This window comes from Geotrypetes seraphini, chromosome 1, assembly GCF_902459505.1.
Source record: "Geotrypetes seraphini chromosome 1, aGeoSer1.1, whole genome shotgun sequence".
Classification (NCBI taxonomy): domain Eukaryota; kingdom Metazoa; phylum Chordata; class Amphibia; order Gymnophiona; family Dermophiidae; genus Geotrypetes; species Geotrypetes seraphini.
The window spans coordinates 112,617,946-112,906,303 of NC_047084.1; the positions used below are offsets into that span (position 1 = coordinate 112,617,946).

A 288,358-nucleotide genomic window follows, 5' to 3' on the forward strand; every position below is an offset into this window, starting at 1 on the left:
AAAATAAAATTTCTTATATCGGAAGAACTTGATATAAGGTCGGAAGATGGCGACTTCAAGGCAGACGAAAATTGAATGATCATGTGACGCCGGCAAAGACTGCACTCCCGGATGAGGAAGAAATTGATAAAAGAGAAGTGATGACAGCACTGGAAAAAATACAACAAATGCTACAAAAGAACACAGATTATATACAGGAAGTAAAGGAAGAGGTTGTCAATATAAATAAGCAGTTGGAACTGGCAAACCAGAGAGTAACAACGCTGGAAAAAAAAATGGAACAGTTGGAACTAACAGCGGTTCAGTTTAAATCTGAAAGTAAAATCATTTCAGAGATGCAAAAACAGCTGGAAAATTATGAGAATCGTGGACGTCGGAAGAACATAAAAATCATCGGGCTGGCGGAAAATTTGGAGGGAGATAATTTCATAAAGTTTTTGGAGTCTTTATTACCAAAACTATTTCAGCTGAACTCAAAACAAACTATTGAAATTGACGGGCGCTCAGAATTCCGTTCCAACGGTCAGAAAATCAGTCAAAGCCCAGACCGCTTATATTTAAACTATTAAGGTTTCAGCAAGCCTTTGAGATACTGAAGTTGGCAGAAGCGGACAAAAACTTGACTTATAAAGGCTCAAAATTACTTTTTGCCTGACTTCGCAAAGAACACAGCAACTTTGAGGCAGCAATTTCTTCAGTTAAGACCACAGCTAAAAGAGAAAGGTTACAAGTACGGTTTATACTTCCCTGCAAAAATGAGGATATCCTATGGGAGTAAATCACTGTATTTTGAGGATCCAGTGAAACTGAAAGACTTTTTAAATAACTCTGAACCAATGACTATGTAATGAGAGAAAAGGTTTAGAAAGTAAAAAACATTTAATAGGAGTGGATTCTAAGAGGAAGGTTGAAATAGACTGGATGGAATGCTAATGATTTATGAAAATGTAACAACTCTTTTTTTATGTATGTACTAGCTGATGCCCCGGGGTTGCACGGGTATTTAATTATAGCAATAACACTGTAAATGGATTCAAATAAAGATACTTTATAGTGGTGAATGAAATTATATTTTTACAGCTTAATAAAAAGTACAATATTCAAATTATAATGTGAAATATTTGACAAAATGAATACAATACAACTAACGCAAAATGTGATTATAAACAACAATTTTAGTTTCACCTCCTGGAGCAAGAACATATAAATTCTTGGGTGAACCCACCCTTGAGCAAGCAACATAGAGTTGTGGGCCGCGAGACCCCCTGAACATATCACCCCAGGTAGTGAGGGATCTGCATACCAAGTTTCGTTCAAATCGGTCAAGCCGTTTTTGCGTGATCGCGGCACATACACACACACACACATACATACACACATACCTCCGATTTTATATATATAGATGTAGTGAATATGACATTGAATGTAATGGTTTAGAATTCTAAATATAAATATATTTATAGAAGCATATTTATAAATAAATTAAAATAAATATAGATATTATGATGTGAAAGTGGGAGGAGGGAGGAATATGAGATGAACTTAAGGAGGTTTTTATAAAAGATATGTGGAGTTTTGAAATGTTCATTTATGAGGATGTTTGCAAAAAATGAATTAATTTTCAATGGAATTAAATGAAAATTATATAAATTGAGGGTTAACAGATGAACATACTAATAAGCAATTAGTAATAGATTTATGATTAGTAAGTATAATATTAATATTGAATATGTGGGAGTTTTAGAAAATTTTAAAGAGAATTTATAAAAAGGTAAAGGTGGAGGGGGAATTTATCAAAGGAAAAGAGATGAAATATATATAATGGATAGGGTTATTTGGCCATTTTGGAAATTGGGATATATAAAGTTATGGAATAACAATGAAATAAATGGTTATATTAGTATTTAAAATATGACATGGTGGTAAGATATAAGATGGGAAAAAAGTACATTTATAAGTGGGAGACAATGTATAAATGCCTGGGGGGGATGTGGTTGCATATCCTATGCGTGGTTCAAGTTTATCCATATTGAAGGGAGGGGTGGGAGGGATATGGGGAGGGGGGATATTTAAGAGTAAGGGGAAAGAGTATTTGTTTGATAGGGGGTATTATATCATATTCTTTTATTTTATGAATGTTATGGGAATGATGGTGTCTAATCAATTTCATTTATATAAGCTGGAGTGTCAATGCTGGAATTTTATTGAGCTGAAAGATGGAGACTAAGTTCTACTCTTTAAATGTCAATGGCCTGAATCACCAAATTAAAAAGAAAAAATTGTTAAATTTCCTTAAAAAGCAACAGGCAGATGTATATTTCATCCAAGAGACCCATCTGTCCACAATAGAATCTAGAAAGCTGGAAGGGGGATGGATTTCAAAAGTATTTTTTGCTCCAGCAAATGGGAAAAAGGCTGGAGTGGCCATTTTAATTAATAAAAAATGTACAGCTGATTTTAAGATGGTAGAAATGGATCCATTAGGAAGGTGGGTGCATATTGAAATGATAATGGAAAATAATACCCTGGACTTATTTAACATCTACGCTCCTAATACCAATCAGATGGAGTTTTTTAAGAACCTACTACAAATTTTAATGCCACTGGCTGGAGATTTCAATGCTAGAAATGGATCCATTAGGAAGGTGGGTGCATATTGAAATGATAATGGAAAATAATACCCTGGACTTATTTAACATCTACGCTCCTAATACCAATCAGATGGAGTTTTTTAAGAACCTACTACAAATTTTAATGCCACTGGCTGGAGATTTCAATGCTGTAATGGATTCAATTATGGATAAAAATCCAAGTAGAGTTATGAAATTATTAGGGCTAGATAATTTGGTAAAATCTTGTGATTTAATAGATATATGGCGTATTCTTCATTTTAATGATCGGGAATTCTCTTTTTGTTCAAAGGTCCATAATTCTTTTTCAAGAATTGATTATATATTTGTTTCAAATAATTTAGCGAAAAATGTAATAAGAGCTATTATAGATCCTATTCTCTTATCTGATCATGGTGCTGTATGGATTGAGTTAAAGGATGGTGAAAAGGATTATTCTAAGCCGGTTTGGAGATTTGATAATTCTTTGGTAGTAGATTCAAATTTTACTGAAGATTTTAAATTGAAAATGATTGAATTCTTCCAAATTAATGATACTAATGATATAAATATGGAAGTCTTATGGGATGCGTTTAAAGCAACCATGAGAGGTAATATTATTTCATATTCAGCATACGTTAGGAAAATGTTTATGAAACAATTTGTTGATTTGGAAAAGGAAATTAAAATATTGGAAAGTAATTTAATTAATAGATGGGAATGGAATACTTTGCAATTATTATTAAAAGCAAAAGTTAAATATAATGAGTTATCCTCTAAATTTGTAAGGAATGATTTATTTTCTCAACAAACTCAATACTATGGAAATTCAAATAAGGCGGGTAGGATGCTAGCAAATTATCTTAAAGCAAGGAAAAGAAGAACAAAAATTGTTGTAATAAAAGATAAAAATGGAAAATCACATAATAAAATTGATCGGATTCTAAAACAATTTTTTAGTTTTTATAAAGACTTGTATTCTTCTGAATCTTACAGAGATAGAGAAAAGGATAGATTGGAATTTTTAAGTTTACTTAAGGGGCCTCAAATTCCTGAACATATAAAAGGAAGTTTAGAAGAATCTATATCTTTAAAAGAGTTAGAAACAGCATTGAAGTCTCTTAGAGTTGGATCCGCTCCAGGTGGTGATGGATATACGGTAGAGTTCTATAAATTATTTCAAAATACTTTGTTACCCTATTTGTTAAAATTATATCAATACCAACTGAATAAAAGTTGTATATCAGGTACTATGGCAGATTCATTAATTATTGTCTTATCAAAACCAAACAAAGATCCTACTTTGGTATCAAACTACAGGCCTATTTCGTTAATTAATGTAGATGGTAGACTTTTAGCCAAAGTTTTGGCATTAAGATTGGCCAAAGCTCTCCCTTTTATTATTGATACTCACCAAACAGGATTTGTTGCAAGAAGACATTCTTCCAATAATACCAGACTGGCTTTTCATACTTTAAATTTAACAAAAGATATTCAGGATCCGGCATTCTTAATTTCTTTGGATGCAGAAAAAGCCTTTGACAGAGTTGAATGGTCTTTTATGTATCAGGCATTAGAATGGTTTGGTATAGGGACTGGTTTTATTCAAATGATTCAGACATTGTATAGCTCCCCTGGTGCTAGGCTATATATTAATAATAATTTATCGGATAGATTTAGTTTACAGAGGGGGGGTTAGACAAGGTTGTCCTTTGTCTCCTTTGCTTTTTGATGTTGTTCTGGAACCCTTGTTGATAGCTATTAATCAGGCAAAGGAGATACAAGGAATTCTGTTTTCAAGTTGGGAATATAAGCTCTCCGCTTATGCGGATGATATTCCAAGTTTCAAGTTCAAGTTTATTAAATTTTGATTTTACGCAATATCAAATATTTCAATGCGTATTACATAATTGAAATGTATAATAAAAAAACTAGGGTGACAAATACAAATACAAATAAGACAAAATTATACAAACTAATCATTATGTATTATTAATACAAACTGAAACAAGTGGGTAAAGAAAAAATGGAATTACAATTTAAAAAAAAAAAAAAATTCTGCTTTATTTGAGGAAACCAGATACTACTATTCCATGTTTGCTTGAACTGATTGAAAAATTTGGAAAGTTTTCTGGGTACAAGATTAACTGGAGTAAGTCGGAAGTGCTACCACTTAATGTACATTGTACCAAAGGATTATTTGATTCATTTACATTTGTTTGGAAAGAAGATGGATTAAAATATTTAGGAATCAATATCAAAAGTAATATTGAGGATACAGTAAAAGAAAATGAAAAACTTTTATTAAAGAAAGTAACGGAAATGTGTGAGCAATGGAATCCTTTATATTTATCTTGGTGGGGGAGAGTTCAAACAATTAAAATGATGATATTGCCTGTGGTTTGTTATCAAATGAGTATGATACCAGTTTTTTTTCAGGGGTCATTTTATAAAAAGTTGAATGGTATTCTTACAAAATTTGTTTGGTTGGGGAAAAGACCTAGAATTGCTTTAGTAAAGTTACAAAAAACAATTGTGGAAGGGGGGGTAAATTTTCCAAATTTTTATAGGTACCATCAAGCCTATATTTTAAGACAGGGTATGTATTGGGTCCTTCCAGAGCTCATGGAGAATGTCCCAGACTGGTTGTATTTAGAATGGCGACTCATGTTTCCTATACATTTGGTTCATCTTTTGAGTATACCAATGCCTAATAGATACAAAGGGAATAGAATTTTGATTGATACTTGGAAGACTTTGAGATATGTTACCAAATTATCACCTATTCCAATTTCTAAATCATTAAATCAATCCATTTGGCTAAACTCCAAGATTAAAATAGGCGGTCATAAAATTCTCTGGAAACAATGGATCACTGCAGGAATAAGAACTTTAAATGATGTTATTTCAAATGGTAAGCTGCTTAGTTTTTCACAGCTGCAACATAAATATGGTTTTAATAAGTCACAAAGTTTTAAATGGTTGCAGCTGAAGCAGGCTATTCAGGAGGGGTTCCCTGAATGGAAAGTTCTTGATAATCAATATAGTTTGGAAGTCCTGTGTTTCCAGGCGGATTTCTTGGGTCACCAAGCCGCTAAGTGGTATAAATTGATATGTGGTTTTACAAATAAAAAACAAAAAACGGGTCTAAGAGACATTTGGAGCATTGAGATTAAGCATCAAATTTCTGCTTCTCAATGGCCACGAATTTGGTCTTGGAGAATTAGATGTACAGTGTCAGCATCTATGAGACAGACTTGGTTCTTTTTGTTGCACAGAGCTTTTTTGACCCCAATAAGTTTACAAAAGTTTGATAGATCTAGATCTAATAAATGTTGGCACTGTAATCTAGAAGCAGGGACTTTGGACCATCTAATTTTTTATTGTCCTTGTATTAATGCCTTTTGGAAGTCAAATTGGTCTCAAATTAATTCTTTTCTAGAAAATCCAGTTGCTCTGTCCTATGACACAATTTTGTTTGGAACAATGATGAGAGCAAAGAGCCAAATTTCAGCAAATAATAATGACAGGGGTTGCCATTCAGAATATAACTAGAAACTGGAAAGATCATACAAGACTTAACTATACCTTTTGGTAGAATTCTATATGTTATATGTATAAAATGGAACGAGTTCTTGCTATGCAAAAAGGAAATTATAATAAGTTTAAAAAAATTTGGGGGCCATTGATTGAGTATTCGAATGATTAGACACCTTTTTATAGAAGAATAATATGATATGGGATTGGGAGGGTATAATGTGTGAGATTCAAATAAAATGTTTATATATGTGGAAGGGAAGGGGGAGGGGGGATAATATAAGATGTAATATTATATGAATTATACAAGTGAATTGTATGAATATTGAATGTTTATGGTATACTTGTTATGAGATATAAAAATGAATAAAGAATTGGGAAGAAAATGAATAAAGATTAAAAAAAAAAAATAAGAGTTTGCTCATGGTTTATAGTTTTATAAAGGCATTGGGTACCATTTTCTTTAGCAGGTATCGTACATAAGAGGATATTCACATCTACAGGTATATGCATAGCTTCATTTTTTGGTTTTGCTAAATCAGAACAATAGGATAGGATCAGTAGTCTGATGGTGGTGCTTATTGGTGTAAACTTTTTGCCTTGGGTGTGTAGTGAGGGTGACTGTATACCATTGTAGTGGGTCCTTTTGGGGGGCCTCTCTGCCTTCTTTCTGTCTGTGCTTAGGTAAAATGACGTTCTTCATCCATGATGGTTGTCAAGCCAGATTTCCACTATTAGAGGTATGATTGCAAAGGTAAGTACAGACATAGTGGGTCCTGTTTGTTATATCTATGTGCTAACGTTATAAATTCTAGTCTTGCTGTGATGTGCTGAGGGATATGAATTTGCTGAAACCCCAATGTTGTCAAGAAGTTCAATCTTGGAGGTACAATATGCAAGGTAAGTACAAAGGTATAGGGATTTGTATTTCATATGTATGTAATAACTTCATATAATCTACTATTGAAGCGGACTACAAGGAAGAAACTACAATCAATGGACTACAATCAACAGATGACAGACATCTTCAGTCTTTTCCTGCCAGGGATCGCACCCTTGCAGGTATAATGAGTGCTGAACTCTACATATAGGGATTTGTATGTTATATGTATGTAATAACTTCATATAATCTACTATTGAAGGTGACTACAATCAACAAACTACAATCAACAGACTACAATCAACAGACGACAGACATCCTGTCTTTTCCTGCCAGGGATCGCACCCGTGCAGGTATAATGTGTTGTGCCCTAGCGCTGAACTCTACATACATATGTATGGCCTAACCTCACCTATTTTACCTTTGCAGGTTTTTTTGTGTGCTGGAGGTTGGTGGGGGGGGGGCGAACATGAAGTTTACATGCATGTTATAACTCTTGCAGGTACTGGTTCAGGGTCGAAGGTCGACTACAGTTCCTGAGGGTTTCATTGATATACTTCCAGTCTTACAGGTATGATGTTCTTTTGAGTAGTGCACTCATGATATAGGAAATTGTATATCAATTGGAAGCCAAAATAGGATAATGTTATTAATTGTATGGTTTCAGGAGTGATTTGACATAGACATGGAAGTAATAACTTCACAGCGTGGGAAAGAGCACTGGGTTCATGAGGGCTATCGTTATCGTCGTGACCGAGTGATGGCAAATGGATCCACGTCCTGGAGGTGTGTGCGCCGTGACTGTGTCGGAAGAAGAAAGAGGCTCGTCGATGGATCTTCTGTCGAGATAACGGTGCATGTGCATGCACCCAACAACGCCAGAATTGAAGCTGATCGAATGATGGGAGAGATACGTGAAAGAACTGTGGTTACGGTTGAAAAGCCACGACAGATCATTCATGGGACAACAGCTGGTACAAGTTTAGAAGCAGCTACATTATTGCCTGCATACACCTCCGTGCAGAGAACAATTAATAGAAAGAGAAATACAGGCCATCTAGCAATGGGTAATCCCAGGTGCATAAGAGAGATACAAATTCCTGAGCCGCTCCAAAGAAGCACACGTGGTGAACAATTATTGTTATGGGATTCTGGTAAAAATGATGAAAGACGCATTCACAACACAATCAAATCTTGAGGTGTTGGAGCAACATGGACATTGGTTCATGGATGGGACATTTAAAGTTGCCCCCCATTTGTTTGTACAAATGTTTACCATCCATGCATTTGTAGACAATCGTGCACTTCCCATGGTGTACGTGTTGTTGAACAGTAAAAGGGAGGATGACTATGAACGTGTGTTAAGGAAACTGCTAGAAACCAGAAACACGTTGGCAAAATTGACTATCTTGATGGACTTTGAGAGAGCAAGTCTGCAAGCTGCCCACACAGTATTTCCGAATGCTACAGTTTCTGGCTGCCTGTTCCATCTGGGTCAATCATTGTGGCGCAGAATTCAACATGAGGGACTGACCGCCAACTACAGAGATGAGGAGAGAGTAAAATTGTTCACCAAAATGCTGTTAGCATTAAGTTTTGTTCCTGTGGAAGATGTTGCTGACTGTTTCGAGACCTTAGAGGAGAGTCGACCACATGAACTGACCCCGGGAAGACAATTACATCGGTAGAATGCGGCATAATGGGAGACATGTCCCACCGTTTCCTATTCCTCTGTGGAATATGCGCTCCCGTGTGGAAGATGGACGGCCTCGGACCAATAATTCAGTTGAAGGTTTGCACCATGCATTTCAATCCTTTGTTGCATGCCACCATCCAACCATCTTTAAACTCCTTGAACATATACAGCGTGAGCAAGATCACACAGAACAGCTGCTTGCTCGATTCCAAGCTGGTAACCGCGCAGCACCCAGCAGTAAGAGCACGTATGTGAGAGTGACTCAAAGACTAACAACGCTGCTGCCAACATACGGACAAAGACCTCTCTTTCAATATCTCCGTGGTATAGCACATAACCTGGAACTTTAGAGTTTGTTATTGAAGTTCAGGTTTTCCTGTTGCTATGCTACAATTGTGTTCACTCAGTGACATGAACTTTGCTTTGACATGTCCATACGGTCTTCCCAAGCACATATGCTACAGGAACAGATGAGATACTTTGAAATGTCTATGTCCCCCTCTCCTTTTGGTGGCCCAAAAGCTAGCGGCCTGCAAACTTAATAATAGTAAGACAGAAATAATGCCTTTAAACTCCTTGGTTCAACAACATTTGGTCACGCAACATGGATTTCAACGGACTGACACTAACCTGAAATATTTAGGAATCCTATTTGGTAATACTATAGACTCTACTATTGAAAACTGCTCAACCCACTTACTGAAAATGGTCAAAAATCAAATTACCAAATGGACCCCTCTAAGCTTATCCTGGTGGGGTATACTAGACTCGATTAAAATGGTGCTCATACCAAAAATTCTCTACACTCTGAGTATGCTACAGATTCTATTACAACCCCCTCTTTACAAACGATTGGAAGCTATCATGTCTAAATACTTGTGGAATAACAAGGTCCCTAGGATTGCCTTAGATAAATTAAAACAAAATAAATCACAAGGGGGAGTCAATTTTCCTGACTTATATGATTATCATTGTGCCTTTTTACTTCGCCAGGGCTCTCGGTGGCTACTGTCCGACACATCTTGTGCATTCAATAATTCCTGGCTTCTTTATGAAAGAGACAAATATCATCCTCTACAACTGCAGCAAATGCCATTTATGTGCCCACCATCGTCTATTCTCGCTCGTGATCACATTCTCCTTTCAACAATAACTGTTATCAAACAAGTTGAGCAGTATATGGACATCAAGTGGTTAGATACTTTACACTCTCCTATCTGGCGTAACAGATCATTTCAAATTCAGAATCAACAGATAGATTGGAAACAATGGCAAAAGGCGGGGATTCATCAGATTCGACAATTGTACAATGGTAAAGCTTGGTCCTCATTTGAACAGCTGAGTATCGATGCTGGTTTGCCGACCACACAACAATTTCAGTGGTTACAACTAAAACATGCCCTTACCACCTATCTCAAATCTCATCCTCTAGTAGACAATGAACCATCGATACTAGCTCTTTGTTCCTCAATATCTTGCAGCAAGAGAGAGGCGTCTAATTGGTATAAATTTCTTAGGCTCCACAAGATTTCTCGACCGTCCGAGTCGTAGTGTGTGTAGTGAGGGTGATTGTATACCATTGTAGTGGATCCTTTTAATGGGCCTCTCTGCCTTCCTTCTGTCTGTGCTTAGGTATAATGACGTTCTTCATCCATGATGCTTGTCAAGCCAGATTTCCACTATTAGAGGTATGATTGCAAAGGAAAGTACAGACATAGTGGGTCCTGTTTGTTAGATCTATGTGCTAACGTTATAAATTCTAGTCTTGCAGTGAAGTGCAGTGAATTTGCTGAAACACTAGTGTTGTCTAGAAGTTCAATTTTGGAGGCAAGGTAAGTACAGAGGTATAGGGATTTGTATGTCATATGTATGTAATAATCTCATATAATCTACTATTGAAGGTGACTACAATCAACAGAGGACAGACATCTTCAGTCTTTTCCTGCCAGGGATCGCACCTGTGCAGGTATAATGTGTTGTGCCCTAGCGCTGAACTCTACATACATATGTATGGCCTAAACTCACCTATTTTACCTTTGCAGGTTTTTTTGTGTGCTGAGGTTGGTGGGGGGTGAACATGAAGTTTACATGCATGTTATAACTCTTGCAGGTACTGGTTCAGGGTCGAAGGTCGACTACAGTTCCTGAGGGTTTCATTGATATACTTCCAGTCTTACAGGTATGATGTTCTTTTGAGTAGTGCACTCATGATATAGGAAATTGTATATCAATTGGAAGCCAAAATAGGATAATGTTATTAATTGTATGGTTTCAGGAGTGATTTGACATAGACATGGAAGTAATAACTTCACAGCGTGGGAAAGAGCACTGGGTTCATGAGGGCTATCGTTATCGTCGTGACCGAGTGATGGCAAATGGATCCACGTCCTGGAGGTGTGTGCGCCGTGACTGTGTCGGAAGAAGAGGCACGTCGATGGATCTTCTGTCGAGATAACGGTGCATGTGCATGCACCCAACAACGCCAGAATTGAAGCTGATCGAATGATGGGAGAGATACGTGAAAGAACTGTGGTTACGGTTGAAAAGCCACGACAGATCATTCATGGGACAACAGCTGGTACAAGTTTAGAAGCAGCTACATTATTGCCTGCATACACCTCCGTGCAGAGAACAATTAATAGAAAGAGAAATGCAGGCCATCTAGCAATGGGTAATCCCAGGTGCATAAGAGAGATACAAATTCCTGAGCCGCTCCAAAGAAGCACACGTGGTGAACAATTATTGTTATGGGATTCTGGTAAAAATGATGAAAGACGCATTCACAACACAATCAAATCTTGAGGTGTTGGAGCAACATGGACATTGGTTCATGGATGGGACATTTAAAGTTGCCCCCCCATTTGTTTGTACAAATGTTTACCATCCATGCATTTGTAGACAATCGTGCACTTCCCATGGTGTACGTGTTGTTGAACAGTAAAAGGGAGGATGACTATGAACGTGTGTTAAGGAAACTGCTAGAAACCAGAAACACGTTGGCAAAATTGACTATCTTGATGGACTTTGAGAGAGCAAGTCTGCAAGCTGCCCACACAGTATTTCCAAATGCTACAGTTTCTGGCTGCCTGTTCCATCTGGGTCAATCATTGTGGCGCAGAATTCAACATGAGGGACTGACCGCCAACTACAGAGATGAGGAGAGAGTAAAATTGTTCACCAAAATGCTGTTAGCATTAAGTTTTGTTCCTGTGGATGATGTTGCTGAGTGTTTCGAGACCTTGGAGGAGAGTCGACCACATGAACTGACCCCGGGAAGACAATTACATCGGTAGAATGCGGCATAATGGGAGACGTGTCCCACCGTTTCCTATTCCTCTGTGGAATATGCGCTCCCGTGTGGAAGATGGACGGCCTCGGACCAATAATTCAGTTGAAGGTTTGCACCATGCATTTCAATCCTTTGTTGCATGCCACCATCCAACCATCTTTAAACTCCTTGAACATATACAGCGTGAGCAAGATCACACAGAACAGCTGCTTGCTCGATTCCAAGCTGGTAACCGCGCAGCACCCAGCAGTAAGAGCACGTATGTGAGAGTGACTCAAAGACTAACAACGCTGCTGCCAACATACGGACAAAGACCTCTCTTTCAATATCTCCGTGGTATAGCACATAACCTGGAACTTTAGAGTTTGTTATTGAAGTTCAGGTTTTCCTGTTGCTATGCTACAATTGTGTTCACTGTGACATGAACTTTGCTTTGACATGTCCATACGGTCTTCCCAAGCACATATGCTACAGGAACAGATGAGATACTTTGAAATGTCTATGTCCCCCTCTCCTTTTGGTGGCCCAAAAGCTAGCGGCCTGCAAACTTAATAATAGTAAGACAGAAATAATGCCTTTAAACTCCTTGGTTCAACAACATTTGGTCACGCAACATGGATTTCAACGGACTGACACTAACCTGAAATATTTAGGAATCCTATTTGGTAATACTATAGACTCTACTATTGAAAACTGCTCAACCCACTTACTGAAAATGGTCAAAAATCAAATTACCAAATGGACCCCTCTAAGCTTATCCTGGTGGGGTATACTAGACTCGATTAAAATGGTGCTCATACCAAAAATTCTCTACACTCTGAGTATGCTACAGATTCTATTACAACCCCCTCTTTACAAACGATTGGAAGCTATCATGTCTAAATACTTGTGGAATAACAAGGTCCCTAGGATTGCCTTAGATAAATTAAAACAAAATAAATCACAAGGGGGAGTCAATTTTCCTGACTTATATGATTATCATTGTGCCTTTTTACTTCGCCAGGGCTCTCGGTGGCTACTGTCCGACACATCTTGTGCATTCAATAATTCCTGGCTTCTTTATGAAAGAGACAAATATCATCCTCTACAACTGCAGCAAATGCCATTTATGTGCCCACCATCGTCTATTCTCGCTCGTGATCACATTCTCCTTTCAACAATAACTGTTATCAAACAAGTTGAGCAGTATATGGACATCAAGTGGTTAGATACTTTACACTCTCCTATCTGGCGTAACAGATCATTTCAAATTCAGAATCAACAGATAGATTGGAAACAATGGCAAAAGGCGGGGATTCATCAGATTCGACAATTGTACAATGGTAAAGCTTGGTCCTCATTTGAACAGCTGAGTATCGATGCTGGTTTGCCGACCACACAACAATTTCAGTGGTTACAACTAAAACATGCCCTTACCACCTATCTCAAATCTCATCCTCTAGTAGACAATGAACCATCGATACTAGCTCTTTGTTCCTCAATATCTTGCAGCAAGAGAGAGGCGTCTAATTGGTATAAATTTCTTAGGCTCCACAAGATTTCTCGACCGTCCGAGTCGTAGTGTGTGTAGTGAGGGTGATTGTATACCATTGTAGTGGATCCTTTTAATGGGCCTCTCTGCCTTCCTTCTGTCTGTGCTTAGGTATAATGACGTTCTTCATCCATGATGCTTGTCAAGCCAGATTTCCACTATTAGAGGTATGATTGCAAAGGAAAGTACAGACATAGTGGGTCCTGTTTGTTAGATCTATGTGCTAACGTTATAAATTCTAGTCTTGCAGTGAAGTGCAGTGAATTTGCTGAAACACTAGTGTTGTCTAGAAGTTCAATTTTGGAGGCAAGGTAAGTACAGAGGTATAGGGATTTGTATGTCATATGTATGTAATAATCTCATATAATCTACTATTGAAGGTGACTACAATCAACAGAGGACAGACATCTTCAGTCTTTTCCTGCCAGGGATCGCACCTGTGCAGGTATAATGTGTTGTGCCCTAGCGCTGAACTCTACATACATATGTATGGCCTAAACTCACCTATTTTACCTTTGCAGGTTTTTTTGTGTGCTGAGGTTGGTGGGGGGTGAACATGAAGTTTACATGCATGTTATAACTCTTGCAGGTACTGGTTCAGGGTCGAAGGTCGACTACAGTTCCTGAGGGTTTCATTGATATACTTCCAGTCTTACAGGTATGATGTTCTTTTGAGTAGTGCACTCATGATATAGGAAATTGTATATCAATTGGAAGCCAAAATAGGATAATGTTATTAATTGTATGGTTTCAGGAGTGATTTGACATAGACATGGAAGTAATAACTTCACAGCGTGGGAAAGAGCACTGGGTTCATGAGGGCTATCGTTATCGTCGTGACCGAGTGATGGCAAATGGATCCACGTCCTGGAGGTGTGTGCGCCGTGACTGTGTCGGAAGAAGAGGCACGTCGATGGATCTTCTGTCGAGATAACGGTGCATGTGCATGCACCCAACAACGCCAGAATTGAAGCTGATCGAATGATGGGAGAGATACGTGAAAGAACTGTGGTTACGGTTGAAAAGCCACGACAGATCATTCATGGGACAACAGCTGGTACAAGTTTAGAAGCAGCTACATTATTGCCTGCATACACCTCCGTGCAGAGAACAATTAATAGAAAGAGAAATGCAGGCCATCTAGCAATGGGTAATCCCAGGTGCATAAGAGAGATACAAATTCCTGAGCCGCTCCAAAGAAGCACACGTGGTGAACAATTATTGTTATGGGATTCTGGTAAAAATGATGAAAGACGCATTCACAACACAATCAAATCTTGAGGTGTTGGAGCAACATGGACATTGGTTCATGGATGGGACATTTAAAGTTGCCCCCCCATTTGTTTGTACAAATGTTTACCATCCATGCATTTGTAGACAATCGTGCACTTCCCATGGTGTACGTGTTGTTGAACAGTAAAAGGGAGGATGACTATGAACGTGTGTTAAGGAAACTGCTAGAAACCAGAAACACGTTGGCAAAATTGACTATCTTGATGGACTTTGAGAGAGCAAGTCTGCAAGCTGCCCACACAGTATTTCCAAATGCTACAGTTTCTGGCTGCCTGTTCCATCTGGGTCAATCATTGTGGCGCAGAATTCAACATGAGGGACTGACCGCCAACTACAGAGATGAGGAGAGAGTAAAATTGTTCACCAAAATGCTGTTAGCATTAAGTTTTGTTCCTGTGGATGATGTTGCTGAGTGTTTCGAGACCTTGGAGGAGAGTCGACCACATGAACTGACCCCGGGAAGACAATTACATCGGTAGAATGCGGCATAATGGGAGACGTGTCCCACCATTTCCTATTCCTCTGTGGAATATGCGCTCCCGTGTGGAAGATGGACGGCCTCGGACCAATAATTCAGTTGAAGGTTTGCACCGTGCATTTCAATCCTTTGTTGCATGCCACCATCCAACCATCTTTAAACTCCTTGAACATATACAGCGTGAGCAAGATCACACAGAACAGCTGCTTGCTCGATTCCAAGCTGGTAACCGCGCAGCACCCAGCAGTAAGAGCACGTATGTGAGAGTGACTCAAAGACTAACAACGCTGCTGCCAACATACGGACAAAGACCTCTCTTTCAATATCTCCGTGGTATAGCACATAACCTGGAACTTTAGAGTTTGTTATTGAAGTTCAGGTTTTCCTGTTGCTATGCTACAATTGTGTTCACTCAGTGACATGAACTTTGCTTTGACATGTCCATACGGTCTTCCCAAGCACATATGCTACAGGAACAGATGAGATACTTTGAAATGTCTATGTCCCCCTCTCCTTTTGGTGGCCCAAAAGCTAGCGGCCTGCAAACTTAATAATAGTAAGACAGAAATAATGCCTTTAAACTCCTTGGTTCAACAACATTTGGTCACGCAACATGGATTTCAATGGACTGACACTAACCTGAAATATTTAGGAATCCTATTTGGTAATACTATAGACTCTACTATTGAAAACTGCTCAACCCACTTACTGAAAATGGTCAAAAATCAAATTACCAAATGGACCCCTCTAAGCTTATCCTGGTGGGGTATACTAGACTCGATTAAAATGGTGCTCACACCAAAAATTCTCTACACTCTGAGTATGCTACAGATTCTATTACAACCCCCTCTTTACAAACGATTGGAAGCTATCATGTCTAAATCTTGTGGAATAACAAGGTCCCTAGGATTGCCTTAGATAAATTAAAACAAAATAAATCACAAGGGGGAGTCAATTTTCCTGACTTATATGATTATCATTGTGCCTTTTTACTTCGCCAGGGCTCTCGGTGGCTACTGTCCGACACATCTTGTGCATTCAATAATTCCTGGCTGCTTTATGAAAGAGACAAATATCATCCTCTACAACTGCAGCACATGCCATTTATGTGCCCACCATCGTCTATTCTCGCTCGTGATCACATTCTCCTTTCAACAATAACTGTTATCAAACAAGTTGAGCAGTATATGGACATCAAGTGGTTAGATACTTTACACTCTCCTATCTGGCGTAACAGATCATTTCAAATTCAGAATCAACAGATAGATTGGAAACAATGGCAAAAGGCGGGGATTCATCAGATTCGACAATTGTACAATGGTAAAGCTTGGTCCTCATTTGAACAGCTGAGTATCGATGCTGGTTTGCCGACCACACAACAATTTCAGTGGTTACAACTAAAACATGCCCTTACCACCTATCTCAAATCTCATCCTCTAGTAGACAATGAACCATCGATACTAGCTCTTTGTTCCTCAATATCTTGCGGCAAGAGAGAGGCGTCTAATTGGTATAAATTTCTTAGGCTCCACAAGATTTCTCCACCGTCCGAGTCGGAGAATAAATGGTCATCTGAATTACACCTGGATCTGGAAGAACAGCAATGGGATTATATTTGGTCTCGTACTTCTCATGTTTGCAAAGCGGCTTCTTTTCTACAAACATCCCTATTCCTGCTGCATAGGGCATATTGGACACCTAGCCGCTTAGCTAAATTCACTCCTGGCATGAGTGACAATTGTTGGTTCTATGGCTCATCTCAAGGCACATTGCGTCACATGCTCTTTGACTGTCCGCTACTATAATCCTATTGGAGTAAGGTGTGGGAGGACATTAGATCCCTGTTAAACTTGCCATTGTCTCTATCATATTGCACTATTGTTTTGGGTTGCCCTGGATCCAACACATCCCTATCCGAAGAGACAGACTATCTCCTGCACTTGCTAGTCCTCATAGCCATTAAACACATCCTCTCCAACTCGAAATCTTTAGATGCCGTGAATTATCATATTTGGTGGAACAATGTATGCATGATAGCCAAATTTGAACGTATCTTTGCTGTAAGAACCGGTTCTTTAATTCGTTTTGAACGGATCTGGGCTCCTCTCATTGCTTATACTACATTACCTCATGTCACGGCCCTCTGAGTTTCTTGTACATGTATTGCTCTTATATTATTGATCATTTCCTGATGAGATGTTGGTGTCAAACTGCACTCTTTGCTTCTAACTAACAAATAGCATACAAATGTTGCCTCATTTACAATATGAATCTCGATATCAATCTGTTTCTCCTTTTTCCTTTTTATACCCTTTGTCCTCTTTAATTGCTTCAATACTGTTTAGTATCAATGCACAGATTGTCTTTTACTTCCTTGTTTTGTATTGAAAATTCAATAAAAAATTATTGAACTTAAAAAAAAAAAAAAAATTTTAATGTTCTTATGTGTTTCCCATATGCAAACACTGTTAGAGCTGCGCATGCGCGGATGCGTCAATCTCTCACGCATTTGACTTGCACCCGGTCCTTTTGCGTATACAATAAATAAGATTATTGCCAGTATTTGATAAAGCCTTTTCTCATGTACGCTGCACCTTCATATCGGCGCGACTCACATCTGAATCTTTAGGATCAATAGGTCAGCACATGCATACGTTGAACATGTGCGCATGCGCAATTAGGACCCCCCCACCCGCATTTACAACTGTCACCATTTATTCAGATTTCCCAGTAACTCTGTTCGTCACTTGCGCTCATTATACTAAAACCCGTCAATTGCGCGCTGGGAAACTAACCCATTAATTGCGCGAAAAAGTACTATAACTTTAATATGATGACACACGGCATCATTATGCACTAATGGAGACATGCTGATGTCATCATGCGTTTCAACACATATGCGCGCCATGCTAACGCTAATTGTGTTTCAATCAAGTACTACAAAACTATACTATAAAATTCACACATACTCAATTAATATGAGCATTTCATCACTACAATGTAGTAAAATCTGTTTGACGATTAACCATATAACACGTGTTTTAGATAACCAATAGCAGCGCAGAAAGGGGAAATCTCACGATATTCACACACCATCGGTCATGTGACTGGTATATAAGCTTTGCAAAAAGTCATAGAGAAGATGGCATACTATTCGGGGTTTCGTGGGCGGAAGCCCAACTTCTCCGAGCGTGAAGTACTCACATTAACTGAGTACTTCACGCTCAATGCTAAACTGCTTTTCCCCGTTAAGGGGAAAAGACGCAATATATGGGAAATGGACAGGGCCTGGGGTAAACTGGCGCACCTGTTCAACGCCCGCACTATAACACCGTGCTCCATAAGTACTTCTTAAATACATGTTGTTCATAGACAATTGCGTGCTGACAAATTGGCGCGGTGCGGAAGGCAATAATGGATGCGTATTTCATACGCATCTCATGAAATCGCACACTGCATCATCATGCATCCGCAGCAAAATTGCGCAGTTAGATAATGGTGACTCTCATTTACTTGTTTGAGTTAAATTGCTTTATTCCAGTCGTGTTTTCAGAATTTCCACAATGAATATGCTCGGAATCTATTTCCATGCACTGCTTTCAATGCATATTCATTGGTGAAATCCTAAAACCCGGACTGGAATACGGGGCTCGAGGACTGAAGTTGCCAACCCTTGCTTTAACATATCCCATATATATATCATGGCTCACTCATGTCTCTCCGTTATATAATAGGTTGAGGATTTGAAGAAAAAGGCCCGAGAGCTCAGGCTACATCACTCTGCATGGGTGCGGGCTGTCCGGCGCAATCTGGACAACACCCCAGGTATGTTACAGTAAAATATCGGATGGATATAAGGTGTGCAGTCATAATATCTGTGTTGACTAATAATGTATTTTAAACATTAACAGTTCTTCATATACTTCTGACACTACATGCATTTATGTCTTCAGATGCGAGTGAGGAGGAAGAGGAGAAGGAGGATCAGGAGGAGGAGGAGGAGGAAGAGGAAGAGGAAGATGCCCCTATCTCTGACCGCCCCTTCCTTATCCCACGCCAACGCCTCACTTCCTAACCCCCTTCCACCTCTGCCCAGCCCCGTCCCACTTCCCAACCCCCTTCCACCTCTGCCCAGCCCCGTCCCACGTCCCAACCCCCTTCCACCTCTGCCCAGCCCCGTCCCACTTCCCAACCCCCTTCCACCTCTGCCCAGCCCCGTCCCACGTCCCAACCCCCTTCCACCTCTGCCCAGCCCCGTCCAACTTCCCAAACCCCTTCCACCTCCGCCCAGTCCCATCCCACTTCCCCCCACCGATGCCTTAGACCACCCTTTTCCAGGATCCCCCTCCGAAAACGCCCCAAACCCAGCCCTGCCCCTTCATTCCCAATGCCCAGTTCCCCCTCCCTCCCACCCCCTAAACCCCAGTTCTGCATTCAACTTTTCCCCCAACATCGTCCCTCTGTCATCACCTCTCCCCCCCCCCAGCCCTCCCACGTACCTCCATGAGTCCTCCCTCAACACCCATCCTAGACAGATTCAGCGACCTCTCTGTCCAGTCCGGTAAGTGTTCCGATATTTTGATTCTGTCATTTTTTATTTTAAAATCTTTTATTCATTTTTAAAACGTACATCAAGTGTACAATTAATAAACACATTTAAGATTTAAGACATCACTTGAATTTTCTTAATATAATATCAAATGCTTAGGTTTATTCATATGTAACAAAAAGAACCAAGTTTGTCTCATAGATGCTTCCACTGTACACTTTATCTGTCAAGACCATGCTGACTACGTAATGGTTCATAGACATAATCGCGGAAGACAAAGGCGCGCGCCAACAACTGAGCGCAAGACGGAGGCGCGCGCCGAAGAAAATTACTGTTTTTAGGGGATTCGACGGGGGGATTTTTGGGGAGTCCCCCAGTTTATTTAATACAGATCATGGCAGCATTGTGGGGGGTTTGGGGGATTGTAACCCCCCACATTGTACTGGAAACTTAACTTTTTCCCGAAAAACAGGGAAAAAGTGAAGTTTTCAGTAAAATGTGGGGGGTTACAACCCTCCAAACCCCCCACAACGCGGCGCGATTTGTATTAAGTAAAGTGGGGGGGTTCCCCCCCACGCCCCCCCGTCGGAGCCCCTAAAAACAGTAATTTTCTTCGGCGCGCACCTCCGCACTGCGCTCAATTGTCTGTTTGCGCCTTTGTCCCGGCGCGCTTTTGACCTGACACCCTACGTAATTGTCTTTTCAATGTCCACCTGCTTTTAATGCTCTTTTTCATTGCAGATATATTGGCATCCCCCTCCTCCTTCCCGCCTATGTCAACATCCCCCCTCCCCATTCAAAGCCCCAACCGTTGTCCCACCTGTTGTGCCCCCCTCCGACCCTCCACCCGAGATTGTGGGACCAACCCTGCACCGGCCACCACCCCTGTTGCAGCGACCACTATTGTGGCTCACGCTGCCACAAACACAGATCCTCCGCCCAGTTCAGTAACAGCGGAGAACATTTACACGGCGGTGGCAACCATCTTAGCAGGGGTGCAGCACATGCAAGACTTTTGCAGATGAGTCCGTCAGAAACATCCGTGACGTGACAGGGGCACTACAGGTCTTGCTTGCAGCACTTCGTGATGCCCCTCCCACCCCGTGAATAGCTCCCGCTGTTACCGAGGGAACTGCACCCTCTTGTCACCACTCATCCCTCCCCTTCTTCCTCCCCCTGCCTCACTCCCTCCCCCTCCTGCCCTTAGCCCTCCCTGAAAAAAATACAAAAAAAGAAAAACAACTCCCTCCCCTTCTTCCTCCCCCTGCCTCACTCCCTCCCCCTCCTGCCCTTAGCCCTCCCTGAAAAAAATACAAAAAAAGAAAAAAAACAACTCCCACCCCTTCTTCCTCCCCTTTTCATCCACCCCCCTCCACACTCCCACCCCTCCACATCCGTTCCCAACTTACCCACCCCACTCCACCTACAGTCTCCAGCATCATGACTCGACTCGCCTGCCTCCTACCGTCTCGTGGGATCTTCAATCCTCCTGTGAGTGGCTCTCTCTCTCTCCCCCTCTCCTCCCTGACAACAGTGTTTTCTTTGCCCTCCAGCCTCCTGTGTTACAGCAGCTGTGACTACAAGTTCACAATTCAAGTCTCCAGCATCATGACTCGCCTGCCTCCTACCGTCTCGTGGGATCCCAAGATTCAGAAAAGAGTGCAAAAAGAATCGAACAGTCCCCTCGAACGGACTCCTCCCCTTCACCCGGTATCCTATATCCGATGGACAAGTGGTTTCATCTACTCAGACAAGTAAACTAATTAATGCTGAAATACCTAAACCATTGATTTTTTCTGGAGGAGTGGAAGAAAATCCATGAACAGAGGAAACGCAGGATATTACTTTAAAGGACTTATGGCTAGGAATAACTAGAGTTGAAGGGTATCTCAGGGTAACAATGAAACAAATGGGGGATTTTTCTCAGTCAGTTTCTTCTAAATTAGAAAATGTGGATTCTAATTTAGTCTGTTTGGATAAACGATTAAATACTATTGAAACTCAATGTAATACAAGCTGTCTCGGTATCAGCTGTTAAAGATTCTACAGTGGGGGGGTCACGTGATGCTGGAGACCTGAAAAGACGTGCCTCTCCTCAGCTCTGGGCTGCCTCGGCATACAAACCTGCTTTGAGCCCTAAAAACCGCGTGCAGCCTGCCGATTTCTGCCCTTAAAGCCTTCTCTACCCTGGGAGGTGTAACCGAGCTGCTTTTTGAGGTGCTGTTTCGGGGTATGCCGACTAGATCCCAGAGGGGAGCTAAGGCCAAATCGCACGTGCCGACACCAAAGATGGCGGAACAGCACGCGGCACCCATGTTTACGCTGCAGGAGGCCGCCGTACAGGAGCTTACGCGATCCCTCACGCTTGTAATGGATGACAAGCTCGCGAAAATGCAATCTTTTATGGAAGAAATGAGGGAGCGATTGGAATCTCAGTCCAATCGAATGCAGCGAGCGGAGGATCGCATAGCGCAGCAGGAGGCGCGCACGGACAATTTTGAGGAGCGGCTGCGCTCCCTGGAAACATCCACCTCTACATTAAAAGAACGTGCTGAGGACCAGGAGAATCGAGGCCGCAGAAACAATCTGCGCTTCATCGGAATTCCGTCCTCGGTGAGAGATGTGGATTTGCGAGCCCGTCTTGAAACATGGCTACCAACGGTTTTTGATATTCAGGCGCCTATGACCCCAGTGCTGATTGAACGAGCACACCGTGTGGGAATTCGCAAAGAAGGTGAGCTACGCCCGAGGCCTGTGATCGCCCGGTTTCTGAACTTTGCAAAGGCACTGAGTTACAATTTGAGGGACAAAAAATCCTACTGTTCCAGGATTTCTCTCCCCACGTGTCTTACCAGCGCCGGGCCATGGCTCCTTTTTGCAACGAACTTTACAAGCGCCATGTCAAGGTCACTCTCCTGTATCCGGCTCGTGCCAGGATTTTCTACAATAATAAGGTTACCTATTTGGATACTCCTCAAGCCATGGAGCAATTTATCCAAACACTTCCCCCCTCCCTGACTGATCATACGGCATGCTTACTTGCTCACAACTCTTGGTACTGGACTTTTGTCTGGGATTGTTATTTCTGCTTTGATGTTTGCTGAGAACGCTGTTTAGGCTCTGCTGACCCTCGACTCGACTTGTTACCATGTACTAGCTGCATCACTTATGGACCTTTTTCCTGTTACTGGTTTTTGCTGTGTGTTCCTTTGCAGCTGTTACTATGCATAAGTTTCCGATGCTAAATATGACCCTCCTTAGTGACATGGGTTTGATCTTTCTGGACACACCACTAGCAATGGAACATTTTATTTAAAAACTCCCTCCAGATCGGGAACAAAAGTGGCTGCCTGACTGGGACAAGAACCTGCTGAACTTGACTCCCTCGTTGTTCCTACATCCGAGAGGCATATGGGTGGCCTGATCTTGCCATAAGCCCATATGGAAGAGATCCTGGGGCGCAGGGCTCCGGCCTGAAGGTCGCTGGGGTGGGATTTACTGTCCTTCCACAGAACAGTTTTTTCTTCAATTCTTGACGGATCTTATCTGTTGTTCATTTATGTTTACGACAATCTTACACCCTGGTACTTCCCACCACCTAATGTTTACTGTGTACCCTCAAGGGGGTACCCCTTATCGGCTACCGTTCAGCCTTAGTTTGGTTACTGCTGTTGCTGTTAATCATGCATTTTATTCTAGATAATTCCTGAATATAGTGGTATTTCTGGTTGTTTCCTCTATATTTTCATCTGATGCATGTTATGATATATATTTCTGGTTGTACTGACTGCAACATCTCCTTCATCTCTTGTGGGTTTTTTCCTCCTTTACACCAACGCTATATGAATGCTATGGGGCGGCCCGGAGCTGATGTTGTTCTTTTTTCTATGCTGTAATGTTGTGCAGGGGTAGACTAATTAGTCTGGGGAGGGGGGGATGGAGAAAGAAAAGGGAATTGGGGGGATTTGGGGGGGATGTGAGTGTGTGGGGGAATGTTTGTGGATTGGATGTTTGTGCTTTTCTTGTGAGGCAGTGGCGTGAGGAGTTGATTTTGGTATGGCGGCTTTGGCTATGGGATGGATGCATGCATCTCGCAGATGCAGGGCTGGGGGGATTTGGCTGGGACGCCCCCTGCCCTGTATCTAGCGATTATGGTACTTGTTCTCTGCTATTTAACTCTAATGTCTTTTTCTATGACTAATCTTTCTGTCAATTCTTTGAATGTGGATGGGTTCCATTTCTCCGGTGAAACGTACAAAAATCTTATCTTACCTGAAAAAAGAGCATTGTGATATAGCACTCATTCAAGAGACTCACCTGTCACCTACTGAGCATCTTAAACTTCGCAGGGACTGGGTGGGACAGGTGGGATTCTCTGCCTACTCCTCCCGGAAGAGAGGGGTGGCGATTTTGATTCATAAAAAAATTCCTTTTACTACTCATAAGGAGATTAATGACCCTGAGGGCAGATACCTATTTCTGATTGGAGAGTTGTGGGGAGTTCCTTTAGTGTTAGGTTCTATTTATGCCCCAAATATTTACTCTCACGCATTCTTTTCTACAATAGTGGGGCTTTTAGCACCTTATTCTTCTCATCAGATGATTCTGGGGGGTGACTTTAATGTGGTGGCGGAGCCCCTGGTGGATCGCAAACCCGCTAAAACTGCTACTAAAGGCCATTATGATAGAGGTATACCCTTCCTCCGAGAATTGGGATTACTGGATGCATGGCGGACCCTGAACCCAGATAACAGTGATTTCTCATTCTTTTCCCACCCTCACAACGTATATACTAGAATTGATTATATACTTGTGTCTGCGGGGCTATTCTCGAAGCTGTCTAAGGCCGATATGGCCGCTCCATTGGTATCGGACCATGCACTTCTGGGAACCACCTTTCAGTTCTCTTCTGCTTCACCGGGCAGAATTTGGCGGATGTCTCCTCATCTGTACTCTGATCCTAATTTTAAACCCTACTTAGAGAGAAAATGGGAGGACTTCCTTGCCACAAATAGCGTAGGTGATGTCAGTCCGGTAATGTATTGGGAGGCCGCCAAAGCCGTTATGAGAGGCCACGTGCTTGCTTACTCTGCGGCTGCTAAGAAAAAGAGGGATGGGGACCTATTGAAATTAACTACCGAGTTGCAAGATCTGAGGCGTTCCCATATAACACACCTTACACGGGAACTGAGGGACCGACTTCACACAATTAAGCGTCAAATCAATGATATTCTCTCTCACAGGGCTACCAAAAGTATATACTTTTACAAATATAAATTGCATGCGTGGGGCAACAAAACTGGTAAACTCCTTGCAAACTTAATCCGGCCCCCTCGTACCCGGCATGTTATCACACAAATTAGGGATAAGAAGGGTACCCTGTATACCAAACAGAAGGAGATTACGGACCAATTCGTACAATTTTATCAGCAGCTATATGCCGAGCAGCCTTCTGACCCGGGATACCTTCTTTTCGGACCTGAGCATACCTACCATCTCTGAACCCCAAAATCTTCTTCTTTGCCGGCCAATTAGTGGAGAGGAATTGCAATCAGCTATTCGCCGGTTGAAGTTGGCCAAGACTCCGGGCCCGGACGGATTTGGACCGGAATTTTATAAACTCTTACCGCCCCCCGCTCTGTGTGCCCTCCAGGACTACCTTATGGGACTTCGTTCAGACACTCCCCCGGGAAACACGCATAACACTGCTCATATAATTATTTTACCGAAACCGGGGAGACCCACAAACCAGCTAGGCTCATATCGACCAATCTCGCTTCTGAATCAGGACGTCAAGATTCTGGCTGGAATTTTGGCGACACGGTTGAATGTGCTGCTACCGGAACTGATCCATGAAGACCAGGTGGGTTTTGTTCCTGGAAGACATGCCTCTATGAACCTGCTAAAGGTTTTGGCAGTTCTCCAAACGCCCTCTCGGGCTCAGAGCAGGGCATTGATCACCAGTTTAGATGTAGAAAAAGCATTTGATATGGTCTCATGGCGCCACCTTTTCTGGGTACTTGCGAAGTACAGCATCTCTGGGGACTTCGTACACTGGGTATCCGCTCTCTACTCTTCGCCCAAATCACAACTGTTGATCAATGGAGGGATATCGGACACTTTTACTCTTGGCCGCGGTACACGGCAAGGTTGCCCACTGTCACCTCTGCTTTTTCTTCTTTCTCTTGAGCCCCTTGCTATTCGCATCCGTCAAGATGCCTTTCTGCGGGGCTTGGGGGTGGGGGGGTCGGAATTCCGTATCAGTATGTTCGCTGATGATATGCTGCTATATGTAGATCATGCGGATATACATCTCCCCCATCTAATGCAAATTATAAACTCTTTTGGTTCTTTCACGGGATTGAAAATTAACTATGATAAAACTGAGGCCCTTCTCCTCGACGAGTCACCGGACCATACCTGGTCTGAACACCTGGGGGTTGGCATAGCGCCCGGGAAACTGAAGTACTTGGGGATTCTCCTATATAAAGACCCGAGAGCCCTTTATGAATCTAATATCTCAGCGGCTATTGGGAAGATTAAATCTCTTTGTCACCGGTGGCGCTCCCTCCCCCTGTCTCTGATGGGCCGAGTAGCCTTGGTCAAGATGGTTCTCTTCCCCAAACTTCTATACGCACTTCAAACTGTACCTTTCTGGGTCAGCCGGGAGGACGAGCGCCACTACAATTCATCATTCGCAAATTCATATGGCAGGATAGGAGGGCTCGCATCGGATTCCAAAAATTAATACGAAGCAAAGAGCAGGGAGGCCTTGGCCTGCCAGATATACGCCTTTACAATGTGGCAGCTTTATTTCGGTGGATTCATGAACAGTTGACTTCACATCGTAAATACTCACCGCCGGGCCTCCTGACTTCCTGCTGCTCACCTATATCCTTTGTATCATTTTTTCATGGGAGCTCGGGTCCGACAGCTCCGTTGTGTTCCCCTACCTTAGATTTTCTACGCGCCTTTCACAAAGCGTGGTCGTGGTGGCGTCGTCTACAACACAGGGTGCCTAACCCGTCCCCCTTCTTATCTTTACTGGGCAACCCGGGATTTGTACCCGGACTTCGGGGTCTGCCGGGCTTGAGGGAACACTCTGAACGTGATACTACTATACTTAACTTGTTGCATTTGGGGGGTGGTAACTTCCCTTCTTTCCCCCTTATGTGCACCCACTGGGGGCTCCCCGCCACACAGATTTACCTTTACATACAAATCAAACATTACTTTTCCTCCTTCTCTACTGTCCCTTCTACGTCATGGGGTTGTGGTACCCTTGACGAGAAAGCCTTACTTACTCCTCCTCACAAAAACAAGATTTCTACCTGGTATAAGGAGGGACGAGATTTTCAAGGGGAATTATGCCTCCAATCTATAGCGGATGAGTGGGGCCGGGATGTGGGTATGGAAGTTTCCCTCCAAGATCTGCAGAGTTTCTTCCACAATACTTACTCTTTTCTTAAAAATGTCTCGCTGAGGGAAACGCAATTTAAAATTTTGCACCGTGCATATCTCTCCCGTCACAAAGGTTTCATTATGAAACTGTGGAAAGATGACCTCTGTGTCAAATGCAAGCTCTCCCCAGGAACCTATCTGCATTCCTTCTTTCTCTGTCCTACACTCTCCTTCTGGGACTCTGTCCGTGCTAGTCTTGATTCCACCCTTGGCTGCACCCTGATTTGGAACCCGGCTGCATTACTGCTGGGGGACGTGCAGGACCTGTCAAATCAGCAGCTCAGCACTTCCTCCCAGAAATTTGTCCTTCACGCGATTATGCTGGGAAAACAGATCATTCTGCAGCATTGGGCGTCCTCTGAGGCTCCGGTTTACTCGCTTTGGACGACCCGCATGAAGGTCCTGGGTCTTTATGAACTTCAAACTTATTCTGCGCGTGCTCAGGACCATTGGAAAGAATACAGTGCTCTGTGGGACAGATTCCTGGAAAATTGTTAGCACGGTTGGCCTTGATGGAGATGACTTTCTGGCCCTACTCGTCTTCACTTTGAGCAGATTATCCTTTGCTCTGCTTTTCCTTTTCTACTATCTTTCTATCTTTCTATTCTTCTTTTATCTCTCCTTCATGTTCTTTCCTTACTTTTGCTCTTCTTTTTCATATTTATCTCTTCATCATTCGTTCTCATTGACTTACACACTGCTTTGATCTTTTGACATTGCATCCCATTTCATTTCAAGTCATTTCAATTCATTCCAACGCATCTCTTGCCTTTTTCCTCAAGGCCTGCCTGAATCGACTCGAGTGTGCATGGTGTATGAGTGTTTGTGTGAGTGAGTGTGAAAGGCTGTTAGGGGGGATGGGGGTTCTCTGAAACCCCTTGCAATTGTATATCATATAATCACTGAGCATTATGGATTACAGACCTATTACTCTTTTTTTTTTTTTTTACAACAATAGCACGTGTTGTTGATAAGTCTTATGTCTGCTCACTATATAGTGCCTGGATGGCTGCACTTGGACACTACATGGCACTTCTGCTTTACAGTTATGTCATCACACACTGAACCTCTTTGTATCCTTTGTACTGCGTACAGAGGAACGTATTTCTCGTTCGTGCTCTGACTGTTATTGGTTCTGTATTTTTTTTTTTTTTTGTATGTTATGCTGTTTGATATGATGTATCCTTTTTGCTCAATAAAAATGAGTATACAAAAAAAAAAAAAAAAGATTCTACAGTGATACATTCTAAAATTGAATCTATAGAGAACATGAATAGAGTGAAAAATCTCCGCTTGGTCAATTTTCCAGTAACTCACTTATTGTCGCCTGAGATTCTATTAAGGAAGTTTTTTAAAGAAGTACTGGGAATGGCCAACGCGGAGAATTTTCCAATAAATAATTATTACTATATTCCTCCAAAAAAAGTTGAATCTGCCCAGGAGGTGGACCATCTGACCACACCAGAGGTAAATTTGACTGAATTCTTGGAAGATACACAGGATGTGATCCAGAGTCGGTCCACCCTGGTGATAACATGCATGAGCGAGATGGACAAGATGTTGATAATGAGACTTTACTTTAAAAACAGGTTAATGAAATTTTGTGGGGATTTGGTTAGGATTTTCCCGGATGTATCCAGGACCACTCAAATGAGGAGGAAAGAATTTCTGAAATTGAAGGATAGAGTTTTGGCCCTGGAGGCATCTTTTTACCTGAAATTTCCTTGCAAGTGTCTGGTTAAGTTACAAGATATTGAGTATGCCTTTTGGGATCCTATACAATTACAACAATTTTTAGTTGCAAAAGAACAGAAATGAGATTTGTTTCACTTAGCTGAGAATATGAGGAGAATTAATTTAAACAATATCCCACTTTAAGGAATGATTCAAGGTTCTTTAGTTCGAATCGAGAATTATTGTCCTTTATTTTCCTGAATTTATTTGATTAGAAATAGCAATATGTGCTCCCCATTAATGAGGGCTTAAAAGGAATTATGTATGTATGGTTTGATTATGTATTGTTTTATGTATTTATCCTTTTTTCCTTTGGAATTATTGGATATTGTAAATGTATTCAAAACTCATAAATAAAAAAACAAAACAAAAAGAATAGAACAAAAGTATATAGTGCTTAGTATATAGAGGGCTTTGCTACAGCAATTTTTGCCTTTTAAGACCCCCATGTGAGTTGGTGCTTGTGATGTTCAATTTCCTCTATGATGAGACTTTGTGCTATGACCTCGCTGTTGTCCTTTGTACTACCTTCTGCCTTTGCCACTCCCCCCCGCCGTCCCCATTAAGCCTGGTCTTTATTCAAGGACACGGTGAGCGAGGCGCAAAATCTGTATATCCCCAGATTCAGAAAAGGGTGCAAAAAGAGCCGAACAAAAGACCCGGCGTGGATATTATATTACATTAGGGACTTCTATTCCGCCTATACCTTGCAGTTCAAGGCGGATTACAAAAGAGCTAACTGGACATTTCCAGTGAAGTTACAACAGTTTTGGGTTGTTGTTTTTTTTGGTTACAAGGGAGGAGAGGTACCTGGATTAATTCCGGAAGAACTTGCAAATTGGATATCAAATTGACTGTACGTTACTGTGTGATATAACAAATAGATTACAGTTAGAGTACAAATAAGATTACGTTATATTTCAGGGATCTGAATACTTGGTTGGTGTTTTGGGGAGGAAGAGATTATTTAAGTGGAGGTTTTGGGGCAGAATTTATCTAGGAGGAGGGGGAAGGGTTGGGTTGGGTTAAGATATCTGGATAAATTTTTTGAAAAGTAGGGTTTTGATTTCAAAGAAGTGAAGAAAACGATAGGTGACAAGAATTTATTCAGTAAATGGAAAAAGGGCAAAACTGAGGAGAACTGGAACAAGCACAGGAAATATTTAAAAGAATGTCACCGTGTGGTTAGAAAAGCCAAAAGAGAATATGAAGAAAGGCTAGCTAAGGAAGCACGAAATTTCAAACCGTTCTTCAGATATGTTAAAGGGAAGCAGCTGGCTAGGGAGGAGGTGGGACCGCTGGATGATGGAGACAGGAAGGGAGTGGTAAAGGAGGAGAAAGAAGTGGCGGAAAGACTAAACATGTTCTTTTCATCTGTATTTACAAAAGAGGACACATCCAACATACCGGAACCTGAGCAAATCTTCAAAGGAGACCAAACAGATAAATTAACATCCATGGAAGTAAGCCTTGAAGACGTACGCAGGCAGTTAGAAAAATTAAAAACTGACAAATCGCCGGGCCCGGACGGAATCCACCCAAGGGTTCTGAAAGAACTAAAGGAGGAAATAGCGGAACTACTACAGCAAGTTTGCAATCTATCCCTGAAAACAGGAGTGATCCCGGAGGATTGGAAGATAGCCAATGTTATGCCCATCTTTAAAAAGGGATCAAGAGGTGGCACGGGGAACTACAGAACTGTGAGTCCTGGATTCTGCAATGAACATAAGAACATAAGAAGTGCCCAGCAGTCCACTCGCTCGGCGGCCCATCAGGTCCAGGACCTGTATAGTAATCCTCTATCTATACCCTTCTATCCTCTTTTCCTTCACGAAATCATCCAATCCCTTCTTGAACCCCAAAACCGTACTCTGTCCTATCACGCCCTCTGGAAGTGCATTCCAGGTGTCCACCACCCTCTGGGTGAAGAAGAACTTCCTAGCATTGGTTTTGAATCTGTCCCTCTTCTTGTAGTCTTCGAAAGTTTGAAGAATCTGTCCCTCTCCACTTTCTCTATGCCCTTCATGATTTTGTAAGTCTCTATCATATCCCCTCTAAGTCTCCACTTCTCCAGGGAAAAGAGCCCCAGTTTCTCCAATCTTTCAGCGTATGAAAGGTTTTCCATACCCTTTATCAAGCATGTCGCTCTCTTCTGAACCCTCTCGAGTATCGCCATATCCTTCTTTAGGTATGGCGACCAATATTGGACGCAGTACTCCAGATGCGGGCGCACCATCGCCCGATACAAGAGCAGGATAACTTATTTCGTTCTGGTTGTAATACCCTTCTTGATTATATCTAGCATTCTATTCGCTTTCTTAGCGGCCGCTGCGCACTGTGCCGAAGGCTTCATTGTCTTGTCCACTATTACCCCCAAGTCCCTTTCTTGGGTACTCTCACACAATGACAGCCCTCCCATCGTGTAGCTGTACCTCGGGTTTCTGTTTTCTACGTGCAAGACTTTACATTTCTCTACATTAAACTTCATCTGCCATCTCGTCGACCACTCCCCTAGTTTGTTCAGATCCCTTTGTAAATCTTCGCAGTCTTCTATAGTCCTAGTCCCATTAAATAGTTTGGTGTCGTTTGCGAATTTTATTACTTCACATTTCGTCCCTGTTTCTAGATCATTTATAAATACATTGAATAGCAGCGGTTCAAGCACCGACCCCTGCGGAACACCACTCGTGACTTTCCTCCAGTCTGAGTAGTGGCCCTTCACTCCTACCCGCCAACCAATTCCTGATCCATCTGTGTATGTCTCCTTCCACCCCATGGTTCTTCAGTTTCCGAAATAGGCATTCATGGGGTACCTTGTCAAAGGCTTTTTGGAAGTCTAAGTATACGATGTCTATGGGGGTCCCCTTTGTCCATCTGTTTGTTAATTCCTTCGAAGAAGTACAATAAGTTTGTCAGGCACGATCTTCCCTTGCAGAAGCCATGTTGGCTTGTTATCATAAGTTTATTCCTTTCTAGATGCTCCTCGATGCTATCTTTTATCAGTGCTTCCGTTATTTTCCCCGGGACCGAGGTCAGACTTACTGGTCTGTAGTTCCCCGGGTCACCTCTCGATCCCTTTTGAAAGATGGGCATAACATTGGCTATCTTCTAATCCTCCGGGATCACGCCTGTTTTCAGGGATAGATTACAGACTTGCTGTAGTAGTTCCGCTATTTCCTCCTTTAGTTCTTTCAGTACCCTAGGGTGGATTCCGTCCAGGCCTGGTGATTTCTCCGTTTTTAATTTTTCTATCTGCCTGTGTACGTCTTTGAGGCTTAGTTCCATTGATGTTAATTTTTCTGCTTGGTCTCCTTTGAAGATTTGTTCAGGTTCTGGTATATTAGATGTGTCCTCTTTTGTAAATACTGACGAAAAGAATATGTTTAGTCTTTCTCCTCCTTCACCACTCCCTTCCTGTCTCCGTCATCCAGCGGTCCCACCTCCTCCCTAGCTGGCTGCTTCCCCCTAACATATCTGAAGAACGGTTTGAAATTTCGTGCTTCCCTGGCTAGCCTCTCTTCATTCTGACATTCTTTTTTGATACTTCCTGTGTTCTTTCCAGTTCTCTTCGGTTTTGCCCTTTTTCCATTTCCTGAATGAATTCTTATTGTCACCTATCGCTTTCTTCACTTCTTTAGTTATCCACGCCGGGTCTTTTGTTCGGCTCTTTTTGCACCCTTTTCTGAATCTGGGGATATATAGATTTTGCGCCTCGCTCACCGTGTCCTGGAATAAAGACCAGGCTTAATGGGAGTGGGGGGTGGGTGGGGAGTGGCAAAAGCAGAAGGTAGCACAAAGGACAACAGCGAGGTCAAAGCACAAAGTCTCACCATAGAGGAAATAGAACACCACAAGCACCAACTCACATGGGGGTCTTAAAGGCAAAGCTCTCTATACACTAAGCACGCCTAAATAGCGTCTGACGTCATAGGCACCGTTAGAACTTCCCGCCGAAAACATTCACATCTGTTTGGACGTGCTTTGGATGTCGTTTAGCCAAATACACCTGGAGTGAGTTTTTAATCATTTCCTTCACATCTCTAAGCTTTGACACGGAGCCCTTTGTTATCTGCTTAGTCTGTAGAGGCTCTATGTTCCCTCCATAGCTCTATGCCTTAAGGCACTGCTTTTTATCTTCCATACATCAGGGGTTCAAGTCTTGAGTGAGATTAGCAAATAGTTCATATTCATTTTTCACCCAGGAAACCTGCAAACCGTTTAGCTATGCCTTTGCTTAAACATATCTTGCTTCAGCTTTTATGATCTGCAGCCATTGTCAAATTTTTAAAGCGGCCTGTTCTCTCTCATCCTGAACCCCCACCCCAACACAACACCCCCCAAACTCTCAAGCCTAACTGCATTTACCAATACTAATGTCTCTAGGATCCATCTCAACACATGTATCGTCCTGTCCAAGCCCTCTGAGGTTTTCTTTAACTCTTACAGCTGTTGCCCTGTGCCTATATTGCATAAAAAGAAACACATTCCTACTAGAATGGCTTGTAGTTGAGAGCAAATGCAAGTATTTGATGCACCTATGCCTGCAAACTGCAGAATGCTGATGAAAAACAGCAAAGCCCACCACTTATGAGAGCTGTTAGGATGCTGTGAAAAAGAGCGGAAGGTGAGGGTGAGATTTGAACCGATGATGAAACCAAGTGTGAAACGGTGGGCAGCCGTCGGGCGCAAAAGGTAAGTGCTTCCCTTCTTAAAGCACCTTAAGCACTTTTTATTGAAGTTTGATAGCATAAGAACATAAGTCGTGCCTCTGCTGGTTCAGACCTGAGGTCCATCATGCCCAGCAGTCCGCTCACGCGACGGCCCATCAGGTCCAGGACCTGTACTAGCCCTCTATCCATATCCTTCTATCCCCTCCAATCCCTTCTTGAAATCCAATACCATCCGCTCATGCAGCGGCCCATCAGGTTCAGAACCTGTATAGTAGCCCTCTATCTATACCCTTCTATCCCCTTTTCCTTCAGAAAATTGTCCAATCCCTTCTTGAACTCCAATACCGTACCCTGTCCTATCACTCCCTCTGGAAGCGCGTTCCAGGTGTCCACCACCCGTTGGGTGAAGAAGAACTTCCTAGCATTGGTTCTGAATCTGTCCCCTTTTAATTTTTCAGAATGCCCTCTCATTCTTGTAGTTGTCGAAAGTTTGAAGAATCTGTCTCTCTCCACTTTCTCTATGCCCTTTGTTATCTTATAAGTCTCTATCATATCCCCTCTAAGTCTCCGCCTCTCCAGCGAAAAAAGCCCCAGTTTCTCTAATCTTTCAGTATATGAAAGGTTTTCCATACCTTTTATCAAATGCGTTGCTCTCTTCTGAACCCTCTCGAGTATCGCCATATCCTTCTTTATGTACGGTGACCAATATTGGACGTAGTACTCCAGATGCAGGCGCACCATCGCCCAATACAACAGCAGGATAACTTCTTTCGTTCTGGTTGTAATAGCCTTCTTGATTATATCTAGCATTCTATTCGCTTTCTTAGCGGCCGCTGCGCACTGTGCCGACGGCTTCATTGTCATGTCCACTATTACCCCCAAGTCCCTTTCTTGGGAACTCTCACTCAATAACAGCCCTCCCATTGGGTAGCTGTACCTCGGGTTTCTGTTTCCTAAATGCAAGACTTTGCATTTCTCTACATTGAACTTCATCTGCCATCTCTTTGCCCACTCCCCTAGTTTGTTTAGGTTCCTTTGTAAATCTTCACAGTCCTCTTTAGTCCTAGTCCCACTGAATAACTTGGTGTCATCTGTGAATTTTATTACTTCGCTCTTCGTCCCCGTTTCTAGATCATTTATAAATACATTGAATAGCAGCTGTCCAAGCACCGACCCTTGCGGAACACCACTCGTGACCTTTCTCCAGTCCGAGTAGTGGCCCTTCACTCCTACCCTCTGCTTTCTGCCCACCAACCAATTCCTGATTCATCTGTGTACGTCTCCTGCCACCCCATGGTTCTTTAGTTTCCGAAGTAGGCGTTCATGGGGTACCTTGTGAAAGGCTTTTTGAAAAGGCTTTTTGGAAGTCTAAGTATACGATGTCTATGGGGTCCCCTTTGTCCATCCGTTTGTTAATTCCTTCGAAGAAGTGCAATAAGTTCATCAGTCCCGATCTTCCCTTGCAGAAGCCGATTTTGCGCCTCGCTTACAGTGTCCTTGAATAAAGACAAGGCTTGCTCTACAGTCTGCCATTTCTTTGTGTTGTTCCTGAGTTTCTTCCTTACCATTACCCTCATTGCTTCATAGTTTCCTTTCTTGAAGTTAAAAGTTGTCGCTGTGGTTCTCTTTCCCTATGGTATTCCTACTTCAACTTTGAACTTGATCGTGTTATGATCGCAGTTTCCCAACGGTTCCACTACTTCCACGTTCTTTGCAGGTCCTCTTAGCCCATTAAGGATTAGATCCAAAGTGGCATTTCCTCTCGTCGGTTCTCTGAATAAATATTTAAATTAATTTTCATAGCACAAGCACTTTACCAAGACCAATGATGAATTTACCACCCCAGTAAGGGCACGAAAAACCACTAAAGTAATGCCTTGGGTATTTGAGGTCTGGTAGTCTAATACAACTTGACATAAATTTGTTCTCTGGCCTATATCATTGTTGGAAACCGACCAGATACTTGTGATGGTTGGTATATCAAAATATTAATAAACTTGAAACTTAATTGGAAAATGTGGAAAAAAAGCAATATTTAGTATGTTATAATGGCAGTTTTATGTCCTTTACTAAATTTACGGAAACCTTTCCTTTAGGTATCACTTTGGATGAATCTCTCACTTTCCATGATCACATAAGTACAATTATAAGGAAATGTTTTTATTGTTTATGAATGAAACGCTCTCTAACTAAATTTCTTGATACATCGGCCTTAAATACTTTTAATTCATTCATTAGTTATTTCTTGTCTGGGTTACGGCAATGCCTTATATCACGGTATTACCAAAAAAGAGTTAAAACGACTACAAATAATCCAGAACACAGCCATAAAAGTCCCAAAAATTTGACCACGTAACTCCTCTTCTGATAAAAACCCATTGGCTTTCCATCCATCACCGTGTCATTTATAAAACTCTATTATTGATTTTTAAAACAAGAAACACAGGACAGCTAGAATTCATTAAGAAATTTTTGATACCGTACGCTACATCGCGTTTTCTTCGTTACTCGCAGCAAAATTTATTAGCAATCCTAGCCTTGAACCATATTAATACTAGAAGAAACACTATTTTTTTCAGTAGTTGCCCCAAACCTCTGGATTTCGGCACCAAATGCTCTGAGAGAGATAACCAATCTTGAGAAATTTAAATCTTTTCTTAAGACATTCCTTTTCAAAGATGCCTTTCAAGTGTAAATGTCCTTTTAAGGATTTTATTAACAAAAAAAAATCCCCATATGAAACTTTTTATCTTCTACAAGTCCCCTTCTATTGGACTTACTTGTTTTTAACCCCCCACCCTTTTGTTTATACCTTTAATATCTCACTTTTCTTTCAACATTGTGGTTCTCCCCTTCTTTTCCACTCATACCTATTTGTCCAGTCGTGTATGTCATTGTTTTTATCTAATCGTGTATGTTTATTTTATTAAAGTTATGTTAAATTATATTAGCTGTTTCTACCCTATTTTAAAATGTATAACCGCCTTGAAATAAATGATAAGGTGGTAGATCAAAATTTTAATAAACTTGAAACTTGATTAAAGCGTAAGATCCTACAATGGACAATTCTCACCTCTATTGTTAGTAAAATACACTTGACTGATGTCTCTTGTTTATGGGATTGGAGCACATTAATACACACTTAATGCTCCTTTTACTAAGCTGCGTTAGGGCATTAACGCGTGGAATACCGCACGCTAGATGCTAACGCCAGCATTGAGCGTTGAGTCCGGGGTTAACGCGCGCTAATCTGCTCCGTAAGGGTTAAGCAATTTCCACTTTGTAAAAACAACTTCGAGACTCACATTGTCTTTCCCAATGATATCACGCTAAAATGGCCTCAAAAACGACATTTTTCTTTAACAGAAGTAGAATGGCAATTTTTTGGGTCTAAAATTAACAGACCTCTCCTTTCAGTTAGCCGATCGCAATCCTTATTTCTTTTAATGGAGAATGCAGTAAGGACTCCTTCTAAAACCCAAAAAGATGATACGTGTTGGCATTGTTCTACATGAAAGTGAGGCCGTTCAGTCGTTCCTTTTGGAACAAAATATGGTCTACTATCAAAACAATAACAGAACATACTGCAGATCTCTCTTTGGAAATGATAATTCTACGTTCTTGTGATTCGAGACTGATTGACTCATTAATATCGTTTGGCATCAACAAGTATTACAGAATTGGGAATCTTCTTCCCTTCTTGGCTATACCTTTTGGCGGAACTCCGATTGTTTCGATAAGAAATTTGAACAACAGGCCTTTGGAAAACTTTACCCTCTTTCATCTTATTCAAAAAGTCGTATACGGGACACCCATTGACAGTTATCTAAAAATTCAGTGATATTTCACTAAGTTTGTGTTGTGATAAAAATGGTTATTTATATTGTCCAGATATTATGCTACTTTGAATGGGGCTTACTTCATAGTTTATTTAAATTTTGATTAAACGCTTATCCAAAGGTGCAAAGCGTTGTACATAATAATTTAAAATAGCTAGGGAACAAACGTTTTAGATAATAAACATAAACAAACATTGCAAACATACTAGTAACATGAAAACATTGGGAAAAAAATGGGAGAACTACAATTTTTTTTAAAAAGAATACAAATGAACAACAACTTTACCTTAACCCCGATAATGCTATTTTCTCTGGAATGTGTCCCTCTATCTGCACCTAAGGGATTTCGCAGCTTTTTGTCTAAAGCAGTACTGTTGGGGAAAAAGGCAATTTTGCATTGTTGGATTACTGCAGACTCTCCGACACTCTCGCGATGGCGTACGCTTATGATCCACCAGACTTCTAAGGAGAGGCTTTGTTTTCCATCCTTGGACACTGAACTGGGACGGTCATTTTGTACTTGTTGGGCACCTTTCTGGGACACCTTAACGCCTAGAGCTCAAAGTCATATACTGAATGTTTAGATTTATTTGTAGGAAATGCACCGGATTGAATATGTGTATTATTTTGCAGGGTACTGGGGTTGAGGACGGGAGGGTGGGATGGGGGGGGTAGGGGACAGAACTGGTTTAGGGTGAATTTGTGATGCAATTGGAATCCACTCTGTTTTCTTGTATACCTTTATAATTCTGTTTGTTGGTATTTCTATATTGAAAATTCAATAAAATATACTTGAAAAAAGAAAAAAAAAGAATACAAATAAGGAAAGTACAATCTTTCTTAGGTGGCAAGCACAAGGTCTACAATATCTTTTTCACCTGTTTTCGGAGGTGGGGAGCCTGGTCACATTTGCCGAGCTGCAACGGACTTTTGACCTACAGGCTAATGATCTCTTCGCCTATTACCAGATCCGTCACTATGTTCAGTCCCTCCCAGTGGCTGCCCTTACTGAAGTCTGCAGGGAGGCGCTTTCGGAATTCTTCAGCCTTTCAGCCCAACAGAGGATTCCTCTACGATTTCATATTGTGGGGATCCGGGATTGCCAACCAAGTACGAATCTGGATATATTAGCGACAGCGTGAGCTGAGGACTTGCATTGCCAGTTGACTGCTCAACAGTTACAACAGGTCCTGAAGAACATTCAGAAGGTGTCACCCAATATTACTCACTGGGAAATGCAATTGAAAATTGTTCTTAGACTTTACATTCCACTGGAACGTGCAGCCCGGATGGGGATTACTGCGTCGCATTCTTGCCCGAAATGCAATCAGGCTCACGCATCTTTGAGTCACATGTTTTGGGCCTGCCCCGCAATCCAACAGTTTTGGAGACATCTTGGCCTATATACCACATCGCTTTGGGGAAGACGATGGCTTCCGCAACCGAGGGCGTTATTTGGATTTTATAATATAGCCTCGCCCAAACCCAGGGAATGTCAGCATTTATCTCCAGAGCCCTTTTGATGGGAAAAAAAGCCATCCTCACCAACTGGCTCTCCCGTGATCCCCCGTCATATGCACAATGGAGATCCCTAATGATAGTGCATGCAACACTGGAGAGACGCATGGTGGGAGACTTGACTCTTGGCCCAGGTCGCAAATTTTGTCAGGTGTAGGAACACTTCTGGCAGGACCTCACACCGCGTGCTCGCAGTAGACTTTTGAATCTTTAAGATTTTATTCCCACTCTCAGCTGTTGGACTGGCCATGGATTCTTGGGAGGGGAGAGGAACTGATTATATTGTTGAAAATGTTATTTCCTGACTGGTACTACTGTTTGTATTTGCTTCTTACTGCTGGAATAATAAAAATCATTTAAACATTAAAAAAAAAAGCCGATGGGAGCATATTCCCCTTTATGAGTAGAGTCTCTATGGATTGGGTAGACGTAAGGGAGCGTAAGGGGGTTGGTCTCATGCAGTAAGAGCTTTAAATAGCGACTTAGAAGTCACCGCCGCCATCTTGCTTATTAATTCTATAGCGGGGTGGATGTTAGCGGCTATGGTAAGCAAATAGGTGGATAGCATAAATTTCACTGTAGAATTTTGATATAGCATTGTACGGTTTTTAACTGATGTGATATATTTTTCATGCAGTGTGGATCCCTGACAAAGTGGCAGCGAAATATGTCGGGTCCAACCGTTGAATCATTCATTAAGATAAGTACAATTCTATAATGAATATATGATTCACAATATCTTTCAAAATATCTGAAAAAGATTTAGAGAATTCAAGTAAAATATTTTGGACCGGTGAGGAGGTATACACCAATAAACTCCCCGTTAAGAACATATACCTATATGGGACGGAGGAGGGTGTTTCTGAGGTCTATGATAGAGTACCATTGATTCTTTTGAATGCATGCAATTCAACGTGAAAGAAGATTTGATTGAGAAAATGTGGAACTAAGTTTGGAAGGTTGACTCGTGTACAGTTCCAGTTAGTAAGATTTTGCCTTCATTTTGTTGGGCTTTAAAAAGCAAGCATTTTGGGCTACTTTTAAATTTCTGCAAGTTTTGTTCGGTTCTGAGGAATAGGGGGAGAGAATTCCAGATTAATGGGGCAGTGACTGGAAAATGAGAGTATGACGAGTACCAATTATCTTTAAGGATGGAACATTGAGGGAATGTTTTGAGGCAGATCTTAAGGTTCTGGGAGGGTCATACGGAATTAATAATCTATCTGGGAATGCAGGAGGATTGGTCGGTTTAATGTTAAAAGTCAAAAGTGCAATTTTGTAGGTAAGACAGGCAACCAATGAGCTTTTTGTAATAAAGGGGTGACGTGATCAAATTTTCGGGAACCTGAAATAATTTTAATAGCAGTATTTTGTATGAGTTGAAGATGTTTTATGAATGTTATGTGTCAAACATTTAAAAATACAATAAAAATATAGAACTGAAAAAAAAAGTGTGTTCCAATCCTGTGACTAGAGTAGGGAGACATGCATATGGGTGGGCCAATGTTTACCTCAAAATAAGGTACCCTCCCCACATCTGTGAAAATGAGCTATCAGCAAGAAATGATAACCTCAGACCATTGAATGGAATGTGATGAGGACCCCATAACGATTGACACACTCCTCCCTCCTTATTCACGGTTCCGGCACCCATGGTTTTGACTATTTGTGGGTTTTTGTGCCTGGACTACCCCCCCCCCCCCAAGTGAATCGACCTAATCTGGTGGTCTAGCGGTGACGCAGGACAGAAGCGATCTTCCCACACTTCCTACACTCCCGCCCCGTGCAGGGAAAAAGCTTGAATACCTGAATAAATTCATGTAAACCATTCTGATCCCCCTGGGAGAAGAGTATAGAAAATTGAATAAATAAGGGGGGGGATATTGATCTATTTTTTGTTGGGTTCATTCAGTCTCCGCAAAGAAACCATGCGGTAGATTCTCTTATCCTGAATTTTGTTTATGGCTGTATTCGTTTTCAGAGTGTTGTATCTTTTATCTTGTATACAAATTTCTAAATAAATTTTTTAAAAATTGAATAGTGTGAAAAGTTTCAGCCTCTGATAACCAGAGCTGGTATTGTGATGTCATAATGCCTCATTCCACCAATAAGAGCCAACCTCATCAGTGATGTCACAATGGCTTCATTGTTCTATAGTTGGCTCACTTTTACTACAGTTTGATTTCTAGAGTGGTGCAGTGATTAAAGCTACCGCCTCAATACCCTGAAGTTGTGGGTTCAAACCCAGGCTGCTCCTTGTGACCCTGGACAAGTCACTTAATTGCCCCAGGTACATTAGACAGATTGTGAGCCGACCAGGACAGAAAGGGAGAATGCTTGAGTACCTGAATACATTCATATAAAGCATTCTGAACACCTTTCTATTGTAGTGGGAAGGGGTCCTGGATCATTATATGCGTATATGCAATTGGTAAATTATATTAATAAATTGAAGAGATTGAATAATTCTTGTGGAGTTCATGACAGAATTATTTCTTTTTTTAAATCAATGTGATGATGTGCCTATTTCAGTTTCTTTATTACACAAGTGGTGGCGGAATATATTACCTACCCGTACATATGATAAAATTCTACAAAATTGGAATGAGGAGTTGGGAATTCAGATTTCTCTTCTTGATTTTACTCAATCTATTAATAGACTACCAAAGATTATAAAAGGGTGTGTTTGGAGAGAATGTACTTATAGAATTTTGCATAGGGCTTATTTTTCCCAAATTCAAGCTTTTCATGCGAATTTAATAGATACCCCAATTTGTATTAAATGTAATAAAGATCCTGGCACATTATCTCATGCTTTTTGGTCGTGTCCTTTGATCAACTCATTTTGGTCTGCCATCCTATTATTTTTGGGTTCTTTATGGGGTAATTCGATAGTGGGTTGTCCTAGGGGAATAATTTTTGGTAAAGCATCAGCTTGTGGGGTTTTTGGCCAACTAAAATGTCTTTTATTTCAGAAAGCCTGTATGATTGGGCATAAATGTATTATGCAATTTTGGTTGCAGAAAGAATCTCCAAGTTTTTGCCATTGGAGGAATCAAGTCCATCGCTTATTTTTATTTGAGAGTTGGGAGGTTCGAGGTTCGCCTAAAAAAAACTCATCTTTTTATGGACGTTTGGGATCCTTATATTCAGAATCTTTCACCAAAAATACGAAGTTTGGTTATCAATGATTTATTATGAAAATTAGGTTTAATAATTACATTCCAGTTATTTAATTCTTTATTTTTGTCAACTTTCATCCAGGGTGAGGGATTTCATTTAGGGGAAGATAGTGGGTAGGGGATGGAATTAAGGGGGGTGTAGATAAAATTGAATTAATTCATACGGAAATTAAATTTGAAAGAATGATTTAAATTTGTATGAAATATTATTGTAATTCTTATTGTATTGAATGTATTTTTGTATTATCTTATTGTACTGATTATTTGATTCTTTCAATAAAAATTGTTATACATAAAAAGTAAAAAAAAAAAAATAAAGCATTCTGAACTCCCTTGGGAGAATGGTATACTTTTAAAATGGAACGTTTGATGGCCGTACAACAGGGACGGTATAAGAAATTTATGGATGTTTGGGAACCATTGACTAAGTTCTGTAAGGAATGATAACGGATTTCATTTTATTGACCCTTAAACATACACATCCAGGGTGGGTGGGAGGGGGAAGGCTTTTGCACTGGCATTTCATTTGGGGAATATATGGAAGGTTTCCTGTAGGCATGTACTTTTTCTGATTATTTGGGGGGGGGGGAATAGTTGTGCATTAATGTCTATAAGTTTAATGTGCATTTTGTGTAATATTATGTATATTGAAATTGTTTGTTTGCACAATGGTAGTTTGGAAATTTAATAAAGATTTTTTTAAAAAGAAAATGAAATAAATCAACACCTATGAGAGTTTTAAGTGTAGGAGACATGGGAACTCCACTAAATGTTACTGGCGTAGATATCCTGCAAGCAGGATGATTTTTAGGCTGGAGTGAGCTTGGACAGCAATTTCAGCATTTGGAACCTCAGATAACGCCAGACTTTACAGTCTACGGCTCAGAAATATCAAAGAAGAGACAAGTTAATCTAATCACGTATTCTGCAATGGGTATAACTTATGGACAGACTAGTTGGACCGTTCGGGCCTTTATCTGCCGTCATTTACTATGGATGCAGACGAAGGCCACCTGCACCATTTCCCCAGAAATCAAAGAGCTGCAAGCTTGTCCTAGAAAAGCCAGAACATGTGAAGTCAAGCTTAGCTCTTTGGCTTTAAAAATCCGAGCAGCCCCTGAAACCTCAAAACAAACGGCTGCACGGTTTTTCCAAGGGAGTTAGGAAAACATGTGCAGCCAGGATAAGCCAGGCTTTAATTCAGACCAGCCCCGGCCCACCCTGAGAAGCCACGTGGCAGCAGCTTCAGCTCGTTCTCTTTTTGCACAATCTGCACGTGCAGCTCCTGGGCTGCCTGGCCCTGTCTCTCGAGATTGCACTTTCTGGGCTGCACGTCTGCTCCCCACGAGTGCAAGTCAAGCAATTGCATGCTAACCCCCAAACCCAACCAGAAAACTGAGAGCAGCCCTAGCCGGGCTCTCGGGAAACCCCGTGCATAGCTGCGATAGGCCAGAGCACAAGCAGCTGCCGCCTCCTCCTCCTCACCAAGCCTGCGGCTGTGCTGTTCTTCTGCTCGCCCTCAAGTGGCGAGAAAGGGGAACTGCAGCTGCTCGCTGAGCCTTTTGTAAACTAGTTTTGGAGAATCGCTAGCTCTTCACCTGGGGCTGGATTAGCTCCTCGGAGCTACCTGCTCCAGGAAGGCAGGATCTAGGAAGGAAAAAGATTATTTGATCAGCCCCCTTTAGAGAAAGCCCAGCTACTACGTCCTACTCCCTGAATGATCAGCACCCCAAAATGAGTATCTGTTTCCAGAGGTATTAGTGATCCTTAATTCACATATGCAGAGAAGAAATTACACAGAAAACCCGAGATATCAGAATGTGTGAGCAGAAAAAACATAAACAGAATTTGAGCAGAAGAGAAGAAATGCCGACATATTTCTTTTGCCTATTTTATTTTTCCAGTTGGTCCTAAGTTCTTATCCTGGACCCCATTTTTTTTCCTTCCTTCTCTCCATCGGTCTCTGGAATCGATCCTTCTGCCTTTAGATTTTATTTCTCCTTATCTCTTGTCCTCTGTCCTCCCATTTCTTTGCCACCCTCCTATTTCCCCATCTTTCAGTCACTTTCCAGTCCCCCATTTCCAGGGCCGTTCAGGCAGTGCAATCCCACAGGGCGCAAGAGAGGCGAGGGCGCCAAAACTACTTGGGCATAGGCTGCAACACAGAGCGCCTCGCTGTCTCCCTCCTGTCCCTTCCCCCAAGCACACAGTGCAGAATCTCCACCTGTCCCCTCCCTCCTGGGGTCCCCCTCTCTTTTAGACTTCTATTTGCAGGTGGGGGACCATGTTCAGCAGGCGTGGTGCTGCTCTGTGGAGCTTCCTGCTCCAGGACGTTCCAGGCATCCACATGCATTTCCTCGTGGATCGAGAAAGAGAACATAAGAACAGCCTTACTGGGTCAGACCAATGGTCCATCAAGCCCAGTAGCCTGTTCTCACGGTGGCCAATCCAGGTCCCTAGTCCCCAAAGAGTAGCAACATTCCATGCTACCGATCCAGGGCAAGCAGTGGCTTCCCCCATATCTTTCTCAATAACAGACTACGGACTTTTCCTCCAGGAACTTGTCCAAACCTTTCTTACAACCAGTTACTTTAACCGCTCTTATCACAGCTTCTGGAACGCGTTCCAGAGCTTAACTATTCTCTGAGTGAAAAAATATTTCCTCCTATTGGTTTTAAAAGTATTTCCCTGTAACTTCATCGAGTGTCTCCTAGTCTTTGTGATTTTTGACGGAGTGAAAAATCGATCCACTTTTACCCATTCTACTCCACTCAGGATTTTGTAGACTAAGCATACAGTATATTCATAGTAACTTAGTAGATGATGGTAGATAAAGACCTGTACAGTCCATTCAGTTTGCCCAAGATAACTCTTCTGAAACTCAAATGGGTCTGGGGAACCCTGACTCTCATAGTCGCTTTCTGGGTTGCTCTTCTTTGGAGCTTTCCATAAGTAAACCCATAAAACTAGGATTTTCTCCAGTGCTGGTTATGCAAGCACCGGGGACTCTAGCGTGTCAACATTGGTCCCTTGCCCTTGTAGCTTGGAATCTGAAAAGTAACTGCAGCTTCCCAAAACTTGTCGGACAGTTTTTCACGGATTTTGGCTACCAGGAGAGCTTCCACTAGAAAATCTTACTGTTTTAAATGGAAGAGGTTTGTCATCTTATATAAGGTAAAAATCCTTCTTTTCTTGTCCTACACAAAAAATCTGCTTGAGTGCCTTCTAGATTTGTCAGTCAGTTTTAAAATCCAATTTAGTTAAGGTACACTTTAGTGCAATTAGTTTACATTTTATTGGATTTTAACTTGATAAACGAGCAAGGTCTTGCCCTACGAGTACGTACAGCATACGCGCATGATAACTGAGCTGACGCTGCGGGAGTGTAGTGACTGTTCTATGCAGCATTTTGTAAGAACGTTTTTGGGTTGTAGAACGAATCGTCTGAGTTTCCATTAATTCTTATTGGAAAATTTGCTTTGATGTACGAGTGTTTTGGATTACAAGCGTGTTTCTGGAACAAATTATGCTCGTAAACCAAGGTTTTACTGTATTGTGAACTGCTATGGCTGAATCTCCTCATGAAAAGGCAGTTAAATCCCAATAAAAAAGTGGAAAGCATGGACTGCAAGAAAGCTTTAAAGGTCCTTGTACAAAGGCTAGTCGATTTAACGCATGCTAAATATTAATGCATCCATTATATTTTGTGGATACGTTAGCGTTTAGCGCAGGGTTAGGGGACTCCGTTCCTCGAGAGCCATATTCCAGTCGGGTTTTCAGGATTTCCCCAATGAATTTGCATTGAAAACAAAAAGTAACCTGAAACCTAACATCTCCTACCTGAAACCAGCTATCCACCAATGTAATGAAGCCGGATATTTTCCAATGTAATGTAATCTGAATCCTCAATTTGTAACCTGTACCAGCAATTTACAATGTAAAGCAACCTCCTGGAAATGTCCAGCTCTCTTCCAATGTAATCCGCTTTGAACCGCAAGGTACAAGCGGAATAGAAATCACTAATGTAATGTAAACAGTGCATGTAAATGGATCTCATGCATATTCATTGGGGAAATCCTGAAAACCCGACTGGAATACGGCTCTCGAGGACCAGAGTTCCCTACCCTTGGTTTAGCGCAGGGGTAGGGGACTCCGTTCCTTGAGAGCCGTATTCCAGTCAGGTTTTCAGGATTTCCCCAATGAATTTGCATTGAAAACAGTGCATGTAAATAGATCTCATGCATATTCATTGGGGAAATCCTGAAAACCTGACTGGATTGCGGCCCTTGAGGAGGGACTTTGACACTTGTGCCTTAGAAAGTCCACCTTTTTTAGGGTTACCATATGGCTCCAGAAAAAACAGGACGGATTGAGACATCCGGGTTTTACATCACATATGCCTTTCGGTTCATGGCAGTGTGCAAAAGAATACAACAAGGAGAACTTATTAACATTAAAATTGCAACAGCCTCAACGTTTCATTTTGGTGGGTCAGTTTATGTTTCGGGTACAAATATGAAAAGATGAATGCGGATATGTTGGGGAATAGCAAAGTATTTCAATTGATCTGGGGGCCGTTGACATCCTTTGTTAATTCAACATAATTGTTTTTCTTTAATTTACTGTTTATTTTCATATATATCCAGGATGGGGTGGGTGGATGGGGGGGATATGTTTTTGGTTTCTTTCTTGATTGAATTGTTGGAAGAAAGGGGAGGGAGGTTTTTCTTCTGTAATGTTATTTATGGATTTTAAGTGCTTAGGTTGATTATTCATGTCTGTATAATTTATGGCAATGTATATTAGCTTTGAAAATCAATAAAGATTTAAAAAATAAAAATTGGTTAAACCATGAGGAAGTACAGCACACAAGATCTCCCTGTCTGTCCCAGATAGGGATCACAATCTGTGCTAATAAAGTGCCTGGAAAGTAATGACCAGAACTTTGAACAAACAAGACAATATTAAGTTCAAATTAAAAGAAAGAGAACAGAATAGGGGCAGGAAGAGAATCAGAACGTAGGAAAATACAACTAGATAAATAGAATATTGATAAAATCTTCTCATAAACCGGACAAATCAATCACATTTAAGTGCAGGCATCAAATACAACTATAATATGAAATATATAGAATAAGAAAAACCAAATGTAAGAAGCAGAAAAGAAAAAATAATGGGGAATAATCTGAAATCTGTCATTAAGGCAGCTCGGTCTCCACAGCTGATCTCCGCAAGGGAAGGCGCCACTGCCCGGCGGATCACCGAAGCAAAAGTCGGCTCCATCACCAGTGACAAGTCCCAAAGCAGCCAAAGGCAGGGCAAAATAAGAAGCAGGAGGGGCCCCTGTTTTCAAGGAAAACCCAGATGTCTCAGTCAATCTGGCCGACTTCCTTCCGTTGCATCAAATGAAAGTAAAACCCGGATGTCTCAATCCGTCCTCCTTTTTTTTCTGGAGCCATCTGATAACCCTTATAGACTGAGGGCTGCCATTACCACAGCATGTAAGTTGACTACCAGGCTCCCTCTCCCCCAGGCAGCCTTGACTCGAAGGTTACAGCTCATAATGTCAGAGCTATGACAGCGTCGGGAGCCACTTGAGATCAGCCTCCATGGTGGAGGAAACATCCAGAGCTACAGCACGGACATCTGCTGATACATCCACAGCCCACTACTGTCCGGAAAAGAACTCCCAATGTGACAGTAGGTTTGGCCAGACCGTCTTCCAGAATCTCTTTGGGGATTAGAATACCACTCCATCCACCCCAGGCCCGTTTCTTTCGTTTCCGGGCTCCATTCCAAAAAGAAAACGATCAAATAACAGAAGACTCGTTGCTACCAAAATATATCGGTTGGTGTCTGACCTTTAACTGCGTTATATTCCCCTTTTTCTGTTGAAGACCGCCAATAGCTAGGGAGTTGTACATCAGGAGGACCTCCAATCCTGTCGGTGATGTCATCCATGCTGTGAGGACTCGCGTCCAGCCATTCACAGAGAACACCTGCTACAGGTAAGTAACTTGGTGTTCTGTCTTCCAGGGCCGCCTCCAGTTAATCTACGACCTATTTCATTTTTATGCCTTTTCAGTAGTAGCTGGGCAGTAAGTGTTTCATTCTCCCCAGAGGGCTTATGTTTGTACCTGAGCAACAATTTCTGTTCACACCCTACCCCCTTCTCAATTTTGCCCCTCCAGGAATGATCCCAGCTAGGGTTACCAGATTTTGTGGAGCCAAAACCTTTGCCAAGTGGTCCCGCCCCCATTTCTGCCCTGTTCCTCCACAGCCCCGCCCCCGTTCTGCTCCGCCCCAGCTCCACTCCCGCACAAACCTCTTCTCTCTTTCCTCGAGCTCGGGGCCACGTAAGGAGGGCCTCCAAGCATGCACAATGACACCAGGCGTATGTGCACATGCGCGCGACACCATGCCACATCCACGCATGCTCGGAGGCATTCCAGACGCGGCCCCGAGCTCAGCACGCTTCAAAAACCCAGACAAATAGCTGGGGTTTTTAAAAATCCATCCGGTCACCTGGACAAAAAGAGGACATGTCCGGGTGTTTCTGGACGTCTGGTAACCGAAATCCCAGCGCTCTGCTTCCCCCCTCTTCCTACATCAATCACACCCCTGGGTGGTGCTCCAGGGAATCTCTGCCACCTCCTCCTCCACTCTCTCCTCAACAGAGTCAAATCTCAAGTCCTGGGATAACAGAAAGCCGCAGGCTGAGCTGTATCTGTTGCAGTCTCTCCTTTCCTTTTTCATAGGATTTCCCCGGACACGTCCTCCTTTTGAGGACATGTCCGGAGGTCCAGACGACTTTTCAAAACCTGGCACTTTGTCCGAGTCTTGAAAAGCTTTCCTTCGCGCAGGAGGGCATCTGCGCATAGGCAGATAGGACGCAATGACGGTACGCGTGCGTGCATGTGATGTCATTGCGTCATATCTGCTAGAGAGTTGCACGGTGACAGAAAGCCCGTCAGAATCACCTCCATCCCTGCCCGTCCCCACGAGGAATCTCCTCTGTCCCCGCCCATCCCCCATGAAAGATTCTTGTCTTCATAAAAAGCAGCAATTACTTCTTACAGTTTTGATTTCATTTTAAGTCTTAGTTTATTTAAACCAACAATAAAATACAATACTGTATAAACTAATAAGAGATGCATACATCACCAGAAAGAATTAGAATAGACATTAGGGCATGTGATGGTTAACAAGACTAAGAATGTCCTAATGCCCCTGTATCGCTCCATGGTGCGACCTCACCTGGAGTATTGCGTTCAACTCTGGTCTCCTTATCTCAAGAAAGATATAGTGGCGCTAGAAAAGGTTCAAAGAAGAGCAACCACAATGGTAAAGGGGATGGAACTCCTTTCATATGAAGAAAGATTAAAAAGGTTAGGGCTCTTCAGCTTGGAAGAGATGGCTGAGGGGAGATATGAATAAAGCAAACAAAATCCTGAGTGGAGTAGAACGGGTACAAGTGGATCGATTTTTTCACTCCGTCAAAAATGACAAAGACTAGGGAACACTCTTAAAACCAATAGGAGGAATTTTTTTTTCACTTGGAGAATAGTTAAGCTCTGGAATGCATTGCCAGAGGTTGTGGTGAGAGCGGATAGCGTAGCTGGTTTTAAGAAAGGTTTGGACAAGTTCCTGGAGGAAAAGTCCATAGTCTGTTATTGAGAAAGACATGGGGGAAGCCACTGCTTGCCCTGGATCGGTAGCATGGAATGTTGCTACTCCTTGGGTTTTGGCCAGGTACTAGGGACCTGGATTGGCCACCGTGAGAACAGGCTACTGGGCTTGATGGACCTTCATTCTGACCTAGTATGGACCTTTGGTCTGACCCAGTTCTTATGTGAGCCAAGTAAAGGACAATCAAGCCATTGTGACATCACTGATGAGGTTGGCTCTGAGGCACTGTGGAATGAGGCATTATGACATCACAATCTCAGCTCTGGAATGTTGCTACTCCTTGGGTTTTGGCCAGGTACTAGGGACCTGGATTGGCCACTGTGAGAACGGGCTACTGGGCTTGATGGACCATTGGTCTGACTAAGTAAGGCAGGGATGGCCACGCTTTTTCGGCTTGCGAGCTACTTTTAAAATGACCAAGTCAAAATGATCTACCAATTTTACCAAAATGATCTACCAATTAAAAAAAAAAAACAAAGCACACTGTATGTAGGGAAAATGTTAATTATCATTTATATTCCGGGTTTTTTTTTTAAAGAGGTCAAGGCAGATGACTCTATGCAATGTCACCTCAGTAACAAGTACACAAAAATAGACAAATATACCCCCTCCCTTTTTACTAAACCACGATAGCAGTTATTAGCGCAGGGAGCTGCGCTGAATGCCCCGCGCAGCTTTCGACGCTCATAGGCTCCTTGCACTAAAAAACGCTATTGCGGTTTAGTAAAAGGGAGCCATAGTGCAAAATATAGACAGCAGACATAAATACTCAAAACGGACACATTTTGATCACTAAATTGAAAATAAAAATAATTTTTTCCTACCTTTGTTGTCTGGTGATTTCATCAGTTTCTGGTTGCACTTTCTTCTTCTGACTGTGCATCCAATATTTCTTCCTGTCTTTTAGCCTCCTGTATGCTTCCTCTCCTCTAGACCTCATTTCCTCCCCCAACTTTTTCTTCCTCTCTCCCTGCCCCCTCCCCTTTCTATCTTTCTCCCTGCCTTCTTTCTTTCTTTCTTTCTTTCTTTCTTTCTTTCTTTCTTTCTTTCTTTCTTTCTGTCTCCATGTCCCCTTACTTTCTTTCTGTCTCCCTGTCCCCCCTTTCTTTCTTTGTTTCCCTTCTTTCTTTCTGTCTCCCGGTCCCCCTTCTTTCTGTCTCCCTGCCTGCCCCCTTTCTTTCTTTCTCCCTGCCCACTGCGGCTGCATCGGGGAACAGGCCCCCAAGCCACTGCCACCCCAAGCTCTCCCTGCTTCCCAACGCAGAAGCATCGGGCCGACCAGCATTCCTCTCCCTGATGTCAATTCTGGCGTTGAAGAGGGGAAGTTCCGACCAGCCAGGCAGCGATTGGATGGCCTGGAACTTCCTCTCCAATGTCAGATTTGACGTCGGGGAGAGGAATGCTGGTCGGACCGACGCTTCTGCATCAGGATGCAGGTAGAATACGAAGGCAACGCAAGTCGATCACAGAACCCAGGATGGGCTCTGCAATCGACTCGCATTGCCTTCGCGATTTACTGGTCGATCGTGATCGACCTTTTGGGCACCCCTGCAGTAAAGCTATTCTTATGTAGGTTTTGTCAAACTGCAAAATAGTCATTCACGGCATCGATGACTTAATGGACTGTGGCGCCATCTCATGGAGATTTACCAAACTTTTAAAACCACCCTTATATATATATTATTCAGCTGGGAGAAGGGCAGGTTTTCCAGAAAACAAGATTCCCTTAGAACAGAGCTTTTCAAACCTCTTTGATGAACCCCCCCCCCCCCCCCCCCCTCCCCCCCCCCCCCCGGCCAGTAGAGCTGTCAGAATATTCACAATGAATCTGCATAAGATATTTGCTATGCAGATATCCTGAAAACCAAGTCTGCACCTGTCTCAGTAAGACAGGTTTGACAGCCACTGTTTCCAAATGACCCAAACATTTGGCTTTGGATTCCCCAACTCAGCCCTTTTGGACCTCCAAATTGTTGGGGCTTTCAGGATATCCAAAACGAATGAGTTTCAAGTACATTTGCATGCAAATCGCTCATACATATTAATAATAGCTATTCTGAATATCAGACTGGCTAAAGGTGCAACTCCAGATCTAGGCTGTTTTGAAAGGACACGGCTTTTGTGAGGTCATGGTTTTGTAACTTACAGCTGTTTCCCAGTATACTGTGGCACTTGAAGTCCTTCTACTTGCAACAGTGGCGTGTGGTGCAGTGCTTGAGCTTCAGCCCCAGCACTCTGGGGTTGTGTGTTCAAATCCCGCATTGCTCCTTGTGACCCTGGGCAAGTCACTTAATGCCCCAGGTACATTAGCTAGATTGTGAGTCCACCAGGACAGACAGGGATAAAGGCTTGAGTACCTGAATAAATTCATGTAAACCGTTCTGAGCTCCCCTGGGAGAAGAGTAGAGAAAATTGAATAAATAGTGTGAAGAGTTTCTGTCTCTGGTCAACAGAGCTGGTATTGTGATGTCATAATGTCTCATTTCACCAATAAGAGCCAACCTCATCAGTGATGTCACAATGGCTTCATTGTCCTGTAGTTTTCTCACTTTTACTACATATTGATTTCAAAAGTGGTGCAGTGGTTAAAGCTCCAGCCTCAGCACCCTGAGGTCGTGGGTTCAAACCCCCACTGCTTCTTGTGACCCTGGGCAAGTCACTTAATCCCCCAGTGCCCCAGGTAGAGTGTGAGCCCGCAGGGACAGACAGGAAAAAATGCTTCAGGACCTGAATAATTTGTAATCCGCATAGAATAGAAATTATTTTTTAAAACACTCATAGAATTCCTGTGAGCATCGGAGCATTTACCTCACTGGCCCATACTGAAAACCTCAAGTGCCGTTTACTAAAACCCAGTGGTTTTGGTTTTTGGTTTATTTCTATATATTGCCTTGAAAAGTGGACTAACACGGCCACCACACCATTTCATTCAATATGGAAGAATAAAAAACCAAGAATAGCTTTAAAAACTCTTAATGCGTCTAGAGAAAATGGAGGTATCGATTGGCTTCTTTGGAGTGGGGAAGAAGCCTCGAATGATGCAGAGGTCTGAAAACCTCATTAATAAATATCCTCCCTTTTACAAAAGCGTAGCGAGTTTTTTAGCGCCGGCCCTGGCGGTAACAGCTCCGACCCTCATAGAATTCCTATGAGCATCCGAACTGCTGGCGCTATAAAGCACGCTTTTGTAAATGGGGGGTGTATGTTAAAAAGAGTTCAATTCCCATTCAAAGGAAACAGTTAAAGCATAGGACAATGGAATACAAACTTAAGTTTTTTGGGTTTTTTTTTTAATTAATTATATTATTTTCCAATATGAACAGTGCAATATAAATATATACATCTGAAACATATCAAACCATTACAAAGCACTTTTGAACTACAGAAATTAAAAGACATCATTACCCCCAACCCTGTATAACTCAGAAATGTAAACATACATCAAATATATATGCGGTATCTCCCCTCCCCTCCCCCGGATGTGTATGGGAACAAAACCTAATTTAAAAGAAATATAAGGCATCTAGAATAATAAAATGCTAAGCGCGCATGCGCACTCTTACCGCGTGCTTCCCTGATCCCTGATCCGTTGGGCTGTGGCGTTAGGAGTGTGCATGCACGCCAGAAAAGCCTCCCTGCTCTTCACCTCTCCATCTCGCGTGGCTGCAGAAACGGCCCCACACTCGCGGCTTCAGGCTCACTTAATCCCTTGCCGACCCCCCCCCTTCCCTTCCCACGATCCGACCGGCTCACTTACTCCCTTCCCGCCCCCCCTCTTCCCTTCCCACGATCCGACCGGCTCACTTACTCCCTTCCCTTCCCGCCCCCCCCCTTCCCTTCCCACGATCCGACCGGCTCACTTACTCCCTTCCCGCCCCCCCCCTTCCCTGCCCACGATCCGACCGGCTCACTTACTCCCTTCCCGCCCCCCCCTTCCCTTCCCACGATCCGACCGGCTCACTTACTCCCTTCCCGCCCCCCCCTTCCCTTCCCACGATCCGACCGGCTCACTTACTCCCTTCCCGCCCCCCCCCTTCCCTTCCCACGATCCGACCGGCTCACTTACTCCCTTCCCGCCCCCCCCCTTCCCTTCCCACGATCCGACCGGCTCACTTACTCCCTTCCCGCCCCCCCCTTCCCTTCCCATGATCCGACCGACTCACTTACTCCCTTCCCGCCCCCCCCTTCCCTTCCCGCGGTCCCAACTCCAAACCTGCCGACTCCAGCAGCGTCTGCAGCACTGTACACACACTGCTTCGGGGCCTTCTACTGCCCTGATTTACTCTGGCACATCCCTATGAGACAAACCTGTTTTTTTCTGTTACATAGAAGCTTTTGGACCCCTGTGCGTTTATGAAAAATAGAAAGTTCCAGATCTAATAGATGCTGGCATTGTCATACAGACATTGGATTATCTGCTGGTTTTTTGTCCTCTGATATTCAGCTTCTGGAAATCGATATGGGGACAAATCAATGTAATACTTTATTCTGCAATTCCATTGTGATATGAGATGGTCATATGCGGTACCTTATTGTATGTTAAACCTCCATTTGACCGGTATAAAGGCCGGCTTTTCATGATAATGACAGGGATAGCCATCCAAACGATAATGAGACATTGGAAGTTATTAATTAATATCTGTTAATTAGTAATAACGTGTTTTCAACAAGGCAGCTTAATGCGATTTTTTTTTACTTAGGGCTCCTTTTACTAAGCATTGAGCTGGTGTCAGTTCTTGGCGGCAATGCAGCAAGCGCTAAAAACGCAAGCGCACCTTAGTAAAAAGGAGCCCTTCGTGAATGCTGGTGTGAAAGACGATCATTATTATTGCAAAATGAAGAATTCAACTTGTGTTAAAGTCCAGGGATCTCAAAGTCCCTCCTCGAGGGCCGCAATCCAGTCGGGTTTTCAGGATTTCCCCAACGAATATGCACTGAAAGCAGTGCGTGCACATAGATCTCATGCAAATTCATTGGGGAAATCCTGAAAACCCGACTGGATTCCGGCCCTCGAGGACCGGAGTTGCCCATCCCTGATATAGACACTTTAATCCAGGGGTCTCAAAGTCCCTCCTTGAGGGCCGCAATCCAGTCGGGTTTTCAGGATTTCCCCAATGAATATGCACTGAAAGCAGTGCGTGCACATAGATCTCATGCAGATTCATTGGGGAAATCCTGAAAACCCGACTGGATTGTGGCCCTCGAGAAGGGACTTTGAGATCCCTGTGTTAAACCCTATAAGCTGTGTTGTTCGTGGAAAGATCGCGTCTGAAGAACAGTTTTTAACTTTCCTTCCCAGGAGTATCAGGATGCTCCTGGTGTCAAAATATCAAGAATCAAGGTCACTCCTCTAAAAAGATTAACAATCTTGCGCACATAAGCTTTGGACTTCTCAGATATATAATCCAAAGGCTGAATATGCTTGAGAGACATAGAGGGCTCCTTTTATCAAGGCGCGCTACGGGGGTAGCGCGTCGGACATTTCATCACGCGCTAACCCCCGCGGCAAGCCAAAAACCTAACGCCTCTTCAATGGAGGCGTTAGCGACTAGCGCGGCAGGCGGTTAAACGTCCGGTATTCCGTGCGTTAACCACCTACCGCACCTTGATAAAAGGAGTTTCAAGTTTATTTAGGAATTTTATAAACCGCCCAATCGGTCTTCTAGGCATTAAAAACATGTATGGGATAAACTATACATCCGTTAAAACAATAATCATTATTAAAAACATTTAAAAACAATACAAAACAGGAACAAAAAAAAAAAAAAAAAAGGGAAAAAAAGGGTAGAACTACAGTTTATCAAGTAAAAGAGAGAACATATAGGGAAAGAACCACCAGGTAAGGTCCAGGATGCTGGGGGGAAGGCGGGAGGGAGGCGGGGATAGGTCAGAGCCGGCCAAAAAGTTATTCGTGAATTTTCAACATTCGTGGCCCGGCTCTGCCCTTAATCCCCGTGAATATTGAGGGAGAAGTATAGTAACCAAGCGGTCCGTGGGTAAGGAGGAGATCAAATAAAAGGGAGGTGAGGGGGTGGACAGAACGATAGGGTGGGGATATCGTCTCGTGAAAGCGGTTCTTAGTTATGACTCTGCTTGGCCATGTGTGCTGATGGCATAGTCCCGAAATAGGAAGGGCTTTAGTTTGCATTTGAATTTGTCAAGTCTGATATCTGATGGTAGAGCATTCCATAGGGAGAGGGCTGTGTTGCGTGTGTAGAATAGTTCTCTTATGGATAACATGTTAAGTAAGTTTTCATTGTTGGATCGAAAGGCACATGATGGGGCATAAGGGTTAAGGAGTTTGTCAAGAAAGGCTGGAGAATTTGGTTGTTTAATCTTGAAGACAAGGAGGAGAATTTTGTAAGTTCAATGTGATATGTGCTTCGCGGAGTAAGGGGTGTGCTAAAATCTAGAACGATCTTCCAATGGGAATTAGAGCTTTACCTATCTACAATGAGCTTCACTTAAACCATGATGTTTAGCAAGATTATTTCTAATTTTCAGTATTTTTGTTCTTAAACTCCCTTTGTATAGTTTTGTAATCTTTTGTAAACCGCTTTGAATCCAGTAGGAGATACAGCGGAATGAGACATCATTAACATTAGCATTACATAGTAACATAGTAGATGACGGCAGATAAAGACCCGAATGGTCCATCCAGTCTGCCCAACCTGATTCAATTTCAATTTTATTTCTTCTTCTTAGCGATTTCTGGGCAAGAATCCAAAGCTCTTCCCGGTACTGTTCTTAGGTTCCAACTACTGAAGTCTCCGTCAAAGCTCACTCCAGCCCATCTACATCAGTGGTTCCCAACTCTGTCCTGGAGGACTACCAGGCCAGTCGGGTTTTCAGGATAGCCCTAATGAATATGCATGGGGCAGATTTGCATGCTTGGCACCTCCATTATATGCAGATCTCTCTCATGCATATTCATTAGGGCTAGCCTGACAAACCGACTGGCTTAGTGATCCTCCAGGACAGGGTTGGGAACCACTGATCTACACCATCCCAGCCATTGAAGCCCTCTCCAGCCCATCCTCCACCAAACGGCCATATACAGACACAGACCATGCAAGTCTGCCCAGTAACTGACCTAGTTCAATCTTTAATATTATTTTCTGATTCTAAATCTTCTGTGTTCATCCCACGCTTCTTTGAACTCAGTCACAGTTTTACTCTCCACCACCTCTCTCGGGAGCGCATTCCAGGCATCCACTACCCTCTCCGTAAAGTAGAATTTCCTAACATTGCCCCTGAATCTACCACCCCTCAACCTCAAATTATGTCCCCTGGTTTTACCATTTTCCTTTCTCTGGAAAAGATTCGTAACATCATCACATACCTGTACTTATAAACTGTTAACCTCAACCCCTAATCACTAACCATGAACACTCTATTCAATTTACGGAATATTTCTACTTCTGTGTAAGCAGCTTGGCACTTCTTGGCCTGCAGCACACATACTGTCGTAAACATTATTAATGTTATCAGATGCGCACTGCTATACTCTTTAATTCGTTGTATGTACAGTTTCTCTTTATTGTATTTACTGTCTCTCGTTTTGTAAACCGCCTAGAAGTCGCAAGATTGCTGGCGGTATATAAGAATAAAGTTATTATTATTATTATTATTATCTCCCCTGTACCTCCTTTCCTCTAGGGTATACATATTCAGGGCTTCCAGTCTCTCTTCATACGTCTTCTGGCGCAAGCCTCCTATCATTTTCGTCGCCCTCCTCTGGACCGCCTCAAGTCTTCTTACGTCTTTCGCCAGATACGGTGTCCAAAACTGAACACAATACTCCAAGTGGGGCCTCACCAATGACCTGTACAGGGGCATCAACACCTTCTTCCTTCTACTGACTACGCCTCTCTTTATACAGCCCAGCATCCTTCTGGCAGCAGCCACCGCCTTGTCGCACTGTTTTTTCACCTACAGATCTTCGGACACTATCATTCCAAGGTCCCACTCCCCGTCCGTGCATATCAGCTTCTCACCTCCCAGCACATACTGTTCCTTCCGATTATTAATCAACAAATGTGCATTTCTTTGCATTGAATTTTAGTTGCCAGATTTTAGACCATTCCTCTAACTTTTGCAGATCCTTTTTCATGTTTTCCACTCCCTCCTCAGTGTCCACTCTGTTACAAATCTTGGTATCATCCTCAAAAAGGCAAACCTTACCTCTTATCCCTTCAGCAATGTCACTCACAAATATAGTGAACAAGATTGGCCCCAGCACTGAACCCTGAGGGACTCCACTACTCACCTTTCCTTCCTCTGAGCGACTTCCATTAACTACCACCCTCTGGCATTTGTCCAACATCTAGTTTCTAATCCAGTTCACCAGTTTGGGTCCTAACTTCAGCCCTTCAAGTTTGTTCAAGAGCCTCCTATGAGGAACCATGTCACAGGCTTTCCTGAAATCTAAGTAAATGACATCTAATATACTGTATGTCCTCGATCCAGCTCTCTGGTCACCCAATCAAAAAATTCAATCAGGTTCGTTTGGCACGATTTACCGTTTGTAAAGCCATGTTGCCTCGGATCCTGTAACCCATTAGATTCAAGGAAGTACACTATCCTTTCTTTCAGCAACACTTCCATTATTTTTCCAACAACTGAAGTGAGGCTCACCGGCCTGTAGTTTCCTGCTTCATCCCTGTGACCACTTTTATGAATAGGGACCACATCCGCTCTCCTCCAATCCCCAGGAATCACTCCCGTCTCCAGAGATTTGTTGAACAAGTCTTTAATAGGACTCGCCAGAACCTCTCTGAGCTCCCTTAGTATCCTGGGATGGATCCCGTCTGGTCCCATCGCTTTGTCCACCTTCAGTTTTTCAAGTTGCTCATAAACACCCTCCTCCGTGAACGGCGCAGAATCTACTCCATTTTCTCGTGTAACTTTGCCAGACAATCTCGGTCCTTCTCCAGGATTTTCTTCTGTGAACACAGAACAGAAGTATTTGTTTAGCACATTTGCTTTCTCCTCATCACTCTCCACATATTTGTTCCCAGCATCTTTTAGCCTAGCAATTCCATTTTTTATCTTCCTCCTTTCACTAATATATCTGAAAAAATTTTTATCTCCCTTTTTTACATTTTTAGCCATTTGTTCTTCTGCCTGTGCCTTCGCCAAACGTATCTCTCTCTTGGCTTCTTTCAGTTTCACCCTGTAGTCCTTTCTGCTCTCCTCTTCTTGGGTTTTTTTATATTTCATGAACGCCAACTCTTTCGCCTTTATTTTCTCAGCCACTAGGTTGGAGAACCATATCGGCTTCCTTTTTCTCTTGTTTTTATTGATTTTCTTCACATAAAGGTCCGTAGCCATTTTTATCGCTCCTTTCAGCTTAGACCACTGTCTTTCCACTTCTCTTATGTCCTCCCATCCTAACAGCTCTTTCTTCAGGTACTCTCCCATTGCATTAAAGCCTACGTTTGAAATCTAGGACTTTAAGTATCGTGCGGCCGCGCTCCACTTTAGCCGTTATATCAAACCAAACCGTTTGATGATTGCTACTTCCCATGTGAGCACCCCCACTCGAACATTAGAGATACTCTCTCCATTTGTGAGGACCAGATCCAATATCGCTTTTTCCCTTGTGGGTTCCGTCACCATTTGTCTGAGCAGAGCCTCTTGAAAGGCATCCACAATCTCCCTACTTCTTTCCGATTCTGCAGACGGAACATTCCAGTCCGCATCCGGCAGGTTGAAATCTCCCAACAGCAGAACCTCCTCTTTCCTTCCAAACTTTTGGATATCCACAATCAGATCCTTATCAATTTGCTGCGATTGAGTCGGAGGTCTGTAGACTACACCCACGTAGATAGAAGTTCCATCTTCTCTTTTCAGAGCAATCCATATCGCTTCTTCCTCTCCCCAGGTCCCTTGCATTTCGGTCGCTTGGATATTGATCTTTACATAGAGAGCTACTCCTCCACCTTTATGACCATCTCTGTCCTTCCTAAAAAGATTATATTCCGGTATGTTTGCATCCCATCCATGTGATTCACTGAACCATGTCTCTGTGATAGCGACAATATCTAGATCAGCCTCTAACATCAGGGCTTGCAGATCATGAACTTTGCTGCTTAGACTGCGAGCATTTGTGGTCATTTCTTTCCAGCTATTTTTCAGTGGTAGTCTCTTTCGTATAGTTTTATGTTTCATTTCACTTTCCCTTGCAATGCTAAGTGAGTTGCTAATATTGTTTATGTTGCAATCTTTAGAAACATAGAAACATAGAAGATGACGGCAGAAAAGGGCTACAGCCCATCAAGTCTGCCCACTCTGCTTACCCACCCCCTGTCTATGCCCTAATGACCCAATTTCCTTATCTTGACCCTCGTAGGGATCCCACATGGGTATCCCATTTATTCTTAAAGTCTGGCACGCTGTCTGCCTCGATCACTTGCACTGGAAGCTTGTTCCAATGATCAACCACTCTCTCTGTGAAGAAATACTTTCTGGTGTCGCCATGAAATTTTCCGCCCCTGAGTTTGAGCGGGTGCCCTCTTGTGGCCGAGGGTCCCTTGAGAAAGAAAATATCATCTTCCTCTCGAATATTTCAGTCCAGTCTGGTTCTAATTGTTGGGTCCTCTTACCTTGACGATGGCCAGTGTTTCACTTTTTATAGCTACTTCAGAGCAAACGAGACTGGGATATAGTTGTACTGGCATTGAAATGCTCATACAACCTCTTACCTACAACAGCTATCCTAACCCTTCTTTCCTGGGCAGAAGCCCCTGGAGAGACATCCTTGGTGCGAAAGGATATTTCATCCCCTGGTGGGGAGGTCCTGGCTACAAGATTACTTCCTACTTCACCAGGGTGATGCTGTCTTTTAAGAAACCCTCCTCCAAGGCAGCACAGAAGCTACCAAACTGGAGGTGGGACTTCTCTTCAACTTCTCTGTAGGTCTCCTTTATGTACCTCTCTGTCTCCCATGGCTCCTCCTCCAAGTCTGCTACTCTAGCCTCAAGAGATCGGACCCATTTCCTGAGTGCTAAGAGCTCTTTGAATCGAGTACACACAAATGACCTTTCACCAGCTGGGAAATAATCAAACATAGAAACACTTCGACACGTCCCGTGAGGTACTTAAATGTTTCGATCATGTCTCCCCTCTTCCTACGTTCCTCAAGAGTGTAGAGCTGCAATTTGTTCAGTCTCTCTTCGTACGAAAGACCCTTGAGCCCCGAGATCATCCTGGTGGCCGTCCGTTGAACCGATTCAATTCTGCGCACATCTTTACTGTAATGTGGCCTCCAGAATTGCACACAGTACTCCAGATGAGGTCTCACCATGGCCCTGTACAACGGCATTATGACTTCAGGCTTTCGGCTGACGAAACTTCTATTGATACAACCCAATATCTGCCTTGCCTTAGATGAAGCCTTCTCCACTTGATTGGCAGTTTTCATGTCTGCACTTACTACCATCACATCTTGTCTTTTGCCGGGGGGGTGGCCTCTATAATTGTCCTTCATACATACGCCCCTCCCACCTTCTAGTTTAAGGGCCTAGAAACATCTTGCCTGAATTTCTCAGCCAGGATTATTTTTCCTGCCACGGTAAGGTGCAGCCCATCAGTACAATATAGTCTCTTGTTTATCCATGTATTGCCCCATCTTCTTATGTACATAAAGCCTTCTTGATGATACCAGGCTTTGAGTCACCTATTGAAGTTCTCAGTGTTTTGTACTCGTTCCACGCCCTTTCCATAAGTAGGCTGTACTTCTGAAAAAGCTGCAGTCTTTACAAAAGGTTTTAACTCCTCTCCCAGTTCTCGAAAAGCTTTCTGTGCTGCAGGCAGGTTATTGTTGACTAGGTCATAACATAACAACAGATTTTCAGACCGCATAGCCATGAGTTCAATAACAGACTATATACTTATCCTCCAGGAACTTGTCCAAACCTTTCTTAAAACAAGTGGGCAGAAATCTTTATTGTAGTAAGCTGCTTGATATGAAAGAGTGTGCTCGTGATATTTCTTACTTCTGCAGCCCTTAACTGCTGGAAATGTAAAGAGGGCATGTGATTTTCTGCTGTTCTTGTGTGACACTATAAGGAACCTGTCGGCAAGATATAATGGAGCAACTCCAAAGGCGACTTTATAATAGAAAGATCCCAACTTAAAGACCACCCAGGCCTCAACAGGAAGCCAATGCAACTCACGGTAATAAGGTGTCACATGGTCAGATTTCCTCAAACCATAAATCAATCTCACTGCCATATTCATTTGTTCCGAGGTGAATAATCACATCAGGGTTCAAAATCTTTGCTTCTTCCCTAATTACAGTCAGTATTTGTCTGGTGTTCCTGGAAGGCATTTCACTTCTTTGAGTTCCTTGTTCTGTGTTCCAAGGTTAATCCCTCTGATGATGGAATCCCCTAGCAGCAAAGTGCGGTGGCGGCAAAAAAGGCGAACAAAATGCTAGGAATGATAAAGAAGGGGATCACAAACAGATCGGAGAAGGTTATCATGCCACTGTACCGGGCCATGATGCGCCCTCACCTGGAGTACTGCGTCCAGCACTGGTCGTCGTACATGAAGAAGGACACGGTACTACTCGAAAGGATCCAGAGAAGAGCGACTAAAATGGTTAAGGGGCTGGAGGAGTTGTACAGCGAGAGATTAGAGAAACTGGGCCTCTTTTCCCTTGAAAAGAGGAGACTGAAAGAAGACATGATCGAAACATTCAAGATAATGAAGGGAATAGACTTAGTAGATAAAGACAGGTTGTTCACCCTCTCCAAGGTAGAGAGAACGAGAGGACACTCTTTAAAGTTGAAAGGGGATAGATTCCAGACAAACGTAAGGAAGTTCTTCTTCACCCAGAGAGTGGTAGAAAACTAAAATGCTCTTCCGGAGTCTGTTATAGGGGAAAACACCCTCCAGAGATTCAAGACAAAGTTGGACAAGTTCCTGCTGAACCTGAATGTACGCAGGTAAGGCTAGACTCAGTTAAGAATTGACATCAGAAAGACTTCTTGTCGGTGGGGGGAGGTAAGATTGCAGGCACAGACTGGGGGAAAGGAAGAGGAGAGGCGCTTTTTTTTTTCCCGCGGCAGGGAGGGCAGGTTGTAGGCAGGCAAGCTGGCTGGCTTTAGCGCGGCAGGGAGGGAGGCTGGCTGGCTTTGGGGGTGGCCAAAATCTGGAAGGTAGTGGGGGAACATAAGAAGGAGGCACTGGGGGCACCATGGACACGGGACGGAGGCATTGGGGGCACCATGGACACGGGAAGGAAAGAGGGAAGGAATAGAAAGGGACAATTGTTGGGCCTGAGTGCAGAAAGAAAGAAATGAAAGACAGGATACACAGTCAATTAATAGATGTCCCCTTTTGATGAAAAAAATAAATGGTCACGTTACCTCTGACTTTCTCTGCAGCAGAGTCGGCAGCCGTGCTGAGGTGCAGGAAGGTCCCACACTGACTCATCTGCCGGTTCTGCTCTGGAAGAAGTAAGTTATGTCGGAGGGGGTGGACTGGGCAGACACAGTCATTGCGGTACTTTGCCAAAACTCCCTGCGTCTGCTAGGTCCACCCCCTACGACGTAACTTACTTCTTCTGGAGCAGAGTCAGCAGACGAGTCATCGCAGGACCTTCCAGCATGCGGCTGCTGAGTCTGCTCCAGAGGAAGTACGTCGGAGTGGGGTGGACTGGCAGCCGGCAGCTACAATCATCATGGGACCTTGCTGCATGAAGGGAAAGAAAGGAGCAGGATTGCTGGAATGGAAGAGTGGTGGAGGGAAAGAAAGGGGGCAGGGTGGTATGGAAGGGTGGTGCTGATAGAATTGATGTACAGAGAAAGGGGAGAGACATAAGGGGGGAAGGATATTGGAGGGAGAGAAAGGGGGCAGATGCTGATTGAAGAGGGGTGGATGGTGAGAGAAAGGGCAGACATTGGATGGTAGTGGGGAGCCTATGCTGGATGGAAGTGCAGATGGGAGAGATAAGGGAGGAAATGCAGGAAGGAATGGGAGGAGATAAAGGGGGGAGGAGATGCTGGATGGAAGTGGATAGAGAGAGGAGAAGGTACTAGATGGAAGGGTTGGAGAAAGAGGTTACATGATGGAAGGAGGGGATAAATAAAAGGAGGGCACATGATGGGGAGAAAAGGATTGAGTTAGGGAAACACTGGAGGGGTGAGGGAAAGAGGTGGCAAGCTTTAGGTAGACAGTAAAAAAGGATATTGATGAGAGGGTAGCAAGAACGTAATCTAGACAGATGCAGAAAATAAATTGAAAAGGAAAATGAGGGAAAGGGATTGCAGAGGAGAGGTGTGGGAGAGGGAAGGAGAGGAGAGAGATGCCAGACCAATGGGGGTGAAAGGAGAGATGGAAGGGGGAGGCATACAGTTTCTGGAAGGGGCATAGAAGGAGAGAAGATGCCATATAGGGGAAGAGAGATGGCAGACAGTGGATGGAAGGAAGAGAGTTACAAGAAGATGAGGAAAGCAGAAACCACAGAAGTCAAAGGTAGAAAAAAAATTTCTATTTATTGCTTTAGGAGATATGTGTCACTGTTTCTGTGGTGTTGCATTGTATGCAGAGTCCAGCTTCTTACTGGTTCAATTTAACCTTTGTCTATGTATTTCTATTTTATCCCCCCTTTTACAAAACTGTGGAGCGTCAGAGCTGTTACCACACTACAGTTTTGTAAAAGGGGGAGGGGTTAGTTTGTGATGAAATATTCCATACTAGGCGAAGATGTTTTCTGTGTTCTGTGTGTTCGAAAAACATGGTTTTCTGTTAGGATTGACGGTGTAGGATTGATCTGTACTAGTCTGGCTTGTTTAGTTTTACAATGGGTGTATTGATGTTGTACTGCTCACTGCAGTATGTAAGACGCTGCCTTTTCCTAGGTACTCATGTGTGACATGTGGCTTGTTACTAAAAATCATGTTTTTCGTACAGATGGGGGGGTGGGATGTCAAAAAATGATGGGCCCCGGGTGTCACATATGCTAGGTACGCCACTGTGCATGTGGGAAAGAGGAACCCGAACTATAGCTACGTGACGCTGGGTTCTTTGTTAGGAGACACTGCCCAGGAAAAGGATCTAGGTGTCATCGTTAAGGATACGTTGAAACCCTCAGCTCAATGTGTAGCGGCAGCTAAGAAAGCAAATAGAATGTTAGGAAAGGAACGGAAAACAAAGAGGAAAATGTCCTTGTATAGCTCTATGGTATGGCCGCACCTTTAAAACTGTGTGCAATTCTGGTCGCTGTGTCTCAAAAAAAGATATAGTGGAACTAGAAAAGGTACAGAGAAGGGCAACGAAAATGATAAAAAGGGGTGGGACAACTTCCCTAGGAAGAAAGGATAAAGCAGCTAGGACTCTTCCACTTAGAGAAGATATGGCAAGTGGAAGAGATGGCTTAGGGGAGTGTGTGGCGCAAGTGGTTAAAGCTACAGCCTCAGCACCCTGAGGTTGTGGGTTCAAATCCCACGCTGCTCCTTGTGACCCTGGGCAAGTCACTTAATCCCCCCCATTGCCCCAGATACATTAGATAGAGTGTGAACCCACCAGGACAGACAGGGAAAAATGCTTGAGTACCTGAATAAATTCATGTAAACAGTTCTGAACTCCCCTGGGAGAACGGTAGAGAAAAATTGAATGAATAAAAAAATAAATATGATAGAGGTCTATAAAACACTGAGTAGAGTGGAAAGGGCAGATGTGAATTGCTTGTTCGCTCTTTCCAAATATTCTAGGACTAGGGGACATGCGATGAAGCTACTAAGTAGTAGATTTAAAACAAACCAGAGAAAATATTTCTTCCCACATGTAATTAAACTCTGGAATTTGTTGCCAGAGAATGTGGTGAAATCAGTTAGCTTAGCGGGGTTTAAAAACGGATTTTATGCTGCTTATCCTGATATTTGGATTGAAGAAAAATGACCATATTAGTTCTTAGTATCAATTGCTGCATTGGCTGCCGGTGGAGGCGCGAGTACTATTCAAATTTTCTTGTATCTGTTTTAAGTTGATTTGGGGATTGGCCCCCAACTTATCTTTTATCTCATTTCGCGTTGTACAGGAAAACTAGGAGTCTACATTTATTCGCATATCCAAAAATGACTGGTTGCAGATACAAGACTTTTTTGGATAAGACTCTCGCATTTCAAGAGGGGAAACAGCAGTCCTGGTGCATTTCGTAAAGAAATTAAGTCAGCACTGTTTGACAAATTTATTTCCTAAATGTGGGTATTATTGTTAGTAAAACTCTATTCTGAGTCTATTTAAGAAACTTGTTGTATTTGTATTCCGCTGATTGTCCAGCCTTCTTCTGTGAAAACCGCCTAGAAATCGCTTGGTTATGATGGATTTCTCGTTTAGTCTTTTTATTACTTGGGATCTTGATCACTGTTGAAAAGGGGATACTGGGCTTAGTGGACCTTCGGTCTGTCCCCGTATGGCCGTTCTTATGTTCTAATAATTACTTGACGTGTGTGAGGCTGCTGGGCAGACTGGAGGGACCAATCAAGACAGGCACTTCATTAGCCGGTAGTACCCAGGGGATGGCTACGGTCTTCGTACAGTCGGAAGGAAAGCCAGGACAGAGAGCGGAGGTCTCTGTACAGACCAAGGCCATCCCCTCAAAGATGTCTACAGTCTCCACACAGACGGAAGCAATGGTTCAGCCAGATGAAAGCCTTCTGCGAGAGCTGAGGAGCCTGAGAGAAGAGGTTCAACGCTTAAGAAGCATCCGTGACGACGAAACCTTCATCGATGGAGTCATACAGGAGCTGTCCCAGATCGCTGAACAAGAACCTGACAGGGCCATCCTAGAGACACCCAAAGCTTCAAAACCTACAAACTTGAAACCAACCATCGGTATTCAGGAAGTTACTGAGGACGCTGATTCCTTGCAGCTTGTGACTTCCTCCACAGGAAAACGCAGTAAACCTAATTCTGTTTCTTTCTCTCACATGCAGGGCAACTCCACATCGACACCTCAAATTACCCTTAAGAACAGATACCAGCTGCTTCAGGAAGATCCTGACAACGAGGTACAGGAAGTTGTTCAGCAGACGGTTCTAGTTCCGGAGTCAAAAGATCGGCCCACCCCTAAGAAGCGCAGGGTGGTAGTCATCGGGGATTCGCTACTAAGGGGCACCGAGGGACCAATTTGTAGACCACACCTGCAATCAAGAGAGGTCTGCTGTTTGCCAGGGGCCAGGATCCGGGATGTAACTGCTTGCCTGGACAGACTCATCAAGCCCAGAGACCACTTCCCCATGATTCTCATCCACGTCGGAACCAATGACACCGCCAGGAGCACCGCGGAGAGCATACCCGATGACTTCAGAGCCCTGGGTGAGAAGCTGAGGAGGATGGATGCGCAGGTGGTCTTCTCCTCGATCCTCCCAGTGAGGGGCAAGGGCAGTGCCAGGGAGGATCGCATCCGGAGGGCGAACGACTGGCTGCGAGGATGGTGCAAGGAGATGAACTTTGGGTTCCTGCACCATGGAGAGGCACTGCAAGGATTACAGGGACCAGACGGGTTACACCTGACCAGAAGAGGGAAGAACGTCCTGGGACACCGCTTAGCCCGCCTACTTCACAAGGCTTTAAACTAGGTAAGTTGGGGGAGGGTACTGGCACAAACAACCTACTTGACGAGCTAAGCTACCAATTTCTTCTTGAGACTAAAGTAAGGGAGACTAAAGTAAGTAAACACTATAATTCAGGGTCACATTATAATTCTGGGTCACATTGTTATGCTGGGGCTAAGGGGAATACACATTGTAAATCTGGGTCTAAGGGGAGTTCAAATTGTAATTCTGGATCTAGGAGGGGTGCACATTGTGATTCTGGGACTAGGAGAAGTACACATTGTAATTCTGGGTCCAGCGACAGAATACACACTGCAAACTGTATTATAGGAAGTCAAGTTGCTCAAGAGGGAATACCCCCACAGGGTACACACAATTCTGAGTCTGGGTTAGGCATAAACTGTAGTTCTGGGTATGGGGAGTCCGGGAAAGGTGCACGTTGCAGCTCTGGGTCTAGGAAGAGTACGAGACATGCAAATAATGCTAAAGGTGGCCTAGTTGCTATAGCAGGAATGTCCCCACTGAGACATAACAAACATACAACATGGAGGGCTATGTACGTCAACGCCCACAGTCTGGGAAACAAGATCCTGGAACTGGAAACAGAAATGACAAATGCCGACTTGGATGTGGTGGCGATATCTGAGACCTGGCTCACAGACTCCCACGGGTGGGACATGGTCATACCGGGTTACAACTTGCTTCGCCGGGACAGGGAGGGCAAAATGGGAGGAGGTGTAGCATTATATACTAAAGATGACATTAAAGTCACCAGAATCACAGATGTACGGTACACTGGGGAATCCCTTTGGGTAAATTTGGCCAGAGGGAAGGACAAATGCCTGTATCTTGGCGTAGTATACAGACCCCCAAGATAACAGGATGACCAAGATATGGAATTAATTGGAGATATAGAGAATATCACCTTGCATGGAGACACAGTATTGTTAGGTGACTTCAACATGCCTGATGTGGATTGGGTCACGCTTTCCTCTGCTTCAGGCAGCAGCAGGAGGCTATTAAACTCCTTGAAGGGAGCAAGACTAAGGCAACTGGTGTTGGAACCAACAAGGGATCAGGCAATCCTAGACCTGATACTTACCAATGGAGAAAGTGTCACAGAGGTCTCGGTGGGCGACACATTGGCCTCCAGCGACCACAACATGGTATGGTTCAATCTCAGAAAAGGTTTCACTAAATCTACCACACTGACCAAGGTCCTTAAATTCAAGGACACAAACTTCAAAGAAATGGGAGACTTCGTTCACCAGGTGCTACAAAGCCAAGCAGAAACTGATAACGTGGAAGAAATGTTGTCAACTATGAAAGCCACCATACAGGAAGCAACAAACCGCTATGTTAAATCGGTAAGTAAACGGAGTAGGAACAATAAGCCACAATGGTTCTCTGAAGAGATCTCGGACCTCATCAAGGAGAAGAAAAAAGCATTCATCTCTTACAAACAATCAGGGAAACAGGACTCCAGGGAAATCTATCTGGCCAAGTCAAAAGCAGTCAAAACAGCAGTTAGGGAGGCCAAATTCCGCTTGGAGGAGTCTCTAGCGAAGAACATCCAAAAAGGAGATAAATCCTTCTTCAGGTATATCAGTGATAGAAATAGGAACTCAGGCGGGATAGTACGTCTTAGGAAACCAGACAGAGACTTTGTAGAAATGGACTCGGAAAAAGCCCAACTGCTAAATGAATACTTCTGCTCAGTCTTCACCCGCGAGGCGCCGGGACTTGGTCCTCAGCTGCAGACAAGGGTTGACTCAGCTGATCCATTTAGTAATTTCGAGTTTACGCCCAGCAGTGTCTACTGCGAGCTGTCAAAGCTCAAGGTTAACAAGGCAATGGGGCCTGACAACCTACACCCCAGGGTGCTCAGCGAGTTGTGTGATGTCTTGGCGGAACCGCTATCCGCGCTCTTCAATCTCTCCCTTAGTACAGGTAACGTCCCATTGGACTGGAAAATGGCTAACGTCATTCCACTTCATAAGAAAGGCTCCAAGATGGAAACAGCAAACTACAGACCGGTGAGTCTCACATCAATAGTGAGCAAACTAAAGGAAACTCTAATCAAACGCCAATTGGATACGATCATGAATGAGGAGAATCTACGTGATCCCCGTCAACATGGATTTACTAAGGGGAGATCCTGCCAATCCAACCTGATCAGCTTCTTTGACTGGGTGATGAGAAAGCTGGATGTTGGGGGAGTCCCTGGACATCGTATACCTGGACTTCAGCAAAGCATTTGATAGCGTACCACACCGCAGGTTGCTGAGCAAGATGAGTTCTATAGGATTGGGCGACACGTTGACGAAATGGATTGGGAACTGGCTTGAGGGTAGGCTTCAGAGGGTAGTGGTGAATGGCACCCCCTCCGAAACGACGGAGGTGATCAGTGGAGTGCCACAGGGCTCCATCCTGGGCCCGATCTTGTTCAACATCTACATAAGAGACTTGGCAGAAGGTCTCCGAGGTAAAATAACATTATTCGCTGATGACGCCAAACTAAGCAATGTAGTGGCCAAGAGTACAACAGACAAAAATTCAATGCCCGACAACATGATGCACAACCTACTACTACTGGAGCGCTGGTCTAGGTCCTGGCAACTCAGCTTCAATGCCAAAAAATGCAAAGTCACGCACCTGGGCAGCCATAATCCATGCAAGACTTACACCCTAAATGGCGAGATCCTAACAAGAACTGAAACAGAGCGTGACCTAGGGGTGATCATCAGTGAGGACATGAAGGCTGCCAATCAAGTGGAGCAAGCTTCCTCCAAAGCAAAGCAAATCATAGGTTGCATACGCAGGAGTTTCGTCAGCCGTAAGCCTGAAGTCATTATGCCATTGTATAGATCCATGGTGAGACCACACCTGGAGTACTGTGTGCAATTTTGGAGGCCGCATTACCGAAAAGATGTGCTGAGACTAGAGTCGGTCCAGAGAATGGCAACCCGGATGATCGCGGGTCTCAAGGATCTCCCTTACGAGGAAAGGCTGGATAAGTTACAGCTCTACTCACTCGAGGAATGCAGAGAGAGGGGAGACATGATCGAGACGTTCAAGTATCTCATGGGTCGCATCGAAGTGGAAGAAGATATCTTCCTTCTCAAGGGTCCCACGGCAACCAGAGGGCACCCGTGGAAAATCAGGGGAGGGAAACTGCACAGTGACACCAGGAAATTCTTTTTCACTGAAAGAGTGGTTGACCGCTGGAATAATCTTCCACTTCAGGTCACTGAGGCCAGCAGCGTGCCTGATTTTAAGGCCAAATGGGATAGATACGTGGGATCTATTCACCGAGTTAGGTGGGGGAGGGTCATTGCGGTGGGCAGACTAGATGGGTCGTGGCCCTTATCTGCCGTCTATTTCTATGTTTCTATGTTATGTCATAGAAGGACTTCAGGTACCGTTTCGTGATTATTTAAATCCCATTTACAGCTTCAACTGTTTTGCTTTAGATGCGGATCTCATTATTTTCAAGACATTTATTTCTTCTTTACTTGGTTATTACAATTACTTCTTGTTATTTATTTCTGTTGTATGTTAATTGAAATAATAAAATATTTGAACTGAAGGTAATAAATAGAACATTATCCAGTCAATATTTAAAGGGATTTAAAATTGCTTATTTGGGGCTAACGGCGAATATTCAGCGGACACTTCTCTAGATAGCGCAGCTGAATATTCGCAGTTAGCGCCTAAGCTGAAATGGGCTCATTTGTGGGCGGGTCCAGGGGTGGAGTCAGCACTTTTGCGCAGTTAAGGGACGATATGCAGCACCTAATGGCAGAAATAGGACCTTGTAAAGCTCAGTCCTGTCTTTATTTGGTCAGTGGTGTAGCAAGGGTGAGAAGCGTCCAGGGAGGCGGTGGCGCCCATCCCCCCCCCTCTTCACCCTGTTCCTACCTTCCCTCGTAGCTCTTTAAGTTCCCCAGCGCGGGCAGCATCTCCAACATGCTGCCTGTGTCGGCCTCTGATGTCACTTCCTGGTCACGGGAGCAGGAGTGATGTCACAGGGAGAACCCAGGATGGCGTGAGCAGCTTCTACTCATGCCAACGAAGAGCTCGAGGTAAGGGGAGGAAGTGAAGGCAAATGCGCGGCAGGGGAGGGGTGGGAAGGAGAAGAGATACCAGCACCCCTGCCAAAACAGCACCCTGGACGGTCCGTCCCTCCTCCCCCCCCCTTACACTAAGGCCCCCTAAGCCACTGTTTGCAGCTGACCTTATGTAGTTAAGGGCTGACTATTGATTGCACTTAACCGCATAGCTGTAAGCTGGCCACGTGTGCTTGGATATTTTGGGCCAGTAGGCATTGAATATAGGGCTAACGCCAGTGGCAGCCAAAAAATCACTGACACCCCCCCCCCATCAGCTCAATGACTCCCAGCCAGTCGGGTTTTCAAGATATCCCCAATGAATATGCATGAGGCAGATTTCCGTAGAATAGAGATGACAGACATGCAAATCTGCCTCATGCATATTCATTAGCAGTGGCATAGAAAGGGGTGACGTTTTGGTGGGGGCATCTTGGTGCCCGTCTTGGTGATGCCATCTTGGTGGGGGCGCCTGCACCTCTCCATCCCCCTTCACACCAGGCTTGTGCTCGCCCTTCCCCGCCCCCTACGTATCTATTTAAAAATCTTTACCAGCGCAACTATTCTAGCCTGACTCCCTCTGAAATTACTTACAGGTCGCGGAAGTGGCGTCAGAGGGAACGCCAGCGCATGCAACATGCTGGAGAAGGGGGAGGGAAGGGAGAGCGCAAGTGTGGCGGGCGCGGAAGGAGCTGGGGAGGGGAAGCGGAGAGGAGGATGCGGGGGGGGGGGTGCCACCTCTCCAGGGATGCTACTGTTCATTAGGAACATCTTAAAGCCAACTGGGGACAGGTTTAAGAACCATCAGTTCCTTTCTAAAAATGATTCCCACTGACAGAGAAATCACTCTTCTTGAAGGTCCTTTCTGTCTTGAATTCCCTCCAGATCTTTCTGCTTTGTTTCTTGTTTGACTTCTCTTTTGCTTTTGAACAGCGAGTGCCTCCCACCTGCCTCCACGCCTTCTTTGGCTGAAGCCCGGGCGACTCCTCCCCCGCTGCCCTGGAGTCGATCTCATGGGACAGGGCAACAGAGACCTCAGGGAGCCCGGGATGTGCAGTCTCTCCCTTTGCCCCTGCAGCGTTTAGCCCCACCAGAGAGAGCGAGCTCTGCAAGTATGCCAGTGCAGGGTGGCTCCAAGTTCACCCCAACCTCCCCGTTGCTGACTCCAGAGCCTCACTACATACCCGGGTAAGTGCTGCAAAGGATTCTGCCTTCTCCCCCTCCCCCGGGCTAGGCTAAGCACGGACCTCCTGGTGCCTCTGCTGGAGAGCGCCCCATCCCCACTCTGAATTGGCCCCAGGAGAGTCACTTGAGCTCTGGGACTGCCCTGCCCAGGCCGTGTGTTTAAAGGTCTCCCAGGGAAACCAGCCCATGCATTCATCTGCTCCAGCTGAATCCAGGGCTGCTTGGTTGGCTTTTAAATCACCTGCAGCCAAATCCCAGGACTTTTTCTCAAGGAGGCCCTGCTTTTTAGCAGGTGAAGCTTCGTAGGACTCACAGCTGCCAAGTTCCCCAGTTCCAGGCTGCAGATTTTTGGCCACTCCTGATTTTGAACTGACATCCCAAGGCAGTGTGGGATTTGTGGTGTCTGAATCCGTCCTGTCCATTAAAATCAGTGTTGCAAGTTCTGTAATGCACCGGAGATGGGGTGGTCGGAAATCCTGGAATGTCTCAAAATCTTCAGCCTGGATCTGGGTAACTCAGCATCTCTGACGACCCCAGAGGATAGTCAATGAACATAAGAACAGCCTTACTGGGTCCGACCAATAGTCCATCAACCCTGTAGCCCGTTCTCACGGTGGCCAATCCAGGTCACTAGTACCTGGCCAAAACCCAAGGAGTAACAACATTCCATTCAGAATCCTAAAAGAATAGCAAGATTCCGGAATCCCAAAGAGTAACAACATTCCATGCTACCGATCCAGGGCAAGCAGTGGCTTCCCCCGTGTCTTTCTCAATAACAGACTATGGACTTTTCCTCCAGAAACTTGTCCAAACCTTTCTTAAAACATGATAAGCAGCATATTCACTATGTTTTCTAAAGATTCAGTAACATATAGCAGCTCTATAGAAATGATAAGCACCGTGTTTCCCTGAAAATGAAACAGTGTCTTATATTAATTTGGGGCCCAAAAAACACTAGGGCCTCCTTTTACTAAGGTGCGCTAGCGTTTTCAGCGCACCTTAGTAAAAGGATTAGCGCAAGATTAGCGCATCCGCGCGTTAAGGCCCTAGCGCAGCTTTGTTAAAGGAGCCCTAGGTCTTATTTTCGGGGTAGGGCTTATTTTTTTCATGTACATGATCATCTCTCCCATCCTCCCCTTCACCCCAATTCTTCCTCTTTCCTTTCTCTCCCCCACATGTGCACATCTTTCTATCCCTCCCTCCCATCCCTTTATGCGGCAGAACCCTTGAGCACCCCCCTGCCCCACCGCACAGCCAAATCTCCGCTGACCCTCCCATCCTTCCATCCCATCTGAAGCCCGCCGACCGCGAGCCCTACATACCTCCCTCCAGAGCAGTGTCGGGCCAGCAGCACTCTAAACAGGCTGCTTTGTGGCCTTCTCCCGTCAGGAAAGTCCCTCTGTCGCATCACTGATGATGTCATAAGTAACACGGCGCACAGAAGGCCCTGGCGGGAGAAGGCAGGAACCCGTTTTAAGATGCTGAAGAAGCCGACTGTAAAGCGGCGAAACGGGACCCGTTGATGATGTAGTGCGGGCAGTCCTGAAAGTGCAGATTGAGCCGCTAAAGATTAAGATAAGTGGCATAGTTTTTTCTGCACGGGACATATGATTATAGCCACAATTTTGTGGTTTATGTTATGGCAGTAACTAAGATTGAATGCGACTGCCATATAGATATTTTATTCACTCAAATATTGATTATTTTTATGGTGTTTGGAAATTTTTTTTTAAATAAATCTTTATTCGTTTTTAAAACTCACAATAAGTGTAACATAAAATACAATCATTTTATACTTTAATATCACTTAATATATCATCAAATTCTAACTCACATCAAATATCCCTCCCCCTTTATACCCAACAATTAATTATAAGCATTAAAAAAAATCATAAAATATTCCCACCCCCCTACCCCACCCTGGACGTGTATGAACAAAAAGGTATATTTATTCTTTGCGGTAATTTCAATCTTTACAGTATCTTGTTAATGGAAAATATTTAAAAATTATACAAAAAAGTTTGATAAGGCCGGTTATTTTTGGCCAATATAATTGTGAAGGTTTTCAGATCGATGAAAGAGACCAGCCACCACTTTGCAATCAGACGAGATCTCCATATGATCCTCAATGTGGTGCATCTGAGATCTTTCCTTCACTTAGGTCTCCATATGAGTATAGATGACCTTTTGCTTGTAAATCTTTTGTAATTAGCTGGTCGACATATATGGTTTTCCACCTATTTGTTTCATTTTTACCACTACCCATTTTGTAGATCAGGGGATGCCCACACTTTTTGGGCTTGCGAGCTTCTTTTAAAATGACCAAGTCAAAATGATCTACCAACATTAAAATTTAAAAAAACACAAAGCACACTGTACGCCAGGGTTAGGGAACTCCGGTCCTCGAGAGCCGTATTCCAGTCGGGTTTTCAGGATTTCCCCAATGAATATGCATGAGATCTATTTGCATGCACTGCTTTCAATGCATATTCATTGGGGAAATCCTGAAAAACCAACTGGAATACGGCTCTCGAGGACCGGAGTTTCCTAACCCTGCTGTACGCTGAGAAAATGTTAATTATTTATATTGCGGGTTTTTGTCAAAGAGATCACGGCAGATGACTCTGTGCAATGTCACCTCAGTAACAACTATACAAAAATAGACAAATATACCCCCTCCCTTTTTACTAAACCGCAATAGTGGTTTTTAGTGCAGGAAGCTGCGCTGAATGCCCCACGCTGCTCTCGAAGCTCATAGGTTCATTGTACTAAAAACCGCTATTGCGGTTTAGTAAAAGGGAGCCATAGACAGCAGATATAAATTCAGACACATTTTGATCACTAAATTGAAAATAAAATCATTTTTCCTACCTTTGTTGTCTGGTGATTTCATGAGTGTCTGGTTGCACTTTCTTCTTCTGACTGTGCATCCAATCTTTCTTCCCTTTTTCAGCCTCCATAAATGCTTCCTCTCCTCCAGACCTCATTCCCTTCCCTCCCCCAACTTTTTCTTTCTCTCTCTCTGCCCCCTCCCCTTTCTTTCTTTCTCCCTGCCCCCTTTCTTTCTGTATGTCTGTCTTTCTTTCTGTCTCCATGCCCCCTTTCTTTCTGTATGTCTGTCTTTCTCTCTCCATGCCCCCTTTCTGTTTGTCTCCCTGTCTTTCTCTCTCCATGCCCCCTTTCTTTCTTTGTCCCCCCTTTCTTTCTTTTTTTTCTTTAGCCCTTCCCTTCCCATCGGTGCCGCGTTCTGAGCTCTCCCTGCTTCCACGCCATAAAGAGGAAGCTGAAGTGCCGGGCCGACCAGCCTTCCTCACCCGACGTCAATTCTAACATCAGAGAGGAAGTTCCAGGCCAGCGAGGCAGCGATTGGCTGGTCTGGAACTTGCTCTCCGATGTCAGAATTGACGTCAGGTAATGAAGATTGGTCGGCCCGGCGCTTCAGCTTCCTCTGTACAGCATCAGGAAGCAGGTAGAACGCGAAGGCAATGCGAGTCGATTACGAATGTTGCTACAAAGGATTTTAAAGTGTTTGAGGCTTGTGCAGATGAGGACGGAGCTTGCAGGAACGGGTCAAGTTCAGGAAAAGAACTCGCCAGGACGGGAAAATGAGTTTCCGCAGGGACAGGGAAAAATTTGTCCCGTGTCATTCTGTAATGCTGGCATGTTATTTGATGGTATGTATGTATTTTTTTTATACATAAATATACCATGTTGGTTGCAAATTCTTTATCTTCATTGAAGAGCTCTTAGGACTCTTAACTTACTTTGCAGGATTGATAGGAACCTGATACCCTAGGCCAGTGGTTCCCAACCCTGTCCTGGAGGACCACCAGGCCAATCGGGTTTTCAGGCTAGCCCTAATGAATATGCGTGAGAGAGATTTGCATATAATGGAAGTGAGAGGCGTGCAAATCTGCTCCATGCATATTCCTTAGGGCTAGCCTGAAAAACTGATTGGCCTGGTGGTCCTCCAGGACAGGGTTGGGGGAACCACTGCCTTAGGCAAGCAGCTAGGAATCCATCTGAATCTGTATTTAAAATCCATTCCAGATACCTGTGGAAACCACTCTGAATTGGCTCCCCAGTCATTAGTAGCGGCATAGAAGGTTCCAGTAAAGATTTGACTTTAGCATTACATTCTTTTATGAAATCAATGGGAAGCTGAATTGTAAGCACATTTTTGGCATCGACCACCAGATGACGAAACCTGCTCCGTTTCTCCAGGAGGGTGACCTGCAGGTTCCAGATCATCAGGTTAGGTTGAGCCTGTTCTCCCTCTGTGGTACTGGCGGAGCTGACGCTGAAACTATACGTCATTAGATACTGGGGCTGAAACCAAGACCATCTTAGCCTGCCCTGAAGACACAGAGTCGTTTAGTCACTCACAATTCTAGGCCTGTGTCCTGCCTCTTGTTTCTGCATTCTCTCACCACTTAGGAGCAAAGGACAGCAGGGGTGACTAGACCGTGGCTGCTGGCCCTGATTGTTTCTGGCTGCCATTGATGGCATGAGATTTGTCTCTGTGGTCACTTGAGTAAGACAGAGCTGTTTGTGATGCGTTTGTGATGCAGATATGGAGGCTTCTGCCCTCAGCTGAAATACCACATGGGCAAGTCATATGGAAAGCTGACATCCAAGCTGCTCACCAACCCAGACATCCCTCACTCGCCACAGCTAGTGCTACAGAACATACACAATCCGGTCCCTGAGGAAGAGACAGCTGAGCCCCTAACAGAAATGTCAAAGGGCTGGAGACGCCAGTGGAGAGAGGAGCTATTCACAGGCAGCAGGATCCCCGGATACACAGGTAAGAAGTGGCAAGTGTCTAAGAGCAGTTCTCCATTTACAGACCAACTGCCTGGAGCTTATTCTGTAAAGAAAAGTGTTCTTTAAATACTCATGTAATATATCAAACACACCCATATTTTAGGCGTAAGCACTTATATCAGCCGTAGAGCTGCTAAATCATCAAACCTAGTCCGCCGAAGAATGCGCATGGATTGTCATATTATCCAGTGTACCTGTGTTGGTGTGTGCCCCACCCACATTCTGCCCAAACTCCACCCACATTCCGCCCAAACTCCACCCACATTCCGCCTGTGGCTAGGCCCTCTTATAAAGTACTAGCTGATGCCCCGGCGTTGCACGGGTATTAAATTATAGCAATAACACTGTAAATGGATTCAAATAAAGATACTTTATAGTGGTGAATGAAATTATTTGTTTACAGCTTTATAAAAAGTACAATATTCAAATTATAATGTGAAATATTTGACAAAATGAATATAATACAACTAACACAAAACTTGATTATAAACAACATTTTTAGTTTCACCTCCAGGAGCAAGAACATATAAATTCTTGGGTGAAGAGACCCCCAGAACATATCACCCCAGGTAGTGAGGGATCTGCATACCAAGTTTCGTTCAAATCGGTCAAGCCGTTTTTGAATTACTGTGAGAATGGCAGCTTTTTACATTTTTTCCATTGACATGAATGGGTGAAATCCGATTTTCTTTTTGTAGCTCCGCCCACTTGTGCAGTGGGGTCGCGAGACCCCAAGAACATATCACCCCAGGTAGTGAGGGATTGGCATACCAAGTTTCGTTCAAATTGGTCAAGACGTTTTTGAATTACTGTGAGAATGGCAGCTTTTTACTTTTTTTCCATTGACATGAATGGGTGAAATCTGATGTTCTATTTGTAGCTCCGCCCACGTGTGCAGGTGGGCCGAGAGACCCCCAGAACATATCACCCCAGATAGTTGGAATTACTGTGAGAATGGCAGCTTTTTACATTTTTTCCATTGACATGAATGGGTGAAATGTGATTTTCTGTTTGTAGCTCCACCCACGTGTGCAGGTGGGCCGCGAGACCCCCAGAACATATCACCCCAGGTAGTGAGGGATCTGCATACCAAGTTTCGTTCAAATCGGTCAAGCCGTTTTTGAATTACTGTGAGAATGTCAGCTTTTTACATTTTTTCCATTGACATGAATGGGTGAAATCTGATTTTCTGTTTGTAGCTCCGCCCACGTGTGCAGGTGGGCCGCGAGACCCCCAGAACATATCACCCCAGGTAGTGAGGGATCTGCATACCAAGTTTCGTTCAAATCAGTCAATCCGTTTTTGCGTGACCGCGGCACATACACACATACACACACACACACACACATACATACACACACACACACCTCTGATTTTATATATATAGATATGCCATCGCACCTTTGCGGCATAAATACACAGGAAGCCAGTCTTTTTCAACTGAAAGGAAGCTCTGGAACGAGAGGGCATTTGATAAAGTTCAAAGGGGAAAAACTCAAAAGTAATTAAGGAAATGCCTCTTTTTTTCTTTTTTTAAATGCTTTTATGAAAAATACTAAACTAAACTAAACCTTAAGTTTGTATACCGCATCATCTCCACAGAAGTAGAGCTCGGCACGGTTTACAGGAGTTGGTATAGAAAGGAACTACAATGAAAAGTAGAAGGACTTAGAGAGAGAAGTTTAGAGGGACTTCGTATATCAATGAGGGAGGGGTCATTGCATTTTAGAGAAAAGCCAAGTTTTCAAATGTTTTCGGAAGAGTTGGAGGGAGGTCAGGCTCCGAAGCGGGGTAGTCTGTGAAGTCTATAAAGCAGCCCTAGTAAAGGACCCCCCAAAAACATTAGCCAACATCATGAAAGAAGAACGAGGTATGTAAAAAAATAAATCAAGGCTCCTTTTACCTAGCTGTGGTAGCAATTCTCCTGTGGCCAATGCGCTGAAGCCCATAGGACATGAACGGTCTTTAGTGCATTTATTGCAACCGAATCGCTTCCGTGGCTTTGCAAAAGGGGACCTGAGATAACCTTGATCAATTCAAGCTTTATAACATTAAAATGACTCCTTTTCTAGTATCAGGTTCTTGAAAAAACCTCTCCACTTGCAAAGACTCATGCCATGCTCCTAGCCCCATCCCTCAGCCTGCTCATCTCGGTCGGGAGGGCACCCGTGCATGCAATGCAATGATCTCACACATTTGCGCACTCGACGTCAATGCGTTGCATCCACAATATGCTCCTCCCGACATGATCTGCTTTTCTAATCCTGGACAAAATGCCGGGTTTTGAAAAGCCACCTGGATGTGCCCTCTAAAAAGAGGGCATGTCCGGGTAAATCCGGACGTCTGGTAAACCTACCTCTGACGTCACTTCCTGGACTCCTGACCCGGAAGTGATTCAGGGGGGAACCAGGCTGGTGTGAGCCACAGACAGAAGTTGCTCGCACTAGTAAAGATAATACAGAGGGATGGGGGGGAAGGGATGGCGTGGCAGGGCAGAGAGGTGCCAGCGTCCCCACCGACTCGGCGCCTAGGGTGATCCACTCCCCCCTGCCACTGGGTATCAGCAGACACAGAAAGATTGCACTGTACTGTTTTAGCCTTTTGTCAGTCACCTCCTTCTGTGATTCTTGCTGTTCACGTTTTCTGTTGCGATCATCGTGCATTGTACGCTGGTTTCTGTAACCTCGTAAAGCAGTTTAGAAGATAAATTGAACCACTGAAATGCCCTATATTCTAGGAGGCGTAAATTTGCCAGATTTTAAATTACCGTATTTTCACGCATATAACGCATGCGTTATACACGATTTTACAAACCGTGCATAACCATGCACGTTATATGCGTGAGCGCGTTTTACAACTTTTTTTTTACATAGTTCCCCTCCCCGACGTCCGATTCACCCCACAGAACTGCTCACACCCCCACCCCGAAGGACCGCTCGCACCCCCACAGCCTCCCGACCCCCCCCATCATGTAGAAGCTCCTACCGTTGTCCTGCTGCTTCCTCTGCCGGCGGTCCCGCCCTTTCTCTGATGTCAGAGAAAGGGCGGGACCACCGGAAGAGGAAGCAGCGCAGATGCAGGGCTCACAGAAGGGCCGGGACCGCCGGCAGAGGAAGCAGCAGGACAACGGTAGGAGCTTCTACATGATGGGGGGGGTCGGGAGGCTGTGGGGGTGCGAGCTGTCCTTCGGGGTGCGGGTGCGAGTGCGTGCGAGCGGTCCTTCGGGGTGGGGGTGCGAGCGGTCCTGCGGGGGGGTGAATCGGACGTCGGGGGGCATCAGGCTTTCAGGGTGGGGACAGGACTTCAAGGGGGAGAGGAGAGTCGGGGCGGGCTAAAGGAGAGTCGGGGTGGGCGAAAGTTGAGTCGGGCGGCGACAGGAGAGTCGGGGCGGCATGCGCGGTATACGGGTGTGCGCGGTATATAAAAATTTATTTACATAAATTACAGTTTCCCGCGCGCTATACCCGTGTGCGCGTTTAACACGGGTGCGCGGTATATGAGTGAAAATACGGTATATCATTGGGCTTTTCCAAATTTCACAAGCAAAATTCTGGTTTTTAAAGGATCTTAACGCTAATTCCCCAAGATGGATCCAATTTGAAAAAGATTTGATTGTCCAACTATGGACAGATATAAGTATGAAAAGAGCATTTGTATTTTACGAGCTACACATCCCACATTATCAATATAATAATGAATCATCTACAACAGAGATGAACTGATATTCTGGATATTTCTTTGTGGTATAGTTCAATATTTGATTGTAAAATTCCTTGCAAAATTAGAAAAACATGGTGTACTGAATCACTGAAATAGAAGATATTTTCAGTAAGACTTTTTAAGAGGTACCATTTTTCTTTCCAGACCCCCCCCTCCCGCCTGATTGTTCACCCTTCCCTTAAGTCCCAATGCAACTTTTCTGTTCCCCCCAACTTCTCAACTCTCTCCTGGAGGTACACTTAGCCAGTCAGGTTTCCAGGCTTACAACAATATAAGAACATAAGAAGTTGCCTCCGCTGAGGCAGACCAGAGGTCCATCTCGCCCAGCGGTCCGCTCCCACGGCGGCCCATCAGGCCCATTGCCTGAGCAGTGGTCAATGACTATCCCTATGACCTACCTATATTCCTATCTGTATCCCTCAATTCCTTTATCCTCTAGAAACCTATCCAAACCTTCTTAGATAAGATAAATCTGCATATATTGAAGAGTCACGATACGCAACTCTCATGTATGTTCATTGTGGCATTTCTGGAAACCAGACTGGCCAAGCGCAGTGGCATAGCAAGAGAAGGAGGCGCCCGGAGCGGTGGCACCATGGTGTACCCCCCACACTCTTCCCCTGCCGCACCCCCCTCCCCCATGTACCTCTTCATATCTTTGCTGGCAGCAAGCGGCATCTCCTGCCTGCCTGCCGGTGAAGATTTGGAGGGTGGACGGTGAGGAAGAGAGGTGCCGACCCCCCCTGCCCACCCCCGGCCCCCCTCACAAGATGGGTACACCAACAAATCTACAGAGGACAATTCCGCTCCAACAAATGCGCCCCGACAATGGCGCGCACAAACAAGTGCGTGCAGGACAATTGCGGCCCGTGAAGGATATCTGGAAGGCCCTGATTTGCTGAGACTCCTCAGGCCCCGTCCCTTGGGAGGGGCCTGAGGAGTCTCCACAAATCAGGGCCTTCCAGATATCCACTCAAAGGGTTCCCATAATCATGCTGTAAACCTAACCCTAACACTAGATAGGGAGTGAATATTTTAAGTGTAGTGGGGGGTCCCCCACCCCCCCCCCCCCCCGCGCTCCCCATCAAAAAGATAAAATAGTATCCTGTCGGGGCGGATCTTCCATTCAGTGCACGCATTTGTCATACGTGCAATTGTTGGCGCGCATTTGACAGGTCACATGCAAGATGGCGCCTTAGGCAACCCACCCCCAGCACCCCTCAGAAGATGGCACCCTGGGTAGCCCACCCCTGGCCCCCCTCGCTACACCACTGGCTAAGTGTGCCTCCAGGAGAGAAGCATTGGTTTCCATTAATACCATTTTTACCTGTAGAACATTCCTTAGTAAGTGCACGCAGGACAATTGCGGCGGTGGATCCTTTTTTGTCTTTTTTGAGGGGGGACCCTCCTCCCCTCCCCTCTACACTTTAAAAATTCACTTGCTATCTAGAGTTAGGGTAAGGTTTATATCATGATTATGGGAAGTCTAATCATGATATAAAGCTCACCCTAACACAAAGGCCCTGATTTGCTGACGCTCCTCAGGCCCCGTCCCTTGGGAGGGGCTTGAGGTGCCTCAAGCCCCTCCCAAGGGATGGGGCCTGAGGAGTGGTCCTGTGCGCACTTGTCCCTACACGCAATTGTCAATGTACCTCGGGACACACCAAGCCAGTCTGATTTCAAGATGTCCACAGCGAGTAGAGCATTTATCTAACGTAACATCAAAGTTTATTTGAACATCACAAAACCTTACAGTTCGATTCGGTTAGCAATTAAAGAGAAACTGTACAAACACAGCGATGTACACAGTTAAAGTGGCAAGAATGTTTTAAACAAATACATCTTAAGCGATTTCCTAAAATGTTGATATGAGGTAGAATTGGTTTTCAAAGTACCAAACTCCTTATTCCAAGTCGCAGCCTGAAAAGACAAATCATCTGTCCAAGGATCTTTTACGTGAACAACCCTAAAGGAAAACGGAGTAAAATTTTGTAATGGCCGTCTAGAATCGGTAAACCTAAATTGCTCAACAAGATATTCTGGTGCTAGGCCTTATAACAGGGGTAGGGAACTCCGGCTCCTCGAGAGCCGTATTCCAGTCGGGTTTTCAGGATTTCACCAATGAATATGCATGAGATCTATTTGCATGCACTGTTTTCAATGCATATTCATTGGGGAAATCCTGAAAACCTGTCTGGAATACGGCTCTCGAGGACCGGATTTCCCTACCCCTGCCTTATAACATGGGTGTCAAATGTCGATTCCCCAGTGAATTATGCATGAGATCTATTTGCATGCACTGCTTTCAATGCATATTCATTGGAGAAATCCTGAAAACCCGACTGGAATACGGCTCTCGAGGACCGGAGTTCCCTACCCCTGCCTTATAACATGGGTGTCAAATGTCGATTCCCCAGTGAATTATGCATGAGATCTATTTGCATGCACTGTTTTCAATGCATATTCATTGGGGAAATCCTGAAATCCCGACTGGAATACGGCTCTCGAGGACCGGAGTTCCCTACCCCTGCCTTATAACATGGGTGTCAAATGTCGATTCCCCAGTGAATTATGCATGAGATCTATTTGCATGCACTGTTTTCAATGCATATTCATTGGGGAAATCCTGAAAACCCGACTGGAATACGGCTCTCGAGGACCGGAGTTCCTTACCCCTGCCTTATAACATGGGTGTCAAATGTCGATTCCCCAGTGAATTATGCATGAGATCTATTTGCATGCACTGCTTTCAATGCATATTCATTGGAGAAATCCTGAAAACCCGACTGGAATACGGCTCTCGAGGACCGGAGTTCCCTACCCCTGCCTTATAACATGGGTGTCAAATGTCGATTCCCCAGTGAATTATGCATGAGATCTATTTGCATGCACTGTTTTCAATGCATATTCATTGGGGAAATCCTGAAAACCCGACTGGAATACGGCTCTCGAGGACCGGAGTTCCCTACCCCTGCCTTATAACATGGGTGTCAAATGTCGATTCCCCAGTGAATTATGCATGAGATCTATTTGCATGCACTGCTTTCAATGCATATTCATTGGAGAAATCCTGAAAACCTGACTGGAATACGGCTCTCGAGGACCGGATTTCCCTACCCCTGCCTTATAACATGGGTGTCAAATGTCGATTCCCCAGTGAATTATGCATGAGATCTATTTGCATGCACTGCTTTCAATGCATATTCATTGGGGAAATCCTGAAAACCCGACTGGAATACGGCTCTCGAGGACCGGAGTTCCCTACCCCTGCCTTATAACATGGGTGTCAAATGTCGATTCCCCAGTGAATTATGCATGAGATCTATTTGCATGCACTGTTTTCAATGCATATTCATTGGGGCAATCCTGAAAACCCGACTGGAATACGGCTCTCGAGGACCGGAGTTCCCTACCCCTGCCTTATAACATGGGTGTCAAATGTCGATTCCCCAGTGAATTATGCATGAGATCTATTTGCATGCACTGCTTTCAATGCATATTCATTGGAGAAATCCTGAAAACCCGACTGGAATACGGCTCTCGAGGACCGGAGTTCCCTACCCCTGCCTTATAACATGGGTGTCAAATGTCGATTCCCCAGTGAATTATGCATGAGATCTATTTGCATGCACTGCTTTCAATGCATATTCATTGGAGAAATCCTGAAAACCCGACTGGAATACGGCTCTCGAGGACCGGATTTCCCTACCCCTGCCTTATAACATGGGTGTCAAATGTCGATTCCCCAGTGAATTATGCATGAGATCTATTTGCATGCACTGCTTTCAATGCATATTCATTGGAGAAATCCTGAAAACCCGACTGGAATACGGCTCTCGAGGACCGGAGTTCCTTACCCCTGCCTTATAACATGGGTGTCAAATGTCGATTCCCCAGTGAATTATGCATGAGATCTATTTGCATGCACTGCTTTCAATGCATATTCATTGGGGAAATCCTGAAACCCCGACTGGATTGCGGCCCTCGAGAAACAACATTTGACACCCAAATTTGCATCCAAATTTAAATATAAATAAGGTTACCGGATTATACCTCAGTAAAATCCGGACCTCTAGACCCGCCCCCAGCTGCCTGTATGTCAGGTAGGAAGGACACCATGTCGCGTGCATGCGCGTGACATCACCGTGTTGGAGCCGCGCAAGTGTGGATGCCCCCTCCTGTTGCAATTTCTTTTTAAAACTCAGACAAAGTGCCGGGTTTTGAAAAGCCGCCTGAACCCCTGCACGTGTCCCCATGTCTGGACGTCTGGTAACCAAACGGAAGGAAGCCAATGAAGTTTTCGATGATATGGTGACAGATGATTTGTTTTCTTCAGATGTCTTCCTTGTCAATATCCTGAAATCCTGACTGGCTGGGTGTATCCCGAGGGCCGGCCCTAACATAGGGCGCATTTCCATTAGTCCTGCTGGATCGCTAGGGCCTCCCCCAGAGCTCCCGGCTTGAAGCTTAGGCTCTGAGCTTCAGTGACCCTGTCTTGCCTTCTCTCCTTCTCCATGGGCTACGAACTCATGCCCTTAGGCTTTATTCCAAGATCTCAGCACCACTTTGCCAAGACTTACGCACAGATCACCCAAGATGCCCTGAATGACTTTCTGAATCAACAGAACAACCTGGGCTACCAAGCAGAGGAACTGGCCCGCCTGAGGTCCCTGCAGGCGGCGAACGCTCAAGACGACATAGAAAACGAGAGAAAAGTAAGACCCGGCTTTTTATTGCTCCAGTTATTTGTTACAATGGGGGGGGGAGGGGGGGATGTGTGGAACTAGGCGGGCCTGGGGGAGGATCTAGGAGGGGTCCAGATTTTCCAAATGGAAAATCTAGAGCCATTACTTGGCTGGTTAGTGGTGACAATCAGTCCGCCAGCAACTCTATGTGCTGAGTTAACTGGGCACCAGTCTGAATATCGGCCTGGTTAACTTCTCTTAATTTATAACCTAGATAGGCTAACCCAAGTGGTGAATATAATCGTATATTATACTAGAAAAGATATTACTCCCAGTTATCTAGAGAAATGCATTCACTCTGACTTCTTGTTCTACGGGGAAAAGGCCTCAGATATGGAGCCTCCGCATAGTCACAGACTGAATGAATCGGCCTAGTTACCACGCTCCTTGCTCCAGTCATCGGCCATAAAAACCCGTTAACTTAAATTCAATTATTGAAGCTCAACTTTTTCCAACTTCTTAAAACGTATATTTTTTTGTATTTTTTACCTTTTATATTTCTAACTTTATATATTTTCTATTTCATTTATATAACTTCATAATTTATCATTTTTCCTGTAGAACAAGAAGTCATGGAGTGAATGAACTTCTCTAGATAAGTGGGAGTAATATCTTTTCTAGTATAGTGTATAACTTCTGTTAGTGCCAGGAGCCACACGTGCCCCAGGGTTAGTTCAGCTGGTAGCTGCCAGTAACTTACGAGACGCTTACCACCACGGGCTGAATATCACCCCCCCCAGATTTCACTGTCGCGATTCTAATATGGTGTAAGCCGCAACGATTCCTAGCTGACATTTGCGGGAGACAAGCGTGGGCATGGTATGGGTTTGGGTGGGTTTGGGTGGGAGCAAGAGAGGCGAGGGCATAGGCGGCAGGTCAGAGTGCCTCGCTGTCTCCCTCCTGCCCCTTCCCCCGAGCACAGTGTGCAGAGTCTCCACCTGTCCCTTTCCTACTGTTAGGGTTAAAAAACCGCCTTGAGTAATTTTTGCCAAATGTGTGAACTTTCTCTCTTTCACTGTTTTCACCCAAAGGTTGGTTTTCTTTTAAACCTATTTTCAGGAATCTGATCCCAGATAGAGAATGGCACGGTAGATGTTACCCACGGCTTGCCGCGAGTAGCCGCGGGTAACCCTCCAAAACAGTGGAGGGGGAGAAAGGTGCTCACCGCCCCGTGGAACAGTGAATGGCCTTGTCCCCGCAGTTGAGGAAGGGAACGCGCACGGCCCCCTCCCTTCTTCCTACCTACATCTATCTCCCTCCCTTCCCCTTACCTTCGCGGCGCGTTTTAAGGTTTGAGACTTGTTGAAAGCCGCCGGAGAGTACGTGCAGTCACGTGAGTGTGTGGGCAGAAGCTTCTCCTCTGACGCAGCTTCTCTGACGCAAACCTTAAAACGCGCCACGAAGGTAAGGGGAGGGAGGGAGATGCACGGACCGCCCGAGCGGTGCTGAAGGGCAGTGAGGTGGCGAGAGGGAAGGGTGGATGCTGCGGGGACGGCAGGGATGGGGCGGTGAAGGGGACGGTGGTCCAGTGACGGGGACAGATTTTTTTCCCCCCGTGTCATTCTCTAATCCCAGATTCCCAAATATCCCTTCACAAGCAATGTTCCCCAAATATGAGCACGGACGCCAGAAATGAACCTAAATAATCAAACTAGTTTATTGAAAGAATTAACTTAATAATTACAAGAAAGAACTGAACTAGTGCAGCTGGTTAATATATAAACTGGAGGCAAACGGATGAATTTCAAAGTCTGAGCCCATTTTTAACTTAAGCAGTCAGCTCGCTCTTACGCTATCCTCAATATTATAACTGTAAATCCCTCCTTGTATGAATGAATAGCGTGGGTTTTAGCGACGGCAGCGGTGGTAACTGCTCCAACGCTCATAGAATTCCTATGCGTTTGTAAAAGGAGGGGTTTAATTAAGTCAAAGGAAGATATATACAGTAAAATCTCGTTATAACGGACTCGTTTATAACTGAATATCGTCTATAGCGGGCGAAGTCCGCTGGTCCCGGCCGTGTGCCTTTACCAACATGCAGAAAAGCACTGCATATAGCGGACTCGCCTGTAACGGAATTTCGCATATAACGGACAATCAATGTGGTCCCCAGAGCCGCTTTTAGCTGTAGTTTTGTTCGGCTATAACGGACACGCAGGCTCCGCCTACAAGGCGCATGGCCTGCTGGTCATACAGTAACAAAATGGCTGAGAAGTCTGCTACGAAGCGTCGTTCTATAACATTAGATTTAAAATGCGAAATCGTTGTTTTAATCAAAACAAAAAAAGATGTTGCTGATATGCTTGTGCAGTGACTGTTGTTCATTGATTGTACGTTGTTTCAAGTTGACCTAAATAAAGTTTTTACAAAATGCAACTCTGGATTGTTTTGCCAGGTCCCTTGAAGTCCGTTATAACGAGATTATACTTTACTAGTCTTTAAGCCCGTTACATTAACGGGTGCTAGAATATATGTCTATATTTTCTTTTTTTCTTTCTGTCTCTCTCCCCCTCCGTTTCCCTGTGTAGCGCTGTCTCTGCTTTCTTCCTCACTTTGCACTCTCCAGCTGTAACATTACTGCCTCGCTTTTTCTCCTGCAAGCATGTCTGCTCTCTTTCTCATCCCCAGTCTCTTTGCTCTTTTTCTCTTCTTGCAGGGGTCTCTCCTCTACTTTCTCTATGTGTTCCCGATTCCTGCAAACCTCTATGCTCTATTGTTTTCTCTGTATGCTCCTGATCTTGTGTTTCCCTGTAGGTATTTATTCCTATTTTTTTCCTTCTTCAGTCTCAGCTCTTCTTTATCTGAACATTTCCTTCCTCAGTCTCTCCAATTTTCTTTCCTTCTTCAGTCTCAGCCCTTCTTTATCTGAACATTACCTACCTCAGTCTCTCCAATTTTCTTTCCTTCTTCAGTCTCAGCCCTTCTTTATCTGAACATTTCCTATCTCAGTCTCTCCAATTTTCTTTCCTTCTTCAGTCTCAGCCCTTCTTTATCTGAACATTTCCTTCCTCAGTCTCTCCAATTTTCTTTCCTTCTTCAGTCTCAGCTCTTCTTTATCTGAACATTTCCTTCCTCAGTCTCTACAATTTTCTTTCCTTCTTCAGTCTCAGCCCTTCTTTATCTGAACATTTCCTTCCTCAGTCTCTCCAATTTTCTTTCCTTCTTCAGTCTCAGCTCTTCTTTATCTGAACATTTCCTTCCTCAGTCTCTCCAATTTTCTTTCCTTCTTCAGTCTCAGCTCTTCTTTATCTGAACATTTCCTTCCTCAGTCTCTCCAATTTTCTTTCCTTCTTCAGTCTCAGCCCTTCTTTATCTGAACATTTCCTTCCTCAGTCTCTCCAATTTTCTTTCCTTCTTCAGTCTCAGCTCTTCTTTATCTGAACATTTCCTACCTCAGTCTCTCCAATTTTCTTTCCTTCTTCAGTCTCAGCTCTTCTTTATCTGAACATTTCCCACCTCAGTTTCTCCAATTTTCTTTCCTTCTTCAGTCTCAGCTCTTCTTTATCTGAACATTTCCTTCCTCAGTCTCTCCAATTTTCTTTCCTTCTTCAGTCTCAGCCCTTCTTTATCTGAACATTTCCTACCTCAGTCTCTCCAATTTTCTTTCCTTCTTCAGTCTCAGCCCTTCTTTATCTGAACATTTCCCACCTCAGTCTCTCCAATTTTCTTTCCTTCTTCAGTCTCAGCCCTTCTTTATCTGAACATTTCCTACCTCAGTCTCTCCAATTTTCTTTCCTTCTTCAGTCTCAACCCTTCTTTATCTGAACTTTTCCTTCCTCAGTCTCTCCAATTTTCTTTCCTTCTTCAGTCTCAGCTCTTCTTTATCTGAACATTTCCCACCTCAGTCTCTCCAATTTTCTTTCCTTCTTCAGTCTCAGCTCTTCTTTATCTGAACATTTCCTTCCTCAGTCTCTCCAATTTTCTTTCCTTCTTCAGTCTCAACCCTTCTTTATCTGAACTTTTCCTTCCTCAGTCTCTCCAATTTTCTTTCCTTCTTCAGTCTCAGCTCTTCTTTATCTGAACATTTCCCACCTCAGTCTCTCCAATTTTCTTTCCTTCTTCAGTCTCAGCCCTTCTTTATCTGAACTTTTCCTTCCTCAGTCTCTCCAATTTTCTTTCCTTCTTCAGTCTCAGCTCTTCTTTATCTGAACATTTCCCACCTCAGTCTCTCCAATTTTCTTTCCTTCTTCAGTCTCAGCTCTTCTTTATCTGAACATTTCCTTCCTCAGTCTCTCCAATTTTCTTTCCTTCTTCAGTCTCAGCCCTTCTTTATCTGAACATTTCCCACCTCAGTCTCTCCAATTTTCTTTCCTTCTTCAGTCTCAGCTCTTCTTTATCTGAACATTTCCCACCTCAGTCTCTCCAATTTTCTTTCCTTCTTCAGTCTCAGCTCTTCTTTATCTGAACATTTCCTTCCTCAGTCTCTCCAATTTTCTTTCCTTCTTCAGTCTCAGCTCTTCTTTATCTGAACATTTCCCACCTCAGTCTCTCCAATTTTCTTTCCTTCTTCAGTCTCAGCTCTTCTTTATCTGAACATTTCCCACCTCAGTCTCTCCAATTTTCTTTCCTTCTTCAGTCTCAGCTCTTCTTTATCTGAACATTTCCCACCTCAGTCTCTCCAATTTTCTTTCCTTCTTCAGTCTCAGCTCTTCTTTATCTGAACATTTCCTTCCTCAGTCTCTCCAATTTTCTTTCCTTCTTCAGTCTCAGCTCTTCTTTATCTGAACATTTCCCACCTCAGTCTCTCCAATTTTCTTTCCTTCTTCAGTCTCAGCTCTTCTTTATCTGAACATTTCCTTCCTCAGTCTCTCCAATTTTCTTTCCTTCTTCAGTCTCAGCCCTTCTTTATCTGAACATTTCCCACCTCAGTCTCTCCAATTTTCTTTCCTTCTTCAGTCTCAGCTCTTCTTTATCTGAACATTTCCCACCTCAGTCTCTCCAATTTTCTTTCCTTCTTCAGTCTCAGCTCTTCTTTATCTGAACATTTCCTTCCTCAGTCTCTCCAATTTTCTTTCCTTCTTCAGTCTCAGCCCTTCTTTATCTGAACATTTCCTTCCTCAGTCTCTCCAATTTTCTTTCCTTCTTCAGTCTCAGCTCTTCTTTATCTGAACATTTCCCACCTCAGTTTCTCCAATTTTCTTTCCTTCTTCAGTCTCAGCTCTTCTTTATCTGAACATTTCCCACCTTAGTCTCTCCAATTTTCTTTCCTTCTTCAGTCTCAGCTCTTCTTTATCTGAACATTTCCTTCCTCAGTCTCTCCAATTTTCTTTCCTTCTTCAGTCTCAGCTCTTCTTTATCTGAACATTTCCTTCCTCAGTCTCTCCAATTTTCTTTCCTTCTTCAGTCTCAGCTCTTCTTTATCTGAACATTTCCTACCTCAGTCTCTCCAATTTTCTTTCCTTCTTCAGTCTCAGCCCTTCTTTATCTGAACATTTCCTATCTCAGTCTCTCCAATTTTCTTTCCTTCTTCAGTCTCAGCCCTTCTTTATCTGAACATTTCCTTCCTCAGTCTCTCCAATTTTCTTTCCTTCTTCAGTCTCAGCTCTTCTTTATCTGAACATTTCCTACCTCAGTCTCTCCAATTTTCTTTCCTTCTTCAGTCTCAGCCCTTCTTTATCTGAACATTTCCTATCTCAGTCTCTCCAATTTTCTTTCCTTCTTCAGTCTCAGCCCTTCTTTATCTGAACATTTCCTTCCTCAGTCTCTCCAATTTTCTTTCCTTCTTCAGTCTCAGCTCTTCTTTATCTGAACATTTCCTTCCTCAGTCTCTCCAATTTTCTTTCCTTCTTCAGTCTCAGCTCTTCTTTATCTGAACATTTCCTACCTCAGTCTCTCCAATTTTCTTTCCTTCTTCAGTCTCAGCCCTTCTTTATCTGAACATTTCCTATCTCAGTCTCTCCAATTTTCTTTCCTTCTTCAGTCTCAGCCCTTCTTTATCTGAACATTTCCTTCCTCAGTCTCTCCAATTTTCTTTCCTTCTTCAGTCTCAGCTCTTCTTTATCTGAACATTTCCTTCCTCAGTCTCTCCAATTTTCTTTCCTTCTTCAGTCTCAGCCCTTCTTTATCTGAACATTTCCTTCCTCAGTCTCTCCAATTTTCTTTCCTTCTTCAGTCTCAGCCCTTCTTTTTCTGAACATTTCCTTCCTCAGTCTCTCCAATTTTCTTTCCTTCTTCAGTCTCAGCTCTTCTTTATCTGAACATTTCCTTCCTCAGTCTCTCCAATTTTCTTTCCTTCTTCAGTCTCAGCCCTTCTTTTTCTGAACATTTCCTTCCTCAGTCTCTCCAATTTTCTTTCCTTCTTCAGTCTCAGCCCTTCTTTATCTGAACATTTTCTACCTCAGTCTCTCCAATTTTCTTTCCTTCTTCAGTCTCAGCCCTTCTTTATCTGAACATTTCCTTCCTCAGTCTCTCCAATTTTCTTTCCTTCTTCAGTCTCAGCTCTTCTTTATCTGAACATTTCCCACCTCAGTCTCTCCAATTTTCTTTCCTTCTTCAGTCTCAGCTCTTCTTTATCTGAACATTTCCCACCTCAGTCTCTCCAATTTTCTTTCCTTCTTCAGTCTCAGCTCTTCTTTATCTGAACATTTCCTTCCTCAGTCTCTCCAATTTTCTTTCCTTCTTCAGTCTCAGCCCTTCTTTATCTGAACATTTCCCACCTCAGTCTCTCCAATTTTCTTTCCTTCTTCAGTCTCAGCTCTTCTTTATCTGAACATTTCCTTCCTCAGTCTCTCCAATTTTCTTTCCTTCTTCAGTCTCAGCTCTTCTTTATCTGAACATTTCCTTCCTCAGTCTCTCCAATTTTCTTTCCTTCTTCAGTCTCAGCCCTTCTTTATCTGAACATTTTCTACCTCAGTCTCTCCAATTTTCTTTCCTTCTTCAGTCTCAGCCCTTCTTTATCTGAACATTTCCTTCCTCAGTCTCTCCAATTTTCTTTCCTTCTTCAGTCTCAGCTCTTCTTTATCTGAACATTTCCCACCTCAGTCTCTCCAATTTTCTTTCCTTCTTCAGTCTCAGCTCTTCTTTATCTGAACATTTCCCACCTCAGTCTCTCCAATTTTCTTTCCTTCTTCAGTCTCAGCTCTTCTTTATCTGAACATTTCCTTCCTCAGTCTCTCCAATTTTCTTTCCTTCTTCAGTCTCAGCCCTTCTTTATCTGAACATTTCCCACCTCAGTCTCTCCAATTTTCTTTCCTTCTTCAGTCTCAGCTCTTCTTTATCTGAACATTTCCTTCCTCAGTCTCTCCAATTTTCTTTCCTTCTTCAGTCTCAGCTCTTCTTTATCTGAACATTTCCTTCCTCAGTCTCTCCAATTTTCTTTCCTTCTTCAGTCTCAGCTCTTCTTTATCTGAACATTTCCTTCCTCAGTCTCTCCAATTTTCTTTCCTTCTTCAGTCTCAGCTCTTCTTTATCTGAACATTTCCTTCCTCAGTCTCTCCAATTTTCTTTCCTTCTTCAGTCTCAGCCCTTCTTTATCTAAACATTTCCTTCCTCAGTTTGTCCAATTGCAGCTCTCTTGCCCTCTAAGCCCCTGCTGCAAGTGGCTGTGCATTTCTTCTCTCCAGCTCCCCTTTCCCGACAAACCTGCGACTCCAGCAGCATGTGCAGTACTCTACACACGCTGCTTCGGGGCCTTCTGCCCTGATTTACTCTGGCACGTCCCTGATGACATCATCAGAGCAAATCAGGGCAGTAGAAGGGCCCGAAGCAGCGTGTGTAGAGTGCTGCACACGCTGCTGGAATCGGCGTTTGGAGTCGGGACCGTGAAGAAAGTAGCGGCTGGAGTCTTTTTTTGGCGCTTCCCTTCCTGCCCTGTAAGGTGTCGCCGCGGTTCCTCTTGATCCCCGCCAGCGTCGGAAGCCTTCTCCGACGCTGGTGCGGCTTGTTGAGAGGAGCCGACAGGAGAGCAGGATGTCCAGCGCTGGGGTCCAGTCCTTCCAGCGAGTGTAGGTAGGTGCTGGGGATTCGCGCATGCGCATTCCTGCGGCCACAGACCTACTGATCACGGAATCACGCCGATAGGAGTGCGCATGCGCGGCTAGCTTTTTATTATATAGGATTAGTCTTTAAGCCCGTTACATTAACGGGTGCTAGAATAGATGTGTCTGTCTCTTCCTTTCTGTCTCTCTTTCTCTTTAGCCGCTGTCTGTCTGTCTGTCTGTCTTTCTTTCTCGCTCCTTGGCCGCTGTCTGTCTCTCTGGCCCCCCTGTCTGTTTGTCATTCTTTCTGTCTGTGTCTCTCCCTGGCCCCGATTGTCTGTCTGTCTCTCTGTCTCTCTCTGGCCCCCTGAGCAAGCCAAGATTGCTGCCTGCCTCCCAGCACACCCCTCCCCCCAAAGCAGCCCCTTTTCCTTCTCCCCCTCCACTTCCCTGTGCAGCAGTAGCGGCCGGACGCCTCGCAGCCTCAAAGGACAATTGTTCTTTCGGTTCTCGATTACTCTAGTTTGGTATTCCTGGGGGTACCGATGTCGGCTTGTGGGCGCTTGTAGGTAGCCCAAAATTCAGCGATCAGAACTCTGTTTAGTTTGGGGAGACGGAAACACGTGACAGAATATTATGTGGGGATCCCCACCAGCCACAGCAAGGATCAGCAATTACTTAAGCATTGTTGAAATAAAACCAGAAATGCATTCCCTTTTCTTTTGAACACAACACAAAGACATCTGCTATATACAGTACATTTCCCAAAGCTAACATATGTATTTTAGTCAATAAATTCTTTTTTATACCTTTGTTGTTCGTCGGCAACAGAACTTTAAAAGATTGCTGAAACGGCACCTTTTTTGCCAGATGAAATACAGGTTATGAGACTGTGGGGTTAACGAGGAAGAGATGATGACAGTAAGGTGCTGGTCGCCTAGGTATTTTATGGTTTGTAGTTTTGCTCTGTTTTGTGGGGGTGTTTATTGTCCATCTTGTATGTTGGTTTGTAACAAGAGATTCCTTAATAGAGCATTATCATTCCAAGCAGGCAAATGGAATAAATGTTTAACCCTTTCAGGACCATAAGGATCGTAGGCCAATTTTTGTGGTTTTGACGACATTTTTATGGTAAAAAGGGCTTGCAGATGCCAAAAAATTGATTTTTTTTATGAAATATCATTATTTTTATTTAAAAAATCAAGCTTCTGGCTTATGGACAGTGTGGCAAGTGAACCTTCTCGTCAATCTGGCAACGACGCTAATGAATGAATGTCGGAACCAGTTTGTTTACATAAAGGCAGTATCATATGGAATCCGTACATATCAAATTTAGAACTGTAGACTATCCCAATCAAAATTTATAGGATTTTAAAGTTATGGGACAAATATGTCCCTTGGTCCTGAAAGGGTTAACCAACTTTACTTCAAACGCACTTTCTCAGCAAACTTTTAGAAAGTCGATCGAAATCTACGTCTTTGATAAATTTCTCTGACCCCCATTTGATGTATTCCTAAAACACTTCCAGTCAAATCTGATTAACCTTAACATGCTAATGTAATCTCTTCCTCTGTAAACCGCTCTGAACTGTTTGTGGTATTGCGGTCTATAAAAAGAGAGTTGTTATTATTATTATTAACGCACCCTGGGTAAGGGCGGGATATAAATAAATAAACCAAACCAAACCTACTGATGCCTGAGTTCAATTTAGGTATTGCTAGGTGTGATTTTTATAAACGGTGCCTAACTAAAGATCAATGAGCTATGCACCCTGTTCCTTGGCTCCTATCTCTTAGGCCTTTGTGTAGTGACTGTGTTCTGCCTCTGATGGACATTACTATTCATCTTTCAGCTCCTCACCGCCAAGTACAGGACCCAACTTCCTCCTTTGGTCCAAGGACCGCCATCGTATAGCGCCTTCAGAGATGACGACTCCCCCTACTCCATGGAGGATAACAACCCCCACAAGTACTTCATGTCAGGTTAGCAGTGGCAGAGCCTCGTAGGCATGTTAGGCAGAGGAAGGAAGGCTGGAGGTCCTTGGCAAAGCTGGAGAGCCATGCGGGGAGAGGGCGAGGAGGACTGGAGCTCCCATGTGGAGACAGGGAAAAAGACAGCTGCAAATTTGTGGGGGGGGGGGGGACAGAAAGAGAGAGGCTAGGGATCCACTGGGGATACGGGGAGAGAATGGCTGAATATCTGAACAAGAACAAAAAGAAGAGTGTGGATCCATGGAGGGTTTGGGGGATGAAGGCTAGGTCCATGGGGGGAGGGAACGGGGGGAAGACAGCTGCAAATACAGTGGAGACATAAAGAGAGGAAGGCAGCAAATCCATGAGTAACACAGTAAATGACGGCAGATAAGGACCCGAGTGGTCCATCGAGTCTGCCCAACCATACATTAATCATTTAGTTTAAAATGGTCCTTTTTCTTAGATATTTCTGGGCCAGTAACCCAGAGCTCTGCCCAGTAATGTGCTTAGGTTCCATCTACTGGAGTTTCCATCATAAGTGCGGGAGACCTATGGGGGTTAGGGACAGGAAAGGTGCAATTCTGTAGGGAGGGCTTGCAACGGGATCCAGAGGGGCTGCGAAGGAGGCAAAGGGAGAAGTCTGCAAAGTTATTGGGGTGGGGGAGACGGGGAGAGGAAGGAGACGGTGAAGGAAAACAGCAGATCTATTACAGGGACTTGGGGGAGGAAGACGGAGGAGCAAAGCTGGAGATCAGGCAGGGGGTGGGAAGACAGAGGAGGAAGGGGAGACAGCACAGGGGGAGAAAGGGTACAGCTGGATGGGCAGGGGGCACAGGGAGAAGGCTGCCAGTCTGGAGGGCCCACAGGGAGAGGGAGGGGGGAGATCTAGAAATTTGTGCTGGATTTTTCTAGTCCCAAGAATTCCCAAGTACTGAACATCCTGAATGGTGTTACCAGACGTCTGGGGGAACCTGGACATGTCCTCTTTTTAGACGATTGTCTGGGTGCCTGGATGGACTTTCCAAAACCCAATAGTTCGGGTTTTGGAAAGCCCTGACTTCTGGGTCGCGTCTGGAGGGCCTCTGAGCATGTACGGATGATGTCACACACCCTCCAGACGCGGCCCGGAGCTTGGAGAAGAAAGATGAGGCTTTGTGGGGGCGTGGCTGGAGGAAGAATGAGGCGGGGCTGGAGGTAGAGTGGGGCGGAGCTATGCGTCTGGGTTTCTACGTTGGAAAATATGGTAACCCTAATCCTGAAGACTGCAACAAAATGCATAGGGGGGGTCTGACTAGGGTTATCAGGTGTCCGGATTTCCCAGGACATGTTCTCCTTTTGAAGGAATGTCCTGGGGTCCGGATGGCTTTTCAAAACCCGGCTCTTTTTCCGGGTTTTGAAAAGCTTCCAATGTCTGGATAGCTTCGCGTCGCATTTGCGCATGCTTGGATGCCGTCCCAATGCACAACCAGGTTAAGAGGGGCGGGACAGGGTGGAACGCGGGGAAAATTGGTTAGGCCTGGGGGCGTGGCCAAGGCACCAGATTTTCCTTCAGGAACATCTGGTAACCCTAGGTCTGACTATGGTGGAAACTTGGAGGACGTGAAGTCCAAGTAAACACCAAAAAGTCCAATGGGACAGAGAACCCATGGGTATAAAACAGTAGAAAAGGAAGTGGGAACGGACAATGAGCACTCCACTGAAGATCACTGATGCAAAACCAACTTGTTTATTGCATAAAAGGACACAAGCAGAAGCTGTGGAGCCGACACAGCACTGTGTTTCGGGGTCTGAGGAACATCTGCATCAGGGGTCACTAAACATAAAAACGTAATGCAACATGTTAAAACACATCATATAAAAATTAAAAATTTCTCCTAAGCCATTCAAGTAAATGAATAAATACAGTCAAACCTTAGTTTACGAGTAACCAGGTTTGCAAGTGTTTTGCAAGACGAGCAAAACATTCTCGCAAACCGAGTGTTGACTCGATTTGTGAGCACCCCCCCCCGATAACCGGCATCGCTCCCCCCTGCTCGCAAAGGGCCCACCCACTCGAACCGGCATCCCCCCCCTTGCGAACCGGCACCCCCTGCCCAAACAATTTGAACTTACCCCCCCCCCCCGTCTGGCACCGGCACGCAGCCCACAGGACGTGCCGGTGCCGCTAGAAGATCTTCCTGCCTTTGCCGGGCCTTGAGCATGCATCTGCGCATGCTCAAGGCCTTCTAATTCTCCCTCTCGCTGAGATTTTCAGCAGAGGCAGGAAGATCTTCAAGCGGCACTGGCACGTCCTGTGGGCTGCGTGCCGGTGTCAGATGGGGGGGGGGAAGTTCAAGTTGTTCAGGCGGGGGGTGCCGGTTCATGCAAAGGGGGGAGTGCTGGTTCGCGCGGGGGGGGGGGGGGCCTTTGTGAGCAGGGGGGAGCAGCGCCGCTAGTCTCGGTGGTGGTGGGGGTGGGAACGTATCAAAGCGAGTTTCCATTATTTCCTATGGGACAACTCACTTTGATATACGAGTATTTTGGTTTACGAGCGTGCTTCTGGAACAAATTATGCTCGTAAACCAAGGTTCCACTGTACATATAAATATAATGAATAATACATATATCGAAGATATATATATGTGACAAACAAAACATATGATTATGTTTATGCAAATACCTAAAAATGGAACCAAACCTCTGGCATATATGTTCACAGATGGCAGGTCTGGGATAAAACAAAGCTTTGTAGTAAAAATATGGAAATGGGACCATCCAAATACCACATTTCATCAGGAGAAAAACTCTTAAAAACATAATATTTACATAAGACAATAAAAGAGCGCAAAACACGATGTTAATGCAGAAAATCTCAAGTGTAGCCTCTGGCTTAGGGATAAAAATTTTTATGATGTGTTTTAATACATTGCGTTATGTTTTTTACGTTTAGTGACCCCTGATGCAGATGTTCCTCAGACCCCGAAACACAGTGCTGTGACACAGCTTCTGCTTGTGTCCTTTTATGCAATAAACAAGTTGGTTTTGCATCAGTGATCTTCAGTGGAGTGCTCATTGTCCGTTCCCACTTCCTTTTCTACTGTTTTATACCCATGGGTTCTCTGTCCCATTGGACTTTTTGGTGTTTACTTGGACTTCACGTCCTCCAAGTTTCCACCATAGTCAGACCTAGGGTTACCAGATGTTCCTGAAGGAAAATCTGGTGCCTTGGCCACGCCCCCAGGCCTAACCAGTTTCCCCCGCGTTCCACCCTGTCCCGCCCCCCTTAACCTGGTTGTGCATTGGGACGGCATCCAAGCATGCGCAAATGCGACGCGATGCTATCCAGACATTGGAAGCTTTTCAAAACCCGGAAGTTCCCATTTCCTTTTCTACTGGAAACTTAGAGGACACATGTGAAAGTTGTGCATTTCAGTGTCGCTGAGGAGCACTTCTGAGCTCCAAATTCAGGGAGCTGCTAGGAATGTCTAAGCTGCAGTGCAGATGGCTAGGAAGCCATTTTTTTGTTCGCTTTGGGCTCTGAGGTTTTGTTGTGGCCTAAAGGGATGTCCCTACCAGAGAGTGGCCAGATACTGAGAGATGATGCTATGCCTATCACTGCACAAAGTCAACGAGTCTTCTCCTTCCCTACCAGTTGGCTTGAAGGAGTTGGTCTGGGTAAGTGTGGGCAGTCAGGCCTTATATCTAGGGCTGCCAGATTTTCCAATCGGAAAATCCAGACGCTCACCCCAGGCCGCTCAGTTCTACCTATCCCCGCCCCAATCCCACCCATTGCCTTCTCTTGCCGGGGAAGCGCAGATTTCCTCCCGCCCGACGCGATTTGAGGAGGCTTTTCAAATCCCGGACAAAGTGCTGGGTTTTGAAAAGCCATCCGGACTCCTGGACATGTCCTCAAAAGGAGGACATGTCCGGGTGACCTGAGGTCCGGATTTCCCCAATCTTATATCTGGCTCTGTTACATCTCCCCCTGGCATCCACTTGCTTGGATACTTGCCCCACAGAACACGAACCACTGTGTCTTGCTCATTCCATCACTTCTTTAGTTCTAAGCTACTCCAAACAAGCTATAGTTGACTTGGTCATGCATATTACAGACACAAAAACATGTACTGTGTCTTCAACATCTGCTGACTGTCATTTTATGCCATCTACAGGTTTCACTGGGTATATACCACGTGCCCGTTTCCTAATTGGTACTGGCTATCCAGTAACTACAAACCGTGCGCTGGTGGAATTTGGCCAAAAGCTCCAGAAGAAGAACAAGGATTCCAGCATGGCTTACGAGGCTGGGAAACAACACCAAAGTCTGCCTGACATTTTCAGTATCTATCACAGTAAACTGGGCTTGCTGCCAAAGTATACAGGCTATATACCAGGTGAGTGAACATAAGATTTGCCATACTGGGACAGACCGAAGGTCCGTCAATCCCAGTATGGCCAACCCAGGTCCCAAGTATCTAGCTAGATCCCAAGTAACAAAACATATTCTATGCAGCTTATCCTAGGAATAAGCAGTGGATCTCAATAATGGCCTATGGAAGATAACCAAACCTTTTTTAAACCCTGCTAAGCTAACTGATTTCACCACATTCTCTGGCAACAAATTCTAGAGTTTAATTACAGGTTGAGTGAAGAAATATTTTCTCCAGTTTGTTTTAAATCTACTACTTAGTAGCTTCATTGCATGCCCCCTAGTCCTAGTATTTTTGGAAAGAGTAAACAAGTGATTCATATCTATTTCCTCCACTCCACTCGGTATATTATAGACCTCTATCATAGCACCCCGAGCCATCTCTTCTCCAAGCTGAAGAGCCCTATCCTCTTTAGCCTTTCCTTGTAGGGAAGTCGTCCCATCCCTTTGATCATTTTTGTCGCCCTTCACTGTAGTTTCAAGTTTATTAGGTTTTTATATACCGCCTATCAAGATTATCTAAGTGGTTTTTACAATCAGGTACTCAAGCATTTGCCCTATCTGTCCCGGTGGGCTCATAATCTATCTAACGTACCTGGGGCTATGGAGGATTAAGTGACTTGCCAAGGGTCACAAGGAGCAGCACGGGGTTTGAACCCACAATCCCAGGGTGCTGAGGTTGTAGTTCCAACCACTGCGCCACTCGCTCCTCCAGTACCTTTTCTAATTCTGCTATATCTTTTTTGAGATACGGCGACCAGAACTGCACATAGTATTTGAGGTGTGGTCGTATCACAGAGCGAAACAAGGGCATTATAACATTTTCCTCTTTGTTTTCCGTTCCTTTCCTGATAATTCCTAACATTCTCTTTACGTTCTTAGCCGCCACCGCACATTCAGCTGAGGGTTTCAATGTATCCTTAACGATGACACCTAGATCCTTTTCCTAAGATGAAGGTTCAGCACTCTCCAGAAGCTCAGGGAACCACTCAGTTCTTGCTCTCTAACACAACCAAGAGAAAATGGTAAAACGTGACTGCACGTACTCTCCGGCGGCTTTAAACAAGTCTCAAACCTTAAAACGCGCCGCGAAGGTAAGGGGGAGGGAGATAGATGTAGGTAGGAAGAAGGGAGGGGGCCGTGCGCGTTCCCTTCCTCAACTGCAGGGACAAGGCCATTCACTGTTCCACGGGGCGGTGGATGGCCTTGTTCCCGTACCTGCGGTGAGCACCTTTCTCCCCCTCCACTGTTTTGGAGGGTTACCCGCGGCTACTCGCGGCAAGCCGTGGGTAACATCTACCGTGCCATTCTCTATCTGGGATCAGATTCCTGAAAATAGGCGGCATAATTTGAGGTTACAGGGAGGAAGACTTAGAAGCAATGTTAGGAATTCTTCTTCACGGAGAGGGTGGTAGATGCTTGGAATGCCCTCCTGAGGGAAATGGGGGAGAGGAAAACAGTGATGGAATTTAAAAAAGCATGGGCTAAAAATAGAGGATCTCTAATTAGAAAATGAAGAATGTAAATTAAAGAGCTAAGGCCAGTTCTGGACAGACTTACACGGTCTGTGTCCCATATGATTTGGTGTAGGATTGGGTCTGGGGCGAACATTGATGGGAACTCCACTGACTTGGAACATGAGGATCTTACTGGCCAGACTTTATGGTAGATATCCTGCAAACAGGATGGTTGGATAGGCTGGAGTAGTGCTGCCCGATTCACGATTCAAATAGGTTCACGATTCACTTCGGGTGAATCGATTCGAATCGATTCAAAACAAAAAAAAAAAATCGGCTTCCCGATTCGGCTGACCCTCCCCCCTCGCCCCCTAAAGCAGAAGCGGCAGCTACTCTTCCTGATAATTCCTAACATTCTCTTTACGTTCTTAGCCACCACCGCACATTCAGCTGAGGGTTTCAATGTATCCTTAACGATGACACCTAGATCCTTTTCCTAAGATGAAGGTTGTGACAGGGACACGGACAATGCAGCACTCTCCAGAAGCTCAGGGAACCACTCAGTTCTTGCTCTCTAACACAACCAAGAGAAAATGGTAAAACTAAAGGGCATAATTTGAGGTTACAGGGAGGAAGACTTAGAAGCAATGTTAGGAATTCTTCTTCACGGAGAGGGTGGTAGATGCTTGGAATGCCCTCCCGAGGGAAATGGGGGAGAGGAAAACAGTGATGGAATTTAAAAAAGCATGGGATAAAAATAGAGGATCTCTAATTAGAAAATGAAGAATGTAAATTAAAGAGCTAAGGCCAGTTCTGGACAGACTTACACGGTCTGTGTCCCATATGATTTGGTGTAGGATTGGGTCTGGGGTGAACATCGATGGGAACTCCACTGACTTGGAACATGAGGATCTTACTGGCCAGACTTTATGGTAGATATCCTGCAAACAGGATGGTTGGATAGGCTGGAGTAGTGCTGCCCGATTCACGATTCAAATAGGTTCACGATTCACTTCGGGTGAATCGATTCGAATCGATTCAAAAAAAAAAAAATCGGCTTCCCGATTCGGCTGACCCTCCCCCCTCGCCCCGTAAAGCAGAAGCGGCAGCGCTACTCTTGCTGGCCGGCTGTTGCTGCACCTTCTATAGAGGGCAAGGGGGGAGGGTCAGCCGGTTAGTGCTGCTATCCAGCTTCCCCCCTAGCGTCCGGTTTCCCCCCCCCCGGCGTCCGGCTTCCCCCCTGGCTTCCCAATTCCCCCACTAGCCTCCCCGCACTATTTACCTTATAGAAGCAGCCTGCAGACAAGATCGCGGTGCTAGCGATCTTTACACTGCTTCGGAGCTATTTCCTCTGCCGCGGTCCCGCCCCTCCTCTGACATCAGAGGCAGGATCGCTGCAGATGAAAATCTCAGAAGCAGTGCAAAGATCGCTAGCACCGCGATCTTGTCTGCAGGCTGCTTCTATAAGGTACACGGTGCGGGGAGGCTAGGGGGGAAGCCAGACACCAGTGGGAGGCCAGGGGGAACACGCAGGCCTTCCTGGAGGGGGGTGAGCAGTCCTTCGGGGTGGGGGGTGGGACAGGCCTTCAGGGGGGACAGGCAGGCAGGCCTTCAGGGGTGTGATACAGGCCTTTAAGGGGGGAGGACAAACCTTCAAGGGGAGGAGATAGGCCTTCAAGGGGGGACAGGCCTTCAAGGGGAGCAGGCAGGCATTCAGGGGTGGGATGCAGGCCTTTAAGGGGGGGGACAGGCCTTCAAGGGGGGGACAAGCCTTAAAGGGGGGGGGAGACAGGCCTTCAAGGGGGGGACAGGCCTTTAAGGGGGGGACAAGCCTTCAAGGGGGGAAACAGGCCTTCATGGATGGTGGCACAGGCCTTCAGGGGGGACAAGCAGGACATTAGGGGTGGGGGTGCAGGCCTTCAGGGGGAGGTGCAGGTCTTTGGGGGGCACAGACCTTCAGGAGAGGGGGGCCCTGGTGTAGAAGTACAAGGAGGGAGGGAGGGAAGGGGGGGGTTCAAAGAGACGTGCATATGCCGGACTTTGGGTTGGAAGAAATAATGGGTCTGAAAATAGAGGAGAAGGATAGAGATGATGGACAATGAGATTTAGGGAGGGAAGGAACAGAAAGGGAGAGAAGTTGGACACAAGGGATGGTGTGGAGGGGGGGATAGAGATACTGGATAGGAGGGTAGTTGGGAAAAGAAAGGAAGAAATGGTGGACCCTGGGGTGGTGGGGAAAGCGGGAGAGATGCTGGATGAAAGGGTAGTTAAGAAAAGGTGGATCTGTGGATGGAGTTGAAAAAAAGAAAGATGCCAGACCTCCGGGGGAGGGAAGGGAAATGGAAGGGGAGGCGGAGATGGCAGATGGGTGGTTAGCATGGAGAAAGAAGAAAGAAGGAGACCCTGGCAAGCAAATTATCAGAAGACAACCAGAGCCTGGGACCAACAAGATTTGAATAATGACCAGACAACAAAAGATAGAAAAACTAATTTTATTTTCTGTTTTGTGATTACAATATGTCAGATTTGAAACGTGTATCCTGCCAGAGCTGGTGTTAGACCGCAAACGTGAGCTAGGATTTAAGAGAGAGAGGAAAAGTCTTTTTTGTTTGTTTATTTTGTTTACACCACAGCACCAGTGTGGTTTGGAGAAGCCAAAGGGGGGTGAAAAAGCCATAAAATAAACCCACCAGGATGTTTGAAAAAAACACCCAATTGGGCAGGAAAATCGAATCAAATCGAAAAACCAATTCAATAGGCTGAATCGAATCAAATCGAATCAAAATTTTTTTTCCTGAATCGGGCAGCACTAGTCTGGACTGAGCTTGGACGGCAACTTCAGCATTTGGAACTTAGGACAATACCAGATGGACTTTACAGTTTATGACCCAGAAATAGCAAAGAAGAGACAAGTTAATTTAATCGTGTATTTGTAGTGGGTATAACTAATCGGCAGACTGGATGGACCGTTCAGGTCTTTATCTGCCGTCATTTACTATGTTACTAGTGGATCAAATGACAAATTGTTGCTCAGAACGTCTAGACAAATCTTTCCGCTATCTGTTATGGCACAAAGACGTTCATCTCCTAACACCACTGAAGTCACACCAATGTTCCGCCAACAGACCGCCCACTCCACTTTTAGACCATCTTTACTGAAGCGTCCAGCACTACAGAGAGCGTTTTTGAAAATATTTGATTATATGCTTTGAATATTTTTTGCCTACATGGCCCCCACCCCCCCCCCCCCTTGTGACAGCCCTGTATCGACTCCTGTGAGTGCCAGGAGCTGTGCATACATAATACTCCAAAAATATGATATCTTCCTAAGCAGCATCAAAAAGATATAAAAAAGATGGAGTCGGTCCAGAGGAAGGCTACTAAAATGGTGTGTGGTCTTTGTCATAAGGCGTATGGGGATAGACTTAAAGATCTCAATCTGTATACTTTGGAGAAAAAGTGGGAGAAGGGAGATATGATAGAGACGTTTAAATACCTACGTGGTGTAAATGAGCATCAGTCAAGTCTCTTTCATTTGAAAGGAAGCTCTGGAATGAGAGGGCATAGGATGAAGTTAAGAGGTGATAGGCTCAGGAGTAATCTAAGGAAAGACACAGGGGGATTGCGAAGATCTGCAACGTGACATAATCAAGCTCGAGAAATGGGCAGCGACATGGCAAATGAGGTTCAATGTGGACAAGTGCAAAGTGATGCATGTCGGGAACAAAAATCTCATGCACGAATACAGGTTGTCTGGGGCAGTACTTGGAGAGACCTCCCAGGAAAGGGACTTGGGAGTTCTGATCGATGAAGCCGTCCGCACAATGTGCGGTGGCGGCGAAAAGAGCGAACAGAATGCTAAGAATGATCAAGAAGGGGATCACAAACAGATCGGAGAAAGTTATCATGCTGCTGTACCGGGCCATGGTACACACCCCCCCCCCCCCCCACCTGGAATACTGCATCCAGCACTGGTCGCCGTACATGAAGAAGGACACAGTACTACTCGAAAGGGACCAGAGAAGAGCGACTAAAATGGTTAAGGGGCTGAAGGAGTAGCCGTACAGCGAGAGTTCAGAGAAACTGGGCCTCTTCTCCCTTGAAAAGAGGAGATTGAGAGGAGACATGATCGAAACATTCAAGGTACTGAAGGGAATAGACTTAGTAGATAAGGACAGGTTGTTCGCCCTCTCCAAGGTAGGGAGAACGAGAGGGCACTCTTTAACATTGAAAGGGAATAGATTCCGTACGAACATAAGGAAGTTCTTCTTCACCCAGAGAGTGGTAGAAAACTGGAACGCTCTTCCAGAGGCTATTATAGGGGAAAACACCCTCCAGGGATTCAAGACAAAGTAGATAAAGACAGGTTGTTCAACCTCTCCAAGGTAGAGAGAACGAGAGGGCACTCTCTAAAGTTAAAAGGGGATAGATTCCGTACAAACGAAAGGAAGTTCTTCTTCACCCAAAGAGTGGTAGAAAATTGAAACACTTTTCCGGAGTCTGTCATAGGGGAAAACACCCTCCAGGGATTCAAGACAAAGTTGGACAAGTTCATGCTAAACTGGTGAGACTGGACTCATTTGGAGCACTGGTCTGACCCAGCAGCGGCAATTCTTATGTTCTTTTTGTACAGAAAGGGTGGTAGATGCGTGAAACAGTCTCCCAGAAGAGGTGGTGGAGGCAGAGACTGTGTCTGAATTCAAAAAGGTCTGGGATAGTCACGTGGGATGTCTCAGAGAGAGAAAGAGATAATGGTTACTGTGGATGGGCAGACTGGATGGGCCATTTGGCCTTTATCTGCCGTCATGTTTCTATGTTTATGAAAAAAGGATGCCTCCTTTCCACAACCTTTCCAATGTTTTCTTGTCCATGGGTGTACCCAACCATTCTTCCACCCTGCCACATCGTGGTGATGATAGACCCTGCTCAAAACACCATAAAGTTTTAATATCAGACAGTTTAATTTTCTTTCTGACTGATGTTCCTGACATCCTGTTTGTTTAGATTGTAAGCTCTTTGGAGCAGGGACTGTCTCCTTCATGACTCTGTACAGCTCTGTGTACGTCTGGTAGCGCTATAGAAATAATTCATAGTAGTAGTGTGAAGAGTTTGAGTCTTTGGGAAGAAGAGCTGAGATTGTGATGTCATAATGCCTCATTCCACCAATAAGAGGCAACCTCATCAGTGATGTCACAATGGCTTGATTGTCCTGTTCTCCCCTCTGCCCTCCAACCCAGCCAGCAGATAATAGTATCTGGTTAAATGCCACTGAACAGTGGCATAGCATGGGGGGTGGACTGCCCCGGACGCCATCTTGGCAGGTGCACCGGCACCTCTGCTCCTCTCCAAATGTTCACTAGCAACCAGCAGCATATCCTACCTACTGCTCGGGCCGGCCTCAGCTCTCTTTATGACATCACTTCCTGGTCGCGAGACCAGGAAATGACATCAGAGAGAGAGCTGAGATTGGTGCCAACAGCAGGTAGGAGATGTTGCTCGCTGCTGGCTTAGATTTGAAGAAGTATGCAGAAGGGGCTCATGGTGTGGCGATGTTGGGGGGGGGGTTCCCTCCCCTCTGCTGCTGCCACTGAATATATCCAGTTAGCCCCAGACAAGCTTTTGAAACAGCCAGGAGCCTCCCTTGGCCTTTTAGATTGATTTTTATTTCTTTATTTTAATAGCCCAAGTGGTTTACATTCAGGTACTCGAGCATTTCTCCCCATCTGTCCCAGTGGGCTCACACTCTATCTAATGTACCTGGGGCGATGGGGGGATTAAGTGACTTTGTTTGAACCCACAACTGCAGGGTGCTGAGGCCGTAGCTCTAACCACTGTGCCACTGTGATTTGTATGTCGACCCCTTTGGACCTGAGGCAGGAGCCTAACCCTAGCAAGTTCAAATCCAGCCTTAAAACCTTTCTCTTTAAAGATGTCTATGAGATTTATAGCTAGGATTAAATGCATATGGCACTCAGACAATTCCCTTCGTTCCTCCCGTTGCCCTTCCTTTTTATTTTTATGAAATGTATCCCATCCATTTCCCTTTTGTAGCAGGTATCGTCAGTTATATCCTGTAATTTATGTTGTCATTTGCCCTTTTTTTAACTTATATCAAGCTTAAATCAACTTGAAACTTGTCTATTTCTCTCTCTTTGCAGGCTACAAGTTCAAGTATGGGAAAACCTACGGCAATCTTACTCGCAACGTGCTGGGTTTAAGCAAAGCGCAGAAAGAAGTTGCTGCTTCCATGTAGCCGGAGCGCTTTTCTGAATCTCCGTTCTGACAAAATCATGAGAGAGTTTTATGTAGCATGGTCAAGTTTCCAAGCTGGGCTATTTTCAGGTGCAACAATGGGACGGCAGCGAGCCCGATGACACCCCCAGAGGGCCGCAAAGGGACACCGGGAAGCACTTGTGGTGGGAAGGAAGAACTTGTCCTACAGCCTACTCTGAATTGGTGATCACACAAGATAGCGTAAAACGAAAACAAACCCCAAAAGATGGCAAATATTGAAAAGCAAATCAAAGGATTTTCCTTCCAGAACAGGAGGGGGGGCCACCTTAGTCTAGCTAGTTTTAAACCAATCTGATTTCAGTTTTTGACTGGATGTGAAAAATAAAAACTCATGTAAACCACTGCTCAACTCTAGGACATTACTTCAGAAATCTTCAAAGTGCGTTAGCCAGTCGAATCCAGGTCCAATACAGCGACCACAGCTGAAGTTAGCAAGCAGCTGATTCCACCACAAAATGTTTTCTAGGTAACAAGCCATCAGTTTAGCTCGCTCCCCATTCGTTGGGTGATAAAATTAGGGTTACCAGACGTCTGGATTTCCCTGGACATGCACAGATGCCTTCCTGCCTGATGGACAGGCAGCGGGGGGGTGGAGCTGAGGGCAGAGGGGCGGGCCTGGGGGCGGGCCTAGGGGGGTCCGAATTTTACTGACATCAAATCTGGTAACCCAAGATAAAATCCACTCCTGTAAGTTCTTTGGTGGCTTTCCTTGCAGACAGAGGCTAACCCAGACATGTCCTAGTTTTAGAGGACTGTCCAGGCTACTGGACAAACTTTCCAAAACCTACCCCCTGTTTTCCTAAGGTGCGCTATGCGTTTTAGCACGCGTTATCCGCTAAGATGTCCATAGACTAACATGCACGCGTTAGCGTTTAGCTCAAACGTTAAGCTCAAACGCTTAGCGTACCTTTGCAAAAGGAGCCCCCCACTATTTGTCCAGGTTTTGAAAAGTCCTGACAAGCTCCGGGCGCATCTGGAGGGCATCACACACATCCGCGTATGCTTCAGACCCTCCAGACGCAGCCGGAGCTTGTCAGGGAAAGGGAGAGGAGGTTCGTGGGGGCGGTGCTGGGGGTGGAGCCGAAGGTGGGCCGGCCCCAAAAAATGGTAACCCCCAAAATTGCTCATCATTTCTATAGCACTACCAGATGTATGTGTACGCAGTGCCTTACAGGTTTACATGAGAAAGGTCCCTGCTGCGTGGAGCTTACAGTCTAGTCAAGATACCAAGTCAGAGAAAGAAAATGACTTCTGGGGTTTAGTAGCCTTTACATAGTTAAAGTGTACCAATCTGCAAAAACAGTGGGTTCCTAATTCGGTGTCTCTCATGTTAGGCCATCGTTCTGTGAGTCTTGTAAGCATACGGCATGCTGAAACATTACCTACATAAGAACATAAGAACATAAGTAGTCGCCTCCGCCGGGGCAGACCAGAGGTCCATCCCACCCAGCGGTCCGCTCACGCGGCGGCCCATCAGGCATATTGCCTGAGCAGCGGTCCCTGACTAATTTTATACCTACCTCTACACTTATCTCTAAACCTTCCACTGCTCTTATCTGTACCCCTCAATCCCTTTGTCCTCCAGGAACCTATCCAGGTCTTCCTTGAAACCCTGTACTGTGCTATTTCCTATCACGGCTTCCGGAAGGGTGTTCCATGTGTCCACCACCCTCTGTGTGAAAAAGAATTTCCTTGCGTTTGTTCTAAACCTGTCCCCCTTCAATTTCATCGAGTGACCCCTTGTTCTTGTGGTTTCTTTCAAATTGAAAAATCTGTCCTTGTCAACCTTTTCGATGCCCCTCAGGATCTTGAAGGTCTCTATCATATCTCCTCTGAGTCTCCGCTTTTCCAGGGAGAACAGCCCCAGCCTTTTCAGTCTGTCAGTGTAGGTAAGGTTTTCCATACCCTTAATCAGTTTAGTTGCTCTTCTCTGAACTCCCTCAAGCATTGCCATGTCCTTTTTGAGGTACGGTGACCAGTACTGTACACAGTATTCCAGATGGGGGCGCACCATAGCCCGGTACAGTGGCAGGATGACTTCCTTCGTTCTGGTCGAGATACCCTTCTTAATGATACCTAGCATTTGGTTTGCTTTCCTCGAGGCTGTGGCGCACTGTGCCGACGCCTTCAATGTCGTGTCTACCATCACTCCCAGGTCTCTTTCCAGCTTACTGACCCCTAGCATTGATCCCCCCATTTTGTAAGTGAACATCGGGTTCCTTCTCCCTATATGCATGACCTTGCATTTCCCCACGTTGAAGCTCATTTGCCACTTTTTCGCCCATTCTTCCAGTGTCGTAAGATCCCTTTGGAGATCCTCGCAATCTGCCGTGGTTTCAACCTTGCTGAATAGTTTGGTGTCATCTGCGAATTTGATGACCTCACATTTTGTTCCCGCCTCCAGGTCGTCAATAAATATGTTAAACAGGAGCGGTCCCAGCACTGACCCTTGAGGGACCCCACTCGTGACCCCTTGCCAGTCCGAGTAGTGGCCCTTTACACCAACCCTCTGCTTCCTGTCTGCCAGCCAGTTTTTGATCCATCGGTGGACCTCCCCTCGCACCCCGTGATTCCATAGTTTCCTGAGCAACCGCTCATGTGGTACCTTATCGAAGGCTTTCTGGAAGTCTAGGTAAATTATGTCTATGGGTTCACCTTTGTCCACCTGGCTATTTACCCCCTCAAAGAAGTACAACAAGTTTGTGAGGCACGATCTACCCTTGCAGAACCCATGCTGGCTTGACCTTAGCTGTCCATTTTTTTCGATATGATCACAGATGCCGTCCTTAATCAGCATAAGAACATAAGAACTGCCGCTGCTGGATCAGACCAGTGGTCCATCGTGCCCAGCAGTCCACTCACACGGTGGCCCTCTGGTCAAAGACCTGCGTACGTTCTGGTTCAGCAGAAACTTGTCTAACTTTGTCTTGAATCCCTGGAGGGTGTTTTCCCCTATAACAGACTCCGGAAGAGCATTCCAGTTTTCTACTACTCTCTGGGTGAAGAAGATCTTCCTTACATTCCCCTTTTAACTTTAGAGAGTGCCCTCTCATTCTCTCTACCTTGGAGAGGGTGAACAACCTGTCTTTATCTACTAAGTCTATTCCCTTCATTATCTTGAATGTTTTAATCATGTCCCTCTCAATCTCCTCTGTTCGAGGGAGAAGAGGCCCAGTTTCTCTAATCTTTCGCTGTACGGCAACTCCTCCAGCCCCTTAACCATCTTTGTTGCTCTTCTCTGGACCCTTTCGAGTAGTACTGTGTCATTCATGTACGGCGACCAGTGTTGGACGCAGTACTCCAGGTGAGGGCGGACCATAGCCCGGTGCATACAAGTGGAAGGTGTAGGGTATCAGTAATTCTGCCCTGCCCAGCTCCCTTCCCAGAATTTCATAGTGTAGAGAAACAGCATTGCTTTCTCCACAGGGATTTGCTGAGAACAAAATTTGAATTTTGAGTAATAAGAGGAAATAGTGTAGTTTGAAACATTTTATTCTGATATATTTATTTACTATTTCGTGTGTTTACTGTAATAGAGTTGCTGTAAACCTGCATTGGATTGAAATTTATTTAGGAAAAGCAGTCTATAAATATAAAATGCTGTAAAGCCCAGGACTAGGAAAGGCTAAAGTGACTCGAACTCTTCAGCTTGGAGAAGAGTCGGCTCAGGGGTGATATGATAGAGGTCTATAAAATAATGAGTGGAGTGGAAAGGGTAGATGTGAATTGCTTGTTTACTCTTTCCCAAAATACTAGTACTAGAGAGCATGCAAAGAAGCTACTAAGTAGTAGATTTAAAACAAACCAGAGAAAATATTTCTTCACACGTGTAATTAAACTCTGGAATATGTTGCTGGAGAATGTGGTGAAATCAGTTAGCTTAGCAGGGTTTAAAAAAGGTTTGGATCATTTCCTAAAAGAGAAGTCCATAGGTCATTATTGAGATGGCCTGGGGAAATCCACTGCTTATTCCTAGGATAAGCAGTGTATAATCTGTTTTACTACTTGGGATCTAGCTAGGTACTTGGGACCTGTGTTAGCCACTGTTGGAAACAGGATACTGGGCTTGATGGACCTTCAATTAGAGAATGACACGGTGACAAAATTCAGCACCGTCCCCGTCCCCGCGGATAACCGCGGGAAACCATCTTCATGTCATTCTTTAAGGAGAGAGGGAAGAATCAGAGTATGAATGGCCACAACCACTGACCCTCAAGCCTTGCATTGAAGAATGCTGAGATTGAGCAGCAACATTCCAGAGCAGATATTGTGATGTCATAATGCCTCATTCCACCAGTGCCTAAGAGCCAATCACATCAGTGATGTCACAATGGCTTCATTATCCTTGGCTCCCATAAGAATCAGAGTATGAATGGCCACAACCACTGACCCACAAGCTTTGCTTTCAAGAATGCTGGTGTAGAAGGATTGAGGCTGAAATAGACACTAAAAAATGACATGGGATTATTTCCTGCGGTTATCCGCGGGGACGGGAACGGTGATGAATTTTGTCACCGTGTCATTCTCTACCTTCAATCTCCCCCAGTATGGAAGCTCTCATGTTCTTATCTTTGGCCCTGGATAAGCTGTGATAGTAAAATGTGGAGCTGGATGTGCAGGATGTGTTATCACGGGCTTCTGCAGTGTACCAGGCAGAGAAGAAGCTTGGTGGCTAAAGCAGCAGGCTGAGAACCAGGGAAGCCAGGGTTGACACCCCACTAACCTCCGTCACGCTGTACAGATATAAGGGTGGTTAAGAACATAAGAATGGACACACTGGGTCAGACCAATAGTCCATCAAATCCAATGTCCTGTTTCCACAGTGGCCACATCAGGTCACATGTACCAGGCAGAGACCCAAATTGTAGGAACATTCCAGAGCTAAGACTGTGTGGTTTTATGTTATGTTTCTATTTATTTTTAATAGTATTTTGAGCCCCTGAGGCAGCTCATCTCTGGGCAAAACTTGGACGACTCGAGTTTCGATTTATTCCTTGACTCATCCAATCTACGGGCTCCTTTGACTAAACCACAGAAGAGCTTCTTACCGCAGGCTGGTGAGGTAAATGCTCCAACGCTCATTCAATTCCTACGCGCGTGTGAGCATCTTCCTGGCTGGCCCGCGGTAAAAAAGCTTTTCCCCGGTTTAGTCAAACCCAGCGTCTATTCTGTTTTCACTTGTTGCATATTGGCCTTCAGGGCTAAACTATTTTTTAAGATTTATACACTACTTATAGCCTCGAGTATTTTTCCCTGTCTGTCCCGGTGGGCTCACACTCTGTGTAATGTACCTTGGGTAATGGGGGGGATTAAGCGACTTGCTCAAAGGAGCAGTGTGGGAGCTGAACCCACAACCTCAAGGTGCTGAGGCTGGAGCTCTAAACACTTCACCACACACTCGCCACCATGTGTGCTTTCGATATTAACACTGGGCAACGTCTTCCTTCCCCCCCACCACCAAATGCCTGGATTTTAAATAAGAATGAATGTCACTGAGCTCCCAGACACAAAAAGACCAGCTGTGTCCTCTTCATCAGCACCTTCTTTATTAATATGCATAATTAATAAATAAATAAATAATAAATACACGGAGATCCAGGACAATGAAACGTGGTGCAGATCTGCTAGTGGCCAATGTACAAGCAGGAGGTATACAGTGTAATACTAGAAAATTCCATCTTCTGTACAGGTGCGCCTGCAGGCTGGGGTCAGGAGAGAGGACGCAGCAAAGGGAGGCTTGTCCTTCCATGTCAACACGGAAAAAGAACCCACCGAATCGAGGTGGAGTGCAGGTCAGGCCACAAATTGGCAGGCACTTGGCTGGGCCACCCAGGGGTACGCAGAACCTACAACTCCCCGTCCGTACAACAGATATGGAGAGCTACTTCTCGGAAACACCGCAAGTGACCTTAAATGTCTGGCTTGAAGGAAAATGGCCCCTTGGTGCAGCTTTACAGCGACTGGTTACCTCCCATGATGCACTGCTTCAGGAACTAGGGCAAATTACCTCCCATGATGCAGTGCCACAACAAACAGTTCTAGGGCAAATTATCTCCCTTGATGCCGTGCTATAGGAGCCAGTCGTGGTTGAAATTACTCCCATGATGCAGTGCTACAAGAACTCCCTAAGAAAATCATTCCCATGATGCAGTGCTACAAGAACCTGCTCTTAAGAAAATTATTCCCATAATGCAGTGCTACAGGAACAAGTTGATCACGATACTGTGCTGCAATAACCACTCCTCGGAAAAATTGCTCTTATGATACAATGCCGATAAACCAGTTTAAAAAAAACAACTCCCAGTCCAGTGTTACACCGACTGGCTGAAGTGACAGTGATCTTTGCATAATGCATCGTGGTGGGTGTGCGCTGTGGAATGAGGCCCAGCCCTCAACTGTTGCACGCTCAGTGAGATACTTTGTCCTGTTCCTACTGTGTGTTTGAATCGTCAGCATTTTCCACTGCACATCCTAAAAGCATCAATTTTATTTTAGTTGGGATTGACAGGACATACGTATACATAAGGGGCCTGATTCTGAAAACGGCGCCGTAAGTTAGGCAGCGGTAGGCGTCGTACTGCCGCCTAACATAATTGCTTTAATTGGTTTTAATTGGCACAGTAATTGACTGCACTGTTAAAAAAACAATCAAAATGTAGGCACTGGAATCGTGTCTAAGCATGGCACCTAACAGCGTCCAAGGTCAAAGTAGGCCTTAGGCACCGCTAGGTGTGATTCTCTGTCAAACTAAGGCGCCGTCAACCTAACCCTGGCCCACATTAACGGCACCTGAGTTTGATGAGAGCTGCGATTCTGTTAGCGGCACCTACGCAGGATTGACACACGGCTGGCACCGTTTTTTTCCAAGGCCCCACTATACTAGACGGCATTTACAGAATCCGGCCCAATGGGAGGGAGGTACTTTATTTCTCTGACGAGAAGGTTTCTTTTGCCCTTGCGCAGTCCTGCCCTGTGCTTGCGCTCTACAGTTAGACAAAATGACCGCCCAAGTGACTCCATCTCAGTACCAAATACTGTGTTGTGCTGTATCACTAAATACTTCCTGGCATTCACACAGAGCACATGGAACAGGGATCCTGGGATCTATTCCCTCCATTAGGTGGAGCAAAGTGCAAGAAATGTTCCCTCTTAGTGTGTCGTAGAGTAACAGAGCCAATGAAGACGCAGAGCTCTGGCATCAGCCGAAATCATCTACAAGTGTTTACGTCCTCTGCGTGCATTGGGTGCTCCTAACGTACGTATTTGGAAGGCGCAAGTCGAACTTTAGGCCAGATTTCCCTCAAAACTTACGTCTCTTTGACCATTTCCTTGCAACAAAAGACTAAAGTACATTCTAAAGACCCCCAATACCTCCACGTGCTGAACTGAAACAGTTCAACGCCTACCACATTTGGGGGAAACGAGGGGTTAAAGCACTCCACAGACAGATCTAAATACTTAGGGGAAAGGGGTGGGGGAGGGAGGACCCTTGAGCAATCAGACCACCCTATAATCAAAGTATAATCTCAGTCCGAGAAACACTACATTTGCCGTACCCCAAATCCTCCTTGGCCCGCCCCTGGTGCTGCGTGGAGGTATGTATGACAGGACACGGATACCGCAGCCTGCTGCTGCCCCAATTCCTCCGCTGATCTGAGGCCGCCCTATCCCCGGCTGAGTTTGACAGCAGGGGCAGAGGCTAGGGATCAGAAGACTTGGGGACAGGTCGTCTTTCCCACAGGATCTGTAAACAGCATCACACTAATGGCTGTTAACATTCAGTGTAGCAAGTTATTAACCCATTACTGCGGTGAAGAAACAGGTTAGCACAGGCAGACAATGTTCTCTGGTGTATACAAGTACAAAGCGAGAGGGAAGGGAAAGCGGCCATCTTGTCTCCACCTCTGTATGTACAAGTCTGTTACACATCTGCATGAGAACGTTGAGGAGATGTGTGAGAGAAAAGGAGAAGGCAGGTCCATGCATAGGGACGACCCTCAGTAACACAGTTATGCCAATGGATACAAATCACAAAATTCGGCCTCCACGAGTGCAATGGGCAGGGGGGAAAAAAGCGACATTACTAGACATGAAGGCCACAGGTTACTGGCTGTTCTCTGGGCAGGAAGAAAGGTTAGGTTTGTCAGCTAGCTGCATCCGGTTTCCTCTGCTGGCACACTCTCTGTCCCCCGCCGCCTCTGCGCCGGGACTGAGCTTCGGTGTGGGAAAGAGTAGCGGTCCCCTCGTTGGACGCCAGTGCACTCTCGGACCCCAGGACACAGATCAGCCAGTCGGCATCCACCTTGGCCGTAACCCGCTGCGTGTCTCCTCTGCTGAAGCCAAGCTGTCTGGACTTGGTGGCAATGGGATGACAAAGCACTTTTCACTGCTGGGGAAAGGGGAACACAGGGTGAGATTGCACCGAGATGGTCTCATCGTCCCTAAGTTCTAAGAAAAGGGGAGCAGGGAAGCATGCGGGGGTTAAAAGAACGTGTCAAAAAAGAAACAACGACCATGCAACGCGCTTGAAGCAAGAGTCTCACATTTGAAAAAGGGGAAAAGACCTCCATCGTTCATAGTTGACTAAACAAACGCCCGCTAATTAGACTTTAACATTTTTCTTTTTCCTGTTGCATATAACGAAACACTGGATGAAAGGAAGAAGCAGGGGGCAGATTCTCAAAACTAAAATCTGCCTTTCATGCGTTCACTAAAGAGGCTCCAGCTGCTTCAGCGTGCACGTAGTTTAGGGGCGGAATGTCAAAACGGCTTACCGAGGTCTTTCCGAGTTTTCTAGCAGTCTCCGAAACTGCCATGCAAATGTAGTAGAACGAGGTCATCAATATCAAAATGAGACGAAATTTGCCGACAGGTCTGAGCTGTCGTTGCCTTACTTTCCGATCAGTGTTCGCTCAGGCACTGACAGGAAAGTAAGGTCTGACAACTCAGCCCCCCCCCCCCCCCCGATGCAAATTAAAATAATAATAATAATTTTTAAAAACTCAAATTGAAGATTGTCAGGAGAGATGCCCACTGCCTTCCCCCTCACGTCTCCCACGACCCACCTCCCCCTTACCTTACTTACAATGGCTAGCTGCAGAGATGCTCAAAAAAAGGTTAACCTGCCAGGAGATTAGTTACTACATGAAGGAAAGAATCTCAGAATTGCCACTCCGTGGACCATAATGAAATTATCCAACTAAGGAATTGTGGTAGGAGTATCTTTCATAGATCCAAAACCTTCATAATATTAATGTGTTTGATTAAAACACTTCCAAAAATAATTTAAATAAGTTACTGCTTTAAAATTGTGTTCATTTTATATAGAGAGTTTTTAGTTTTTTAGTTTTTTATATAAGTTAGACTTTACTTATTGACTTTTATAAACAACATGTGTAGAAAAACTCAATTGTGCAAAAAGCTACAGACACACTTCACTCTTATCTAGTTAAAAGTGCAAATGCTCTGTGCAAGGGGGCACTCGGAGAAATTAAAAGAGAACAAACGCTAGGAAGTTCTTTTTCACCCAGAGGGTGGTGGATACATGGAACGCGCTTCCAGAGGCTGTGGTAGACAGGAGCACATTACAGGGCTTCAAAGAAGGTTTGGACAGGTTCCTAGAGGACAAAGGGATTGAGGGGTATAGATAGGTGTAGAGGTAGGTTATAGGGATAGGAGTAGAGATAGGTTATAGAGCTAGTCAGGGAATGGGCCTGATGGGCAGCCGCGGGAGCTGACCGCTGGGCGAGATGGACCTCTGATCTGCCTCAGCGGAGGCAACTTCTTATGTTCTTAAAGACTGTTATTTGCACATTAATATTATGAAAGATACTCCTGCCACAATTCCTTAGTTGGATAATTTCATTATGATCCACGGAGTGGCAATTCTGAGATTCTTTCCTTCATGTAACTAATCTCTTGGCAGGTTAACCTTTTTTTGAGTATTTTGTTAATTTTGGTTAATCTTTTTTCTTACTATTTGCCCGTCTCTTCAAAATGGCCTCTCAGTGGCGTAGTGAGGGTGAGAGCTGCTCGACCCCACCCCCACTCCTTCCCCGATCCTGGCTGCTGCGTACGCTCCCCCTTCCACCAGGCCTCTAGTTCAGGGGTGTCAAACTCAATCGCATTAGGGGCCGAAATCTAAAAAAAAAAGGCTAAGTCGGGGCCACATTTTTTCTTAAGATAGAGGTCCTTTCATTAAGGTACGCTAACCGATTTAGCGCATGCTAAATGCGCATCTTAATAAAAGGAGCACTTAGTAGAAGTCTAGGGTTACAACCTCTCCAACCCCACGCCGGCTCTGTGATGCAAACAAAATAAATAAAAAAAAGAAAGCTGTGCTGTTTCTGAAACCCAAAAAAAAACTCTGTGGAGTGACGATGTTCCTAAATGGACTTTATTTGAAAGTGTCAAAGTTCCAAAGGTCCACTGAAATCATCCACATAAAATAATTCCATCCACATAAAAATAAATCATAGAACATAGAACATAGAAGATGACAGCAGATAAGGGCCATAGCCCATCAGGTCTGCCCACTCTACTGACCCACCACCCAAGTCTACTATCCTAGGGATCCCACTCCTGGTGACAGGTTCCCTTGGCTTAACCCTCTAAGGGATCCCACTGGGCATCCCATTTGCTCTTAAATTCTTGCACGCTGTTTGCCTCCAGACACACTGGATGAAAGGGGAAAGATAAGACAAGCTGGAATGCCTGGGGAGAGAGAAAAAGACAGATGATGGACGTAAAGAAAAGGAGAGGGGAGGAAGACATTGAATGGAAAGGAGGAGAGGGAGAGGATACGGATGGAAGGGAGGAAAGAGAAAGATGGGGCAGACACTGAATAGGAGGGGGAGAAAGAGAAATGAAGCAGATGCTAGGCTGAAAGGGGGGAAAGATGGGCAGATGCTGGATGGAAGGGGGAGAAATAAGGGTGGATGATGGATGGGATGACAGAGGGGGCAGAAAGGAGGAAGAGAGGAGACAGATCAGATGCTGGGCAGAAGCAGGAGACATAAGAGCCTTAAAGGACCTAGTCCGCTAGGGATACAGCACCAGGATTGTTAACTGAGCTCAGATAAGTGCATTATTACATATTGCATAATTGGGGTAAACGATGAAAAAACATGTGCTTAATTAATGGTGGGAGCACTTGAAATATGTCAAGCTTATGTAATACGATACCTCTAACGCTTTTATATTGAATATATATAATTCTGTTTTGATTTTTGCCCGACTAAATTATAACTTCCTAAGAATACCAGCCCCCAAATACCTTTCCTCAGCTGCAGGTCTGCTTGGGTCCTGACTCTGAAGGTTCACGCCGCATCATCTGTAGGTTCACGCAGCCTGCAGAGCATCGCTGATCGGCAGCAGCGATCCTAGCAGGCCGCCGTCGCCTCAGCTGCACGTTCCCTCTGGCGCAGTCCCGTACGTCAGAGGAGGGGCGGGACCGCGCCAGAGGGAACGTGCAGCTGAGGCTACGGCGGCCTGCTAGGATCGCTGCTGCCGACCAGTGATCCTCTGCAGGCCGCGTGAAACTACAGATGATGCGGCGTGAATCTACAAATGATGCGGTGCTGGTACCGGCGGGCCAGCTTTAGGGGAAATTGGAAATTGTCTGGCCGGCCAAATTTCAGTACTCCTCGGGCCAGAGTTTGACGTGTCTGCTCTAGCTGAAGCCGTTGCTTGTGGCAGTCAACAATGTGCTCCTCACAGCCCCGTCGGCTCTTCCTCTGGCGTCACTTCCTGTGCGCAGGCACCCGGAAGTGATATCGATGAGAGTGCCGATGGGGTTGCGAAGAGCACGTTGTTGACCGCCGCAAATAACAACTTCAGCTAGAGGTATGGGGGAAGGGAAAGGGGGGGGGGCAGAGAGGAGTGCTGGTGCCCCCGCCAACATGGCGCCCAGGGCGGACCACCCCCCTCCCTTTCTACGCCACTGTTGCCTATGAGCACTCCACTTAAAGTCTAGCTTCAGGCGTAAACTCTAATGCACGTGAAGTTTCCAAGTTTTATTAAAATTTTGATAAAACGCAAATCAAGATTTCTAAGCGTTTAACAGTTGGTGGAAATATTGGAAGTTCCTGAGGGTTCATTACCTCCATTTACACAGGTTTACTATTTACCCAAGAAAAATCAAATTCAATAACAGGAAGATAGCCAAGGACCAATAGATGTATCAGCATTATTGGAATTATCAGATAAAGAAATGGCTACTCCTGCAACATTAGTGGCAACTTTAGCTCTAACAATGGATAAGAACTGGATTTTGAGACTTTTCTTTAAAAATAGAGTGAAAGAATTTATGGGACTTAAAATACAAATGTTCCCAGACAGCTAGGGACACACAAAGGCGAAGAAAAGAGTTTCTTATGTTAAAACCGGGAATTATAGCTCTTGGAGCAACTTTTTTTCTTCGTTACCCTTGCAAATGTATTATACAATATAATTCTCAAAAATATGTTTTCTTTGAGCCCTACCAGCTGACAACTTTCCTATCTCTTTCTCGGCTTGAGAAGGAAAAGAAAGGAGGAGTATAGTATACTAAGATGTCCATATCAGCTGACTTGCATTATTTTTCCTTAGTAAATATTTCTTAGTTTTCCGTTTTATAATTACATTTTGGATCTTTTGTGGACTTGAGCTGATTTAAGTTAATTTAGTATCTTTGAACTTATTATATTACTGTGGGATTTTCTCTTTCTTGACTTAAAAGCTTTCTGTACAAGTATATCTTGAATTGTATTACTGAAAATTGAATAAATAAATAAAAATAAAAATAAGGGGCAAACAATGGACATATAAATACTGACTAAACAATATATCGTAAACATGGAACGATAGGAAAGTGGGACGAACTAGAATTTAAAAGAAAAAGAAAACATAAAGGGTAAACAACAATAGGGAAGCAAGGGAATAAAGATTATTAGATAACCTTATTATTAGATAACCTTGACTATTTCCAAGTCTATTCAGCACTTGAAAGCTCATATTTGTCAAAACAAAGGAGAACACACCTCTGTGGGAGGGCTGGGCTGCTTACTGAGGAGCGCCTTGGCACCGTGCGGCTTCTGGGTGTTCCTTCTCAGCAGCAGCGTCCCGCCATATCCCTCCACTCACAGTCTGTGCCATCAGCTGTAGGACAGAAGCGTCCAGGCTCAGCCAGTTGGACGGTGACCTAGAGAAGCAAAGACAGACGTCAGCTCTCTCCATAGGGATCTACATGAACATGGGCTTCAGCCGTCTTCATCAGTGTCCCTCCCTCTGATCTGAAACCACCACTACTAATCGTTTCTATAGCACTCTTGTTACATAGTTTTTGTATTTTTCTGTGTTTTTCTCTTGTTTTGTTTTATGATTATGTATGTAATTTGGGGAACTCACTTAGCATTGCTGGATTTGCAGGATATAAATATTTTAAAATTAAAAAATAAATACTAGACATACACAGCACTGTACATCAAAACATAGACAAGACTGTCCCTGCGCAAAAGAGCTTACAAACTAGTGAAGACAGACAAAACTGGACAAGAAGACTAGTATGTCTCACAAACTACCCAAAGCCGTGGCACACTAAACAGGGGGGCCTTAGCTGGAGGGCAGCCGGAAGTGCGCAGACGTTGATGCAATAACATCAGTCACATGTGTGACACTGTCACGCTGACGTCTGCGCGAAGACCTTGCAGACAGGCCTTGAGTTGCCAGTGGGGAGGGGGGTGAGCTACAGGAGATGTGAGGAGAGGCGCTGACGCCATTTGACTGTCTATAGGACGTGCCTCTCTCCGCCAGAGGCACGTTCTGAAGGCAGTCAGCCTGCGGCACACAGTTTGTGATTCACTAGGATGGTTATGGAAAGCTACTGAGTACTGATGGCAACCTTGTTAGTTAATTTTGGGTTATTTCACGTGGTGTCTGGAGTATGCATTACTGTCACTGATATGATACGAGGGTTACCAAATGACTCCAGAAAAAAGAGGATGGATTGCGACATCTGGGTTTTGCTTCCATTGAAAGAAATGGAAATAAAACCCGGATATTAAAAAAATATATATAAGATACAAGAATTTGGATAGAATTTTTTCTACACTGGGTTTAAAGTGAAATGTCCTACTTTTTTTTTTACTCTACTCATTGTAGGGGTAGTTTTATTGATTGGTCTGAGATACGGGCATCAACCCTCTCCCTCAGGCCCCTCACATACACAGGCATCAGCTTTCTCTCAGATCGTACTCAGCCACGGGTGGCAGGGCCTTCCCTCTGGCTCCACATGCTTGCAAAAGTGAGTCAGTCCCCCCCCCCCAATCACAGATATCAGTTCTTTCTCTTAGATCACATGCAGGCCTTCTCTCTTGCTCCATGCACAACCACGAGTCAGCCCATCCATCTCAGCCTGATATAAGCGGTTTTAGTCCATGATTGTATCCATTGAAATCAGTGTAGCAGGTCCCAAAATGCACCAGGATAAGGTTGGTAGAAATCCAGGACTGGCCAAAAAGTCTCCCTTCTGGAATGGACAACCTGGTCACCATAAGTGGTTTACTTATGCGGTGAGGAGCTGAATATTAACACTTGCAAAGTAATAAAGAAACATATAAGTATGACGGCAGATAAAGGCCGAATGGCCCATCCAGTCTGCCCATCCATGACATCCGCAGATGACGGCAGATAAAGACCTGTACAGTTCATCCAGTCTGTCCAACAAGATAAACTCATAGCAGAAGATACGAAGTTATACTAAATGTGTACCCTTGATCTTGATTTCTCCTTGCCATTTTCAGCTCTAGTCTTGTTCTCCAACTACTGAAGCTGTCCTCAAAGCCTCTCTCCAGCCACGATCAGGGTACAGACCGAAGAAGTTTGCCCAGCACTGGCAATCCTTCTCAGTTCCTGATGTTGCCATCTAATAATTGCTAAGCTTGTTTGGCTCCATACCTTAAAAACGTGGAATTTGATACCACCTTTCTATGGTTACAATCAAAGCGGTTTACCTGAGGAGTTACAGTCGGAACTGAACCCAATTCCTCGGGCAACTTCACTAACCATTAGGGTTATTCCTAACTTAACCCAGGTCTGTCCTTGGAATGCTCACAAGTTAGCTGGTTTTGAGTTCGGCGCTAACCATGCGTCTTCAGCGAAGATAACCAGTGAAGTGCCACTGAGATGATTGCCATGAACAAGCAATTTAATTGGTTGGTGGCTATTTGTGGCCGCTGAAATCATTTTGAACATCGGCTGGACAGAATATGAAGTTTTCTTTATGAGCGAAATTGGGAAGCAACTCCACACAAATGTTTCTTGGACTCAATGGATGACATACTGGAGGGCGTTTGGATAGCTGAAGGTCAAAAGATGTCTCCCACTTCAATGGATACAAATGGGTCCACCCACTTTGAGTTAATGGCATAATCGTATGCAAGAGTTATTACGAATGGAGCGCCTATCAGTAGACACAGCAGGCCAGAAATCCAAGAAACGCTTTTTGAAAATCTGGGATGCATTCTTGACCACACTGGCAATGTGAGTTTGATCCGCTCTGTTGAACGACTTACGACAGTTTTCACTAAAGTCAGCGATTGTCACTAAACAATGATCACTGCTAACTGACCTAATTCACTAAACCAGTGGTTCCCAATCCTGTCCTGGAGGACCACCAGACCAACTGGGTCTTCAGGCTAGTCCTAATGAATATGCATGAGATAAATTTGCATATAGTGGAAGCGACAGGCATGCAAATCTGCTCCATGCATATTCATTAGGGCTAGCCTGAAAACCCGATTGGCCTGGTGGACTTCCAGGACAGGGTTGGGAACCACTGCACTAAACGGCCCACCGTGTTTTTCCCCTCGATCTCCCATTTTCTGATCCGATCCAACTCATGCAAATTAGTAAAACCCCATACAAAATAGCCAAGCGATTGATTCACTTACATCGCTTGGCTATTTAACATCAGGTTTTACCAATCCTAAAACCCGATTGCTGTAGACCTGTCGGTAACTGTGTTACTGACAGGTCTGCCTGTTTTGGGTTGGGTTTTTTTTTCATTGGCACAGATATTTTACGTGTATTACACACACAAAATATCTGTCCCATAAAAAAAAAGAAAAAAAAATCCCCCACCTTCGCCGCAGGCCCTTCTCCAGTGATCCCCAACAAAGGCGGCGACCCACCCAAACCTAAAACAAATAGAAAAAGAGGATGGCATATCTGGTTTTAAGAAAGGTTTGGACAGTTTCCTGGAAGAAAAGTCCATAGTCTGTTATTAAGAGAGACTTGGGGGAAGTCACTGCTTGCCCTGGATCGGTGGCATGGAATGTTGCCACTCTTTGGGGTTCTGGAATTTTTTGTTACTCTTTGGTATTCCGGAATCTTGCTATTCTTTAGGATTCTGAATGAAATGTTGCTACTCGTTGGGATTCCGGAATCTTGCTTTTCTTTAGGATTCTGAATGGAATGTTGCTACTCCTTGGGTTTTGGCCAGCTACTAGGGACCAGGATTGGCCACCGTGAGAACGGGCTAATGGGCTTGATGGACCATTGGTCTGACCCAGTAAGGCGATTCTTATGTTCTCTGCTGAATCAAGGCTCTTTCCCATCCTGTGGGATTCCACACTCTCTTTATCTTCTCAAATCAATAATGTATCCAAAAAAAATGTTTTTTCAGTCTTAAGATGCTCAGACAAGTTTGTCATTTATTTTGTCAGCAACACTTTACAGTCTTAGTTCAGGCTATTTTATCTCAATTAGACTATGGCAAAACTCACTTTATGTCTGCTTAAGTCAATGTAATTTGAAAAGACTACAATTTATTCAGAACAAGGCAGCCAACTTGGTATTTGGCAAACATAAATAAGACCGTGTTACACCTTTATTAAGATCTCTTCACGGACTTCCAGTCCATTGGAGGATTCAGTTTAAATGTGCTACTGTCACATTTAAAATTCTGCATGGGATCGTTACTCCTCTGGTCCCTGAATCTTTTAATTCACATAAAAATTCTAACTTCAGGAATCTAAACTTGGCTTCCTCACTGTTAAGAGAATTAAAACTATGGCTAATTTCTGTCGATCTTTTTCCTTCTTATTCGTAAAAATTTGGAATGAGCTTCCTTCTACAGTCAGACTTCTCTCGCATTTACCAATTTTCCGGAAAGTACTGAAAACTTCGTTATTTCTGAAATTTCTGACTGACTCTCCTGCTTCAAACTAACGTCAATAAACGTTAAGGTTTTGTCCAATTCCTTATATACTTTGCTCAAATTTTGTTAACCGAGTTGAGCCCTCTTGTAGGGATGAATTGGTTTATAAAACTAAATACTGGACTGGAGAGAGACAGGCCATGAAAAGACACCTGTGTGACTGCTGCCCCTACCTGTTTGTCTGTCGGGCTTCGCTCTGCAGTTTTCGGGAACCAAACAGACGTCCCCACTTCAAGGCTTGGCCGCTCTCTGGGGGCCCTGCGGCTGCGACCTTCTTGTCTTCACAAGGAAGAGCTGTGGGTCCTGCCTGTTGCTCTTTGCTCTGTTTCAGTTCGCTTAGCACTGAGTCGGGTGGGCTTCCCATCCACGAGAGACGGCTAATCTCCTTTGGCGCCGTCTTCCCCATCTTACTTGCACTCTGCACTGGCTCCCTTTCTCCTGCTGGCATCTCGGCGGCAGGGCATGCCTCTGCCCCTTCTACAACTCCCTCTCTGGTGAGAGGCACTTTCCTGCCCTCTGCTGGTCGGGCTGCCGCTGCGTCTCCCTGCCTCTTCTTCTTCTCAAAGCGGATAAACTTTGGCCCCTCAGTCGACCCTTCAATGTACACCTGGGAGCTCTGCATGAGCTGATACCACCATCCAGCTTGCTTGTCTCGCTTCACTTCCTCCGCACTCTCTGTCACCTTCTTTGCCTCCTCCTCCTTCTCACCCGCGCCAGCCACAGTGACCACTCCTTTTGCACGCTCCTCTGCGGCCTTCTCCCTGCCTGCGCTCTGAGAAACCCTCTCCGTGGGGCTCAAGCCCCCGCTCTCCTCGCTGCCGCTCCGTGTCCTCATGAGCTGCAGGGTGGAGTGTATAGAGAGCTGCAGGCCTTGCTTGACCCGCAGCTGCTCTTTCTTCTGCTGCTGTTCTCGACCCATCTGTAGTAGGTGGTGCTCGAACAGCAGGTCCAGGTCAAAGGGCAGCAGTGAGAAAGGCTGTAGCAGCAGAAGCAGTTCCTCAAAGAGGGCCTGGCAGACGCCATGGGAGAGGGACAGGAAGCCCACTGGCTGGTAATGTGTCCAGATAATATCTGCAGGGAAAAAAAAATGAAATGGTGAAGACATGGCAGTAATTATGATGTGATATCAGCCAAGGGGTGAGAGAAAGTGTTATAGCCCTAGTTTGTGTGATATAAAAAAAAAAAAAAAAATACTGAAGCACAGGAGACAAAGACAAATGACTTGTATACAGCAGAGAACTGGAAGAGAAAGAATGAGTATTCAAACTTTCCATTCAAGCAAAGAAATAAAGAAACCATGATGTCAAGCAGATCTAGCAGAGGCATGAGAAGTGAGCAATGTGCAGGCTGAAAATTTCCAATTAAACTAAGCAAATAATCATTCGTGATAGATTGAATAAGCAAAAGACACGTCACCGATAGGTAGAAAATTGTATATAAGGACATATAAGTCGGGGAATAGTCGGCTCTGAGGTGTGTGAGCAATTTCCTCACCTTGTACAACTATATTAGCTGCGTATAATTTGTAAGATGTACTAAACCAAATTGACAAGTTAAAAAGTGATAAATCACCTGGACCGGATGGTATACATCCCAGGGTACTAAAAGAACTCCAACAACTCTTTAAAGCCATGTAAGCTCGGCTGTCTGTCAAACGTAGGAAAACATTCTTAAAAGTATGGGACCCATATATTTGCCCTTTACCACCTAGAGCTAGGAGTCTGATTCTCAATGAGATGATCTGACGTAGCTCTCATGCAGAGCTTCGGCTATTTCCAATCTCGGGAGGAAAAAATAGTTAATGTCGTATTAAAAAAATGACAATTTTGCATGAGGTAAGACATTAACTATTTTTTTCTTAGGCTCTCCAAGTACTTCCAAATCCAAAATGTGGCCCTGCAAAGGGTTTGAGTTGGAGACCGCTGCTCTATGTTGAGTGGGAAAACCCTGAAATGTCCTCTTTTTAGAGGACTTTCTGGATGCCCAGATGGACTTCCCTAAACCCAGTAGTTTGTCCAGGTTTTGGAAAGCCCCGACCTCCGGCCGCATCTGGAGGGCCTCTGAGAATGGGTAGATGATGTCACACGCATCTAAGCATGCTCAGAAGTCCTCCAGATGCGGCCTAGAGGTTGGAGAAGAAAGAACATAAGCAGTGCCTCTGCTGGGTCAGACCAGAGGTCCATCATGCCCAGCAGTCCGCTCACGCGGCGGCCCATCAGGTCCAGGACCTGTATAGTAATTCTCTATCTTTACCCTTTTATCCCCCTTTCTTTCAGGAAATTATCTAATCCCTTCTTGAACCCCAATACCGTACTCTGTCCTATCACACCCTCTGGGAGCACATTCCAGGTGTCCACCACCCTTTGGGTGAAGAAGAACTTCCTAGCATTGGTTCTGAATCTGTCCCCTCTTCATTTTTCCGAGTGCCCTCTCGTTCTTGTAGTTTTCGAAAAGTTTGAAGAATCTGTCTCTCTCTACTCTCTCTATGCCCTTCATGATCTTGTAAGTCTCTATCATATCCCCTCTAAGTCTCCTCTTCTACAGGGAAAAGAGACCCAGTTTCTCCAATCTTTCTCTCTCTCTCTTTCTCTCTCTCCCTTTCTCTCTCTCTTTCTTTCTCTCTCTCTCTCTCTTTCTCTCTCTCTCTCTATTTTTCTCTGTCTCCCTTTCTTTCTGTCCCTCTCTACTCTCTCTATGCCCTTCATGATCTTGTAAGTCTCTATCATATTCCCTCTAAGTCTCCTCTTCTACAGGGAAAAGAGACCCAGTTTCTCCAATCTTTCTCTCTCTCTCTCTCTCTCCTTCTCTCTCTCTCTTTCTCTCTCTCTCTCTTTCTCTCTCTCTCTCTATTTTTCTCTGTCTCCCTTTCTTTCTGTCCCTCTCCACTCTCTCTATGCCCTTCATGATCTTGTAAGTCTCTATCATGTCACCTCTAAGTCTCCACTTTTCCAGAGAAAAGAGCCCCAGTTTCTCTAATCTTTCAGCATATGAAAGGCTTTCCATACCCTTTATCAATCTCATCGCTCTTTTCTGTACCCTCTCGAGTTATCGCCATATCCTTCTTAAGGTACGGTGACCAATATTGGATGCAGTACTCCAGATGCGGGTGCACCATCACCCGATACAACGGCAGGATAACTTCCTTCGTTCTGGTTGTAATACCTTTCTTGATAGTACCCAGCATTCTATTCAACTTCTTAGAGGCTGCGGTGCACTGTGCCGATGGCTTCATTGTGTTATCTACTATTACCCTCAAGTCCTTTTCTTGGGTCCTTTCACCCATTACCAGCCCTCCCATCGTATAGCTGTACTTCGGGTTTCTGTTTCCTACATGCAAGACTTTACATTTCTCTACATTAAACTTCATCTGCCATCTCGTCGCCCACTCTTCTAGTTTGTTCAGGTCCCTTTGTAAATCTTCACAGTCCTCTTTAGTCCCAACTCCACTAAATAGTTTGTTATCTGCGAATTTTATTACTTTGCACTTCGTCCCTGTTTCTAGATCATTTATAAATACATTGAACAGCAGCGGTCCGAGTACCGACCCCTGCGGAACACCACTCGTGACCCTCCTCCAATCCGAGTAGTGGCCCTTCACTCCTACCCTTTGCTTTCTATCCACCAACCAATTTTCGATCCATCTATGTACATCTCCTTCCACCCCATGGCTCTTCAGGTAGGTTATAGGGTAGGTTAAAGGGATAGGAGGTAGGTAGGTTATAGGGATAGGAGTAGAGGTAGGTTAAAGAAATAGTCAGGGACCACTGCTCAGGCAATAGGCCTGATGGGCCGCCGCGGGAGCGGACCGCTGGGCGAGATGGACCTCTGGTCTGAATCAGCGGAGGCAATTTCTTATGTTCTTATGTTCAGTTTCCGTAGTAGGGTTTAATGGGGTACCTTGTCAAAGGCTTTTTGGAAATCCAAGTATATGATGTCAATGGGGTCCCCTTTGTCCATCCGTTTGTTAATTCCTTCGAAGAAGTGCAATAAGTTCGTTTGGCATGATCTTCCCTTGCAGAAGCCATGTTGGCTTGTTTTCATCAGTTTGTTCGTTTCAAGAAGCTCATCGATGCTGTTTTTTATCAGAGCTTCCGCCATCTTCCCCGGAACCGAAGTCAAACTTGTAGTTCCCCAGATCGCCTGTCGATCCTTTTTTGAAGATGGGTGTAACATTAGCTATCTTCCAATCCTCCAGGATCGTGCATGTTTTCAGGGATAGATTGCAAACCTGCTGTAGTAGTTCTGCTATTTTCTCCTTTAGTTCTTTCAATACCCTAGGGTGGATTCCGTCCGGGCCCGGAGATTTGTCAGTTTTTAATCTATCTATCTGCTTGTGTGGAGGCAGAACAGGGCAGGACCAGGTGTCTGGGTATCTACTTCTGGTAACCCAAATGCCACTTTCATCTACGCTCTCTCATGCAGGGTCTGGGGCAGATCTCTTACCTTCATGGTTATACAGGTGATTGAACCAAAACTCCAAGGACCGGATACTGTAAAGCAAGAAAACAAAAAAAGGGAATTATATCTGAACATTCAGGATCTCAATATCTTGGCAGGTGGGAGACATCACTCAGAGGGAGGGCCACTAGGGTCCATGACCTTTAACCCCTACTATCTCAGCAGGTGTGAATTAAAACTGCAATGATTGGCACCGAGTGAGCATTAGAGGCCCTTAAAAGGCTTCACTGAATTTTTAAAACACACCATAGTCAGATCAAAAGTCATCCGAACCCTGTCCAGTATAGAAAATAATCACTGCCCTTAATATACAGCTACAGAGATTTTCTAAGTTGCCGGATCCCTCCTCAGGACTTACTTCAAAAGGCCGAAGATGAAAGCATTGAACCTCATGCTGTGATTGGTCAGCTCAGGGCATTGGCTTATCTTATTATATAGGTTGTGTAGGACTTTGGTAGAAGGACCTAACACAAAGAAAAAGGTTGGTTAGAATATTTCTCCTGCTTTTGATTATACAGATCAGAATACTTACATTTGCGTCGTTATAAACTTCTTTGTATCTGTTATTACTTTTTGATATTCTTTTAGGTCAACTTGTAATTTGGAGTCATTTGCATTTGATTATTATAAGCTTCGATTTAGTAACATAGTAAATGACGGCAGATAAAGACCTGAACAGTCCATCCAGTCTGTCCACTAAAAATACATGATTAAATTAACTTGTCTCTTCTTGTGATATTTCTGGGTCATAGACTGTAAAGTCCACCTGGTCTTGTCCTGGGTTCCAAATGCTGAAGTCGCCATCCAAGCTCACTCCAGCCTATCCAACCATCCTGTTTGCAGGATATCTACCCTAAAGTCTGGCCAGTAACATCCTCATGTTCCAAGATAGTGGAGTTCCCATTGATACCCTCCCCAGCCCATCCTACGCCAAATCACCACATATGGGACACAGACCGTGCAAGTCTGTCCAGTACCGGCCTTAGTTCTTTAATTTACATCCTTCGTTTTCTAATTAGAGATCCTCTATGTTTATCCCATGTTTTTTTTAAATTCCATCACCATTTTCCTCTCCACCACTTCCCTCGAGAGGACATTCCAGGCATCTACCTCCCTCTCGGTGAAAAATAATTTCTAAGTCTAAGCAACAAAGTTCATGATCTGCAAGCCCTGATATTAGAGGCAGATCTAGATATTGTTGCTATCACAGAGACATGGTTCAGTGAATCACATGGATGGGATGCAAACATACCGGGATATAATCTTTTTAGGAAGGACAGAGATGGTCATAAAGGTGGAGGAGTAGCTCTCTATGTAAAGATCAATATCCAAGCGACCGAAATGCAAGGGACCTGGGGAGAGGAAGAAGCGATATGGATTGCTCTGAAAAGAGAAGATGGAACTTCTATCTACGTGGGTGTAGTCTACAGACCTCCGACTCAATCGCAGCGAATTGATAAGGATATGATTGTGGATATCCAAAAGTTTGGAAGGAAAGAGGAGGTTCTGCTGTTGGGAGATTTCAACCTGCCGGATGCGGACTGGAATGTTCCGTCTGCGGAATCGGAAAGAAGTAGGGAGATTGTGGATGCCTTTCAAGAGGCTCTGCTCAGACAAATGGTGACGGAACCCACAAGGGAAAAAGCGATATTGGATCTGGTCCTCACAAATGGAGAGAGTATCTCTAATGTTCGAGTGGGTGCTCACCTGGGTAGTAGCGATCATCAAACGGTTTGGTTTGATATAACGGCTAAAGTGGAGAGCGGCCGCACGATACTTAAAGTCCTAGATTTCAAACGTACGGACTTTAATGCAATGGGAAAGTACCTGAAGAAAGAGCTGTTAGGATGGGAGGACATAAGAGAAGTGGAAAGACAGTGGTCTAAGCTGAAAGGAGCGATAAAAATGGCTACGGACCTTTATGTGAAGAAAATCAATAAAAACAAAAGAAAAAGGAAGCCGATATGGTTCTCCAACCTAGTGGCTGAGAAAATAAAGGCGAAAGAGTTGGCGTTCATGAAATATAAAAAAACCCAAGAAGAGGAGAGCAGAAAGGACTACAGGGTGAAACTGAAAGAAGCCAAGAGAGAGATACGTTTGGCGAAGGCACAGGCGGAAGAACAAATGGCTAAAAATGTAAAAAAGGGAGATAAAAATTTTTTCAGATATATTAGTGAAAGGAGGAAGATAAAAAATGGAATTGCTAGGCTAAAAGATGCTGGGAACAAATATGTGGAGAGTGATGAGGAGAAAGCAAATGTGCTAAACAAATACTTCTGTTCTGTGTTCACAGAAGAAAATCCTGGAGAAGGACCGAGATTGTCCGGCAAAGTTACACGAGAAAATGGAGTAGATTCTGCGCCGTTCACGGAGGAGGGTGTTTATGAGCAACTTGAAAAACTGAAGGTGGACAAAGCGATGGGACCAGACGGGATCCATCCCAGGATACTAAGGGAACTCAGAGAGGTTCTGGCGAGTCCTATTAAAGACTTGTTCAACAAATCTCTGGAGACGGGAGTGATTCCTGGGGATTGGAGGAGAGCGGATGTGGTCCCTATTCATAAAAGTGGTCACAGGGATGAAGCAGGAAACTACAGGCCGGTGAGCCTCACTTCAGTTGTTGGAAAAATAATGGAAGTGTTGCTGAAAGAAAGGATAGTGTATTTCCTTGAATCTAATGGGTTACAGGATCCGAGGCAACATGGCTTTACAAAAGGTAAATCGTGCCAAACGAACCTGATTGAATTTTTTGATTGGGTGACCAGAGAGCTGGATCGAGGACATATGCTAGATGTAATTTATTTGGATTTCAGCAAAGCCTTTGATACAGTTCCTCATAGGAGGCTGTTGAACAAACTTGAAGGGCTAAAGTTAGGACCCAAAGTGGTGAACTGGGTCAGAAACTGGCTGTCGGACAGACGCCAGAGGGTGGTGGTTAATGGAAGTCGCTCGAAGGAAGGAAAGGTGACTAGTGGAGTCCCTCAAGGTTCGGTGCTGGGGCCAATCCTGTTCAATATGTATGTAAGTGACATTGCTGAAGGGTTAGAAGGAAAAGTGTGCCTTTTTGCAGATGATACCAAGATTTGTAACAGAGTAGACACCGAAGAGGGAGTGGAAAATATGAAAAAGGATCTGCAAAAGTTAGAGGAATGGTCTAATGCCTGGCAACTAAAATTCAATGCAAAGAAATGTAGAGTAATGCATTTGGGGATTAATAATAGGAAGGAACCGTATATGCTGGGAGGAGAGAAGCTGATATGCACGGACGGGGAGAGGGACCTCGGGGTGATAGTGTCCGAAGATCTAAAGGCGAAAAAACAGTGTGACAAGGCAGTGGCTGCTGCCAGAAGGATTCTGGGCTGTATAAAGAGAGGCGTAGTCAGTAGAAGAAAGAAGGTGTTGATGCCCCTGTACAGGTCATTGGTGAGGCCCCACTTGGAGTATTGTGTTCAGTTTTGGAGACCGTATCTGGCGAAAGACGTAAGAAGACTTGAGGCGGTCCAGAGGAGGGCGACGAAAATGATAGGAGGCTTGCACCAGAAGACATATGAGGAGAGACTGGAAGCCCTGAATATGTATACCCTAGAGGAAAGGAGAGACAGGGGAGATATGATTCAGACGTTCAAATACTTAAAGGGTATTAACGTAGAACAAAATCTTTTCCAGAGAAAGGAAAATGGTAAAACCAGAGGACATAATTTGAGGTTGAGGGGTGGTAGATTCAGGGGCAATGTTAGGAAATTCTACTTTACGGAGAGGGTGGTGGATGCCTGGAATGCGCTCCCGGGAGAGGTGGTGGAGAGTAAAACTGTGACTGAGTTCAAAGAAGCGTGGGATGAACACAGAAGATTTAGAATCAGAAAATAATATTAAAGATTGAACTAGGCCAGTTACTGGGCAGACTTGTACGGTCTGTGTCTGTGTATGGCCGTTTGGAGGAGGATGGGCAGGGGAGGGCTTCAATGGCTGGGAGGGTGTAGATGGGCTGGAGTAAGTCTTAACAGAGATTTCGGCAGTTGGAACCCAAGCACAGTACCGGGTAAAGCTTTGGATTCTCGCCCAGAAATAGCTAAGAAGAAAAAAAAAAAAAAAAAATTTTTAAATTGAATCAGGTTGGGCAGACTGGATGGACCATTCGGGTCTTTATCTGCCGTCATCTACTATGTTACTATGTTACTATGTATGTTACTAACATTGCTCCTGAGTCTTCCTCCCCGCAACCTCAAATTATGCCCTCTAGATGTACCATTTTCTCTTCTCTGGAAAAGATTTGGTTCTATATTAATACCATTCAAGTATAGCAAGATCTGGCAGCTCATCAAAATGGAACAGTACATAAGAGAAGTGCGGACCAATAGCTGGAGTTTTTCTGGCCCCCCTTACACTGCTGCAGGTTTCTCTGGAGGAGGGAGATACCTACTAGTGCTGCCCGATTTCCGATTCAAATCGATTCGTGTTTTTTTTTGTTTTTTGTTTTTTTTTTAAATCGGGTTCCCGATTCAGTGATTGCCGCTTCTGCTTTAGGGGAGCGTCAGTCAGGAAGTGCTGCAGTGTCCTTTGGCTTCCCCCCCTGGCTCCCGCTCTTACATTTACCTAATTACAGCAGCGGAGCAGCCTGCAGAGAGGATAGCTGGTGCTATAGTGATCCTTGCAGGCTGCCATTGGTCTCTGCAGCTGTCGTTCCCTCTGCTGTGATCCTGCCCCAGACGTCAGAGGAGGGGCGGGACTGCCGCAAAGGGAACAACAGCTGTGTAGGCCGATGGCAGCCTGCAAGGATTGCTACAGCACCAGCGATCCTCTCTGCAGGCTGCTCGGCTGCTGTAATTAAGTAAAGGTCAGACTGGGAGGCCAGGGGGGGAACATGCAGGCCTTCGGGGGGGGGGGGGAACCAGGCCTTCAGGGAAGTTGCAGGCTTTCGGGGGGGAGGCAGGCCTTCGGGGGAACAGGCCTTCAGGGGAGTGGGGCAGGCCTTCACGGGGGTGGGACAAGCCTTCAGGGGGGAGGCAGGCCTTCAGGGGAATTCTATTACCGCCACGGCTGGCACTAAGAAACGCGCTACAGTTTTGTAAAAGGGGGGAAACAATTACAATCCCAACAAGGCAGCAACAGTAGCCAGGTAAACCCTGTAAACTTAATTCACTAGTCTGACAATAGACATCCAACAATCCCCAGACCCCTTTAAAATAAGGCAAGATATGCTTTTTAGTGGCAGCCATATCATCGTACGTACGCACTATCCAAACCGCATTCCACCAGGCACGTTCGGATAAAGCAGAGCTATTTTTCCAATGAGTTACAATTAGAGAGAACGAGAGGGCACTCTCTAAAATTTAAAGGGGATAGATTCCGTACAAAGTTCTTCTTCACCCAGAGAGTGGTAGAAAAGTCCTACAATGCTTCATCCCTGTATTTGCTCACAAGGGCAACAAAGAACTGCAAAGTAAGAATCATAGTCCAAAAGTGTCAAAAAGCTTCTCAAAGAAATGGCAACACTTATCTTTGAAGACTGAGACTAAATTTCAGCGCTAATAGAGGTTAAACCACTCCCAATGCTTGCGCTCACCTGCACGTTAGCGTTTCGATTACCCTGATCTTCTTCAGGGGAGACCTCTTCTTTCCATTACCAAACCATGATTAAGCACTACACCTCTATGGCAGCTTCCTACAACGGCTGGTAGCCTGACTCACATGTGCCGCTGCATCCCCACCTCTAAACCACAAAACCAGTACTGCTTAGACCAGACATGGGCAAACTATAGCCCACAGGCCATATCAGCCCGCCGACCATCTGAACCCCACTGACCGCGAGCCCTACAAACTTCCTTCCAGAGCACTCTAAACAGGCTACTTCACGGCCTTCTCTCATCGGGGAATTCTCTCTGCCGCATCACTGATGATGTCATCAGTATCGTGGCACACGGAAGGCCCCGACTTGGGATCTTTTAAGAAAACCATCAAATGACTGAGAATCGTTCGGAACGCTGCAGTCCGTCTCATCTACGGTCTCAAGAAATCAGATCGCGTAGGCCCATATTACAAAAAACTACACCGGCTGCCCATGGAAGCAGATCAGTATTTGCTGACCATTCCATCATTGAAAGTAATTGGCACTAGAAGAACCACAACTTTTTCTGTCTTGGGACCCCAGCTTTGGAACAAACTTCCTTAGAAAAATTTAAAAGCAATCTAAAAAGCCATCTATATAAAGATGCATATGAAGCTTAGATCAGACAATCTTTCTTGATTTTTTCTATTCTCCTCTAAATTAAGTCTTTTTATAAAAAAAAACAAAAAAACCCAATTACTTTTAGACCAAGTTTCACCAAAAATCTTTTAATACCCCTCCTGATGTTGTTCTTCCCTAAATGTTTTTCTTTTTGTTTTTTTTTAAATTTTAAAGAAATGTAGTTTATCCTTGTATTCCTTATGTATCTTTAAATAATTGTGGATAAGATTGTACATTTATTGTTTTAAATTGTTTTTATTTGTCCCCCCCAAATTATTATTGTTATACACATTGAAATTACTTGATATTGCGTTCAAATCAAAACTTTAATAAACTTGAAACTTGAAAACCAGAACAGGTTCATCCCCAATCTATCTATCTCATCATTTTGACTTTCCAGGCACAACTTGTACACGGAGTGCCTACTTGTTTGCTTTCCCATCCTTCAAGAGATTCCTCGATAGAACACTATCATTCCAACTTTATCTCAAATGCTCTTTCTTACCAAACTTTCAGGAAGTCAATCAAAACTTATCTCTTTGACAAAATTCTCTGACTCAGTTTCCACCATGATGTACTTCTAAAACACTTCCAGGAAAAATTGATTAATCTTACTATGTTAATGTAATTTTGAAAGTTTTTTGTAATATTGCTGTCTGTATACAGTCTCTTGCTCTGTAAACCACTCTGAACTATTTGTGGTATTTCGGTATATAAAAATAAAGTTATTATTATTATTTAGAGTGCTACCAGCCCAACGTTGCTCTGGAGGGAGGTATGTAGGGCTCGCGGTAGGCGGGGTTTGGATGGAAGGGAAGGATGGAGGGTCAGCGGGGGTTCAGCTGCGCGGCGGGAGCAAGTGCTCAAGGGATGGGAGGGAGAGAGGAATAGAAAGATGCTCTTGGTCCGGGCCCTCTGTCAAATTTAAGAGCCCATTGTGGCCCACGAGTCAAAAAGTTTGCCCACCCCTGGCTTAGACCCACCCCGTGTTAATCTGGACATTTTGTACGGCGTGCACATAAAATAAAGACTTGAGTGACAGAATCAGAAAGAGTAGGCCTGCAGTTTTAGCTGCCTGGACACACACACAGCCCAGCAGAGCAGTGGGGCACCCTTGGGAGTGCTATAGTGAACCTCACATAAAATATCCCATCTCGCCATAGCCCCCTTCTATTGTATACTGAGCCCTCCAAAATCCACTGGACTCAACTGTGACACCTATATGTAGGTACAGTGGGATTAAGATGGGGTTTGGTAGGCTCACATATTCCACTGTAAGTGTACTGGTTAAACTGGAGTATGGGCCTAGCTACATCACCCACAAGGCTACTCCAGGAAGCTGAATCTGAAGCTATCACACAGGCAAATCCAAAGCATAAGACTGGAAATCGATGTTGCTCTTGTAGATTCTATTACCGTATTTCCCCATATATAGGCCGCAGCCTAAACATGGGTTTTACAAATCCGTGTATGGGGGCGCGGCCTAGTTATATGGAGCGGCCTATGCAGCGATTGTAAATCATCCCTCCCACCCCCGGTACCTTTTTCGGAGCCCCCTGGACAGCGGACGGCAAATCTCCAGTGGTGCAGGGCAGCCACAATCTCTTCGGCATCTGGCCTGCCCCCGCACCGCTTGACTGAGTGGCTGGCTTCAGTTCTCGCGAGTCCCGCGAATCCTGTGAGAGCTGACGTCGGCCATTCAGCGGGCGGTGCGGGGGCAGGCTGGGTGCCGAAGAGATCGCGGTTGCACTGCACCGCTGGAGATTCGCCGTTCACCATCCAGGGGGCTCCGAAAAAGGTACTGGGGGTGGGGGGGATGATTTTAAAAGGCAGGGGAGGTACCTGAAGATAAGCCATGGCTAATACCATGGGGCGGCTTATCTTCCGGTTTTTAAACATAGGCTGCCCTTTTCTGCAGCCTATACAGAGGGGCGGCCTATATGTGGGGAAATAAGGTAATATAAAGAAGTCAATAAGAACATCCACAACTTGAAGTAGTGAGGAAGACCCAACACGGTCCGTGTTTCGACCTAATAGTCTTCCAATGTGGTCTCTTCTAGAGTTTGTGGAGAAGAGAACCTGCACCCTTGATTTACATGGCTGACCGGTCAGGGCGCCTTTATCTGCCATCATGTTTCTATCACGTCCTCATCCCGCAACTAGGAAGTGACATCAGATGGGAGCCAAGGCCAGCCGAGCGGGGGGGGGGGGGGGGTGGTAGATGCATTGGCAAACTTTTCAAGAGGTACAGTATGTGGGGGGAGGGGTGGCAAAGAGGAGGCGAGGCACTGGGGTGGGGGGGGGGGGAGAAGCTTAGGCACGATTCATCACGGCCATCGTGGATTGGATGATTCATTGCAGCCGTGTTGAAATGTCCCGTAATGAAATGACTGCGATGACTCATCCCATTCCACTTGCAAGTGCTATTCTCTTATCAGCCACTAGATGTCTTTCCAAGAGTAATGGTGGGTTTAGCTCTAGTCTAAACAGTGAAGTCCTAAACCCAGAACCGGCTTCCCTGAGAATTTTTACACTTAAAGAACCAGAATCCCTGGACTATGATCAGACAGGAAATCTAGAACACAGAATGTGTTTTCTTGTATTTCCCCAGGAAACATAAGTAGAGAGAGAGAGGAGCCTTACCTAGCTGGGTGGAGGCCTCCGCTACGCTCCAGGGCAGGTTCCTCCTCTGTCCGATGATCATATCCAGCACGTAGGCCTTCAATCCATCGCTCAAGATGGCCCTGATGGCAGGGCACAAGTATTTTAAGATCAGGTGCCCCACATTGGGACTCACCGAGCTGTTTCCCAGTTTAGCCTGCCCAAAAAGACAGAAAATGTTATTCTCTCACAGAAAGACCTCCTGGTCCAGCAAAAAGGACATTATACCAGGTCTGCCCACAAAGCCAGAGAACCTGGGAATCTCTTTCGCTTCTCTCAGAAAAGTGAGAACTGCAAGGCCATAGATGCACTGAGGAAAATCCTGGACCGGCTCAACCTTCGTATCAGTTAACCAGGTTTTCAGGATATCCACAATCAATATGCATGAGATAGATTTGCATCTCAAGGAGGCAGTGCATGCAAATTCATCTCATACATATTCATGGTGGATATTCCGAAAACCCGAGCTGCCTGTGGCTCTCGAGGACCGGAATTGGTCTTGTTACTAAGAGAAGCTGAGAAGAAAGATGTCACTCCATGCCAGGACTGAAACCAAACATTAGACAAGATTTTGAGGAGGAGGATTTTCAAACAACACATGTTCAAGATATAACTTAGAAGGGACAGTTAGAAGGAAAGGAACCTCATGACAGCAGCAAACCCAGAATGTGCATGTCTTTCTTTTTCTCAGTGTCCAAACTAAACTAAACTAAATCTCAGTTTCATAGACCGAGGCATCAACCAAGAGGAGCTCAACTCGGTTTACAATAAATTTGTACAAGAAAAAGTAGAGTGAAATAGTTAATTTCCAAAATGTTTAGCCAAAAAAAAAAAAAAGTTTTCAGAACTTTCCGGAATAAAGCAAAAGAACCTAAACTTCTTAATGGAAGTGGTAAAACATTCCAGAATTTGGTTAATTTAAAAGCAAAAGAATAACTAAATCTTTTAAAGGTTCTGTTTTTACGGTTCACAGTCATTCGCGCGCGGGGCAAAGCCGCGCTGACATTTGAGCCCAGACAATTGGGCGCATGACTCCAGCACGCCGCTGGAAAAGTTAATTTTAAAGAGTTCCGACGGGAGGTGTGAGGGAGGAACCCCCCCCAGTTTACTTAATAGTGTTTGCGCTGTCGTTGGGGGGGGGGTTTGGGGGGTTGAAACCCCTCATTATAGAGGAAACAACTTTTTCCAGATTTTTTTAGGAAAAAGTTAAGTTTTCTGTATAATGGGGGGGTTGCACCCCCCACACACCCCTCCCCAACATCAGCGTGAATAGTATTAAGTAAAGTGGCCACGCCCCCCGTCGGAGCTCTTTAAAATTAACTTTTACAGCGGCGCGGTGGAATCTTGCGCGCAATTGTCTGGGCCGAAATGTCGGCGTGGCTTTGTCCAGCACGCTTTTGTCCCGTCACCGTTTTTACCACTGAGAGAGGGAAATGCAAGTTTTCGTTTTTGAGAACTTCTGGCAAGATGAGATCTAGGAACATTCCAGTCTAAAGGAATCAAAGTGGCGAAAATGCCAAACAGGATCTTAAATGCAATACATGGGTCTCTCCGAATGGCTGTGTGTCCCTGCGTCTGTGTGTCTCTGTCTGAGTACCTTTGTGCCCCCGTCATCTGTGAAACAGAGAAAGAACAAAAAACAGCACAAACATCCCATCCGGACAATATTCAGCTGGCAGCGGTCACTGTTTTAAACGCTATTTGCTGACTAGATTAGCTCGCAGTGTTCAGTGCCAGGCCACGTCTGCCCACCTGCACCGGATATCGGGGGTTAAATCTGGTAGGTTTGGCCACCGGAAGTTATGCGGGTCCTGCTCTCTTCCCCCATGTCTGTGTGTTTCTTGCTCCAAATGACATTCAGAATCGACTTCATTAACCCTCCAGCAGCGATGGGATCGAATGTGACCAAGTTAGCAAGTATCACCGTGAACTCTTTTGAATAGGCACAACTCGGGTCTCCTGAAGCAGGGATCGAAACGGGGCCAGGTTGGGGCCCCATAAATCCCATTTACAAGCTAAGTGAATTGCAGGGATGATCGCACGATTGATACAAGAAGATATTACTACTATTTTCATCAAAGTCTTTGAGTGTGATCAAAGTTGCAATGATTGGAAGGTGAACTCTTACCATAGGCAGGTTTTTCCGCCTTCCCTTCAGAGTTTCATATCTCTGAGCATTTTATATACATTTTTTGATCACTCTCTATAGACAGGTTACCTTTAGAGGTCAGTTCGTTTGATTTGTATTGAAACCTCTTTCTGACCTTGATCTTATATTCAGTACCCCTGAATTCTCTAAAGGAAACATACATCCTTTTGTAGGTTTAACTTTTTACATTCAACTTTCTTCCATTTTTCTGCTTTCTTCTCAAAATCTACCTACTTTTCCATGTCTTCCCTTCCCATCTATCCATGTGTACCATCTCCTCCCTCTTTCCATCTTCCCTGTCAAACCCATTGCTCTGCTCTATCTCCTCCCTCTGTCTCCCCTACCCCTCCATCCCTATGCACCATCTCATCCTTCTCTCTCCCTCTCCCATCCTCAGACATCTCTGTCTTCCCCTTCCCCCCTCCTATGGTCTGGCATCTTTCTCCTCTTCCTCCCATAGCATAGAATCTCTCTCCTCTCCATGGTCCCATGGCATCTCTCTTTGCTTCCCTCCCTCTTCCCATGGTCTAGCATCTCTCACCTTCTATCCTCTCCTTCCTGCAGTCTGGCATCTCTCTCTCTCCCCTCCTTTTCCATTCCAGTGATCTGACATCTCTCTCTTCCCTCCTTCCATCACCCTTCTTCGGAATCTGACATCTCTCCCTTCTTTGAGTCATCTCTCCTCCCTCCCAGTGTAACATTTCTCCCTTTCTCCTCTCCACCACTATCATGTCCAACAATTCTTTCTTCCTTTTCCCATGTATACCATCTCTCTTTCCCTCCCGCTCCACCCACCTATGTCCAACAATTCACTTTCTCTTCCTTCACCCACTGACAGCATTTCTCTTTCCATCCCTACCCATGCATCTCTCTTTTCCTCTCTTCCTAACCCCCAGCCCATGCAATATCTGCCCTTCTTGCTTTCCTAACCCCCCTCCCCGCAGCTCATACAGCATCTTTCCTTCCTTCATCCCAACCCCAGTCCCCTTCCCCCTCTCAGCTGGATCCTGTGGTACAACCTCTCCCCAGTTCCTGACTCCCCCACCTACCACCTCCCTGCCGCTGTAATTTAAAATCTTCAGGCAGCCCACTACGCAATGAGGCGAGTCGCCCGCCTTCGACCTGCCCCGGAAGTGTTCTTGCTGCAGCACTTCCTCTTCCTGTGTAGGCAGGACGCTGCAGCAAGAATACTTCCGGGGTAGGCCAGTGGCGGGAGGCTCGCTTCATTGTGCTGCCGGCTGCACAAAGATTTTAAATTATAGCTGCAGGGAGGTGGTAGGTGAGGGAGTTGGGAGAGCCATACTTCTGAATGCCAATTTTTAGGGAGGCTATGGCCCTTGTTGCCTCCCCTGTTCTGAAGCCTATGCCTCTGTGTCTGAGCGTCCCCGTGCCTTCGTGTCAATGTCTCTGAGTGTCCCTGTGTCTTCGTGTCCCCATGTCAATGTCTTCGAATGTCCCTGTGTCTTTGTGTTAATGTCTCCAAGTGTCTCTGTGTCTTCATGTCCCTGTGTCTTTGTGTCAATGTCTGAGTGTCCCTGTGTCTTCATGTCAGTATCTCTGAGTGTCCTTGTGTCTTCGTGTCCCCATGCCTTTGTGTCAATGCCTCCAAGTGTCCTTGTGTCTTCATGTCCCCATGTATTTGTGTCAATGTCTCCGAGTGTCCCTTTGTCTTCATGTCCATGTGTCTTTGTGTCAATGTCTCTGAGTGTCCCTGTGTCTTCGTGTTCCCGTGTCAATGTCTCCGAGTGTCCCTGTGTCTTCGTGTCCACGTTTCTTTGTGTCAATGTCTCTGAGTGTTCCTGTGTCTTTGTGTCAATGTCTCCAAGTGTCCTTGTGTCTTTGTGTCCCTGTGTCTTCGTGTCAATGTCTCTGAGTGTCCCTGTGTCTTTGTGTCAATGTCTCCAAGTGTCCTTGTGTCTTCGTGTCCCTGTGTTCTTGTGTCAAAGTCTCCGAGTGTCCCTGTGTCTTCGTGTCCCCGTGTCTTTGTGTCAATGTCTGAGTGTCCCTGTGTCTTCATGTCAGTATCTCTGAGTGTCCTTGTGTCTTCGTGTCCCCATGCCTTTGTGTCAATGCCTCCAAGTGTCCCTGTGTCTTCATGTCCCCTTGTCTTTGTGTCAATGTCTCCGAGTGTCCCTTTGTCTTCATGTCCACGTGTCAATGTCTCCAAGTGTCCCTGTGTCTTCATGTCCACCTGTCTTTGTGTCAATGTCTCTGAGTGTTCCTGTGTCTTTGTGTCAATGTCTCCAAGTGTCCTTGTGTCTTCGTGTCCCTGTGTCTTCGTGTCAATGTCTCTGAGTGTCCCTGTGTCTTCATGTCCCTGTGTTGTTGTGTCAATGTCTCCGAGTGTCCCTGTGTCTTTGTGTCAATGTCTCCAAGTGTCCTTGTGTCTTCGTGTCCCTGTGTTTTTGTGTCAATGTCTCTGAGTGTCCCCATGTCTTCGTGTCAATCTCTCTGAGTTTCCCTGTGTCTTCATGTCACTATCTTTGATTGCCCTTGTGTTTTCATGTCCCCGTGTCATGTCAATGTCTCAATGTCCCTGTGTCTTCGTGACTTTCTCCAATTGTCTGTATGCCTTTGTGTCTCTTAGTCTTCATGTCTCTGTCTCCAAGTATCTGTGTCTTTCTATGTCATCCTGTCTGTGTCTCTGAGTATCTGTGTGTCCCTCTGTCTCTACTGCTTGCAGATTCTGCATCTCACCTTCACGCCTGGGTCCCTGCTGGTGCCAAAGTGCGCTACAATCAGATCCACGGCGGTATTCACTGCCTTCACCAAACCTACAGGAGGGAAAGAGGGTCGTCTTAACTCAAGAACTGTACATCAAACCAGATGCCCCAACTGGCTGTCTAAAAGTACTTATAGTATGTCCTGACACACTGATGGTGCAAAAGAGCGGAAGGCCCAGTGCTTTCTTGGTAAACACCTGCAATGCACCCTGAAGGAGGTGATTATGACAAACACAGTACAGGGAAATAAAATATTGTGGGATTAAAACCAGCAAAACTCAAACAGTAGTAATGTGACTGCACTGTGCCTTGTACAAGGCATGGGACGGGGGGAGGTCAATGGTACCACTTTGAAATCCTGGTCGTACAGAAAGAGGCCCTGGGAGGTTATATATGGGAATTTGTATGCTCAAAATGAACAAACGCTGGAATTCGTTGCCGGAGAATGTGGTGGAATCAGTTAGCTTAGCAGGGTTTAAAAAAGGTTTGGATAATTTCCTAAAAGAGAAGTCCATAGGCCATTATGGAGATGGCGTGGGGAAATTCACTGCTTATTCCTAGGATAAACAGCATAAAATCTGTTTTACTACTTGGGATCTAGCCCGGTATTTGAGACCTGAGTTGGCCACTGTTAGAAACAGGATCCTGGGCTCAATGGGCTTTCAGTCTGTTCCAGTAAGTCAATTCTTATGTGAGCCAAGTCTAGGACAATGAAGCCATTGTGACATCACTGCTGAGGTTGGCTCTTAGGCATTGGTGGAATGAGGCATTATGACATCACAATCTCAGCTCTGGAATGTTGCTACTCTTTGGGTTTTTGTCTGGTACTTGGGACCTGGGTTGGCCAACGTTGGAAACAGGATACTGGGCATGATGGACCTTTGATCTGATCCAGTATGGCAACTCTTATGTTCTTATGTGAGCCAAATATAGGAATAATCAAGCTATTGTGACATCACTGCTGAGGTTGGCTCTTAGGCATTGGTGGAATGAGGCATTATGACATCACAATCTCAGCTCTGGAATGCTGCTACTCTCTGGCTGGTACTTGGGACCTAGGTTGGTCACCATGAAGACAGGATACTGGGCTTGATGGACCTTTGGTCTGACCCATTAAGGCTATTCTTATGTTCTTAAACTGCTATTAGGATGACCAGATGGGTCAGTTTGGGGTGGAAAGGGGCCCCCTCAAAATCCCTGCGCAATTCCAAGGGGAAATACCAGTCTACACAGTACCGATCCACTCACTCTTTCTTGGGCTTTCACATCTAATTAAAAACTCCTCGTGCCCCTTCCCTCTCCAGTTCAACTTCAGTCCAAAACAGCCATATTCAGAGTTCAAGCACTCCCACCGGGGGGGGCCCAGGGACAGGGCCAATAGCAAGCAGCATGGTGCACAAGCGCCCCCTCCTGGCACATCTGTGGCACTAACACACTCAGATTCAGTGAGGACTCTGGAGAAACAGACTGAGTTTGGCACGGTGGGTGTCTACATGGTACAACGGTTCTACGGCTGGGAGTAATTGTAAGGAGACTGAATTGGGGGGCTGTGTCTGGGTGAAACCTATTTAAGTGGTGTACCCCAAGAGCTCATTCTGCTGCTGGGAATGGAGCTTGTTGCTGGAAAATGACTATTACCTTTCTTCTGCACTAAATCGACGGAGACGGACTCTGAAGTGCCATCTGGAGACAAGCAGAACTCAGCTGGGGGTTTCTCTGCCAATGAGAAAAAGTCTGGGAAGAAGTCACTGTGGTTCATGTGAAGATGCTTCGCCAGAGGCCCTGCGGAAAGCCAAAAGAGGATTGGGTCGTTACACGCAGAGGGCAAGGCCACAACACACACGATCAGAGTGAAAGGGAGAGTAGATGGATGGATGGGCTGTACGATCGTTATCGGCCTTCAGAGAGAGTCATTACGCACAGAATCAGAGAGAAGAGTAAGTCATTATATATATCGGCCCGGATTCGGTATAGGACGTCCAGTCTCAGAAGCCGACCCAATCTGCCCACAGTGAACCCGATTCTCTAACCAACTTCCATGTTACAAAGGCCGGTTAGAGAATCAGGTTGTAGTAAACGCGGCTGCTAACTTATCGCGGCAAGGGATCTCCCTGCCGCGATAAGTTTAGCGGCCGCAGCTGCAGCCGCCAGTCTCCCTCCCCCCAGCCCCCTCGAACGAATGTGGCAGGAGGGATGCCCTATAATCAGGACACCATTTATAGAATCCAGGCCATAATGTCCCCTCACGAGTGTCCTTGAGTTTGAGGCCCAACCTGGCAGGCACCCCTGGGCCAGCTCCAATGGGCCCTTATATGCATGTACTTGGTGTCCGTACCTAAGGAAAAAGGGCTTTTGTAAGATTTCCCTCCCTTTTCCCCCCAAAAAAACTCCAGTAAACACTTCTGTGAATTTAAGATTTTCCACTTCTCTTTTATCCATGACCTGCACTCCTGATAGGTTTCACAGAACTCTCTCCCCCTCCCCCGATATTCAGCAGTTCTTAGCCGGCCGGGAACAGCCCCTGGCTGGCTAAATACCAGAGAGTGGTAGAAAACTGGAACGCTCTTCCGGAGTCTGTCAAAGGGGAAAACACCCTCCGGGGATTCAAGATAAAGTTAGACAAGTTCCTGCTGAACCGGAACGTGCTCAGGTAGGGCTAGTCTCAGTTAGGGTGCTGGTCTTTGACCTAAGGGCCGCCACGTGAGCGGACTGCTGGGCACGATGGACCACTGGTCTGACCCAGCAGCAGCAATTCTTATGTTCTTATGTTCCACTGATATTCAGCGGGAGTGCTAGCGATTAAAACAGAGCTCCAGTCTCTCTCAATTTCTTCAGTCCCTGCTATACCGGAACAGGAAGTGACATCAGCTGTCCCCGGACAAGCAGGGACTGAAGAGACCTTGAGAGGCTGTGAAGCTGGTGAGCTTCCCGGCAGTGTTCTGCTTTAATTGCTAGCACTGCCGGTAGGCTATAAAAGGTTAGTTAGAGGGAGGGAAGGAGAGCAACCTACCTGACCCTGGGGGGGTGAGGGAGAGGGAGGAAAGAGAGGGAGACAGACAGTCGACCACAGGGAGGGGTGGAAGAGGAAGAGGAAAGACATACCCAATCATGGAGGGAGGGAGGGGGAGAGAGAGATAAAGAGAAACATACCCAACCATGGAGGGAGGGAGGGAGACCCAACCATCAAGGGAGAGAAGAGGGAAAGAGAGAGAAAGATCTAACTATGGAGGGAGGGAGGAGAGAGAGTGATACCCAACCATAGAGGGAAGGAGGGTGGCAGGAGAGAAAGACACAACCATGTAGTGAGGGAAGGAAGAAGGAGAGAGGAAGACCCAACCATGAAGAGAGAAAGGAGAGAGGGGGGAGACCCAATCATGGAGGGAGAGAGGGAAGAAGGAGAGAAAGAGAGACCCAACCATGGAGGGAGGAAGGAAGGAGAGAGAGAGAGACCTAACTACAGAGAGGGAAGAAGGAGAGAAAGAAAGACCCAACCATGGAGGGAGGAAGGAAGGAAGGAGAGAGAGAGAGACCTAACTACAGAGAGGGAAGAAGGAGCAAGAGACAGACCCAACCACAGAGGGAGGGAGGAAGGAAGGAGAGAGAAAGACCCAACTACAGGGAGGGAGAAAGGAGAGAGAGAGAAAGAGACCCAACCCCGAGGGAAGGATCACATAAAGATTTGCTGGGAGAAAGAGATGCAGACGGGGGAGATAAGGTAATGCTTGAGAGGGCTAGATTCTGGAAATAAGGATGGAAAAAACCAAGGGAAATGGTAACAGACGGGAAGGAGAAAAGTGGTGAGGAAGGAAGAGATAAAGGAAGTGAGGGTACACACTGAAGGGAAGGGGAAGGAGAGAGGAGGGGATGTGCCCATGAATGGCAGGGAAGGGAAGAGAAGAGAAGGAAGCTAGATAGATTTGAAAAGGAAGAAGAAATTTGATCATGAAAGATGGATATAGTACAGAAAGTAAAGAGGAGAAAAAAAGAACGAGTGGATAGACAAAATGGAACGAGATGGTTAGAAAGATCAAATCAACAGACAACAAAGGTAAGATAAATGATTTTATTTCTTAGTTCAATACGGGGGGAGGGGGATGGGATTTGATCACCTTTCTATGGGACAACTGAATTGAAATGTGTTAATTTTAAGAATTTATGTCTGCTATGTATATATTGCACTATACAGGAGGAATTATAAGGGGGCGCTTTATGCAATTAATCACGCGATTCAAAATTTTAATCACGATTAATCGTGCAGTTAAACCTTTTTAATCGATGGACATCCCTAATCAATAGTGTTAGCAGTAGCCTCAGATCCTTTACGGTGAATTAAAAAGAGACAAGGCCTGTTTGCTCACCGTTCAGCCTGGACTGAATGTGGCTGCCGTGGATGCTACTGGGGAAGTCGAAGATCCTTCTGGTCGTCCTGGGCTCCTGCACCTGCTTCTGGTCCAAACTGTTCGCCAGCCCCGAGAGACCTTCCAGGCCTAGGGGGTTTTTCCGCCTGTACTCCCGCCACTTCAGGGCCTGTGGCGACAGGTGGTTGGCTGGAAGACACAGGAGCCAGACAGAGAGATCAGAGAGACAAAAAAGCTAGATACCAAAACGCGGCACATCAGAGGCCTTGATTTACACTAGAGAATGACAAGGGGACAAATGTCTTCCCGTCCCCGCAGGAACTCAATTTTCACGTCCCCCGTGAGTTTTGTCGCTGTTGCTGTCGCTGTCACTGTCCCTGCCCCATTCCTGTAAACTCTGCCTTAACCGCACAAGCCTTGAACATTTATGGTTTTTAATTGTTTGAGGCTTGTGAAGATGAGAACCGAGCTTGCAGGAATGGGACAGGAACAGGAAAAGAACTCGCGGGGACGGGGAATAATTTGTCCCCGTGTCATTCTCTAATTTACACTCAAAATGACACAACCAGCTGTTCACCGCGACTGTTCATGGCAGGGGCAGCAAGGAATTTGTCCCGTTATTATTTATTTCAGTTTAGTTTATGTCCTAACAAATGGGCTTGAAACGTTGCATGGAATCAGTTTCCTAACTTTCTACCCCCCACCCCCAGGCCCACTTAGAATCGGACTGGCTAAACCGAGCTACTTAGTGAAATGTAGGATGGTATCAGGTAGAGGTCTTAGGGGTCCTTTTTCCTAAAGTCATGGCAAAAGTGGCCTTAATGCGACCCTTACACGGGTCTTTCCCGCACGCTAAGGCCGCTTGTGCCGCACCCTGAAACTGGCTGATTTTCCTATTTCCGGAATTAATGGCCACGTGCTAATTCTGAAATTAGGCCGTGGCTAGGGCGACCAGGTTACCCATTCCAGAAGGGAGACTTTTTGCCCAGTCCTGGTTTTAAAATGACATCCCAAAGCGACGTGGTAGTTGTAGTCCATGATTCTAGCCACCGAAATCAGTGCTGCAGGTCCCATAATGCAACAGGATGAAATCCGGGGCTGGCCAAAAAGTCTCCCTTCTGGAATGGGTAACCTGGTCACCTGACCCGTGGTCATTAAAAATACTGCCATGTGAGCTGTTACTGCTACCCATTTTATAAGCAGTAAGGGTCCACTCCCTGAGTAGAACTGTCAGGCCCACTGTCTATCCCCCATTAGATCATTAGACAGTTTTGGAACTTCAGGGATGAAGTGTGAGATAATAAAATTTGCGGATGACACCAAACTATTTAGTGGAGCTCGGACTAAAGAGGACTGCGAAGAATTTCAAAGGGACTTGAACAAACTAGGGGAATGGGCGACGAGATGGCAGATGAAGTTCAACGTTGAGAAATGTAAAGTATTACATGTGGGAAACAGAAACCCCAGGTACAACTATACGATGGGAGGGATGTTATTGAAGGAGAGTACCCAAGAAAGGGACTTGGGGGTAATGGTGGACATGACAAAGAAGCCGATGGCAGTGTGCAGCGGCCGCTAAGAAGGCAAACAGAATGCTAGGCATAATCAAGAAGGGTATTACAACCAGAACGAAAGAAGTTATCCTGCCATTGTATTGGGCGATGGTGCGTCTGCATCTGGAGTACTGCGTCCAATATTGGTCGCCGTATCTTAAGAAGGACATGGCGTTACTCGAGAGGGTTCAGAGGAGAGCGACGCGTCTGATAAAGGGGATGGAAAACCTTTCATACGCTGAGAAATTGGAGAAACTGGGTCTCTATTCCCTGGAGAAGAAGAGACTTAGAGGGGATATGATAGAGACTTATAAGATCATGAGGGGCATAGAGAGAGTAGAGAGGGACAGATTCTTCAAACTTTCTAAAAATAAAAGAACAAGAGGACACTTGGAAAAGTTGAAAGGGGACAGATTTAAAACGAATGCTAGGAAGTTCTTCTTTACCCAACGGTTGGTGGACACCTGGAATGCGCTTCCAGAGGACGTAATAGGGCAGAGTACGGTACTGGGGTTCAAGAAAAGATTGGACAATTTCCTGCTGGAAAAGGGGATAGAAGGGTATAGATCAGGGGTAGGGCACTCCGGTCCTCGAGAGCCGTATTCCAGTCGGGTTTTCAGGATTTCCCCAATGAATATGCATGAGATCTATGTGCATGCACTGCTTTCAATGCATAGTCATTGGGGAAATCCTGAAAACCCGACTGGAATACGGCTCTCGAGGACCGGAGTGCCCTACCCCTGGTATAAATAGAAGATCACTACGCAGATCCTGGACCTGTTGGGCCGCCGCGGGAGCGGACTGCTGGGCACGATGGACCTCAGGTCTGACCCAGCGGAGGCATTGCTTGTGTTCTTATGTTCAGGAAGGCCGTGAAAACCTGGAAATCACCCTATGTCTATTAAGGGATCCTTTTACAAAGGTGCATTAGGGCCTTAACGCGTGGAATAGCGCACCCTAGCCGCTACCGCCTCCTCTTGAGCAGGCGGTAGTTTTTCGGCTAGCACGCGCTAATTCGGTGCGTGCTCTAAAAACGCTAGCTCTAAGTCTGTATTTCTCACTAAAATTTGGCCTACTTATATTATGAGCCTACTCTTGTAACCCGTTCCGAGCTCCTTTTGGGAGGACGGCCTAAATAAATAATTAAATAAATATGCCCCGTTCCACAAAGATACAAAACATTTATTTAGCGCACGGTGCGCACTCGCAAACCTGCAAATTTACTGAATCATAGGGTGATTATATAAATGTGCCAATTAGCGAATGAATTTAGATATTAATACATGAATTATAGTTTATATTTTGGTTTTGATTAATTAATTTATTTATAAGGAATGAAAGGATGATGGATTATTATTAATAGAATTATTTACATGTTAGAAATAATAATGACAATTAATGTACAAATGTAATGCACTAATAATAGTTTTAGTTGATAGGTTTTAGTACCCAAATATATGGATTTACTTATTGTGTAATCATAGTATCCACAAGATATTCAACTTTAAGGTTCAAAATTAAATATTAGTCTAGAATTTACAGTAACTTTAGTATTAGTAAACGTAGATAGAGATTTTAATTAATTTTTACATGTTAATTTTTACATGTTATGAGAACATTGTAATTCTTTGTATTATGCAGAGCTCCTCATTTGAACCCTTGAAAAAAGCCTGTATGGACGAAACGGGTCCCGTTGGGGCATGCTTGAGAATTAAAGAATAAGTAAAAAGATTTAACAGTCGTGGTTATCTTCTTTCAGTAGATAACAGTGAACTGGAATAGTAAGCTTATTAGCTATTAGAGCAAGCTCAATTGCTACCGTTTCTTGGTAGGCCAGAACCTGGATCTAAAGAAGAATATTACTAGCTTCTAGGCCTTTCTACAATCAATTCCCAACTAGTGGGGTTGTTATTCATTAAAAAGATCCCCCTTCAGTATCGATATCTGAGTAAGACAATTCATGATTTCTCTATTGAATTGCGAACCTGAGATCCCGAAATATCCCTAGTTAAACTTCTCCCAAGTGGCGAAAGCTTCGTCCAAGGCTAGACAAATCATCGGTTGTATCCGAAGAAGTTTCGTTAGCTGTAAGCCCAAGGTCATAATGCCATTGTACAGATCCATGGTGAGACCCCATCTGGAATACTGTGTACAATTCTGGAGGCCACATCACCACAAAGATGTGCTGAGAGTTGAGTCGGTTCAACGAATGGCCACTCGGATGGTCTCGGGTCTCAGGGATCTACCGTATGAGGAACGGCTGGATAAATTGCAGCTATACTCACTCGAAGAATGCAGAGAGAGGAGTGACATGATCGAGACGTTCAAATATGTCACAGGCCATATCGAGGTGGAAGAAGATATCTTCTTTCTCAAAGGTCCGGCGGCAACGAGAGGGCATCCACTGAAACTCAGGGATGGGAAATTTCATTGTGACACCAGAAAGTACTTCTTCACCGAAAAGGTGGTTGATCGCTGGAATAACCTTCCACTACAGGTAATTGGGGCCAGTAGCGTGCCAGACTTTAAGACAAAATGGGATTGGCATGTGGGATCTCTTCATAGAGGAAGGTAGGGGTGGGTCATTAGTGTGGGCAGACTAGATGGGCCGTGGCCCTTTTCTGCTGTCAGTTTCTATGTTTCTAAAGGAAGGACAGAGAGTAACAATAGGAAACTTCCGACCTCTGTGGCGGGAAGCGTAAAACTGTCTGATGCCATCTCTCTCCCCATTAATCTGTTTAGAATTCTGCTGCCGGCCTCATATTCCACCAGTATCGTTATGCTCACATTACCCCTTTCCTCAAATCATTTCACTGGCTCCCTCCCTGACCTGCAGCTCCTCAGTATTACTCCTCCCTCATCTCTCCCTATACTCCACACCTAAAGCTCTGTTCATTGCGTGTGTCTCTCTTGTCGATGCCCTTCTCCTCCACTGCCAACTCCTGCCCCTTCTGCTTCACTGCACCGCATTGTCTGGAACATCCTACCTGACTCTGTGTATTCCAAAACAGACTTAAAACCCACTTTTTTGAAACTGCATTTCTAGCCGACCCTACCAACTTGTAAAAGCACCCATATCTGGTGTCATTCCCTCTTTATTCCGCTACCTCTAAGTCCTTTGTGTTTTCTCACCCAAGTTGCATGTATACATCACTTTTGTCCTGTATGTCCTGTATGCGGTGAAAAGGGAGAACAGAATGCTAGGAATGATAAAGAAGGGGATCACGCCGCTGTACCGGGCCATGGTGCGCCCACACCTGGAGTACTGCGTCCAGCACTGGTCGCCGTACATGAAGGACATGGTACTACTCGAAAGAGACCAGAGAAGAGCGACTAAGATGGTTAAGGGGCTACAGTTGCCGTACAGTGAGAGATTAGAGAAACTGGGCCTCTTCTCCCTCAAACAGAGGAGATTGAGAGGGGACATGATCGAAACATTCAAGATACTGAAGGGAATAGACTTAGTAGATAAAGACAGGTTGTTCACCCTCTCCAAGGTAGAGAGAACGTTAGGGCACTCTCTAAAGTTGAAAGGGGATAGATTCCGTACAAACGTAAGGAAGTTCTTCTTCACCCAGAGCGTGGTAGCAAACTGGAACGCTCTCCCAGAGACTGTCATAGGGGAAAACACCCTCCAGGGATTCAAGACAAAGTTAGACAAGTTCCTACAGAACCAGAATGTACACAGGTAAGGCTAGACTCAGTTAGGGCAAAGGTCTTTGACCTAAGGGCTGCCACGTGAGCAGACTGCTGAGCACAATGGACCACTGGTCTGACCCAGCAGCGTTAATTCTTATGTTCTTATATTTAGAGTGCTTCTGGCGTGCTTCTGGTAGCGCTTTAGGAATAATAAATCATTAATTAAAAACTCCTTATGTGCACATGAACTGGAAACTGCACCTCTTGTGAAATGCAACTTCTATTTATCTTATCAGCGGCGTGAGGTCAGGGCTTTCAGGTTTCTAGGTCTAGGGATTCACCCAACCCCCTGAAGGCCCTGACAGTACTGGTCTGAATTGGATTGATTCAGTAGCTTCTGTCTGCTTAACCAATCAAATCCAGAGCAGTGCCCTCAGGATCTTTAGGGGATTGGACGAATCCCCTGAAGGCCCTGACCACACGCCACTGCTTCTTATATAAATCCGCTAATGCAATTCTGGATAAGTTGATAGCATTGATGTGTTCCCAATAGGGATATATATACAAAAGTAATTCTTTATATGCGTACCAGCTCCCTCCAAGTTGTTGAAGCCTGGAACCCTGGCTCGCCAGGTGTTCATTAGCTTTCACCTACGCACTGACGCCACATACACATGTAAAGAATTAGTTTTGTATATATCCCTATTGGAAACACATCAATGCTATCAACTTATCCAGAATTGCATTAGGGGATCATATCTATACAGTGGTGCCTCACACAACGGACGCCTCGCACAGCGCACGCTGCGCACAACGAACTTTATGTCTTGATTCGTACAACGAACTTCGTTTCACACAACGAAGTCGCCCGAGCTGCATCCTTCCGCGCAGGCACTGCGCTTAACTGCCCTCTCTCCGCCTGGCTCCCTCTTGCCCCCCCGACTCCCCGACACGATCGGGGCAAAAGGGAGCCCAAGCCCTCTTGCCCCGCCGATTCCCCAACTCCCCGACAATATCGGGCCAGGAGGGAGCCCAAGTCCTCCTGGCCACGGCGACCCCCTAACCCCACCCTGCACTACATTACGGGCAGGAGGGATCCCAGGCCCTCCTGCCCTCGACGCAAACCCCCCCTCCCCCCAACGACCGCCCCCCCCAAGAACCTCCGACCGCCCCCCCCAGCCGACCCGCGACCCCCCTGGCCGACCCCCACGACACCCCCAACCCCCTTCCCCGTACCTTTCTGTAGTTGGCCGGACAGACGGGAGCCAAACCCGCCTGTCCGGCAGGCAGCCAACGACGGAATGAGGCCGGATTGGCCCATCCGTCCCAAAGCTCCGCCTACTGGTGGGGCCTAAGGTGCCTGGGCCAATCAGAATAGGCCCGGGAGCCTTAGGTCCCTCCTGGGGGCAGGGCCTGAGGCACATGGGCCCAACCCGACCATGTGCCAACTACAGACAGGTACGGGGAAGGGGGTTGGGGGTGTCGTGGGGGTCGGCCAGGGGGGTCGCGGGTCGGCTGGGGGGGCGGTCGGAGGTTCTTGGGGGGGGCGGTCGTTGGGGGGAGGGGGGTTTGCGTCGAGGGCAGGAGGGCCTGGGATCCCTCCTGCCCGTAATGTAGTGCAGGGTGGGGTTAGGGGGTCGCCGTGGCCAGGAGGACTTGGGCTCCCTCCTGGCCCGATATTGTCGGGGAGTTGGGGAATCGGCGGGGCAAGAGGGCTTGGGCTCCCTTTTGCCCCGATCGTGTCGGGGAGTCGGGGGGGCAAGAGGGCTTGAGCTCCCTCTTGCCCCGATCGTGTCGGGGAGTCGGGGGGGCAAGAGGGCTTGAGCTCCCTCTTGCCCCGATCGTGTCGGGGGTGCCAGGGACCACACGGAGTCACCCACCGTACCACCCGATTCGGGTAAGCGCAGGTATCGGTGGGTGGCTTATTTGCGGGGGGGTGCCTTATTTTACATTTTTTTCTAAAAAGGGGGGGCTGTCTTATTTGATGGCCCTGCCTTATCATCGGGGAAACACGGTAGAAAAAAAAAAAAAAATGAACAGTTAAGTCCCAGTTTTTGCCGCTGAGACTCTGCCCTCTCTCACTGTAAAATTAGACTCTACTTAGTCTGTCTTTAAATTTAAAAAATGTGTGTTGTTTTAAAAAACAATTATGTTTTTAGATGTATCTAAATAAAAATAATAACCAAAAATTTATCTTTTTTTATGTCATCTTAGCATATTTTATGCTACAGAACGAATTATTTTTTTTAACATGTATTGTTATGGGAAAACGCGTTTCACATAACGAACTTTTCGCATAACAAACTTGCTCCTGGAACGAATTAAGTTCGTTGTGTGAGGCACCACTTATGTGCCGCGATCACGCAAAAACGGCTTGACCGATTTGAACGAAACTTGGTATGCAGATCCCTCACTACCCGGGATGATATGTTCTGGGGGTCTCGCGGCCCACCTGCACACGTGGGCGGAGCTACAAACAGAAAATCGGATTTCACCCATTCATGTCAATGGAAAAAATGTAAAGAGCTGCCAACGCAAAAACGGCTTGCCCGATTTGAACGAAACTTGGTATGCAGATCCCTCACTACCTGGGGTGATATGTTCTTGGGGTCTCGCGGCCCACCTGCACACATGGGCGGAGCTACAAACAGAAAATCAGATTTCACCCATTCAAGTCAATGGAAAAAATGTAAAAAGCTGTGGGACCGATTTGAACGAAACTTGGTATGCAGATCCCTCACTACCTGGGGTGATATGTTCTGGGGGTCTCGCGGCCCACCTGCACACATGGGCGGAGCTACAAACAGAAAATCAGATTTCACCCATTCAAGTCAATGGAAAAAATGTAAAAAGCTGTGGGACCGATTTGAACGAAACTTGGTATGCAGATGCCTCACTACCTGGGGTGATATGTTCTGGGGGTCTCGCGGCCCACCTGCACACGTGGGAAGGGTGGGTTCACCCAATAATGTATATGTTCTTGCTCCTGGAGGTGAAACTAAAAATGTTGTTTATAATCAAGTTTTGTGTTTGTTGTATTGTATTCATTTTGTCAAATATTTCACATTATAATTTGAATATTGTACTTTTTATAAAGTAAAAAAATATTTTCATTCACCACTATAAAGTATCTTTATTTGAATCCATTTACAGTGTTATTGCTATAATTAAATACCCGTGCAACGCCGGGCCATCAGCTAGTATATTATACTATCATTGAAAAATATTCCGCCTGGAGGTTTTGCTTATTGTGTGAAATTTCTTATATAAATGCAGCAGGCCTGGTCAGAGACCACAGCTTTGGGAACTGTGTGACTCAATCCTAGGTCAGCACAGGGAAATCTGCTTTAGAAAGAGTTTCAGGCAGTCTTCTTTGAGGGGGGGGGGAGTTCACCCACAGGTCCACTGGCTACGGCATCTGACTGACTGCATCATAATGTGTGGTGCAGTGGTTAAAACTACAGCCTCAGCACCCTGGGGTTGAGGGTTCAAACCCACGCTGCTCCTTGTGACCCTGGGCAAGTCACTTAATCCCCCCATTGCCCCAGGTACATTAGATAGATCCACACTGCCCCTTGTGACCCTGGGCAAGTCACTTAATCCCCCCATTGCCCCAGGTACATTAGATAGATCCACACTGCCCCTTGTGACCCTGGGCAAGTCACTTAATCCCCCCATTGCCCCAGGTACATTAGATAGATCCACACTGCCCCTTGTGACCCTGGGCAAGTCACTTAATCCCCCCATTGCCCCAGGTACATTAGATAGATCCACACTGCCCCTTGTGACCCTGGGCAAGTCACTTAATCCCCCCATTGCCCCAGGTACATTAGATAGATCCACACTGCCCCTTGTGACCCTGGGCAAGTCACTTAATCCCCCCTTTGCCCCAGGTACATTAGATAGATCCACACTGCCCCTTGTGACTCTGGGCAAGTCACTTAATCCCCCCATTGCCCCAGGTACATTAGATAGATCCACACTGCCCCTTGTGACCCTGGGCAAGTCACTTAATCCCCCCATTGCCCCAGGTACATTAGATAGATCCACACTGCCCCTTGTGACCCTGGGCAAGTCACTTAATCCCCCCATTGCCCCAGGTACATTAGATAGATCCACACTGCCCCTTGTGACCCTGGGCAAGTCACTTAATCCCCCCATTGCCCCAGGTACATTAGATAGATCCACACTGCCCCTTGTGACCCTGGGCAAGTCACTTAATCCCCCCATTGCCCCAGGTACATTAGATAGATCCACACTGCCCCTTGTGACCCTGGGCAAGTCACTTAATCCCCCCATTGCCCCAGGTACATTAGATAGATCCACACTGCCCCTTGTGACCCTGGGCAAGTCACTTAATCCCCCCATTGCCCCAGGTACATTAGATAGATCCACACTGCCCCTTGTGACCCTGGGCAAGTCACTTAATCCCCCCATTGCCCCAGGTACATTAGATAGATCCACACTGCCCCTTGTGACCCTGGGCAAGTCACTTAATCCCCCCATTGCCCCAGGTACATTAGATAGATCCACACTGCCCCTTGTGACCCTGGGCAAGTCACTTAATCCCCCCATTGCCCCAGGTACATTAGATAGATCCACACTGCCCCTTGTGACCCTGGGCAAGTCACTTAATCCCCCCATTGCCCCAGGTACATTAGATAGATCCACACTGCCCCTTGTGACCCTGGGCAAATCACTTAATTCCCCTTATTGCCCCAGGTACATTAGATAGATCCACACTGCCCCTTGTGACCCTGGGCAAGTCACTTAATCCCCCCATTGCCCCAGGTACATTAGATAGATCCACACTGCCCCTTGTGACCCTGGGCAAGTCACTTAATCCCCCCATTGCCCCAGGTACATTAGATAGATCCACACTGCCCCTTGTGACCCTGGGCAAGTCACTTAATCCCCCCATTGCCCCAGGTACATTAGATAGATCCACACTGCCCCTTGTGACCCTGGGCAAGTCACTTAATCCCCCCATTGCCCCAGGTACATTAGATAGATCCACACTGCCCCTTGTGACCCTGGGCAAGTCACTTAATCCCCCCATTGCCCCAGGTACATTAGATAGATCCACACTGCCCCTTGTGACCCTGGGCAAGTCACTTAATCCCCCCATTGCCCCAGGTACATTAGATAGATCCACACTGCCCCTTGTGACCCTGGGCAAATCACTTAATTCCCCTTATTGCCCCAGGTACATTAGATAGATCCACACTGCCCCTTGTGACCCTGGGCAAGTCACTTAATCCCCCCATTGCCCCAGGTACATTAGATAGATCCACACTGCCCCTTGTGACCCTGGGCAAGTCACTTAATCCCCCCATTGCCCCAGGTACATTAGATAGATCCACACTGCCCCTTGTGACCCTGGGCAAGTCACTTAATCCCCCCATTGCCCCAGGTACATTAGATAGATCCACACTGCCCCTTGTGACCCTGGGCAAGTCACTTAATCCCCCCATTGCCCCAGGTACATTAGATAGATCCACACTGCCCCTTGTGACCCTGGGCAAGTCACTTAATCCCCCCATTGCCCCAGGTACATTAGATAGATCCACACTGCCCCTTGTGACCCTGGGCAAGTCACTTAATCCCCCCATTGCCCCAGGTACATTAGATAGATCCACACTGCCCCTTGTGACCCTGGGCAAATCACTTAATTCCCCTTATTGCCCCAGGTACATTAGATAGATCCACACTGCCCCTTGTGACCCTGGGCAAGTCACTTAATCCCCCCATTGCCCCAGGTACATTAGATAGATTGTGAACCCACTGGGACAGACAGGGAAAAATGCTTGAGGACCTGTATAAATCCATGTAAACCCTTCTGAGCTCCCCTGGGAGAACAGTAGAGAAAATTGAATAAATAAAAACTCATTCTAATTGTTATGACCCTGCAATTCAAGAGTTATCTACACCTTCGGTAGATTTTTACAAGCAAGAATTTGCAAATTCTGCATCAATTATGTGACTTTCTAAAAAGCCATTTTCTGGCATTTGTGTGCCCATAACTTTATAAATGGAGACATAATTTGATATAACTCATCTGAATGAAGTTATAGCTTCTATTTCTATGTTCGGACTGCAATGTGGCTGAATCTCACCATGTTATACAACCAAAATTGCCCATTCTCTGAAACGTGACACTTTTTTTTTTCCCGCTAGAGCCTCAAATTAACTGGGAAATGCACCTCCAGATTTACAATTTATGGACATCTCGAAACGGAAGCTCTACATATAGCAAGTATGAATCCAGCATGGAGAGCTTAAAGATGGGTCTGAGCAGGGGACCTGGGTATTTATTGGCTCTCCAGTGGCAGAGATCTCCCCATCTCCCTGGTTGTGTTAAAGCTTGAAGCTGAGGGAGAACCAGCTTACCTGTAACACTTGAATCGAGCCCGCACCTGCTTTTATTGATAAAACTCTCATTCCGTATAACCCATCAAGACTAGTACGATCAAACTCACAAAATCTCTTAGTAATTCCATCAATCCGCCAGATAGTGTATGATAAGAAAGGTTTGGACAAATTCCTGGAGGAAAAGTCCATAGTTTGTTATTAAGGCATGGGAGTAGCCTCTGCTTGCCCTGGATCGGTTGCTACTCTTTGGGTTTTGGCCAGGTACTAGGGACCTGGATTGGTCACCATGAGAACGGGCTACTGGGCTTGATGGACCATTGGTCTGACCCAGTAAGCCTAGTCTTAGGTTCTAATACTACACGCAAAACAATTTTTTCTGTTATGGCCCCTCAATTATGGAACACCAAGCCTCAAGATCTCAGGCTAGAATCTTCCATGGTAAACTTTAAATCTAAGTTCAAACCTTCCTATTCAAGGATGCATTCGAGGCGTGAGAATCTTCCTGGTTTTTGGAGGCTAACCGTTTTTTTCCTTTTCCCCTACCCCCCCCCCCCATCTCATGTTTTTCCTTTCCCCCTTCTCCTTTTTTTGTTTTCTTTTTTTTAAATTTAACTCATTGTAATCAAGTACCCAACTCACCTTGATCCCCCCTTATTTCATATCAGTAATTTATTTATTGTTTCCTAGTCCCTTTTAATACTTTTGTATATTCTGTTTTTACTTATTTACAGTATTTTATTGTAAACTGTCTAACTATATATGAAAGACAGTATATCAAGAAATCAATAAACTTGAAACTTGAGCTCATACCATTGAGGGGTCTTGAAAGAACACTGTTCCCTAGTCCAGCTTTGGTGTTCTCACTGATCCTTCTGGAGGCCTCAGCTTGGGTGACTGGTCTGCTCGTACCGAGTTCCAGTGGAGGCAAGGGAGGGAGGGAACTGGGCTGTAGGCTGAGCTTCGATGGATGGTTCTTCCATTCCATGGTTACATCTTTCTTGGGTACGAGTTTTAGGCTACTGCTCTCTTGTGGGGCTTGGGAGGGTATATGCCGGGAGAACTGCACACCACCTGGTTGGGTAGTACCTCTGGTCGGGGAAGGCCTGGTGGGAAGGAGATTGGCAGACAAAGGGCAGGATCTGCTCCGAGGAGGGTGAGACTCATTCGGTCTCTCTGGAGTTGGAGAGCCAGAGGAAGTATCCATTGCCTTGAAGGGTGTTCCGTTGCTCCTCACAGGGGAGTAACTCCCCAGAGGGGACAGGCGGGTGGTCTCTGGTGTGGGCTTCTTATTAGAGTCATCGGCCCCATCAGCAGACCGTTTGGCCAGCGTGCGTTGTGCTTGTATCTGCTCCATGCACAGTCCAGTAGATGTGGCTGAAGCCGACGATTGGGAGTCATCAGAGTTCTGCTGACTGGGGGCTCGGCTGGCCGAGAGGCCATACAGCTGGGAGAGGCTGGACGTGAAGTGGTTGTGCAGCGGACGGGGCTTGGTCGTCTTGCTGAAGTGGTGCTGGAAAACGAATGGCTGGATGGGCAGCGTAGTCGGGCGCTGGTCCCTGGAGTAACGGACAACTTGCTTCCCATCAATGCCTATGCCTGGAACAAGGGAAGAATAAACAAAGAATATGAAGGAATGAGAAAAAGAAATGCATAGAAGAAAAATCAGTCATAGGCTGTTTAAATCTATAGCCAGGAATGCCATCCTTGTTCCAGCAATCAGAACTGCTGGAACTAGGAAGGATCTGACAGTAGATGGACAACTCTATACATGTTTCGTATCTTCTCCACTTCCTCCTGGCTCCCAAGTAGGGTTACCATATTTTTCTACAGGAAACCCTGGACACATGACCCCTCCCCATTCCAGATCCAAGGGCCAGATCCAATTCTGCCTCCAGCCTCATCCCATTCCACCCCCAGCCTCGCCCCCACAAAGCTTCTTCCAGACGATCTCCAGCTCCGTCTGGAGGGCCTGAGCTCGCTGGAGCTTTCCAAAATCCAGACAAATGCCAGATTTTGGAAAGTCCATCTGGGAGCCCGGACAGTCCTTTAAAAAGAGGCCATGTCTGGGTTTTCCTAGATGTCTGGTAACCCTACTCCCAAGACAGGATGTTGGGTTGGAAGAACTCTGAAACAATGAGTCAATACAAAACTTCAACTGTGCCAGCCCTTCACATCAGATTAGGGTTACCAGACGTTCTTCTTTTGAGAACATGTCCAGGGGTCTAGATGGCTTTTCAAAACCTGGCACTTTGTCCGGGTTTTGAAAAGCCTCCTCAAATCGTGGTGGGCAGGGAGGAATTCCACGCATGCGAGGCAGTGGAGGTTGGGGCTAGGGCGGGACTGGGGGCGGGATCAGGGCATTACAGGGCGGGGATGGGCCTGGGGGCGGGCTGGGGGGGGGTCCAGATTTTCTGATTGGAAAATCTGGCAACCCTACATCAGATGACCCACAGATCACTGGTGGCTTGGGACCCTCTGATGCCTCCTACCTCCAACACACCTGACATCCCGCCTATCTGGCCACGGCACCATGACCCTCTACCCCAAAGATTTCCTGATAGGGTGGGGAATTAGGGGCCACAGGGCCACTAAGGAACTCTCTGGAAGGAAGTGGCTTGGAGGGTCTGAGGCTCACTTGGCCACTGGAGAACTTTTTTAGGGTGTATCAGGAGAGAGAGCTCCGACTATTCCTATACAGAATATCCCTTTGGCTTGTCAGTGTGTGAGTCAATCCTTCTCATGCTCTCATAGGAAGGGAAATATTTTACTCATGTCACAGAAAACAACAATATCTCACTGCAGCAGTGTTTGATTTACATGCTATTTGCTTACAACACTGGGGAGCAATGTTTCCGTCAGAGAACGTGCACCGATCTTTAGCACATAGCTCTAATGTACAGTAACGCCCTGGCCTCAGAGATAGCACAAGGCTCTCCACCTCCAGAGACAACACAGAGAAACGGGGCTCCCCACCTCCAGAGACAACACAGAGCGCACAGGGTCCCCCTTCCATCAGAACCAACACAGAGAGATGGGGCTCCCTGCCTCCAAAGACAACACAGAGAAATGGGGCTCCCCCACCTCCAGAGACAACACGGAGAGCATGGGGGCGCCCCACCTCCAGAGACAACATAGAGAAATGGGGCTCCCCACCTCCAAAGACAACATGGAGAACACAGGACCCCCCTTCCTTCAGAACCAACACAGAGAAATGGGGTTCCCCCACCTCCAGAGACAACACGGAGAGCACAGGGCTCCCCTTCCTTCAGAACCAACACAGAGAGATGGGGCTCCCTGCCTCCAGAGACAACACAGACAGCATGGGGCACCCCACCTCCAGAGACAACACAGAGAAATGGGGCTCCCCACCTCCAAAGACAACATGGAGAAAACAGGGCCCCCTTCCTTCAGAACCAACACAGAGAGATGGGGCTCCCTGCCTCCAGAGACAACACAGAGAAATGGGGTTCCCCACCTCCAAAGACAACATGGAGAACACAGGCCCCCCCTTCCTTCAGAACCAACACAGAGAGAGAACCAACACCCTAACCCTCTTCAAAACTAAAAGGGAGAGCACGTGGGTCCCCACCTCCAGATCCAACAGAGACAGCAGGGCCCCCCCTTCCCCAGAGCCATCATATTGGGCTCCCCTTATTAGGCCCACCACAGAGAGCCCAGTGCTCCCCCATCTGCAGAGCCAACGAGCCCCCCTGTCCATGGGAGCCCCCTTCTCCAGAGCCTAGCTCTTCCTCTAATCCACTGAAAAAGCTCCCTGCTTCCCTAGAGTTGCCAAGCATTGCTTTCTATTCCCCCCCCCCCCCCCCCCCCACTGCATTGAGTGACAGCGCTCAGATGTATTCATTCTCAAGCTCTGGCTGGGATTCAAGGGAGGTGACGGGGCCAGGAAGCGAGGTTGGTCCTATCTTTGGTCTGAGGCTGAAAACCTACATAATACGGGTGGAGGTTAATTCTGTCAACTCAACCCAATTAGGAACCTGGTGATGTAATAAACAGGATTAAAACCTCCCTCTAAGTAAAAAGAAGGTATTAAGTGGCTGTATGTAGAGAGTGACACGGGGACACATTTATCTCCGTCCCTGCGAGTTTTGTCACTGTCCTTGTCCCATTCCTGTAAGCTCTGCCTTAACTGCAGAAGCCTTGAACACTTATGATTTCAAAGCGTTTGAGGCTTGTGCGAATGAGGATGGAGCTTAGGCATTGGTGGAATGAGGCATTATGACATCACAATCTGAGCTCTAGAATGGTGCTAGGCATTGGTGGAATGAGACATTATGACATCACAATCAGAGCTCTAGAATGTTGCTACTTAGGATTTTAAAATGTTTGAGGCTTGCGCAGATGAGGACGGAGCTTGCAGGAATGGGGCAGGGACAGGAAAAGAACTCACTGGGATGGGAAAATGAGTCCTGCGGGGACGGGGACAAATTTGTCCCTGTGTCATTCTCTAGCTGTTTGGGGCTAGAACCAGAGTCAGCATTTTGGTAGTAACACTAGAGCCAATGCTCGGGGGCCTCCTGGGAGGAGTGGCCAGAGCGGTCTCCATGACAGAGATCGACTCAGCATCCACATACTTTATGATTCAGCTGCTGCTGCCCTCGTTCTTCCTCTCATACCCAGCGGCTGAGACTGGCATTAGTCACTAGCACCGAAAGACAGACGCTCAGAAAATGTAAAAATAGCAGAAGGCTCTGGCCAGGCTATTCTTGAAAATGAGCCAATAACCTTGTTTCTGTGTGTTTGTCCCTGGCTGCAAGCCTTGGAAACCGTCTCCACAAGCCTGCCTTGGAAACCGTCTCCATGGGATTTGAAGACGGCTGGGATTAGCACAAAGGATCCTTAGCCGTGAGAAAGCAAAAATAAAGCTGAGGGTTTTGTGTCCAAAGAAGCAAGCACTGCGAACCGGTCCGTATCTGACCAGTAGAATTGCCAGGTTTCTGATGAACAACACACTCTGGACCCCAGACCAGCAAAGAAAGGGTTGGTCTAAGGCAGTGATTCCCAACCCTGTCCTGGAGGAACACCAGGCCAATCGGGTTTTCAGGCTAGCCCTAATGAATATGCATGAGAGAGATTTGCATAGGATGGAAGTGATAGGCATGCAAATTTGCTTCATGCATATTCATTAGGGCTAGCCTGAAAACCCAATTGGCCTGGTGTTCCTCCAGGACAGGGTTGGGGAACCACTGGTCTAAGGCAGAGCACTTCAAATCCAGTTCTTCAGGTTCACACCCTAGACTGGCTTTCAAGATTTCCACGATGAACACGTATGAGATCTATTTGCACACATTCATCGTGGAAATGCTGAAAACCAGGCTGGAGGAGTAGATTTGAGGATCCTTGGTCTAAGGCAGGGGTGTCAAAGTCCCTCCTCGAAGGCCACAATCCAGTCGGGTTTTCAGGATTTCCCCAATGAATATGCATGAGATCTATGTGCATGCACTGCTTTCAATGAATTGGGGAAATCCTGAAAACCCGACTGGATTGCGGCCCTCGAGAAGGGACTTTGAGATCCATGCTGTATGGCTACTCTCACATTCTTATGTTCTAAACCAGTGGTTCCCAACCCTGTCCTGGAGGACCACCAGGCCAGTCGGGTTTTCAGGATAACCCTAATGAATATGCATGAGAGAGATCTGCATATAATGGAGGCGCCAGGCATGCAAATCTGCTCCATGCATATTCATTAGTGCTATCCTGAAAACCCGACCGGCCTGGTGGTCCTCCAGGACAGGATTGGGAACCACTGTTCTAATACTGTCTAAGAGAGATTTCAGGTTCTTCTCCCTCAGAAAGAAGCACTTTATACACTGGTAAGAATCACCTTGTTGACTGGGATGAGATCGCTGAACACAGTCTAGCCCAGGGGTAGGCAATTCCGGTCCTCGAGAGCCGTACCCAGGTCAGGTTTTCAGGATATCCACCACGAATATTTACGAGATGGATCTGCAGCACTGCCTCCTTGAGATGCAAATCTATCTCATGCATATTGATTGTGGATATCCTGAAAACCTGAGCTGGCTCCGGCTCTCGAGGACCGGAATTGCCTACCCCTGCTCTAGCACAGTGTTTCTCAACTTGGTCCTGGAGTCCCTCCTTGCCTGTCAGGTTTTCAGGGTATCCACAATAACTATGCATCAAAGAAATGTGCATATAATGGAGGTAGTGTATGCAAATCAAGTTGATGCATATTCATTGTGGAGATCTTGAAAATCTGACTGGCAAGGGGGGACTCCAGGACCAAGTTGAGAAACACTGGGCTAGCCGAGGAGCGTGCAGAACGAAGGCGAACCACTTCTGCAGAAGAAGATACTCGGCTCCATAACAGCAGACGCCAACTGCTAGTAAACGGCATGACAGCAGGAGAGTCAGCAGTACTGAACTTCTAAGTCGTTTTTAATTCTGATGACTCATTAAAAAATACATTTTGTACGATAAGCGTTTGGGCAGTGCTGTGACCTCCGACCAAGATATAAATGGCATCTTAGCAGTCCTAAAAATACCAAGCTGCCTGACCTGTATGAGTTAACATTAAGAAGCTAGATGACCTTACCATCTGCCTTGGTTCTGGGATCCCGTTGCGTATTCCTATCACTTGAGCTTCCCGATTCCTGCGCTTGAGAAACAAAACCCTGTGCAGCTCCTTGAACAGATCCTTGGCCTTCCCTAAAATCAGAAGCCCTGTTAGATGTCTCACTGCCCCGGTTCAAGCACTGGACAACAGGCATGAACGGAAGGCTGTGGCTGCGGTGCTCTCCATCCCTGGAAAACAAAGGGCAACCCTTCTGGAACTCCGGGATGGGAGAGAACTCTAGAGAAGAATCTCCGCTCGATCGAAGAGGAGGGCTGAAGCCATTCTTTTTCCGACTTTTAGCCAGCTCAGCAAAGGAAGTCACCCGTCGGGGCACAGCATCCTGGGCGGAGGTGGTATGACTGTCACTCAACTTGACAGGGCAGCTCATCATGCGCTCTAGTGAGCCCAGTCGAACGGAAGGACTCCTGTCCAAGTTGCGGTCGTAGCTCCTAGAGCGTTGCCTCCCAGTGTTCAGGTTAGGAGGAGATACATTGACGTAGACTTGTCCCTCAATTGCATTTCCCAGATCTTCACCCTGCGACATCTCTCCGAAGCATTCGCCATCATCTTCCCCCTCTTTTGCATCAGGCCTCTGAAATAAGTAATACTCAGTAGGTTGGAGAGGACTCGTCTTGGTGTGGTCCTCGGAGCAACTTGTTATAGAAGAACCTGGAGGGCTAGGAGATGATTGGGAAGACAAGTCACAAGTTACTAATTTATAGTAGTTCTGGGTGGCTACAACTAGTCTTGCTTGGCTTTGGAAACAGGCTGTAAGGTCGGAGCCATCAGAAGGACAAGGCATAGACTCACAATGGAGGTGGTAGGAATTGCAGTTGGCATCCAAAACCGGTGAAGAGGGATGATGACACGCACAAGTCTTCCCTGAATTTCCTGGGTGATGTGATTCACAGGACATCTTGGATTCCGTGGGGGATGAATGCAGATCAAGGTAAAAAGCCCCTGTGTCCGAATGGCTACAGAAAGATGAATCACAGGACAAATTGGCAGAGTTCAGGTTCGACCTTGAGTGCTCGTTCATTTTGTTGTAGAGAGCACTGAAGTTGACCAGAACCCCATCAGAACTGTTGCAGGAAGAGTCACTGATGTAGCCCATTTGGTGATCCAACATCTCGGACTGACTGGAGACACTGTAGCATCGGCAGGGCTGGACCTCTGAGCTGGAGCAGCTGCATGTTCGGCTGCGAAGGATTTCCTGGTTCCTCATTGACTCATCTGAGCTATTGGTCCATTCTGGGTCTCCACAATCCATGAGGAAATTGGAGCTGCCGTCATGGTGGAAACCACATTCGTCCAGCTCCATGCACTCGGAAACTAGACGACCTCGATTAGCATTCCTCTTCTGGATGTCATTGGTGGGGCTCCTAGCTTCTTGGCCTTCCACGATACCTGGCCTATTAGCCATGCTCCAGGGCTTGACTATGTTGTTCGTATCATGTAACTGGAAGGGCGGCAAGCCCATCTCATGTAAATGAAAAGCGGATTTGCCCACTGTCACGGCATTGTGGAGATGAAAGGACATTTGGCCTTCATCATAAATGTCATTCTCCTCACTTTCATTCAGAAGAAACGGGTTATGCCGCTTATTGGCAACAGGACCTTGGAAGATTCCCGCCTTGACTTCTGCATCGTCTGAAGCCTCTGCCGGCAAAGCGGAGGACTGGATTAAGCTACTGTAAACTAGGGAGTCGGTCTGAGAAAGGTCTCTCTCCGGCAAAGAGGTGGTCCTGGTGATGCTCAGGTCAGGCTGGCAAAAGGGGTTGCCTCTCGTGCTCGCACCACAGCACTGCCGCTCCGCGACCTGGCAATGCACCAAAGGGATATGATGCACAATCAGCGTCTCTCCCGTGAGCTTCGGTGGGCTGTCCATCGCCGACATCGTCTTTCAGGACATCAGCCCGGCTGGACGTTGCTTGGGGATCAGTCCAAATCTACGCAAGAAGGCTCCCAGAAGACAGTTCATCTTGCAATTCTGAAACCTAATAAAAATACAAAAGAAAACAGAAATGGAGAAATGATTAGTTTGGGTAGATGGAAGTTATTCAATGCAATCTTTTTACATTATTATTTTTATTGCTTTCTTCATTAATTATACAGACATAATGTAAGAAACAGCGCAAACAGGAAAAAAAAACTCTAAAAAATAAAAAATGATCCCCCCCTTTTACAAATCCGCGTTAGGGTTTTTTTAAATTTTTATCGCCGGCTACGGCGGTATTCGCTCTGACGCTCACAGGAATTCTATGAGCTTATACGGCCAGCAATAAAAAAAAGCCTAACGCAACTTTGTAAAAGGGGTCTTCTATTGTCCACATCACGGGACGTATTATCTGAGGAAAAAACAAGCAAGCACTCAGGACAACTCTTTTCCATCGTAAGGTATAAACTGTCTATTCAATTTAAAGAACAAACTGTAGAAATTAACGTGTCCATAAGGAAAAAAAACCCAAAACGATCTACAATGAAGATCTGAATGCTCATAAATTCTAACAATGTAGAAATCCAAAAGAGTCCCGCAAAGTTCAACCAAGGCAAGAGAACGCAGTGAGGAACACGGGGAACAAGCGAAGCAGCTCTTCAGTGTCGAAATGCGCAGATGGGACCCAATGCAGGCCGTGCTCACTAGATGACCTTGTAAATAAATAAAATCATAGGAGGAAAATACCTCAATGTGAGCCACGTAAGAATGAAAACAAGCAAGAGCTGTAAACCATCATTGGTGAGAAGACCGAGGTGAGGAGAATGGGGTGAAATGGTTAGAGCTACAACCTCAGCACGTTGTGGGTTCAAATCCCATTGGGCAAGTCACTTAATCCCCCACGGCACCAGGTGAGCCCACCAGGACAGACAGGGAAAATGCTTGATGTACCTGTATGCAAACCACTTGGAGTGGTTGTATAACTACAAAAAGGCGGTATACAAGTCCCAATCCCTTGCCCTGATGTCATAATGCCTGGCAGAAACCCAAAGAACGGCAACATTCCAGAGCTGAGCTTGTGATGTCATAATGCCTCATTCCACCAATGCCTAAGAGCCAATGGCTCGATTGTCCTATTCAGTTCTGATATTATATTAGAGGAGAGTGTGGCCCAGTGGTTAGAGCTACAGCCTCAGCACCCTGAGTTTGTGGGTTCAAACCCCACACTGCTCCCTGTGACCTTGGGCAAGACACTTAATCCCCCATCGCCCCAGGTGAGCCCACCAGGACAGACAGGAAAATGCTTGAGGTCATTAAACTTAAACCACTTTGAGTGTGGTTGTAAAACCATCCAAAAAGGGAAAAGATCCTACTCACACTCTCTACCACGCCTGTGAAACTAATTACCACCACACATCGGATCACTAGAAGGACTCCTGAACTTCAGGAAAGCAATAAAATCTCACCTCTTCCCTCAGCCTTCCATGAAATATCTCCAGTCTAAATGCTAAGTCTACACAAGATCAACCATCACTGATGCTGCCCCGCCTTCCATATCATGCCCAATACCTCTTCTCATGCGCTGTGATGTACTACCTTGCCATGCCATGAACTGTCATTGCCAGACAATCCATTCCATACCATACCAGGCATTGGCTTAGTAAGGAGGGGTGTGGGGGGCACAGTCTGCCCCGGGCACAGGCATCCGTCCTCTTCTCCGCCCTCTCCTTCCCAAACCCCTTCCCTTCCCTCGTACCTCTTTCATTTTTCCTGCGCGAGCTTGCTGCCCGCATCGGTGTCGCCTCTGACGTCACGTACGGGCCCCGGGCCTAGGAAGTGGCGTCAGAGGGATAGCCAATACAACGCGGGCAGCAAGTTTGTCATATTGCTTGCATCTGGAAAATTAAAAAGATACGCGGGAAGGGGGGGCGTACATGCACAGCAGGGGGGGGTCGGAAAGAAGCGGGGGGGGGACGTAGAAGAGGACGGGGGAGGGGCGCCACCGCCCTGAGTGCTACTTTCCCTCGCTACGCCATTGATACCATACACATCTGTTCTGTGAAATGAAATATAGGGTCTGAGTTTGGTTGAGGGAAAAGGAGTGATGACTCTTGAGTGCCGAGTGTTGGTCACGGAGGCGTTTGATGGTCCGGTTTGCTCTATTTGGTTTAATAATGTCTGTTCTTGAGGCATCTTGTACGACTTATAGAATTTTATATTTTGATGTATGTGTGAGTTTGGCCAGTTTGGGCCTTAAATTATATTCGTCGCTGATGCAACGTGTATGTTATAAGTAATTTGATTTGATATGTAAGTATGCAATTTGTTACAGTGGTCCTTGAATTGTTTTGTACGACAAATGTAAATGTTTTAATTTGTATGTTAATATGTAACTCACCCTGGATAAGGGCGGGTGAGAAATAAAGAAACAAACATATTACCATTCGCAGTTGTCCTACCAGGCCATGCTTTTTTATGCACATGTCTGCCATACCATGTATCGTCATGCATCATAATCCACTACCAAACGCATAACATCACCACCCCATGCTGTGTGAGGTCTTGTCCTATTAAGTACAAATCAACAAGACCATCCAGAAATCCTTCACAGTCATGTGCTACCTGTGACAAATGAGAAAATTCTTCGACAGGGAGCGATACCGTCTCCTAGTCCAGTCCCAAGTCCTGGGATTTTTAGACTACTGCAACGTTCTCTACCTGCCATGCCCCGCAAGCATGATACAACAATTACAGACAGTACAAAACAGAACCCTCTGACTGATCTACTCACTAAGCAAATATGACCACATCACCACCGCATACCTAGACACACCCCGGTTCCCAATGCAAGCGTGAATACTGTTCAAAGCTATGAACAGCACTGCCCCCACCCACCTAAATGATCGCCTAAATCGGAACAAATCAACCAGGTCAATGAGGACTCAGACCCCATTTACTCACCCCCCACTCAAAGGCACACAGCGTAAAAAGATGTACGACGGCCTACTAGCAATGCAAGCAGCGAAACTAGACCACCAACTCACCAACATGCTGATAACGACGACTGTCTACAAAACATTCCGTAGGGAAATAAAAACCCTGTATTCAGAAAATCTATCAAGGCAAACTTATACCTCACCTTAACTATTCCCAATCTTATAAATTCCCAGCTAAAACTTAGTCATGTAATTAGTATCCTATCCTGTAATTCTCCTGGAAATGTCCAGCTCGCCTCTTTTGTAATCCACCTAGAACTGCAAGGTACAGTGTTCCCCCAGTCGTTTGCGGTCCTGGTCATTCATGGTATTTTCCGACTGCGAACCGCCGACAAGGAGAGGGCAGCGGGAGAGGCAGAAGAGAGCAGACGGAACGCTGGCAAGTGCATGAAATCACTCGCTGTATGCTCCGACCGCCTCTTCCTGCACTAAGTCAGGCCTTATCCAACCAGGAGCTGTTTTGACACGCAGCTCCTCATTGGTAAGGCCCGACTTAGTGCAGGAAGAGGCGGTCGGAGCATATAGCGAGTGATTTCCTACACTCGCCGGCGCTCCGGCTGCTCTCTCCTGCCTCTCCCGCTGCCCTCTCCAGTCTCCCCCATGAAAAACCGTATTCGCGGTTTTTCAAGATTTGCGGGGGTTCCTGGAACGGAACCCCCACGAATACCGGGGGAGTACTGTATTGGCGGAATAGAAGTAGCTAATGTAATGTAAGGATCGCCATGCTTTCTGAGTACTATCAGGGTCTCCTATTATGTCATGATCTAAACCAGGAGTCTCCAAAGTCCGGCCTGCGGAAGAATTGTGTGGAATGCGCTAATTGGACTAATTTTCCAATGAGAATCTGCAAAAAAAAAAAAAACAACCCAAAAACCACAGGGTGTTGATAGATTGCAAACGCAATAATTAAAATTGTGTTCAAATCCAGCTCTTTTCAGGTCATTCCCAACGTATTCCAACGACTCCATAAGGTCAGTGGCATAGCGGGGGTGGGAGGTGCCCAAGGCAGCAACGCCCCCTCCTCCACCCTCTTCTCTGCCCCACCCCATCCGCTCCTTCCCCGCCCCTCCTGCCGTGCGCCCCTTCCCTTCCCCCGAGCCTCTTTAACGTTCCCGGCGCGAGAAGCAACCCCAACCAGCTGCTCGCGCCAGCGTCGGCACTGCCTTTGAAGGCACTTCTTAGGCGCGGGTCCAGGAGATGGAAGAGGAAGAGGAAGAGACAGCGCTGGCGCCAGAGCAGCAGGTCGGGGTACATCACGGGACGGGTCGAGGTGGAAGATGATATCTTTCTTCTCAAGGGACCCTCGACCACAAGAGGACATCCGCTCAAGCTCAGGGGAGGGAAGTTTCGTGGAGACGCCAGGAAGTACTTCTTCACGGAGAGAGTGATTGAGCGTTGGAACAAGCTTCCAGTGCAGGTGGTCGAGGCACGCAGCATCCCAGACTTCAAGAACAAATGGGATACCTATGTGGGATCCCTACGAGGTCATGCCAAGGGATAGGGTCACTAGGACTTGAATGAGCGGGTCAGTAGAGTGACAGTATAATTACAATTATACTTCAGGGGGTCAGTAGACTTAAGAGGGTGGGTAAATGGTGTGGGCAGACTTGATGGGCTGTAGCCCTTTTCTGCCGTCATCTTTCTATGTTTCTATGGTTTCAGCTCGCGATGGGAACGTGAAAGAGGTAGGTGGGAAGGGAAGGGTCACATGCATGTGGTAGTGGGGGCAGGGAGAGAGGATGGGTGCTGGCTCCCCCACCAAGATGGCGCCCAGGACAGACCGCCCCCATCGCCTCTTACTACGCCACGGTATAAGGTCTCAACATTTTTAAGCAGAGACTCTCAGAGGCTGGAGCAACATATCAAAAAATGTAGGTCACCTGATTCCTAAACGAGAGGTCAAATGCTAACTATTAATATCATGGGGATATTCTATAAACGGCGCTGAAACGTAGGCGCTTATATTATTTAGTATTTATATACCACGTGTGCCTAAGTGGTTTATATTCAGGTGCTCAAGCCTTTTTCCCTGTCTGTCCTGGTGGGCTCACAATCTATCTAATGTACCTGGGGCAATGGGGGGATTAAGTGACTTGCCCAAGGTCACAAGGAGCAGCGGGGGTTTGGACCCACAACCTCAGGGTGCTGAGGCTGGAGCTTTAACCAGTGCGCCACTCTAGAAATCAAAACATAGCAAAAGTGAGCCAAGTAAAGGACAATCGAGCCATTGTGACATCACAATGAGGTTGGCTCTTATTGGTGGAATGAGGCATTATGACATCACAATTTCAGCTCTAGTTACCAGAGGCTGAAATGTTTCATACTATTTATTCAATATTCTATACCGTTCTCCCAAGGGAGCTCAGAACGGTTTACATGAATGTATTCGGGTACTCAAGCATTTTCCCCTGTCTGTCCTGGTGGGTTCACACTCTATCTAATGTACCTGGGGCAATGAGGGGATTAAGTGACTTGCCCAGGGTCACAGGGAGCAGCGGGGGTTTGAACCCACAACCTCAGGGTGCTGAGGCTGGAGCTTTAACCACTGCCCCACTCTAGAAATCAAAACATAGCAAAAGTGAGCCGAGTATAGGACAATGAAGCCATTGTGACATCACTGATGAGGTTGGCTGCTATTGGTGGAATGAGGCATTATGATGTCACAATACCAGCTCTGGTTATCAGAGGCTGAAGCTTTGCACACTATTTATTTATTCAGTTTTCTACACTGTTCTCCTAGGGGAGCTCAGAACAGTTTATGTAAATTTATTCAGGTACTCAAGCATTTTTCCTTATCTGTCCTGGTGGGCTCACAATCTATCTAATGTACCTAGGGGCATTAAGTGACTTACCCAGGGTCAGAAGGAGCAGGGTGAGTTTGAACCCACGACCTCAGGGTGCTGAGGCTGTAGCGTTAACCACTGTGCCACACACTGTCTTAAATGAGAAATGCCATTTAAAACGGTGAAAAATGGTAACAATAAAGTGCTACCAGCAGCTAACTAAAAGGCACTGGAATCACATCTACGCAAGCGCTTTGCAGCGCTTAATGCCACTGTGACCATGGCTTTAGGCGCTGTAAAGTACCTACGTAGGCAAATTCACAGCATGGATAGGCGCCGGAAATGTAGGCCTAGAAAATCCTGGTCTACATTTCCGGCGCCTGTCCCAGATGCGCAGGCTGGCCAAACAGGTCCCCAAGGGATTAACTTGCCGGCTGCAGACCCAGGTCTTCTTCTTCTCCAGGCAGGCAGAACTTTCCCCTGCAGTGGGGAGCTGTGGTGCATCGAAAGCCACAATAAAATGTGACCCCCCCCCCCACCAAAAATAATAAAATATACAGAGCTAATCAGAAAGAAACCTTCCGGCTTGCATGCAGAAGGAAAAACCGAAGGGGACAGCAGAGCCCTCTGGAGGAGGCGGAGTTGAAAACCTGGAATGGATTCCTTCTGCATGGCTTGTGAGCATGGGGAGAATGCCCTACTGTCCAGAATGACACACCTATTGCACTAGGTGATTTCTGCGACACCAAGAAGTGGATGACATAACATAAAACTCACGTCTATACCGCAAATACCACTACGTTCTATGTGGTTCACAGAAGATAAAGAATGCAGGTGAATACACTTCTCCCTCCGTATTCGCGGTTTCGATTATTCACGATTTTTAGCTTGCTGGCTCCTCCCCCCAAATTACATCAGCTTGCATAGAGAAATCGCTGATTCCCGGCACTTTCTTCACCGTGTTTTGCCTCTCCTTCAGGAACAGGCCAGGTCTCCCACCATGTTATTCGCGGTTTCACTATAGTCACGATGGTTTTTAATAGAAAACAGCGAATAACATGAAAAAGTTATTCGCAGTTTTTCTGTATTTGCGGTTCTATTAATCCCCTATCACAGTGAATACGGAGGGAGAAGTGTACAGCGACAAAGATCTAACTTCCAAAAGATTCTATAAAAAGATGCGCTTTTAAAGCACGTTGAAACTGTTGGTAGGAGGTGGAAGATGTAAATATATAATTCAGATCCTTAGCCCATAAAGCCGCTTGAAAAGACAACGGACGCTCCTGGAATTTTTTAAATTTACAACCCTTTGCTTTCCCCAGAATGTTTGGAATTAGTGATGATAAAAGATTCCATAAGATATTCTGGGACGAGACCTGTCAATGCGCCTCAACCAGCGGCCAATGCAATTGACGATAGAAAAAGGTAACATGATTGTACTCCTTCAAGTGGTAAATCAATCTAACCGCTGCATTCTGATGGGAATGGACGCCCAGGCCATGTTCCTTCATAACCCCTCCCGCTCCACCAGGCTGACAGCACAGAAGAGGTATTCGTTGCCACTTTGTCAGGAGCAGCTTTATAATTACCAGGAACAGGGAAACTCAGACGCGTATAGAAATCCAAGGGGAAGAGATCTTGCACTTCACAAATTAAAGACAATTATTCCAGTATTTTCTCTACCATTATGTATAATATAAGGCTGGCACTGGCTTCCTGTATGCTATTTCCATGGCAGATTGAGGATGAGGGATGCAGACAGCTTTGCTTTGAATCAGCCTGCTCCTGCTACAGTTCTGGTGCCCCTTCACACACACACACACAACACACACACACACCACACATACACACACAACACACACAACACACACACAACACACACACACACCACACATACACACACCACACACACCACACACACACACACACACACACAACCCACACACACCACACATACACACACCACACACACACACAATACACAGCACACACACAACACACACACACATACCACAAACACCACACACACACACAGCACACACACAACACACACACATACACACACAGTGCACACACACACACATACCACACACAAAACACACACACACACCACACACAAAAACACACACACACACAACACACACACACCACACAACACACACACACATATACACACAGTACACACACACACACAAAACACACACATACCACACAAAACACACACATACACCACACACAAAAAACCCCCACACACAACACACACACCACACACACACCACACACAAAACACACACACACACCACACACAAAAAAACCCACACACCACACACAAAACACACACACCACACCCAACACACACCACACACACAAAAAACACACACAACACACACATACCACAAACACCACACACACACACATAAACACACAGCACACACACACACAACACACACCACACATACACACACACAACATACACACCACACACACACACACAGCACACACACAACACACACCACACACACACCACACACACACAGCACACATAACACACATACCACAAACACCACACACACACAGCACACATACACACAACACACACACATACACACACAGTGCACACACACACAAAACACACACACACACATACCACACACAAAACACACACACACTACACAAAAATCCCCACACACACAACACACACACCACACAACACACACACACATATACACACAGTGCACACACACAAAACACACATACCACACAAAACACACACACATACCATACACAAAAAACCACACACACACCACACACACCATACACAAAAAACCCACACACACCACACACAATACACACACACACACACAAAAACCCACACACCACACACAAAACACACACACACCACACCCAACACACACCACACCCACAAAAAACACACACACAACACACACACACATACCACAAACACCACACACACACATAAACACACAGCACACACACACAACACACACATATATACACACACACCACACACACACACATATCACATACACACAGTGCACACACACACACCACACACCACACACACACATACAATACACACACCACACAAACCCCACACACACACACATACACACCACACACAAAAAAACCCACCCACACACAAAAAACCCACACACACACCACACACAACACACACCACACACACAAAAATACCACACACACAACACACACACACATACCACAAACACCATATACACACACATAAACACACACACACACACACACACAACACACAACACACACATATATACACACACCACATACAAAACACATACACACACATATCACATACACACAGTGCACACACACACACCACACACCACACACACACATACAATACACACACCACACAAACCCCCCCACACACATACACACCACACACAAAAAAAACCCGCACACACACAAAAAACCCACACACACCACACACAACACACACCACACACAAAAATACCACACACACAACACACACATACCACAAACACCACACACACACACACAAACACACAGCACACACACACACAACACACAACACACACATATATACACACACCACACACAAAACATACACACACACATATCACATACACACAGTGCACACACACACACCACACACACACATACAATACACACACCACACAAACCCCCCACACACACACATACACACCACACACAAAAAAACCCACACACACACAAAAAACACACACACACACCACACACACACCACACACACACACTTCTGCTCCATAAAGAGCAGGTTTACGCTGTTCCCACCATGAAGGGTCTGTCTCTGCAGAGGATGCATCTGAGCCCTGCAAACCTCTGCTGATCTCACACTCAATTATTTTAAGGCTGATGCATCACTTGTGTTATTCTAAAATATAACAATCGAACCAGACACAGTGTCACACGGAAAGCAGAGAGGGTTCAAAGGAGTGAAATCAGTGAGTTACTTCCCATCTAGCTGAAACCCCCCCCAAAACAAATCCATCAGAAATATTTAATAAGTACCACTGCTCTCCCCCACACCTTAACTTTCTGCGTCTTGCAACTTATTGTGCAAAGGTCTTTTTTTACAGCAAATCCTTTCATTTCGTCAGATTCTGCCTAATCCTGCAAAGAGCGACCTCGGCAGAATGCATAAAGGCATCAATAATTTATAAACAACAGTTGCCACAAAGATGGAGGCACGAAAATAACAGGGCAGCCAATCCCACGTCGCCAGATATTTGCCGAAAGCCTTCCTACGGAAGCAGAGCCTTCAGCTGCCAGTGAAATTCTAGATTTGCTTCAAGTTGTAATTCTGCAGACAAAGGATTCCACAAGATGGGTCTGACAGTGAAATGGAGGCATTCAGATTGAAAACTAGCCTCAGATGAAACTGAAGACAGCCTCAAAGAAATGAAGGGTCAAGATTACAGTATATTACAATTAGGACCGTGAAGCTCTATGCGGTTTACAAAAGCAGTTGAACAATGAGATGAATTAACTTCATTACCTAAATATTTGGGAAAGAAATACGTTTTTAGAGGCCTATGAAAATCCAAGTAATTAAGGTCTTTAAATCTTTATCCCAGGACGCTGCCTTGCAGGACAAAAAGTGATGGTGGTATGTTTTGAATTTGCATCCTCTTACCGATGGGCATCCTATATTGTCCTGAGGGACAGACGCTTTGACCCACCTAACCATCCCGATTCTCTATCCTTCTGTCCATGGAGAACCTACGTTACAGGTAAGTAACTACACTTTTCTCAACGTGCTGTATGCATACCCTTGGAGGTACGCAGGCCATCTGTTGGGGGTACATGGCCTGGCTACCACCAGGGATTCCTTCTTGCCTGCTGCTGGGGATCCCTTCTTGCCCCCTGCTGAAGCTGCCGCAGGGGGATCCCTCCCTGCCTCCCTGTCTGCCAGCCCGCTGCACCACCTCCAAAGCTGACCATGCCACCCCGCCAGAGTCGACACGCTCCATCCCCCCGCCAGCAACAACTCCGTGCAAAGACGGGCCACGGCGCGTGCAGCAACTCATACATGGCCGGTTCGCAAGCCTTCCCCCTGACGTCAATTCTGACGTCAGAGAGAAGGAAGACAGACTGAGACAACTGGGTTCTACTTCCATTGCTTCAGTGGAAGTAAACGGATATCGCAATCCATCCTCCTTTTTCTGCAGCCACATGGAAACCCTATACAAGTGATTCACATTGACCTGTTCCCCTCCACTCAGTGTTTTATATATCTTTCCCGTACCACTCCATTATAGTACCTGAATAAATTCATGTAAACCGTTCTGAGCTCACCCGGGAGAATGGTACAGAAAATTGAAAGAATAAATCATCTTTGGCTTATGCATCGAGAGTCTCCTGAAAGCTGGAATGTGGCCCTCGAGGACCGGCAATGAATTATGGTATTCCTGGAACAATTTTGTGAAGCGTTTGTCCTGTCTCTAGCACGTGAGAGAGTTTTAGGGTTAAGTCACGAATCAGATGAGGCAGCCTTTCCAACATTTTTCGTCTCCCTGATAAGCCCAATGTACTTCCTTGTTGTGGCCATTCTGCACTGGTTTTAATGATCCCGTTATTGTTTCCACTCCACCTCCTAAAGCTCCAGTACTGGGGCCCTCACAAGCAGCTCTGCCAATGCACTTCAGTCGGCCTCCACAATGCCAGAACTGAGTCAACACAGATTAATGCAAAGAGAATTTAACATTAGCTGCCGTGATAGGACACAGGTAGGGTCTGAGGCTCCAGATGCTCGGTTCCTGGAACTGGTGGCATGAGATGGCAAACTGGCTGCAGAGCGTCTTATAGACAGCAGGTCAAGAAAGAGCTCTCGCTCTGCAGTGACTAGCAGCCGGGCAGTAACAGCCCCAAAGCCCTTTAAATCTCCATGGGCTTCGAGGCCGTTATGTGAAACAGGCCCTAAGAGTCCAGTAAGGTGATTTGAACCAGTAAACTGAACAAATATAAACAAGATGGAGTCAGTCCAGAAGAAGACTTCTAAAACGGCCAGCGGTCTTTGCCAAAAAGCAGGAGAGAGGAGATATGCTAGAGACATTTAAATACAAGGACAAATAAAAAATTAAAGGCAATAATTAAAGTATGCGATAAGCGGAACAGAGCTAGCGTACTCGTACATTGCCTGTTGGATAGTTCATTCACGCACTGTGCAGGGCTCGGCCTTTAGTCGTGTGGCAGCCGTGAGGTCAGAAACACGGAGGCTCCATTGCGAGATTGCACCGTCGAAGAACAGAGGGAGAGAAACCCGTGGAAATTCAGCATCGGATATTGACTCAATATGGACATAGCACCACGACTCAATGAAAGGTTTAGGAGTGGCTAAAAAGGTTTAAAGCGGGAAGAACAGGTGTAACCGACGAAGGTCGTTCCGGCTGCCCATCAACAATCACGCAACAAGACTCTACCTGTTGGAACTGTCTGAAAGCACCCGGAACTCTCGATCACATGCTTTTCCACTGCAATATAGTTCATTCCTTTTGGCTTCGTATTTGGGATACCATAAAATCTATTACTAAATGTTCAGAAGTGATCTCCATGGACATTATAATTCTTCGTTCTCAACACCCATGTTTTGCACAATCAAATTGCCCGCCTAAACTCATTGACACCATGTTTGTGACAGCTCTAATGCATATTCTGAAAAACTGGAAATCATCCTCATTACTAGACTACACCTTCTGGTGGAACTCTTTAAGTATGTACCACAAATTTGAATCTTATGCATATGAGAAGAAATTGTTTTCTCGATCCTCCACAAACTTGACACGAAACAAATCACCTTGGTCATTCTTAGACTCATATGTTCGTTCTGCTCTATAGACACTTCTGCCTCTCTCTCTCTCTTTATCTCTCTCTATTTCTCTTTCTCTCTCTCCTCTTTTATCTTTCTCTCTCTTTCTCTTATCCCTCCTGCTTCTCTGTCTTTTTCTGTTCCTTTTCTAAGCAGTTCCAGATACTCTGGATCCTTTTCATTAATCTAGTTCTATTCAAACGATTGTAGATACGAATATTTGATACATGATTTTTATTATGATTCTATGTGTTTGAACTGCTTTCTGTTTATAATTCTTATAATATTCAATAAAATTATTGAACTTAAAAAAAAAACAAAACAATCATGCACACAAGAGCACATTGACAGGGCGGATGCCTCGATTAGAGAAGACCAACGGATAACGGTATCTCAATTGGCTAAAAATTTGGATATTAGCTATAGATCTGCATTTGCCAAAATGCAGGATGACTTGGGATACAGGAAAGTCTGCACTCGATGGGTTCCCAAACAGCTGATTGATCTGCACAAGCACCAACGTGTGGAGGTTGCGACCCAGGTCCTGAGACGGTATGAAGAAAATCCGAGTTTTCTGGAGAGAACTGTCACCGGCGACGAGACATGGGTGCATCACCGCGACCCAAAGAGCAAAAGAGAAAGCACGAGGAAGTAAAGGAAGCGGTGCTCAACTGGCTTTAGGAGCAGCGGAAAAACTTCTCTGCAGGAATTCAGAAGATAGTTAAACAATACAACAAATGCGTCGGCTTGCATGGGGACGATGTGGAAAAGTGATCTGTTCAATTGCTCACAGTAACTTCTATGAAAGCCCTTCAATGTATTTTGCCTTTTCTTTTTGACTTACCCTCATATATCTATAGCATATATGCATAGGAGTAGGGTCTCCTTTTGAGGACATGTCCGGGGGTCCAGAGGGCTTTTCAAAACCCGGCGCTTTGTCCGGATTTTGAAAAGCCTCCTCTCAATTGCATCGGGAAGGACGCAATCCGCGCATGCACGGATTGCCTCCTGCCTGACTAAAGCAGGCATTGGGGGGGCGGAGCTAGGGCAGGCCTGGGGGCGGGTCTAGGATGTCCAGATTTTACAGTGTCAGGTCAAAAGCGCGCCGGGACAAAGGCGCGCCCAGACAATTGAGCGCAGCGCGCGCCACCGCGCCGCTCTAAATTACTGTTTTTAGTGCTCCGACGGGGGGAGGCGGGGGGGGAACCCCCCCACTTTACTTAATAGACATCGCGCCGCGTTGTGGGGGCGTTGTGAGGGGTGTGGGGGATTGTAACCCCCCACATTTACTGAAAACTTCACTTTTTCCCTGTTTTTAGGGAAAAAGTTCAGTTTACAGTAAAATGTGGAGGGTTACAACCCCCCAAACCCCCCCACAACGCCGGCGCAATGTCTATTAAGTCAACTGGGGGGGTTCCCCAACAAAACCCCCCGTCGGAGCCCCTAAAAACTGTAATGTAGAGCGGCGTGGCGGCGCGCGCTGCGCTCAATTGTCGGCGCGCGTTTTTGTCTTTCGCGCCGTTGTCTATGAACCAGATTTTACAATCGTAAAATCTGACAACAACCCTAGATAGGAGGCAAGTCTCTTTCAACTGAAAGGAAGTTCTGGAATGAGGAAGCATAGAATGAAGGGGAAAGGGGACAGAGTCAGGCCTAACCCGAGGACGTGATGGAGACAGACTGTATATGAATTCAAGAAAGCTTGGGACAAGTACCTAGGATCTCTTAAGGGAGAGGAAGGGCATGGATTGATCATATGGTCTTTATTTGCCACAACTTTCTACGTTTCTAAACAACAGAGCAGGAATCAACAGGGTCATAAATCTCATTCTTACGTGGGGACTTTTCTCACTGTAGTCTTGATTACTGTAACGCTATCTGCCTCGGCATTACAAAAATTTGTCTTCATAGATTACAATTCATTCAGAATACTGCTGCGAAGCTGATCTTTGGAAAAGGTAAATTTGACCATGTGACCCCTTTGCTTCAGAGTCTTCATTGGCTCCCGGTTTATTTCAGAATTCAATTGAAATGCGCTTGTATTTCTTTTAAAATCCTAAATGGTATCTTTAATCCTCTTATTCCTTTATTTTGGAACATTTACTGATTCTCCTTTGCAAGAGGTAGCCAACAATTTAAACTCTCCCTTCCTTCTAAAAAAGGGATTAAAGGAGTCAAGGTCTTCAGTCAATCTTTGGTCTTTAAACTCTCTCAACTCTGGAATGATCTCCTCTAATTTTTCCGTAAATCTTTAAAAACTACTCTATTTGCCAAACATTTTGAAAATTAATTATTTTATTATCTTCTATTTCTCATTTGTAAATCTTTCCCTGTTTATTTAATTGCTGTAAACCAAGTCGAGCCTTCTCAGAATGATGACTCGGTAGACAAAGTTAAGCTTTAGTTTAGTTTTTAGTTTAGATTTGGGCTTCAGTGATCTTCATATACTTTCCCCAGGGACTGAGACTGTGCAAGCCTTGCGTGCTTTACCCAGACAGCTGCTGCGACCGGGGAATTTTTCTACATGCTCTTACGGAAGCCTAGACAAGTCCTAAAATTAGGACACAGCCTTCTCAAATAGTCTGAGAGCTGCTCTTATGCAAGACACAATTTTGTTTAAAAAAAACCAACAACCTTAAAATGTCCAAAACAGTCGCTCGAAGGGGAGACAGAAAAGTGACCCAGCAGCAGGCTCCCTCGGTGGGTGTGAGATCTTCTCATACAGCGCTGCTCCGGGCCCCAAGCCAGCATCTTAGGAAAGCACAAATCTGACAGGGGAGGGCCATGAATTCCTCTCCAATTTACTGCAGGGGATAACTTCAGCTCTTGATATAACTAGTGACAAGGGGGATCGTCTTAATTTGGGTTAGATATCGACACAAACAAAAGAGCTGTGGGAATGGCATTTGTTTCCTGGCAGCTGACCACATAGCTACAAATATTAGCAGTACATCACAGCCAGCCTGGTCTCAGAGCCTCAGCTGGGCGGCCATCTTGTGAATGGCACAAAGTACCGATGTTTCATGGACTCAGGGGACAGATTCCGATGTAACCTTGGAAAGGGTAGTAAAAACTTGGAATGACCTCACAGAAATGACCAGAATGGAACCTAGCTACACCATATTCCGGAAGAGACTGAAAACCCATCTTTTTGACACTTAATTTCCTATATCTCCTCATTCTCTCCTAAATTCTACTTCTCCTCTCTTGCCTGTCCTCTTCCCTCCCTTCTCCCTTCTTCCCTTCCCTTCTTTCTGTAAGTTGCCTTGAGTCTGTACAGGTACGTGCGACACACAAATAGAAGATTAGATTAGAATGGCCTCCCGGTGGAGGTAGTGGAGACAAAAGCGTCTGAATTCAAGAAAGCTTGGGACAGTACGTCGGATCTCTCAGGGAGAGGAGGGGATAGTTATGAGATAACTAACCTCATGATAGCTGAGAGATTAAGAGTAGGCATGAGGAATTATAAGAGCAGAAAGCAATGTCACTCAACTTTCCCTGCTACTTCTCAGAGGTTAACTCAGCCTTTGTTGGCTGTTTTTGTCTTCCTGGCTTGGACGATATCACTCTGAAGTGTGTGAATGTTTACTTATAGCATTTTCACTATCTGGAATATGGGCGGAGATATCTAGATTCTCTTGCGAGGTCATTTATAGTATGGGGGGAGGGTTATTTTTCTGCTGGTCTACCAGTGTTAGGTGCTCGAGCAAAATATCTTGACACTGGGTCCTAAATATCAGACGGCAGATTTGTCCCTTTACCCTTTCCTGTGTGAGTGACTGGAGCTCATGAAATAAACAGCAGTACTTCCCGGAGTATGGGCCTAAAGCCAGGAGGTGCAGGAGCTGAATGAAAGTGACCTGACACTTTTTGAACATCAACACAAGGGTCGGGGCCCAGAAGAGGAGCATCTGGCCTTCAAGAAAGGATCCTGAGGATCAAAGTGGCCTAAAGCAGTGTTCTTCAACCACCGGTCCATGGACCAGTACCAGTCCACAGAAATTTCCTGCCAGTCCACAGGGCCAGCACAAGCATCAAGCCCAAAACAGTGTTCTTCTACCGCCGGTCCACGGTGCGATCGATGTGACGTTATCTTCGAGCCAGTTCCCTCTTCCTCACTGATTCAGTGCACAAAGCCACGGGCAGTGGCTCCTACGGGCATCCTGCAACGTCAGAGGGAAGGCTTCCAGATGAGGCAAGGGACGCGCAAGGTGCAAATTAGTACTATTATGGGGGTGGGGCCTGGGGTGGAGATTGGGTAGAGATGGGCGGGATCTGGCTCACAACTTAGCCCAGTGTTCTTCGACCGCCGGGTCAACAGAATAATTCTTTTATTTCTGCCAGTCCATAGGTGTAAAAATGTTGAAAAACACTGGCCTAGAGGGATTGAACTGAGATTATGAGATATTTGGGGTGTATGCGATTTGAGGAGCCCGGGTTTTCCTACCACATGGGAAGATTATCTGCTTTGGGAGGTCCATCCACCCGCCTTCTCTAGTGGTTCCAGGAGTCTGGTGGAGTGGAGGCGAAGCGAATGCGTCAGTGGAAACGCTAGAAAGTAGCTATTGCTGGGGAGCTGTTATCAAGGCCGGTTTAAGGGGCAAGAGGGGTCTCTTGGAGGTTCCGAAGAGGGGCAGAGAAGAATTGATGAACACAGCTATAGCAGAGCATTTCCTTAGTCATCACTTCTGGTGCTAGAACCTCAGCTCGATATTCGCTGTGAGTTTATGTATAAAGAGAGGCGTAGTCAGTAGAAGGAAGAAGGTGTTGATGCCCCTGTACAGGTCATTGGTGAGGCCCCACTTGGAGTATTGTGTTCAGTTTTGGAGACCGTATCTGGCGAAAGATGTAAGAAGACTTGAGGCGGTCCAGAGGAGGGCGACGAAAATGATAGGAGGCTTGCGCCAGAAGACGTATGAGGAGAGACTGGAAGCCCTGAATATGTATACCCTAGAGGAAAGGAGAGACAGGGGAGATATGATTCAGACGTTCAAATACTTAACGGGTATTAACGTAGAACAAAATCTTTTCCAGAGAAAGGAAAATGGTAAAACCAGAGGACATAATTTGAGGTTGAGGGGTGGTAGATTCAGGGGCAATGTTAGGAAATTCTTCTTTACGGAGAGGGTGGTGGATGCCTGGAATGTGATCCCGAGAGGAGGTGGTGGAGAGGAGGAAAAGGGTGACAGTTCAAAAAAGCGTGGGATGAACACAGAGGATCTAGAATCAGAAAATAATATTAAAAATTGAACTAAGGCCAGTACTGGGCAGACTTGCACGGTCTGTGTCTGTATATGGCCATTTGATGGAGGATGGGCTGGGGAGGGCTTCAATGGCTGGGAGGGTGTAGATGGGCTGGAGTAAGCTTTGACGGAGATTTCAGTAGCTGGAACCTAAGCACAGTACAGGGCAGAGCTTTAGATTCTTGCCCAGAAATAGCTAAGAAGAAAAAAAAAAAAAGTTTAAATTGAATCAGGTTGGGCAGACTGGATGGACCATTTGGGTCTTTATCTGCCGTCATCTACTATGTTACTATGCTAGTGGGTAGCAAATGTGCAACTCACCTATCCATATATTTTTACAACTTAAACAGATAGCATCCTGCTGCTTAACTTGCTACCTGTCTGTACGGTGACCCGTCAAAAGCATGCCGGACATTGACGCGCCGACAAACACGCCCCGACATTTGCACGACATCCTGCAATAGACAGAACCACAAGCACAGACGAGGGGCCCTTTCTCTCTACAGCTACTGAGCCCACAGGCAGAAACCCAGACATGTCCTCCTTTTCCATTTGGAAAATCCGGTAACCCTACAGAAGGGGCCACTTCTTACTAAGGTTACAGAGCTCAAATTGAGGGCAGCACAGTCACAGATGCAAGAAACTCCACAACCTCTATATATCCTGTCTGTCCGTCCAAATTAGATTGTAAGCTCTTCTGAGAAGGGACCATCTATTACATGTTAAATGTACAGTACTGCATACGCCTTTTAGCACTACAGAAATGACAAATAGTAGATGAGGGCTCTTCTCTATAGGGTGCAGAGCCAAGTTTCAGAAGCACATATGGGCATCCTTCTTTTTAAGACTGATTGCCAGTAGTAAAGAGACAAACAGGGGCCCCCTGGCCCATAGGCAGAGACATACAAATGGGGGCCCCTTTTCTTGAGAGCTAATGGACCCACAGGCAGAAACACAGGGACACTTCTTACTAAAGTTAGAGCTCAAATTGATGGCAGATGCATGAAACTCCCCAACCCCTATATCCTGTCTGTCCAAATTCGACTGTAAGCTCTTCTGAGCAGGGACCGTCTATTACATGTTAAATGTACAGACATTCCCCGAGTTACAGACGCCCGACTTAAGCACGACTCATACTTAAGAACGTGGTCAAGCCATTGTGACATCACTGATGAAGTTGGCTCTTAGGCATTGGTGGAATGAGGCATTATGACATCACAATATCAGCTCTGGAATGTTGCTACTTAAGAACGGGGTCGTGGCTTCCTTTGATTTCACTGAGCAGTATTTCCAGTGGCAGGAATGACACATGGCCGCATTAAGAACAGTGTGTGGTTGTGAATGCTGTACCTTAGAGGGAACACTGGTAGGGACAGTTGTCCCTTTTGTCAGCTGGGAGCAGAATCTTAAAAGTTCTGAGTTACATACAAATCCCACTTAAGAACAACTTTAAAAACGTAACTCGTTCTTAACCCGAGGTCTGCCTGTAAAGGAATAATCAAGCCATTGTGACATCACTGATGAAGTTGGCTCTTAGGCACTGGTGGAATGAGGCATTATGACATCACAATATCAGCTCTGGAATGTTGCTACTTAAGAACGGGGTCGTGGCTTCCTTTGATTTCACTGAGCAGTATTTCCAGTGGCAGGAATGACGCATGGCCGCATTAAGAACAGTGTGTGGTTGTGAATACTGTACCTTAGAGGGAACACTGGTAGGGACACTGGTTGGCCCTTTTGTCAGCTGGGAGCAGAATCTGAAAATCTACAAATCTGACTTAAGAACCGCTTTAGAAACCTAACTCGTTCTTAACCCGGGGACTGCCTTTCAGTGCTATAGAAATGATAAAGAGTCTTAGTAGTAAACAGTCAAATATTATCTCTATTAAAAAGAGCCACATTAGGAGATGGCTCCGAAATCTAGCCATTTCAGCCACTAACATATTAGGTCTGAACAGATAGGGTTACTGAACATCCATCATTAATACCAGGGCTGGCAAGTAACTCTAAACTCTGCCACCGCCCCGTTTTAGGATTTGTTCCAGTTCAGGCCTTTCCAGCTTATCTACCTCAGAGATCCGTCTTTGTGACTTTTTTTTTAAACTTTCGCCTTTCAGACTGCCAAAATGTCTTCTTTGTTCAGCAAATAAGAACCTAAGCGATGCCTCCACTGGGTCAGACCCGAGGTCCATCGTGCCCAGCAGTCCGCTCACGCGGTGACCCAACAGGTCCAGGATCTTCTATCTATACCAGGGGTAGGGAACTCCGGTCCTCGAGAGCCATATTCCAGTCGGGTTTTCAGGATTTCCCCAATGCATATGCATGAGATCTATTTGCATGCACTGATTTCAATGCATATTCATTAGGGAAATCCTGAAAACCCGACTGGAATACGGCTCTTGAGGACTGGAGTTCTCTACCCCTGATCTATACCCCTCTATCCCCTTTTCCAGCAGGAAATTGTCCAATCCTTTCTTGAACCCCAGTACCGTACTCTGCCCTATTACGCTCTCTGGAAGCGCATTGGCTAAGGCTCTTAACATTTGCATCTCCTCTTCCTATAGGCTAAGGCTCTTTGCACCTGCATTGTGATGTCATAGAGCTTTGTGGTTATAGAAACCTAGAAACATGATGGCAGATAAAGGCCAAATGGCCCATCCACTATCTCCTCTTCTCCCTATTGGCTAAGGCTCTTAACATTTGCATCTCCTCTTCCTATAGGCTAAGGCTCTTTGTACCTGCATTGTGATGTCATAGAGCTTTATGATTATAGAAACATGATGGCAGATAAAGGCCAAATGGCCCATCCAGAGCATCCACTATCTCCTCCTCAAACTCATAACTTCTATCTAACTCATAACTTCTATCTAACCAACAAGCTACTAAAACACTTCTCTCTAGACAAACAGACTTCACAAATCACTCTATTCCCATACCACTTCAACAGGCAGACAGGCTATCCTCCAACCTTTAATCAGCACACTAACCTTTAATCAGCCTGACCTCTCTAGCACACTAACAAACAAACTTCCTTAACTGACAAATAACTAACTGGTAACTAACTACTCTTATCTTATCTAAAAAAAAATAAAAAAATAAAAAAAAAAAAAATTTAAAAAAAAAAAATTTTAATTTAAAATTAAATATTTCATAAATCTTTGTGAATGGCAGGTAGAACTAGAAGCAGCAAGACTTCAATCAAAACGGGTAGTTCAGCCACCGAGAGTACCCAGGGGATGGCTATGGTCCGAGTACAGATGGAAGGGGAACCAGGACGGTGGGCAGAGGCCTCTGTACAGACCGAGGCCATCCCCTCAAAGATGGCTACAGTCTCAACGCAGACAGAAGTAATTGATCAGCCGGACAAAAGCCTTTTGATGGAGCTGAGGAGCCTGAGAGAGGAGGTTCAGCGCTTAAGGAGCATCCGAGACGACGAGACCTTCATCGATGGAGTCATCCAGGAGCTGTCACAGATCACGGAACAGGAACCCGACAAGATCACCCTGGGAACACCCAAAGCATCCAAACCTGCTAACTTGAGACAAACCGTCGGAATGCAGGAAGTTACTGGAGACGCTGACTCCTGGCAGCTAGTGACTTCCTCCACAGGAAAACGCAGAGGACCTAACTCTGTCTCTTTTTCTCACATACAGGGCAGCTCTACATCGACACCTCAACTTGTCCTGAGGAACAGATATCAGTTGCTACAAGAAGGTCCTGAGAACGAAGTACAAGAAGTTGTTCAAGAAGTTGTTCGGCAGACGGTTCCAGCTCCAAAATCAACAGTAAGACCCACCCCAAAGAAGCGCAGAGTAGTGGTCATCGGAGATTCGCTGCTGAGGGGCACCGAGGGACCAATTTGCAGATCAGACCTACAATCAAGAGAGGTCTGCTGTTTGCCAGGGGCCAGGATCCGGGATGTAACCGCTTGCCTTGACAGACTCATCAAGCCCCGAGACCACTTCCCCATGATTCTAATCCACGTTGGAACCAACGACACCGCCAGGAGCACCCCGGACAGCATATCTGAGGACTTCAAAGCCCTGGGGGAGAAGCTGAGGAGGATGGATGCGCAGGTAGTCTTCTCCTCGATTCTCCCAGTGAGGGGCAAGGGCAGAGCCAGAGAGGATCGAATACAGAAGGCGAACGACTGGCTGCGAGGATGGTGCAAGGAGATGAACTTCGGGTTTCTACACCATGGAGAAGCTTTGCAAGGACTACAGGGACACGACGGGCTACACCTGACCGGAAGAGGAAAGAATGTCCTTGGACACCGTCTAGCCCGCCTACTTCACAGGGCTTTAAACTAGGTAAGTCGGGGGAGGGTACAGGCACATACAACATACCTGGCGAACTAAACTGCCAATACTTTTTTGGGGCTGAAGAAAGTAGTCACCATAATTCTGGGTCAGGGACGAGTACGAAAACTTTCGAATCGGGGGTATGTTCATATGACAATTATGGGTCACATTGTAATTTTGGGTCTAGAGGGAGCACACATTGTAATTCTGGGTCCAAGAGGAGTACACATTGTAGTTATGAGTCTAGGGAGAATAAAAACAATGCTAAAGGTGTTCAAGTAGCTCAAGCAGGAACACCCCCACTGAGTCGTAATAAAAATACAACGTGGAGGGCTATGTACGTCAACGCACACAGTTTGGGAAACAAGATCCTGGAATTAGAAACGGAAATAAGGAATGCCGACCTGGATGTGGTGGCAATATCTGAGACCTGGCTCACAGACTCCCACAGGTGGGACATGGTCTTACCAGGTTACAACTTGCTTCGCCGGGACAGGGAGGGCAGAATAGGGGGAGGTGTAGCATTATATACTAAAGATGACATTATGGTCACAAGAATCGCAGATGTCCAGTACACTGGGGAATCCCTTTGGGTTAATTTGGCCAGAGGGAAGGACAAATGCTTGTATCTTGGCGTAATTTACAGACCCCCAAGACAACATGATGACCTGGATATGGAAATAATCAGTGATATAGAAAATATCACCTTGCGTGGGGACACAGTAGTGTTAGGTGACTTCAACATGCCTGATGTGGATTGGGATAAACTTACCTCTGCTTCCGGCAGCAGCAGGAGGCTATTAAATGCTCTGAAGGGAGCTGGTCTCAAGCAACTGGTGTTGGACCCAACAAGGGATCAGGCAATACTGGACCTATTACTTACCAATGGAGAAAGTGTCACAGAGGTCTCGGTGGGCGACACATTGGCCTCCAGTGACCACAACATGGTATGGTTCAATCTTAGGAAAGGTTTCACTAAATCTACCACACTGACCAAGATCCTCAAATTCAAGGACACAAACTTCAAAGAAATGGGAGACTTCGTTCACCAGGCGCTACAAGAACAAGCAGAAACAGATAGCGTGGAAGAAATGTGGTCAACTTTGAAAACCACCATACAGGAAGCGACAAACCGCTATGTTAAATTAATAAGTAAACAACGAAGGAACAATAAGCCGAAGTGGTTCACTACAGAGATTTCGGCCCTTATCAAGGAGAAGAAAAAAGCATTCATCTCTTACAAACAATCAGGGAAACAGGTCTCTAGAGCAGACTACTTGACCAAATCAAAAGCCGTCAAAACGGCAGTCAGGGAGGCTAAGTTTCTCATGGAGGAGTCTCTGGCAAAAAACATCAAGAAGGGAGATAAATCCTTCTTTAGGTATATCAGTGACCGAAGCAAAAACTCAAGCGGGATTGTACGTCTTAGGAAACCAGACGGAGACTATGTGGAAAAGGATTCGGAAAAAGCCCAACTATTAAATGAATACTTCAGCTCAGTCTTCACCCGAGAAGCGCCGGGGCTTGGCCCTCAGCTACAGACAAGGGTTGACTCAGTTGATCCGTTCAGTAGCTTCGAGTTTACGCCAAGCAGTGTCTACAGTGAGCTATCAAGGCTCAAGGTTAACAAGGCAATGGGGCCTGACAACCTACACCCCAGGGTGCTAAGGGAGCTGTGTGATGTCCTGGCGGAGCCACTGTCCAAGCTCTTCAACTTCTCCCTTAGCAAAGGCAGCATTCCGTCGGACTGGAGGACGGCTAACGTCATTCCACTCCACAAGAAAGGCTCCAAGATGGAGACAGCAAACTACAGACCAGTAAGTCTAACATCGATAGTATGCAAACTAATGGAAACTCTGATAAAACACCAATTGGATAAGATCCTAGATGAGGAGAATCTACGGGATCCCCGTCAACATGGATTTACAAAAGGGAGATCGTGCCAATCCAACTTGATCAGCTTCTTTGACTGGGTGACGGGGAAGCTAGATATTGGGGAGTCCCTGGACATCGTGTACCTGGACTTTAGCAAAGCATTTGATAGCGTACCACACCGCAGGTTGCTGAACAAGATGAGTTCTATAGGATTAGGTGACACATTGACGAAATGGGTTGGGAACTGGCTTGGAGGTAGGCTTCAAAGGGTGGTGGTGAACGGCACACCCTCTAAAATGACGGAGGTGATCAGTGGAGTGCCACAGGGCTCGGTCTTGGGCCCAATCCTATTCAACATCTTTATAAGGGACTTGGCAGAAGGGCTTAGGGGTAAAATAACATTATTCGCCGATGACGCCAAACTAAGTAATGTAGTGGGCAAATGCACAATAGATGATGTTTCAATGCCCGACAACATGATGCACGACCTACTCCTACTGGAGCGCTGGTCTAGGTCCTGGCAACTCAGCTTCAATGCCAAAAAATGCAAAGTTATGCACCTAGGCAGTCAAAATCCATGCAAGACTTACACCCTAAATGGCGAGATCCTTACAAGAACTGAAGCAGAACGTGACCTAGGGGTGATCGTCAGTGAGGACATGAAGGCTGCCAATCAAGTGGAGCAAGCTTCATCCAAAGCAAGACAAGTCATGGGTTGCATACGCAGAGGCTTCGTCAGCCGAAAGCCGGAAGTCATTATGCCATTGTATAGATCCATGGTGAGGCCCCACCTGGAATACTGTGTGCAATTCTGGAGACCGCATTATCGTAAGGATGTGCTGAGACTGGAGTCGGTTCAGAGAATGGCCACTCGGATGGTCTCAGGACTCAAGGATCTCCCATACGAGGAACGGTTAAACAAATTGCAGCTATACTCACTCGAGGAGCGCAGAGAGAGGGGGGACATGATCGAGACGTTCAAGTATCTCTCGGGCCGCATAGAGACGGAGGAAGATATCTTCCTCTTCAAGGGTCCCACGACAACAAGAGGGCATCCGTGGAAAATTAGGGGAGGGAAACTACGAGCTGACACCAGGAAATTCTTTTTCACAGAAAGGGTGGTTGATCGCTGGAATAGTCTTCCACTACATGTGATCGAGGCCAGCAGCGTGCCTGATTTTAAGGCCAGATGGGATCGTCACGTGGGATCTATTCACAGGGCAAAAGAAGAGGAGGGATCTATTCACAGGGCAATGGTAGGGGAGGGACATTAGGGTGGGCAGACTGGATGGGCCTTGGCCCTTATCTGCCGTCTATTTCTATGTTTCTATGTTTCTATGTTTCTATGAACATAAGCAATGCCTCCGCTGGGTCAGACCTGAGGTCCATCGTGCTCAGCAGTCCGTTCACACGGTGGCCCAACAGGTCCGGGACCTGTGCAGTAATCCTCTATCTATACCCCTCTATCCCCTTTTCCAGCAGGAAATTGTCCAATCCTTTCTTAAACCCAAGTACCGTACTCTGCCCTCTGGAAGCGCATTCCAGGTGTCCATCACACGTTGTGTAAAGAAGAACTTCCTAGCATTTGTTTTGAATCTGTCCCCTTCCAACTTTTCCGAATGCCCTCTTGTTCTTTTATTATTCGAAAGTTTGAAGAATCTTTCCCTCTCTACTCTCTCTATGCCCTTCATGATCTTGTAAGTCTCTATCATGTCCCCTCTAAGTCTCCCCTTTTCCAGGGAAAAGAGCCCCAGTTTCTCCAATCTTTCTCTCTCTCTCTTTCTCTCTCTCTTTCTTTCTATCTCTCTCTCTATTTCTGTCTCTCTCCCTTTCTCTCTCTCTCTCTCTTTCTCTCTCTCTATATTTTTCTCTGTCTCCCTTTCTTTCTGTCCCTCTCTACTCTCTCTATGCCCTTCATGATCTTGTAAGTCTCTATCATGTCCCCTCTAAGTCTCCCCTTTTCCAGGGAAAAGAGCCCCAGTTTCTCCAATCTTTCTCTCTCTCTCTTTCTCTCTCTCCCTTTCTCTCTCTCTTTCTTTCTATCTCTCTCTCTATTTCTGTCTCTCTCCCTTTCTCTCTCTCTCTCTCTTTCTCTCTCTCTATATTTTTCTCTGTCTCCCTTTCTTTCTGTCCCTCTCTACTCTCTCTATGCCCTTCATGATCTTGTAAGTCTCTATCATATCCCCTCTAAGTCTCCTCTTCTCCAGGGAAAAGAGACCCAGTTTCTCCAATCTCTCAGTGTATGAAAGGTTTTCCATCCCTTTTATCAGCAAAGCAGTTCCTGGACTTCTTCCCCACCCCCACCCTTCTGGTCTCACTTGGAAGAGATTAGAGATGCTTCAAGCGCACCTTGCCCTGGGCCTTGCAGATATTAAAAACGTAAGAATAGCCTTACTGGGTCAGACCAATGGTCCATCAAGCCCAGTAGCCCATTCTCACAGTGGCCAATCCAGGTCCCTAGTAACTGGCCAAAACCCAAGGAGAAGCAACATTCCATTCTGAATCCTAAAGAATAGCAAGATTCCGGAACCCCAAAGTAACATAGTAACATAGTAGATGACGGCAGATAAAGACCCGAATGGTCCATCCAGTCTGCCCAACCTGATTCAATTTAAAAATTTTTTTTTTTTTTTTTGATTCCAGAACCCCAAAGAGTAGCAAAATTCCATTCTGAATCCTAAAGAATAGCAAGATTCCGGAATCCCAAAGAGTAACAAAAGATTCCGGAACCCCAAAGAGTAGCAACATTCAATTCTGAATCCTAAAGAATAGCAAGATTCCGGAATCCCAAAGAGTAACAAAAGATTCTGAAATCCCAAAGAGGAGCAACATTCCGTTCTGAATCCTAAAGAATTGCAAGATTTTGGAATCCCAAAGAATAACAAAAGATTCCGGAATCCCAAAGAGTAACAAAAGATTCCAGAACCCCAAAGAGTAACAAAAGATTCCAGAACCCCAAAGAGTAACAAAAGATTCCGGAATCCCAAAGAGTAACAAAAGATTCCAGAATCCCAAAGAGTAACAAAATATTCCAGAACCCCAAAGAGTACCAAAAGATTCCGGAATCCCCAGAGTAGCAACATTCCATGCTACCAATCCAGGGCAAGCAGTGACTTCACCTATGTCTTTCTCAATAACAGACTATGGCCTTTTCCTCCAGCAGCTTGTCCAAACCTTTCTTAAAACCATCTACGCTATCTGCTCTTACAACCTCTGGGAATGCATTCCAGAGCTTAACTATTCTTCTAGTGGTTTTAAAAGTAATTCCCTGTAACTTCATCGAGGGCCCCCTAGTCTTTGCAATTTTTGACGGAGTGAAAAATCAATCCACTTTAACCCGTTCTACTCCACTCAGGATTTTGTAGGCTTCCATCACATCATCCCTCAGCCATCTCTTTTCCCTTAGAATGGGGGAGGGGGCTGGTTGATCGCACTGACTGAGTATTCGATATCTTGTTTGTACTGTTTATTTTGCTCTTGATATCCAGTGATCAATACAAACTGTGCAATGGTTAAGGGGCGTGAAATGTGTAGAAAGTTGGTGGTGTCATATGCATTCATTTCTATGGTTGTGCATCGTTGTATTCTGTTTGTACTGTTGTATCACCAATAAAAATGGTTTGAATCTAAACAATGGGGCAAAGAGAATATGAGAGGGGCAGCAGGATGGGGTTGTATGCAAAAAAATGCTGGGGGAAGCGAGGGAGGTCAGCAGAACGACAAAAGCGCAAGCAGAGAGAAAAGCAGCCACGGTGATAAAGCAAAGTGTCAAGTCCATTTTGCAGGTATGTCAGCAAAAGTAAGAACTGCAGAGGAAGGTTTCCAAAAGCGAGCGCGAGAAAGGGTCAAGGAAAAGGCGTAACAGCTGATCAAACACAGCGTTCGCTGGGCTGCATTTGGTCATCTGTTTGACACCGTATCTATGGAAGAAAATGGAGAGGACAGTGATACTGGCCTTATGAACCCCGGAATATCTGGGGAGCTCCGAGAGGTTCCGGAAGCTCAGTCGGTTTTTGGAGGCAAAACCAGTTTCAGAAGACTGGTGCAGGGCACATGCTGTTCCACTCTTTAAAAGTGGCGATAGAAGGGAGGTTAACGGCTACCGACCCGTCAGCCCGGCCTCAGCCACCGACAAATTAATGGAGTCAGTTCTAAAGAAAGGGACATTGGAATATGTGGGATCCAGGGCCAGATTTTCCTATAGGCTAACTAGGCTTCAGCCTAGGGCCTCAAGATCAAGAGGGGCCTACATTCAAATTGTTAGCAAAATTAAAATTACACTATTCTAAAAACAGTGAACACTAAAACACTGAACCGAAAATAAGGAGAAATTCTATGCTTCAGGATCAGAACTGGCTCCGGCCGCAACGGGGCGCCGACTCGGCTTCTCCCTTTCTTTTTCTCGCCCTGGGAGGAGGATCGGGGAGGGAAAGAAGTCAGTCCGGAAACTGCTGGGCAAAGCCCAGCCCCGCTGGGAGAGAGGCAAAACGTGGATTCGTCAGGACAGGGCGGCCCAGACTGGCATCGGGGCGGGGTGTGGGGGGGTTCAGTGGAAGGGGGATGGGAGGCAGGTGGGCATCGGAGAGGGGGTGAGGTGAGGAAGGATGCACTGGGGGCACTATGGACATAGGAAGGGGCAATGTTGTGTGTTATGTTTGATTAGTTATTGATACAAGTACTATATATGGTGCTGAGAATAAATGTCCAAATAAGTGTTCTCGACGTTTTTTTATTTGTTATCCGTGTCACATTTTTTATAAAGGTTAGTACCAATAACAACATGTTTCATTTAACATATTGATATATATCACAGTAATGATGTATTTTATTATCTCTCATGTAATTTACAAACTTAAAAATGGGAGGTGAAAGGGCCTCTTTTCATCGAAATCCGGCCCTGGTGGGATCACTGTATATTAAGCATGCACAGTGTTGGTCCCTGCTCGAAAGAGCTTACAATCTAATTATGAAAGACACACTGGACAAAAATGGTGAATCAATTTAAGCAAAGGGAGAAGAGGCAGAGCGGGAAGGGGGATACAGAACGGCAAACAAATGGGTAGGGTTAAGGCTTAAACGCAGGCCTTCAGCCTGGACTTGAGACGGAGCCCGACGTATCAAGCCAGCCAGGTTGTTCCAGGCATACGACGCAGCAAGGCAGAAGGGACGGGCTCGGGAGCTGGCTTTAGAGGAGACGGGTACAGGCAAGAGAGACCCAATGAACGGAGGCCAGCAATTTCTTCGCTCAGGTCACCGGGGACGTGTGGAGGGTGGGGTGGGGTATACCTGCATTTCAGCAAATAATTGTGCCACTATCCCATATCAGAGGCTCATTAATAAACCGAGCAGCTGCGGGTGGGAATTCGAGGAGAGAGGAGAGTCAGGGATGGCTCTGAAGGCCTCTTCTAGTCAATATTTCCAGATGTGATGCGACTTGGATTGGCCACTGTGGAAACAGGATACCGGGCTAGATGGACCACTGGTCTGAGCCGGCCAGGAAGGGTTTGGCTTCTTTCTGGCAGATTCTGGAGTGATCAAGCGCTTGGCCGCAGCTATGCAATGTACAAAAAAAACAACAAAGCGTTGTGTCACGGATCTGGGGGAGGGGAGGGGGAGATGCTAATGGGTATCAATCAAGTTCCTTGAGAACGGCCTCTAGGACAATGAATCGGAGACTGAGCTCATCCTCCATAGCAGTGAGGCTCATCAGTGCTGTGTTGTGCGAAAAAGGCAGAGGGATGCTGGGTTGCAGGAGAAGGAGAGGGGCAACATCTCACCTGGCAAACAGTGCCCTGTCCTGCCTGGTGGTCCAGAGAGAAAGGAGCAGAACCACTTGGAATAGGAGGGGGGGAGGGGGAGGGGGCTGCCGGTATGCGCTGCGTTGCAGTGGCTTTGTGCAGGTGGCATGCAAGAGAGATTTGTGCCATTCCTCCCCCATCCCGGCTTAGCGTGTTGCATGCATGCATCCCTCGCAATGCACAGCCCCCCCCCCCCCCGGGGGCTCCAACAACAGGGCTTGTCAGAGGAGCTGGGCGCACTGACAGCTCCAGGGACCAGCCTGTCATGGCAGCCACAGCGGAGGATGCCCTTCTGGGTGGCAGCAGAGCCCGATCGGCTGAGCTCACCGGAGCGCCCTCTCCCCGCCCTGCTCTTACCTGGGTCGGGAGCGGGGCTGCCGCGCCGTGCCCGGGTCGCTCTCGGTAGAACGCCTGCTCTGCGCACCGGCCGCCGCCGGGAGGGGGGAAGGGCGGAGCGGCAGGCGCAGTCCCGGGGCTGGGGGAGGGGCGGAGAGAGGCCACGCCTGCCCGGGGAGGGCGAGAGGGAGGTGCGCGCGGAGAGAAGCTGCAGGGAGAGATCAAGGGGGGGGGGCTCCGAGATCTGGCAGGGAGGAAGGCCAGACGCAGGTGAGATCGGAGAGTGGTCGATGGGAGGGAGTGAAATGCTGAACCCGATTGCGCAGAGGGAGGGATAAGGGAGGAAAGAGAGATGCCAGGCCATGGGGAAGCAAAGGAGGTAGGGAGGAAAAGGAAGGACAGCAGAAGCCAGAGCATGGAGGGAGAGGGGGAGAGATCCCGGAGTATGGGAGAGAGAGAAGGGAAGAACACAGAGAAGCCATACCTGGGGGAAAGGAGGGAGGGAAAGGAAGGAAAGGCGATGCCAGAACATGGCAGGGGGAGGGGAGAAGAGAGTCCCAGAGTATGGGAGAGAGGGGAGGGAAGAGCACAGAGAAGCCAGGCCTGAGGAAAGGAGGGAGGGAATGGAAGGAGAGGAGATGCCACAGCATGAGGGGGAGAGGATAGAAGGAGACAGAGATGCTAGATCAGGGGGAGAGGAGGGAGTCCCAAAGTATGGAAGAGAGGTAAGGGAAGAACACAGAGAAACCAGACCTGGGAGAAAGGAGGGAAGGAAAGGAAGGAGAGGAGATGCCAGAACATGGCAGGGGGAGGAGAGAAGAGAGTCCCAGAGTATGGGAGAGAGGGGAGGGAAGAGCACAGAGAAGCCGGACCTGGGGAACAGGAGGGAGGGGAAGGAAGGGGAGGAGATGCCAGAGCATGGAGGAGGAGGGGGAGATGGAAAGGAAGGAGAGAAGAGAGTCCCAGCGTATAGAAGAGAGGGAAGGGAAGAACACAGAGAAGGCAGACCTGGGGGAAAGGAGGGAGCGTAGATGCCGGACCAGGGGGAGAGGAAGGATGGACAGAGGAAAAGGAAGGAGAGGACAGAGATGCCAGAGTATTGGGGGGGAGGGAAATGAAAGAGACAGAGATGCCGGACAAGGGGGAAAGGAAGGAGGGAGGCAAAGGAAGGAGAGGAGATTCCAGAGCATAGCAGGGGAGGGAGAAATGGAAGGGAAGGAGAGGAGAAAGATGCCCAGGCATGTGAGAAGGAAGGGAAGGAGACAGAGATGCCAGACCACGGGGTGGGGTGGAAAGGAAGAAAAGAAAGGAGGAGAAGAGATATGCTAGAGCATAGGGGAGGGAGTGAAGACAGAAAAATGGAGAGGGACTGAAAAGAACCATGTACAAAGCATCGAAGGGGCACAGGATAGACAGTTTATGGAAGGGATATAGAAAGAGGGAAGATGCCATATAGAAGGGAAAGAGGGCAGACACATAATGGAAGGGACAGAGAAGGTGGACAGTGGATGGAAGGGGCCTCTGAGCCTGCGTGGAACTGTGTGACATTATCCATGCATGCTCAGGGCCCTCCAGATGGGACCAGAGCTTTCCAAAACCAGGACAAACTGCCGAGTTTTGGAAAGTCCATTCGGGCACCCAGACAGGTTTCCCCAGACGTTTGGTAACCCAAAGTATTCTGCACGTCCAAGATTGTGGTTCACATAAACATTTGGGTCTAAGCTGGCACAGGAGGAGGAAATGATCCGCTGTGCAGTGGCTCTATTCCTCCCTTCCACCCCGTGAGCTCTGCTCAGCTGGCAAGTCCCTCCTATCTGTGCCCTTCTCTTCAACTGCCAACTGCAGATCTCATCCCATCTAAGTTGCTACATTGTATGCTTGGAACAAGCTGCCCAAATCCCTATGGCGGCTCAGTCTCTGGCAGTGTTCAAGGCCCAGTTAAAAGCCCACCTCTTTGAGAGTGCTTTTGACCTCCTACCTGAGGTTCTGTATCCCCAACCCTATATGTCATGTGTGTCCAAGTTAGATTATAAGCTCTTCTGAGCAGGGACCGTCAGCCCACCTCTAAGAGAGTGCTTTTGACTCCTAACTCCTCTCGCCTTGGGTTCTGCATCCCCAACCCTAAGTGTCATGTCTGTCTGTCCAAGTTAGACTGTAAGCTCTTCTGAGCAGGGACAATCTATAAATGTCATCCCACCTCTAAGAGGGTGCTTTTAACTCCTACCTCCTCTCACCTTGGGTACTGCATTCCCAACCCTATATGTCATGTCTGTCCAAGTTAGAATGTAAGATCTTCTGAGCAGGGACCATCTCTAAATGTCAGACCACCTCTAAGAGATTGCTTTCGACTCCTAACTCCCTTCATCTTGGGTTCTGCATCCCCAACCCTATATGTCATGTCTGCCTGTCCAAGTTTGAATGTAAGCTCCTCCAAGCAGGGACCGTCTATAAATGTCAGCCCACCTCTTTGAAAGTGCTTTTGACTCCGAACTCCCCTCACCTTGGGTTCTACATCCCCAACCCTATATGTCATGTCTGTCTGTCCAAGTTAGATTGTAAGCTCTTCTGAGCAGGGACCGTCTATAAATGTCAGCCCACCTCTTTGAGAGTGCTTTTGACTCCGAACTCCCCTCACCTTGGGTTCTACATCCCCAACCCTATATGTCATGTCTGTCTGTCCAAGTTAGATTGTAAGCTCTTCTGAGCAGGGACCGTCTATAAATGTCAGCCCACCTCTAGGAGAGTGCTTTTGACTCCTAACTCCTCTCACCTTGGGTTCTGCATCCCCAACCCTATAGTCATGTCTGTCCAAGTTGGTTCATAGATAAGTCGGCGGAAGACAAAGGCGCGTGCCGACAACTGAGCGCAAGACGGAGGCGCGCGCCGAAGAAAATTACAGTTTTTAGGGGTTCCGACGGGGGTTTTTGTTAGGAGCCCCCCCAGTTTACTTAATAGAGATCGCGCCGGCGTTGGGGGGGGTTGGGGGGTTGTAACCCTCCACATTTTACTGTAAACTTAACTTTTTCCCTAAAAACAGGGAAAAAGTGAAGTTTTCAGTAAAATGTGGGGGGTTACAACCCCCCACAACACCCCCACTATGCGGCGTGATCTCTATTAAGTAAAGTGTGAGGGGGGGTTCCCCCAACGCCTCCCCCCTCCCGTCGGAGCCGTAAAAACAGTAATTTTGTGCGGCGCGCACCTCCACACTGCGCTCAATTGTCTGCGCGCGCCTTTGTCCCGGCGCACTTTTGACCTGACACCGTCCAAGTTAGATTGTAAGCTCTTCTGAGCAGGGACCATCTATAAATGTCATCCCACCTCTAAGAGGGTGCCTGTGACTCCTATCTCCTCTCACCTTGGGTTCTGCATCCCCAACCCTATATGTCATGTCTGTCTGTCCATTTAGATTGTAAGCTCTTCCGAGCAGGGACCGTCTATAAATGCCAGCCCAACTCTGAAAGTGCTTTTGACTCCTAACTCCTCTCACCTTGGGTTCTGCATCTCCAACCCTATATGTCATGTCTGTCTGTCCAAGTTAGATTGTAAGCTCTTCCGAGCAGGGACTGCCTTTCATCGCTATATAAGTGACAAGTCGTAGTACGAGTAGTTCTACTGCTGGTGTCTGCACTAAGCGCTGGGTGCTGAAATGTTTTGTTTGATTTGTTTAATTGTATGTGATGTAATAGTATGTAAGTATGTTTTGGAACCCGCTTTGCATAAGCCAGTAAACGATAAATTCTGCGCGGCATGTGCAGAATTGTCTGCGTCTTGAGGGAGCGTGGAATTCCACCAGGAGTAATTTCCATTTGCAGCCCTTATGCGGCTAGAATTGGGTTGACAATCTGTCCTATCTAATATTAAAGGGTTGGAGGGTGACAGAATTATCCGGATAAACCCTACCTTTAATGTCCACCTGCTCTTAAATGTATAGCAGAGGCCGGTGACCGTACAATACATATATCAAGTTTATTAGGATTTTATATACCACCTATCAAAGTTATCTAAGCGGTTTTTACAATCAGGTACTCAAGCGTTTTCCCTGGCTCACAATCTATCTAATGTACCTGGGGCTACGGAGGACTGAGTGACTTGCCCAGAGTCACAAGGAGCAGCCCGGGGTTTGAACCCACAACCCCAGGGTGCAGAGGCTGTAGCTTCAATCATATGTGTGGCAGAACTAAATATGCATATTAATTTAAACGCTGCCGCTGTGTAATAGCCCCGTTAATTATGTTATATCACAGTCGTTGCATAATCTGAAGCTCTGCACAGAATGGAACTGGTATGTTTCGCAGAGCCTCACCCTTGGCATCTGGGCGTGGTACCCTGTGTGTGGTGCTTGTTACAGCCTCTGCTCGGCAACATCCCTCTGTGCGTGAGGAATATTCCACAGCTTAAGCCCAAGTTGAAAAGTTTGGTTTGAAGTGAGGTAGATGCCCGCAATTCTGGTGGACATTCCCATCTTGTTTTGGAAGGAATTAGAGAAGGGAGCTGGAGCTTTTTTTGGTGGGGGAAGCCGCTGACAATGGAGTGATGAGAGAGCACCAGAGGTTTTCTCTTTTCATGGCTATGTACAGTACAGTGGCGTTCCTGGCTTGGTTGCCATTTGAGACAGAGCACCCCCTCCAGGCAGTGGAGAGGGGGTGCATGGAGCGGTCACAGGCCCACGGTCTGCATGCATGCATCTATCGGCTCTGTGGGTCCCCTGCCCCACACAGGAAGTTGCTGTTAGAGGGGGCAGGAGGGCCAGCGGAACCAAAGGCCACATTTATGTGGTCTGTGGCTTCTCCGAGCACCCCCTTACTGGCTGCACCCGGGGCAGAGCGCACCCACCGCCCTCCCGTTAGTACGCCACTGCCAGTCTAGATTGACCTCAACAGTGAGGAAAGTTTGACAGCAGAGTAGTTCTAGGGGGACTCTGGTGATGGTGTTCCAGGTGTCAGCAGCTGCAGGGAGCAGCAGAAGTTTGAAGGGACCCAGTGGGGGCCTTCCAGAAAGAGCCAAGCTCCAAGAACTGGGTTTTGAGCCCTTAGGGCCTTTTACTAAGCTTCATGAAGCTTAATGCAGGAAAAATGGCCCAACGCAGGACGCACAAAAGCATTCTGAGTGAATTTTGTCATTTGCGTACACTAAGCCCAAAGTACTGATACTTTCGAGGGGGCCTGTCGGGGCGGAGAATGAGTGTGGAGGGGATGTGCCGGGATGGTTTAGATGAGCTGGAGTAAGCTTCGACGGAGACTCCAGTAGATGCATAACACCATGCAGAGCTCTGGGATTCTGACCCAGAGATATCTAAGAAAAAGAACAATTTAAATTAAATCATTAAATTATGGAGAGTGTATGTTTCGGCAGGCTGGATGGACATAAGAACATCAGAATAGCTTTACTGGGTCAGACCAAGCCCAGTAGCCCGTTCTCACGGTGGTCAATCCAGGTCCCTAGTACCTGGCCAAAACCCAAGGAGTAGCAACGTTCGAGAACCCCAAAGAGTAACAAAAGATTCAAGAACCCCAAAGAGTAGCAACATTCCATTCAGAATCCTAAAAGAATTGCAAGATTCCAGAACCCCAAAGAGTAACAAAAGATTCCGGAGCCCCAAAGAGTAGCAACATTCCATGCCACCGATCCAGGGCAAGCAATGGCTTCCCCCGTGTCTTTCTCAATAACAGACTATGGACTTTTCCTCCAGGAACTTGTCCAAACCTTTCTTAAAACCATCCGGATCTTTATCTGCCGTCATTTACTACTTTACTATGTTATTCCTCTGTTGTGCTAAAATTACTGGCATGCTAACTGGTATCCATAACACGGGAGGTGATACGTGCTCCCAGTTAACTATTTTACATGGCCTCGTGCTAATTCTAACAGAAATTCAGCTATGTTAGAAATAGGCTTAGCACGCAGGAAAGTCCTTTATGAAGGCGTGCTAAGCTCATCTATAAGTTCCCCTGGAGAGGTTATCGGGACCCAGAGAATGCCTCTCACCGAACATCTTGAGGAGTCCAGATTGTGGTGCAAGACCAAACCCCGCTTTGATGAGAAAACTGAGTATTTGCTGTTTCGGTGAGTGGGGATGTGAAATATTTTCCCCTGGTGACTTTCTCCAGTGGCACCAACGACTTTTTGCTTAGGGATTTTGGGATTCAGCAGAATTAGAAAACGTATGAAAAAGGGCAAACCAAAATGATTAAGGGAATGAAAACAACCTCGTTATGAGGAAAAGTTAGAGCTCTTCCATTTGAGGAAGAGACAACTAAGGATAAATATGATAGTGGAGATGATTGGAAAATCTTTTTTTTTTGTCCCATTATTTTTTAAAATCATTTTTCAATAACATTTCAGAAAGGTAAAGTTAGGCAGAAAATAAAATACAATAGAAATTATAATCTACTATCACAATATAGCTTAAGTTTAACTCAAGTCCTCAATAACAAGAATATAACAACAAAATAAAGGCAAAAGCTAGTTGAGAAGGAAATCAAAGAGTCTAAGAGGACTCGTATTTCCCCTCCTTTGTTCAGGTGAGCCGCTGACAAGAAGGTTGTCAGTTGGCTGGGATCAAAGAAAACATATTTTTGCATTTGATACAATATCACACATTTACATGGGTGACGAAGGAAAAAGGTCGCCCCAAAAGCGATAACACCTGGCTTTAATAACAAAAATTCACCTCAACATTTTTGTGTATCTCGTGACAGATCTGGAAACATTTGTATTTTATACCCAAGAAATTCTTTCTGTTTATTTTTGAAGAAAAGTCTTAATAGCCAGTTCTTGCTGGCGTTGCGACCTCCCTGTCCGAGAGTTCCAAGCAATTGTTGATCATCTTCCTTTAGATTTTCTTCCCTTTGAAGAGGTAAATAGTACACTTGGGTGAATGGCGGTAAGAGTTCCTCTGAAATTTCTAACACCTCCGTCATATAACGCTTCAACATGTCTTTAGGAGTTACTGCCGCCACTCTAGGAAAAATGAATTAGTCTAAGATTGTTGTTACGAGAAAAATGTTCTAAAGACTCCAATTTTCTCCTTAAGTTAATATTATCTCTCACCAGTGTGTCTGTGATTTGTTTAGAAACTTTCGTTTCTTGGGAAACGTTCAATGTTGAATTTTTCAGATCTTGTAAATCAACTTTAATATTCTTAATTTCATTTTCTAGCTGAGACAGCTGGGGGTTAATTGTTTTAGCTAGATCCGCCACAAGGTCCCAAATGGCCTCAAGAGTTACCTCTTGGAGTTTCTTTAATGTAAAGGACATTTTTTTAGAAGAATCAATATTCTCACCTCCTGGCTATGGCTCTCCTGCTCACGGATAAACCATGTTGCTGGCAAGTCCCCAGATTCCGAAGGAGTCCCCTGTAGATACAGGGGGTCCAGCTCCATGCTCCCCTCTATGTTCCCATTGGCCTCCGGGGAGAGTCGCTCACCGCCTTCCGATGGCTCCTCGACCTGCGGGGAGCTGGTAATCTGGGGAGGAGGGGGAGACACTCCGGCTTCGGGGCTCAAGGTGGTTTCCAAGCCCAGGGAGAACGCCTCCATCTCGCCCCCAGCGCATCTCCAGCGGGCGTGCCGACGCTCCCGTGATAGCCTGCATTCGGCGCAGAAGCTCGTCGATATTGCCGAGACCGGCTGGGCCCAAACGCCGTGAGGCTCCAGCGGTGCTACGGCCTCTCCACTTCGGCATACTGCAGGCAATTTTTAAAAAGAAAGAAGCGATGGTAGGCAAGCACTCTGAAGTGAAGCGCTCAGCTAACCAATCAATCCGCCATCTTGGATAGAACTCTATTGGAAAATCTTAATCAAGTTTTCTGTTCGTCCTTTACCTGTTCAGTTCAGGGTCTGAAGTGAGTTTGGTTAGAGGAATGAGTATTGAAATGTCATCTGCGTAAACATAAAATTTTACTTGTAAACTATGTAATAAAGGTGCCAGGTAAACATTAAATCACTCCCTGTTCTGATCGGTCGTTCTAGGGAGTGGATCTGTCCTGTGGCTGCAGTTTTGGATCAGGGTCATTTTTGCCTAAATCTAGCCGGAACCAGACACTGCAAAAAGCATGGGCTTGCCCTTTCTCCTTCTTTCATAACGTGCCAAATTCAATTATAGGAAGAAATGATCTCACTCAGGCAGAAAACTATTTAAAAACCTGCCCAAACTTAGAGAAATTGGTAATATCATCTAGCCAAGTCTAGACTGTCAGGCCAGCAGTTTAACACCTGGTCTTCCACAACAAAATGTGCTCAGTGACACATAGTGGAGTACCTGAATAAATTTATGTAAACCATTCTGAGCTCCCCTGGAAGAACGGTAGAGAAAATTGAACAAATAAATAGTGTGAAAAGTTTCAGCCTCTAATCACCAGAGCTGGTATTATGATGTCATAATGCCTCGTTCCACCAATGCCTAAGCTCCGCCCTCATCTGCACAAGCCTCAAACACTTTAAAATCCTAAGTGGCAACATTCTAGAGCTCAGATTGTGATGTCATAATGCCTCATTCCACCAATGCCTAGCAACATTCTAGAGCTCAGATTGTGATGTCATAATGCCTCATTCCACCAATGCCTAGCAACATTCTAGAGCTCAGATTGTGATGTCATAATGCCTCATTCCACCAATGCCTAAGCTCCGCCCTCATCTGCACAAGCCTCAAACAGTTTAAAATCCTAAGTGGCAACATTCTAGAGCTCAGACTGTGATGTCATAAGGCCTCATTCCACCAATGCCTAAGCTCCGTCCTCATCTGCGCAAGCCTCAAACACTTTGAAATCATAAGTGTTCAAAAATAGCCATGTGGAATGTGTCTGGGATAAACTCGCCTATCAAACGGACCAAATTGCTTTCTTATTTACGTCGCAAAGAAGTAGATATTGCTTGTTTGCAAGAAACTAAACTATCTGATGCAGAACATTTGAAACTTAAATCTTTCTTGGGCGCTAACCCCCAAGGTGGACCCTAGCATCTGGTAATTGTGATTTGGTTATTCTTCCCAATATGCAAATAACACCACGAAAGCCAGTTTCAGCTACCCTGGCACTGTTTCAGCTGTGATGACTGATCGACAGATGAATTTTTGGGTGGGTCTGACCCAGACGCTGCTGGGCTGCACCAGAGAATTTATGTTTTGGCATACTGGAGGGCACCTCCCAACAATTATCCATTTAAAAACTGTGGTATGATTAAGGGGAAAAAAGCAAATTAGCTGGGAGAAAAGATGAATTTTCAGACTTGATTTGAATGTCAACATGAAACAGATTGGATGTGGTAGTGAATTGCAATAATAAGAGGCCAGAGACAAGATTGTGAATAAAAGGGAAGTAACATAGTAGATGACGGCAGATAAAGACCTGAATGGTCCATCCAGTCTGCCCAACCTGATTCAATTTAAACTTTATTTTTCCTTCTTAGCTATTTCTGGGCAAGAATCCAAAGCTCCGCCCGGTACTGTAGTCTCCGTCAAAGCTCACTCTAGCCCACCTACACCCTCCCAGCCATTGAAGCCCTCCCCAGCCCATCCTCCCCCAAACGGCCATAGACAGACACAGACCGTGCAAGTCTGCCCAGTACTGGCCTTAGTTCTTCAATATTTACTATTATTTTCTGATTCTAGATCCTCTGTGTTCATCCCACGCTTCTTTGAACTCCGTCACCGTTTTCTTCTCCACCACCTCTCTCGGTGAAACCTTCTGCCGAATGTGCGGTGGTGGCCAAAAAAGAGAACAAGATGCTAGGAATTATTCAAAAAGGAACGATTAACTAGACTTGAGAGTTAATAAAACAGTGAGGAAAGATGTTCACCAATGAGAGAAGGAAGAAAAGACAAAGCAAGGCTGTTGGAACTGTAAGGATAGGAGCCTAGTTCTCTTCATTGCGATGGGCCAACGGACCATCACGTCCACCATCTTCCTCCTTCAATCCTCTCCAATTAAATGAACGCTTGTGAGCTTAAGATAATAAAACTCTGTGTATTATGAGCTTAAGATGAAAAAAAATGTGTTAACTCAAAATGACCAAATTTTATGGTAAACTTGACTCTCGGTGTACGTCAACCAAGGCAGATCCCAATCTATACTGCACAAATGTCAATTTTAACTTGTCTATGCATTATGTAAGTCAACGTTGTAACCCGGAACCAAAGCCAGAGCCGAAGTGGCCAGCGTTTCGCGGAACATGACTTAGTCCGCTGCTTCAGGGCCAATAGTCAGGCACAATAGTTTCTATTTCTGCTCCAGCAAGTTTTGAAACTCCGGCGCTGCGATTCCATCTCCAGACGGCTGGCTGCCTCCGCGAGGCGAGGCTGATGCCTTCAACCTGCCCTGGAAGCTTTCTCTCTGAAGTGACTTCCTGTTCCCGCCTAGGTGGGATGCTGTAGAGAGAAGGCTTGGCAGCAGACTCGCCTCGCTGACGCAGCCAGCCGTCTGGAGATGGAATCGCAGCGCTGGAGTTTCAAAACATGCTGGGAGCAGAAAGTAGAAACTGTTGGCCCTGAAGCAGCGGACTAAGTCATGTTCCGCGTCGGCTCTGGTTTTGATTCCGGTTGTTTAATGGACGGCACATATGACAAGAGAGCGCTAAAGATAAGTAACCGTTGGGGTGGTCTGTTGCATAAGTTTACAAACCAACTGAATTCTTAAATAAGGTCTTAAGAGAATATTAACTGATTGAAATAATAGAAAAAAAAGAAAAAAAATATAAAATAAGAATTTTTTTAAAAAAAATAATTAACATAAAGACTCAGGTTTTTTGGCCAATGATTGAATTATGGAGCAAAGATATGGACTTTAACTACGCTGACAGAGCTAGTCTGTGATAAGATTTAGCGTAGAGCTCCAGACTCTGAGGCCTTTTCCCTGACTCTAGACTTCCCCGACAGAGTGGATTATATGATATTGAAGTTCTGTAGAAACATGATGGCAGATGGCCCATCCAGTCTGCCCATCCGCAGTAACCATTATCTCTTCCTCTCTCTAAGCGATCCCAGGCTTTCTTGAATTCAGACACAGTCTCTGTCTCCTCCACCACTTCTGGGACACTCTTTCATGCATCTACCACCCTTTCTGTAAAAAAAAGGATTTCCTAAGATTAGATAAGACCCAGTGGCTTTCGTGTCCAGGACGCAACATAGAATGACCTAGCAGAAGTCCAAATTCAAATTAAAACTCCCAAGCAAAATAGCTGAGAATTCCCCCAGAACTGGATATCCACCTCAGAAGGTTTAGGCGTAGGGTTACCATATGGCTCCAGAAAAAGGAAGATGGATTGAGACATCCAGGTTTTACTTCCATTGCTTGGGAGGAGTTTAGGCCACAGTGTTATCCCATAAAGAATGACACAGGGACACATTTGTCTCCCCCTCAGAAAGCTCTGTCCCTGCCCCTGTACCATCTCTACAAGTTCTTTCCTCATCTGCAGAAGCCTCAGATACTTATGACTGTAAAGTGTTCAAGACTTGAGCAGATGAGGACAGAGCTTGCAGGGACGGGACATAGATCCCGGGGGGACAGGGTCAAATTTGTCCCGTGTCATTCTCTAATTAGCCAATAATTTAATGCAGGCATGATGCACAGCGGATTGTCACTGAAAGCCTTACGTCCCTGCATAGAAAAATGAGCCTCAGCTGCTTAAAAAACCCATCCGAACTGCAGGCCCCATCCCCTCTTAGGTCTCTGGAGTCCAACTCTATCCTCATATTGCAGCCCAGCTGCAGTGGGAGCCTTTATCAGCGGCGTGCGTCAGTGATAAGGTAAAGGAGAGAATTATTGCTCATCTTTCCCCAGCTGCTGTCAGTCCATCAGCTTTGTTGACATATCACTGGCCTGGACACGCTCTCAACAACTGCATGCAGGGGACTGACATAGCGTTTCTGTGCATAGGGAAAGCACCGTCGCCCTCCCTGCTGCTATGGTTCAATATTCAGAAGCACAGGTACATACGGTGACATAGTAAGGGGGGGGTGGGGTGGTGGACCGCCCCAGGTGCAATCTTGGTGGGGGCGCCGGCACCTCTCTGTCCCTCCCACATTATACTCGCACCTTCCTTTCTCCGCCCCCCCCCCGACCCCAGACCTCTTTAAAATCTTCACGTGCGTGGGCAACGCCTCTAACCTATTGCTGGCGCCGGCCTGGCTCCCTCCGAAATCACTTGCAGGCTGCGAGGCCAGGAAGTGACGTCAGATGGAAATCCAGTGCGAGCAGCAGGCCAGAGAAGCTGCTCGCGTGGGTGAAGATTTAATAAGGTATGGGGTAGGAAGGAAGGGCACAAGTGTAGTATGGAAGGAGCAGGTGGGGGCGGAGAGGAGGGTACAGGGGGTTGGCGCGGAAGGAGCAGGGAGAGGAGGGCACGGGGAGTTGGCGTGGAAGGAGAGTGGAGTGGAGGGCACAGGGAGTTGGCACAGAAGGAGCAGGGAGAGAAAGGCATGGGGTTGGCATGGAAGGAGCAGGGAGTGGAGAGGAGAGCAAAGGGGTTCGCACGGGGGGTTGGTGCAGAAGGAGTGGAGAGCGGAGAGGAGTGCACTTGGGGATTGGCATGGAAGTAGCAGAGGGTGGAGAGGAGGGTACAGGGGGGTTGACGCAACAGAGGCAGGGGCAGAGCGGAGAGCACAGGGGTTGGTGTAGAAGGAACAGGGAGTGGAGAGGAGGGCAAGGGGGTTGGCGCAGAAGGAACAGGGGGCAGAGAGGAGGGCACAGTGGGTTGGTGTAGAAGGAGCGGAGAGTGGAGAGGAGGGAAAGGGGGTTGGCACAGGAGGTGCAGGGGGCAGGGAAGAGGCACAGGGGTTGGTGCGGAAGGAGTGGAGAGTGGAGAGGTGGGCGCAGGAGGGTTGGCGTGGAAGGAGCAGGGAGGGGCGGAGAGGAGAGCAGGGGGGGGTGCCATCTCCTACCCTTGCTACGCCATGGAGTACACAGACACACCACTTCTACACACCCTGCCTCGCTGCCACAGGTCGGCCTCCAAAAGCACCCAGAAACACACACATAGCCCTATTAGTCAATCCCAAGCTGGAGATTTTGGAAAAGTCCAAATTATGCCCTGGATGTTTTGCAAAATGTTTGATTGTCCCTGTTAAACGCTCAAGTGCTCAGCCTGCCCAAAGCACGTCTCTAACACGCTCCCTTAAGATTTAGACGCACTGCGGACAAAACGACCAAAAAGACGTCCTAAATGTCGGTTTAGAAAATGCCCACTTGGACGCTTTGACTAGTAAGACGCCCGAGGTCCGGTTTATGCCTCTTGTGGATGTCTATCATTTTTGAAAATGAGCCCCATAAGCTTCGTTTTTGAGAAAAACCTACAGGTTTCCAGAGAGCTCGCAACCAATTTTGCTTTTAGCCAGAAGTTTCCATATTTTAAAGTTTAATTATTTATTATATCTTGCCCCCTCCCCCCCCCAGTGAACTCAAAACAGGTTACAAAGTTGTCAGGGCCTCTTTCACTGGAACCTCCAGCCTCCTAGAAGAGTTGATTATCTCAACAACAACAATTTATTATTTCTGTAGTGGTAAAGTGTGGGGGGGGGGGTTGCCACCCCAAACCCCCCGTCGGAGCTCTTTAAAAATTACTTTTTCCCCCGCACGCTTCTGTCTTCCGCCAAACTGTCGGCGCTGGATTGTCGGCGCACTGGCATCTGGCGCGCGATTATCCCATCACCTTACCAGGCGCACGGAGCACTGTACATTGTGCATGCAAGAGACGGTCCCTACTCAGAAGAGCTTACAATCTAATTATGACAGACACAGAGAGGGGGCTAAACGTGGTAGGGGACTATTAAGGGAATGACAGATATGTTGATTGGGTCAGTGTTTAGCTTTTAGTCTGGCTTTGAATACCGCCAGAGACGGAGCCTGACGTAGCGAGCCAGGCAAGTTGTCCCAAGCTTGGTAGAAGGGACGGAGATGGGAGTTGGCAGTAGAGGAGAAGGGTACAGAGAGGAGGGACTTGTCTGATGAGCAGAGTTCCCAGAGGGGAGTAACAAGACAGGAGAGATTCTGAGGAGCTGCAGAGCGAGTACGCTTGAACGTCAGTAAGAGGAGTTTGAATCGTATGCGGAGACGGACTGGAAGCCATTGAAGCGACCTGAGGAGAAGAGTAATGTGGGTAAAACGAGGCTTAACGGTAGACCGGAAGGGGCAGCTAGCGCAGCAGATAGCTTGAACCACTACTCGGAAATCGTAAACCAACAGCACCCTCAGATTATAAAAGGATGAGCATACATAGGGTTACCACACGTCCGGATTTCCCCGGATGGCTTTCACAAACCCAGCACTTTGTCTGGGTTTTGAAAAGAAATGGCGTCGGGAGGGGGCATCCATGCATGTGCTGATGCAATGTGGTAACATCACGTGCACGTGACGTCATCGCATCAAATGCGCGGATGCCTTCCTGCCCGACGAACAGGCAGTGGGGGCGGGGCTGGGACGTAACAGAGCAGGGATGGGTGAAACTGGGCGTGCCTGGGGGGCGGGTCTAGGGGGTCCATATTTTAATGACATAAAATCTGGCAACCCTAAACATACAACCTGCCTGACTTGATTAGAGCAACAAAGATGGTTAAGGGGCTGGAGGAGTTGCCTTACAGTAAAAGATTAGAGAAACTGGGCCTCTTCTCCCTCGAACAGAGGAGATTGAGAGGGGACATGATTAAAACATTCAAGATAATGAAGGGAATAGACTTAGTAGATAAAGACAGGTTGTTCACCCTCTCCAAAGTGAAGAGAACGAGAGGGCACTCTCTGAAGTTAAAAGGGGATAGATTCCGTACAAACGTAAGGAAGTTCTTCTTCACCCAGAGAGTAGTGGAAAACTGGAACGCTCTTCTGGAGGCTGTCATAGGGGAAAACACCCTCCAGGGATTCAAGACAAAGTTGGACAAGTTCCTGCTGAACCAAAACATATGCAGGTAAGACTAAACTAAAATAGGGTCGCCGTACATGAAGAAAGACATGGTACTACTTGAAAGGGTCCAGAGAAAAACAACTAAAATGGTTAAGGGGCTGGAGGAGTTGCCGTACAACGAGAGATTAGAGAAAAGAGGAGACTGAGAGGGGACATGATCGAAACATTCAAGGTACTGAAGGGGATAGACTTAGTAGATAAGGACAGGTTGTTCACCTTCTCCAAGGTAGAGAGAACGAGAGGGCACTCTCTAAAGCTGAAAGGGGATTGATTCCGTATAAACGTAAGGAAGTTCTTCTTCACCCAGACAGTGGTAGAAAACAGGAACGCTCTTCCGGAGTCTGTCATAGGGGAAAACACCCTTCAGGGATTCAAAACAAAGTAGATAAAGACAGGTTGTTCACCTTCTCCAAGGTAGGGAGAACGAGAGGGCACTCTCTAAAGCTGAAAGGGGATTGATTCCGTACAAACGTAAGGAAGTTCTTCTTCACCCAGAGAGTGGTGGAAAACTGGAACGCTCTTCTGAAGTCTGTCGTAGGGGAAAACACCCTCCAGGGATTCAAGACAAAGTTAGACAAGTTCCTGCTGAACAAGGACGTACCCTGATAGCGATAGTCTCAGTCAGGGCACTGGTCTTTGACCTAAGGGCTGCCGTGGGAGCGGACTGCTAGGCACGATGGACCACTAGTCTGACCTATGCACAATCTCATGTAATCCCTCTGCATTTCCTGTAGCCTCCCTCGCTACCAATTCCAACCTCCTACCTCTGAACCTTTTTCTGTTCTCAGAGTGTAACTTTTCCCCCAGTTCTAACTCGTATGCATTGTCCTTGTACAGGGCTAAACCCCGTACCAGAGCTATTGGGTAACCAGTGGATGCTGTTTAGGTTCATTAATTCAGAGCTGAGAAGGCTACGATGAATCTATAAATATCAAAGAATGAGAACAATCCAGGGAGCCCTTTTACAGGCAGAATTCCAGGAAAATTTCTCTGGGATAGAGTCATTTTGATTTACACTTGCAACACAGACAGGGTTACGACACAGCTGCTGGCCTGAGACACAGCCCGGCACCCCGCCCTTTCCCAAATCAGGTCTCAGACGCTGTCATTAGCCAGTTAGCAACAGAAAAATTAGGATTTAGGAAACTTTGCTGGCATGACAATTTGTAGACACATTGCCAGAGCAACAAACTAGACCTTCCACAATCACTAGGGCTGCCAGTTTAAAAAATAAACTGCCAACAAATCAATGCCCTCCATTGAAATAAGTCTGGCCCAAGACCCTATGGCAGCAGTAGCAGGCTGTGAAACCCTAAACCAAAACCTATATACATCACCCTCTGAATACTACCATATACTTGAACCCCATCCCCGCTATCGTATGCTTCTTCCAGAGCTTCCTCAACACATGGTGTGTGAAATCATTGCCAACCCTATCTGTAGACAAAATTAGGTGACGTAGGTGATGGCAGAAATACACCAATGGCCCATCCAGTCTGCCCAGTAAATCCATGTTTTCAGCCACAGAGGGCCCCAATCCATGAACTCAATGGCTCCTATAGCAATTTATTTATTTAATTTTCTATACTGTTCTTCCAAGGGAGCTCAGAACTGTTTACATGAATTTATTCAGGTACTCAAGCATTTTTCCCTGTCTGTCCTGGTGGGCTCACAATCTACCTGATGTACCTGGGACAATGGGGGAAGTAAGAGACTTGCCCAGGATCACAAGGAGCAGTGTGGGATTTGAACCCACAACCTCATGGTGCTGAGGCTGTAGGTTGATCCACTGCACCACACGGGTGCTCTGTAACCTATGTTCATGAGTTCCTGACCTAGACATACCCCCTCTTCTACGAAACTGCACTAGCAGTTTCTAGCGTGGGGAGCCGCACTGAATGGACCGTGCTGCTCCTGATGCTCTATGAGCGCGGGCCATTCAGTGTGGCTCTCTGCACTAGAAACTGGAAGCGCAGTTTTGCAGAAGAGTGGGGGATAAGCTCCCATATGCTCTGTGGAGGGGAGGAATAGTCTAGTGGTTAGTGCAGTGGCCTGAGAGCCGGGGGAACTGGGTTGATTCCCACTTCAACTTCACTTGACCCTGAGCAAGTCACTTAATCCCCCCATTGCCCCAGGTGCATTTGATAGATTGTGAGCCCACCGGGACAGAGAGGGAACAATGCTTGAGTACCTGAATAAATTCACATAAACTGTTCTGAGCTCCCCTAGGTGAACAGAATAGAAAAGTTTCAGCCTCTGATAACCAGAGCTGGTATTGTGATGTCATAATGCCTCATTCCACCAATCAGAGCCAACCTCATCTGTGATGTCACAATGGCTTGATTGTCCTATACTTGGCTCACTTTTACTACATTTTGATTTCTAGAGGGGGGGGGGGTCAGTGGTTAAAGCTCCAGCCTCAGCACCCTGAGGTTGTGGATTCAAATCCCATGGTGCTTCTTGTGACCTTGGACAAGACACTTAATCCCCCCATTGCCCCAGGTACATTCGATAGATTGTGAGCCTACTGGGAAAAATGCTTGAATAGCTGTATTCAAACCCAGGTCTGGATTACCAATAGGCCCAGTAGGCATGTGCCTAGGGCCCGAAATAGTCAGGGGGGCCCGCTGAAGGATGACTTACCATGCCATTTTTTTTAGAAGACAACAAGCCCCACCTCTTCCCTCCCTGCATGGCAACGGGCCCCCACCCGATGACAACAACACCGGGCCCCTCCCCCCCACGGCAACGGGCCCCCAACCCGACAACAACGCCGCCCCCCTGGCATTGATGGACGGCAATGCAGCCAATTGCCGGCATCAATGGCAACGCAGCTCCAAGAAGGTCCCGTGATGACTGCGTCTACCGGAAGAAGTAAGTGACGTGGGAGGGGGATGGACCGGCAGACGCAGTCATCACGGGACCTTCATGGAGCAGCGTTGGCCTCGTTGCCGTTGATGCCGGCGGTTGGCTGCATTGCCATCCGTCGATGCCGGGTGGGGGCCCGTTGCCTTAGGGGGAGGGGCACGTTGCCATTGCTGGGGGGTGCGTTGCTGTGTGGATAGAGTGGTAGAGGGAGGGAAAGGGGTCATATGCTGATAGAATTGGGGTGCAGGGAAAGGGGGAAAACAAGGAGGAAGGTAAAATTTAAGAAAAAAAAGTTTGGATACTAAGTTTTTCAGATTCTGGGGCGTTCGGATTCCGAGGTACCACTTATATCAAGTTTCAAGTTTATTAGGTATTTCTATACCGCCTATCAAGGTTTATCTAAGCGGTTTTACAATCAGGTACTCAGGCATTTTCCCTGGCTCACAATCTAGCTAACGTACCTGGGGCTAAGGAGGACTGAGTGACTTGCCCGGGGTCACAAGGAGCAGTGCGGGGTTATTACACTGCGCAACTAATTTTAACTTTGTTTTCTGGGGCAAGAAGAAAACAAGGTTTACTCTATAGAATTTGACCTCCTGTGTATGGAAATAGCCTCTGTTTTCTCCTGTCACATATAGTTTTTGAGCAGGACTCATAGAAGAATCGAAACCAGGGTACACAAAGGTCTCCCGACGGTTCCTTTTAGAGTCCAGCAGATGTTTCAGGTTTTATTTTTACAGCTTGTGGACCCAGAATCACACCCCTGAGGCAGGCCGAAACACGGACTGATCCCTCCAACATAGGACATTTCATTTATGGGACTTTTTAATCAATGTGCTTTTATATGTATTATAATTTGGGGAAATAAAGATCGTTTGTCTCAAGGTTAACATAAGAACATAAGCAGTGCCTCTGCCGGGTCAGACCAGAGGTCCATCCCGCCCAGCAGTCCGCCCCCGCGGCGGCTCAACAGGTCATGACCTGCCTTAATCACCAGAAGGGGCCTCCTTGCCCCCTAGGTTTCTCATCGAAGTCCTATCTTCCCATCAATGTCCTAACCCTCCGGCCTTGCACCTACACGACCTGGTGAGCTGTCTATACTTATGCAACACCCCAGCACCTCCCTCAGTACCCCACGATCCCCTTTTCCCTCAGGAATCTGTCCAATCCCTGTTTGAATCCCTGTACTGTACTCTGCCGGATCACTTCCTCCGGGAACGCATTCCATTTGTCCACGACCCTTTGGGTGAAGAAAAACTTCCTTGCATTTGATTTGAACCTATCCCACTCCCTCTCTACCCTGCGTATGTTTCCATCAGCTGTAAGAAAGAAGATTAACAATCATTAATTCAATAAAATGTGCCACTGAGTGTAAAGAATCCAGCGTTCTCCATTGCAGCTCTTTACGAGATCCACTTGGACCTCACTTTACCGCAGAAGCATCATTTCAGTTCTCTTGAAAGGCCCTTCAGCCCAGACGCAGGGACTGAACAGAGACTTTCTGCAGCCACGACGGTCTGCACAAGTTTCCATTCATTGAGTCCAGGGAGGGAGCTCTTTGTACTGAAGTCCTGGCCTTTTTCCAGCCTGTTCCTTCTTTGGGATCTCACGCCTATTTCCCTTACATCTGAGACTGAATCATACCGTGCTATCCTTTTCCTTCCTGGTTGCTACCACGGAAACTGCTGGAATGTCGGTCAGAATTTGGACACTGTTCCACAGAGAAAACTGGTAAATGAATGTGCCGGTCTAAATTAGGGCAGAAAGTTAACTGTTTAAAGAGTGGCTTCAGCAGCACAAGTCAAGGAGCGGAATTGATTAGAGAAGGTAGAGTAACCAGTGGGGTGCCCCATGGCTAAGATCATTAGTGACATTACTGAGATAATACTAAAATCAGTAACAGGATATGTAGAACCCTACCCTTAGAGAGAAAAATAGGGGAAAACAACACCACAACCACAAAATTGCACAAATCAGAATGGAATTGTCCAGAAGAGAATGATGTGCACTAAAGAAGTATCCTCCAATATATCTGATGATTTGAAGATCTGTATTGTTCAATCATCAATAAAATACATTCATCGACTCGACATGTCCATGTTTCGGCCATCAAGGCCTGCCTCAGGAGTCTTGAAAGTACTGATGATGATGTGAGAAGTATGCTCGTATTCAAGAAAATATACGACCGAAATCAAAGAAAGATATCAACCCGCGCATAACACTGGAGATGTCGACTTTCACCCTACCCTTAACCACCAATATGAAAAAATTAGGACACTCTATGAAATATTCAGTTCTTTCTTAAGAAATGTTCACAATGGAGCCAGGCTGACCTACGGCGCCTTTTGGAGAGTAATTAAAACCGTACAGATTGACAGATTCATCTCCTAAACAGAAGCCTCACTACTTACAAAGTTATATTTTCCCTCTGTCTATTTCTCGTGTAATATGTTGTTCCCTCACTTTCTGCATTCCACAATTCGCTGATTGTCCAGCTTCATTCCTTGGGTTGCATACATGAGATCTATATTACATACTTAAGATACATATTTTCGTTTTATCTATTTCTTGTGTTAATAAGTTGTACCCTTACTTCTTGCATTCTGTAATTTGCCGATTGTCCAGCCTAGAAGTCATTTCACTATGGTGGTATAGAAGAATAAAGTTATTATTATATCGAAGTCAAATCTTCTTTTTTTTTTTTATTTCTGGAAAATAAAGTGATGTAATTGCAGGTAAAACAACAAATATTTTCTTTGATTTACTCATGAAATAAAAGATATCCACACACAAAAAAAGAAAATGAATGAGATTTCTTTGCTCAATAACTGAAGCTATTGGATGTGAAAACAAAGCCGTCGGCTGACACGATCATGGACCAACAGCTCACCTTGACTTGGATTTCGTAAATGTGTGGCGGTGCCATTTCAGGTACCCAAGCTTTATCCTGTGTTATCACCAGAGTCAGATTTGTCTCCCTGCATTGGACGCCACAGACCAGATGGTCACAAAGCGTATTTGTTTAAAAATGTTCTGAAATTCCAAAGCTCCACAAAAGTCTGGGTATGTGGATAGATTTAGATTTAAGTGGTGATGTTCGCATAAATATATTAAGCACTGCTATTTTTATTTTTCAAGCTTTAAATTCTTGCATCAAATTCAATCACATTTCTCCTTTGGTGATATGCAAAAAATAGACTCAGGCCTTAATTCTTTCAAAAATAGATTACTGTAATTCCCTTTAGTTAGGCTTTTCTTCCAAATCTCGGGCTCAGGAACACGACTGCATAAATCTAAATTTGACTATTCTACTTCCTTGCTGAAGACCCTACATTGGTTGCCAGAGTGCAATTGAAAATGTTATGTTTGGCATTTTAAATTAGAAATGGCCTCTGTTCAGAATATAGCAATTCAACTCAAAACTAAATCAATTTATACTAACAAATTATAGTTTCTTCTTTCTTCCAAAGCAATATTACTTTCTACTTTTAAGAAATCTTTAATTTTTTTTTCTATAGTTTCTTTGTGGAACGCTCTTCCTGTTAAAATTCAGATAGAAATCAATTATTTTAAATTTCGTAAACTACTTAAGAAACATAGAAATAATGGTGACCAATAAAGGCCAAATGGCCCATCCAGTCTCTCCACTAATGCCTCTTTGAAGCGGTAGCTCTTTCTTCAATAAATTCCCCTGATGCAGCGTTATTGCGAAACAGGGCCTCTTGGGAATTCTAAGCCTGTCTCCTGTGTGCTATGAAATAAATCAGTCCCGTGAAGATTTTTCCAATTCCAGAGGACATAAAGCTATCAATAAGATAAGTGCTGGTTTCCTATCTATACAAGAAAATTTGAAGCAAATAATTTTTTGAGTTGCTGCTTTGGAGTTTTTCTGAGATGTGCTTCTCTATGGCAACTGTATATTTTGTCATAGAAGTTTCCCTGGTGTATTCCTGGGAAACACTGAGGTCTTTCCTCCATATTGATCTGGAAACCTACCTTACAAAGTCTTTGGTGTTTGGGTCTATTATATGAATATCGTTTGGTGGATACATAATATTTTTATGATATTCGGCTTGTATAAATTTGTTTTTGTTGTATAGAAACATAGAACATGATGGCAGATAAAGGCCAAATGGCCCATCCGCAGCATCCACTACCTCCTCCTCTCCCTATTGGCTGAGGTTCTTAACATTTGCATCTCCTCTTCCTATAGGCTAAGGCTCTTTACACCTGCATTATGAGGTCATAGAGCTTTATGATTATAGAAACATGATGGCAGATAAAGGCCAAATGGCCCATCCAGAGCATCCACTATCTCCTCCTCTCCCTATTGGCTAAGGCTCTTAACATTTGCTCCTTGTGACCCTGGGCAAGTCACTTAATCCCCTCATTATCCCAGTACATTCGATAGATTGTGAGCCCACCAGGACAGACAGGGAAATATACATTCAGGTAAACTGTTCTGAGCTCCCCTTGGAAAACGGTATAGAAAATGGAATAAATAATTTTGAGTACTGCATGGAACTCAGCTAGGTGTCCCAAATCTAGGCACCACTTTAGACTCGGGCCCTAAGTGCTGGTATCAGTGCTGCACTCGACCTTCAGGAATGGCATGCTCCTCCCAGCCTTGCAAAAAAAATCCTGTCTTTATCATCAGAAAAGGAGTCGGCATGAGAGCTGCATAACCAGAGGGAATATGTAATGTTTTCTGCTTTTGAATTTTTAAAATTCTATAAAAATGTTGGAACTTAAAAAAAGAATACAAACACAACAGTCAGAGCAGAAGTTTAAATATTCTATACACTAGAGCTCCCTCTGCTGGAATGTATACATATCACTTTCAAACATTTTTTTTCTCAGTAGCTAATGGAAGGAAATTTGTAACAGGATGCCAATGTGAGAAAACCACCTATTTGAGACGTTTTATAAATGGAATGTAGCTACTTTTATGTTTTTATGAAATAGGCACCCAGAGCAAGTTCTGAGAATACACAATTGCTAATGCTCATAAGAACATAAGAATAGCCTTACTGTGTCAGACCAATGGTCCATCAAACCCAGAAGCCCATTCTCACGGTGGCCAATCCAGGTCACTAATATCTGGCCAAAACCTAAGGAGTAGTAACATTCCATTCAGAATCCTAAAGAATAGCAAGATTCTGGCATCCCAGAGTATCAAAAGATTTCGGAACCCCAAAAAGTAGTAACATTCCATTCAGAATCCTAAAGAATAACAAGATTCCAGAATCCCAAAGAGTATCAACATTCCATGCTACCGATCCAGGTCAAGCAGTGTCTTCCCTCGTGTCTTTCTCAATAACAGACTATGGACTTTTCCTCCAGGAACTTGTCCAAACCTTTCTTAAAACCAGCTACGCTATCCACTCTTACCACATCCTCACTTTTTCATGTGCCCCAGCCTTACTCCCTCAACCTGTTTTCATGTTCGGAGCCATGTCAAGAGGCATCTGCACGTGCGCAGGTGTGAAACGATGACATCACATGCATGTACGTGACATCACTTCGTTGCACAGATGCCCTCTTGGGGCACTAAGGTGGAAGCTTTTCAAAACTCAGACAAAATGTCGGGTTTTGAAAAGCCGTCCCGATGGCCCGACATGTCCTCTAAAAAGAGGAAGTCTGGGTAAATCTGGACGTTTGGTAACCCTACCAAATATGGCCTGCCATACCATGGGAAGTATAGATAGAAAATGTAAAATTTCATGATGTGTGGGAACCATTTACAAAGTATTGTACTGATTAGATGGCATATTTTAATATTTTTCCCCTTAAATTTACAAGTTGGATTGGGAGGGGAGGTGGGAAGGGTAAATTTATTTTATATATGGTATAAGGCAGGGCTGCCCAAGTCCGGTCCTCGAGATCTACTGGCAGGCCAGGTTTTCAGAATATCCACAATCAATATGCATGAGAAAGATTTGCCTACACTGCGTTCTTGGTATGCAAATCTCTCTCATGCATATTCATTGTGGATATCTTGAAAACCTGGCCTACCTGTAGATCTCAAGGACTGGACTTGGGCAGCCCTGGTATAAGGTATTGTTTCTAGGATAAGAAAGGGTGGGAGGGGTGGGAGATAAGAGCATATCATTTGTACCATTGAAGATTGTTAATGTAATGTAATGTAATTTATTTCTTATATACCGCTACAAGTGACATAATTATTGTTAATTTGTTTGAATATATTGTTGCACTTATTGTAATTTGAAAATGAATAAAGAATTGGGGGGGGAAAATGTCATTAATCAGAGTTGCGATGATTTTAAATACTGTAATTTGCAAATATTTTCATAATAGACACTCTTAACAGTTTTTTCCAGCATTTTTGTCAAATTTTTAAACTAAACCTTAGGCTTAAATACCGCATCTTCTCTATAAACAATAGAGCTCAGCACGGTTTACAAAAATTAGCAAAGAGAAGAAATACAATATGATTTTGGAATTGTAAGGGGAGACGCGGAACTTACAACTTTGAAAATAGCCAGGTTTTCAGATGTTTTTGAAGCTCGGCAGATATACGCGTCGGCAGTATATCTTCTCAGTCACAGCTCCCCAAACCTGGAATTCTCTCCCCAATTATCTACGTGAAGAACTCAACTTAGAAAAATTTAAAAGTAAACTAAAAACTTTCTTATTTAACGACGCCTTTGTTATTTAATACTATTTGGTCTCATTTAATATATTTTTTACAAGTCTTGGAACCAATTCTATTCTCTTTTCTATAACATTTTTTCAATTATCCCCTCTCTTATCCCATCCATATGTGTTTTCCTTTATATGTTTCCCATTCTGCTCAAATATATTGTAATTTTTCCCCCTACTTATCCTAATGTTTCCAGTTTATCTCGTAGCTGTCCATGTCTGTTTGTTTGTTCTTAATTATTTTTAAAACTTCTTTTATATTGTAATTTTAATCATGTGTAAATCGCTTTGAAACCGATAAAGCGATCAATCAAATATATATTAAACTTGAAACTTGAAACTTGAACTCTGTGCATTTTTGGTTTTGATATTGTGTAAAATCATCACGCAGCAATGTATAAAGGTTGCCCGCCCTGACCCAGTGAAAATGGCAAGCTTTTCCATCTCTCCAGGAGTTAATACCATCCCTAATCTCATTCAATAAAGTCTGAGGGAAGCAGATTGTTCACCTTTCCAGGATCTAAGGTCTATCTACACCCTTCAAAGTTATTATAATGTTAGGGTTACCATAAGCTCGAGAAAAAAGAGGACAGATTGAGACATCCAGGTTCTACTTCCGTTGTTTTCAATCCGTCCTCCTTACTTCCATTGCTTTCAATGGAAGTAAAACCTGGATGTCTCAATCCGTCCTCTTTTTTTCTGGAGCCATCACAGGCTGGTCCGATGACCTGGCAATCAAGAGATCTTGGAAATGTGAGAAGTCAGGAATATAGGGCGCCTTTTATGAAACTGCGTTAAGGCATTAGCACACGCTAGACGCTAACGCCAGCCTTGAGCTGGCATTAGTTCTAGTTGCGTAGCGCGGGTTAATATCCTGCGTGCGCTAAAAACACTAGCGCACCTTAGTCTGACCTCCCTATGTCGAATCACAGCAAGCAAGATATTTTTCAGCGTCCATTAAGTCTGAGCTGAAGGAGCGGCTTACGGATTTTTCCTAGCGTCGTAATTCACACTTCCATTTGAGGGTTTTCAGAAATACCCTCACCCCGGAGGGATAAATGATCTCCTTGACTGCACCCCTAACTTTTAGTAACAGATCAGAAAGTTACCTCTTAAGGCACAGGTGTCAAAGTCGGTCCTCGAGGGCCGGAATCCAGTCGGGTTTTCAGGATTTCCCCAATGAATATGCATGAGATCTATGTGCATGCACTGCTTTCAATGCATATTCATTGGGGAAATCCTGAAAACCCGACTGGATTACGGCCCTCGAGGAGGGACTTTGACACCCCTGTCTTAAGGCCTGACAGCGGATCCAGCAGCTCTTGGAATCTGTGGAGTCCTGGCCACTGAGCAGAAAACAAAGGACTGGCTTCTGCTCCCCTGGTATAAATATTTGGGCTGTTGTTGGGTTGTTTTTTTTAAAAAGAAATTATGGCTATCAGACAGGAAATATAAACCAGAAACATGAAATGTGGATTCCACTGGGCAGCCGTCATTTCAGGTTCCCCAAAAATCTACTGAAGTTCAGTTTCAAGCACAGTAAATGCCTTTTAAGGTAACAGTATAATATACAATTTCCAGCTCATTTTGTAACAAAATTCACGAGGACATCCACCAGCACTAAAAGCACATTTTAATGAAACCTCTCTGATACATGAAGTTTCAGATGACCCTTTACAACATACTAGAGGAGCTCCAGCCCCTGTGGTCCAGGTCAGCTTTGATACCCAGCGTGTGCCAGAAAGTGGCTGAGGTCCCTGTTCTCCCAGGTCATACCCAGGGTGTGTCACTGAGTGGTGAGGTCCCTGTGCTCCCAAGTCACGTCTGACATCCAGGGTGTGTCAGAGAGTGGTGAGGTCCCTGTGCTCCCAAGTCACGTCTGACATCCAGGGTGTGTCGGAGTGGCAAGGTCCCTGTTCTCCCAGGTCATGTCCAATACCCAGGATGTGTCAGAGAGTAGTCAAGGTCCCTGTGCTCCCAAGTCACGTCTGATATCCAGGGTGTTTCAGAGAGTGGTGAGGTACCTGTGCTCCCGTCACGTCTGATATCCAGGGTGTGTCAGAGAGTGGCGAGGTCCCTGTGCTCCCAAGTCATGTCTGATATCCAGGGTGTGTCAGAGAGTGGCGAGGTCCCTGTGCTCCCAAGTCACGTCTGATATCCAGGGTGTGTCAGAGAGTGGTGAGGTACCTGTGCTCCCGTCACGTCTGATATCCAGGGTGTGTCAGAGAGTGGCGAGGTCCCTGTGCTCCCAAGTCACGTCTGACATCCAGGGTGTGTCAGAGAGTGGCAATGTCCCTGTGCTCCCAAGTCATGTCTGATATCCAGGGTGTGTCAGAGAGTGGCGAGGTCCCTGTGCTCCCAAGTCACGTCTGACATCCAGGGTGTGTCAGAGAGTGGCAATGTCCCTGTGCTCCCAAGTCATGTCTGATATCCAGGGTGTGTCAGAGAGTGGCGAAGTCCCTGTGCTCCCAAGTCACGTCTGATATCCAGGGTGTGTCAGAGAGTGGCAATGTCCCTATGCTGCTAAGACACGTCTGATTTCCAGGGTGTGTCAGAGAGTGGCGAGGTCCCTGTGCTCCAAAGTCACGTCTGACATCCAGAGTGTGTCAGAGAGTGGCGAGGTCCCTGTGCTCCCAAATCACGTCTGATAATTAAGGAGAAGAAAAAAGCGTTTCTCTCCTACAAGCGCACGGAGAAAAGAGAGGCAAAAGTAGAATATAGGACCAGGTCTACAACGGTCAAAATGGCAGTTAGGGAGGCAAAACTTTGAGTGGAAGAAATTCTGGCAAAAAACATTAAAAAGGGGGACAAATCCTTCTTCAGGTATATTAGTGACAGAAAAAGGAACACAGGCGGGATAGTACGCCTTAGAAGACCGGACGGAAGTTACGTGGAAGCAGATTCCGATAAAGCCGAACTACTGAATGAATACTTCTGCTCAGTCTTCACCTGTGAGGCACCGGGACACGTCCGCAGTTGAAGGCAACACAAAGCACAGAAGACCCGTTTCAGAATTTTGAGTTCACACCAGGTGAAGTTTACAGTGAACTGGCAAGACTCAAGGTGTACAAAGCCATGGGACCAGACAATTTGCACCCAAGAATGCTCAGAGAATTGAGTGATGTCCTGGCGAAACCGTTGGCTGAGCTATTCAATCTCTCCCTAAGTAAGGGGAAAGTTCCCCTGGACTGGAAATTAGCTAATGTCGTTCCTCTGCATAAAAAGGGTTGCAGGGCAGAGACTGCGAATTATAGACCGGTGAGTCTCACATCAATAGTGTGCAAACTCATGGAAACACTAATTAAAAGCAAATTGGACACGATCTTGAATGAAGGGAATCTTCGGGATCCCAGTCAGCATGGATTCACTAAGGGTAGGTCCTGCCAATCCAATCTCATCAGCTTCTTTGACTGGGTAACAAGAAAGTTGGACTTGGGAGAGTCTTTGGACGTCGTGTACCTGGACTTCAGGAAAGCTTTTGACAGTGTCCCACACCGCAGGCTGCTAAGCAAGATGGAATCGATGGGGTTAGGAGAGACACTAACTGCATGGGTCAATGATTGGCTGAGTGGCAGACTTCAGAGGGTGCTGGTTAATGGTACCCTCTCTAAAACATCGGAGGTGACCAGTGGAGTGCCGCAGGGCTTGGTCCTGGGTCCACTCCTTTTCAACATATTCATAGGGGATCTGACTCAAGGGCTTCAAGGTAAAATAACACTATTCGCCGATGACGCCAAACTATGTAATATAGTAAGTGAATGCAGCTTACAGAATTATATGGCGCAGGAACTGCTTACATTGGAAAGTTGGTCCTCAACCTGGCAGCAAGGCTTCAATGCTAAGAAATGTAAGGTCATGCACCTCGGAAGCGGAAAACCATGCAGGACGTACTTCTTGAACGGAGAAACTTTAACTAGGACTTCAGCAGAATGAGATTTAGGAGTAATCATCAGTGCAGACATGAAAACTGCCAATCAAGTGGAGAAGGCTTCATCTAAGGCAAGGCAGATATTGGGTTGTATCAATAGAAGTTTCGTCAGCCAAAAGCCTGAAGTCATAATGCCGTTGTACAGGGCCATGGTGAGACCTCATCTGGAGTACTGTGTGCAATTCTGGAGGCCACATTACAGTAAAGATGTGCGCAGAATTGAATCGGTTCAGCGGACGGCCACCAGGATGATCTCAGAGCTCAAGGGTCTCTTGTACGAAGAGAGACTGAACAAATTGCAGCTCTACACTCTCAAGGAACGTAGGGAGAAGGGAGACATGATTGAAACATTTAAGTACCTCAATGGACGTGTCGAACTGGAAGATGATATTTTCTTTCTCAAGGGACCCTCGGCCACAAGAGGGAACCCGCTCAAACTCAGGGGCGGAAAATTTCATGGCGACACCAGAAAGTATTTCTTCACAGAGAGAGTGGTTGATCATTGGAACAAGCTTCCAGTGCAGGTGATGGAGGCAGACAGCGTGCCAGACTTTAAGAATAAATGGGATACCCATGTGGGATCCCTACGAGGGTCATTAGGGCATAGACAGGGGGTGGGTAAGCAGAGTGGGCAGACTTGATGGGCTGGAGCCCTTTTCTGCCATCATCTTCTATGTGTCTATGATATCCAGGGTGTGTCAGAGAGTAGCCAAGGTTCCTGTGCTCCCAGATCATGTCTGATAGCCAGGGCTTTTGCATTTTGTCTTAGAACACCCATAAAACTGTATAAAACTGCTCTTGGCAAAAGCTGTGATGTTCTGATACTGTGTCAATGGACCTGTTAGCTATGACCAGTGGTTCTGACTTACCTCTGTTTAAAATATAAGTTTGACCCATAACATCTTTACATTCATTTTAGTTTTCCCCCAAATTATCAGAATTTTAAAATCTTTACAAAAATAAATTTGCAAAAAGGTGCAAAAAGGCTAAAGAGGATATTCTCAGAGCCTCCAGCTTTGGTACTCGAGGGCCATACAAGCAGGGCAGGATTAATTCATCGAGGGCTCCTAGGCACACAAGTACACTGGGTCCCCTGCCCTGCCCAACCCTACCATGCGCCCATGCGGTAACAGGAAGCTGCGTCAGAGGGAAGCAGCACCGCTTGCACAATTACAGTTCCCGTTGCCTTTCTTACCCGCATTGCTTGCTTCTCTTACTTTCCGTTGATCAGGGTGGGGGCCCGTGTTGCCGATCAATGCTGGAGGGGGCCTATCGCTGTTTGGAAAAAACAATGTTGATGCCCTCCTTCATCGGGCCCCCTGACCATTTCGGGACCTAGGCAAATGCCTATTTGGCCTATTGGTTAATCCTGCCCTGCATACAAGTATGTTCTAGCTGAAGGATATTTTTCAGGGACATTTTTTTCAACTTCGTCTTATTTATCCCTTCGATCAATGAACTTGAAATGATTCCCAACATCTTAAAACAAATCCATCACAGAATCGATATTTTCATAACTTGGCCTGTTTGCTGCCCTCAAGGCCCTGAGCTGCAGTTCCTCTTAGATATAATCCAGTCCCTGAACTCTTTATACATTTAATAAAAAATGGACGACTGCTCATCTTGTGTAAAGTAGAGACGAGTCCTGTCACTGTTGGTCTAAGACTTCAAAGAATACAGGCCTCAGAAGGGACACAAGTCTCTCGCCAATTGTAAACATTACATGCAAGTGTGATCATACCAGGTCTCCCACCTCATGGCTACAATTATACGATGTTACATTAATCCGTTTTCAAGGTCGGATTATATTACAAGACGTTAGGTCAGTTATCCAGGAAGTTACAATGGGCAGTTTGACACGGACATTCAATAGGGTTGCTGGTACGGGTAGATCAGTACAACTATTAATACAGTTAAGTCAAAGTCACACATGCATAATTACAAGTACAAGTAGGTCATCGTTGGCTCTTTGTTTTATCCCAGCAAGACAGTTTAGAAATGGGGTTTGGCAATTATCATTTCAGTTACTTCAGGGTTGGCTTCTGTCTTGGTATAGAAGTGCTAGAAGTTTCCTGAACCTGAGATAGTGGTCACAAGATCGTAGTGTAAGCAGTAGTTGCTAAATGATATTGTATGTATACGGAAATGTGCCTGGTAGACCTTAGATTGTTGCATGCTGGGAATTGTAAGTGGAAAAGATTTCTGGTGGAATATGTTGAAGTAGGATGGCCAACTCTGTTAGGTAGTCAGGGGCATTCCTTCTCAGGATCTTAAAGGCAGTTATGTCTAATTTAAACTTGATCCTTGAGGTTATGGGCAGCCAATGTAGTTTCATATAGTAGGGCCGTAGGTGTTCCGATTTCCATAGTCCGCATATGGGTCTTTCTGCTGCATTTGAGCTAGTTGTAGATGCAAAGAATTAGTGTTGCATTACAGTAGTTTAGTTGAGACAGGATTATGGATTGCACTACAATTCAGAAAGCCTCTGTTTCGAAGTATTTTCAGATGGATCTTAGCTTTTTCATCACAAGGAGAAATTGTTTTATTATTGATCATACTTGGCTCTTCATGGATAGGTGGTTAAATCTTTTTTTTAGGGGGGGGAGGGGACCGCACAATATTAGTAAACAGGGTTTGGCTTAATAATGAATCAGAAGGAAAACAGCAAAACACATCAGCAGAATCAGCTGATGTCAGCAATTTGCTCCTTTGTGGTTGGTAGAATTTTCACCCCTTATGCATCCTCCAAACGATGGGACTGCTCCTGTCTCCCGTTGTCAATGCCTCCGTGCAGTGGCGCAGTAAAGGGGGTGGGGAGTCAGTTTGCCCCCGACACTGTCTTGGAGGGGGGCACCCCTTCCCTGCTCTTGTACCACTTTAACGTTCCCAGTGCAAGCAGCAACCCCAACCAGCGTCGGCTCTTCCTCTGACATCACTTCCTGGACCCGTGCCTAGGAAGTGACATCAGAGGAAGAGCCGACGCTGGTGTGAGCAGGGTTGCTGCTCGTGTTGGGAACGTTAAAGAAGTTTTTGGGGAAGGGAATAGGGTGTGCACGTGCATTGTAGGAGGGGGAGGGGTGGGCGCCTCTCACCCTCGCTATGCCACTGCCCCAGAGATAGCTGTCATTTGTCACAGTCTGTGTTCATCCTTTGACAATTCTTTAAAGGAAGCTAAAGGTTAACCACCCAAAATCTGAGCTCTAACATAGTACTCTACAGTGCTGTCTGGGCGCCCAGATTCCCTTGTATAATGGCGTGTAAGTCTGCAATTGTATGCTGAAATTTAGGCATTATCACTTATACCAGGGGTAGGGAACTCCGGTCCTCGAGAGCCGTATTCCAGCCGGGTTTCCAGGATTTCCCCAATGAATATGCATGAGATCTATTTGCATAAGTGCTTTCAATGCATATTCATTGGGGAAATCCTGAAAACCCGACTGGAATACGGCTCTCGAGAACCGGAGTTCCCTACTCCCGACTTATGCCATGTAAAAGGCAGGTGGAAATATTAGCGCCTAAATGCTGGCCCTTACATGCGCAACGTACAGCATTCTAGAAATTTTGTGCATAAGTGACCCGCCCACATGCCTTCCTGGGTTAGACCAATGGTCCATCAAGCCCAGTAGCCCGTTCTCACAGTGGCCAATCCAGGTCCCTAGTAACTGGCCAAAACCCAAGGTGTAGCAACATTCCATTCAGAATCCTAAAGAATAGCAAGATTCTGGAATCCCAAAGAATAACAAAACATTCCGGAACCCCAAAGAGTAGCAACATTCCATGCTACCAATCCAGAGCAAGCAATGGCTTCCCCAGCGACTTTCTCAATAACGGACTAAAAGAGATGGTCCATAGGCCATTATGGAGGTGGCTTGGAGAAATCCACTTCTTATTCCTAGGATAACCAGCATAAAATCTGCTTTACTACTTGGGATCTTGCCAGGTACTTGGGACCTGGGTTGGCCACTGTTGGAAACCGGATACTGGGCTTGATGGACCTTCGGTCTGTCCCAGTATGGCAATTCTTGTGTTCTTATGTGAGCCAAGTATAGGACAGTAAAGCCATTGTGACATCACTGATGAGGTTGGCTCTTAGGCACTGGTGGAATGAGGCATTATGACATCACAATATCAGTTCTAGAATGTTGCTACTCTTTGGGATCTTGCCAGGTACTTGGGACCTCGGTTGGCCACTATTGGAAACAGGATTTTGGGCTTGATGGACCTTCGGTCTGTCCCAGTATGGCGAATCTTATGTTCTTATGTCACTGCCCCTGCTAATCCTCTTAATGAACACTTGTTCTTGGACCAGTGAAAACACGAGGAAGTGTGGAAGGGGTTTCTGGTGAGAACTTCGGATCACTTGTGGGAAGGGTAAGGTCGGATCTACCAGCCACAAAAGTAACCATTTGGTATTACTGGAGTATCATGCCAATTTTCAAACTACAATGCATTCACCAGAATTTTTAAATCTTTGGATACCACAAGTGTGAGTGACCCATGTGTAGGAGAACCAGATTTTGAGAAAAACCTGGACATATCCTATTTTTTGAGAAATTTTTTAAAAATGGGGAGTCTGTCCAGGTTTAGCCGGCTCTTATGACTCCCCCCCCCCCCCCAGGCCCAGCCATTGTAATTGAATCTTTGGGCAGCCAGCAGCAATGATGAGGTAAGTCTGCTACTGCCGGCCGGCCAGCCCTGGAAGCCGCTTTTCTGCAAGTTCTGTCTATGCAGAAATAGGAATTTGCTATAGAGAGGCAGCTTCCAGGGCAAGCCAGCAGAAGCAGACTTACCTCATCGTTGATGCTGGTTGCCCAAAGATTCAGTTACAGCGGCTGGGCCCGGAGAGGAGGTAGGTAGGGGGGTCAGGACCTAGAGAGGTCGTGAGTCGAAGCAGTGGAGTTGGAGAATCACCATGGAGGGAGGGAGAGAGGGCTGGAAAAACAGCATGGATGTAGAAAAGGAAGTCTGGAGAAGGAGAGAATGCTGGAGAAAAGAGCATGGAGTAGGGTAGTTCTGGATGGGAGGGGAGAGGCAAAAACAGCAGGAAAGGAGGTTGGAAGGGGAGAGAGCGGAGCCCCCGTGAAGAGGGTGAGGGGGTTGAAAGGAAAAAGAGAGAGAGAATGAAGCACACATGGGGGAGAAGGGAGGGAGAGAGAAGCACTAAAAGGGTACAGATGATGGGAAGGTGGACCAAGGAAATGGGTGGAGTGTGGGTGGGGCCATATGGTAACCCTACTCGTGCAGCAAGCCCAGCCAGGATGGGTCAGTGGGCCGTTGCCTGCCCCTAAGTCACTTGGGAATCCTTGGGTAAGAATTGCCTCTTTTTTTCTGCAAGTGAGCGACTTTGTTCTGCATGATAGAGATGCCAAGTTACCCAGTTTGAGACTGTAGACTTTTTGGCCGGTCCTAGTTTTGGATTTAATATCCCAAAGCATTGTGGGATTTGTAGTGCTCGATTCTGCCCATTGAAGTCAGTGCTGCAAGTATGGGTATGGGTAATGCCATTTGATATACCACCTTTCTGTGGTACAGTCTACATATTCACATACTGCACCACCATGGGGTGTCCAGAAATCCATGACTGTCCCAAAATCTCCAGCCTGGAATTGAGTAATTTGGAAGGACGTTCAAACTCCTCTTATTGACTTACAAGTGCGTTCTCTCTCTCTTATCTCTCCTTCCCGGGCAAGTCTCTCTTATCTGTACCCTTCTCCTCTACTGCCAACCCCAGACTCCATCCCTTCTATCTTGCTACGTCATATGCTTGGAACAGACTGCCTGAATCTGTATAACAAGCTCTGTCCCTGGCAGGATTCAAATCCATGTTAAAAGCCCACTTTTTTGAGGTTGCTTGCTTGTGAAGCCCCCATGCCTGAGAAACTCCCTGACCCCCTACTTGTCCTGTTTGTTTAATTAGATTGTAAGCTCTACTGAGCAGGGACTGTGTACATCTAGCAGCGCTATAGAAATGCTAAGTAGTACTGGCAGTAGAGCAGAGAAAAAGGTGTTTTTCTTGGCCCCATAAACTATTCCAGATCCAAAAATGAATGCTTTTCAGATTATGTGGTCATTTGGTTCATTTGAAGCAAAAGAATTCATTGGTCACCTTTTGGCATGTTTTAAAACAAATGGAGATCCCTAAGGGAAAGACTTGTCATTCTGATTTCTCTAAGAAAAGCAGGGAATATAAGCAAGTGTTGTGTGTGCTTTTGTATGGAGCAGCTCACTCTTTCTCTGGAAAAATGGGCAAAGTAGAGCTGCCATCCGGCCTGGTCCTTTCCCTGCTTTTCTATCCAGCACTCACATAAGCAAAACACATTAAAAAAAAAAAAAATATCTCTAAACAGTCATGTTAGGGTAACCAAGCTTTCTTTTCCTCACCACCAGTGGGTCACTAATCCATTCTAGCAACACATAGGAGCTAGTCCTGGTTTTATTCCCGGGGCATGCTGGGACTTGTAGTCCTCCTGTCGTTAGAGAAGAAAATCAGTGGATGCAACAGGGAAAAACCACAGGCTTCGCTTCGGGCCATTTCTGGTGGTATTTCCAGCAGTATTAATACTGTGCATCCAGTGGGGATATTTTAGGGTGGGGCTACCTAAGCCATACATCCTGGCAGTGCCTTTCTGATACAGAGTCAATATTCTTCAATGACGGAAGGGCTGTGCAAACGTGGCTTCTCCCTCTAGTGATCCCAAAGCCCCTCCGAACTCAATGTGTTTCCTATATTCAATGTGTTTCCTATATACACTGAATACATGTTTTGGCATCTTTGGCTCTGAATATGGCAATGAAATGGTTTATGTGGCCACATTCACTGTAGCTTTCAAGTAATTCTGCAAAATCAGTTCTAGATTTGGCATTGAGCTGTTAATTGTTCCCTAGTTGTGGTCCGTTATCAAGAATCGAAATGTAAGAACGCGAAGAGTTCCTTCTGCATCCTCTCTCGGAGTTGTGAGTATCACAATGTGGTCCATGTGCCAAAAGTAAGATACACCCCATGTGTAGGCGAAAAGACAAGGCCTGAACGCCACATCTTGCATAAAGCCCAACGGCACAACAAAAGTCCATGAAGAGTCTCTCAATAGTGCTGCCCAGACAACTGGCCTTCCTCTCGCCCTTTCTTCTCTCCTCTTGTGTTCTTGCTCTTCTCGTTGGGTGAAAATGTCCCTGTTGAAGCAAAGGGAGACTTGGCGCGAAAGGTCCTGCCAGACATGATAAGGTCCCCATAGCCCTGCTGGTGTGAGAAGGCATAGCCGGAGCGCCGGGAGCTGGTGCGCCGCAGGCGTATCCTGCTTGGGGGAGGGGGTGGCCTCCTCTTGGTCTCTCGTATCTTGCGGAGGACCTGGTAGTGAAAGACAGATTATCTGAGCGTGTAATGAAATACAGTTGACAAGCATGAACATAGAAACATAGAAAATGACAGCAGAAAAGGGCCACGGCCCCTCTAGTCTGCCCACTCTAGTGACCCACCCCCCACTCTAATGACCCACCCCCTGATTCAGGAAGTACGGAAACTCGAGGATCCTCTACGGATGTCAATTGCTGGAATTTGTGAATTTTCAAACCAAATCTCTCTCTTTTCCTGAGTCAAAAAGTAACACAGAACGGCATAGTTACAGCTCACTTCAAGGTAGGGCTACCAGATGGCTGGATTTACCCGGACTATGTCCTCTTTTTAGAGGACTGTCTGGGTGTCCAGATGGAATTGGGAAACCCGGCACTTTGTCCAGATTTTGGACGGCCCTGGTTCTGCCAGAGCCAGGGGCCACGTCTGGAGGGCCTCCAAGCATGGGCGGATGTGATGCGATGACATCACATACATGCGTGCATGCATGTGACATCATCGTTTCACCTTCATTCATGCTCCGAGGCCTTCCAGATGTGGACTCGAGGTCCAGGAAGAAAAGGGGCGGGGCTGGAGTGGAATGGGGTGGGGCTGGAGGCGGGGTCACGTGTCCTCATTTGTCCCATAGAAAATATGGTAACATTACCTCAGGGTTCTAAACTTGAAGACTCCATTAAACCTAGTCTCCTCTGTTAAAATCCTTGGAGTAATCATTGATGATAGGCTACATTATCACGAACATATTTCTCTTACTGTCAAAAATTGCTTTTTTAAGTTACGATTGATCCGATCAATTGCCAAATTTCTGAGCTCAAATTCGATCAAAATACTAATTCACTCTCTAATTATAGCAAAACTTGACTATTGCAACGCTCTTCTTCTCAATATTTCTCAAAAAGAAAAAAGGAGACTTCAGTTAATACAAAACACGGCAATCAAATTAATATACAATGCTAGGAAATATGACCATGTTTCACCATTATCGATAGATGCCCATTAAGAACATAAGAACATAAGAAGAACATAAGAAGTTGCCTCCACTGGGTCAGACCGAGGTCCATCTTGCCCAGCGGTCCGCTCCCGCGGCGGCCCATCAGGTCCGCGACCTGTGAAGTGGTTTCTGACCACTTCTATAACCTACCTCAAGTTCTATCTGTACCCCTCTATCCCTTTATCCTCCAGGAACCTATCCAAACCCTTCTTGAATCCCTGTACAGAGTTCTGGCCTATCACTTCCTCCGGAAGCGCGTTCCATGTGTCCACCACCCTCTGCGTAAAAAAGAATTTTCTAGCATTTGTTCTAAACCTGTCCCCTTTCAATTGGCTTCCAATTGGCCATAGGATCATTTTTAAAATAATGTTGCTTATATTTAAAACTCTAGCATTCAACGAACCCCAATTTATATCTAGATTATTAATACCACACAGTACTCAACGCCCACTTCGTTCATCTGGCCAAAATCTCCTCTCTGTTCCTTCTTTGAGAAAATTATAGGAATAAGAAGATCGGATACGTTTTCTGTGATGGTGGAACTCTCTGCCACAGTATATTAGAAACGAAAAAGAGGTCACAATGTTCAAAAAATCTTTAAAATCTTATTTGTTTAAAGATGCATTTCATATTTAAACTTCTTAAATGAGGTTTTTTCCATTTTTCTACCAAAACGAAAATTGTCACTTTTGCATTTTCCCTCCCCACTCACGTTTGTATTTTATGAAAGTATATTGTTAACATGTTAGTTTCTTTTATTATACTCTATTTTAATTTTGTTCATCGCTTAGTAATTTTAATAAGCCATTCATCAAACATATTAAGAAACTTGAAATTTGAAACTTGAAACAAACTAGGAACAAATATCTAACAGCATTTATCAATCAATAAGGGAGTCAATATTCAAAGTAATTTAACAGGAACTGCTACTGACTAGTTAAATCGCCTGTGCTATCCAGTGGCGTAGCTGGGCAGCTGAATTAGAGTGTGCCCGAGAGCAAAGAGGGTGAGCCAAAAATTTCATCTCCACCCCTCCGCCCAAGTAAAGTAAACCCAAATCTAATTTCTGCTCCTCCCCCCGCCCAGCGTCCCCCAAAGTAATCAGTACACCTGTGCTGGCGGGGATCCCCGAGCCCTGTCAGCCAAAGACCTCCTCCCTGCCAAAGAGTTTACAAATCGGGCGGCCGTCGGTGTTATCCCAGAGCCACTGACGCCAGTCACCAGCTTCTGTGCACATATGCTAAGTTCTGTGCAAGAGTGAAAACTGGGCCTGCGCAAGGCAGGGAGTGGCCTGCAGCCGGGAACAGTGGCAGCTCCGGGACAGTGCCAGCGGCTGCCCAACATGTAAATTCCTTCAGCGGGGAGGAGGTCTTTGGATTGTGTGGCTTTGGAATCCCCACTAGCCACAGTAAGAGACATGAGATTTTGGGTGGGCGATTACGCCACAGTGGCACTTAATCAGACAGCACCCACTGAATATCCAGTATAACCACCTAAGCTGATACTGTCTAGGCTATGGGCGGTACTGGGGCGGAGTCAAGGCAGAGTCAGCACTTACATAGTTGTGTCGATATTCGCATTTAACTAAGAACATAAGAATAGGCTTCCTGGGTCAGACCAATGGTCCATCAAGTCCAGTAGCCTGTTCTCACGGTGGCCAATCCAGGTCCCCAGTACCTGGCCAAAACCCAAAGAGTAGCAACATTCCAGCATCTCAAAGAATAGCAAGATTCCGGAACCCCAATGAACGCAAAATTCCAGAGCTGAGATTGTGATGTCATAATGCCTCATTCCACAGAGCCTCAGAGCCAACCTCAGCAGTAATGCTACAATGGCTTGATTGGCCTATTCTTGGCTCATGTAAGAACATAAGAAGAGCCTTACTGGGTCAGACCAATGGACCATCTAGCCTGTTCTCATGGTGGCCAATTCAGATCACTAGTACCTGGCCAAAACCCAAAGAGTAGCAACATTCCATTCTACCGATCCATGGCAAGCAGAGGCTTCCCCCATGTCTTTCTCAATAACAGACTATGGACTTTTCCTCCCACCATCTGGGGTGTCTACTCTATTGCAGATTTTGGTATCATCTGCAAAGAGGCAAATCTTATCCGATAGCCCTTCATCAAAAATGTTAAAAAGAACAGGTCTAACTTTTTCCACCATCTCCAAATCTGCCTCTGTTGTCACCCGCATTTTAAGCTCCCAAACTTAGAAGTCTACTGATATTTTGAGTATAAAATTAAGCCCTCAGTCCTAAAGAGGTCAATTTAGGAGAATAATTCTCAAGGTTTAGAATATAAATCTTCTGAGTATCAAGCTCGCAGTGATACAAATGACAGCAGAGAAAGACCCACACGACCCATTTAGTCGGCCCAGGAAAGTGGTTGGGATGAGTAACCAGCACTGAATAGCTGGTGCAAACCCAACAACCTTCCTGGAAGATTTCATGAGTTGTGTTGCTCATCCTCTGCCACTATGTAATGAGGCTTCATCATCATCATAGATGAGACTGCCATGCACTACAAAAGGCTTCACCATCTCCAGTGTCATTCCAAAATGGTCTCAAGGCACCTAATGAAGTTTTACCATTCTCAACAAGCCACCACTACACCTAACAAAGCCTCATCATTCCCAGTAGAACTACAATGCACCCAGTGGAGCATCATGGCAACCAAAATGGCCTCCTCCTCCCAAACGGGGCATTGTGGTACCAAAAAAAGGCATCTCCAATCCCCACTAAGGCACCACTCCACACCCAATGTATCAAGACATTATACCAGTTTCCTGCTTACTTTGTCGGTGAAGCTGGGTCTGAGCTCTGCTTTCAGGAACCGGTAGCCTACCACAGGCAGGATGCAGAGAACAGTGGTAAGGAAGATGGCCAGCCACACATTAGGCTGATTTAAGGAGTTACGAGCTGCACCTGGGAAGAGACAGATCCAGAAGAACTTAGCATTTCAGATATGATTGAAACATTCAAGGTACTGAAGGGGATAGACTTAGTAGATAAGGACAGGTTGTTCACCCTCTCCAAGGTAGAGAGAACGAGAGGACACTCTCTAAAGTTGAAAGGGGATAGATTCCGTACGAACGTAAGGAAGTTCTTCTTCACCCAGAGAGTGGTGGAAAACTGGAACGCTCTTCTGAAGTCTGTCGTAGGGGAAAACACCCTCCAGGGATTCAAGACAAAGTTAGACAAGTACCTGTTGAACAAGGATGTACGCTGGTAGAGCTAGTCTCAGTTAGGGCGCTGGTCTTTGACCAGAGGGCCGCCGCGTGAGCGGATTGCTGGGCATGATGGACCACTGGTCTGACCCAGCAGCAGCAATTCTTATGGTCTAATTTAGGAAGGGAGTTCACTGGTATAGACCTTGATCATCATAAGATCATTTGTAGTGCTGAGAATCCAAGAGGAATAATGAGACCTACAGGTTTTGCTAAGTGTGCCTAACCTCTGAGTATGAACTCTTTATTTATTTATTCTTATTCTTATATACCGCCAGACCACGTATGGTTCTAGGTGGTTCACAGTTCAAAAAGATACATCAATTTCTAGAATGTACACAATACATGTTATATTTAAAAAGCAATTAGGAAGCTTGGGTTACAAATTTGTCAAATAATTGTGTCTTTAATAGTGTTAAAAAAAAAAAAAAATTATAATAATAAGATGAGACTCCTGGCATGATTTTCCAGGCGTTCATTTTGGCCGCCTGGAAAGAGAGAATTCTCTCGAGAAATCTCTTCAAATGACACGATTTGACCGTAGGATATGTGACTAACTGGACTCTACGTGTGGGCTTATTGGAGTGATTTAAAGAGAAATGGGAAACGAGGTAACCTGGGGGACATATCGAAGATGGATTTGAAGCAAATACATGCGAATTTGAATAAAACTCTAGCCTCAATCGGTAGCCAGTGTAATTTTTGGTAATAAGGAGTAACATGCTCCTATTTTTTCAGACCGAAAATCAGTCGGACAGCAGTGTTTTGAACCACTCTTAGTTTTTTGAAGATTTTCTAATAGGCACCCAGGTAGATTATATTACAATAATCAAGGATACTCGGTATCGATGACTGAACTAACAAACGAAAGGAAGCTGTATCGAAATATTTCTTAATGCTTCGGAGTTTCCAAAGAACTGAGAAACATTTCCTGAGTAACAAATCTGTGTATTGTTCTAAGGTAAGGTGTCGGTCGAAAGTCACTCCCAATCTCTGGTTATACCAGTCCTTGAAGAGTTCCTAATCTCTGGGTGACACCTCTCTCTGTGAGTGTGCCCAACTCCAAAGGGTTCCCAATACCTGGGTGTTACCTGTTCTTACAGGGTAACCCGCAAGTATACCTTCTCTGTCACTCCCACCTGCAAGGTTACCTAGTAAAATCCCCTTTAAGCACAGAGACCTGGGGACAACATCATCACCAAAGTGCAACTCTATATTGGGATGTTGGGGGGGTTCTTGATTTGGTTTCTTACTCTTTGCTGCTGTGTTTAACTTGCTGTATTTATGTGGCATAATTTTTCAATCAAAAAGTTTAAAACTAAAAAAAAAAAAAAACCAACCAAAAAAATGTTTAGAATACTGGCACATCGTCTCACAACCTTCGCAACTCATCACCCTCTCCCAGACATGACTGATCCTCACCAACACGGTCAAGAATCTTTAGGCTATTGACCCTTGCACTCTCTCCACCACTGTCTCCCTCCACCTCCTCTCAAACACTACGCTATGTAAATCTGTCAAAGAGGCAGTCTCTTCCTATAATACTATTCTCTATTCTGCTCTTGATACCCTCACTCCTTCCAGTTCACGTTCTGTAAGGTGTGCCAAACCCCAGCCCTGGCTGACCTCTAAGTTCCGCTACTTACATTCTTGTGCCCGACCTGAGGAACATCACTGGATGAAATCCCACGCTAATGCTGGCTTAGTGCACTTCAAATTTCTGCCGACCTCTTTCCAATCCACCCTTTTGCTTGGGAAACAAGACGACTACACCTGCTTGACTGATTTTCTTGGCTTCAGCCCTTGTCATGCTCATCTCTCTACTCAAGGTGCCCTCACCTCTTACTCCTCCTTAGCTTTCTCCCCTGACTATGGCTGAGAACTTCCATGACAAGGTTTATAAGATTGACCTTAAGTTCTCAACTGAATCATCTTCACCTCTCCCTCCTCCGGTCCACTCTGCCGACCCTCCGTTGACCCCTGCCGCCTTTTCTTCCTTCTCTGATATTACTGAAGAGAAATCGGCACATTTTCTTTCCTCCTCCAAACTCACTACCATTCCCACCTGTCTACTGTCATCATCTCTCCTACTGTCATCCCCAACCTATCACTCTCCACTGCAACTGTACCCAATGCCTTCAAACATACTGTAGTTATGATGTTCCTCAGAAACCCTTGCTAGACCCTACTTACCCCTTCAATTATTACTCCGTCTTCTTCCTCCCCTTCTTATCCAAGCTACTTAAACATTCTGTTCACTGGCAAGAGGCAGAGAAAAATGCCTGTATCTAGGTGTGGTATACAGACCCCCAAGACAACTGGAAGACATGGACGCAGAATTAATTGAAGACATAGAGAATATCACTCTACGAGGAGAAGCTGTACTGCTAGGAGACTTCAATATGCCTGATGCAGACTGGAACTCATTTTCAGCGACAACCAGCGGTAGCAGGAGGCTCTTAACCTCCATAAAGGGAGCACGTCTCAAACAAATGGTAACGGAGCCCACTAGGGCCTAGGCGATCCTCGACCTGGTACTCACCAACGGGGAAAGCGTCTCAGAGGTCTCAGTAGGAGATACGCTAGCCACAGCGACCACAACATAGTATGGTTCAACCTTAGGAAAGGCTTCCCTAGATCAAACACGAAAACAAAGGTACTCAATTTCCGGGGCACAGACTTCGCACGCATGGGAGATTTCGTCCATCGGATGCTGCAGGACCAAGCGGAGACCGATGATGTAGAAACTAAGTGGTTAACACTGAAATCAACCATACATGAAGCAACTAGCCGCTTCATAAAATCAGTAAATAAACGACAAAGAAACAATAAACCCCAATGGTCTCGCACCTCATTAAGGAGAAGAAAAAAGCGTTTCTCTCCTACAAGCGCACGGAGAAAAGAGAGGCAAAAGTAGAATATAGGACCAGGTCTACAACGGTCAAAATGGCAGTTAGGGAGGCAAAACTTTGAGTGGAAGAAATTCTGGCAAAAAACATTAAAAAGGGGGACAAATCCTTCTTCAGGTATATTAGTGACAGAAAAAGGAACACAGGCGAGATAGTACGCCTTAGAAGATCGGACGGAAGTTACGTGGAAGCAGATTCCGATAAAGCCGAACTACTGAATGAATACTTCTGCTCAGTCTTCACCTGTGAGGCACCGGGACACGGTCCCCAGTTGAAGGCAACACAAAGCACAGAAGACCCGTTTCAGAATTTTGAGTTCACACCAGGTGAAGTTTACAGTGAACTGGCAAGACTCAAGGTGTACAAAGCCATGGGACCAGACAATTTGCACCCAAGAATGCTCAGAGAATTGAGCGATGTCCTGGCGAAACCGTTGGCTGAGCTATTCAATCTCTCCCTAAGTAAGGGGAAAGTTCCCCTGGACTGGAAATTAGCTAATGTCGTTCCTCTGCATAAAAAGGGTTGCAGAGCAGAGGCTGCGAATTATAGACCGGTGAGTCTCACATCAATAGTGTGCAAACTCATGGAAACACTAATTAAAAGCAAATTGGACACGATCTTGAATGAAGGGAATCTTCGGGATCCCAGTCAGCATGGATTCACCAAGGGTAGTTCCTGCCAATCCAATCTCATCAGCTTCTTTGACTGGGTAACAAGAAAGTTGGACTTGGGAGAGTCTTTGGATGTCGTGTACCTGGACTTCAGTAAAGCTTTTGACAATGTCCCACACCGCAGGCTGCTAAGCAAGATGGAATCGATGGGGTTAGGAGAGACACTAACTGCATATGTCAATGATTGGCTGAGTGGCAGACTTCAGAGGGTGGTGGTTAATGGTACCCTCTCTAAAACATCGGAGGTGACCAGTGGAGTGCCGCAGGGCTCGGTCCTGGGTCCACTCCTTTTCAACATATTCATAGAGGATCTGACTCAAGGGCTTCAAGGTAAAATAACACTATTCGCCGATGACGCCAAACTATGTAATATAGTAAGTGAATGCAGTTTACAGAATTATATGGCGCAGGACCTGCTTACATTGGAAAGTTGGTCCTCAACCTGGCAGCTAGGCTTCAATGCTAAGAAATGTAAGGTCATGCACCTCGGAAGCGGAAATCCATGCAGGACGTACTTCTTGAACGGAGAAACTTTAACTAGGACTTCAGTAGAACGAGATTTAGGAGTAATCATCAGTGCAGACATGAAAACTGCCAATCAAGTGGAGAAGGCTTCATCTAAGGCAAGGCAGATATTGGGTTGTATCAATAGAAGTTTCGTCAGCCGAAAGCCTGAAGTCATAATGCCGTTGTACAGGGCCATGGTGAGACCTCATCTGGAGTACTGTGTGCAATTCTGGAGGCCACATTACAGTAAAGATGTGCGCAGAATTGAATCGGTTCAACGGACGGCCACCAGGATGATCTCGGGGCTCAAGGGTCTCTCGTACGAAGAGTGACTGAACAAATTGCAGCTCTACACTCTTGAGGAACGTAGGGAGAGGGGAGACATGATCGAAACATTTAAGTACCTCACGGGACGTGTCGAAGTGGAAGATGATGTTTTCTTTCTCAAGGGACCCTCGGCCACAAGAGGGCACCCGCTCAAACTCAGGGGCGGAAAATTTCATGGCGACACCAGAAAGTATTTCTTCACAGAGAGAGTGGTTGATCATTGGAACAAGCTTCCAGTGCAGGTGATCGAGGCAGACAGCATGCCAGACTTTAAGAATAAATGGGATACCCATGTGGGATCCCTACGAGGGTCAAAATAAGGAAATTGGGTCATTAGGGCATAGACAGGGGGTGGGTAAGCAGAGTGGGCAGACTTGATGGGCTGTAGCCCTTTTCTGCCGTCATCTATGTTTCTATGTTTCTATGACTTGACTTTCTTTCATCTTGAGGTATCCTCGAGCCGCTTCAATTGAGTTTTTGCTCTCTACCTGCTCCTGGCCAAATCCAAAGGCCTCTACTCCATCCTCATCTTTTTTGATCTATCTGTGGCATTTGACACATTCATTGATACGCTGTCCTTGTTTGGGTTTCAGGTCTCTGTTATCTCATGCCTTGCTTCCTGTCTTTCCCATCACACTTTTAGCGTAAACTCTGGAGGCTCCTCCTCCGCAGCCATTTCGCTATGGGTCAGGGATCCATCCAGGGACTTCTTTTCCCCTTGGTGCTGTAATCTCCTCCCACAGCTTCCAGTATCACCTCTATGCTGGTGACTCGCAAATCTACCTCTCTACACCTGAAATTTCGACAGGAATCCAGGAGTCTCAGACTGCTTGTCTAACATTGCTACTTGGATGTCTTGCCACCATCTAAAATCAAACATGGCCAAGACTGAACTCCTTATCTTTCTTCCTAAACCCACTTCTCCTCTTCCTCCATTCTCGATTTCAGTGGATAACACTCTCCTCCTCTTTGCCTTGTCGGCTCACAACCTTGGGGTCATCTTTGACTCATCGCGTTCCTTCTCTTTGCATATCCAACAGACCGCCAAAACTTGACCTTTCCTTTCTGAGCACACTGCCAAGACCCTCTGCCACGCTCTTGCCACCTCTCGCCTGGACTACTTCAACTGGCTTCTCAATGGTCTTCTGCCCAGCCATCTCTCTCCTCTTCAATCTATTCAGAATTCTGCCACACGCCTCGTATTCTGCCAGTGTCGTTATGCTCATATTACCCCTCTCCTCAACTTACTCCACTGACTGCTTGTCCATTTCTGCATACAGTTCAAACTCCCCTTCAAGCGCTTTCACTCTGCAGCTTCTCGGTATCTCTCCTCTCATATCTTTCCCTATACTCCGCCCTGCAAATTCCATTTATCGGGTAAGTCTCTCTTTTCTGTATCCTTCTCCTCTATCGGCAGCTCCTGATTCCATCCCCAAATAAATGTACTCTTTTACCCTCACTTATCTTGTTTGTGCATGTCAGGCGAGCTGTGGGTGGGCCTGGTACTTACCAATGAAGGGGAAGAATGCTGTGAAGATCAGATACAGGCCATCGCTGTACATGGTGAAGGTGATAGCAAAGTAGACTGCCAAGCTGCCCCAGATGAAGAAATGGTTGATTGCAGTCCAGTAGGATGTATCCAGGCCAATCTGGAAAGAGGAAGGAAGGGACGACAGTATGTTATCAGCAGTGTAAGATAACTTCAATAGGATAATTTCATTTCTGATCTAGACTGGAAGAGTTTTAGACTGGAGAAGACTTGATCTAGGCTTGGCAAAGACAGCTGTAGACCAGAGTCCATGCGGGTTTAGCTGGGTTTATATCTGATTCAACGAACTGGAGGGATCAAATACGGTTTGGGAGATGTTTAATACCCTGCCACGGGAAACTATGCAACGTGGTTAAACTTCTGACCCCTGTTTTATGTGATACAGAAAGGATTTTGTGAATTTGCAAGTTTAGTGCCCAGAAAACAGGAGATAACAGAGGTTGAGGAGTAAGTGCTAATCTTAGCTCTGCAGCAAATCACTTTCTCAGTTTTAATCCACTGACACTGCGCAATAGCAGGACGGGGTACTTTGAGCTTTGAGTTCATAGAAACATAGAAAGATGACGGCAGAAAAGGGCTATAGCCCATCAAGTCTGCCTACTCTACTGACCCATCCAATTTAGTCTGTGTGCTAATGACCCAACTCCTTAACTCGACCTTCGTAGTGATCCTACGTAGGTGTCCCATTTATTATTAAAGTCAGGCACGCTGGTGGCCTCGACCCAGTTTAGTTCCTGCCGGTTTGTCTCCTTAGAAGTTTTTTTGAAAAATTTACAATTGGTAGTTATCATTAGATCACCTCTTTACATTGCTAAATCCAATCTGTTATTTTTAATGCAGTTGAAACAGAAACATGACGACAGATAAAGGCCAAATGGCCCATCCAGTCTGACCATCCGCAGTAAACATTAGCTCTTCCTCTCTCCGAGAGATCCCACGTGCCTATCCCAGGCCCTCTTGAATTCAGACACAGTCTCTGTCTCCACCACCTCTTCCGGGAGACTGTTCCACGCATCTACCACCCTTTCCGTAAAAGAGTATTTCCTCAGATTACTCTTGAACCTATCACTTCTTAACTTCATCCTATGCCCTCTCATTGCAGAGTTTCCTTTCAAATGAAAGAGACTCGACTCAAGTGCATTTATTTCACGTAGGTATTTAAATGTCTCCATTATATCTCCCCTTTCCTGCCTTTCCTCCAAAGTATACAGATTGCATGAAGATTAGGCTCCCCCTGAAGAAGCCAGAGTCGAGGAGTCATCCGTTGGAGCTGGATTCAAAAACGTTTGACTGGATTTATCGTTGGATTGATGAATGTTTTGTGGAAATCTTTTTCTCGTTGCACATGGGGTATCACTGGATTAAGATTTGAGTCACCTGATTAGAAGGACACTTAAGACACTTTTAGTGGCCACGGTTAGCATTGTGGACCGCTTTTGAAAAGAACAAGAATATCATCACATTGGAACTTGAAGAACATCTACGTAATGCTGCTTGAAATTGATGTTGGTCCTCCCTCCTCACGACATCTGGCCTATGAAGTCGCATCCTGTCGGGATTTGGCAGTGGCGTCAGAGGACAGAACTGGCCTGGGGGGGGGGGGGCAGGCCTGGGGTGTGGGTACGAGCACTAAACCAAAAGTGGGTTTGGGGCACCGTAGCATTTTGAGCTGGCACAGATTACATGTCATTGCTATAAATTCTCTATATTTTTCCCAACAGCTATCAAAACACATTCCTTAAAAGGCATAAACAGAGAGTTTGTGGTTACATGGCTGTTACAAGCTACCGTATTTTTCGCTCCATAAGACGCACTTTTTTCCACCCAAAAGTGGGTGGAAATGTTGGTGCATCTTATGCAGCGAAGATACAAATTTTTAAAACCCCCAACCCCCTGTTGGTCCATTTTAAAGCACCCCAGTACCTTTTTTAACCCCCGCCCCGTTTTAAAACACCCCGTCCCGTCCTGTCCCTTACCTCTTCAAATGTCCCCCATTGCCTGGTGGACCAGCGGTGCATTGGCTGGCAGGTGCGAGCCTTCCGCCCGCCTGCCTGGGCCCGCGCCGCCTCATCCCGCACCCCCTTAAATGTCTTCCCTTAAATGTCTTGCGAGAACTGAAGGCACCATTCAGAAAGCGGCGCCGGCCCAGGCAGGCGGGCGGAAAGCTTGCACCTGCCGGCCGACACACCACTGGACCACCACCAGGCAATGGGAGACATTTAAGGGGGTGCGGGACGGGACGAGGCGGTGCGGGCCCAAACAGGCAGACGGAGGGCTCACGCCTGCCGGCCGATGCACCACTGGACCACCACCAGGCAATGGGAGACATTTAAGGGGGTGCGGGCCCAAACAGGCAGACGGAGGGCTCACGCCTGCCGGCCGATGCACCACTGGACCACCACCAGGCAATGGGAGACATTTAAGGGGGTGCGGGCCCAAACAGGCAGACGGAGGGCTCACGCCTGCCGGCCGATGCACCACTGGACCACCACCAGGCAATGGGAGACATTTAAGGGGGTGCGGGACGGGACGAAGCGGTGCGGGCCCAAACAGGCAGACGGAGGGCTCACGCCTGCCGGCCGATGCACCACTGGACCACCACCAGGCAATGGGAGACATTTAAGGGGGTGCGGGCCCAAACAGGCAGACGGAGGGCTCACGCCTGCCGGCCGATGCACCACTGGACCACCACCAGGCAATGGGAGACATTTAAGGGGGTGCGGGCCCAAACAGGCAGACGGAGGGCTCACGCCTGCCGGCCGATGCACCACTGGACCACCACCAGGCAATGGGAGACATTTAAGGGGGTGCGGGCCCAAACAGGCAGACGGAGGGCTCACGCCTGCCGGCCGATGCACCACTGGACCACCACCAGGCAATGGGAGACATTTAAGGGGGTGCGGGCCCAAACAGGCAGACGGAGGGCTCACGCCTGCCGGCCGATGCACCACTGGACCACCACCAGGCAATGGGAGACATTTAAGGGGGTGCGGGACGGGACGAAGCGGTGCGGGCCCAAACAGGCAGACGGAGGGCTCACGCCTGCCGGCCGATGCACCACTGGACCACCACCAGGCAATGGGAGACATTTAAGGGGGTGCGGGCCCAAACAGGCAGACGGAGGGCTCACGCCTGCCGGCCGATGCACCACTGGACCACCACCAGGCAATGGGAGACATTTAAGGGGGTGCGGGCCCAAACAGGCAGACGGAGGGCTCACGCCTGCCGGCCGATGCACCACTGGACCACCAGGGAATGGAAGACATTTGAATAGGAATGAGAAGGGTTGGGGTGTGTGTGTGGTGAGGGTGTTTAAAAAAGAGACAGGGGAGGTGGGGGGGTTTTTTTTTGGGGGGGGGGTTATTCTCTTCTCTGTTCAATCTGGGTTGGGGATTACTTGTCCTCCCGTTTCTTGGAAATGTGAGAGCAGTATCTCGGAAGGCTCAAGAGTCTGTAGTTTTCCGCTGAGGTCACGCTTTGGGATGGGTTTGGGTGAGTTAGGAGTGGGAAGCATTATAGTTTGGTTAATTGTGATATTGTTTTTTTTCTCTTTTCATATCAGTTTTGCAGTGGACCACTATATCTTTCACTTTGTTTGTATGTATGCTCTGACTGCAGTGGGCAGTGGTCCATTATATAGCTGGGGTTTTTATTGTTGTTGTTTCATTGTTCTGCATACTGGAGGTTGCTCCCTGCTCTAGGAGGGGGTTCATGCCATGGTATTCTTGATTATTGTTCCAGGTTTGTATGGGATTTGTTTCTGTTTTGGACTATGCCCTGTTTGTAATTTATTTTGGAAACCAATAAAAATTGTTCTACCATAAAAAAGGGACGGGACGGGGGGATTAAAAAAGGTACTGGAGTGCAGGTTACAGGGCAGTGGGACAGGGTACAGGGCCTGGCAGGGAAGGGAGGCTGGGTGCAGAGCCTAGTATATATTAGTACACAATTTGGTTCAGAATGTTTTTTTTTTTTTTCTTGTTTTCATCCTCTAAATCTAGGGTGCGCCTTATGGTCAGGTGCATCTTATGGAGCGAAAAATACAATAAGTTTCAAGAAAGTAGTCTCTTTTACTCACACATGCACATATCACCCTGAATTTTCAGGGCATGATCAGATTGCTTCATCACTTTCCATGGTTGGGTGTTTTATTTACCGTATTTTTCACTCCATAAGACACACTTTTTCCATCTCCAAAAAGGGGGTGGAAAAGTGGGTGCATCTTATGGAGTGAATAAACCTCCCCCCCCCCACACTCCCCGGTACCTTTTTTTAACTGGCGGTGGTCCAGCGCAGTCTCCTGCTGGACGGCTGCCTTTCTGGTTGCAGAGCAACACTTCCTTCTGACTGCAGCCAATCACGCAGAGGTGCGGAACCAAGCAGGAAGCGCAAAGGTTGAACTCCTGCGATGTGCACCGCTCTGCAACGAGAAAGTCAGCCGTCCAGCAGGAGACCACGCTGGACCACCACCACTTTAAAAAAGGTACCGTGGGGGGGGGGGGGTTGCGGGCTGCTTTGGGCTTCCCAGTACCAGATGCACCTACATGTAGAGGAGGAAAAACCAAGAAAAAAAATTCTGAACCAAATATTTTTTTCTTGGTTTTTTCCTCCTCTACATGAAGGTGTGTCTTATGGTCAGGTGCGTCTTATAGACCGAAAAATATCGCATTTCTTAACAATTATAGTCAAATCAAGGTGGTTAACAAACAATTAAATATCTAATATTAGGTGCTTGGAAGCTTCCCAATCTGTCCAACAGGCTCAAATCTAGCTAAAGCACCTGGATAAAACTATATAATTATACTAGTCTTTAAGCCCGTTACATTAACAGGTGGTAGAATAGATGTGTCTGTCTGTCTTTCTTTCTCTCTCTCTTCTTGGCCGCTGTCTGCCTTTCTTTTTTTGTCTCTCTCTCTCTCTCCTTGGCCGCTTTCTGTCTGTCTGTCTTTTTTTCTTTGTCTATCTCTCCTTGGCCGCTGTCTTTCTGTCTGGTTTGTTTTTTTTTCTTTCTCTCTTTCTCTCTCTCCTTGGCCGCTGTCTTTCTGTCTGGTTTTTTTTTTTTTTTAATTTCTCTCTCTCTCCTTGGCCGCTGTCTGTCTTCTTTTTTTCTTTGTCTCTCTCTCCTTGGACGCTTTGTCTTTCTTTCTGTCTGTCTCTCTGGCCCCCTGTCTGTCTGTCTGTCATTCTTTCTGTCTGTCTCTCTCCCTAGCTCCCTGCCTGTATTTCTCTGTTGCGCCCTGCCTGCCTGTCTCTCCGTGGCCCCCTTCTGTCTCCCCCCCAGCACACCCCTCATACCCCTCCCCCCAAAGCAGTCCCCTTTCCCTCTCCCCCTCCACTTCCCTGTGCAGCAATAGTAGAATTTTTACCAGCAGCCGCACGACACCCTCCTCCGTTGCTGAAACAAACCGCCGCTCAATCCACTGCACGCGCACCAAGTTGGCGCACACACCACAAGCTGCCCCATGTGCCGCAAATGGAATGCGGCCATGGAGGCACACATCACGGTGGCAGGGATCATGGCCTCGTAAGCGCGCATGTGCGCTTGGGGTTTTATTATAGAGGAAGGTACATTTCAAAAGAGTAAAAATAAAAGCATAATTGAGATCAAATAAATAGGAAAATGAAAATAAAAAAGTGAAGGGAAAAAAAATTAACACAATCAAATTTACCAATACTCTGCTGAGGTTTGAACCTGAGATAGCCTAGAATCCTCCCAAGAGACGCCCCCCCCCCCCTCCCCACGCAATTAGTACAGTAGGAACACAGGCACCATACCTGAATGGATACAACCAGGAGTAGGCAGGTCTGGGCCATCAGAGCGAAGGACTGGTAGTCGGAAATGGCTTTAGCATCGTCCCTGACTGCATCGTACATAGCGCCATATGGGACGAAGAAGAGGATGAGGGAACTGTAGATGCCATGGATGACGCACTTCACAAACTCCTTCTTGTTGAAGTAGCGATTCATCTGGCCTGGCTCATACAGCAGTGGGTGCTCCATACTCCAGTGGTCATCTACATCCTGAGGAGAAGCCAGAGAAGGAGGAATGTCAAGTGGGGTTACCAGGGAGCCCTGGGCCATCAAGGTCAGGCTACGGCCTACTGCAGGCACAAACGTGTACTTTCCGTGTCCCTGTGACGAGAGGGACCTTTAATCCACTGAAGCTCAACCTGGCCGCATGACATGGAAACCCCCCCCCCCCACCTCCATGCATTATTGCAGTGCTGACTCCCTGCTTGCTCCCATATCCAAAAGGCAAGTCTGGCCTCATATATTTATGAACATAAGAACATAACAATAGCCTTACTGGGTCAGACCAATGGTCCAGTAGCCCGTTCTCACAGTGGCCAATCTAGGTCACTAGTACCTGGTCAAAACCCAAGGTGTAGCAATATTCCATGTTGCTGATCCAGGGCAAGCAGTGGCTTCCCCCATGTCTTTCTCAATAACAGACTATGGACTTTTCCTCCAGGAACTTGTCCAAACCTTTCTTAAAACCAGCTACGCTATCCGCTCTTACCACATCCTCTGGCAATGTGTTCCAGAGCTTAACTATTCTCTGAGTGAAAAAAAATTTCCTCTTATTGGTTTTAAAAGTATTTCCCTGTAACTTCATCGAGTGTCCCCTAGTCTTTGTCATTTTTGACAGAGCAAAAAATCGATCCACTTGTACAAGATTTGCAAAGACTAGGGGACACTCGAAGTTACACGGGATGATTTCCAGCCATTGACCCTCAAGCCTTGCTTTGAAGAATGCTGGTGTAGAAGGACTGAGCCTGAGATAAATACTAAAGCTTGAAATGGGATGGTTTCTCATTGTTATCCTTGAGGATGGGAATGGGGACAAATTCACTGGAACCTTGGCTGGGACCAGGCCCTCACGTGAGGGTATATCAGGGAGCCAGAATCCACTGACTTTTCAGACATCCTGCACTACTTACTGTGGGAGCTGTTGCATCCTCTCCTGTGCTGGCAGGCAGTGAAAGCAGAGGGCAGAAGATGAAAAGGACAGATCAAAAGACAACAGAGCCGTACAGAAGCTCCTCGCCTAGAGAGCAGCTAGGGAGTAGAGAATGACACGGGGGAAAAATTTGTCCCCGTCACCGCCCCGTCCCCGTGACCACCGTCCCTGTCCCCGCCCCGTCCCCGCAACCACTGTCCCCGCCCTGTCCCCGTTCCCGCAACCACTGTCCCCGCTCCATCCCCGACCCCACGACCACTGTCCCGCCCCGTCCCCATGCCCGCAGCATCCATAGACGCCTCAGTACTGCAATATTTAGTTTATTCCTTCCTTATAAATCAAAGTTCTGGCTGCTGAACTGGAGAAATAGATGTTCAGCTGGCAGGGCTTTGTTTATAAATTTTTATCAACACAACTAATATACTACTTTATCCTAAAGCAAAAAAAAGAAAGAAATAGAAATTTTTTTCTACCTTTATTTTCTGGTTTCTGCTTCCCTCATCTTCTCATTCAATTTCTTCCATCCACTGTGTCTTCTCTCTACGTCTTCCATTTGCTCTGTTACTGTGCCTCTCCCTTCACCCCCCCCCCCCCAATTGGTCTGGCACCCATCTTCTTCCCTCTGCTTCCCCATAGTCTGGCATCTCTGTCTTCTTCCCTTCCAGCGTCTTCTCCCCATTCTCTCTTCCCCATGCCCTTTCAGTGTCTTCTCCCCACTCTGTCTTCCCAATTTCCCTTCAGCGTCTGTGGGTGGGTGGAAGCTTTTCTTCTGACGCAATCGGAAGTTGCGTCAGAGGAGAAGCTTCCACCCACACATGAACGCTACTGCTTGCAGGCTCCGATGGCTTTGTGAAAGTTACTCAAAACGCACCACGAAGGTAAGTGGAAGGGAGGGAGATAGATAGATTCAGTTAGATAGGAAGGAGGAAGGGGGCCGCGCCTGATTGGTAACCGCACGTGTTCCTTCCCTTAACTGTGGGGACAATGCCATTCACCGCTCCATGGGGCAATGGATGGCCTTTTTCCCGTACCCGCAGTGAGCACTTTCCCCCCCTCACCGTTTCGGCGGGTTACCCGCGGGTAACAGCCACCGTGTCATTCTCTACTAGGGAGAGACAAACTCAGCATGGGGTACGAAGCTGTCTCATGCTTGCCACAAACTGAGAGTCCTTGATCACAGGGTCATATGAATATGGAAAACCCCCCCCCCCCACCCTGTGGCCTTCAAAGCATAGAAAAATGAGCCCAGCTGGGGCTAATTCCCTTTGCCTCACTAGAAGCCTTTTTTTTCTGCTAATGACCCTTCATCAATCATCCGCTAAACTTTGTTGTTTTAATGAGCTGTCGGAAGTGTTAAAAGCCTTTAAAATTACCTGGTCGCACAGACTCATTCCAAGCACTGGAAGCGAGGTATACACAAGGTTATAGAGCGTAATATACCACTCGTCATAAACCGTCTGCAGCGAGAAGAGAGAATAGATTAATAACTGCGCAGAAGGAGTGAGCTCTGCACCAGAGTATTAATAAATTTCTATACCATCTTTAGCCTAAACCAGGAGTAGGCCATTCCGGTCCTCGAGAGCCGGAGCCAGGTCAGGTTTTCAGGATATCCACAATGAATATGTAAGAGATGGATTTGCATGCACTGCCTCCTTGAAATGCAAATCTATCTCATGCATATTTATTGTGGATATCCTGAAAACCTGACCTGGCTCCGGCTCTCGAGGACCAAAATTGCTACCCCTGGCCTAAACGGTTTACAAAATCAACATACATAAGTTTTAAGACTTCATATAAACATAAAATCATCAGATCCTCATCATACACCATCTGCGCAGAGAAGAGAGACTAGGGAGCTTATTTTCGAAGCTTAGGCCTGTCTCAAAGTGGACATCCATGTACTTGAAATGCCCAAATCCCAATTTTGCTTGTTTTGGGTGGGACTAGGAAGGGCCCAAAATCAAGATGCCTAATGGCAATTACTGAACAGGAAGAATCATCCATACCTGAAAAAGAAGGATGTTTTTATGTAGACCTGTTTCAGTCACGTCCAGGACACCAAAAAGTGCTCTGTGAACAGCTAAGCACTGGAGAGATTAAGGCATTTCCTTAATCCCCCCGCGGTTGCTGTCCCCTTCCCTCTTTTCTGAAACTGAAAGGGGAAACCAGGATTGGACTACCAGACGTCCAGGAAAACACAGAAATGTCCTCTTTTTATTGTCCTGGTGTCTGGACAGGTTTTTAAAATTGTGGAGCCTGGTACCATTGTTGCCAGTGGGTGGGGAGGGCGGTGGGGAAGTTTCAGTAGGGGGTGGATTGGCCGAGACCAGGTTACAAGAACCTAAGCCTGGACTCTGATTGTTTTATTCTGATCTATTGGTTAGTTATATGGTTTAAGGTCTATCTGCTGGGTTGGGAAGGGGTGGGGGGGGGGGGGGAGGGCAGAACGTTGGTGGGTGACCCCTGGGGTGGAGGGAGATTTTGGGTGCTGGTCCATGGGTGGGTTGTTTTCTGTTACAATTTGTGGCCCTGTTGGATGAGATCTGTTTGTTCATGGGGGGGGTGATTGGGGGAGGGCTGCTTTTGAAGATGGGCGTGTAGGGTTGTATGGGTGGTAGGGGGGGTTGGTTCTTCGACCTATTCTGATGGTAGTGATTGGAAATTATCAGAACACAGATTCCCAGTTTGTTTTGGGTTTGCTGGGCTTGAGGGTGCTGGGGGGAGGGCATGGGGTTTGTTTGGGGATGTCCTTGCACTTGTGTTCTGTTTTTGATATAAAATCAATAAAATGGTTTCAACACTAAAGTCTATCGGAAAATGCTGTATCTGCTGGTTTGTTTGTACCTTGTCTTTTCCTAATAAACAGTTTTGGGAGAAAAAATTGTGGAGTCTGTCCCGATTTGGCAGGGCCGGTTACAAAGAATCCGGTGAATCTTCCCCACTCACCTCCTCGGTGCTGCAACCGTAGTTTCTTTGGGCTGCCGGCAGCTCAGTGACATGAGCCTCCTGCCTCCAGTCTGCCCCAGAAGCCGCCTCTCTGTAGGTCTTGCCTCCATGGGAACAGAGAAGGGGGGGGCAGGGGTGGACCTTCTTTGTGGGGGTGCTGGTGGCCCTTCTCTGCCCTCCCCAGCCTACCTCTTTAAATGTTCATCAGTGTGAGCAGTGGGAGTATCATCAGATGCTTACAAATCCAACCCAACACTTGTGTGAAAAGAGTGACATAGTAACATAGTAGATGACGGCAGATAAAGACCCGAATGGTCCATCCAGTCTGCCCAACCTGATTCAATTTAAATTTTTTTTTTTTTTCTTCTTAGCTATTTCTGGGCGAGAATCCAAAGCTTTACCCGGTGCTGTGCTTGGGTTCCAACTGCCGAAATCTCTGTTAAGACTTACTCCAGCCCATCTACACCCTCCCAGCCATTGAAGCCCTCCTCTGCCCATCCTCCACCAAACGGCCATATACAGACACAGACCTTGCAAGTCTGCCCAGTAACTGGCCTTAGTTCAATATTTAATATTATTTTCTGATTCTAGATCCTCTGTGTTCATCCAACCGTTTTCCTCTCCACCACCTCTCTCTTTCTTTGTCTTTCTCTCTCTCTCTTTGTCTTTCTTTCTCTCTCTTTGTCTTTCTTTCTCTCTTTCTTTGTCTTTCTCTCTCTCTTTCTTTGTCTTTCTCTTTCTTTGTCTTTCTCTCTCTTTGTCTTTCTCTCTCTTTGTCTTTCTCTCTCTCTCTTTCTCTCTCTCTTTCTTTGTCTTTCTCTCTCTCTCTCTTTCTTTGTCTTTCTCTCTCTCTTTCTTTGTCTTTCTCTCTCTTTCTTTCTTTGTCTTTGTCTTTCTCTCTCTTTGTCTTTCTCTCTCTCTCTCTCTCTTTCTCTTTCTTTGTCTTTCTCTCTCTCTCTTTGTCTTTCTTTCTCTCTCTTTGTCTCTCTTTCTCTCTTTCTTTGTCTCTCTCTCTTTCTCTCTTTGTCTTTCTTTCTCTCTCTCTCTTTCATAGTAACATAGTAGATGACGGCAGATAAAAACCCGAATGGTCCATCCAGTCTGCCCAACCTGATTCAATTTAAATTTTTTTTTTTTTTTCTTCTTAGCTATTTCTGGGCGAGAATCCAAAGCTTTACCCGGTGCTGTGCTTGGGTACTGTGAGTGGCTTCTGATGGCTCATTTGTGGTTTACTTCAACTTTTGGAATCCCTCAAGGATCCATTCTGTCTCCCCTACTATTCAACATTTTTTTATCTCCACTATTAGAAATTTGTCAGGCAACAGGTTTCATCCCTTTTTCATATGCGGATGACATCCAATTGATTCACCCTGTAGATCCCGAAAGCGATACTGACATCTTTTCTATCAATCAAAAATTAGAATTAATACATAATTGGCTGAACACAAACAAACTAGCTCTGAATATTAACAAAACAAAATCCATCCTATTTAAATGGAAAAAAGACATTTCGCTTAAAAAACCTTTCCTTATTAACAATATACCTATCAGCACGGAACCTACAGTTAAAATTCTTGGAGTGCTGTTCGATAATAACTTATCCTACCATGAACACATTTCTTCCATTGTTAAACACTGTTTCTATAAGCTTCGACAGATAAGATCAATCTCCAAATTTCTCTATCCTTCCTCTTTAAAGATATTAATCCATTCATTCATCATAGCTAAAATCGATTATTGTAATTCCCTTTTTCTAAATATCAGCCAAAAGGAAAAAAGAAGACTGCAAATCATTCAGAACATGGCCATAAAGTTAATCTACAATGCAAAAAAATTCGATCATGTCTCCCCATTATTAATTGATGCACATTGGTTGCCAGTTAACCATAGGATCCTCTACAAACTGATGTTCCTAATTTTTAAGTCTCTTACATTCAACGAACCACAATTCATTTTAAAATCACTTATCCCATACAAACCTCAAAGATCTTTGCGTTCATCTAGTCAAAATTTATTAACTGTGCCATCATTAAAAGTTATTGGAACAAGAAGAGCAGAGATGTTTACTGTTGCAGGGCCACAATGGTGGAATTCCCTTCCCCATTACATTAGAATTGAAAGCGATATCCTAGTATTTAAAAAGCTTTTAAAATCTTATTTTTTTAAGGACGCATTTGATTTATAATTTAACTAATGGATGCCTAAATCAACTTTTACGTAAGAAAAGCTTTGAATAATTTTACCCTACCTCTCGTTCTCTCCTGGTTTTTTGTTTTTTTTTCTTCTCCCCCATTGTAACTTTACCCTCTTTCCCTCTTTCTCATGTGAGTCTTTATTGATTTTATTGTAATTATGTCATAGTTTCTATATTATTATGTACATCGCCTAGAATTTCGAAATAGGCGATTCATCAAATGTGAAATAAAACTTGAAACTTGAAACTTGAAACAACAAAAGCGAGGTAGCACCAAGATAAGACTTTAATTGTACTCGTATTACTTGCCTAGTTTAAACATGTTTTTAAAGATGGAAAAAAAAGACCTCAGACTCCCTTCAGACTCTCCCACAGTTGGCTCTACACACCAGTTGAACGGGATTTCCTCAGTCATCGGTCAAAAAACCTCCTTGAAATACTGTACCATTTATCAAAACAGTGTGACTTATCCTAAAGGGTCCTGATTAGAGAATGACACGGGGAAAAATTTTATCACCATTCCCGCCCCGTCCCCGTGAGCTCATCCCCTTCCCTGCCCTGTCCCCGCGAGCTCAGTCCCCATCCCTGTCCCATCCCCGCCCTGCAAACTGTCAGATCCCACCTGCACAAGCCTCAAATAGTTATGATTTTATACTGAATTTATTTTATTAAAGTATAAAAAGAGACAATATTCTGTATAATTGTCATTTTATAAACGCAAATAATACAAAGCAAGGATCGACAAAACCCCTGACTCCCCTCCCTTTCACAAATATCCTATTCACTATTGTGAAAACTGAACAAACCAAATTACTACACAGAAAAATCAAGCTAACAGAATACTTTAGTCACACATGGCAGGAATAATGTTAGGGGAGTGCAACTAGGGCAATTGCCCCCAGTCAGAGAGAGAGAGCCCTAAACCAGCTGGAAGCTAAAGAAGCACAGCCTGGACTTTGCGGTCCCCAGTTATGTCTAATACCAGCTCTAGCAGGACACATATTTCAAATCTGAAGTATTCTAATCACAAAATATAAACTAAATTAATTTTTTTCTACCTTTTGTTGTCTGGTAATTTTATTCTTCAAATCACATTGGTCTTAGGCTTTGGTTTTGGGTTCCTTCTGTCTTCATCATGGCATGGCTGGCTCCTGAAGGTAAAAGAGGCCCAAGAGGAGATGCCGAGTCTGACACAGGCGCAATTTTTTTTACCACAGGAGCAAGACTTTTCATCACTTCCATGGGGCGGTAAAAGGTCTTGTCCCCGTTCCTGATCTTGTCCCCCAATCCTGCAGTAAATCAGTTGCACATGTCCCCATTACTGCAGATTTACTGCGGTGACCGCGGTTTGATCGCGGTAAATGGTCCCCGTGTCATTCTCTAGTCCTGATCCCAACGGGAAACGTTTCAAAGCAGGATTCCTCAGGGGATCAGAAAATGTTTAAAGCCAGCAAGTAATACGAGTACTGTATAGTTAAATAAAGTCTAATCTTGGTGCTATCTCACTTTTGTTGTTGATTTTCATTATATCATATGAGGTTTCTTCGTCATTGGTTTTCATTTGTGATATGAGACGTATTTAAAATTTTCAGTTGGCTTTAGGTTGAATTTCTATACCTCTAGATTAATAATCGCCAGCAAGACTGTGCAGTGGGAGTGAGCTGTACGCCAGATTATTAAACTGTAATAAACCACTTATCATACACCATTCATAGGGAGAAAAGATAGCAGCTTAATAATCTCCAGCATTTCTGTCCTGGGAATTAACAGGCTGTACCAGTTATCGCCTTGGGCAGCGTGGGTGACCTCAAAAAAACCCTCTCACCTGCGCCGAGAAGCCACAGAAGAAGGCGTACCAGAAGTGGACCAGCGTGAATGCAAAGTTTTTGTAGAAGAAGTAGCGAAGGAACTTGCACATGCGGATATAGGACCAGCGGCCGTGGACCAGTAGAAGGCGCTGCAGGTAGCGGAACTGTGCAAAGGAGAAGTCGCTGGAGAGAACCGCTTGCATCCCTTCCTGACCACTGATGCCCACACCGATGTGTGCAGCTGAAACAATATAATCACACACGGTTTACGGTTCCATCTTCCTTGCCTCTTCTTGGATTTCTTTATGAAATGACAGCTCAGTACTTTCCAAAACCGAAGCACTACGTCAATTATCTTATGATCAGAATATTAGAATAGAACTTTAAACCAATACAGAAAATGAAAAACTTCACATTAAAACTGTGTGCAATTATACCCTTCTCCCAAGGGAATTCAGAACAGTTGACATGGATTTATTCAGCTACTAAAGCATTTTTCCCAATCTGTCCCAGAGGGCTCACAATCTACCTAATGTATCTGGGGCAATTGGGGGGATTAAGTGACTTGCCCAGGGTCACAAGGAGCAGTGCAGGATTTGAACCCACAACCTCAGGGTGCTGAAGCTGTAGCTTTAACCACTGCGCCACTCTAGAAATCAAAATGTAGTAAAAGTGAGCCAAGAATAGGACAATCAAGCCATTGTGACATCACTGATGAGGTTGGCTCTTATTGGTGGAATGAGGCATTGTGACATCACAATACCAGATCTGGTTACCAGAAGCTGAAACTTTTCACACTATTTATTTGTTCAATTTTCTATACTGCTCTCCCAGAGGAGCTCAGAACAGTTTACATGAATTTATTCAGGTACTCAAGCATTTTTTCCCTGTCTATCCCAGCAGGCTCACAATCTATTTAATGTACCTGGGGCAATGGGTGGTACGTGCCGCAATGGGTGGCATCTTCCACAGGTTTTAGCAAAACTGTAATCCGTGCTAATTGCCAGGAATGTGGCATCTTCAAAACCGTTATGGAGTCTAGCCAAGGGCTTTACCAAATATTTCCTAAAAGTCTTGCGAGTATCAATCTGATGGTAAAGCCGTCTAGACCAGGAGCTTTGCCATTTTGCATGTCCTTAATGGCTCATAAAATTTCCTCCTCAGTAAAAACTTTCCAGTATCACACGGTGGAATCTCATGCTCTGGTTTATACAGTGCGTGATAGAATTGGGTAAAAGCCTGTTGCGTCTGTTCGGGGGAGATGCAATTTATGCGCTGTCCATTCACAACTCTCAGTATCCCCATACCTCTGTCACATTCCTGATGCAAGCAGCAACCCCCTAAGCTGCTGTCGCGCCGGCGTTAACTTCCTAGGCGCTGGTCCAGGAACCGACATCGGAGGAGCTCGATGCTGGCACGACAGCAGGTTGGGGTCGATATAGGGATGCGGGGGAAGGGAATCGACGCGCACCCGCGGCAGTGGGAGTGCGGGGAAGGAGCATGGGGGGCGGAGAGGGGTGTCCGCGCCCTCACCGAGACAGCGCCCGGGGCGGACCGCCCCGCCCCCCTTCCTACGCCACTGGCTCCATTTTCAGCTCATTTGTAATTGGCGTAGAAACATTTAGCACCTCATGTGCTCTATTTGCAATGTGCAGTCCATGTCTGGTCTTCACCCAGCCCACATTTAACATGGGGTTTTTAGTGCACTGGCAGTTTTTGTGGAGAAGAGGAGACTTAGAGGGGATATGATAGAGACTTACAGGATCATGAAGGGCATAGAGAGAGTGGAGAGGGACAGAAAGAGAGAGAGAAAGGGAGACAGAGAGAAATAGAGAGAGAGAGAAAGAGAAAGGGAGAGAAACAGAAATAGAGAGAGAAAGGGAGAGAGAGAGAGATAGAGAAAGATTGGAGAAACTGGGACTCTTTTCCCTGGAGAAGAGGAGATTTAGAGGGGATATGATAGAGACTTACAAGATCATGAAGGGCATAGAGAAAGTAGAGAGAGACAGATTCTTCAAACTTTCAAAAAATAAGAGAACAAGAGGGCATTCGGAAAAGTTGTAAGGGGACGGATTCAAAACGAATGCCAGGAAGTTCTTCTTTACCCAACGTGTGGTGGACACCTGGAATGCACTTCCAGAGGGCGTAATAGGGCAGAGTACGGTACTGGGGTTCAAGAAAGGATTGGACAATTTCCTGCTGGAAAAGGGGATAGAGGGGTATAGATAGAGGATTACTGCACAGGTCCTGGACCTGTTGGGCCACCGTGTAAGCGGACTGCTGGGCACAATGGACCTCAGGTCTGACCCAGTTGAGGCATTGCTTATGTTCTTATGTTCTTATGTAATCTAATAACTTACCTGCTCTCTTAGCAGTTTCAAAGTGTTGCTGCTTAAATGATTGCAACATAATGCTTACGTCTTCTAACTCCAATTCTTGGTGTTCAAGTTTATTGATCTTTAGGTCTAGGGATACCAGACATCTGGGAAAACTCGGACGGGCTTTTCAAAACCTGGTATTTGTCTGGGTTTTGGAAAGCCTAGATGGAACTCTGGCCGCATATGGAGGGCCTCTGAGCATGCGCAGATGATGTCATATTTATCAGCGCATGCTCCAGGCTCTCCAGACGCGACTGAAGCTCGTCGCAGAAGAGAGGAGGCTTGCTAGCGCAGAACTGGGTGGGGCTGAGGAAGAACAGGGAGGGGCTGGAGGTGGAATGGGGCGGGGTTATGTGTTTGGGGTTTTCGTTTTTAGGCAGCCACCGATATTGGCGCTGTATAGGTTGAAATCCCTGCCCAAAATTAACTTCTCTTCTGCTTTCTTATCTAGACTAGTATCTATCTTTTGAAAGAATAGGCCTTGGTCACTGTTAGGGGCTAGTATCACCTTCATTAAGAGGTAACATTCCTCTTTATCACGTCTTATCTCTTTCACCTCTTGGGGCATCAAATTCTCAAGGAATTACTCCATTAGTCTTAGTTTTAACTCTGGTATTTTTTGTGGGAGAAATATTTTTCATGTTGAGGCAGCAGCTGTGTCTCTTGTACAAATCCAATTCATGTCTTCAGTCTGTCAGCTTCTTTCAAATAAAAGTTGGCATTCTCGGGGAGAATTTAATCCTCTAATGTTCACAGAACATAAGAATAGCCTTACTGGGTCAGACCAAAGGACCATCAAGCCCAGTAGCCTGTCCAGGTCACTAGTACCAGGCCAAAACCCAAAGAGTAGAAACATTCCAGCATCTCAAAGAATAGCAAGATTTCGGAACCCCAATGAGAGAAACATTCCAGAGCTGAGATTGTGATGTCATCATGCCTCATTCCACCAATGCCTAACAGCTAACCTCATCAGTGATGTTACGATGATTTCATTGTTCTATACTTGGCTCACGTAAGAGCATAAGAATAGCCTTACTGGGTCAGACCAATGGTCAATCAAGTCCAGTAGTCTGTTCTCACGGTGGCCAATCCAGGTCCCTAGAACCTGGCCAAAACCCAAAGGAGTAGCAGCATACCAGCATCTCAAAGAATAGCAAAATTACGGAACCCCAATGAGATCAACATTCCACAGCTGAGATTGTGATGTCATAATGCCTCATTCTACAATGCCTCAGAGCCAACCTCATCAGTGATGTCACAATGGGTTGATTGTCCTATAGCTGGCACACATAAGAGCATGAGAACAGCCATACTGGGTCAGACCAATGGTCCATCAAGGCCAGTAGCCCGTTCTCACGATGGCCAATCCAGGTCACTAGTACCCAAATGAGAGCAACATTCCAGAGCTGAGATTGTGATGTCATAATGCCTCATTCCACCAATGCCTAACAATCAACCTCATCAGTGATGTTACAATGACTTCATTGTCCTATACTTGGCTCACATAAGAGCATAAGAGTAGCCTTACTGGGTTAGACCAATGGTCAATCAAGTCCAGTAGCCTGTTCTCATGGTTGACAATCCACGTCCCTAGAACCTGGCCGAAACCCAAAGGAGCAGCAGCATACCAGCATCTCAAAGAATAGCAAGATTCCGGAACCCCAATGAGAGCAACATTCCACAGCTGAGATTGTGATGTCATAATGCCTCATTCTACAATGCCTCAGAGCCAACCTCATCAGTGATGTCACAATGGCTTGATTGGCCTATACTTGGCTCACAAAAGAACATAAGAGCTGCCATACTTGAACAGACCGAAGGTCTGGAATGGACAATTTAGGTCACTAGTATCTGGCCAAAACACAAGGAGTATTTTGTAACATATATCAGATTAGATTATGCAAACTCAGTCTGCTACACACATCTGCAAACAGACTGTAAAAGCCCACCCCCAGGGCACACAGTCCCCCCCCATCCTCCACTCAGTCTGATCCATCCCCATCCAAGCAGTGATAATAATAATAATAATAATTTATTTTTATATACTATAAGAAAAAGCAATCCCTCATTAACCCAGTCAGATTTTCAATGAATATGCATGAGATATATTTGCATAAACTCTTGAACTCCCTTGTCTTTAACTGCTGAAAAAACTCGGAACTTTGGCATTTTGAGCTGTCATCATTACTGAGGACCTCCCCCCCCCCCACACCAGGGAGCCCTGATCATTGCAAAGGCCTTGTTTGAGACCAGGTTTAACATGGATAAGTGTAAGGTGATGCATGTCGGTAACAAAAATCTTATACACGAATACAGGATGTCCGGTGCAGTACTTGGAGACACCCCCCAGGAAAGAGACTCGGGAGTACTGGTTGACAAGTTAATGAAGCCGTCTGCGCAATGTGCGGCGGCTGCAAAAAGGGCAAACAGAATGCTAGGAATAATTAAGAAGGAGATCACGAACAGATTGGAGAAAGTTATGCCGCTGTACCGGGCCATGGTACGACCCCAACTGGAATACTGCGTCCAGCACTGATTGCCGTACAGTGAGGGAAGAAGGACACGGTACTACTCGAAAGGGTCCAAAGAAGAGCGACTAAAATGGTTAAGGGGCTGGAGGAGTTGCCGTACAGTGAGGGATTAGAGAAACTGGGCCTCTTCTCCCTTGAAAAGAGGAGACTGAGAGGGGACGTGATCGAAACATTCAAGATAATGAAGGGAATAGACTTAGTAGATACAGGTTGTTCACCCTCTCCAAGGTAGGGAGAACGAGAGGGCACTCTCTAAAGTTGAAAGGGGATAGATTCTGTACAAACGTATGGAAGTTCTTCACCCAGAGAGTGGTGGAAAACTGGAACGCTCTTCCGGAGTCTGTCATAGGGGAAAACACCCTTCAGGGATTCAAAACAAAGTAGATAAAGACAGGTTGTTCACCCTCTCCAAGGTAGGGAGAACGAGAGGGCACTCTCTAAAGTTGAAAGGGGATAGATTCTGTACAAACGTATGGAAGTTCTTCACCCAGAGAGTGGTGGAAAACTGGAACGCTCTTCCGGAGTCTGTCATAGGGGAAAACACCCTTCAGGGATTCAAAACAAAGTAGATAAAGACAGGTTGTTCACCCTCTCCAAGGTAGGGAGAACGAGAGGGCACTCTCTAAAGTTGAAAGGGGATAGATTCTGTACAAACGTATGGAAGTTCTTCACCCAGAGAGTGGTGGAAAACTGGAACGCTCTTCCGGAGTCTGTCATAGGGGAAAACACCCTCCAGGGATTCAAGACTAAGTTGGACAAGTTCCTGCTGAACAAGAACGTACGCAGGTAGGGCTAGTCTCAGTTAGGGTGCTGGTCTTTGACCAGAGGGCCGCCGCATGAGCAGACTGCTGGGCGCGATGGATCACAGGTCTGACCCAGTAGCGATTCTTATGTTGTTATGCCACTCAGCAAAGGAGCATGCACTTCCTCCACGGCAGGCAAATCATTCTCATGAATATTCATTGTGCATATCCTGAAATCCTGACTGGCTGAGGTGCCTCCAGGACTGGATTTGGGAACCGCTGCTTTATGAGATGCATTTGTTGAATGGTTACATGTACTTTCTGGGGTATAGCTACTCGACTGTGGAGCTGGCTAGATAGAGTTGGCCAGGATATATTTCTGCCTTCTCAGCGACTAATCTAATTCAATTGGCTTGAAATTTAGCATCTACACACATGGGTGGCCTGGAGTTTTCCTTTGGGGTAAGGAATGACACAGGGACAAATTTGTCCCTGTCCCTGTGAGATCTCAATATCCCCATCTTGTTCTATGTCTCATTCCTGCAAGCTTTGCCTTAACCCTTTCAGGACCATAAGGATCGTAGGCCAATTTTTGTGGTTTTGACGACATTTTTATGGTAAAAAGAGCTTGCAGATGCCAAAAAATTGATTTTTTTTGTGAAATATCATTATTTTTATTTAAAAAAATCACACTTCTGGCTTATGGACAGTGTGGCAAGTGAATCTTCTCGTCAATCTAGCAACGACGCTAATGAATGAATGTCGGAACCAGTTTGTTTACATAAAGGCAGTATCATATGGAATCCGTACATATCAAATTTAGAACTGTAGACTATCCCAATCAAAATTGATAGGATTTTAAAGTTATGGGACAAATAGGTCCCTTGGTCCTGAAAGGGTTAACTCCACAAGCCAGAATGAGGCAAGAACAGAGCTCATGGGGATTGGACGAGGATACAGGGAAAAATTTCTCCCCGTGTCATTCTCTACTTTGCTGATTTTCTATGTTTAGAGTCTAGGCCGCAGCACAGAAAAGGCAGGGCCTCATCTCTCTCTCTCTCTCTCTGAGTCCATTACGCGACTATGTCAGGAACCGTTTCAAAAGCAGGACAGAGTTCCGGGTTTTGAAAAGGGGTCCAGGGAAATACGGACATCTGGGAACCCTACTTAGAACCTCCCTCCCACTTCCATCCTCCCCTACCCCCTTCCTTTATTTCTCAAAATACACCTACTTTTGATCATGCTGACATCATTGGCCCCGTCCCCAATGGCCAGGGTCACGGCCTTCTTGTATTTTTTCACCAGCTGTACCACCTGCGCCTTCTGCAACGGAGTCACGCGGCAGCAGATGACGGCCCGGCACATACAGGCCGTACGTAGCAGCTCCACTTCCATCTTCTCTTCCAGGGCATGGGCCTGCCGGGGTCAGGAGCAGGGGAGAGAAAGGAGACAAAAGGAGAACCATGAGCATTGGGCTGGCACTGAGACCACAACACAGAGACTGCAAGATATGAGTCAAGGTCAAATTATACAGTTTTTGCGTTACGTAAATCATCAGGGTTGAGAATCTCTTTCCTCCTTTCATTCAACAGTAATCTTGGTGGTTAGGACTTGGCCCTGATGCCACTGAAATCCCCTGAGCTTTCTGAAATCAACCCAAGCATTTTATTTTGGTGGTTTGAATGGTGGCCGTACAGTCTCTGAATGCTGAGACTGCGTCATCCCCGCCACTGCCTGGGGTCTTACCTGCATATTTTGATCAACAGCAAATATTATGACTAGATTTTAGTTCCATGACTTCTCTTTTAGGAAATTAGCCAAACCTTTTTTAAACCCCGCTAAGCTAACTGATTTCACCACATTGTCCGGCAACGAATTCCAGAGTTTAATTACAAGTTGTGTTAAGAAATATTTTGTCCTGTTTGTTTTAAATCTACTATTTAGTAGCTTCATCTCATGCCCCCTAGTCCTAGTTTTTTGGGAAACAGTAAACAAGCAACTTACATCTACCCACTCCACTCAGTATTTTATAAACCTGTATCTTATTCCCTGAGCCATCACTAAAATACTTTCAAACACATTGTACTGGAAATTGGAACGACGAGTGAGGTGATTAAATTTGCAGATAGCACTAAACTGTTCAAAGCTGTTAAAACGCATGCGGATTGTGAAAAATTGCAGGCGGACCTTAGGAAATTGGAAGACTGAGCGTCCAAATGGCAGATGAAATTTAATGTGGACAAATGCAAAGTGATGCACATTGGAAAGAATAACCTGAATCACAGTTACCGGATGCTAGGGTTCACCTTGGGGATTAGCGCCCAAGAAAAGTATCTGGGTGTCATCGTAGACAATACGTTGAAACCTTCTGCCCAATGTGCGGTGGCGGTCAAAAAAGCAAACAGGATGCTAGGACTTATTTTAAAAGGGATGGTTAACAAGACTAAAGATATTATAAATGCCCCATTATCGCTCCATGGTGCGACCTCACCTGGAGTATTGCGTTCAATTCTGGTCTCCTTATCTCAAGAAAGATATAGTGGCGCTAGAAAAGGTTCAAAGAAGAGCGACCATAATGGTAAAGAGGATGGAACTCCTCTCGTATGAGGAAAGACAAAAACGGTTAGGGCTCTTCAGCTTGGAAAAGAGACGGCTGAGGGGAGATATGATTGAAGTCTACAAAATCCTGAGTGGAGTAGAACGGGTACAAGTGGATCGATTTTCACTCCATCAAAAATTACAAAGACTAGGGGACACTCGATGAAGTCACAGTCATTTAAAACCAATAAGAGGTCATTTTTTTTCACTCAGAGAATAGTTAAGCTCTGGAACGCGTTGCCAGAGGATGTGGTAAGAGCAGACAGCGTAGCTGGTTTTAAGAAAGGTTTGGACAAGTTCCTGGAGGAAAAGTCCATAGTCTGTTATTGAAAAAGACATAGGGGAAGCCTCTGCTTGCCCTGTATCGGTGGCATGCAATGTTGCTACTCTTTGGGATTCTGGAATCTTTTGTTACTCTTTGGGATTCTAGAATCTTGCAATTCTTTAGGATTCAGAATGGAATGTTGCTACTGTTTAGGATTCTAGTTATTCTCTGGGATTCCGGAATCTTGCTATTTTTTGAGATTCTGTATTACATGTTGCTACTCTTTGGGTTTTGGCCAGGTACTAGTGACCTGGATTGGCCACCGTGAGAATGGGCTACTGGGCTTGATGGACCACTGGGCTAACCCAGTAAAGCTATTCTTTTTTTCTTTTTTTTTTAAATTTCTTTATTCATTTTAAAACTTTCAACAAGTAATTCATTATATAATCATATACACTATAATAATACTTATTAATCATACATTCACTGAAATCAAACTATAACTTCGCCCTCCCATCCTTCTTCCAATATAATCCTATAATTTTATACATATAAAATCCTCCCCCCTCCCCCCCTTATACTTCAATAATCAAAAGGAGAGAAATAAATTATTAATTACTCAATTATAATTAATCCTTACAATAATTTGTTAATGGCTCCCAGACCTCCATAAACTTTTTATAACTTCCTCGTTGGACAGCTATTATTTTCTCCATTTTAAAAATATGGCACAATGAATTCCACCAAAAACTATAACTTAATCTATCATCATTTTTCCAATTCCTCGTAATTTGCTGAATAGCAACTCCTGTCATTATGAGTAAAAACGTATTGTTTTTATTAGATATTTGACTTTTTTTCCTCATTGAAGTTCCAAATAATATCGTATCATATGAAAGTGCCACCGGATTTTCAAGAAAATTATTAATTTGACTCCAAATAGATTTCCAAAAATTATATATTAAAGGGCAAAAAAACAATAAATGATCCAATGTTCCAGCTTCAAGATGACAGTGCCAACATCTATTAGACTTAGAGCTGTCTAATTTTTGCAAACGCACCGGGGTCCAGAATGCTCTATGTAATAGAAAAAACCAAGTCTGTCTCATAGATGCAGACACTGTACATCTCATCCTCCAAGACCAAATTTGTGGGCATTGAGACGCAGTAATTTGATGCTTGATCTCAATGCTCCAAATGTCCCGAAGACCATTTTTTGGTTTTTTATTTATAAATCCAGATATTAATTTATACCACTGAGCAGCCTGGTGCCCCAGGAAGTCCACCTGAAAACACAAGAAAGGCAAACTGTACTTATTATTGAGATTTTTCCATTCAGGGAATCCTACTTGAATGGCCTGCTTCAATTGCAACCATCTATAATTTTGTGATTTATTAAGACCATATTTATGTTGCAATTGTGAAAAATCAAGCAACTTTCCATTTGAAATAACATCATCTAAAGTACATATGCCTGCCTTCATCCAATATTTCCAAATGATCTTATATCCGCCAATTTTTTTTTTTTAATTATTTTATTTATAACATTTTACAATATTACCAAGCATATACATCTTGTACAGAAAAGTGAGATCAAACTACATATTAAACTATAATTCCAAACTTAATATTGCTACAAGGAAATACCAAACTAGCTGTTCTCACACTAGTCCTCAATATTATTGAATCCATTATTAAGAGCAGAACTTATATACTTCAAATTAATTAAGCAAGAAAAATCCTTGTCTAACTGAAGTGCAGGGAGCTAATTTCACATAGGCGTTATTACGTTGTTATTCCTTTTTCAAGACGTTTCATTGAGAGAAAACTAATCAATTGAGATGGTTCTGTAAATATATATTTCAATGATAAATATCTCACTACACATTTACATGGATATCTCAAGAAAAAACTACCCCCTATTTGAGTCACTCCAGGTTTTAAAATTAAAAATTCTTTCCTTCTTTTTTGAGTCTCTCTGGAGACATCAGGGAAAATCTGAATATGTTGCCCCAGGAAGTCTTTAGACCTATTTTTAAAGAAAAGTTTTAATATCCAATCCTTGTCTGGAGCCAAAGCCACAGACAACAAGAGAGTAGCTGGAACCGCCAACTCTCTATCTGATTGTTCCAATATTGCTGAAATGTCCAATGACCTCTCCCGGGGTTCCTCCATGTTTTCTTCTTTGAATTGGGGCTTAGCAGGTAAGTAATACACTCTTGTAAGAGGAGGTAAGGAATTTTCAGGAATTTCCAAAATTTCCATAAAATATCTTTTCACCATTTCTCTGGGAGAAGTTGACAGGATCTTTGGAAAATTTATAAATCTCAAATTATTTATTCGACCATTATTCTCCTGCATTTCCAACTTCTTCCTGAGTAATATATTATCTTTTACTAACATATCTTGATTTTGTTTTAATAACATTAACTCCTTATTTGTATCTTGTGTCTCTGTTTTAAATTGTAACATATCCTGCTTTAAAACTTTTATTTCTTCCTTTTGTTCTTTTAATTCTTTATCCAAACTTTTTATTTGAGGATTTAATGAATTTCCCAAATTCACCACCAAGTCCCATAATGCTTCGAGTGTGACTGTAGGAGGTTTTGTAGGTGAGAAAAGTTGTAATGGTGTAGTGACTAAATGTTCTGCAATTAGCTTTACCTCAGTGACGTCTTGTTTTCCCCCAACTTCTGTTGTCCCGGTCACAAGTCCTTGTGGAGAGATCAGTCCTCTCTGCGTTGTCGTATTCGGCGAGCTCTCCATACTAGCCTCTGTGGACAAAAAGACACCCACCTCCTCAGGTGGGTTCTGGTCCCTTGGAGAGCTTGCAGCTTGTGGCGTCGGTTGAAGGGGTGGCGTCCTAACATCGGGACTAAGAGTGACATCATGCTCAGGGGCACCCACCGCACCGCTCTCCGGCGGTGTCCCCAACGAGCTAGAACCCGACCCTTCTTGTTCCCGCTGTAGGCGTCGGAGAAAATCATCAATGGTAACCACTGGGGTTAAGGGTCGCCGGGAGGCTCCTCCGGTATTCTTCCCCCGTCTTTTCGGCATTGTTAAAATAAGAAAAATTCCAACGACGTCCTCACTGCAGCAGACATAGGATGAATTTCTTGGATCCAATAATAGGAAGCAGGATCCAAGCTGGATCTATGTACCCCTAATGAAGGTTACCCACTATCCTTATCCGCCAATTTTAATCTTGGCGTTTAGCCATAGGGTCTGATATGTTGATTTGAGGATTGAAATAGGTGTTAAATTATCAACATATCTTAATGTTTTCCAAGTATCAACTAATATTCTGTGATCTTTATATAATTTAGGCATTTTGATACTAAGAACATGACTTAATCTCAAAGGAAACATGAGTTGCCATTCCAAAGTCAACCAATCCGGAAATTCTTTCATGAGTTCAGGGAGGATCCAATACATTCCTTGACGCATAATATAAGCTTGATGGTACCTATAAAAATTGGGAAAATTTACCCCACCCTCCGCAATTGGCTTTTGCAAAGATACCATAGAAATTCTTGCAGATTTTCCAAGCCAAATAAATTTTGTTAGAATACTATTTAATTTCTTTTAAAAAAAACCCTGAAAATAAATTGGTAACATACTCATTTGATAGCAAACTACAGGCAAAATCATCATTTCAACAGTCTGAACTCTCCCCCGCCATGACAAGTGGAAAAGGTTCCATTGTTCACACATCTCTGTCACCTTTTTTAGTAAAGTTTTATCATTTATTTTCATCGTTTCTTCTAATGTGTTTTGAATCCAAATTCCTAAATATTTGATGCCTTCATCTTTCCATATAAATGAAAATGAATCAAATAGTCCTTTTTGACAATGAATATTTAATGGAAGAATCTCTGATTTATCCCAATTTATTTTATATCATGATATTCTTCCAAAATTATTAATTAATTCTAATAAATGTGGAACGGTAGAATCTGGATTTCTCAAATGCAGCAAAATATCATCCGCATATGTCGAAACTTTATATTCCTGACCTGAATAAGGAATACCTTGTTGTATGGCCAGTAAAAGGGGTTCCAATACAATATCAAACAATAAAGGAGACAGTGGACAACCTTGTCTAACTCCCCTCTGTAATTCAAACTTTCTAGACACATTATTATTAATGTACAATTTAGCAGAAGGGGAGCTATACAATGTTTGAATCATTTGTATAAATCTTGAACCAATTCCAAACCATTTCGTTGTCCGATACATAAAAGACCATTCCACACGATCACAGTAAGGCTATTCTTATGTTCTTACTGAACAGTTAAGAGTAAGACATAGGCTCAAACAAAGGAAAAGCCCAAGGCAGTAGTGGTGTTTAAATATGTCTTCTCAGGAGAGGATAAGGTCAGAATTTTATTTGTTCAGTTCTTGACGTTTGGTTTTTTGAATTATTCCCTGCACTGGGGACCGCCAATGGCATCCAGGGCTAAGGATTTCCAAACCCACACCAGTCAGGGTTTGCATTACATTAATCACAACTCATCCTAAAAGACATATCCTCTTTTGCCCTAATCTATATATCCCATCCTGCCAGTAGAGACATCACCAAGTGACATAAGATCATAACAGCTGCCGTACTGGGAGAGGCAGCAGATCCATCAAGCCTGTTTCCAACAGTGGCCAACCCTGGCCACAAATACCTGGCAAGATTTCAAAGAGTAAAACTTATTATATAATGCTTACCTAGAAATAAGCAGTGGATTGCCCCACATCCATCTTTTTTTTCAATAATTTATATTCCACATATCCTACAATTTTATGCGGATTACAAATTATTCAGGTTATGCACAAAGAGGCAGAGCCAAAGGTGTGATCGCAAGCACCTGTCTAGTTCACAGACATTAGCTCATTAGCAGGGTAAAGAAAGGGGAAAGTCTCCCTCACCAGGCTGTGTCCATTGATAATTATTCCGTACGTGTCCTCCTCATCCACTTCCTCCTCTGGCAAAATATGGGATTTCTTCGAGGGCGTCCGAATTTGAACGTTAATGGCGTCGTCATCTGCGAAGGAGCTGGGGTTCATCGTTTCCCTTGCACTCCTGAAACGAGGAGCCAAGGTCACAACCAATCAGGATACAGCATACAACGGTGAGGTGCTTACAGCCTATCAGAGAATAGTGTTTGCACGATGGCAAGGTGAATGCAACCAATCAAAGCGCAGCAGTCACAAAATATTGACAAGGTTAGAATGAAGGGGCTCAGGTAGAAATTGAAAGGCAGTTTACACAGTTTTAATAGACTTGGATAATATTAATATTTAACAAATGGTTCCATTACAAAAAAATTTTAATAAATGGACTCATTTAAATTGATTGTTTGAGAATTTAGAAAGTAAAAGTTAAGATATGTTGTATTGAGAATTTTTTTTGTATTATGCAGAGCGCCCACTGTGAACCCTTGAAAAAGCCCTATTTGGGCGAAACGGGTCCCGTCGGGGACATGCTAGTATCTCTGCAACAAGGAAGAAAAAGAAAAATAAAGGAATGAATTACCTGATGTCTTACTTCTGAAAAGATTAGAAGATGATGGAACACTTTTAATGTAAAATTTACAAAATATCAGAAGTAGCTATCTCAGTTTTGAGATTTAGCAAGAGAATTACTTATTTCCTCTTCTTGTAGAGTGAGGTGAAGTTCTGGCTTTGCTCAGGTAGGGTTCCCAGATGTCTGGAATTAGCCGGACATGTCCTCTTTTTAGAGGACTGTCTTGGTCTTTGGAAGGCTTTAGAAAACCCAGCCCTTTGTCCAAGTTTTGAAAAGCTTGGAACAAAATCACTGTCGGGCAGGAGGGCATCCTTGCTTGCGCGGATGCCCTCCTGTCTGACGACAGCAGACAGCGGGGGCGGGGCTAGGGTGGGATTGGGGGTGGGACTGGGGTGTAACAGGGCGGGGATGGGTGGAGCTGGGTGGGCCTGGGGGGTGGGTATAGGTGTCCGGATTTTCCAAATGGAAAATCTGGTAACCCTAGTTTTGGACAGATCCGAATCTGGCATCATTCGGTGCCACGTCTGTAGGGCTTCCAAGCGTGTGTGGATCTGACATAATGACTTCGCACGCATGCAGGCTTGGAGGCCTTCTACACGCAGCCCCGAGCATCGGGAAGAAGAGGAGATGAGGTTGAGTGGGGCGGGACTGGGGGGGGTGACATGTCCTCTTTGTTTCCATAAAAAATATGGCAACCCTAGGCCCAGGTCACTAAAAACCCAATGCAGATGTAGAGGAGGGAGGCGGGGGGGAGGTTTCTCTGATGCACCCCCTCCTTCTCCTCCATGCACACTCTATATACTCTGAGATGTGTAAAACAAAGCTTTTTGGGGCATTTTTTGGTGAAAAATGTAGGATGAGAATTGTACAAGTGGTGGTGACAGGAACACAGGGCACAGAAGGAAGGTGGCTCCCCCAGCCCAGAATGCCCACACCGCTCAAAGGAGTTATTAAGGGGAGGGGGACAGATTTCCAATCCACTCCGCTGCAGGGCACTGTGAAAAAAAAAAATCAGCTGAGCAGAAAACACCGAAGGCGTCAACCCCCCCCCCAAGACCACCCTGTCCCAGTTCTGCGTATTCTTTCATCTTTGCGAAGACAGTCTGGGTAAAAAGCTGTGAAACGTTTCTCTTGCTCATCCGCCCCTGTGATTATAAGTCTCAGTAATTCATGGGATGTTCTTGTACTGATCTTTATTAAGCCTCATGGTTAGTCGCCTGACAACCAGAGTAGAGTTAACAAATTTGTGAAGACAAAAAAAAAAAAGAGGACATGTGATCCTGCCCAAACTCCACCCACAGCCCCGCCCACACTCCACCCATTTCCTTGATCCCCCTTCCCATCCTCTGTACCCTTTTAGTGCTTCTCTCTCCCTCCCCCTCCATCCAAATCCTCCTTCCCCACAGGTGCTTCTCGCGTTCTCTCCTTCCAACCCCACCCTCCTGTGGGTGCTTCTTTCTTTCTTTCTCTCTCCCCTTCCAACCCCACCCTCTGCGGGTGCTCCTCTCTCTTCTTTCAACCTCCTCTCCTGCTGTTTTTGCCTCTCCCCCCTCCCATCCAAAACTACCCATGTTCTTTTCTCCAGCACTCTCTCCTTTCAATAATGCTTCTACAGCCCTCCCTCCCTCCATACTCTTTCTCCAGCACCCTACCCTACTTTCATTCTGTTTCTCCAGCCCCCTCCTCCTCCGTTCCCTCCTCTGACACTGCTTCACCTCATGACCTCTGCAGCTCCCGACTGCCCTACCCACCTCCCCCCTGGGCTCAACCACTGTAATTGAATCTTCAGGCAGTCAGCAACAGCAATGAGGTAATCCTGCTACCGCTGGTCTGCCCTGGAAGCTGCCTCTCTGCAAGTCCCACCTACACGGGAACAGGAAGTCGCTGTAGAGAGATGGCTTCCGAGACGGACCGGCAATAGCAGGCTTACCTCGTTGCTGTTGCTGACTGCCCAAAGATTCAATTACAGCGGCCGGGCCCAGGAAGGAGGTAAGTGGGGGAGTTGGGAAAGCTGGCTAAACCCAGACAGACTCCCCCATTTTGTTTTTTTAAACCGTCAGGGCGTCCGGACAATCCTCAAAAAAGAAGACATGTCCGGGTTTTCCTAGACATCTGGTAACCCCAAACGGTACACTGACAACTCCGTGCACAATTGCACTCTGACAAATGCGTCCCGACAATTGTGCGCACGGACAAGTGTGTGCACGACAATTGCGGCCCGTCAAGAATATTTGGAAGGCCCTGATTGGCTCAGACTCCTCAGGCCCCACCTGAGGCGCCTCAAGCCCCTCCCAAGGGACGGGGCCTGAGGAATCTGAGCAAATCAGGGCCTTCCAGATGTCCACTGAAAGGGTTCCCTTAATCATGATGTAAACCTAACCCTAACCCTAGACAGGAAGTGAATCTTTAAGTGTAGTGGGGGGGGGGGAGGCCCCCCCTTCAAAAAAGAGGGTTACTTTGTAACCCTCAAAAAGACAAAATAGTATCCTGTAGGGGCGCAATTGTCAGGTCACCTCCCATTCAGTGCGGCAAATGTCGGGGCACAATTGTGGGTGAAAAATTGTCCTGCGCACATTTGACGGGTCATCCTCTAAACTAGAGGAACTGGGCTCAATTCCTGTTGCAGCTTCGTGCGGTGGCGTAGTAAGGGTGAGGGGCGCCCCTCCCCACACACTCTTCCCTTTTCCTGCACCTTTTTAACTTCTCTGGCGTAGGCAGCATGTCCACGTCGGTGCCGGCTTGCCCGCTGACGTCGCTTCCTAGGTGAGGATCCTGGAAGTGATGTCAGAGAGTGCACCGATGCCAACGCGGGCAGCAGCCTCACGCCAGGGGAAGGAAAAAAGGTACAGGGAAAGGCAAGGGGTTGGGGGGGGGCAAAGAGGAAGAAGGGTGCCATGTCCTTAGGATGACCCCCCCCTACTATGCAATTGGCTCCTTGTAACTTTGGGCGAGTCACTTTACCCCCTCCATTGTCCCAAGTACAAAATAAGTAGCTGTATTTAATATGTAAATGAACCCCCAAATCTCATCCCCGTCCCCTCACGCAAGACATTGCCCTGATACAAGTAATGAATGAAAACAGCACAGAGAGCTGAAGCATACACTGCACTAATACATGTAAAGAATGAATACAGCACAGACAGATGAAGAGGGGACTGACAGAACCAAGAAGAGTGCACCATTAATAAACGAAGCACCCTATTTCTCATAATGACAATGTTAACGAGGTATAAAATGGCTGCTTAGCTGAAAGAAAGTAAGGAAACAGTTACTGGCCCCAGGGCATCCGAACAGGTCTGTGAACAAGCAGCACTGCGGGTGGGGGTGGGGGGAGGGGATGCCCAGTGTGACTCAGCTCACCCTTGATGACCTAAGTTTGTGGCCCACTTTCAGGAGGGAGAAATTCAGCTGGCATGGCTCATAAACTCACACCCAATGCATTGTGGGATTTGTAGTCCGTGCTTCTGTCTATTGAAAGCAGTGCTGCAAAGTTCCAGAATACATCAGAACAGGGTTGTCTGAAATCCAGGACTGGCCCTTGTGGACTTGGCACTAGGAGCTCAGGTATTCTGCTGTGAACAGGTCACTGTCCAGAGGTAGGGTTACCATATGGCTACAAAAAACGGAGGATGGCCTGACACATCTGGGTTTTAACTTCCATTGCTTTCAGTGGAAGTAAAACCCGGATGTCTCAATCCGTCCTCCTTTTTCTGGAGCCTTAAGGTAACCCTAAGAGAGGGCACTGAGCCTAGGAACAGGAGGAGGGTGAGTTTCTTTTGGGGGTTTTCCTACTTGAGCTCCTTCAGCACTTCTTCTGGAGAATTGCCCTTGATAATGAAGACTTCCTTCATGTCATCCTGCAACATATTGCACGAGTAGCCGATATTCTCCGCTGTCTCTGGGGAAAGAAAGGTCAGGGAAGTGTAATACAGCCCTCAGCTTCATGACTGCTTAACCCTTTCACATCACACCCCAGACCAATGTTCAAGCTGGGCTGAGATCTCACATAGAGAACGACACGGGGACAAATTTGTCCCCGTCCCCTCAGGAACTCAATTTCCCCGGGAGTTTTGTCCCTGTCCCTCTCCCATTCCTGTAAGCTCTGCCTTAACCGCATAAGTTTCAAACACTTAGGATTTTAAAGCGTTTGAGGCTTGTGCGGATGAGGACGGAACTTAGGCATTGGTGGAATGAGGCATTATGACATCACAATCTGAGCTCTAGAATGTTGCTACTTATGAGGACGGAGCTCAGGCATTGGTCGAATGAGGCATTATGACATCACAATCTGAGCTCTAGAATGTTGCTAGGCATTGGTGGAATGAGGCATTATGACATCACAATCTAAGCTCTAGAATGTTGCTACTTAGGATTTTAAAGCGTTTGAGGCTTATGCGGATGAGGACGGAGCTTAGGCATTGGTGGAATGAGGCATTATGACATCACAATCTGAGCTCTAGAATGTTGCTACTTATGAGGACGGAGCTCAGGCATTGGTCGAATGAGGCATTATGACATCACAATCTGAGCTCTAGAATGTTGCTAGGCATTGGTGGAATGAGGCATTATGACATCACAATCTAAGCTCTAGAATGTTGCTACTTAGGATTTTAAAGCGTTTGAGGCTTATGCGGATGAGGACGGAGCTTAGGCATTGGTGGAATGAGGCATTATGACATCACAATCTGAGCTCTAGAATGTTGCTACTTAGGATTTTAAAGCGTTTGAGGCTTATGCGGATGAGGACGGAGCTTAGGCATTGGTGGAATGAGGCATTATGACATCACAATCTGAGCTCTAGAATGTTGCTACTTACGATTTTAAAGCGTTTGAGGCTTGTGTGGATGAGGACGGAGCTTAGGCATTGGTGGAATGAGGCATTATGACATCACAAGCTGAGCTCTAGAATGTTGCTACTTAGGATTTTAAAGGGTTTGAGGCTTGTGTGGATGAGGACGGAGCTTAGGCATTGGTGGAATGAGGCATTATGACATCACAAGCTGAGCTCTAGAATGTTGCTACTTAGGATTTTAAAGGGTTTGAGGCTTGTGTGGATGAGGACGGAGCTTCCAGGAATGGGGCAGGGACAGGAAAAGAACTCGCGAGGACCGGACGGGAAAATGAGTTCCCGCAGGGATGGAGAAAAATTGGTCCCCATGTCATCCTCTACTTGGGAGAACAGTATAGAAAATTGAATAAATAATAGTGTGAAAAGTGTCTGTCTCTGGTAACCAGAGCTGATACTGTGATGTCACAGTGCCTCATTCCACCAATAAGAGCCAACCTCATCAGTGATGTCACAATGGCTTCATTATCCTATACCTGGCTCACTTTTAGAACATTTTAATTTCTAGAGTGGTGCAGTGCAGAGAATGACATGGAGACACATTTTCCCCATCCCCTCTCCGCATTTTTTGTCGCTATCGCAGTCCCTGTCCCATTCCTGTAAGCTCTGCCTTAACCACACAAGCCTCGAACACTTAGGATTTTTTAAAGCGTTTGAGGCTTGTGCAGACGAGGACAGAGCTTGCAAGAATGGGGCAGGGACAGGAAAATGAGTTCCCAAGGGGACAGGGAAAAATTTGTCCCCGTGTCATTCTCTATTTTCATACATCTTAAGATACACCCTTTACATTCACAGCTTTCTCTACGGGGGCTGGAGCTGGAATACCATAAATTGTATTGTATTGGGCCCTGCAACTGATTCTCATATCCAGGTTTCAGATCCTTGGGCTGGCCTAGGGTGACCATATAGCTCCAGAAAAAGGAGGACGGATTAAGACATCCTGGTTTTACTGCCACTGAAAGCCGTGGAAGTAAGTAGGACAACTTGAGACATCGGGGTTTTTTCTAGAGCCATATAGTAACCACAGGCTGGGGGCTTGCAGGAACAGTGTTCACAGCTCCCCTTGCCCACACTCTGGGGTGGGGAAGATCCAGTCTTTACATGATGGTGATGCCTGTGTATGGTGGTCAAGTAGACTGGATGGACATTAGGGTCCCTACTCGCCTTTAGATTCTAGGGACTGATAGTCGTGGGAAATAATTGGGTGATCCCTTAATTTTGAGCAATACGTGTCTGAATAATGCTGCTGAAAATCTAGGAGAGCTGCCACGGGACTTGGTACCAGGGTGGTCCAGCGGCAAAGTTAGAAAACAGCTGGTAAATTACCCGGTTAGCAGCAATAATCAGTCCACTAACCAGAAGACTGCTCGGATAAAGTTAGGTCTGTCCCAGCTTTATCTGGGGGTTATCTGGAAGCCGTCGGAATATCAACTGGCACCCAGATACTTCTGGTCTCCGGGCAAGACCTGGAAATTCAGTGCTGGAAGATCCCACACTGGACGTCCAGGCCATATTCTACCCATGGCAGCCAGTGCCTTAAAAATCACTGACCACCACTAGGTTTCCGTGGAATCCCCTCTCCCACCTTAAGTTTAATAAAACAACACTCGAGCACAACTTAGTGGCCGAGACAAGTCATACACGGACATAACATAAGAATAGCCTTAATGGGTCAGACAAAGGTCCATCTAGCCCAGTATTCTGTCTTCATGGTGGCCAATCCAAGTCACAAGTACCTGGCAGCCTATGTAATGGAAAAAGTCCTGGTGTCACAACATTGAAAGAAAAGGATTCAACTCTTGGTCTTTCTTCCTATAGATCGACTGCTAGCCCCCCCCCCCTCCCCTCATGCTTTATACTGTGCCAGAAGGGAATCTCCAGGTGCTCAGCAGTGAAGTGCACTGGCCACAGATTACAGGCGCTGGACATCTTTCTGCTATCACCACAGGATTCTGCGTTAGCAGAAGTGCTGTGAATAACCCAGAGCACAGGAAGGGGAAGTTAAGTCTGGGGTGCCAAAAGCATAGCTCAGTAACAAAAAAACCCAGGGCACAGTCGGCCCCCGAATAAGGCTAATGGATTCTGACAGACTCTGGCAGGTATCTGCACCAGGAGCGTAGCTACGGGCAGGACTGGCCCGCCCAATCTTGGCTCAGGCCCATCCAGTTTCTCCCGCAGCAGAACGGGAAGCATGTGGAGGCGAACGGCTCCGCATTCATGGGTGCAGCACAGGCCATGCTATAGGTAGCCTCAGCGGCTCAGGCACTGCATGTGGGCCAGGCTGCAGCTCAATGCTCGGCCTCCGGGGAAGGGCAACTCACTGCCTGCCGCAGTCCTAGCTTTGGAGGTTTGGGGCAGAAATGGCTCTGGGGTGCACTTAGTGGGGGATGGAAGGAAGGAAAAAAGAGAGAGGGAGAGGGCGGGAAAGAGGGAGAGATGCCCACTTTGGGCTCGGGCTCAGCCACCGCTCTGTGCCCAATGAATGAGTTGGAATGTTTGGGATCTCAGACTCGCTTCAGCTGGTCTTACCTTGTTTGTCCCCTGTCAGCACCCAGATTTTGATGTTCGCTTTGGTCAGTGTTTCTATGGTCTGAGGAACACCATCTTGTAGCTTGTCCTCTATGGCCGTAGCTCCCAGCAGCTTCAGAGAGAGAGAGAGCAGAGGAAAGGGTTAGCGGGGGGCGTAAGAAAGTTCAGGGTGACATCTATGGCTCATTTTTGTTCCGAGATGGGAGTTGTAAGAGGCAGCACATTTCAGTTCAGGGATATTTCCTACATTTCAAAGGTTTTGTAAAACAAAACCCCCAAAACATTAGGTGTACAAGTCCAATGAATGCATCCCAAAGCAGAAAACAGTGAACTATTTTCTGCTGAAATCTAACTTAATGAGCTGAAAAATATCATTAATCCCAAGTAGTCCTTCGATGATATAATATCCCTTGGTATTCTTCACAGATGAGGTGGTGCTGAAAAGTTCTCAGCCCAACCAACCAACTTCCTAAATTCAGAGCGTTATTTTGCCTCTGGAGCTGAAAAGAGAGTTTTCTTATTTCATAAAGTGCCAATTTGCAGAAACAAAATTCTTTGTTGTGACCTTGTTTCAGATAGTTGATTGAACCATATCCGCGTCATTCTCTTCTCGGTTGGGCTGAGAACTTTCCAGCACCCCCTCGTAGTGTGAAGACTTTCAAACTCATAACCAGAGCTGAGATTGTGATGTCATAATGCCTCATTCCACCAATAAGAGACAACCTCATCAGTGATGTCACAATGGCTTCATTGTCCTATATTTGGCTCATTTTTATTACATACCAGGGGTGCTGAAAAGTTCTCAGCCCAATCAACCTTCCTAAATTCAGAGCGTTATTTTGCCATTGTAGCTGAAAAGAGGGTTATCTTATTTTTAAGTGTCAATTTGCAGAAAATAAATTCTGTTTTTTGACCTTGTTTCAGATCATTGATTGACCCATATCCACGTCATTCTCTTCTTGGCTGGGCTGAAAAATCTTCAGCACTCCCAAATAGCAACATTTCAGAGCTGGTGCTGTGACATCATAATGCCTCATTCCACCAATAGGAGCCAACCTCATCAGTGATGTCATAATGGCTCAATTGTCCTATACTTGACTCACTTTTATTACATATCAGGGGTGCTGAAAAGTTCTCAGCCTAACCAACCAACTTCCTAAATTCTAAGCGTTATTTTGCCGCTGTAGCTAAAAAGAGTCTTATCTTATTTCCTTAAGTGCCAATTTGCAAAAACAAAATTCTCTGTTTTGACATTATTTCAGATCAGTGATTAAACCATATCCACGTCATTCTCTTCTTACATGGGCTGAAAACTTTTCAGCACCTCCTCTTAGCAACATTCCAGAGCTCAGATTGTGACATCATAATGCCTCATTCCACCAATAGGAGCCAACCGCATCAGTGATGTCACAATGGCTTCATTGTCCTATACTTGGCTCACTTTCACCACATACCACCGTAGCTGAAAAGAGTGTTATCTTATTTCGAAACGTGCCAATTTGCAGAAATGAACTTCTATGTTTTGACCTTATGCATGTCATTCTGTCCCTGGTTGGGCTCAGAACTTTTCAGCACCCCCTTGTAGTGTAGCATTAATGTTTATAAATCAGGGCCATTCCTTGAACAGTAGACTGGGTTTGTAAATCCTGTCCTAGCCATGGAGGATCCATGTCTGAAGAACCCAGCTATCCTCAGACGTACAGTATCCACACAGTTGAATATCCAGAGAATCCAAGTTTGTAATGGATTGTGTGTCTGTAAATTCCCACGCTCTCGGACATAGTTTACCTTCCAAATGTATACCCTTTCCTAACTCATCCACCATCAATCAGATCCACAAAAACATTAGAGAAAGTAAACTTTTGAAGTTTAAATCACTACAACCTTTGAAAGGAATAAGGAGTCCACCTAATTTTCCTACAGTTGTACAAGCATATACAGTCAAACCTCGGTTTGCGAGTAACGCGGTTTGCGAGTGTTTTGCAAGACGAGCAAAACATTCTCGCAAATCGTGACTTGCAAACCAAGCGTTGACTCAATTTGCAAGCACATCCCCCCAGAACTGGCATTGCTCCACCCCCGCTCGCGAATGCACCTCCCCCGCCCACCCGAACAGAAGCCTTACCCCATCTGGCGCCGGCATGCAGCCCACAGGACGTGCTGGTGAACAAAGATCCTTCCTGTTGCCTGGGCCTTGAGCATCTGCGCATGCTCAAGGCCTTCTTCGAGATTCTCGGAGAGAGCAAGAGCTAGAAGGCCTTGAGCATATGCAGATGCTCAAGGCCCAGGCAACAGGAAGGATCTTCGTTCACCGGCACCGGCACATCCTGGGGCTGCGTGCCGGTGCCAGATGGGGTAAGGCTTCTGTTCGGGCTGGCAGGGGATTCCAGTTCATGCAAGGGGGCGTTCGTGAGTGGGGGGGGGAGAAACGATGCTGGTTCTCAGGGGGGGGGGGTGAAGCAGTGCCGCTGGCCTCGGGGAGGGAATGATTAAAGCGAGTTTCCCTTATTTCCTATGGGGAAACTCGCTTTGATATACGAGTAATTTGGTTTCCGAGCATGCTTCTGGAGTTATGCTCATAAACCAAGGTTCCACTGTATTGTATATATACCCATTGTTTATTACTGTAACTCATTGTTAGTTGGTTTGCCTGAAAAAGATTGTAAGGAATAGGGATTTGTATCCCGCCTTTTTTGTAGTTATACAGTGTGTCAGTTTTGAGAATTTATATTAATTAATTTTTTCTCTGCGTGTTTTGTTTTTGTATAGTTATTAACTAATATTTAACTAAGTTTTAAAGTTTTAAAGAATGTTTCCTTTATACGTAAATAAAGAAAAGTGAATGGGATTGCAGTGGCGGTGACGGGGCGGTGAATGGGGTGGCAGTGGCGGTGACGGGGCGGTGAAGAGGATGGTGAGACGGGGACGGGGCGGTGACGGGGATGGTGAGACGGGGACGGGGCGGTGACGGGGATGGTGAGACGGGGACGGGGCGGTGACGGGGACCAATTTTTTCACCGTGTCATTCTCTATTATACACCACACTCAAAGTGGTTTACATACAGGTACTTCAGGCATTTTCCCTGCCTGTCCCGGTGGTCTCACAATCTACCTAATGTCCTTGGGGCAACGGAGGATTAAGTGACCTGCCCAGGGTCACAAGAAACCCATAACCTCAGGGTGCTGAGGCTGGAGCTTTAACCACTGCGCCAGTCTAGAAATCATAATGTAGTAAGTGAGAGCCAAGTATAGGTCAATGAAGTCATTGTGACATCACTGAGGAGGAGACCTCTTATTGGTGGATGAGGCATTATGACATCACAATACCAGCTCTGGTGGCTGAAACTCTTTACATTATTTATTTATTTAATTTTCTTTATTGCTCTCCCAGGGAGCTCAGAAGGGTTTACATGAATTTATTCAGGTACTCAAGCATTTTTCCCTGTCTGTCCCGGTGGGCTCACAATCTACCTGGGGGCAATGGGGGGATTAAGTGGCTGTAGCTCTAACCATTCGGCCACACAAATAGCTGAAAATGCTGCTGCTCATTTCATCTCAGGAAGTCCTCTGTATAGTCACATTACGCCAATTCTTAAGCAGTTTCATTGGTTGCTTATTCAATGGTGTATTTATTTTAAAATGGTAATGCTAATTTTTTATTTATTTATTTAAATAAAAATATTAATTTTTAAAATTCTTTATGAACATCCACCTTGTCTAGCTGCAACCCTAGAAGTTCACGTGTCAGGATGTCCCCTTTGGTCAAATACTCCGGCACTACTTGATGTTCTGGATTTTAAGCAAATTAGATTGGAGATGTTCAGTCTTCCCCCGCAAATTCACGGTTCGCGAATCGTGGACTCCCTCATTTGCCGCCTCCTCCGACCGCCTCTTCCTGTAGTAAAGTCAGGCTACACCAATCGGGAGCTGCGTGTCAAAGCAGCTCTTGATTGGTCTGGCCCAACTTTAGTACAGGAAGAGGTGGTTGGAGCATACAGTGAGGACTCCGGCTGCCCTCTCCTGCCTCTCCAGCTGCCCTCTCCTGTCTCCCCTGCCTAAAAAACGTATTCGTGGTTTTTTTAAATTCGCGGGGGTTCCCGGAATGGAACCCCCACAAGTTTTGGGGGAGTACTATACCATATATATTATATCCAGTGGCGTAATAATGGGGCGGGACAGTCCGCCCTGGGTGTGGTCTTCTTAAAGGCGTAGCACTCCTCCTCCACTCCCCCCTCCCCGCTCCTCTCCTTGCCATGCACGCCCCTTACCTTACCACAAAGCTTTTTCACTTCCCTGGCGCGAGGTTGCTGCCCGCATCGGCGCTCTCTCTGACGTCACTTACGGGGCCCGGAGAAGTTAAAAAGGGAAGGGTGCAGGGAAGAGGGTGGGGGAGGGGCCCCAGGCTCCACTGACCTTTACCATGTATGTATGTATATTGTAAACCGCTTAGATTTGTAGATTGGCGATATATAAGACATTTTTTATTAAATAGATAAACTTGAGATCTGCTGCTCTCTGACAGATTAACCAAATTCCAGGGTGTTTTCCAAATCTGACTCCCACAAGTTACTGCAGAGTCTGATTAAGGCTTATAAAACCTGTAAATAATTTTTTTTTTATAATTTATATTCCGCATATCCTATGCAGATTACAAATTAGTCAGGTACTCAAGCCTTTTTCCCTAACTGTTCCAGGGGGCTCCCACTCTATCTAATTTACCTAGGGCAATGGGGATTAAGTGACTTTCCCAGGGTCACAAGCAGCAGTGCAGGATTTGAACCCACAACCTCAGGGTGCTGAGGCCGTAGCTCTAACCACCGCACCACACACTCAGACCGCCTTCTGCACCTTTGGAAACACAGTAGGTCCGTTCCCCAAAGCTTTGACACTGCCAGGCTCAGTCGCTGCTGTGATATTTACATGAAACATTCTGCCGAGCTCCAGGCTTGGTCATGGCTGCAGCATTTACCTGGCTCTGGTTCCAGACACATACCTGCAGGTTGTCCTCAATCTCCTCATAGAGTTCACTTAACATTTCCTCCCGGTTTTCCAGTGAGGTATTGGCTTCATGGTGACGTTTTTTCCACTCCTCAAAGTAACTTGCATCCAAGTCTTTGTATGCCAAAACCAGCGTACGCAATCCATCGCCTGCAAATTCCTAAGAATCCGAGTCAGAAGAGAGCTGATTATTGCGGCAGCTTTACTCTGCCCTAGCTGTACAGACAAAATTAAGAAACTGGACTGTAACTCCGCTGCTGGATACACTTCTACTGTATATTCATTCTCTCTTCCTGAATCCACAGAGCAAATAATTTGTTGCCGGAGAAGGTGGTGAAATCAGTTAGATTAGCGGGGTTTAAAAAAGGTTTGGATCATTTCCTAAAAGAGAAGTCCATAGGACATTATTGAGACGGTTTGGGCAAATCCACTGCTTATTCCTAGGATAAGCAGCTAAAATCTGTTTTACTATTTGGGATCTAGCTAGGTACTTGGGACCTGGGTTGGCCACTGTTGGAAAAAAGGATACTGGGCTTGATGGACCTTCAGTCTGTCCCAGTACGACAATTCTTATGTTTTTAAATTCATTACTCATGTATACAAATGACCATGAATTTTACAGGCTGTGTGTGTACATAGCTATATATAGATTTATATACATTCACATCCTACACATGTTTACATATATACAGTATAGACAGATAGATAGAGATACACAAAGTCCCTCCTCGAGAGCTGCAATCCAGTCAGGTTTTCAGGATTTCCCCAATGAATATGCATGAAACCGATTAGCATACAATGAAAGCAGTGCATGCAAATAGATCTCATGCATATTACATTACATTACAGATTTCTATTCCGCCATTACCTTTCGGTTCAAAGCGGATTACAAAAAGAGTTATGGAAGGAGGGTTACAACGTTAGATCAGAGATTGTATCCAAGAGAGGGTTAAGTAGGATCAGGGGTTAGGGAGGGGATGGTAAGAAGGAGGTATTCGTGGTATTAAGCCTTATTCAGGGATTTCTTGAAGAGTATAGTTTTTATTTCCTTTCTGAACGTCTTGTAGTCTGGGGTTGTTATCAATAGGTTAGAGATTTGGTTATCTATTTTTGGTGCTTGAGTGGCTAGTAGGCCGTCGTATAGTTTTTTCTGTTTTACTTCCTTGATTGGGGGGGTATGTGAATGGGGTGTGTGTTTATCTAAGCCTGGTAGAGGTGGTTTGGATGAGGCGGTTGTTTAGGTAGATTGGGCTGTCTCCGTTTATAGTTTTAAATAGTATACAGTAGAATTTAAATTGTATACTTTCCTGGATTGGAAGCCAATGTGAATCGATGTATGCCTCAGTAATGTGGTCATGTTTCTTCAATGAGTAGACGAGTCTCAGAGCTGTATTTTGAATTGTTTGTAGTTGTTTAATAATTATTGCAGGGCAGGGGAGGTAGAGGATGTTACAGTAGTCCAGAACACTTAGGATTAGAGATTGTTCTAGGAACTGAAATTGTGTTCTGTCAAAGAATTTTCGGACTTGTCTAAGGTTTCTCATAACTGCGAAAGATTTCTGTATTGTTTTGTTTATTTTTGGTTGCATGGTGCAGCCTCTGTCAATAGTCATACCTAGTAGTTTTAGGGTGGTTTGCTTAGGGTAATTGATAGAGTTGATTTCTAAGTTGGTTGTGGTTGGGACTTTGTTATTTTCTAGGAGGATGAATTTAGTTTTGTCTGGGTTGAGTTTCAGTTTGTGGTCTTCCATCCAAGTCATAACTGTAACTAGAGTCGAATTGGTAGCCAACTCACATTGGCTACCAATTCAAGAAAGAATACTATTTAAATTCTACTGCCTACTATTCAAATCTTTAAACGGAGACAGCCCAACCGCCTTATCCAAACAACCTCATCCAGACACAGAAAACACATACCCCATTCACACACCCTCCAATCAAAGAAACCAAACGGAAAAACTATACGATGGCCTACTAGCCACTCAAGCAGCAAAATTAGATAACCAAATCTCCAACCTACTGATAACCACTCCAGACTACAAGATGTTCAGAAAAGAAATAAAATCTATACTCTTCAAGAAATCCCTGAAACAGTCTTAACATTAGCTACCTCCCTTCCTCCCACTTACTCCCTATTTCACAGATTTTACCTATCCTAATCCTTACCTCCTCTAGAAATCTCCAATGATCTTCCATTGTAATCCTCCGTTTATAACTCTTTTGTAATCCGCCTTGAACCGCAAGGTAATGGCGGAATAGAAATCTCTAATGTAATGTAGAGTTCGGTGGAATGTGTCTGTCATTGAGAACTTTGGTTGGTCAAACGGTATGAGGATGGTGATGTCATCAGCATAGCTATAAGAGGTTAAGCCTTGTTTGTTCAGGTAAACGCCGAGAGAGGCCGTATATAGGTTGAAGAGACTAGGGGATAAGAACATAAGAAGTTGCCCCCGCTGAGTCAGACCAGAAGTCCATCTTGCTCAGTGGTCCGCTCCCGCGGTGGCCCATCAGGCCTAGTGCCTGAACAGTGATCCCTGATTAATTTTATAACTTACCTCTAATCCCATCCCTATAATCTACCTCTACTCTTGTCTGTACCCCTCAATCCCTTTGTCTTCCAAGTACCTATCCAAAGCTTCTTTGAACCCCTGTAGCGTGCTCCTGTTTATCACATCCTCCGGTAGCGCGTTCCATGTATCCACCACCCTCTGTGTGAAAAAGAACTTCCTAGCGTTTGTTCTAAACTTCTCCCCTTTCAATTTCTCTGAGTGCCCCCTTGTACTTGTTGATCCCCTTAATTTGAAAAATCTGTCCCTGTCTATTTTTTCTATGCCCTTCATGATCTTGAAGGTTTCTATCATGTCTCCTCTAAGCCTCCGCTTTTCCAGGGAGAAAAGCCCTAGCCTTTTCAGTCTGTCAGAATATGAGAGGTCCTCCATACACTTTATTAGCTTAGTTGCTCTTCTTTGAACTCTCTCAAGTACCTCCATGTCCTTCTTGAGGTACGGCGACCAGAATTGAACACAGTACTCCAGGTGCGGACGCACCATAGCACGATACAGTGGCAGGATGACTTCCTTCTTTCTGGTCGTGATACCCTTCTTAATGATACCCAACATTTTGTTTGCTTTCCTTGAGGCTGTTGCACACTGCGCCGACGCCTTCAATGTTGTGTCTACCATCACTCCCAGGTCTCTTTCAAGGTCGCTCACCCCTAGCGCTGATCCCCCCATTTTGTAACCCATATAGGGTTTTTTTCCCCTATATGTACGACTTTGCACTTCCCTATGTTGAAACTCGTTTGCCATTTTTTGGCCCATTCTTCCAGTGTTGTCAGATCTTTTTGGAGATCTTCGCAGTCCTCCATGTTATTTACCTTGCGATATAGAAACATAGAAACATAGAAAAAAGCAGCAGAAAAGGGCTATAGCCCACCAAGTTTGCCCATTCCAAGTATCCCCCCCCTGAATTCACTCCCTTAAAGATCCCACGTGAGTATCCCATTTTCTCTTAAAATCCGTCACGCTGCTGGCCTCAATCACCTGCTGTGGGAGTCTGTTCCAATGATCCACCACTCTTTCGGTGAAGAAGTACTTCCTGGAGTTGCCATGAAACTTCCCTCCCCTGATCTTCAGCGGATGCCCTCTGGTGGTCGAGGGTCCCATGAGCCAGAAGATATCATCTTCCGACTCTATACGTCCCGTGATGTACTTATATGTTTCAACCATGTCTCCCCATTCTCTTCTTTCCTCAAGTGAGTACAGTCTCAATTTTTTTAGTCTTTCTTCATACGTGAAATCCTTGAGCCCCAAGACCATCCTGGTGGCCGTTCGCTGAACTGATTCGATCCTCAGCACGTCCTTTCGGTAGTGTGGTCTCCAAAACTGAACACAGTGCTCCAAGTGAGGCCTCACCATGGATCTGTATAACGGCATCATGACTTCAGGACTCCTG

At 45.5% G+C, this 288,358-nt stretch overlaps 3 protein-coding genes across 14 annotated transcripts in view; 1 reads left to right on the forward strand and 2 right to left on the reverse strand.

Annotated features, from left to right (window-relative positions):
• The first annotated feature begins 72,619 nt into the window (after positions 1-72,619).
• FAM166B (family with sequence similarity 166 member B) lies at positions 72,620-108,500 on the forward strand. The gene is made up of 6 exons (XM_033929243.1): positions 72,620-72,819; positions 77,388-77,623; positions 85,903-86,078; positions 95,878-96,007; positions 100,150-100,371; positions 108,022-108,500. The coding sequence occupies exons 1-6, from the start codon at positions 72,746-72,748 to the stop codon at positions 108,114-108,116; spliced, it is 933 nt and encodes a 310-aa protein (XP_033785134.1). The 5' UTR covers positions 72,620-72,745; the 3' UTR covers positions 108,117-108,500.
• A 5,181-nt stretch (positions 108,501-113,681) lies between these two features.
• RUSC2 (RUN and SH3 domain containing 2) lies at positions 113,682-198,324 on the reverse strand. 3 transcript variants are annotated; one of them, XM_033935894.1, is made up of 12 exons: positions 198,240-198,324; positions 166,065-168,082; positions 160,304-161,089; positions 147,930-148,118; positions 145,210-145,353; positions 143,546-143,622; positions 138,682-138,856; positions 130,171-130,276; positions 129,798-129,844; positions 125,528-126,425; positions 121,177-121,337; positions 113,682-116,543 (listed from the first exon to the last, which is right to left on the reverse strand). In XM_033935894.1, exons 2-11 carry the CDS (start codon positions 167,980-167,982, stop codon positions 121,199-121,201), a joined length of 4,479 nt encoding a protein of 1,492 aa, XP_033791785.1. In that variant the 5' UTR covers positions 167,983-168,082; positions 198,240-198,324; the 3' UTR covers positions 113,682-116,543; positions 121,177-121,198. The 3 variants fall into 3 exon arrangements, with proteins under 3 accessions (XP_033791785.1, XP_033791766.1, XP_033791775.1); XM_033935875.1 differs by having other exon boundaries at positions 113,682-116,546; XM_033935884.1 differs by lacking the exon at positions 198,240-198,324 and adding an exon at positions 197,862-197,882 and having other exon boundaries at positions 113,682-116,546.
• Positions 198,325-232,411: 34,087 nt separating this feature from the next.
• The window catches only part of LOC117356551 (phospholipid-transporting ATPase ID-like), a 209,143-nt gene continuing 153,196 nt past the window's right edge, over positions 232,412-288,358 (reverse strand). For all 10 annotated transcript variants that reach the window (XM_033935931.1, XM_033935912.1, XM_033935903.1 and 7 more), the window contains 11 exons: positions 284,400-284,564; positions 279,407-279,518; positions 275,824-275,929; positions 271,434-271,587; positions 264,886-265,069; positions 258,019-258,242; positions 252,427-252,510; positions 249,868-250,113; positions 244,054-244,192; positions 237,697-237,827; positions 232,412-233,907 (listed from right to left, as the gene is read on the reverse strand). In XM_033935931.1, the coding sequence (XP_033791822.1) occupies positions 233,644-233,907; positions 237,697-237,827; positions 244,054-244,192; positions 249,868-250,113; positions 252,427-252,510; positions 258,019-258,242; positions 264,886-265,069; positions 271,434-271,587; positions 275,824-275,929; positions 279,407-279,518; positions 284,400-284,564 (1,809 nt within the window). In that variant the 3' untranslated portion in view covers positions 232,412-233,643. The remainder of the gene's footprint in view (positions 233,908-237,696; positions 237,828-244,053; positions 244,193-249,867; positions 250,114-252,426; positions 252,511-258,018; positions 258,243-264,885; positions 265,070-271,433; positions 271,588-275,823; positions 275,930-279,406; positions 279,519-284,399; positions 284,565-288,358) is intronic.

Excerpts from the sequence above, each read along its gene's own strand:
- FAM166B (XM_033929243.1), top strand. The coding sequence starts at position 72,746 with ATGCCAGTGCAGGGTGGCTCCAAGTTCACCCCAACCTCCCCGTTGCTG. Across the intron at positions 86,079-95,877 it reads ACATAGAAAACGAGAGAAAA|CTCCTCACCGCCAAGTACAG; the intron begins GTAAGACCCGGC and ends TTCATCTTTCAG. Across the intron at positions 96,008-100,149 it reads CCACAAGTACTTCATGTCAG|GTTTCACTGGGTATATACCA; the intron begins GTTAGCAGTGGC and ends TGCCATCTACAG.
- RUSC2 (XM_033935894.1), bottom strand. The coding sequence starts at position 167,982 with ATGTCGGCGATGGACAGCCCACCGAAGCTCACGGGAGAGACGCTGATT. Across the intron at positions 130,277-138,681 it reads GGAGGCCTCCACCCAGCTAG|GTCCTTCTACCAAAGTCCTA; the intron begins GTAAGGCTCCTC and ends TCTTTGTGTTAG. Across the intron at positions 129,845-130,170 it reads TTCATCTTCGGCCTTTTGAA|TATCCGGTCCTTGGAGTTTT; the intron begins GTAAGTCCTGAG and ends CTTGCTTTACAG.